Source organism: Mercenaria mercenaria, chromosome 8 (assembly GCF_021730395.1).
Source record: "Mercenaria mercenaria strain notata chromosome 8, MADL_Memer_1, whole genome shotgun sequence".
NCBI lineage: Eukaryota > Metazoa > Mollusca > Bivalvia > Venerida > Veneridae > Mercenaria > Mercenaria mercenaria.
Genome location: NC_069368.1, coordinates 32,004,343 through 32,292,700, shown reverse-complemented (window position 1 = coordinate 32,292,700; position 288,358 = coordinate 32,004,343). Strand labels below are relative to the sequence as shown.

At 34.2% G+C, this 288,358-nt stretch overlaps 6 protein-coding genes and 1 long non-coding RNA gene across 12 annotated transcripts; 3 read left to right on the top strand and 4 right to left on the bottom strand.

Moving 5' to 3' along the window:
• The first annotated feature begins 128,711 nt into the window (after positions 1-128,711).
• On the top strand, positions 128,712-199,157 carry LOC123565426 (pregnancy zone protein-like). 5 transcript variants are annotated; one of them, XM_053549686.1, is made up of 37 exons: positions 128,712-128,868; positions 132,703-132,908; positions 133,490-133,755; positions 134,394-134,466; positions 135,004-135,117; positions 137,452-137,536; positions 138,323-138,434; positions 139,244-139,361; positions 140,324-140,439; positions 141,744-141,917; positions 142,683-142,907; positions 145,632-145,758; positions 146,234-146,434; positions 148,036-148,193; positions 148,435-148,584; positions 149,742-149,838; positions 154,183-154,253; positions 155,111-155,183; positions 169,510-169,687; positions 170,127-170,355; positions 173,195-173,344; positions 174,603-174,701; positions 178,907-178,958; positions 180,881-180,967; positions 182,374-182,550; positions 182,814-183,142; positions 183,644-183,812; positions 184,045-184,256; positions 185,078-185,290; positions 187,081-187,208; positions 187,513-187,600; positions 188,025-188,093; positions 189,334-189,433; positions 189,986-190,116; positions 190,923-190,992; positions 195,355-195,501; positions 197,426-199,157. In XM_053549686.1, the coding sequence occupies exons 1-37, from the start codon at positions 128,810-128,812 to the stop codon at positions 197,656-197,658; spliced, it is 5,286 nt and encodes a 1,761-aa protein (XP_053405661.1). In that variant the 5' UTR covers positions 128,712-128,809; the 3' UTR covers positions 197,659-199,157. The 5 variants fall into 5 exon arrangements, with proteins under 5 accessions (XP_053405661.1, XP_053405658.1, XP_053405659.1 ...); XM_053549683.1 differs by lacking the exon at positions 169,510-169,687 and adding an exon at positions 167,074-167,284; XM_053549684.1 differs by lacking the exon at positions 169,510-169,687 and adding an exon at positions 164,154-164,364.
• LOC128559009 (uncharacterized) lies at positions 159,971-222,300 on the bottom strand. Its single transcript, XR_008372016.1, has 3 exons — positions 222,251-222,300; positions 219,750-219,964; positions 159,971-160,168 (listed from the first exon to the last, which is right to left on the bottom strand). It is a non-coding gene; the product is annotated as an uncharacterized LOC128559009 (long non-coding RNA).
• LOC123566637 (uncharacterized) lies at positions 202,093-225,339 on the top strand. Its single transcript, XM_045360923.2, has 4 exons — positions 202,093-202,821; positions 220,054-220,204; positions 221,033-221,426; positions 222,864-225,339. Exons 2-4 carry the CDS (start codon positions 220,060-220,062, stop codon positions 223,198-223,200), a joined length of 876 nt encoding a protein of 291 aa, XP_045216858.2. The 5' UTR covers positions 202,093-202,821; positions 220,054-220,059; the 3' UTR covers positions 223,201-225,339.
• A 2,826-nt stretch (positions 225,340-228,165) lies between these two features.
• On the bottom strand, positions 228,166-250,468 carry LOC123566638 (peptide-N(4)-(N-acetyl-beta-glucosaminyl)asparagine amidase-like). 2 transcript variants are annotated; one of them, XM_053549689.1, is made up of 7 exons: positions 250,418-250,468; positions 239,124-239,351; positions 236,759-237,653; positions 236,146-236,234; positions 233,976-234,204; positions 232,188-232,298; positions 228,166-230,574 (listed from the first exon to the last, which is right to left on the bottom strand). In XM_053549689.1, exons 2-7 carry the CDS (start codon positions 239,247-239,249, stop codon positions 230,402-230,404), a joined length of 1,623 nt encoding a protein of 540 aa, XP_053405664.1. In that variant the 5' UTR covers positions 239,250-239,351; positions 250,418-250,468; the 3' UTR covers positions 228,166-230,401. The 2 variants fall into 2 exon arrangements, with proteins under 2 accessions (XP_053405664.1, XP_045216859.2); XM_045360924.2 differs by lacking the exon at positions 250,418-250,468 and adding an exon at positions 240,643-240,940.
• Positions 250,469-252,510: 2,042 nt separating this feature from the next.
• On the bottom strand, positions 252,511-253,191 carry LOC128558869 (uncharacterized protein K02A2.6-like). Its single transcript, XM_053549100.1, has one exon. It carries the CDS (start codon positions 253,189-253,191, stop codon positions 252,511-252,513), a length of 681 nt encoding a protein of 226 aa, XP_053405075.1.
• A 756-nt stretch (positions 253,192-253,947) lies between these two features.
• LOC128558868 (uncharacterized protein K02A2.6-like) lies at positions 253,948-254,712 on the bottom strand. The gene has a single exon (XM_053549099.1). It carries the CDS (start codon positions 254,710-254,712, stop codon positions 253,948-253,950), a length of 765 nt encoding a protein of 254 aa, XP_053405074.1.
• Positions 254,713-262,566: 7,854 nt separating this feature from the next.
• On the top strand, positions 262,567-264,226 carry LOC128559008 (E3 ubiquitin-protein ligase XIAP-like). The gene is made up of 2 exons (XM_053549682.1): positions 262,567-263,406; positions 263,763-264,226. Exons 1-2 carry the CDS (start codon positions 262,779-262,781, stop codon positions 263,957-263,959), a joined length of 825 nt encoding a protein of 274 aa, XP_053405657.1. The 5' UTR covers positions 262,567-262,778; the 3' UTR covers positions 263,960-264,226.
• Positions 264,227-288,358: the final 24,132 nt, after the last annotated feature.

Below are 288,358 nucleotides of genomic sequence, written 5' to 3'. Positions count from 1 at the left end.
GATAATATAATAATAATAATAATAAGAATAATAATGATAATAATAATAATAATAATGATTATTCTATTACTTTTATTATCGTTATAATTATAACATTAAATTAATAGTTATTATCATCTACATAATATCAAAGTAATGATTATTATTATTATCATTCTACATTTACTGAAGAAAAATTAATTTCTTTCAACTCCACTGCACACATCTTCACGGTCTAGTTGGGGTCCCTGCTGTGCTAATTGCCCTCTTATCAGTTACTATTACATAATCGCTGATAAGCAGCAGATAAGATGGAAGATGTATATTGGCTTTGGGGAGGGAGGGACACTTACATAGTAGCAAATCTAGGCCTTTAAGTTCGTTCTAACCTAGCCACATCTTTTAATGTTAGGAATAAATGATACAGACACAATTGCCGACATAAATAGGCATAAAACTGAGAACTGTGTAATACATACCGCTAGTCGTATGATTATTGAAAAGGAGAAATAAATCACTGTTTGAGATACTCAGTAACATCCATTCAAAATTATGTGAATCATTCAGCGGCAGCGTACAATATTTTGTAGTACCTAGCATATTATTATCAATTTATTGAAACTTTAAAAATGCTTTTTTGATACATTCAAAAGGTATACATGTATATCAGAATTGCGTCATTTCGAATTTTCAAAACTTTGCCCTGCTGTCCTTGTTTCATTCAGAAATAAAACTAGCTGTGTCTGTTTCTCAGCGATATCGCGACCGCTTAAACATAAACCATCGTTTGCATCTTTGACCTTAGATGTTAGAGAATTTGAGATTTTCTTCTTTTTTGTTCTTTTCAATTAAAGGCTGAATGCATGTTTGTTTTCATATCAGAAATAAACATTCTCAAGAGAACACATTCGGTGAAGAGTTCAGTAGGATCTTATAAGTCCACAATGTCATCTATTATTCAAATATGACAAAATTTGTTCCTGCCCCGTCCTGTTCTACCACCACTTTTGATAATAGAAAACGCACAATATAAATAAAAAGGAAACGAAAACTGATTGGTCTCAATTCCTTTAATTGATTTTGTTATGAAAATGGATCTTTTTGGTCAATTCTTGATTTATCCAGCGTCTTTGGACTTTTTCCTGCACATAACAGACCACTCTACTCTAGCAATGCTAACATTTGTTAAAGGGATAGTTCTTAAATGTCTAAATAGCACAATAAATAAGTTGTTCCGAGCCTACGGCCGCTTAAATATGCGGAAATCCTTATACATTAAACGGGAAAATAATGGTGTCGTTAGAACAATACAAACGTAACTATAAATACTACGCTTGTGTGTGTTAATTGGGTAAACTCTACATGGCAGGAAAATATAATTTTCTCCTTTTTTTTTCTTGGCTTAGTTTACATTTAATGAAATCTTATAACGCAATTTCTTTTTGAACTCATGCAGTTAACTGACAATAGTTAACACTGTTACTAATTTTGTCATCAGTCAATTATCTGCAACAAAAGGTTATTCACCGAGGTTATTCACCGAAAGATTCACTAAACTTGTCATTTTCATAATGAAATAAATTCTCCCAACAATGACATGGCGGATAAGATGATGGCGGGTTTGTTTCTGTTTAAGATGATGTAATTAATTTCCTGCAGTCAGTTTTTTATGAATAATTTGCATATATTTCCATAAATGCATAACAGAAAGGTTTAAAACATTCAACTGTCTAAAACTGACACGCACATGTAAGCCGACATGCTGCGAGATATTTAGTAGCGTACGTTCCAATTTGGCTTTCTTAAACAGTCATGAATAATATACACCGATTAAGTACCAGAAAGAGACCAGTAACAAAGAAAAATGACCATTAGGCAGTAGTTAACTTACTTTTGTTCGCAATGTCATACTATACAGTGATTCTTGTGTACTATTTTTGTACATTAACCAAGAATAATCCGGGCTAATGTCGGGAGCTGAGCGCAGCATTCTGAATGTCAGACACAATCTAGCTATGTTCATGAGAAAATTTGATCTTTCAAAAGGTAAGACCACGCATTTTAATAAAATACATTATCATCTTTGTTTTTTTTTATTTTTGTTTTTTTTTAAATCGTAACAGCTTAGCAAATTCTGTGTTAATAATATCGCATTGTTATTTTTTATTGTTACTCATTTCTTCATATCATAGAAACCAGGATTTCACAATCACTTGAAATAAGTATAAATAAGTATTCTCTTAGAGACTACTCTCTATAAATTCTCCTTACTAGACATGACAAAGATATTGAATTGTGTTGTTCTGTGCAAGGAATACATTCTCCCTCCTTTTGTGTTCTGTGTACAGTCTTACTGACAATCACCACGAACAAGAATATATTTTGCTGTTCTTATCCTGAGATGTCTAGTATATTTGCCAGTAAATGATTTCTGAATTCTACAGAGAATAAAATAACTGAAATGATTTTTTTTCAATGCTGATGTCTATGCATATGAAGTTGTTTTACTTCTATGGCTACTTGTATTATACTTACTTTAAAGAATATACCTGTACCAGAAGTCAACTGATTATGTATGTGATATGTTAACCAGATTATGATAATAATTATCTGAAGGATGTGTAGTAAGTTAGACATACGTTAAATATTAATCTCAATGAGAGAATAACAAAATTCATATAGAATCGTCCAAAATAGTTCAATATCGATGTTACTGATTGTAAGGAAGATGTAATGAAGTGTAATACAAAAAAAAGCAAAAACGAGTCTTCCATCGGTATAATTTCAAATTTCATTGATGATATGACTTAACTAAAATAATTAACTACGTGGCCTTTCCGAGATTTTTAATATGGATATATACAAATGTAATATAAGCTTACTTTAATTGCATGTTGGACTTTCGTATTGTAACGTTGACCTTTCTTCTCATTTTAGCTAGACAAAGTCAAATCGACTAATTTAAAAGTATACTTGAATAAAGTTTAAAATGTTATTGCTCTATAGTTTAACAAAATATGACTTGGTGTTATTTTACCCGCACGATTACAAACATGTGATCAAGTGTATTTTACTTTTTTCTTTGTTATATTTAGAAAATACAAAGTTGAAACTCGATATCTCAAATTCCAAGAGATCGAGCGTTTTACTTCGAGATAACCGAAATTCGACTTAAAATGATATTTTGTGCACGTGTTTTCCGGGACGGAAAAATATTTGATAATTTTGAGATAATCTAGTCCGAGATATAATGAATATGGAGGACCCCATTGGAAATAAGTGCTCTTCAAACTACTTTCATGGGTTATCCTTGGTATAAGATCAGCGGAGAATAATTTAGGAAGCACGACTAAACTTGAAATAACTTTTTTATGACTTTTATTAGTATTTAATCAGTGTCTTTTTATAACTTTTATCAAACTATCTATTTGTATTCTTTATCTATGTTTAAGCAATATTATGGGAATGTAAGTCACATGTTAGTTTTAGAATTTGTTCGCTTAGTTTTAAATATCTTACAAAACTTGTCTTACTTAATGCGATATTTGTAATTTTAGATTGTTTATATGATCTTATACCTGAATAAATCTATCTATCTATCTATCAGTTGTATGCCTTTTGATTCACATAGCACTGACTTTAATAAATGACAGAAAGTGATACAAATATTTCATTTGCACTTACTAACACATACTATAATACACAAGTACTTGTATAATAATTACATCTTAACATTGCAGGTAACCAAACGCCTATTAAGCCAATGTACGCAAATAATCACGTGTGTTATGGCTAAATAGTACTAAATGTGTGTTCACAGCATGGTCAATCTATTTGTTTGAACATACATTATCTATCTCAATATGTTACATAATCTCAATATTGATCTGTTTCCTAATATATTTCAGATATTATCACAGCAAGGGCTTATACCTCTTGTGAATGAGAATTCAAAGGAGCTCCTTCCACTGACATATAATGTTCTAAAATATATTTGTTCAGAACACGTTAATATGATATATTTATGAAATTCGTACCACATGCATCGTTCGAAATCATCTTGTTATCTGATATTGTGCACCACAGAAACCACACAGCTCCTACGTACGATAACATTGAAGTTACAAGCCATACCTCGGCATTATCTGAATATTAGAGGTACAATTTGTAACACGCTTGCAGCATTAGTTTTGCGCATTCAATTTTAGTTCTTTTTTTATCATTGTTTTTTTTTTTTTGGGGGGGGGGGGGGGGGGGGGGCGCGAGTAATACCACTGTCTTATTAGAGACAATATATAACGTGCAACTATCAATATTCGTTTGGAATTATTCTATTGTGGATGTTATTTTTTCGCCGACCCACGAAATAAAATCCCGTAGAAAAGAAAAAAATCTATTTATATTATCTTTAAAACTTTGAATCCAGAATTAACGTGCGAATGAAATGTTCGTAATCAGGTTTTACTGTATACAAAACTCTTAATTAAGCAATGCGAACACGTAGTCAACATAATAATTTCGTGCTTGTAAATAAGACCGGGTTTACTAAAGTTACCTATATGTAGGCACTGGAACTAAAAATACAAACTTCAAATAAACACTCTCTATTTTAGATATAAATTATTATGTGCAGCTACATGTTACTGCATCAAAGTATACAGTCTGAAAAATATTTGAAATATCATTGTCTGAAAAGGAGTTATTTAAACTGAAAAAAATAATGAATCAAATATTTAGAATAAAATGGAGACAACTCCGCTATAAACTTTTTTGCGGGCTTAGGTGACTGTGTACATAGTATCGCATGCAAACCGCTTTTTACCTCTAGGCAGGAACAATCATGTATAATTACTGAAAGTGTCAGCACTTTGTTTACACAATTATGTAAATTAATGTCTTAGGGAAAGTATGACATTATTCTGTGGAGAAATTTGCAACAAGCAGACGACGTTTTAAAAGTTAAAACCAACAGAATTTCACAGGTAAAATATGTTGAAAAATTATTGCTTTAAAGAGAATGATCTCTGTTAACAATACACACTCACAGAATTTTATAATCCATCACTGTTGTAATTGCGATGAATTAGATAATATTTATATTACACGACTGAAATTATGGCTTAAATCAACCATGCGTGGTATACTTTATTGTTTTACTTTCAGAGTAGTCTTAACGAAATGTATGAAAATCATAAGTGACCGATTATAAATTTCTATGAGGGTATATGCGTCAAGGTATGGGAAAAATATCCAGAAGTAAGAGAAAATCAAAGAAAACATTTTCAGGACTGTTAGATGCATGACTGTGTTATCCTGTATATTGCAGGTAACATAGATAGCTTATTTTTCCATTGCATTGATAAAACATGGACAGGATTAAGATTGACAAACTGTGTTCACTCAACAATTTCACTTTATAAACAGATTGTTTCCCTTGTGTAAAGGGGGCTTAGAGTAAGTCTCTACTATATGGACATACTGGTATGTTTTCTGTTATACTGATCCATGTTCTTACACTATAACTATGACACTAATTTATGTCTAGTCTCCTATACATGTAATTAATACTATATACACGTGTAAAAAGATCGAACGCTTTTTGACGAATTTTATTTTCCTGATGATATATACAACATAAACTTTCATGACGCGTGTGTCACCACAACAAATGCATTTTCAGTTCTCGAAATAAACTCAAAAAAGAAGCGAAGTAAAGGTTTCTGTATCTTTGAAAGCGATCTCTCTCAAAAAGTCAAAACAGGACACATAGATCATTGTGCTACATTTTTGTATTAAAAAAAAACGACATGAAATATATTTGTCTGTTACTATTTCTTGATAAATAGATATAACTATTATATCGCACAAAATATGGATAAAATGAAATATTATTCCCATGAATAAGGTAAACTCCATATTTCCTCGTCCATTTTACCTGGGTAGTTGCAAATTAAACAAGCTTTTAAAATCAAACCATTGAGAAGGTCCCCTTGACATATTGAATACATACATGCAAAATAAAAGCATCCATAGTTTGACAAAGTTCACGAGATGTATTAAAATGTACAATACTTAATACCTAAGCAACAGCTTAAGAAGAATTGTATTATAAACTAAAATTTGAGGCAGTTCATCATATGAGCCGTGCCATGAGAAAACCAACATAGTGGGTTTGCGACCAGCATGGATCCAGACCAGCCTGCGCATCCGCGCAGTCTGGTCAAGATCCATGCTGTTCGCTAACAGTTTCTCCAATTCCAATAGGCTTTAAAAGCGAACAGCATGGATCGTGACCAGACTGCGCGGATGCGCAGGCTGGTCTGGATCCATGCTGGTCGCAAACCCACTATGTTGGTTTTCCCATGGCACGGCTCATATATTGTAGCACCAATGCATGTAAGACTGGAGCTATTTCTACGGTACAAAATGAAAGATAGCAAATACTCATTACATTCAACATTGCGTTATTGACAAGTTGACTGTTCAATTAAAACCTAAATTGAAAGGCAGATGTGACTGAATTCTGCTATTGGAACGGAGCAAGTGATCTTTTCGGAGTTTATACTTACGCTTTCTAGGACCATATTTTTCACAGATTACATATTTTTACATATCTAAAGATAAGGATCATGTTATTGTTTTACAAATATGAAGAATGGAATCTCATTTTTTACGCAACTGAGATAAATATTCTTTCACATTTTGTAAGAACTCAGAAATAGATGTAGCTTGAATTAACATTTTTTATATGCAATTTTTCTAAAAAAAAGTATATTTTTACATCTGAATAGCACTTTGCCCATTATGTCGGATTATGAATTCCGTAATGTATTTATCGTACGTCATATACTATAAGGTTCATTTTCGTAGAGGTAAATCCATCTAAAATGCTTAGCGTATGTGAACCTGAAAACAATCTTGGAAGTTGGTGTAGCGTGAACGAATTTTATTTTACAAGGACTTGTCGCCGTAGCGGTGCATGTTCTATCCCGACTAGAGCCATAATAGATTATAATTTATGTTTCAAATAACATATACAAGCCTACGTCTTTGGATTTCGGGCAAAGGCTTAAACATTGTAACGAAAAGCCTTTTATAAACTTTACATAGATATTCAGGTATGTAGGCAATGTTTAGAGTGCATGTTTCGGCCATGTCAATTTCATGGTCACGCGTGAATTTTAGAAGTTCCGTTTCCTCTCCACATCAGCAACAGTAATATAACGTACGTTATCAATAGCATAACCAAGACAATCTTCAATTCTAACAGCCATCCTATCTGTAATTCTTAAGTGCGTTTGTCTTTATTGGCTTAAACATTTCAAAGATAATCACAACAGGAAATTGTACTTCTTTTGATAGAGAATCCACAGGCAGAGTGTTTTACATGTTTGTGTTTATTTCCATTTGTTATCAAGATAGTGCGAAGGACTTCACAAATAATCTACTTAAGACACAATAAATGTTAGATCTTTTAGATCTTTATAACATATTTATAGAATTCGACCACATGCATCGTTCAAAATTGAATTGTCAGTGCCTGATATTTCTATAGTTAAGTGTCTTCTTGCAAGACATGCTGGCAGATATTGTACCTCTTCGTGTTTTAGCGATTCTAGTATAAAATACTTCTAGTGTATAAGAGACTTTTTTCAAATTCGAAAGTTGTTCTAGGGATAGGATCTTCAATACAGAAAAACAGAAATGCTTAAAATAACGAAAAATCACAAGAACCTCAATTTAAAGTCAAAATAGCGTTTAACATTTTCGTCATGAAAACTGTTTTAAAGTATTAACATATGAATTAATTGCAGAAGTAAGTCATTCGAGTTCAAAACCATTTAAATGTATTAAGATAATAGCTGATGACCAAGGGTTGGTTGGTTGGGATTTATTCTTGTGGTGATTTTTGGAAAGGTATACAACCCTAGATTTAGATAATATGTAGTGATAGCATTGTATCAGCGATAGCTTTTTGTGTGATATCATCATGTTTATATGTCTACCCTTAGTTACACTTTTTGGATATTTGCCAGTTACAAATTTGAAGTTACAAATAATATTTTTTTACTGACCCTGACAGCATTTTGGTATAAGTCACATTTTCACATTTAGATTCTAACCTATAACCATGATCATTTGCTTCTCAATAAAAAATACTTATATAACAGTACCTTTAGCCAGTGTGATAAATCATACCATTTATCAGATTTGTCCTTACAGTTTCTTAAACAAATGCAAAATTTTGGATTTAAACATTCAGTGATGCATGAATGAAGAAACCAAATATCCTTATATCTATTATTACCACGGTAATAAGATAATTAACCATGTGGGATTTTACGACTGTGTCAAAGATAAAAATTGAAAAACTATGTCCAGCTGTAGGGCAAACAGTTACAGAAAAAAAATAAACAACAAATATTGGTATTGCACAAGGATAAAAGCCATTACTTATAATAAACACAATGTATTGCTGATATACATTCATGGGCTTAAAATCGCCTTATTCAGATATGGTGATTATTTCATTATTCCAACTTGTATTCAAATATTTCGATATTCAAGAAAATAAATGCCCAAATTTACAAAAGTCATTCTCCCCACATCACCAGAGCAAATGTTTTATATAAACGGTGGCCAAAAAAAGAAAATATTTATTTAAATAAGTAATTGTCTAATTAGCAGGTCCGGTTCCGGGGCCGGTCCAAGGGGTCCTATGCCCCTCCGCCCCCTCCCTACCAAAGTTGCCAAGAAGTTACCTTTACTCATAAAAGCTGCACCTAACTAATTTGGAAACGAAATAATATTGTCTCAAAATTTAGACCCCAAAATGCACCAGGGGCCACCAATACATACCTATATTTCAAAACTTTCAAGGGGGACACCCCCTGAGGCCAACAAAATGGTTGGGATACCCCTTCTCGTACCTCAAATTTATACCAAACAAGAAATATCTTTAAAAATGATTGTCGACGAATTGTAATAGGGAAAGAAGTTTATGAATTTTTCATCTAACATTTATCTTTCATCTAACATTTTGCAAAACTAAACACCGCACTTTAACAATTTAAATGATTCTCTTTTATTTTTTTGCAAAGGTTTCGTAGGGTTGCAATTTTGTTTCGTTTATCCTTAGACGAATAACTACATCAGTAGTTTGATGAAGATTCATGAAGCGGTTCATGAGAATAGGTCATTAAACGTGTTCATATTTTAGCTAAATTGGTCCCTACCCCCATTTGTAACAAAATAGCAAGAGACCTTACGATATTGTTACACATCGAGTTTGATAAAAATCCATTATATTTTAGTGGTTAATGTGAAGAAAGGCATATCTACTTTTAGCTATAGTGGTCCCTAATAGGGCCCAAGTTCCTATATAAATTAATTTGGAAGAGGACCTTATAATGATGCTCCAGACCAAGTATGACAAAGATCCACTAAGCTGTTCATGAGACGCTGTATAAAGGCATTTCTAGTTTTAGCTCAAGCAGCCTCTAAAAGGGGTTAAATGTCCCAGCTGAACAAAGTTGGCTGCGGGCCTAATAAAGATGCTACAAATCAAGTTTGATTAGAATACATGAGAAAAAATCAATTAAAGGATTTTTTTATTTATTATTTTTATTTATTTCTAAAATAGGCCAACTGATCCCGCTTTAACAAATGCATATTCGCTATTCATGAATCTTTGGACACTGACGTCACACCTATAAAAAGTGAAGGTCAAGCAAAACATACAATTGTAATTATTTCAATATTTCTGTTTCATAAGCAAAGTTTGACCGTAGTCATATCACATGGATAAACTGTATGCAGCGTACCTTCATTTCAGTGTAATGAGATTCAGTCATTATATAGCATATATGTAATAAAACAGATTTCAACTGAGTTCAATATTTGCATACCATACTAAAGAAAGATATTCATATATAATAAATCAGTTAAATAATTTATTACAAATATTTCAAAGCAAACAAGTACTCATGTTAATATGCAAATTGAATAAGTCACAAAAGCAAGAAACTTTTTCATATACAGACGACAATTGTAACAAGGAAAATCTTTTAAAAAGCATTTCCCTACATAAAAGACTCTTATCACACCCTTATTCATGTGATACGCAGACCGTATTCAGCTCTTTCTTTAATTTGATACCTATTGGTATTTGAACAGGTTTTTATCATATTTATTAAACTTACTTATCATTTTGAGATATATCAATATTCTTGCTAAATATACTGAGCCAAAGTAAGCTTTAAAACTGTGAACAGCGTCGTTTAGGATAAACGCTTTGTCTACATTTCACTCAGCGTATCACAATCAACAGAGTGAAAGAAATTGACACTCTCGTCCAATCAGGCAGTGTTGCATAAATCTTCCATTTTGATAAATTATCTATAATGCGTTATCAAGTAGTTTGATTTGCTAACTGAAGTCACGTGGCATAGGTAGCGAAAACGAATTTAGACGGCGTCGCCGAAAAATGCACCAGAGGCCTTAGTTTCAAACTCATATTTTAAAAATTACCCCCCCCCCCCCACACACACACACACACACACACACAAACACGAGCGGAGGGGCCCCTTCCATACTTTGTCGATGACACCTTCGTTCTTAACTTGTTAGTGACACTCCCCCCCACCCCACCCCCCGCCCCACCCTCTCCCCCGCCCATTCAAATAATTCTAAATCCAAGCCTGATAAGTTAGAGAGTAAAAGAGTGTTATTAATACATACATACTTTATAAAATATGTATGCAAAGGTAACGGTTTATACACATTGCAGTTCCTTAACTGTACTTTACCATGCCGGAAAAGTTTATCTAAATTTCTTTCATAACATTCAAATAATTTACTAAATGATGACTTTTCAAAAAGTAAGGAAAGTAAATACATTTTCTTGTGCATTGCACTTCCTTCCTCTAAATGGCTAACGTTTCAGCAAGATCCATTCAATAGATTTTTAGTTATGCTCAAGACACAGTAAAGGTCCATTAAGCCTTTCCTGAGAAGAAGTTGTTTAAAGGTATTTCAACTTTAGCTCGGGTGGCACCTAAAGGGGCCAAGCGTGTCCATCTGAACGAAATTGGGGTAGGACATATATAATGCTGGTACAACGTTTGGTGAAGCTCTATCAAATAGTTCATGAGAAATTGTTATTTAAAGGTATTTCTCTTATAAGCTCTAGCTGCCCTTCTAAAGGACCAAGTACCCGCATTTGAACAAATTTGGACTTACCATGATGCTACAGACCAAACTTGATGAATATCCATCATGCAGTTCATAGGAAAAAAGTTATTTATAGGTATCCCTATTTTTAGCTCTAGTGGCTCCTAAAAGCATTTGAAAGCGAATTGGCAGAGGACCTTACAGTGATACATAAGACCAAGTTTGATAAAGTTAAATCAAGCGGTTCCTGAGAAGGAGTCGCTCCAGTGACCCTTAAAACGGGGCCAAGCGCCAATATTAGAATAGAACTATGAAAGGACCATATAACGATGATCATACCAAGTTGGATGAAGATTCATCAAGCGATTCATGAGAAGAAGTTTTTTTATTTTAAGCTCTATTGGCCCCTTACAGGGGCCAAGTCCCCGCATTTGATCAAATTACAGAGAGGTCGTTATTATGATGCTACGGATGAAGTTTGAAGAATATCAATTGAGTCTTTCCTGAGAAAATGTTGTTTAAAGGTATTTCTATTTCTACCTCTAGCAGCCCCTAAAAGGGTCAAAGTATCCGCATTTCTACAAAATTGGGGACAGATCTTACAATGATGATACAGACCAAATTTGATGAAAATCCATCGAGCAGATGATGAGAAGAAGTCATTTAAACGTTTTTTTTCCCTCTTCTATTTTTAACTCTAGTGGTCACAAAAAGGGACCAAGTGCCCCAATTATCAAATATTGGTGAGGACCTTATATTGATACTACAGACCAAGTCATGAGAAGAAGTCATTAACATGTATTTCTACTTATAACTCTAACAATCCCTTAAAGAGGCCAAACTAAAACATTTGAACAAACTTGATAGAGAACCATGCCAATTTTGGTGCAATTCTGGTCAGTAGTTTATTTTGTATCTGTATAATTAAGTGAGTTCTTATGAATTTTATTTTAGACACTTCGTGCTCAGGTGAGCTAAAAGAATAACCAAGGTAGGCATATGAATTATGGAATATATGTCATTCAGTTTGTATTATAATATGGGAGGCATGTGCGAAGGGATATATGAAGTTCCCCATTAAAAGTGTAGTTACTTAAGTACTAACTTGCAGTTTTTTGCCTATAATTGCCAACTCTAAATGCTAGACATGCAACATTTTAACAAACACTTTATTTAATAAATAAACTGAGCTATTTGTTTATGGATTGCCAACAAATATAGTCAATGATAAGAGAGAACCATTAGTTTGAAATAGTCTTCATATGGCTAACGCAAGTTTGATAAAAGTCTGTTTTTGGGTGGGGTTACTTCACGGCTAAAAACGCACAAAATGCAACCACCACTGCAATGCTATCACATAATTTCTTACTTGTCATATGTTTACCTTACCAAAAATAGCAATTTCGGATGGTACCGCTGGCCAAAATTACCGGGTCTGGCTCATCGACTATAATAAATTTCACGAATCTAAGTACAGTTTATTCCTAAATACATTTAACGAATGTCAAGACTAAATATTCACTGGAATATCACATGTCAGATTTCTTTCTCTTTTAGGATTCAATGCATTTTTCATCATTATGTCATTATGTGAAGGCGTTCAGTTAAACAGATAGTGTCTCTTCCTTCGTAAGTTCTATACAATATCGTAAGTTTACGAGACACGCATATCAGTCAAATATAAAGCACCTTTCAATAACAATAATTTCAAAGACATTTTATCCACAATGGATATCAAATTTTCTGTAGTATGAAAATTAGCATCTGTTTTTAAACATTAACTGATTTTAATTACCTCAGTATTTTCCTAATATATCGGTTTTGTTTCGGAACCTCAATTTTAGATGGCTTGCTACAATGCCTCCACAAGCACATTCTATCGAATTGTATTAAATGAAATAATCCTGCATGGAAATGCATGCAAATTATTCAAATATAAATGAAGAATTTTTCACATGACCTCATTGCGAAATAACTCACATCTTTTAATCTATCTTTTAATCTGTCACGTCAGTTTCAGATTAGTTATGTCAAACGTATGTCTAAAATGATGTGTTTTGTTGATCTCACTGTAAACAATCTCTCACTGCGGATTTATGACAATTTACGAAGACAATCCTCTCCTGAAATTGAAATTTTTATTTTTCAATCAATCATTTATAAGGACTTTTGAAGCTGATTTATTTCTTGAGCAACCAAACTTAATTTAAATCCGAGTGTGTCAGATATGCAAAATCATGTAACATTCAAGTGCCTTATAAATGATGGTCAATTTAATGGATTCATTATGGGGCTTTTTTTTACAACAATGTAGTTTTGTTCGTATCACATATTGATATTGACATTACATTTTGTCATTACTTACTACTTCAAAATAAACTAACGTTAAGGATTTTCATGCTAAAACTATCATATGTTTGATGATTTAATTATCTATAGGATCAAGAAATCGTGATTTAAGGTAGTTCTGCACGCCCATATTGAAAATGTGTGTGAGTTCATTTTTTCAAATCATGCTAGCAAAACATCAAGCACACGACACTATTTTTTATTTGTCAGATATTCTAAGCATATTCTGAAGTTTTTAAAATCAAAATTCTAGAATTGTAGAAAAAAGTTGATCCCTATGTTCAGAACTATAATCAAAATGTACTTGGTTTAACGTATTTATTTAAGAAATAATATATCTCATTTAGTGATTTGTCGCTGAATACATCATTGTTTGGAGTTAAGATGCGAAGGAATTATACTACAAGGGCGCCGCCCGAGTGATATAATAATACGCATCTGAACGACAAACAATGATTTTATTCAAGAGTAAATCACTAAATGATATATAGAGACTTACCCTAAGCCTTCTTTACACAAGGGAAGCAATCTGTTTATATAGTGAAATTGTTGAATGAACACCGTTTGTTAATCTACCTAATCCTGTACATATTATATCAGTGCAAAGGAAAAGTAACCTATTTATGTTAAATGCCATGCATGATAACACAGTTATGCATTTAACAGTCCTGAAATTGATTTCTTTGATTTTCTCATATTTCTACATATTTTTCCCATACCTTGACGCATATGTATGAGTAGTTGAGATTGTTCTCTTTCCAGCAATAGCTTTTTTCAACATATTTAACCTTGTGAAATTCTGTGGGTTTTGACGTTTTTAAAAAAGTCGTCTGTTTGGTGACAAATTTCACCACAGAAAATGTCCCACTTTCCCCAGGGCAATCAATTATTTGATCTTTACCTAAATTTCTATCAAGGTTGCTAATCCATGTGGCAATTATGCACACTTTTTTCATGCTTAGAGGTAAAAAGTGCATGGTTTGCATGAGGTTCTAGGTCAATAGCCACCTAAGCCTATCATAAAGTCATAGTAGAGTTGTCTCCATTTTTTCCAAATATTTTACCCGGGATCATTTTTTTCAGTTCAAGCAACTCTTTTACAGGAAATGATATTTTAATGATTTTTTCAGTCCTTGTATTTTGATGCAGTTAGCTACACATATATCTAATATAGATAGCTCCTACTTGAAGTTTGTATTTTCAGTTACTATGCCTATGATATATACTATTTCGATTCTAACACGTTACCAAGGATTTTAAAGTACATCCTTGACGACAATCACTAAATATATGCCCGTTTTCAATTGGTTTCTTTTCCAGCGCGCCGCTATGCCGTTTGACGCTTTAACGTTACGTAATAATTGTGACGTCAGAAAAATGAATTGTTGTATAATAATTCACTGTTTTCAGCCTTCTTTGTTTAATAGGAAAATGAAGCGGATCGTGTTAGGATCATCTATATATTATCTCATAGCAAATGATAGTTAAACAGTTTTACACATAGTATAGACAAGAGGATTGAATTGAAAGCTTAAGCTAAAATGTACTTTTGACTAAGTCTGTTGTGACAAATGCCAAAGAGTCTATTTTTACCTTTTAAAAATGTTTTAAAACATTATACACTGTAGAAAAATTTTATCCGAACGGTCAGAACTGCCAACATAATCAGTTCCTGAAAAAAAACATGAGACATGTCAAGATAAGCATGGAGACATATATTCCGTATACAATTCACCAAAACAGCAGCACGTATAATCTCTTAATGGAACAACACATTCTATAACCTGACCCAATGATATATTCTCATTTGAAAGAAAAACTATATGAAAATATTCATATACGTCTATATTAGGGCAGATCGTGACGCTAATCCAGGCTTCGAGGCAACATCCTGGTGCTCGACCGACGAAGCTACAAATGACTAAAATCAAGTTCTATACCGAGGTATATTTCTCCATCTAAATTTCACACGGTACATTATAAACCACCCAATCATATGCCTCGCAGACTTATTGGTATAATAATGTTACGGTCCCGTGTTAGCGGCGATATGTTGAAGGGGAGAAAAATGTGAAGCCACACCGTGACTTGATCCCGGAACCTAGGAATACAATTCCGTTCTCTAGCGACTGAGCCACCGAGCCTATATATATAATTCAATTGACTATTTTACCGCCAGATCATTAGTGTTGTTGTTTCAAGGATAAAAAACAAATAAACAATGGTTATACCATGAATTGTTCAATTCCACCTGTATTAATTCTGTGCAACGAGAGCAGTAGTGTGACAATTTACCCATCATATTCTGTCATCTTATCCGCCTCAGTTTTCACCTTGAAATGACGGAGTACGAAGTTTAGCGTAATTGACGTGTGATTACATATTCGTGTTAAGCAATCTGGCGTTTTTGGAAGTACCTGTCTATGGCTTCTCTTAAAAAGAGAGAATGCAGAAATCGGCTGCAGAAGATAAGTAGTTTTTCGATTGCTGGTTCACTACCTTAATAAAACCTGTAAGAAAGGTTCCTTGGAAGCATAGAATTTAGCCAGTCAAAATAATAGCACACTAACTTTGACAATTTCTTTTTATGAGACGTAATAGCAAATGCAATATCCTTCGCACCCCATACCACCGTCTTTAGTGGAATTCTATTACAGACATATTGCATGGTCTCCATCAGAAAAGAACACTCAATAAAAGTTGTCGAGACATTTTACGGCCTCCGTAGACGGCACTTACAGATTGTTGTTGTGATAATCAATAAAATCTGTAAGAGAATTTTTTGCATACATAGAATGCAAACAGGTAAAATAAAAGCAGACTCAGTTTGATTGAGTCTGCACATGAGTGATGGGTAATAGAACGTGCAACATCTTCAAGCCCCAAAGCACCAGTTAAGTAGAAGTCTGTTGCATACATATTGAATGGACCCCAAAATCCCAAATAACCAGAATATATAACAACACTGAAGGCTAAAATCAAAGTTCAAAGTTATGAAACATAAAGTAAAAGTAGAAATTTGTTACGTATCACAATTCGATGCAATCTAGTGTTCATATTGTAAACTTCATATTCACAGAAAATGAATCGGCTTATGTATTTTTCAGAAATTGTAATGCCCGCAGATTTGCAGGTTTATTTATTTTTTTATTCATTTTGATAGTAAAAAATAGAATTCCATTGCAGTTAATATTTTTTTAGCATTTTAACTAACGATTTCAGTTGTTGCACACATATTTATAATGTTCCCCAAAATATACATTTGATGAGTCTGGGAGGCCGCGTTTGTGCCAATTGAATATCATTGTTGTTTATTGCAGACATGGCTTTCAAATATGGTATATAGAGAAACTAATTAAAACTTAATACAGAACCGAACACACAGTTTCAAAACAAACTCAAGCTTATATTTTACCATAAATTTTTTATTACTAAACATTTAGCTAAACCAAATGTGCAAATGTTGTCGTGGTATTAACTGGGCTTAATATCTACATCATGATAAATATATATGTTTAAAAACATATTTTACTTAATATATACATTTTCTCAAACTTGGCAGCAATCGTTCGGAAATTACGTTGCAATTGTTTTCTCATATGTTTCAGATATCATCACAGCTGGAGCTCATACCTACTGTAATTAAAACTTCAAAGAAGCGCTTTCCTGTGTTATGGAATGAATTAAAATAATTCCATTCATAAGAAAAAAAATTATTGAATTCGGAACACATGCGTGTTTCGGAATTATCTTGTTATCGGATATTGTGCACAACAGACACCACTCAGCTCATACGATATATTTGTGGTCCTACAGCATATGTGATATTCTTTAGAAAGTAATTATACCTTTGTCTTATTACAGACATTAACAAAAAAAGATTTTATTTATATGAACGCGGGTCCATAGATTGTAACTCTTAAGTTTGTTGAGCTAAACCCAAATTTTGAAGAAAACGCGAAGAATTATATCTAATGTCATGTAATAGCACACTCAATGGTTTGCCGGTTAGTAGACAAAACTATTGATCCTTGGCTCGTCAGATTTCAGGCAATAGTTTTGGCTACCATTTGAATGTGTATGATATGACACGCTTTTTGCTTTTAGTGTCGCGACATTATAAATTTATGAATACAAAGATTTATATGCCAGTATCAGTAGTTAAGCGAAAGTGGTCAACATCAATTTTCGCGGTTTACCATAATAATATTATTTGGCAATTAAATTACGAATTAGACAGTCAGATATTTACGCATTATATGTCTGATAATCATTCGTGATTCTAGTCAGTTCCTCTGAAATCATACTGCGTTATATTAGCATTAAATAGTGATTAATATGACAGAAGTGAAGCAAATCTATCTAAGCTTTCCAATTTTGGATAATCTAATACTTTCTGTTCACCTCTTGTCCCTGATATATATTTGGCAATGCAGTAATCTGAAGATCGATTAATGCTTAATGTATTGGCGTGCATTTGTTTTCCTATGGCGCAGTAGATGCATGTTCAATTTTAATATACTTAATATTTATCAATTTGTAATATTTCTTTTATTAACTGTTAAGCCTTCTATCTAAAGCGGAATATTCGGTACGTGTGTAGACTAATTTAGAGAGAATTTGTTGAATCAAATCTTGTATAACACTTGTGAAAATCAGACTTAGCCGGAGCAGTTAATTTTATTTTTTTTATTACATAATATACAGTAATATCTTTGATTATTTATATATGGTTCATTATAACAAAACAAATTACCCTATGATTCGCAGATTTACGCTGCTACGTAAAAGTTCAATATCGAATGATATAAATTGTAAATTGCAAAACTATACAGTACCACTACCTAGAATGAAATAACCTATCTGTATGTAATCCAGGTCTTGGGGCGAGCGAATGCTATTTCCGACAATTGATTTTATAACAGTTAGAAAGCACTAAGGAGCAAAGGTGCAACTTTTACTTACATTACGAAAGATCTTTCAAATGAAAGACCATACCAAATAGAAATAACAAACCTTGTAATTTCAGTAGTTTTATGTTGTAAAAGTATTGTTGATATATCTTCGAATATTTATGTACACACATCAATGGTTTTAAGTTGATTATAAACACCACTAACAATAACAATTAACATTTTTCAGAAACCAATATTAAAATGTAAATCAAGCGTTTCATGTCGGCCTTGTAACATGTCCGAGGGTTGCCGTTTTGTTCAAAGGCATTTGGCCAATATGACTGCCAAAGGACAAATAACTTGGCTAAGATTACTCAAAGATGTTTTTCACAATTTTCTTTAGCGGACAGAATTTTCTAACTTTGCATATTTATAGATTGATGTATCACAAGTTATAATAAAAAATAAAAATGATAGGTACCTATGCTTCTTTTTTCAATATTCAAAGTTTATCAAGAACACCAAGCTGGTATTTTTATCTGAAGAAACAATACATACATGTCATAATAAAACAAGTGCAAACAGCTATTTACCTAAAATTTCACTCTGATGTTACTGTTTTCGTATCACAATTAATAAAACCACTATAACTATGCATAAAATGTCAACATATAGATATATTAACTCAGAAAAAATACTCTTGACAGATGTCGAAAGTATCTGAAACTGAGAAAAATACAAAGTATTTCCTAATGATATGAAAAATCTAGCGGATAGAATTTTACCAAATTTTACATTATCTAAGCTAAAACTAGGACAAAAAATACTAAACCAAAAAAAAAAAATAACAACCCTTGCTTGTTTTCAAGAAAAAAATAAAAAATATTCACTCCACCGACAAAAGTTTTTTTCATTACCCCACCCACCTATAAATTATGAACATCTTTTTCTTAGTAATACAAAACAAATTGCACAATGTTATAAACAGTTTCATAACTAATTTTCTTACTCACATGCTGAATAATACTCCTTTAAGGTTTCATGAATTTAGGTCAAATACTTTTTGAGATACGTGCTACACAAGCTTTCATGCCATTTATTGACTACGTCAAGGGACATAAATCTGTTTTTACTGAGTGAAACCTCAAATAAAAGCGCTTGTGCACAACTTCGCATGCTGAATTATATCTTGTATGGTTTTATGCCTCTCGGCACATATACTTTTGAACTACATGCGACACAAATGTTTAGACCCTTTATGTACATTTTGATTGTCAAGGGCCATAACTCTGGACTTACTACGTGAATCCGGGATGGGACACAAAAAGTATAACAATATTTTTAGCAAGTCTCACTTGAAATTGAAGGAGATAGATCTACGTTAAGATTATCTGGAATTTTATGTGACTTGGAGTCGGCTGAGTCATTACGAAATAGTTTAACTTGGCTGTCCACAATATATTCGATTCGAGCAGGATGATTTCTTGGACATGAACTTCCTGCGACTACTCATCCAATAAAACACCATCACTTTTAAAGGTAAAATATACACGACCTATATTGTCAGTATATACGATATTTTTGTGCTATAGTGCCCTGCATATCCGACAATTATGCACTTTCGGTGGCGAATCGTGAAATTTGCTTACAGTGGTTATCGCTTGCTGCACAAAATACTGTGATGAACTCCTTTAAATCATAGGAACTCTATGAGTTACCTTCTGCAATTATGAATGTTCAAATCAAATCATTTTAGAACTATTACATTAAACCCTATTTTCAAAAGCATCATCAATTCACCGAGACAAAGATGGTTTGTATATATAGGGACATATGTTTATTTTTTTTTTTTAGATATTGTGAGTCCACGATATAATCAGCAATAACTGGTGCATACCTTATACCGCACTTGGTTTTGAGTAGATTCATTTGGTTCTCAGCTATTACAGAGACTGGTTTAAATGTCATTTTCTGCAGGCTGCAGTTAACTAGACATGAAACAGTACACATATATGTTGATCAAGGTATTTTAGAAACGATGAAGCACATATTTTACATACTCATGCCACGTTTTAATCGTATCCAGAGCAGTGACTGCTTTCGGTTTCATTTAACGTTCGTATCCGCTATCTTTCCAATCATGCATCCTTTTCTAAACATGTTTTTGCACAAATATTTAAAACTATCAACCTTTATGTTTAAGACAAGTGTCGTCCTATTAACTTACATGAGTTTTGCATATTTTCTCCATAATATTGAAAAATAAAAACCATGTTAAATTGTTCGGACTGCTCTTCTGAAGCAATCGAAAGTCACATCCGCTCAATTATAATTCAATTATTTTCAAGATGGTATTTCTTTCTGCGATGTGAGAACTGTCGCAATATGTAAGTACTTTTACGTAAAACAGAGTGATCTCAATTAAAACTGTATCGAAAGTAATTTCTTTGTATTCACCCTCTCGTTATATCCGGTAAAATGCTTGAATCCAGCACAGGCCCTGTTTTCTCGTACTGGTCCTGATTTTCTCATACTGGCTCAGCTCAGTATGGTATCAGTTCAGGTCTGTTTCTTAAGATTTGCATGATTTGCTTAATATTGTGTCCAGTATATCATTGCATACAGCTACATTCAATTTTATAGGGATGAACAACATGTATTTTTCCGGTGCACTTGACTTATTGCAAAATTGTGTGTGTGTGCGTGTGCGTGTGCGTGTGTGTGTTCAAATACAAGTGCTACTATTATACACCAATAAAAACATTGTGGTCTGGACAAAAAATTCAAGTTGTCTCCGAATACTACGTATCTGTAGCGTTCCCACAACGGCTGAAATAGTATTCTTTATGTCCCCCATTATTTTTTTATAATTTCTGACATAAAATTAAATTCTTGGAGTGGAAGGTTACTATGTCGGATTCATAAAAGGACAGCAGCACATTTAACTGAAATGAAACTGAAATGGTTATTTAATGAGATATCACTAAATTATACAACACGATACAACTTAATACAAACTAGATATTAGGGCAACAGCAACCTAAAAAGTACCGGTATTTTGAAAAAAAAACTTTATCAATTGTGTTACCTTGATAATCTGCCCTTCCCACAACCTAAAATATACTTTAAAATAAATATTATCAATTTCATAACATCGATAATCTGCTTTTTTCAGCCTTAACATATTTTGAAACATTATCGATTGTTTAACTTCGGTAAATTGTCCTTCTTACAACAGCAGCTTACACATATTTTGAAACAAACATTATCAATCGTATAACCTCGATGATCTGCCCTTCTTACATCTATCTTACATGTAATTACAAACTACTTCTGTAATGCCTAGCTATTTAGAAAGAAACACAGCGGGAACTTGTGCTTCCTTACATAGAAAATCAGCAGGAACAATGTATTACCTTTTTGTTTCTGATTCCTTATATCATGTGTAATTAAGTGTTGATTTTAGGAATGTTTTTACGCCTGAATTCGATAGTGGCCTGGTAGGAGGGCTATGTAATTAATCCACTCCAGACCCGAAAAAAGTTGTGTCGTTATAACATATTAACAGTATCTGGACCACATGCGTCGTTCAAAATTAAGTTGTCAGTACCACAGATTTCCTTCTAAAGAGATTTGCTAAGAGATAATGGCTCTCTATGTGCCTTTGTGATCTATATTCAGTACCTGGTCATGAGATTTTCCCAGGATTTGAAAGCTGATCTAACATATGTTAGCACACAAAAAATCACCTGATTTATTGACATGCAATATAAAAACACAATGGAGAACCAACATGAAATACCAATGGCAAGTCCTAGGTGTAAAGTTTAAAGGAACCAGCACAGGAACCGTTTGTCGTGCCGCAATCTGGTAGACAGATTATGGAAAATTTTCACATTATTCCATTATTCTTTCTCTAGTTTGCTCATAAAACTCATTTAACTCCATTATTATTGCAGAAGACAAATTTTAAAATAATAATGTACTACACACTGACCCGGAAGTATTTTTAGGTATGACGGTATTAAAAACAGTTCTTCTTTGAGTCATATTAAATTGTCCAAGTCTACAGTGTTTAATATGCTTGTCTCTGTTAAAACACGCTTACGCTAGAATGACGTCAATTAACGTGTAGTGACGTCAAAGTTTTTGTTGCAACCAAGAAAGAGCGCTACTATATTTTATGTACTGATTTAAAGGCATATTAGAATTGAAATAATTCATAGCAAAACCGTGTTTTATACAAACGTCGTACAAATAATTTCACTCGGACTGCGCCCCCGTGAAATTATTACGCCCGACGTATAACCGCACATCGTGCTTAAATAATGTTAAAGCACTCTTTTCCTATAAATTATTTCTTAAATAAAAACGTTTCAGTGATGAAACGACAATTAGATTGCTTCAGTGATGACACGGCAATCAAATTGTTTCAGTTATGAAACGACAATATTTTAGCTATGAAATGACAATTAAATTGTTTCAGGGATGATGTTTTCACAGTTTCAAAGGAAACTGACATCAATGCACTGTATACAGTAGTGCCCAAAGTAAAAAAAATAGATTTATAATCTGTTTATCTATTTTTTTCATACACAAAAATATGAAAATTAACAACAATCAATTAATTTTGAAACTTTGAATAATAAAATTAAAGATATCGTTATGCATTAACTTCAAAACCAAACGTATATTTGTTAAGTTCTAAGAACTCACTCTTTGATTTGTATAAAAATATGCTTTGATCTCTTCTTAGATCGGTGTGTGTTTTGATCTCTTGTCAGGTCGATTGTAATGTTATTCATGTTCAGATGGAATCCAGCTGTTACAATAGATACATTTTGATAGATTACTGGATGTGTGATTTACAAACCAAATTTGTTTTGACATTAACCTGCAGATCAGTCGAAATATTAACTTGCAATTACGATAAAACCAAGCCAATAGTGTGTGAAGGAATTATAGTGTTTTTTTTTTTTGTTGTTGTTTGTTTGTTTGTTCTTTTTTTTTTCATATAATGTTACTTTTAGCAAGTCTTCAACGGATTTGTGATTTTGTGATTAAAGGGCAAAACAGAGGCAACGAGTTTTCAAACTAAAAATAGCTTGTTCAGATATTATACTGTTACGACTCGGGGGTGTTGCGGAGATGGGTAGGTTATGCGTACTGTAGAACTCTTGGTAAACTTTACTCAAGTAGTCGAAAGGGCAAATAGGGTATAGCTAGGTTGATTCAGTGTACCGTAAAACTAACTAAACCAGAGAGACTAATAAGTCTCAGGTTAACAGTTAATGAAATTTATTAATGTTGATATATCATACTCCAGAAAATACAGGTGAAGTCATCACATTAAACAAGCACATCTAACTGACAACAAATGTAGTCACAAATTCTTCTTGATAATAAATGTATTCATATATTGATGGTTAAATTCTGCCAGTACAAGTGCAAACTTGTCAAATAAGATTAAGACTGTTCCGGCTTTCCATAGTTTACAGGTAGCGAAGCAAGTTTCAATGAACTTTAAAAATGTTTTACAAATCAATACTGAGCACTTTTACAGGTACAAAATGCAAGATTTAATATACATCTCTTTTAGATTAATCTATTTATGACTGATCTGGCGTTCCATAACTTGTAAATATTGATGCAGATTCAAAGACCCTGTTCAGCAACAGAAATTCCTTCTATAAAAATATAGTCACTTATATTCTCAGTACTTTATATAAATCCATTAATTGCCTTTCCTTAAAAAAGGCATGAATATGTAAATACATCTGTGTAGATAAAACTTGTAGAAATGTTACTAAATGAGGTATCAAAAAGGGCTTTTATAGACCAATGGCTTTTAATTAATATAAATTCTGATTGCAGAGCAACTTTCTTACATCTATGTTCAGCATAGTGTTCATTTTAATTGAAATCTGTTTAAACAAGCCAAACGTGGTTTTAAGTCTGAAAGCTTGAGCTGAAGTGATTGCAGATGGCCAAAATCGGGCCCTTTTATAGTTTTCCAGAGAAAGTGACCCAAAAAAGGTTACCAAAACAGTAAAAATGGGTTACTTTGGGTAAATTGACCAAATGGTTAGTGACCGACGGGTCACAGTGACCAAACGGTCACAGTGACCTAAAACGTTAAATTCTATGCTGAATACTGCCGTATCATAAAAATGGCGATTTTATGAAACGTTTACATGAAAATAACATCAAAATAGGCACCACTGGGTTAACTCTAACATGTTCAAGTGATTTAAACATCTTTGTAGATGACAACGATAATTTATGTTGCTTAGTAACGGTAAATAGTCCAACAATGCAATGCGAATAAGGATGCATATCCTGTCAGGAAATGTGACAACTTCAGAGAGTTATCATGAAAATATTGTGATTTATGCAAAATTCAGACAGTACAAAAGGATGACACTTATCTTTAACAAACAATTAAGTACTGTAGATTAATTGTGCAAAGTCTATAATGATTCACATGTAGGAAAATGTTACAAAATCTGGATTAAATGTGCACCAGCCGAAACGGATGTCTCTCGGTAAATGTAAACAGAGTTCGGATAAGATTAAAACGAACATGGAGGTGTATAATATGAGTTTGGTCTGTCATATTATGTAGATCAACACATATGTGTACAATTCTGTGTTTTGTTACTGTCAGCTTGCGAGGGAATATCTCTAAAACAGTTCAGATCACAGCCAAGATCGATGACTTATTTTATAAAACATGAAAATGGTAAGTCCCCATTGTTCGAGTCGTTACAATACAATTATTGCCTTTTAGTGAGGTTGATATGAAGAGTCATCGAAATGGAAAAATGATATCTACCGAGGGCGTAGACCGACCATTATTTCTTATCAAATTCAACATATTGAAGGTTGATTGCATACTGTGAAATGCAAACATTTGCAGTTGGTTGTATTTTTTTTTAAAGTAAATTGTATACTTTGATGTAAAACTGTGATGACAACACAGCTGGAGGTAAATACGTATTTTAACTCCGCCTACGAGCTAATACAACGTATCATCATTTGTCATGTGAATGTGCTTAGACGAATGGAATGACTATAAATTTAGATCAATAATAGCACATGATATTAATATGTCACAAAATCAGTTTATAATGAAAGTACAGATTTAAGTCATATTCCCCCGCATTTCAAATTCTCAAAAAAAAAATACAAAGGATTTTCTACATTTTAAGTAAAATATCCAATAATGAAATAATTTACTAAATCATTGCCAATTCTATATTTAATAATTATATATTTAAATTCAGTTTCCGATCGTTTGCTCTTGTCCTATACGAAATATATACCTGTAGATTAGATCACACAAATAAAATTCTGTTATTGTTTTTTATTTTTCATTTACATTGTATTTATTTTTACCTTTCTTCATCAGTTACTCATTATGATAGTATTTACTTTAGTAGATTAAATACAATCATATATATTAGGAAACTGTTTTAATGAAATAATTTAATATACAACGAAGAAACAGTAGAATATATGTACAATGGTACTACACATGTAAATGTTAAAAAGTAACGTTGTTAATCATGATTTACTTGGTATTTATATTCAATCAATGATGTACATTTTTTGTAGATTTGAAATGCTTTAAATCATTTATGCCAACTTTATCAACAGTTTCTCAAAATATTAGTTTATTTTTACCAGAAAATTTACCAGATCATTAGATAACTTCAAATCAAATATGTATATATGGAAATGCATGCATCTTATGCATCAAAACTGAAAGCAAAAATATTACATCAACTCAAATAGGAACAAATTTACACTTTCCAAATATGACGTGTCATTTGTAGAGGAAAAATATGCCAAGTTAACGTCTGCAAAAGATATGCTTATTAGATTTCATGGATTCATGTCTTTCGTATACATTTTCTCGATACATAATATATAGGCTAATTGGAAATTTGCTTATGTCATTGACTTAGTAGAATATCAGACAAAACTCATAAATAAAACAGCATTTGGTATTTCCAGAACAAATAAGAAGGAAGGCGACAATAATATTGAAATGTCTTAGCAATATTTTCCCAAAAATGTATATTCACACTGCATTTACTCTAACCACACGCAGATTATCAATCAAAAGTTAATACGAGTTTTTGCGACTGAAACGCGATATAGATTTAAGAAAAATTGTGCGGGTTTTTAAATGTTGTAACATTCTCATTTAATGTAGGTTACTGTTCGAGAGATTTTCTATTCAGTTAACTTCTTTTGTAACATACACATTAATAGCAAATATATCAAGAGATTTTCATAGTTTACGGTTTCAAATTTCAGATAGTACCGTTTCCTCAACATTGTTTTGTCAATAAATGTTCATAATAATACTGAGATATAGCAACTTCTTGTATAAAGACATCTCCATTGACACATGTCGCACTTTTGAAGCTTCTTCTTTTGCTGAATCCAGAATCAGTTCTGGTGAAAATATCAAATGTAAAATGAGTTAGATTTATTGGTGGCTGTCAGTAAGGCCGTGTACAGAACACAAATAAAAATAGAGGTTGCATTCACTTAACAAAACAGTAGATTTCATAGTGCGAAGAATTTCTTTATCATTAATCATTAATTTTTATTTTTTAGTTTTATATGGTTAGAAAACATGTTTTACTATAAGCATATACATATCCTAAATGCATTGATAGAAATACATGTAAAAGTAACGAGCTTTAAGTGAGGTCAGATTTCTCTGAAGAACAGAGCTCTCCAAACACAGCCAGAGAGCCATGCATCATTCATCTATTTCAAAGCTGAATGCGATAATCATTACATCATCAAACAAAGAAATGAATTCACCAGCTTCTTATCTTCTATTTAATTTTGAGAGAAATTATTCTTTTTTTTACTCCTCGAAAATATATCTGCAGTGTGATTTGTTGTAAATGATTTATATAAGAAACTTTCTGTCATATTCCTGTTGTCGTCTCCCACACACATGTACTCTCTTCTTAAGACACTTATCGGACGTTCATATACATACAATATGTTTTTACTGAACAATTTTATGTCGTGCGTTGGTATTGCTTAACAATTTATCTGGGACGAGTGCAGCAAAGGACGCGTTGCATGACATTACGCTTAGATGTATCCTGTAAATCACTTTTCATTGTCTGTAATAAACAAATGTATAATATGCCTAAGATATTGAAACAGAATGCCGAAATAATGGTGGAAGCTGAGACGGTACTTGTCAAAGTTGAGATTGTGTAAGCTATGCTCCAGAAAACTGTTCAAATGAATATATTTAGACTGCTGTGAACGCAAGGTGCAGTTCCACAAGGTCATGTTGGAGTGTGTGCTCCACAAAGTATCTAGCGTTATGGACCAAAATCAAAGAGACAGATCGTGCAAAATCTAAGAGTACCTGTTACAGTAAATGCTATGAAAATTTTGTATAATTCTGTAATTTTTTTGAAACCTATTAAAGGCGCTGGCTACAGTTTTTCCGGTCGGGTCGATATTTACCCCAACACCGTGCCAATTTGGTTTTGTTTCTAATCGATGAAGCTCACTGCAGAGTTGGAGCGGTCTTCTGCGCATGCCCGGAAGTGATTATCTAATGTCGCATACGGCAAAAATTCGCAAATCATTGTATGTTCGCATGCATTTAATGTACAATATGTATAATATACTGACTAAAGGTTAAGGTAAGTATCACCATGGTTACAAAATATATACATTTAAAGAACTTTTAGTTCAAATTGCTTCAATCCGACATATACTGGAGTCTGTAATTTATACCGGCTCTCCAACTCTGCATTGAGTCACAGCTGTTTCTAATCCCGTACCGTACCCATACCGTACATCTGTATTCGTAAACTATAGGTTTTGTTCGGAGAAAGGCGGAAACTTTCATCGTTCTATGACATCAAAATGTTTCAGAAACACCTTGAAATCCGCTTATTAAGAAATCTGCCGTTTGATAATTTGATATATCTCTAAGTCATTTGCTCAAACACTGAACGAGTATTTCGTACCAACCTGCGTTGTATAAATGCTCGCCACACCCCACCTCGTTGTAATTTGATTTATGCGAAATCTAATATGGTGACCTATCAATTTTCTTTTTGTTTCAGATTAGGTAGACATAACCAAAGGTATGTGCAGAGTTTGATTAAATTCTATATGTGAAACTCGATAAAATAGCAGAAGTACCAACTTAAAATTGACAAAAATATGCAAAAATAGCCCTTGGGTCTGCTGAACAAGTACTCCTTTCTTTATAAAATCAGTTTCTTTTGATTTATCTGAGCATTTTTCAAATAGATATATTGTTTTCCGTTATAAAAATGCTTAGATATCAAATTTATGCTGATTATTGTATTTTACTGAATTACATTTTAGGATTATAGAAATTTTGAAAAATGTTAAAAATAGCACCATATCTAGGGGCAAATTAAATTGAAACAAAGCTGGTGACCTAGTATTTTTATTTCATTTTTCAATACATCATAACATGATCTTTTAATACAAAACATTTCATCAAAATCTATTATTGAGAAAACAAATACGAAACTGTAGCGAGCGTTTTTAAGATAATCCTGCCAAATGTGAATTATGGTACAAATAGTAACAGGAACACTTTAAGTGTAAACATTTAAGCGATTGTGGAATTGAAAATTAATAAGAACTTCATTTTTAAGCAATTTTCGTACCAAATTCTAAAGTATTGTACATGATAATATATCTACATTTATTTGATAAGCTTTAGAACATTTCAAAGGCCATGTTGTCTCTCAAGGAAGGGAATTTTCAAAACTGCAGAGCGGCCCAATTGTGGAAATAACATGTGCATTTGGGATAAGGTTTATCAATTAAAATTTTGAGTAAATAGTTTTAAAAATATACATGAAATTGTATTAGTACAACGATAACTAAAATGAGGATCTTTAGTGTATCTGTAAAAATTTCAATCTTCCTTTCTTATTTTTTTTTTCAAAATATTTTCAAATATTATAATAAAGAAGACATCATTGTCTACAATTTTTACCTCAGACTTTTAAATCATTTCTTTGAACGAAAATAATATAACGATGGCAAAACAATTATTTGTTACTGTTACGTAAGCATTTTAAAAACTTAGGATAGATTTATTCTTTTCTCATTCTTTCGACTGTTGACAGTCCGATGATACATGTAATATAAATTTACAGTTTTCTTGAAAACCATCAATTTTAGTCAGGTGTCTCTCAGTGTTCTTAAATAACGAAACGATCTAGCAATTATAAAAAAATAATGAATGAAAATTATATATTTCTATTTATTTTCTCTGCGTTAATTGGCACAATTGTAAATTTGCCTTTGGCGCTATATAAATCTGGTATAATTTAATGTACAACGCCGGTGAATATACTATGTGTAAAATTAGGCGTTTAATCAAATAAAGCAGTTTCAGTTTCAGTTTAAATTTACATCTTTCGTCACAAATAACGATGATTTAGTTCCTATTTTTGTAATCAATACGGGAATATAAAAACAACATAATTTATTGTTGTTGTAGATATGCAAATAGGCTAGAAAACAGATAAAATTGTCGCTGGAAATACTCCCCAACCATTTTGCGTCGTCAATCGACTTTCGGTGGTCTTTTTTAAAATGCAGTTCATTTATTTTGAAATATTTTAGAAAAGCAACAGAGACTTCACTTTACCAAATTGAATTTTGTAGAAAAGATAAAAGATCTTTTCGATATATTAAACTTTTAAATATCGGTAAATACTTATCACAAAGTGTACATGTTGTAAACTGTTTTTGTCTTGGAAACCAACATAAACCGGTATAAAGTATGAAAATGAGATAAACGTTGGACGGATTGGCAGATGCTTAAAGAGAAGTTTCGAGTATCAGTTCTTAATAACAGATTCTTATCTTAAATTGTAATGTTGTTTATGTAATATTTGTTTGTTCATTTTAAGTTAAATTGATGTTTAAGGTAGTTCTGCACGTTTGATAAACCGGAAGTGATGGCGTAACGTCATTTATCCGGAAAACGTAGAATAAAGCCTGGATTCGGCGTACGGAAATGAAAATAATTTTATGATTTAATCGAAACCTGTGAGTAAATTTATTACAATGGCACTGTTGCTATATTACTAAATTCAAAATATGATATTAAAATAAAAAAAAATAAAAAATGTCTTAAAATTAGCGTGAAATGTCCGGTTCACTTTAATCTTGGTCAAATATCTCAAAAATAAGCACGCGGACCTATACATTTTATTTCACCAAATTATAGGCCATATATTTATTTACAACTGTGAGAAGTTTCATCAAAATCTACATTGTAGAAAAATTTCTATTCGCGAATATGTTATGAAAGTTATGATTTTCCCATAGACACCCATTATGAAATATTGCGTGAGGTCCAAATTTTTCAAATCAGTCTAGCAAAAAATCAAGCACACAACCCTATCCTTTTTATTTGCTGAAATTTCTAGGTGTATTGACTATGAAGTTTTGTCAAATTCTACATTGTAGAAAAAATTTCGATCTAAACGTGCAGAACTACCTTAAACTAAATATTTTGTTGGGTTTTCAGGTAATATGGTGAATTGTCAATGTTTTTTATTTGTTTTGGTTTTATTATGGCGGAGGAAAGCCCCAGGTGTTACTTTTGCTATTGTTTAGGTACTTGCGGGCAAATATGTAGTACCGCTAGCCTTCCGTTAGCCGGCTGAATTCTCGCAGGAAGAAATTCTGCACCCTCAGCGAGGTTTCTAAGTGGCAAATATTTCGAAATCTGCTATTTTTACCACTTTGCAACGGAGTCGCCCGCATAAACTAAAAATACAATATTATTTCCTGTTGTGCTCTGAATCCACTCTTATTTCAGTATATAATATATAAGTCTACACGACGCCATCTACATGATTATTTTATGGATTTGTTGTTCTATTTCGAGATAGATTTCTCCCTGCTCTGTAGATGTAGCATTGTTACATGCAACTTTATGAAACAGTTTATTTCTAAGTGCTTATCTAAGCAACGCCAATATCTTCCCAAAACTTGAGTAAACAATTTTGATTTTTCTAATTCTTTCGAGAATACAAAATCAGACTGATATATTTATCTATTCTCCCACAGATGCGCATCAAACATCGACTCAAAATAATTCCCGACGTGCATTACAAAAGAATTGAACTGATAGTTTCAGAAAAAAACAAATCCCAAAATATATTGTCAATTTATCAAATACGTAATAACAAGTAAATACCAAAGCAGGTTTAAATCGTTCCTCTTTCAAATGATATTCAGGTGAAGGTTGCACAGTTAGAAACTTTCTTGAATATCAAACTCAAATGCAGTGTTACTTTCCCTCCCCTAAGCGGTAAAGCAGACATTGCAACAACGTTTAAATTAGGATAGTTGAATGTTATATATGTAATAGGAGAGAAAGCTAAAAAGTTAAAATTAAATGCAAAATATCTAAATTTGCTTTTTTTCCTAGAGTTTTGGCGCGAACCAGTCAAAATTAAATATTGAAACATTTGAAAATATTTTAAAATTAGGCCACAAATTTCACTGATCTTATGAAGGAAAATCAATGTTCTTAAAGTCCGTGGCATAAATGCCCATTTGCCTGTAGGTTATATAAAGAGTTTAACCTGCTGAGCGTTGTCAAGCATATCGTCATTTTTTAGACTACACGGCCTTGTCACTGTCACGTAATTTGCACGTCTGCACAGTCAGAGATTACATATCTGTTTGAAATTTATAAATTGATTGCGTTGATACCGGCGCCTTCTATGCACTTTACATAAATGTGAAGTGATTCATAAAAGAAGCTTTATTTTTATCAAAAACAACTGTTTCTCTTACATGATATCAATTATCTAGTTTGAAAAGTTCTTTTTCATTTAAGTATTATCCAACTTTTGAATTATTATGATGAAAAGAAGCAAAGGTACTAACATGACCTTGCCTTTATGAGCAAAAACGTTTGATGTTATAGCGCTAACACTCGGGTATGCTGCAACAAATACCGATAACTTAAATGCAGGTTCTTGAAGAGCAATTTCGCTTTCTGCTGGCATAATATATGTCAATCACATGATATTTTATTACATTTCTGTCTGTTTTATCTTGCACATTTAATCTAACAGATATATCTATAGACCATCCGATATTCTGGCATCATCTTCGAATAGTGCAGCTTTAATCTCTCTATTATTTTGACAAATCAATCACGTCATTTCTTTCACAGATAATTGCTTTCTTTTTGCCTTATTTATTAAGCAACAATTTAACTGACATAAACATATAATTTGGTGATACGATGACTATGAGCTGAAGTGTCTGATTATTTTTCTTAACAGCAAATGTCAGAGAAATCTTGCGTTGTCAGTCAAAACTTCTATTTCTTTCTAGGAATATTTATTGATTCATTTAAGTAAAATAGCTTTGACGAAAAAGACGAATGCAAGTCATGTTATGACGTAGATAAAAGTGAATGAGTGAAAGCAAGTATGTGAAGCAGGACACGATGATAGTTGTTCAATGCAATGAAGTGCTTTCTGTATTGCTGAATACTTTTATATATAATTGCGTGTTATATACGGTGACTGATAAATTAACCTTAACTTCAGAGAATTCCCGAGATTTCATATTTACATACGTTATGTTGACATATGAGATATGTCATTCCACATGAATAACGTTTGCAATTAAGCGGTGCAGGAATGTAGGACGCTGTTCCAACACCACAACAGTGATGTTTTAGATATGACAAAATTACCCATATCAGATATTGGACCACACTGCGATAATATATGGCATGCTAAATTTCACATATTATTTTTCAATTTCGCCTTAATTTATTGATGGTATTTTATTATTTATTTATCATGTCTGATGGTATAGTGCTGGTAGTGATGTAGCATTAAGATGACGCCCACCATCGGAAATTGGAAGCTTTCTCCTCTGTAAAAGTCAAAACTAATTTTTTAGAACCACATTTTATAATTATACAAAACTAATTTATAATACATTACGATGGTTAGTAATGCCACAATCCAAGCGAGTTTCTTTTTGAAAAGTATTATACATGAACAGTGTATTATGTCATCGCGAGCGGGCACCTGGATAGAACCACAGATCTTCCGTTAGCATGAAGAATTGTTTGTTTGTTTGTTTGTGGTTTTACGCCGTCAACACTATTTCAGTTATGTAACGGCGGGCAATTAACCTTTAGTAACCAGTGTTCCTAGATTCTGTACCAGTACAAACCTGTTCTTCAAGAGTAACTGCCAACTTCCCCACATGAATCAGAGGTGGAGGACGAATGATTTCGGACACAATATCTTCTATCAAATCGACACAGTGCCCGAGGCTCGAACCTACATCGCTGAGGGGCATGTGATCTGAAGTCAAAGACCTTAACCACTCAGCCGTTTAGGCCGCTACATTTAAAGCTAAAGCAAAGCATTAGGAGTATGCTAAAGCAAAGCATTAGGAGTATAGGTATAATAAAAGAAGAAAAGAAAACGGATATTTTTATATCTAAAAGAGAATATGCAAAAATTGTTTGAAAAAAAAGTTGTTACTAGTGACATTTTGTTTATACATGTATACGTATTTGTACATGTATAGATTTTTTCTAATATCAACCTAAATATTCCATTACATTGCACGTTATGGGCTCGTAAAAGCAGTCGGTAATTTCCGTGCGATTACACATTCTTGAATAAGTTTGCTCGTATGAGCACCTGGCTTTCCATTTTTACCGGAAAATGCCGAAATCCCATACGAAGAACCGAAAGAAAATTTCCACTGTTATTACGAGTCCATTTAGTTTTAAAAAAAAAACACGTCAGACAAACATTTATATATCCTGTTTGATGAGTATCGTTTCTTTTTTAACGTTTTATCCAACAGATGATATTCAGCAGCATCGGTACTTACCATTTAGGATTAAACAGTCGATAGAGCATATCTAAATAACACTAATTCATTTTAATAATGAAAAAAAAATCTTTCGGGTACTTATAGCCATGATGACGTAGACAATAATACGATTAACATTGAACAACTGGATACAAAAATTAAAATAGAAGAAGTGCAACGAACTATTTCTAAATTAAAGTGCTATAAAGGTTGTGATTTTGAAAACAATGTTGCAGATTTTTTCATTGATTCAAACACATTCATATCGCAATATCTTTGTCTAATTCTTAATCATATACTAGTATTTGATTCATTTGTGTATCCTGAAGCATGGACAAAAGGTGTTATAGTACCTATATACAAAAAGGTAGATAAAAATGTTCCTTCCAATTATCGGGGAAATACCAGGGTAAAATATTTTCATTGCTTTTGAGAGACCGTATAGATAAATCGTGTGAATCGGGGCATATTATAACAGATTCTCAATTTGGATTTCGTGATAACCGCTCTACGACCGACGCTATATTTATATTATATACAGTTATTCAAAAAGTATTAACTAATAAATCCAAACTTTTCTGCACGTTTATTGACTACCAGAGGGCTTTTGATACCGACAATCATGACGCATTGTGGAATAAGTTAATTCAGACTAGAATAAGTTGTAAAATGATCAACATGATCAAATCTATTTATAATAAAGTTCAGTCTTATGGTATGCCCCTTCCGCATGTTTTCGATGTACAATTGGATTAAAACAAGGGGAACCACCCTCACCTCGTTTATTTATTCTATTCATAAATGACATTATAGAAAACATAGACTTTAATCTTCTAACTGATAAAGATATAAACCTATCATCTAGGTATTTTACACTTTTTGCCGATGACATTGTTCTGTTCACTACTGATCCTGCAAGCCCTCAATCGCAAATTGATTGAATATATCAGAATTCCATAAAATGGGGTTTAAATATTAATAGCAACAAAACCAAAGTTTGTATTTTTGCAAAATGCGAACAGTTCTACACTGATAACATTTTTATCAACAGAGAGCAAATAGAAATTGTTGATTGTTTCACATATCTTGGAGTTAAATTTTCATATACTGGGAATTTGAATCACGCTTTAAAAGTCTTCATGTTCAAGCATTAAGAGCCTGTCATAACTTAATGATGTTATTTGATAAAGTACATCTTTTATTCTCCATAGAAAATGGATAAAAAGTCTTGACTTTTTTATCTTTACCATAAAGTAATATAGTAACTATGTTAATTGTCATACCAGACGCAATGATCCGTTTATAAATGCAAGACGTAACGCTCTACAAATATTTATGCAGATATTTGTAACTTTGACATTTATCATAATTGATCTATTCGTAACTCTGTCGGGTATTTGTATTAGTTCGTAATAACGCTTATCATTCTTGTATGATGCTTACAGATGATAACATATATTAAAAGTACTCAGCGTTAAAATAATTAATTCCATTTTTCGGACCAAAAGTCATATACTTAAACAGACATTCCTTCTCTCATGTGCAGTAATTATGACGATTGATCTAATTGCAAATAATTTTAGCAATTTTTCTTTGAATGAAATCATATTCGCACCTGAAAAAAGCTATCCCCCCTGAATCCTTAGATTTGTAATTACAAATATGGAGACGCAATTTTTAATATACTAATTCTGTACAAAAACGTATTTTCTATTGGTCTTTGAATTCTACCAAGTAACTTTATTCAAAAGAACAAATTGCTAAGTAAACTGTATGATATTTGCTCGAATATTCGGTAACTGCGTCAGAAGTAATACTTTCCTTCATTTAATGTCTACTATTGACGGCTGTTATTATTCTCTCTGGACGATATATGCAACGGTAAAGGCTGAAACTCTAGAACGAGAAATGGCTTAAAACGGCTTTACATATAGGTTAGCTTATATAACTACTAAATGTCAAAATACCAATCTTTTTACAAAATCTACACACTAACACTTGCTTTTATTTTCTCCATTTCACTTGACTGAATGTAAGGTCCTCTGCCAGGTAAAAACGAGTGAGTCTAATGCTATGCCGATAATTTCATTAAAAAATACTCAACAATGATTCTAACTCCATATCTGGCTTTTTTTTTCTTGTGATCAGACCCATATTTCGTATTCAAACATTACCTAATGCTAGGATAAGTTAAATAAAACATAGTGACAATAATTATTGCGCGTATTAATTGAGTGAAGACAGGAGCATATGGTGCCCCCACCCCCACCACACACACACACACACACACACACAATGATATTGGCAAGTAGTGACATCTGCTGGATTTGACAATTTTGAGGCCAGCATTACACTCTTCAAGGGATAAGATATGTTCTTATCTTGACCTCAATTACTATTCTGCAAGTGTACGTTAGTAGATTGTATGAAGAAATATAAACGATTTCTACCATAGAAATTTTGTGAGACATCAACGGCACAATTTGAATCCGCGAAGAAATAAGTGCATATTACTGCATGCAAAGCTTTAGAAATAATTTTACTCTTAAAATTATACACAATTGTTTGCTTTGCTCAGTAAATTTGAAAATAACCGACGTAAATGTATTTTTGACGTCACGTCAGTCATTCATGTTATGTCACACCCAGATTGATAGAATATTGACGAATATTCCGTTTTAACTAAACCGAATTCAAAATCAAACGTAAAATTTAATAATTATTAGATTTTCATCACTTCGATACGTTCAAATAAAACCGATTTTCTGTTTAAGTTCAGAATTCATTGAAATCAGTAAAATAATGGAATTAAGGAAACGTTTTGATTCTTATATTTTATCATAGATAAGACACAGGGAAAAATAACGTTAAGGTACACAGCAAGATTGACAAAGTGTTCTGTACAGAAAGTCAGTAAAATGATTAAATGTTCTTATAAGAATACTCTATATATTTGGTGTTGCTTTTTTTTTTTAAATCAAATCAGATAACAGCATAAAACATATATAGGGTAAGGTATAAAGTCGGAAAATGAATACATAACACACGTTTAGAATTAGCTATTTGATGTTTTATTCACATATCAGGATAGTTTTGGCATTATTTGCCATAAAAATCCTCATAACCTTTAGTCCAAAATATCATTGAATTATTTTGTCCTATCACTGCAATTACTGTATAGTATACTAGTAAAAAAGCAAACAGGTTTTTAAGAATAAGACAAAAATTAATATGTTTGTAGATCGCAAAGGAGTACGGTCCAAAGGCAAGGCACGGACAATTTGTCTGTTTTCTTATAATCTTGCATATAGAAATCCCAAGCGCAAATCTAAGAATTGTAAAGACAACATAGAATAAAGCTGTAATAACAGATCATATGGGCTTTGTTGGAAACAATCTGATCAGGGGAAATTACAATATATTGTAAACCTCTGGAAAAGCTTAATATTCCAAAACCATGAAAACTGTATGGAAATTTCGCTCTTTTAAAAGGGCTTAGAAATTCAAATTGGGAAATTGCCTAAAGAAATATATATAGGAAACAATTATTAAGTCTGAGTGTTAGGAACACGATACAATTGTCTTGAAAAGGTAATGTGTTTTTCAGTACAAGCGTTACAGATCCATTTAACTATTATTGGTGGTCCGCGACAAAGGATTCGTTTTTCTATTTTGATGAATTAAAATGCAAATGACATTATATTTTATCAGAATTATTTTTGTTAATATTTGAGAATACTACATTTGCTTACTTAATTGCAATTGTTTTACTCCATGTATCTACTTACCTTCTGGTCTCTACTACACCTCTCCACGTATCTCTTTATCTCCTTTCAACCGCTTACCTGTTTCCGCGGGTTAACCTTTTCTTCATTATTATGTTTACCGTTTGATATTTGCTTACCTCTCTTGAACTTTAAGGTTTACCTCAGTCTATGCATCCACATACACCAGTCAGAACAAACAAAAAGCAAAAGTACCATGAAACATTATGACAAAAGGCAATTATGCAGCGAACCATCAAGTGTTTGTAATATGTCCATTTAATTAAATGACAGCTGGCATATTCATAATCCAGACTATGCATTTAGTGATTAGCGAATGCACAAATTGGTCTGGGAGTACATCGGGGAATTCTATTTGTTGCGTTTAAGATGGCTATTTCAATATCTAGTTGCCTAGAAAAACGTATATATTGCCAGTTTGATAATTGTCTTTTACCGACTACAGTATATTAGCAGAAAAAGTGCATAACTATATAGCAAAAGCGTCTTTCCTGTGCATATTTGATTTATCACTATTTGCATTATTACTGATATTGTTTTTGTTCAACGTGCATTCATGCCGCCATCGAAATGAAATATAGAATCATTTTAAACGAATATCAAACATTAGACTGCAACCGCCTCGGTAGCCTAGTGGTAGAGCGTCCGCTTCGAGTGCGGGAGGTCGTGGGTTCGATCCCCGGCCGCGTCATACCAAAGACGTAAAACATGGTACTAGTAGCTTCCTCGCTTGGCGCTCAGCATTAAGAGGATTGTGCTAGGACTGGTCAGCCCGGTGTCAGTATAATGTGACTGGGTGGGGTATCATGCCACGTGTCTACGGCGCGATATTCTAGTGAGGCAGCACTATAAAGTTGGGCATTGTGCTCACTGCTACAAGTAGACTCCGTCGTTTATATGACAGAAAAATTGTTGTATAACGAAACACATGACACTATAGTACACATTTCACGTTTATATGGTTTTGTTCGAGGTAGAAGAGGCCTCTTACAAAGTACACTCTGAAACAGTATAAAAATATTAGTAAACATTCAGCTGTTGATATACTCACTGAAAGTATTTTCCTCATAGATAAATTTGTTTTGGCCCTGCACTTGTCAATGAGTATTTTGATACAAGAGGCAGAGTTTAAAAGATAACAACACAGACTTTGCTGTTTAGTCTCTCGCTATCTTTTAACGTTCCAAGTAGTATAAGCAGCTCTTTGGGGCCAGGTATGCGCATGCGTGAGAATGGCCATTTTGAAATCTAGTTTTAGAATGACATCACCTTTCTATTTTAAGAATGACTTTACAATGTTATAGATAGAAACGACAGTAATAAACCTATTTTTCATACCAAAAATGACTTTACGTTCTATGAATAGAAATGACTCCCTAAAGTAGATAGAGCCGACATATATACCTATCTAGGGCGTGTTCGCGCACATTAAGGGTCAGCCCTACACGGGGAGATAACACGAAAATTAAGTATTACAAGAAAATCAAATAGAATATTAATTATATTTAACCATATAAATTCATCTCAGACCTAAATGAACAAATACATTTCTTTTAAATCAAAACAGATTATATTAAAAAGTAAAGAAAGTAACTAATCTAAAACAAAATATTCATCACATTAAAACTAAACTATTAGGCATTGTTTAAGATAAATACATGTTTAAAGAAGCAAGTTTACTGAAGATTATTTTTTTGTCCATGATGTGTACCCCTCGGCGTCCACTAAGTAAATGACTATGTATTCGTTTTAACAAGAGGCCATTCAAATGAACTCATAGTCTAATTTTAGAATGACTTACGACGTCGGGCAACTATTTTTAGGTATGTATGCTCATAGCGGTGGTCATTAATCAAACGAGTCTTTGATGATCAATCAGTTAAATGCCACGCGTTCTCTTCTGCATCTTACCGTCAAATGACAACGGTAATCAAAGTCTGAATACTGATCAGAGAATAAAATATTTTTGACAGGCCTAAACCCGTACACCGCGCTATAGTGTACAAATACGATGATTTTAGCGCAGGATTCGATTATGGGCGCAATAATATAATTATAGAAATAATGACAGTTTCTTTAATAAACCCGATACGATATACAATAGAAATGATTAACTAAATTATTCATACAACTTACCAGTCCGGACCAATTCGTCTAATGAATCACACTGTAGATGGTTGAATAGAAATATCGTTTCACTACCAACAGCCAATCGGAATGCAGTATTTTGACAAGCGGTAACACTTTTCCAATAAACCTGACAGGTTAAGACCCTTATCTCTTTACTCCGCGCTACATATATATTGATTTTAAAGAGCGCCGTTAACGCTTTATGCATAAGTTTAGAAATGATTATAGCAAAATGTTATTAATTTCCTTACCTGATGCTAAAATGAAACAGAAATATTTAATTTAATCGTTCATACAGCATAAACCGTGATATACGCTCTACCAGACCCTTTAACCGAATGATATTTACCTGTAGAACTTCAGTATAGTATATAACACTTCGCTAACTACAACCAATCAGGAAGCAGAATTTTGACAAGCGATAGCACGTAGTTTAACATTTGTCCGCATTATTGAGCGCGCTTTATAATTTCAGTGTATAGCTTTTACCTCTTTCTTCTTTATAAATACTAACGGAATTAAAAAGCTTGATTATTGAGTTTATTTATTTCCTCTAACGGTTTACAATATTTTTTAATGTAATAATAGAAAGGAATGTTTACTTTTCTTTAATACATATATGAATAACATAACTATTGGCACGGCAGTCAATTAAGCACGATGGTTGTCTTACCTTACCTATCTGTTAAAAAAAGTAAAGTACAATATTTTCTCTATTATACTTGGAACGACTTTAGCAGTGTTTGGTATCAAATGAAAGGTTTTGACGAGGACTATTGCGTTGTATACAGAATTTGAATGCGTGGTCACTCCTGCGTAAAATTGTAGGCGTTATGGAAGAAGGCGTTACTGCATATACCGACACACCTCTTCTCCTCTCCTTCTCTGATAACTTAGGCATGTTGGGTACTAACCGAATGTCTCGATAAGTACATAAGGCAATAAACTTAAACCGGAAGTCAAATCACTCATGCGAGAAATACGCCAAAGTAACTTCACTTTGATATCCAAAATGGCAGTGAATGAATTTACAGGCGAAGTATAATAAATAGAGCCAAAGCAACGTTCTGATTAGTAAGTATAGCTTAGCAATGCTCTGAATGACTAGTGATACGACGCATTCTGATTGGTTTATTCCTCAAGGAAAGGCTGGCTTACATGATAAAACTTATCATTTATACGTTAGTTTGGTTCAAAGCTGTTCCAAACTGGAATTTCAATGAAATCACTCCCCTTTTTACATAAGCCTTGCTTTGAAAACTAGCCCCTTCGAAACGTGTATATTAGAGCACGCTTTTAGTCAGTCAAATCAGTCTGACTTTATACGTCAAAGCTTACAGTATGGAAAACTCTCGCCATTCAAATGTCATCATCAAACGACAAAAAGCAATCATCATAGGCCCCGTTATACTTATTGTTATATTTACCTTGCCTTTCGCTTTAGCGTTTGCGACTAGGAATTCAACTACATACGTAGATTATGATATTAAAGTGAATGAAAACAAGACTGCCTGCCACTATATAAAACAGTTCGAGATACAGCAAAACGTATATTTTACCGTCTGCAACAGAGATAGTGAAATCCTAGTGAATTTGAGACGTTTCATAAATCACACCGCAAGTATCAACAGAAATACCTAATTTAATCGTTCATACAACTTACCTGTCCGGATAAATTCGCCAATGAATCAAATCTTTAGATGTTTGAATAGAAATATCGTTTCACTACCAACAGCCAATCAGAATGCAGTATTTTGACAAGCGGTAACGTTTTTCCAATACAACCTGACAGGTTAAGACCCGTATCGTTTTGCGTCTACTCCACGCTATAGTGTACATATTTATTGATTTTAAACAGCGCGTTAACGCTCATACATAATTATAGAAATGATTAAAGCAAAATGTCTTTAATAAACCCGATACGAAAAATGAAATAGAAATACCTAATTTAATCGTTCATACAGCATAAACCGCGATGTGCGCTTTACTAAGTCCTCTAATCGAATGATATTTACCTGTAGAACTCCAGTATATAACACATCACTACCATCAGCCAATCGGAATGCAGTATTTTGACAAGCGGTAACACGTTTCCAATACACCTGGCAGGTTAAAAATACGTCTACTCCACGCTATAGTGTACATATTTATTGATTTTAAACAGCGCGTTAACGCTTTATGCATAAGTATAGAAATGATTATAGCAAAATGTCATTAATTTACCCGATACGAAAAATGAAATAGAAATACCTAATTTAATCGTTCATACAACATAAACCGCTGTGTGCATTGTACCTGAGATCCTTTAATCGAATGATATTTACTGTAGAACTCCAGTATATAACACTTCGTTAACTACAACCAATCAGGAGCAGTTTTGACAAGCGATAACACGATCGACTGTTTTCCATACTGAGATAAAACCGCAGGGAAAGTTTAATATTTCTCCTTTAAATAAGAATTATTGAAAATAAGTGCCTCTGTCTGGTTTTTACCGGTTTAATCCAGTATTACTATTTTAATTGACCAATCAGAATTGAGATAAATGTCGTTCTTACTACAAATACAAGCCTCCTTTTGAAATCGAGGCTTTGTGGCGAGTATATAATAACGCTTTCATCAGACAAAATCATTCAGAAGTCAAATCATGGAAAATAGCTCGGAAGTATTCCAGAATATGATGAATTCCTTCGCTGCTGACCTAAAGGAAGTATGTCCATACATCACAAAGTATGGCTTATACGAAGCGCATTACAGTAAAGTACATTTTGGGTTTTCGGAAGACATTTGGGTAGAATTAGTGACGAGCTATATAAGAAACAGGACGAATTTGAATGTAGACTTCTCCATCATCCACCACATGGTGATCCGTATACGGACATGGAGATTAATTTGCCTGACGGACATTATTTGGTAGACATAGAGTGTGCTTTAGGCGACTTTCTGGAAGCGAAGGGATGTCTCTATGTTCAGTACAAGGACATAACAAAAACGAGAATACAGTTCGATATGAATTACTCTACATGGGTATATATGCTCCGACAATACATGAGCAAATATCATCCGAAAATAGAACTCAAGTGGTGCGAACATAGCTTGCAACCAAATTCCTATTGCCCCTGTAACATTAGTACGGAACCCGAAGGACCCGGAAATATCTACATAGATGTACTAACTATGCTCTGTGATCATCATGCAAAACAGAAATTGGTAGAAAAGAGCATTTTAAAAGCGTTGAACTAGTTGCTGAATTGATTGATCAATTACACGAAATTTGTATGAAAGACAGGCTAAAGAGGCAGTTTTAAATAGTGTAAGTGATGGATGTGTACCATCGATCTCTGTAGAAAACTATTTTCCGGCTGTGTAGAAAGACGGTATATACCGTTATGTTACATGGCCGTATAGAATGGCTCTAAGATGAATTTCAATATTGGGTGCGATCAGTGACTGATGACTTATATTCCTGAGAACGAGGAAATAGCGCTTTATGTTAACGATGTGATACGATGGGGGGCTAAGAATTCAATACGATTGGTTTCCAGTCCGAGAAAAGAATAATAAAACATGATTTTATTTTACTGTAGATATCATTGATGCAGTTCTGTATTTAGAATTGCGAGAGGCGCTTATTAAAAGCATAATATGGATTTGTGAAACGAAATAAAATACAATAAACGAATATGTCGTTTTATTTGTGTACACCTACCGACGCTTCATCTTTTCCGTTAAATCAAATTCGAATTTATAGGTTATAAATAACAAGACATATTGTCCTTTTAATTTTTATTGCCAAAGCTTGTATTACTAAAACAGGCTACATGTATCAACTAAAATAAGAAACAATAAATTCATCATTCGACTTCTTGCGATACACATCAAACGGTTTTAAAATGTCCTTCATTTTTCGTCCGGAACATCGGTTCGTAATGTAATATACGCAATACAGTCCGCATATGTTTGAATCCGTATCCTGTATTTGACTGAAGTTCATCCAATAACGCTTCTTTAACGCTAGCTCAAAATGAACTTTGTAGTGCTCCGGTCTATTACCTAGTGAATCGAAAAATTCGTTGGGCCCTCTTTGTGGAAAATAGAAGACCACCCAATGTTTTCCTGATCCCTGGCTCGTGTCTGTATTCGAAATGACGTATTGTCCTCTACGTATTTGAAGTTGGTCCGCGGCGCAAATTGTCACAGGGTACTCTTTTAACATTTCCCCGAGTTCAGAGTTATTCATTTTAAAACGTATAGGTGTTCCAATCTATAGTATCTTGGGTCATGCTTTCGCGATATTTCTTACGTCTCGGGCTGTCTAAATCGCGACTCAAAGGTGTGTCCATTTTATCCCTATGTCGATTCAGATCACTATGCTTTCGTGACCGTCTTATTTCCGACCTAGCATATCAACCGCTTGGGCTACGGGTGTCACAAGTTTTACTACGGGGAGTACAAGTTTTACTACGGGGAGATCTTCCCCTTTTTGTTCTTGTTTCATTGCTTCCCTTTCTCGTTTCTTTTTTAATTCAGCCATTTTTTTTTTTTCGATCTGCACCGCTTCCTACAAAGTAACGGCCCCTCTCTGACGTTTTGTGTCAGAATGAGAATATAGTATATCACACTATTTTCAGAATCTCAGCTAACTCCTGATTGGTTTATAATATGCACGTGGTCACGTGTCTATTCTCTATATAATGAGTCTTCTGACAATGCTAATAAAATCTGGAAAATAGATCCCTCGGAAGCACCGAAAACAAGGCAATAAGTGAAAATTGCAGACTAGGTTTGATTGAGTCTGTTCAAGCCTTTTTATGTCTTTTCAATTAGTAGTCAAACGAATCTGATTTATAAATTGTATATGGTCACGTGTTTATTCAGTCGACGTCCAGAAACAAAGTGAAGATTTAATGTAATAGACTTGTTCTTACGCAGTTTCAATATCAATACATGTACATGCTTTCGATAGTTCAGCCTATTCAAGTCATGAAAATAAAAGTTAAATGTTTTACGCCTAACTATTCTTACGCGCTTTCAATATCAATATGAGCTTCTGAATGGTTAATATTTTCAAAATAATAGAATTGAAAGAATGTGTAGAATTGAAACAACGCATTAACTAGAGCTTCCCATGTTAGACATTGAGCCACAATCTAACCTCTCTCTCACCTAAAACACGTACATCAAGGACTCAGTACTACAGATCGAGAGATGGTATGACCCTAGTTAGCTTTGCTTCAGTTCATTTTCGTCACGGAAGAGCTTACTTTCCTAGTACAAGCTAGCCGTGACACTCAAATTCTTGTACTAAGATGATCTTAACGACATCCTAGTTTCAGCTCCAGCCACTTTGTATACTAGTTAAATATGATCATATATCAAATATGAAATGTAATAAAAGATATTAACTTGTTCTATCAGTTAAAAGCTACGTGTCCTCTTCTGCATCTTACCGTCAAATGACAGTAAGTAATCATAGTCTGAATAATTATCAGAGCGTAAAATATTTTGACCGGCTTAAACCTGTACACCATGCTATAGCGTACAAATATGATGATTTTACATAGCGCAGTATGCAATTAATTAATATAATTATAGAATTGATTACCTAAGTATTTTAACGGATTTAAAAAGCGATATCCTTTGTTTATAGAAATACTGATATTTTTAACCACATTTTTAATGTAGTGCAGATACACTGTCTCAAAAGTTCATATTTAAGTAACAACTCTACACAAATCAGTGTGATTTATTAGTTAGATATAGTGTCAATATGAAATGTAATAAAACATTAACTTATTCTATCAGTTTAACGCGATGTATTCTCTCTATAACGCACGGTCAAATGATATTATTGTTCAATTTATTTGACCTGTCGAAAAGTGGACCCGACTTTTACTATATTCTGTTTGAGCCTATATAAGATTAACATGAAAGCCGGGAACATGTTTGACAGGTCAATTAAAATAAACATTAATCAGCCAGTAAATAACTACTAGTGTGACTAATATATAGCACTTTGACAAGCCATAACACGGATCTATTTTCCAATACTAAGATAAACAACAAGCTGTAAAGCTTAATTAATATTGCAGTGATACAATCAAACGCATAGTGTTAAATCTACTGACAATTTGTTTGAAATTAATGATTTCAGACGATACAAATATTGAGATAACTTTATAATAGTAATCGGTAAATTAATTAATTGTCGTGCAAAAAACATGTCGTAATATTGGTAGATATACTCTCAACCGTTCATATAGTTTCAGTGTGACGCGTTCACCCCGCAAAAGTGCTGAAGTGTATCGAGGGCTATAATCAAGTACAATTGCTAAATTCACTCAAAAAAGACTGAACTTGTCCGCACGCTTATGAAGTAAACATCGGGTATACATATTGTCACTGAATGAGGAAATCCGATACCCGCTGTATTTTTTATAATTCAAAGCACGTACGTAATAGAACGCATGTCACGTGATTGAAATATAATGCGTTAATTTGTGTTTATTTAACTAATTAAATGAATGGTTTTAACCTAACCATTCAGACTTTATTTTTTGTCGATATCTGTCGAAGATGTATGGAAATATGCGTATTGTAAAATGTATTAGCGGTATATTGGTTATTACGGATATATTTTATGAAATTCATGCCACATTTTCTCCGTGAAATTACATTTTCGCTACAGATTTTTGATGTATGTAAAACTGAATCGCTCTTTCAATGACCGTTTAACGTAGAAGGTGTAATGTAAAATATCTTCTTTCTGAAAAGCGAATACAAAATTTATATGATTACTTTATTACAGTGTCGATGCATTTAAAATTTCAGAATTTTCCATAGTGTCCGTTTACGTTTTTGTCAATGCTGTTTATAAAAATGTTAAAGTTGTTTTAAAAAATGTTACGGGCGTTTAGATATTTGTCGAATGTGATTCGATTTTTGCACTTTAATATGTAATTTTCCATAGGGTCCGTTTACGTTTTTGTCAATGCTGTTTCAAAAAGTGTAACAGCTGTTTTAAAAAATGTTACGGGCGTTCAGATATTTGTCAAAGGTGATTCGATTTTTGCACTTTAATATGTAGTTTTCCATAGGGTCCGTTTACGTTTTTGTCAATGCTGTTTAAAAAAATGTAACAGCTGTTTTAAAAAATGTTACGGGCGTTTAGATTTTTGTCGAATGTGATTCGATTTTTGCACTTTAATATGTAATTTTCCATAGGGTCCGTTTTTTTTAAACGGACCCTATGGAAAATTACATATTAAAGTGCAAAAATCGAATCACATTCGACAAAAATCTAAACGCCCGTAACATTTTTTAAAACAGCTGTTACATTTTTTTAAACAGCATTGACAAAAACGTAAACGGATCCTATGGAAAACTACATATTAAAGTGCAAAAATCGAATCACCTTTGACAAATATCTGAACGCCCGTGACATTTTTTAAAACAGCTGTTACACTTTTTGAAACAGCATTGACAAAAACGTAAACGGACCCTATGGAAAATTACATATTAAAGTGCAAAAATCGATTCACATTCGACAAATATCTAAACGCCCGTAACATTTTTTAAAACAACTTTAACATTTTTATAAACAGCATTGACAAAAACGTAAACGGACACTATGGAAAATTCTGAAATTTTAAATGCCATCGACACTGTAATAAAGTAATCATTAAATTTTGTATTCGCTTTTCAGAAAGAAGATATTTTACATTACACCTTCTACGTTAAACGGTCATTGAAAGAGCGATTCAGTTTTTTACATACATCAAAAATCTGTAGCGAAAATGTATTTCACGGAGAAAATGTGGCATGAATTTCATAACAAATATATCCGTAATAACCAATATACCGCTAATACATTTTACAATACGCATATTTCCATACATCTTCGACAGATATCGACAAAAAATAAAGTCTGAATGGTAAGGTTAAAACCATTCATTTAATTAGTTAAATAAACACAAATTAACGCATTATATTTCAATCACGTGACATGCGTTCTATTACGTACGTGCTTTGAATTATAAAAAATACAGCGGGTATCGGATTTCCTCATTCAGTGACAATATGTATACCCGATGTTTACTTCATAAGCGTGCGGACAAGTTCAGTCTTTTTTGAGTGGATTTAGCAATTGTACTTGATTATAGCCCTCGATACACTTCAGCACTTTTGCGGGTGGAACGCGTCACACTGAAACTATATGAACGGTGAGAGTATATTTACTCAATATTACGACATGTTTTTTGCACGACAATTAATTAATTACCGATTACTATTATAAAGTTATCTCCATATTTTGTATCGTCTGAAATCATTAATTTCAAAACAAATTGTCAGTAGATTTAACACTATAGCGTTTGATTGTATCACTGCAATATTAATTAAGCTTTACAGCTTGTTGTTTATCTTAGTATTGGAAAAATAGATCCGTGTTATGGCTTGTCAAAGTGCTCTAATAATTAGTCACACTAGTAGTTATTTACTGGTGATTAATGTTTATTTTAATTGACCTGTCAAAACATGTTCCCGGCTTTCATGTTAATCTTATATAGGCTCAAACGAATATAGTAAAAGTCGGGTCCACTTTTCGACAGGTCAAATAAATTGAACAATAATATCATTTGACCGTGCGTTAAGAGAGAATACATCGCGTTAAACTGATAGAATAAGTTAATGTTTTATTACATTTCATATTGACACTATATCTAAACTAATAAATCACACTGATTTGTGTAGAGTTGTTACTTAAATATGAACTTTTGAGACAGTGTATCTGCACTACATTAAAAAATGTGGTTAAAAATATCAGTATTTCTATAAACAAAGGATATCGCCTTTTAAATCCGTTAAAATACTTAGGTAATCAATTCTATAATTATATTAATTAATCGCATACTGCGCTATGTAAAATCATCATATTTGTACGCTATAGCATGGTGTACAGGTTTTAAGCCGGTCAAAATATTTTACGCTCTGATAATTATTCAGACTATGATTACTTACTGTCATTGACGGTAAGATGCAGAAGAGGACACGTAGCTTTTAACTGATAGAACAAGTTAATATCTTTTATTACATTTCATATTTGATATATGATCATATTTAACTAGTATACAAAGTGGCTGGAGCTGAAACTAGGATGTCGTTTAAGATCATCTTAGTACAAGAAATTTGAGTGTCACGGCTAGCTGTACTAGAAGTAAGCTCTTCCGTGACGAAAATGAACTGAAGCAAAGCTAACTAGGGTCATACCATCTTCGATCTGTAGTACTGAGTCCTTGGTGTACGTGTTTTAGGTGAGAGAGAGGTTAGATTGTGGCTCAATGTCCTAACATGGAAGCTCTAGTTAATGCGTTGTTTCAATTTCTACACATTCTTTTCAATTCTATTATTTTGAAAATATTAACCATTCAGAAGCTCATATTGATATTGAAAGCGCGTAAGAATAGTTAGGCGTAAAACATTTAACTTTTATTTTCATGACTTGAATAGGCTGAACTATCGAAAGCATGACATGTATTGATATTGAAACTGCGTAAGAACAAGTCTATTACATTAAATCTTCACTTTGTTTCTGGACGTCGGACTGAATAAACACGTGACCATATACAATTATAAATCAGATTCGTTTGACTACTAATTGAAAAGACATAAAAAGGCTTGAACAGACTCAATCAAACCTAGTCTGCAATTTTCACTTATTGCCTTGTTTTCGGTGCTTCCGAGGGATCTATTTTCCAGATTTTATTAGCATTGTCAGAAGACTCATTATATAGAGAATAGACACGTGACCACGTGCATATTATAAACCAATCAGGAGTTAGCTGAGATTCTGAAAATAGTGTGATATACTATATTCTCATTCTGACACAAAACGTCAGAGAGGGGCCGTTACTTTGTAGGAAGCGGTGCAGATCGAAAAAAAAATGGCTGAATTAAAAAAGAAACGAGACAGGGAAGCAATGAAACAAGAACAAAAAGGGGAAGATCTCCCCGTAGTAAAACTTGTACTCCCCGTTATAAAACTTGTGAACCCTAGCCCAAGCGGTTGATATTGCTAGGTGGGAAATAAGACGGTCACGAAAGCATAGTGATCTGATCGACATAGGGATAAAATGGACACACCTTTGAGTCGCGATTTAGACAGCCCGAGACGTAAGAAATATCGCGAAAGCATGACCCAAGATACTATAGATTGGAACACCTATACGTTTTAAAATGAATAACTCTGAACTCGGGGAAATGTTAAAAGAGTACCCTGTGACAATTTGCGCCGCGGACCAACTTCAAATACGTAGAGGACAATACGTCATTTCGAATACAGACACGAGCCAGGGATCAGGAAAACATTGGGTGGTCTTTTATTTTCCACAAAGAGAGCCCAACGAATTTTTCGATTCACTAGGTAATAGACCGGAGCACTACAAAGTTCATTTTGAGCTAGCGTTAAAGAAGCGTTATTGGATGAACTTCAGTCAAATACAGGATACGGATTCAAACATATGCGGACTGTATTGCGTATATTACATTACGAACCGATGTTCCGGACGAAAAATGAAGGACATTTTAAAACCGTTTGATGTGTATCGCAAGAAGTCGAATGATGAATTTATTGTTTCTTATTTTAGTTGATACATGTAGCCTGTTTTAGTAATACAAGCTTTGGCAATAAAAAATTAAAAGAACAATATGTCTTTGTTATTTATAACCTATAAATTCGAATTTGATTTAACGGAAAAGATGAAGCGTCGGTAGGTGTACACAAATAAAACGACATATTCGTTAATTGTATTTTATTTCGTTTCACAAATCCATATTATGCTTTTTAATAAGCGCCTCTCGCAATTCTAAATACAGAACTGCATCAATGATATCTACAGTAAAATAAAATCATGTTTATTATTCTTTTCTCGGACTGGAAACCAATCGTATTGAAATTCTTAGCCACCCCATCGTATCACATCGTTAACATAAAGCGCTATTTCCTCGTTCTCAGGAATATAAGTCATCCAGTCACTGATCGCCCCAATATTGAAATTCATCTTAGAGCCATTCTATACGGCCCATGTAACATAACGGTATATACCGTCTTTCTACACAGCCGGAAAATAGTTTTCTACAGAGATCCGATGGTAACACATCCATCACTAACACTATTTAAAACTGCCTCTTTAGCCTGTCTTTCATACAAATTTCGTGTAATTGATCAATACAATTCAGCAACTAGTTCAACGCTTTAAAATGCTCTTTTCTACCAATTTCTGTTTGCATGATGATCACAGAGCATAGTTAGTACATCTATGTAGATATTTCCGGGTCCTTCGGGTTCCGTACTAATGTTACAGGGGCAATAGGAATTTGGTTGCAAGCTATGTTCGCACCACTTGAGTTCTATTTTCGGATGATATTTGCTCATGTATTGTCGGATCATATATACCCATGTAGAGTAATTCATATCGAACTCTATTCTCGTTTTTGTTATGTCCTTGTACTGAACATAGAGACATCCCTTCGCTTCCAGAAAGTCGCCTAAAGCACACTCTATGTCTACCAAATAATGTCCGTCAGGCAAATTAATCTCCATGTCCGTATACGGATCACCAGTGTGGATGATGGAGAAGTCTACATTCAAATTCGTCCTGTTTCTTATATAGCTCGTCAATAATTCTACCCAAATGTCTTCCGAAAACCCAAAATGTACTTTACTGTAATGCGCTTCGTAAAGCCATACTTTGTGATGTACTGGACATACTTCCTTTAGGTCAGCAGCGAAGGAATTCATCATATTCTGGAATACTTCCGAGCTATTTTCCATGATTTGACTTCTGAATGATTTTGTCTGATGAAAGCGCTATATACTCGCCACAAAGCCTAGATTTCAAAAGGAGGCTTGTATTTGTAGTAAGAACGACATTTATCTCAATTCTGATTGGTCAATTAAAATAGTAATACTGGATTAAACCGGTAAAAACCAGACAAGAGGCACTTATTTTCAATAATTCTTATTTAAAGGAGAAATATTAAACTTTCCCTGCGGTTTTATCTCAGTATTGGAAAACAAAGTCGATCCGTGTTATCGCTTGTTAAAATTCTGCTTCCTGATTGGTTGTAGTTAACGAAGTGTTATATACTGGAGTTCTACAGGTAAATATCATTCGATTAAAGGATCTCAGGTACAATGCACACAGCGGTTTATGTTGTATGAACGATTAAATTAGGTATTTCTATTTCATTTTTCGTATCGGGTAAATTATGACATTTTTGCTATAATCATTTCTATACTTATGCATAAAGCGTTAACGCGCTGTTTAAAATCAATAAATATGTACACTATAGCGTGGAGTAGACGTATTTTTTAACCTGCCAGGTGTATTGGAAACGTGTTACCGCTTGTCAAAATACTGCATTCCGATTGGCTGATGTAGTGATGTGTTATATACTGGAGTTTCTACAGGTAAATATCATTCGATTAGAGGATCTAGTAAAGCGCACATCGCGGTTTATGCTGTATGAACGATTAAATTAGGTATTTCTATTTCATTTTTCGTATCGGGTTTATTAAAGACATTTTGCTTTAATCATTTCTATAATTATGTATGAAGCGTTAACGCACTGTTTAAAATCAATAAATATGTACACTATAGCGTGGAGTAGACGCAAAACGATACGGGTCTTAACCTGTCAGGTGTATTGGAAAAACGTTACCGCTTGTCAAAATACTGCATTCTGATTGGCTGTTGGCAGTGAAACGATATTTCTATTCAACCATCTAAAGATTTGATTCATTAGGCGAATTTATCCGGACAGGTAAGTTGTATGAACGATTACATTAGGTATTTCTGTTGATACTTGCGGTGTGATTTATGAAACGTCTCAAATTCACTAGGATTTCACTATCTCTGTTGCAGACGGTAATATATACGTTTTGCTGTATCTCGAACTGTTTTATATAGTGGCAGGCAGTCTTGTTTTCATTCACTTTAATATCATAATCTACGTATGTAGTTGAATTCCTAGTCGCAAACGCTAAAGCGAAAGGCAAGGTAAATATAACAATAAGTATAACGGGGCCTATGATGATTGCTTTTTGTCGTTGATGATGACATTTGAATGGCGAGAGTTTTCCATACTGTAAGCTTTGACGTATAAAGTCAGACTGATTTGACTGACTAAAAGCGTGCTCTAATATACACGTTTCGAAGGGGCTAGTTTTCAAAGCAAGGCTTATGTAAAAAGGGGAGTGATTTCATTGAAATTCCAGTTTGGAACAGTCTTTGAACCAAACTAACGTATAATGATAAGTTTTAATCATGTAAGCCAGCCTTTCCTTGAGGAATAAACCAATCAGAATGCGTCGTATCACTAGTCAGTCAGAGCATTGCTAAGCTATACTTACTAATCAGAACGTTGCTTTGGCTCATATTTATTATACTTCGCCCTGTAAATTCATTCACTGCCATTTGGATATCAAAGTGTATGTTACTTGCGTATTTCTCGCATGAGTGATTTGACTTCCGGTTTAAGTTTATTGCCTTATAGTACTTATCGAGACATTCGGTTAGATACCCAACATGCCTAAGTTATCAGAGAAGGAGAGGAGGAAGAGTGTTGTCGGTATATGCAGTAACGCCTTCTTCCATACGCCTACAATTTTTACGCAGGAGTGACCACGCATTCAAATTCTGTATACAACGCAATAGTCCTCGTCAAAACCTTTCATTTGATACCAAACACTGCTAAAGTCGTTCCAAGTATAATAGAGAAAGATTGTACTTTACTTTTTTTAACAGATAGGTAAGGTAAGACAACCATCGTGCTTAATTGACTGCCGTGCCAATAGTTATGTTATTCATATATGTATTAAAGAAAAGTAAACATTCCTTTCTATTATTACATTAAAAAATATTGTAAACCGTTAGAGGAAATAAATAAACTCAATAATCAAGCGTTTTAATTCCGTTAGTATTTATAAAGAAGAAAGAGGTAAAAGCTATACACTGAAATTATAAAGCGCGCTCAATAATGCGGACAAATGTTAAACTACGTGCTATCGCTTGTCAAAATTCTGCTTCCTGATTGGTTGTAGTTAACGAAGTGTTATATACTAAACTGAAGTTCTACAGGTAAAAATCATTCGGTTAAAGGGTCTGGTAGAGCGTATATCACGGTTTATGCTGTATGAACGATTAAATTAAATATTTCTGTTTCATTTTAGCATCAGGTAAGGAAATTAATAACATTTTGCTATAATCATTTCTATACTTATGCATAAAGCGTTAACGGCGCTCTTTAAAATCAATATATATGTAGCGCGGAGTAAAGAGATAAGGGTCTTAACCTGTCAGGTTTATTGGAAAAGTGTTACCGCTTGTCAAAATACTGCATTCCGATTGGCTGTTGGTAGTGAAACGATATTTCTATTCAACCATCTACAGTGTGATTCATTACACGAATTGGTCCGGACTGGTAAGTTGTATGAATAATTTAGTTAATCATTTCTATTGTATATCGTATCGGGTTTATTAAAGAAACTGTAATTGTTTCTATAATTATATTATTGCGCCCATAATCGAATCCTGCGCTAAAATCATCGTATTTGTACACTATAGCGCGGTGTACGGGTTTAGGCCTGTCAAAAATATTTTATTCTCTGATCAGTATTCAGACTTTGATTACCGTTGTCATTTGACGGTAAGATGCAGAAGAGAACGCGTGGCATTTAACTGATTGATCATCAAAGACTCGTTTGATTAATGACCACCGCTATGAGCATACATACCTAAAAATAGTTGCACCGACGTCGTAAGTTCATTCTAAAATTAGACTATGAGTTCATTTGAATGGCCTCTTGTTAAAACGAATACATAGTCATTTACTTAGTGGACGCCGAGGGGTACACATCATGGACAAAAAAGTAATCTTCAGTAAACTTGCTTCTTTAAACATGTATTTATCTTAAACAATGCCTAATAGTTTAGTTTTAATGTGATGAATATTTTGTTTTAGATTAGTTACTTTCTTTACTTTTTAATATAATCTGTTTTGATTTAAAAGAAATGTATTTGTTCATTTAGGTCTGAGATGAATTTATATGGTTAAATATAATTAATATTCTATTTGATTTTCTTGTAATACTTTATTTTCGTGTTATCTCCCCGTGTAGGGCTGACCCTTAATGTGCGCGAACACGCCCTAGATAGGTATATAAGTCGGCTCTATCTACTTTAGGGAGTCATTTCTATTCATAGAACGTAAAGTCATTTTTGGTATGAAAAATAGGTTTATTACTGTCGTTTCTATCTATAACATTGTAAAGTCATTCTTAAAATAGAAAGGTGATGTCATTCTAAAACTAGATTTCAAAATGGCCATTCTCACGCATGCGCATACCTGGCCCCAAAGAGCTGCTTATACTACTGTTCCAAATGGCAATAAGCACAACAAAAATATAAATACTGGTACTGATGATAAACCCGGACAGAAAATGAGTCTTTTTTTACCTGTAACTTTTTTTATTTCTGCAAATAGTTATCAATGGTTGGTATCAAAATAATGCTTAACATTTGCTGAAAACTTTACATAATTCAAATTTATATTTAGTAAGCAAACTCTCATGAAGTGAGGCCCTGAAATATGTTAATGGAGAATGTACGAACGTTTACTGATGATAAATTCGACTACTTTGTCATTTACAAAATTTTCCTCATAGTATTATATTGAAACTTTCCCAAAAATGCTGCAACAGTCATTCTGGATCAAATAATGAAAAGTGACCCAATGTCAGGCCTTTATGTGTTGACAGGGAGCATGCGTAAAGATCACCCTCTTCCCCAGTAAGTTTGGATAAATATTTTGTTATACAGATAAATGTAAGTTATTTATTTATACAGAATATTACCAATTTTGTTTTTGTTTTCACCAATTGGTGTTGTAAGTGGTTGCTATTAGATGGTTTGTTCAATTATATAAATAACCAATCGCAATCGAATAATTCCAAGGTGGTCGACATTATCATCTGTCCGGGTTTATCATCGGTACCAGTATGTCAAACTTGTAACACAAAATTCTATTCAAATTATACATTCTAACTTCTGTTGATATTTCAGAAGTTAAAATGCCGCAATTGAATGATATAAATTAATGATATTTATATGTGATAGAATTTTTGTCTTTCTTGAAACATAACCATTTATATTTGTATACTAAACATTCTTTGCCTGATTTTTTTACGGAATGACGGAGGTGTACACATGTTGTTATTTCTTTATACTGGCTGTTGTTTTTAATTGAAATTGATTGCAATCTTTTCTTTACAATAAATATGCATATACAAAGTTCGTACGTAAACGAATTAAAAGAATATTTATTAGCAATGAGTTAAAAATATTGTAAACTAATTACAGATAGTAACGTATTTATTATACGAACACGAGCCGTTTTAGAGTCTTCAGTATGTTATTGAGTACTCCTTAATCACTAGAATCAGCAAAACCTACATACAATTGAACTTTCTTTCTAAAATAGACAACAGAGTAATTCTAGAACAATTCCGTCTTGTAAATCTAATCCTTAGGTTTTGAAAACATTTTACGGCTTAAAGGAACCGTTTCAGCTGAATTAATAGAAATTAGTACCCATCCTACACACTGTATGTAATAAAGTGTCTGTTCTCGTTTGACACTCTTTGGACAAAACGTCAGACGGAATATAGCTATAACGTAATCTTTTAAAAAAAACTGCTGACTGAGTGCTTAAAATGGGTAGTCAAAAACTTCACTTTATGTGGGTAAAACGTCCGTTGGCGTAGTTATACTGATGTTGATGTAATATTATGACCGGAATTGTTGTTCTGTTACTTGTCCTCACATACGTAAGATGTGTTTAAATTAAACATACAAACAACGCAGATTGATATTATACATTGCACTTTCGGTGCAAAAAGATTGTAGGAGAAAAACCTCCAAAATGTGTCACTCAGACTTCTTATTAGACATACAGAATTAAAAATCATGTGAAAGTCCTAAAATTTAAGAAACGCCATTTTGGGTCATATAGTTTTATTTGTAGGACTGGTCACCTCCTGAAAATGTGAAATAAAACAGGTAATACAATGATGACTGATTTTGAGACGGATAATATACATACAATATACATACAATATACATACAATATACATAAATGTTAAGCTGTAAATAGTATAAAACATTTAAGTAATCGCGACCTGTATTATTGAACAGAACTAACCATTCGATGCTTCTACCTAATTGTACTGTCAGTTGTTGTTTTTCTTGTAATTATTTTGGTATTCTATCTGTCCATACACATGAAACACCATATGCCAAATGCATCTAGAAAATGTGTTACGACGAAAATTAATACATACCAGTTATCTTGAAATGGTAAAACAATAAGCATCAAGAGCATAATTTCAATATATTATTTATTTAATTTCAACGCCCATACAGAAAACAATTTATTTGATTTTTGTGTACAAAGTGACCCCTGTTTAATTAATTTTGAGTAGGAATTTTGCAACAATAATGAATGCATAAATACATCTAGACAGACTCTTTGATGTTTAATTCATGAAACAGTATTGTTTTGCTTTGATAATACCGAATATATATGTTATGACATGATCGCGCATGTTAACTATGCGTGCGACGAATCATTATCTGCACTGTAATATACATAATCTAGTACAAATGCATGACTTTGAATATTGACATTGCGATCGGCATTCTAACAATATAACTCAAGTTAATAAATCAAGCTACAAATTCCGTATAAAAACTGTAAATGAAGAACCTTTAAAACATATATGAAATAATATAATTGAAAGACACCATCAATAATATAATTGCCTCGTAAAGTGTAAAGCACCAATTTTTGTACTCTGAAATCGTACGCGGGTCAAAATACGCTATGTTTAATATGACACTGCTTACGAGTACAAACGTGCATTTTCATGCGAAAGGTCTCGTTGGAAAGGGAAGAAGAACAGCTAGACGGAGATATCTTTGATAAGTCTCTCATATTGATAACTTTATGTAAAACAAAAAATAATAAGGCCTAAATGAAAGACAGGCCAAAAAACGGCTACATACAGGCCGGTATTATTAACACAATGATTTCTGTTTAGAGAGAGCACACACTGAATGTAATACTGACTGATTCCAAATCCAGCTTTGTGTTCCTAAATAAAGATTAGCTCTTGAAAATATAAATATGTTAAACTATTGTTTACTTTAATTTACAAGTCCTATTCAAATTAGGTAGAGTAGTATAATGTAATCTTGATTTTATAGCCTGACATAAGATGATACTGAGACAGTATCGGATTAGGCAGAGTAGTATAACGTAATCTTGGTTTTATAGTCTGACGTAATATGATACTGAAACAGTATTGGATTAAGCAGAATGGTATAACGTAGTCTGAAATAAGATGGTACTGAAACAGTATTGGATTAAGCAGAATGGTATAACGTAGTCTGAAATAAGATGGTACTGAAACAGTATTGGATTAAGCAGAATGGTATAATGTAATCTTGGTTTTACAGCTAGATTTAAGATTTTTCTGAGACATTTTCGGATTAAACAGAGTAAACTTCGTTTTATAGTTAGATTTAAGATGTTTCTGAACAGTATTAGATGAAACAAAATGGTATAATGTAGTCTTGTTTCAAAACTAGATTTATTATTCTTCTGAGACATTATGGGATTAAACAGCAAAAATGTAATTTTAATTTCACAGCTAAATTTGATATTCTATATACAGAGTGGTAAAGCTATAGCTATACTTTAATCTGAGTTGTCTAAATACCGCTTCATCTTTATAAACATCACTTTGAGTGCAGTTTTATTGGCATGGCTTTGAAATCAGAAGTTTTAGTCCTGCTTGTTTTCTAATTTAAACTAAATCGGCCTAACCTTCAGACTATATAGTATTATATATTGGATTAGTAGCTACAATGTAAATGGAATTCAATAACAAAATACAAAGTAACAGCTTAAGCTATTATATATAGTATTATGCGAATACTCATTTTATTTGAAAATTGGAGAATATATATAAGAACCAATTGTGACTTACTTTTATCAATTGCAATAATTTATTTATGATATGAGAAAGCATTCATATTAAGGTAGCATATCCTGACTCAAACGGTCTTTCCAAAAAATGATCGATAATAAAGTATGTTAGTTCTTAGTGGTTTAACGATACATAGCAGTGCACTTGCACTACCTTTCAGCTGAGCTGCATGATCTATATTGACCACACTTATGACATAAGCAGTGTTGTCAGGAAGTCTTTCAAAAGTAACATGTACGAAACTTTAATAGTATAACGGAATAGACTTCAAATTTATAATATTATGACATTTTGGTCAAGGTCACGCGTGAAGTCAAAGGCCGACATGCTTTTTTGTTCTTTCCGCTTCATATCTCAGAATTGTAATATAACTTAACACATTTTTTTCCATTACAAGTTTAACTGTTTTGCGCTATTTTAGACCTCTAGCTCTCAAAGATCAAGGTCACATTTGGCGTTCAAAAGTTAATAGTTTCCTGAGACATGCAAATATAAACCTAAACAGTTTGCATAATAACATATTGAATATATATGATTGCATGATATCGAATATTCATCATCGGCAGATATCATATCATTAGGTCATGCAACAGCTGAGATATTTTGTCCCCTTCCAAAAGGGTACTCTCCATTGTATGGCAATTCTTCATTCATCTATTACTGTTAAATCGGTTCTAGACACAAATGTCATAACAAATGAACAAGACGGGAATAAGACTGGGAACTGTTAAATACGTACCGCTAGCCTTATGATTTTTGAAAAGAAGAAATAGTTGACTGTTTGAGATACTCATATACCACGATACAAAATTATGTGAATCCCTTAGCGGCAGCGTACAATTTTTTGTAGTACCTAGCATATTATTGTCAAATTATTGAAACTTTGGAAATGAAATTGTTTTCAATACATTCACAAAATACACATTTATATCAGAATTGTGTCATCTAGAATTCTTAAAACTTTGCCCTGCTGTCCTTTTTTCATCCAGAAATAAAACTAGCTGTGTCTGATACTTGGCAATATCGCGACCGCTCTAAGATAAATCATCGTTTCAATCTTTAACCTAAAGATGTTAGAGAAATTGATATTTACTTCTTTTCTATTGGTATTAACTTGACTGAATGCGTGCTTGTTTTTCATATCAAATATAAACGATCTCAAGAGAGCATGTACAGTAAAGGGTTTAGTAGAATCTTATAAGTCCACAATGTCATCTATTATTCAAGGTTTAAGATATAGCAAAATATGTTCCTACCCCGTCCCGTTCTAACACCGCTTTTGATAATAGAAAACGCACAATATTAAAAAATGAAAAAAAAACTGATTGGTCTTAATTCCTTTAATTGATTTTGATCAGAACACCGAATGAAAATGGGTCTTTTTGGTCAAATCTTGATTCAACCAATGTCTTATGTGTTTTTGTTCCTGGTCATAACAGACCAGTCTACACCAGCAATGCGATATATTAGGAATAGGACATACTTCCAAAAGTGTCTAAATAGCACACTAAATCAGTTGTCCCGAGCCTATGGCCGCTTTAATGTGCTGAAATCCTGATTAATAAAATCGAAGAATATTGGTTTCGTTAGAACAATACAAAAACGTAATTTTAATACTACAGTTTTGTTTGTTAATGTGGTAATCTCTACATTTCAGGAAAATGTTATTTTCTTCTTCTGTTCTCTTTTCTTTGCTTAGCAATTATTTAATGAGATTTCATAAAGCAATTTCCTCTTGCACTCCTGCAGTAAATTGACAATAGTTAACACTTTTACTAATTTTATCATCAGTCATTAATTTGCAACAAAATGTTATTCACCGATTTTATTCACCGGAAGGGTCGCTAAACTTGTCATTTTCATAATGAAATAATTTCTTCCAGCAATGACATGGCGGATAAGATGATGGTAAGTTTGGATTTGCTTAAAGGCGTATGCTAGAATTCCCTGTATATGAGATGGGCGAAAATTTTCCCAATAACAGAATTTCTTTAAACTTTGGATATTGAAGGACAATCATCTAAGAAACAAAAATATGCAATAAAAATTATAGGTCACCGGTATCGAAAAAGAGTTATCTCCCCTTTAAAACGTCATTTTTGGGGGAAATGCCGTTTTCAAGGGCAGATAACTCTTTTTCGATACCGGTGACCTATAATTTATTTTGCATTTTTTTGTTTCTTAGATGATTGTCCTTCAATATCCAAAGTTAAAAGAAATTTTGTTATTGGGAAAATTATGCACCAAATTCTAGCATACGTCCTTAAAGGGAATTCCTATAGTTTTTTATGCGCATCTTTCTGCGCAGCCTACACTTTCTATGGAAAACTGAACTGAAGTCAACATTTGTTGAAACATGTTACAGACAATCTTAAATATGATGAATTTAGAATGAAATAACATTTTTGGTAAGTTATATCAGTAATCAAATGTTGATACTGGTTTATGTTGTATTGACAAGTATCATGCCTGACAGGTATCTTGCTATTTTTGTGGTTGTGTTTTCACATCGCATTTTAGTACAAAAACAGTGTTGTTCATATAATGTAAGATAATTGACTTAGTACTGATAAGACAATATCATCTTTCAGATTATTTAGTATTCAATTATAGAAAGAATTAAGAATTTTAAAAACTTTTTTTAAACTTTGAGCAGACATACATGTAATCAATTTGGCCAGGTTCGCGCCATTTCCGTCCGAACAGGTGTTGTATTCTAGCGGTCTTAACATAAAATTTAGCCTGGTGACCCATACATTTTTAGCCATTTTTATGCTCACAATACAATTATCTATACACAAGAAGAAAAAGAAAAAATTCTATGAAAGAGTTTTTTCAAAATTTAAAAAAAATATTCTTCACTATGGGTATTTTTCATTGAAAAAAGTTCACAAAAGTAAATATAAAACAATATTTTTTTCATTTTTACCCATTATTGTAAGGATAGAGTATTACAAATATGACTATGATATCAAATAAGTATATAATAAAATCTGTAAAAAGAAAAAACCGTATTGTGCTGCCTGGATGTATATTTTGGTTGGTATTTATAGAAAAGCAGAAAATTATGAAAATGTTGAAAAATCGCTGTCAGTTTCAGCAACAGTGGGTGTGTTCAAAACAATTTTTCACAAAAACAAGCCTGGTGACCTATTGTTTTTATTTGTTCATTGTTTTCAGCACAAATTTTCCTATCATATATGTGAATTTAAAAAAATTCTATGAAAGGAAACAAACTATAGGAATTCTCTTTAAGATGGTGTAATAAATTTCCTGCAGTCTGTGTTTATGAATAATTTGCATATATTTCCATAAATGCATACCAGAAAGGTTTAAAACATCCAACTGTCCAAAATTGACACGCAAATGTAAACCGACATGCTGGGAGAAATTTAGTTGCATACGTTCCAGTTTGGCTTTCTTTGACAGGCATGAATAATATATGTACGATCAAATGCAAGAAAGAAACCATTAACAAAAAAAATGACCATTGGACAGTAGTTTACATCTTTTTGCTCGCCATGTCATGCTTTACAATGTTCTTTGTGTAATACCTTTTTACAAAAACAAATATACCAGGAAAAGTCCGCGCAAACCAAGCTTTGTCCATGAGAAATTTGGATCTTACAAAAGGCCACGTTACTTTTTATTTTTTCCGTACTTTTTTTAAAAATGAATCGAGACCATGATTTCTGGATTCTACAGAGAGTAAAATAACTGAAATGAAATTTTTTTCAAAGCTAATGTCTATCCAAACGACGGTGTTTTTACTTCTATGACTCTTTGTGTTATACTTACTTTGAAGAATATACGTGTACACGAAGGCAACAATTTATGTATGTTATATGTTAACCAGATTATGATATAAAAATGTATAGTAGATTAGAACTATGAGTCTATGAGATAAATAACAAACTTCATATAGAATCGTCCAAGATGATTCAATATCAATGTCACTAATATCAGGAAGGTGTTATTAAGTGTAATATAAAAATCAACCCCAAAAACATGTTGACAATTTGAAATTGGCGTACTTAGAGGATCTTGCATCGGTATATTTTCAAATTCAATTGATTAAACGACTGAAATAAAACAAGAAATTACGTGGCCCTTCCGAGACATTTAATATGGGAATAATCAAATGTAAGATTAGATAACTTTAATGCCATGTTGGCTTTTCCTGTTGTTATGTTGACCTTTCTTCTCATTTTAGCTAGACAAATCGATTAAAGTATACGTAAAATACCTTAAAATATTATTACCCTATAGTTTAACAAAATATGACTTGGTGTTTTTTCTTATTCCTACGACAACAATTATGTGATAAAGCGGCTTATAAAATTTTGATTGCTCAAATCAAAGGTTCGTATCTGTTTGTTATATTTAGAAAATACAAGCCTAAAATTCCAAAGGGTTGAGCGTTATTCGTCGGCCTAACCGAAAATCGACTAAAATATATATTTTGTGCACATGCTTTTCAGGCCGGAACTTGAAAATGTCTTCACGATAGCCGGAATTTGAGATAATCGAGTTCGAAATATCGAGTTGCAACTGCATATAAACCTATACATCTTAGATAATACTTAATGATTTTGATTAACATACCAATGACTTTCATAAATGATAGAAAGTAATACAAACATTTCACTTGCACTTACTAAAACGTGCTATAACACAAGTACTTGTATAGTAACTATATCTAAACATTTTGGTAACCAAACGCTTGTTAAGCGAAGGTACGCAAATAATCACGTGTGTCATAGCTAAATAGTACTAAATGTGTATTCACAGCATGATCAATTTATTTGTTTGAACATACATTATCTATCGCAATACGTTACATAATCTCAATTTTGACAGTAATCTTTCCGAAAATTATGGAATTACCATGCAACCGTTTCCTAATATATTTCAGATATCATCACAGCAAGGGCGTATACCTCTTGTGATTGAGAATTCAAAGGAGCTCCTTCCACTGACATAAAATGTTCTAAAATATATTTGTTCAGAACACGTTAATATCATAGATTTATAATATTCGTACCACATGCATCGTTCGAAATTATCTTGTTATCTGATATTGTGCACCACAGAAACCATACAGCTCATACGATAACATTTGTTCCAAGCCATAACTCGGAATTATTTGAATACTGGGAGTACAATTTATAATATGATTGCAGCATTATTTTTGCGCGTTCTTTTTTCAGTTTCTTTGCAGAGTAATACCGCTGTCTTATTAGTGATAATATATACCGTGCAATTATTGATATTCGTTGGGAATTAATTTTCGTTGATATCATTTTTTCGCCAGTCCACGAAATAAAATTCCGACGAAAAGGATAATTTTCTATTTATATTATCTTTAAAATTTGAATCAAAATTCACGTCCTAATGAAATTTTCGTTTATAACAAGACAACAAAGCACTACTGTTAACTTAATTAAATGAGTTTACAGTAGTGATTTATTCTCATTGTACAACAATATTATCATTTATATCTAAGTTATACAAACTGTTTATTTAGCAATGCAAACGTCATCAGCATTGATAATTTCGTGCTTGTAAATTAGACCGTTGATTTGTACCATTGTTTGTATAGTAATATTTAAGTTATTCGCACAGGCGATCATTATGATATGTCTAATACTGCATGTCTGATATAACTTAGTTAGAGGCCATCATCTTAATTTTTTTACCGCGTTTACTAAAGTTACATATATGTAGGCACTGGAACGTAAATACAAACTTCAAGTAACTACTATCTATCCTGTATAGCAGGTAACATAGATAGCTCACCTTTCCATTGCATTGATAAAACATGGTCAGAATTAAGATTGACAAACGGTGTTCACTCAACAATTTCACTCTATAGACAGATTGTTTCCCTTGTGTAAAGGAGGCTGAGGATAAGTCTCTACTATATGGACATACTAGTATGTTTACAGTTATACTGATCTATGTCCCTACACTATAACAATGCAACTAAGTTATGTCTAGTCTCCCATACATGTAGTTTATACTATATAAACGTGTAAAAAAAGATCGAACGCTTTTTGACAAAATTTTATCTCCTCATGATATATATAACATAATAAAAGTTTAACTTTTACGAAACGTATGTCACAACAATAATTGCATTTTTCAGTTTTTTGAAATAAACTCAAAAAGAAACGAAATAAAGGTTTCAGTATCTTTGAAAGCGATCTTTCTCAAAAAGTGAAAACAAGACACATAGATCATTGTACTATTAAAAAATATTGAAATATATTTGTCTATTTGTCTGTTACCATTTCTGGATAAATAACTATTATAACACACAAAACAGGGATGAAATGAAATATTATTCCAATGAATAAAGTAAACATTATTTTTTCTCATTCAGTTTAGAGCGAAATACGTCTTCAAAAACATTAAAATGTTCTCCCAGTTTGGTATATAGCTCATTCATTTTAGCAAATAACAAACATTTCTTTGGAGATGCCTTAGTGCCAGACTGGTGATTGGGTGCTGTGTAATTATGTTTATAAAATAATTTGTTTAGAAAGACATGAAAGATGTTTTATCTAATTCTGACTTAATAACATATCACATGGTTATCATTTCTTAGACTTAGTTTTTGGCAAATTTTAGATATCTAGATAGTTGACTTTCCATAAAATATCGTGCTTCTTGATACGCCGCTGATATACCTGGGTAGTTGCAAATTAAAAAAGCTTTTAACATCAAACCATTGAGAAGATCCTCTTGACACATTGAATACAAACATGGAAAATAAAAGCATCCATAGTGTGATAATGTTCACGAGATTAATTAAAATGTACAATACTTAATACCTAAGCAAAAGCTTAAGAAGACTTTTATAATAAACTAAAAAAATTGCTGGTCATTATATATTGTAACAACGTTGCATCTAAGCATGGAGCTACTTCTATGGTACAAAATGATAGATCGCAAATACTCATAATATTCAACATTGCGTTATTGACAAGTTGACTCTTCGATTTAAAATCTAAATTGAAAAGCAGATGTGACTGAATTCTTCTACTGGAACGGAGCAAGTGATTTTTTCGGAGTTCATACTTATGCTTTCTAGGACCATATTTTTCACAAATTACATTTTTTTACATATGTAAAAATAAGGATTATGTTATTTCTTTACAAATCTGAAGAATGAATTCTCATTTTTCACGCATCTGAGATATATATTCATTTCACATTTTGTAAGAACACAGAAACAGATGTAGCTTGAATTAACATTATTTATATGCAATTTTACTAAAAAAAGGTATAGTTTTACATCTGAACATCATTTTGCCAAATATGTTGGGTTATGAATTCCGTAATGTATTTATCGTATGTCGTATGCTATTAGGTTCATTTTCGTAGAGATAAATCCATCTAAAATGCTTAGCGTATGTGAACCTGAAAACAATTCTGGAAGTTGGTGTAGCGTGAACGAATTTTTTTTACCAGGGCTTGTCGCCGTAGCGGTTCATGTTCTATCCAGACTAGAGCCATAATAAATTATAATTTATGTTTCAAATAACATATTCAAGCCTACGTGTTTGGATTTCGGGCCAAGGCTTAAACATTGTAACGAAAAGCCTTTTATAAGCTTTACATAGATATTCAGGTGTGTAGGCAATGTTTTGAGTGCATGTTTCGGCCATGTCAATTTCATGGTCACGCGTGAATCTTAAAAGAAAGTTGATTATGTTCCGTTTCCACTCCACATCAGCAACGGTAACATACTTTAAAACGTACGTTATCAGTTGCATAACCTTGATAATCTTCAATTTCAACAGCTATCTTATCTGTAATTCTTATGTGCGTCTTTATTGGCTTAAACATTTTAAAGATAATCACAAGAGGAGTTTGTGCTTCTTTTGATAGAGAATCCACAGGTAGTTTTACCTTTTGGTGTTTGATTCCATTTGTTATAAAGATAGAGCGAATAGATAGAACTTCACAAATAATCTATTTAAGACACAATAAATGTTAGATCTGTTAGATCTTTATAACATATTTTTAGAATTTCGACCACATGCATCGTTCAAAATTGAATTGTCAGAGACTAATACTTTTATAGTCAAGTGTCTTCTTATGAGATACGCTGGAAGATATTGTATCTCTTCGTGTTTTCCCGATATAAGATATTTTAGTGTATGTATATGAGACTTTGTTCAAAAACGAAAGTTGTCCTAACATTTTACCTTTCCACTTCGCTAGCTTGCGAAATATTCTATGTCTCCATGACAAAACGCTCTCATACGTTAGTAGAACGATATCCGGACACATCCTGACTGATAAAAATTGGCTCGATTAAAATGTTGAAACAATATATTTGTGACTGCGGCTTATTTTAGGAATTATAATCGCGAAAAGCTGTTTAAGGGAAAAGAATGTCATAATACATTTTATAATAACCATACATCGCATCAGTAGCTTGTAATACATCTGCCAAGAAGATGTTTAATGGAGTCTCATTATGTTCTTCCTCATTCTCACACACTCCGGTAGACGTTGTAAAAAAGAGACTATCTTACACAATAGCTTAATTCAGAGTGAGGGTGCTCTTGTTAACCGAAGGCAACTATTAAAACGTTGAGAAACTTTGAGATTTAGAATGCACCATGAATAAACGTATTCAATGACAAAGTATCAATTGCGATTCTAAAACTTAAATTTGTCCTGTTGGTAATATGCCGTCTATGTTGGTGACTAGATGCAAAAAGAACGCCAAAATATAGATAATGCAAATACTAAACTCTAATAATTGGAAGGGTGGGCTGGCTTTATAATCTATATAGTACACTAGAAATTGGAAATTAACGATCAACAATTTCTGAAAATTTTATATAGCTTTAAAGCACTACACTGTGTGCTTATCGACCAAAATTTTAAAATAAATGTAATATTTCTGATATACAAAAGCTACTTGATTATAATAATAATGTGGTTTGATCTCTCCTTAAACTAGTCTTCTCTTACATGTAACTAATTTAACGATGAAATCTTGCAGCTACAAAAGATACTTTATGGATAGGATCTTTGATGTGTGATATACAAAACAGACATGCTTAATATAACAAAAACTCATCAATTCAAACTCAAAATAGCATCTAACATTTTCATCCCGTCTGTCGGGTATGAAAGCTGTTATAAAAATTTGACATATGAATAAAATGCAGAAGTAAGTCTTTCCAGTTCAAAAGCAATTTAAATTTATCAATATAATCTAAATATACCTAAAAGCATTTAACGAATGTCAAGACTAAATATCCACCCGAAGACTATCACTTATAAGATTTCGTGTTTTTTTTAAAAAAGGATTCGATGCGTTTTCTAAAAGTATGTCATTATGTAAAGGTGTCCAGTTAAATAGAGAGTGCCCCTTCCTTAGTAAGTTGTATACAGCATCGTAAGTTTACGAGACATGCATACCAGACTAATATAAAGCACCTTTCAATAACAAAAAATATCAAAGACTTTTTATCCACAGTGGATATCAGATTTTTTGTAGGATGAAAATAACCGACTGTTGTTGACCAGTAAAAGATTTTATTTATATGAACGCGGGTCCATAGATTGTAACTCTAAGTTTGTTGGGCTAAACCCAAATTTTGAAGAAAACGCGAAGAATTATATCTAATGTCATGTAATAGCACACTCAATGGTTTACCGGTTAGTAGACAAAACTATTGATCCTTGGCTCGTCAGATTTCAGGCAATAGTTTTGGCTACCATTTGAATGTGTTTGATATGACACGCTTTTTGCTTTTAGTGTCGCGACATTATCAATTTTATGTAATACAAAGCTTTATATGCAGTAATCAGTAAGTTAAGCGAAAAGATGGTCAACATTAATTATTTCGTGGTTTACCATAATAATATTATAATATGGCAAATAAATTATGAATTAGACAGTTCAGACTTTGCTTATTTACTATTTTATGCATCATCATTCGTGCATTCTAGCTCAGTTCCTTCTGAAATTCATACTTGCGTTATATTTCAGCCAGTAAATAGTGATTAATATGACCCAAGTGAAGCAAAACTATCTAAGCTTTCCAATATTGGGTAATCTAATACTTTCTGTGGCATAGCAGTACGGATGCACTGTATCAATTTTTAATATACTTTAATTTTTATCAATTTGTAATATACTCTTTTATTAATCTGGATAAGCCTTCTATCTAAAGCGGATTATTCGGTACGTGTGTAGACTAATTTAGATAGAATTTGTTGAATCAAATCTTGTATAACACTAGTGAAAATCACACTTAGCCGGAACAGTTAATTTCATTTTTATTTATTATATAATATACAGTAATATCTTTGATTATTTATATATGGTTCATTATAACAAAACAAATTACCATATGATTCGCAGATTTACGCTGCTGCGTAAAAGTTCAATATCGAATGATATAAGTCGTAAATTGCAAAACTAATACAGTACCACCTACCTAGAATGAAATAGCCTATTTGTATGTAATCCAGGTCTTGGGGCGAGCGAATGCTATTTCCGACAATTGATTTTATAACAGTTAGAAAGCAATAAGGAGCAAAGGTGCAACTTTTACTTACATTACGAAAGATCTTTCAAATGAAAGACCATACCAAATAGAAATAACAAACCTTTTAATTTCAGTAGTTTTATGTTGTAAAAGCATTGTCGATATATTCTTCGAATATTTATGTACACACATCAACTTTTAGAGTTTATTCAATGCTTTTAAGTTGATTATAAATACCACGAATAATAACAATTAGCATTTTTCAGAAACCAATATTATAATGTTATTAATCAAGCGTTTCATATCGGCCTTGTTACATGTCCGAGGATTGCCGTTTTGTTCAAAGGCCTTAGGCCAATACGACTGCCAAAGGACAAATAACTTGGCTAAGATTACTTAAAGATGTTTTTCACGATTTTCTTTAGCGGACAGAATTCTCTATAACTTCGCATATTTATAGATTGATGTATCACAAGTTAAAATAAAACAAAAATATCATAGGTACCCGTGCCTCCTTTTTCAATATTTAAAGTTTATCAAGAACACCAGGTTGGTATTTTTGTCTGAAGAAACAATACATACATGTCATAATAAAACAAGTCATAATAAAACAAGTGCAAACAGCTATTTACCTAAAATTTCACTCTGATAGTTACTGTTTTTGTATCACAATTAATAAAACCACTATAACTATGCTAAAATGTCAACATATAGATATATTACCTCTGAAAAAATATCTTGACAGATGTCGAAAGTATCTGAAAATGAGAAAAACCCCACCTACCTATAAATTATGAACATCTTTTTCTTACATAAGAAATTGCACAATGTTATAAACAGTTTCATAACTAATTTTCTTACTCACATGCTCCTTTAAGGTTTCATGCCTTTAGGTCAAATACTTTTTGAGATACGTGCTACACAAGCTTTCATGCCATTTACGTATATATTTGACTACGTCAAGGGACACAAATCTGTTTTTACTGAGTGAAACCTCAAATAAAAGCGCTGGTGCACAATTTCGCATGCTGAATTTAATTCATGCCTCTTGGCATATATACTTTTGAAGAACATGCGACACAAATGTTAAGACCCTTTATGTACATTTTGATTGTCAAGGGCCATAAGTCTGGTTTTACTACGTGAAATCCGGGTGGGGCACAAAAAGTATAACAACATTTTTAGCAAGTCACATTTGAACTTGAAGGAGATAAATCTACGTTAAGATTTTCTGGAAATTTATATGGCTTAGAGTCGGCTGAATCATTACTGGACGAAATAGTTTAACTTGGCTGTCCACAATGTATTCGATTCGAGCAGGATGATTTCTTGGACATGAACTTCCTGCGACTACTCCTCCAATAAAACACCATCACTTTTAAAGGTAAAATATACACAACCTTTATTGTCAGTATATATGATATTTTTGCGCAATTTCGCTGCATATCCGATAATTATGCACTTTCGGCGGCGAATCGTGAAATTTGCTTACAGTGGTTATTGCTTGCTGCGCAATTGAGCTGCGCACAAAATATTGTGATGAACTCCCTTAAATCATAGGAACTCTATGAGTTACCTTCTGCAATTATGAATGTTCAAATCAAATCATTTTAGAACTATTACATTAAACCCTATTTTCAAAAACATCATCATTTCACCGAGAAAAAGATAGGTTTGTATATGGGGACATATGTTTATTTTTTTAGATATTGTGAGTCCACGATATAATCAGCAATAATTGGTGCACACCTTATACCGCACTTGGTTTTGAGTAGATTCATTTGATTCTCAGCTATTTCAGAGACTCCTTTAAATGTCATTTTCTGCAGGCTGCAGTTAACTATACATGAAACAGTACACATATATGTTGATCAAGGTATTTTAATCGTATCCAGATCAGTGACTGCTTTCGGTTTCATTTGACGTTCGTATTCGCTATCTTTCCAATTATGCATCCTTTTCTAAACATGTTATTGCACAAATATTTAAAACTTTCAAACTTCCTGTTTAAGACAAGTGTCGTATTATTAACTTACATGAGTTTTGCATATTTTCTCAATAATATTGAAAAAAAAAACATGTTAAATTGTTCGGACTGCTCTTCTGAAGCAATCGAAAGTCACATCCGCTCAACTATAATTCAATCATTTTCAAGATAGTATTTCTTTCTGCAATGTGAAAACTGTCGCAATATGTAAGTACTTTTACGTAAAACAGAGTGATCTCAATTAAAACTGTATCGAAAGTAATTTCTCTGTATTCGCCCTCTCGTTATATCCGGTAAAATGCTTGAATCCAGTACAGGCCCTGTTTTCTCGTACTGGTCCTGATTTTCTCATACTGGCTCAGCTCAGTATGGTATCAGTTCAGGTCTGTTTCTTATGATTTGCTTAATATTGTGTCCAGTATATCATTGTATACAGCTACATTCAATTTTATAGGGATAAACAACATGTATTTTTCCGGTGCACTTGACTTACTGCAAAATTGTGTGTGTGTGCGTGTGCGTGTGCGTGTGCGTGTGTGTGTGTGTGTGTGTGTGTTCAAATACAAGTGCTACTATTATACACCAATAAAAACATTGTGGTCTGGTCAAAAAATTCAAGTTGTCTCCTAATAATACGTATCTGCAGCGTTCCCACAACGGTTGAAATAGTATTCTTTATGCCTCCCATTATATTTTTATAATTTCTGACATAAAATTAAATTCTTGGAGTGAAAGGTTACTATGTCGGATTCATAAAAGGACAGCAGCACATTTAACTGAAATGAAACTGAAATGGTTATTTAATGAGATATCACTAAATTATACAACACGATACAACTTAATACAAACAAGATATTAGGGCGACAGCAACCTGAAAAGTACCGGTATTTTGAAACAAACTTTATCAATTGTGTTACCTTGATAATCTGCTCTTCCCTCAACCTAAAAACATACTTTGAAATAAATATTATCAATTTCATAACATCGATAATCTGCTTTTTTCAGCCTTAACATATTTTGAAACATTATCGATTGTTTAACTTTGGTAAATTGTCCTTCTTACAACTGCAGCTTACACATATTTTGAAACAAACATTATCAATCGTATAACCTCGATGATCTGCCCTACTTATATTTATCTTACATGTAATTACAAACTACTTCTGTCATGCCTGGCTAATACAATTTAGAGAGAAACACAGCGGGAACTTGTGCTTCCTTAGATAGAAAATCAACAGAAACAATGTATTACCTTTTTGTTTCTGATTCCTGATATCATGTGTAATTAAGTGTTGATTTTAGGAATGTTTTTACGTCTGAATTCGATAGTGGCCTGGTAGGAGGGCTTTGTAATTAATCCACTCCAGATCCGAAAAAAATATGTCGTTATAACATATTAACAGTATCTGGACCACATGCGTCGTTTAAAATTAAGTTGTCAGTACCACAGATATCCTTCTAAAGAGATTTGCTAAGAAATAATGGCTCTCTATGTGCCTTTGTGATCTATATTCAGTACCTGGTCATGACATTTTCCCTGGATTTGAAAGCTGATCTAACATATGTTAGCATACAAAAATTCATCTGATTTACTGACAAACAATATAAAAAACACAATGGAGAACCAACATGAAATACCAATGGCAAGTCCTAGGTGTAAAGTTTACAGGAACCAGCACAGGAACCGTTTGTCGTGCCGCAATCTGGTAGACAGATTATAGAATTTTCTTGTGAAGATGGGACGATTACAGATATCGACAGTGATGAAAAAGCGATAATTCAATAGTTTCGATTATGAAAAGACATTCTAATATGCTTGTCTCTGTTTAAACACGCTTACGCTAGAATGACGTCACGTTAACGTGCGGTGACGTCAAAATTTTTCTTGCGACCAAGAAAGAGCGCTACTATATTTTATCTACTGATTAAAGGCATATTAGAATTGAAATAATTGATAGCAAAACCGTGTTTTAACACTATTTATACACTCGAGCGGTAAAACGTCGTACAAATAATTTCACTCGGGCTGCGCCCCCGTGAAATTATTACGCCCGACGTATAACCGCCCATCGTGCATAAATAGCGTTACAGCACTCTTTTCCTATAAATTATTTCTTAAATAAAAACGATTCAGTGATGAAACGACAATTAGATTGCTTCAGTGATGACACGGCAATAAAATTGTTTCAGTTATGAAACGACAATATTTTAGCTATGAAATGACAATTAAATTGTTTCAGGGATGATGTTTTCACAGTTTCAAAGGAAACTGACATCAATGCACTGTATACAGTACTGCCCAATGTATAAGAAATATATTTATAATCTGTTTATCTATTTTTTTCATTCACAAGAAATTGAAAATTAACAGCAATCAATTAATTTTGAAACTTTGAATAAACAAATTAAAGATATCGTTATGCATTAACTTCAAAACCAAACATGTATTTGTTAAGTTCTAAGAACTCACTCTTTGATTTGTATAAAAATATGCTTTGGTCTCTTCTTAGATCGGTGTGTGTTTTGATCTCTTGTCAGGTCGGTTGTAATGCTATTCATGTTCATATGGAATCCTGCTGCTACAATAGATACGTTTTGATAGATTACTGGATGTGTGATTTACAAACCAAATTTGTTTTGACATTAACCTGCAGATCAGTCGAAATATTAACTTGCAATTACGATAAAAACAAGCCAATAGTGTGTGAAGGAATTATGGTGTTTTTTTGTTGTTTGTTTGTTTGTTGTTGTTTTTTCATATAATGTTACTTTTAGCAAGTCTTCAATGGCATTGTGATTTTGTGATGCAAGGGCGAAACAGAGGCAACGATTTTTCAAACTAAAAATAGCTTGTTCAGATATTATACAATTATTGCCTTTTAGCGAGGTTGATATGAGGAGTCATCGACATGGAAAAATGATATCTATCGAGGGCGTAGACCGACCATAATTTTTTATCAAATTCAACATATTGAAGGTTGATTGCATACAGTGAAATGCAAACATTTGCAGCAGTTGGTTGTTGTTGTTTTTTTTTTTTTTTTTGTTGTTGTTGTTTTTTTTATTATAATTATTATTATTATTATTATTATTATGTTCAAGTAAATTGTATACTTTGATGTAAAACTGTTATGACAACACAGCTGGAGGTAAATACGTATTTTAACTCCGCCTACGAGCTAATATAACGTATCATCATTTGTCATGTTAATGTGCTTAGACGAATGGAATGACTATAAATTTAGATCAATAATAGCACATGATATTAGTATGTCACAGAATCAGTTTATAATGAAAATACTGATTTAAGCCATATTTCCCCGCATTTCAAATTCTCAAAAAAATGCGAAGGATTTTCTACATTTTAAGTAAAATATCCAATAATAAATAATTTACTAAATCATTGCCAATTCTATATTTAATAATTATATATTTCAATTCAGTTTCCGATACGAAAGATATACATGTAGATTGGATCACACAAATAAAATTCTGTTATTGTTTTTTATTTTCATTTACTTATTTTTACCTTCCTTCATCAGTTACTCGTTATGATAGTATTTACTTTAGTAGATGAAATACAATCATATGTATTAGGAAACTGTTTTAATGAAACAATTTTATACACAACGAAGAAACAGTAGAATATATGTACAATGGTACTACGCATGCAAATGTTAAAACGTAACGTTGTTAATCATGATTTTCCTGGTATTTATATTCAATCAATGATGTAGATTTGAAATGCTTTTAATCATTTATGCCAACTTTATCAATAATTTCTCAAAATATTAGTTTATTTTTACCAGAAAATTTACCAGATCACTGGATAACTTCAAATTAAATATGTATATATGGAAATGCATGCTTCTTATGCATCAAAACTGAAGTCAAAAATATTACATCAACTCGAATAGAAACAAATTTGCACTTTCTAAATCTGGCGTGTCATTTGTGGAGGGAAAATATGCCAAGTTTACATCTGCAAAAGATATGCTTATTAGATTTCATGGATTCATGCCTTTCGTATACATTTTCTCGATGCATGGTATATAGGCTAATTGGAAATTAGCTTATGTCACTGATCCGGTAGAATACCAGACAAAACGCATAAATAAGACAGCATTTGGTATTTCCAGAACAAATAAGAAGGAAGGCGGCAATGATATTGAAAGGTCTTAGCAATATTTTCCCCAAAATGTATATCATTATGCTCTTATTCACACTCCAATCACTCTAGCCACACGCAGATTTTTAATCAAAAGTTAATACAAGTTCGATATAGGTTTAAGGAAAATTGTGTGTTTTTTTTAATGTTGTAACATTCTCATTTAATGTAGATTACTGTTCGAGAGATTTTCGTAATATGTTTACTTCTTTTGTAAAATACACATTAATAGCAGATTATATATCAAGAGATTTTCACAGTTTACGGATTCAAATTTCGAATAATACCGTTTCCTCCATATTGTTTTGTCAATAAATGTTCATAATAATACTGAGATATAGCTACTTCTTGTACAAAGACATCCCCATTGACACATGTCGAATTTTTGTAGCTTCTTCCTTTGCTGAATCCAGAATTAGTTCTGGTGAAAATATCAAATGTAAAATGAGTTAGATTTAGTGGTGGTTGTCAGTAAGGTCATGTACAGAACACATTCCCTTAACAAAACGGTAGCTTTCATAGTGCGAAGAACTTCTTTATCATTAATTTTTATTTTTAGTTAGAAAACATGTTTTACTATAAACATATTCATATCCTATATGCATTAATAGAAATACATGTAAAAGTAAAAGATGAAGTTAGATTTCTCGGAAGAACTGAGCTCTCTAAACACAGCCAGAGAGCCATGCATCATTGATCTATTTCAAAGCTGAATGCTGGATAATCATTACATCATCAAACAAAGAAATGAATTCACTAGCTTCTTATCTGCTATGTAATTTTTAGAGAATTTATCCTTTTCTCACTCCTCAAAAATATATATACAGTGTGAGTTGTTGTAAATGATTTTTATTAGAAACTTTCTGTCATACAGCAAATTGATATTATTTTGTAAACTTGTAATTGTATGAAGAAAACTAAGGTTAGTCGTATAACAGGAAAACTAAGTCAATAAATATCTAGATTCAGATATTTTATTCAATGCTGAATACAGATCCAATGATTCAGTACTTAATTATGGAGAAAATATAGCGTATATCAGGTTAGCCATAAGAGGATAAATTGCTTTGGACGATGATTGCCAATAACGCTGTATTTAACGTTAAGCAGCGCCAATGTATTCACTACTCGAACAACAAATTCTATACCGTCGGCCAGTGTTTAAAAAAAACAGATAGAATAATTGCCTCTATAAACGTGGACGTTTAATACACATCTACAGACCAAAGTTTGGTTGATTGACAATGCAATAAAGCTGGAATGTCTAAAGTTACCACTTAGCGTCGTTTATGGCCGGGGAGGAAAGACCTACACAGAATGCTAATTATACCAAGAGGTCGACTAATAAACCTCCTTATAACAACTGACGCTTCTAAGAAGACGTTTTAAAATCATATATTTCGGTCTGCTTATTTCAGCCAACATGTCGAAAGCACTTCAGTTACTTTTTGATCCCTCTAATTTAATTGTATTTCAGCTGTATGATTCATGATACATTATTTGTGATATTTCCAAGCATCTTAGACATCTGACTCATACAAGATTTTTGTCTCGTAAACCGAAAGATAAACTTGTTTTTTGAAACTGTCATATATTTTATCAAAATTAACAATACTGGATTTCAATATATACTCATTAAACAGTCGATTAATTGGAATCAATATGTTCACTTGATGGTTATAGAAATGCTATATATAAAACCTTAGATGCGGTATTTGTACGCAGTTTGTATTGATACTAAATAACGTATCAAAATGATTAAACGGAAGTGACATCGTAAAGTTATTCGGCCGGAAATGCTTAGAATAATGCCTGGTTACCATTATACGGGTGAAATAAAAGTGACAGTGAGCGTGTTATATCTTTTGTATTGAGTTTTAATAGGTGAGTGCTGCTGCCGTTCTTAAGTTTAATTTTGATGACAGATAAGGTTTGACATAAAGTACTAATGTAAGAACCCTAACTAATATTTTGCAAATCGTGAATAATTAAGCATACGGACCAAGTAAAATTTAATTGTCCATATCATTGAAAATAATAATAATTTAATGTAGGTTTTTCTGTTTCAAGTACTACTGGAAACCTTCTCAAGATCTTGTGTCAAGTTAAACATTCTCTTTTGTCCGCCTTTTCCTCTGTCCCCCAGCATGCTGACTGGTCCCTATCATTTTAGATATAACTTAATGAGTGAAAATATGTTTTTATCGCTGTAAATGGACTTCCTTGGAGGTTGTATGGCACGTTTATAAACTTCGTGGATCCATATGTCACAGACCTACACATTATCAGAATGACAAACGTAAAATGAAATAATTAATTATAGTACACTTATATGTGAGAAAACGAAAGTATACTCGTATGTAGAGAGAAACACACATGTATACTCTTCTCGAGACACTTATCTGACGTTCATGTACATACATCATATTATTTGTACTGTACAATTCAATGTCATGCTTTGGTATTGTTTTAAGAGTGCAGCAAAGTACGCGCTGCATGAAATTACGATTAAATGTACCATATAAATCACTACTTATTGCTTGTAATAAAACAAAGGTATAATATGCCTAAGAAATGGCAACAGAAAGCGCAAATAATGCTGTCGTTTGCATGACGTAATTAGTTTACAAGGTGTTCCACCAATATTTATATGAGCTGAGAAGTTTCAACGAGAAACAGTATCTGAAACTGACAAGACAATTTCGAACGATGCAGGTGGTCCGAAATCTATCAACCCATCATATGAACCTGTCTTCTACGGATATAGTTTAGACATGGCATTAGACAAGAAAGAGTTCCTTTGAGCTGTTTCCACCACAAGAGCTACAAGCTCTTGCTGTGATAATATATTAAGAAACTGTTGCAAAGTAATTCTGTAATTTCTGAGACGTTACTTGTCAAAGTTGAGATTGTGTAAGCTTTGCTACAGAAAACTGTTCAAATGAATATATTTAGACTGCTGTAAACACAAAGTACAGTTTCACAAGGTCATGTGAGACTGTATACTCCACAAAGTATCTAGAAGCTAAATGGAACAAAATCAGAGACTTATCGTGAAAAACCTAGTGTCCCTGTTACAGTAAGTGCTATAAAAATTATGTATATTTCTGTAAATGTTTTGAAACCTATTAAGATACCCCGCATATGAATATATATCATGTTCATGTAGTAACAAGAAACTTTAAAAAAGATTTTTACAGTTTAAACATTTAAGCGGTTGTGAAATCGAAAAATGTTAAGAACTTTATCATTTAAGCACTTTTCGTACTAAATTCTAAAATGTTGTACATAATTATGAATTTACATTTATTTGAAAACCTTTAGAACATTTCCGAGGCCATGTTGTCTCTATGTGTCATTAATGGAATGAAATTTTCAAAACTCCAGAGCTTCCTAATTTCGGATTAGCACGTGTATTTGGGAAGAGGTTAATCGATTTGAATTTTGAATAAAGACTTTCAAGAAAAATTACACATGAAATTGTACCAGAACAACGGTAACCAAAACGATGATCTTTAGTGATTCTGTAAAATGTTTAAGCTGTCCATCATGTTTTATTTTAAAATATTTCCAAATATCAGGTCATACAGTATTGTCTGCGGAATTAAACATGTTTACCACTGCTAATTCATTAGTTTGAACGATGATAATATATCATTGGCAAAATTAAATATTTACTACTGTTACGTAAGCATATTAAAAGCTTACGACAGATGTATATAATTCTTACTTTCCTCATTTTTATACTGTTGTTCGTCAGATGATAATATATGAGCCGTGCCATGGGAAAACCAACAAAGTGGGTATGCGACCAGCATGGATCCAGACCAGCCTGCGCATCCGCGCAGTCTGGTCAGGCTCCATGCTGTTCGCTTTTAAAGCCTATTGGAATTGGAGAAACTGTTAGCGAAGAGCATGGAGCCTGGCCAGACTGCGCGGATGCGCAGGCTGGTCTGGATCCATGCTGGTCGCATACCCACTATGTTGGTTTTCCCACGGCACGGCTCATATATTTTCTTAAAAATCATCAATACTGGACATGTATTTCAGATAACGAAATGTCCTAGCAATTACCAAACAAAAATGATTGAGAATTATATATTTCTATTCATTTTCTCTACGCTAGTTTACAGAATGGTAAATATTCATTTTTCATCACAAATAACATTATCTAAATAAATTATAGTTCATTTATTTGTAATCAATAAAGAAATAAAAAAATATCATTTATCGTTGTTGTAGATATGCAAGTAAAACATGCAAATAAGATAGGAAGCTGGCAATACTTCGCAACCATTTTGCGTATGTTTTCAAAAGGTCGGTTATCTGACGTCAACTGACTTTCGGAGATCAGTTTAATTAAAATACAGTTCATTTAAAAAATAAAGTTATAAAAGCAACAGAGATTTTTCTTCAAGAGCTAGCTATTAAAAGCGCATTTTACCAATTTTGAAGGAAAGATAAAAGATACATTTTCAATAATAATATTGGCAATGCACTTTTAAAAATCGGTAAATATTTATCATAAAGTGTAAATTGTTTTTTTCTTTCTATTGGAAACCAACATAAATTTGAATACATTATAGAAAAGAGAAAAACATTGGACGTACTGAAGGATGCTTACAAAAAAAGAAAGCTTCGAGAATCAGTTCTCCATAACAGAATGTGATACATTGTAATGTTGTTTATGTCAAATATCTAAATATTTGCTTGTGTATTTTATGTTTAAACCTATTATCTTGTTGGATTTGAAGGTCATATTGCGAATTTTCCTGTTTCTTTTTTTTCCTTTTCAAAATAAATAATTTCCAATTTGCAACGGATATCTAGCCTTGCTTCTTTTTCTACAGGTTTGGCGTGAACCAGTCAAAGTTTAAACATTGAAACAATCAAAAATATTTTGAAATTAGGCAACGGATTTGACTGATCTTATGAAGGAAAATCTAACTGTATTGAAGACTTTCAACAAGTCTTTACTAAATGGCACAAACGTCCCTTTGCGGCACAGATATAATATATCTATTTATAATCTTTTGAATTGATTGCGTTGATACCTGCACTCTCTATGCACTGTGCATACAAGTGAAGTGATTCATAAAAGAAGCTTTCTTTTTATCAAAAACAATTGTTTCTCTTACATGATATGAAAAGTTCTTTTTCATTTAAGTATTATCCACGTTTTGAATTATTATGATAAAAAGTACCAAAGGTGCTAAGATGACCTTGTCTTTATGAGCAAAAACGTTTGATGTAATAGCACAAACACTCAAGTATGATATAACAATACGCGATAACATAAATGCAGGTACTTGAAGAACAATTTCGTTTTCTACTGGCATAATATATGTCAATTACATACTATGAGATATTTAATTACATTTCTGTCTGTTTAATTTTGCACATTTATTTTCACAGATATATCTACAGACCATCCAACATTCTGGCATCATCTTCGAAGAGTGCAGCTTTAATCTCTCTATTATTGACAAATCAATCACGTCTTTTCTTTCACAGATAATTGCTTGTTTTTTGCCTTATTTATTAAGAAACAATCTAACTGACAAGAACATATAATTTGATGATATGATGACTACGAGCTGAAGTGTCTGATTTTTTTCTTAACAGCAAATGTCAGAGAAATCTTGCGTTGTCAGTCAAAACTTCTGTTTCTTTCTAGAAATATTCATTGATTCATTTAAGTAAAATAGCTTTGACGAAGACGAATGCGAGTCATGTTATGACGAAGACAAACGTGAATGAGCGAAAGCAAGTATGTAAAGCAACCGGAATCGAGGTTAAGTTCATAGTTTCGCTCATACATCTTTTGGCAGAGTACCATAAAAGATGACATCAACATTAAAGCAACAAGACATAATGATAGTTGTTCAATGTAATGAAGTGCTTTCTGTATTGCTGAATACATCTATATATACTTGCGTGTGTTATATACGGTGACTGATAAATCAACCTTAACTTAAGAACATTCCTGAGGTCTCATACTCACATACGTCACGTTGAAATATGAAATATGACATTGCGCATGCATTACGTTTGCAATTAAGTGGTGCAGAAATGTAGGACGCTGTTCCAACACCACAAATGTAATGTTTTAGATATGGTAAACACACTGCGATAATATATGGCATACTATATTTCACATAATAAATTAATAATTATTTTTCAATTTCGCCTTAATTTATAGGTGGTATTTTACTATTTATTTATCATGTCTGATGGTATAGTGCTGCTCATCAGATTCTATGGTAGTGATGTAGCGTTTGGACGACGCCCACCATTGGAAATTGGAAGCTTTCTCCTCTGTAAAAGTCAAAACTAATTGTTAAGAACCACCTTTTATAATCATACAAAACTAATTTATAATACAGTACGATGGTTAGTAATGCCACGATCCAAGCGAGTTTCTTTTTAAAAAGTATTATTATACATGAACTTCTTTCTTATCTCTCTAAACTGATACTACTTTCACCATTCTTTGACGGATAAATTTAATAATTGCATTATGTCATCGCGATCCGGCACCTGGATAGAACCACTGATCTTCCGTTAGCATGAAGAATTTAACTCACCGAGGCTCGATTTTTTGTTTGTTTGTTTGTTTAGGGTTTTACGCCGTCAACAGTATTTTAGTTATGTAATGACGGGCAATTACCCTTATCAGTGTTCCCAGATTCTGTACCAGTACAAACCTGTTCTCCGAGAGTAACTGCCAACTTCCCCTCATGAATCAGAGGTAAAGGACGAATGATTTCGGGCACGATATCTTCTATCAAATCGTCACAGGGCCCGAGGCTTGAGATAGGGCATAAAATTGGCCCAATTAGGTGACATACTTTGCATTTGTTACAAGAATAACATTAAGTAACAAGATGTAACATTAAGTAACATGTAAAGACGTTTAAATAGTGTTCAGTAGCATGCAGATAGTCGCCTACAAAAAGACGCCTCTTTTCAAACACACGTAACATAAGTAACATCCAAGTAACATTCTTGTAACTTCCTTGTTACATCTATATAACACTACTAAAGACGTATCTTGGCCAAATTTAAGAAATGAGGTGTAACATGTGTTACATTTTGACTACAAAACCACGCCACTACTTAGACACACGTAACATAAGTAACATCCATGTAACAGCCTTGTAAAATCCTTGTTACATCTATATTACACTACTAAAGACGTTTTTCGGCCAAATTTAAGAAATGAGGTGTAACATATGTAACATTTTGACTACAAAAGGCGCCTCTTCTCAGCCACACGTAACATAAGTAACATCCATGTAACAGCCTTGCAACATACTTGTTACATCTTTATAACACTACTAAAGACGTTTTTCGGTCAAATTTAAGAAATGAGGTGTAACATGTGTAACATTTTGACTACAAAACCACGCCACTACTTAGACACACGTAACATAAGTAACATGCATGTAACATCCTTGTAACATCTTTGTTACATCTATATAACACTACTAAAGACGTTTTTCGGTCAAATTTAAGAAATGAGTTGTAACATGTGTAACATTTTGACTAGAAATAGACGCCACTTCTCAGACACACGTAACATAAGTAACATCCATGTAACAGCCTTGTAACATCCTTGTAACATCCTTGTAACATCCTTGTTACATCTATATAACACTACTAAAGACATTTTTCGGCCAAATTTAAGAAATGAGGTGTAACATGTGTAACATTTTGACTACAAAAAGGCGCCTCTTCTCAGACACACGTAACATAAGTAACATCCATGTAACATCCTTGTAACATCCTTGTTACATCTATATAACACTACTAAAGACGTTTTTCTGCCGAATTTAAGAAATGAGGTGTAACATGTGTAACATTTTGACTACAAAAACACGCCACTTCTTAGACACACGTAACATAAGTAACATCCATGTAACAGCCTTGTAACATCCTTGTTACATCTATATAACACTACTAAAGACGTTTCTCGGCCAAATTTAAGAAATGAGGTGTAACATGTGTAACATTTTGACTACAAAAAGGCGCCTCTTCTCAGACACACATAACATAAGTAACATCAATGTAACATCCTTGTCACATCCTTGTTACATCTATATAACACTATTAAAGACGTTTTTCTGCCGAATTTAAGAAATGAGGTGTAACATGTGTAACATTATGACTACAAAAACACGCCACTTCTTAGACACACGTAACATAAGTAACATCCATGTAACAGCCTTGTAACATCCTTGTTACATCTGTATAACACTACTAAAGACGTTTTTCGGCCAAATTTAAGAAATGAGGTGTAACATGTGTAACATTTTGACTACAAAAAGGCGCCTCTTCTCAGACACACGTAACATAAGTAACATCCATGTAACATCCTTGTAACATCTTTGTTACATCTATATAACACTACTAAAGACGTTTTTCTGCCGAATTTAAGAAATGAGGTGTAACATGTGTAACTACAAAAACACGCCACTTCTTAGACAGGCGTAACATAAGTAACATCCATGTAACATCCATGCCTTTTTGTAGTCAAAATGTTACACATGTTACACTTCATTTCTTAAATTTGGCAGAAAAACGTCTTTAGTAGTGTTATATAAATGTAACAAGGATGTTACAAGGATGTTACATGGATGTTACTTATGTTACGTGTGTCTGAGAAGAGGCGCCTTTTTGTAGTCAAAATGTTACACATGTTACACTTCATTTCTTAAATTTGGCCGAAAAACGTCTTAAGTAGTGTTATTTAGATGTAACAAGGATGTTACAAGAATGTTACATGGATGTTACTTATGTTACGCGTGTACCAGAAGCGGCGTCATTTTGTAGTTAAAATGTTACACATGTTACACCTCATTTCTTAAATTCGGCCGAAATACGTCTTTGGTAGTGTTATATAGATGTAACAAGGATGTTACAAGGATGTTACATGGATGTTACTTATGTTACGCGTGTCCCGGAAGAGGCGTCATTTTGTAGTTAAAATGTTACACATGTTACACCTCATTTCATAAATTTGGCCAAAAAAGGCCTTTAGTAGTGTTACATAGATGTAACAAGCGTGTTGCAGGAGCGTTACATGAATGTTACTTAAGTTACGTTTGTTCGAGAATAGGTGTCTTTTTGTAGTCGATTTCTTAAATCAGTCAGAAGTGGGGCAGTAAAAGATATTACAGTCATGATCTTTATTCATGTTACTTAGTGTTACGATATGTTACTTGATGTTATTCTTGTAACAAATGCAACGTATGTCACGAAATTGCGCCAATTTTGTGCCCTAGATGGATCATTGAGACTCAAATCTAATCAGTCATATACATTTGTGATTTATATACAAAGACAAATCAACGGTTGCACCGCAATGTTAAATCACTAAATGATTAACCTGGAAGCAAAGCAATTGATCAGGGGCGAGTACTGTGTAGGAAACGTTCATCTTCTGATTTGGTAATTTCCCTTCACTACGAAAAGAAAGTTGTATCATATTAATCGCTACTTACTGTTTGTAACAGGAGGAAGCATCGCCTTACAAAGAAATTGAACAAAAATGCACAGTTGATTCTGCAATTATTTATATGACGTTATCAATTTACCAGTTTCACTACTAATATTCAGCTATGTTGAGTTATTACTAGGAACCCTGATTAAATCTTATGAACATATATATGTCTGTAGTGCACGAAACTGATACTGACAAGACAATATCTAACGATGCATGTGGTCTGAATTCTATAAATTTATCATATTGGGTTGTCGTGAATGGATATATTTTAGATCATTGCATTATAGAAGAATCAGTTTCTTTAATTTTTCAATCACAAGTGGTATAAGCTACTGCTGTGATGTTATGTAAAATAAATTTGGAAAGAGTAACTTGGTAATTGTGTAATTTCTGTGAAGAGAGCTGTCAAAATGGAGTCTATGTAGGGTGTGCAAAAGATAATTTGTGTTGATATGAATATATTTCGCATGTTGTGCACAGTACAGTTACACAAGGGCATGTAGGTAGGTATGGTACACACAGGAGATGAGACAAAAAGGTTTGTTTCCTTACAGCCAGTCAACGTGTGTCTGTGTTAAGCAGTACTATGACAAGCTTTGCGTTCTGCACTCCCAACGGATCTTTTTATAGATTTAATCTACTATTACAAAAGAGGCCTTTAATGTCATGTAGCGGCTGAAACATATTTCCCTGTGTTTTGTCTCAGTTTTGTTTTATTCTTTCTAGTCCATCACTCTAATCCGAAGGGATGTTTCGCTTGCATCTTCTGGATGTCTTTTCGATTTCTTTCTAGAATTAAAATGTTGTGCAGCACAAATCGTTCAACTTCCGATAACGGTACATTGAATGAAAATAAATGGTTTAAAGTTAATTTTATTTTGCATATATTAACTATGCCATTTATTTATATACAAACAAATTTTGCATTTTCTTTAGTTAATATGTATGAGAAAGTTCATACATTTAGCAAGAAATTTAGGAATAACATTCAATAATTCAACACAGAATGTATGTAGTATATGCGATACGGTGTTGCTTTATAATTGGGTTCTTCAGGGGCCTGGGGAGTGCTGCTGCATATTTCATAATCTTTCATGGACAGTATTAACCTACCATGAGCATGTTCTTATTACATTCTTATAACAATCTCGTTATTGTCAATGGTAGGCTAGAGCAGGGAAATTACACAAGCCACGGGATTTATAGAAATAGGCCCGTAGCAAGTACGGTGGATTATTTAATCACAGATATTAATAGCTTTAATTCAATATTGAATATGAGTGTTCTTGATTTATAAAAGTTTTCGGACCATTGTCCTGTTGCTTTTACAATGAATTGTACATTTAATCTGAATATGGATGATAACCATGATTATGATAAAATATTATGGGATACATCGGGTACTGAACATTTTTAGAGGTGTTACATTCTAAGAAAAAATTATTTGACGATATAACAAATCGCCTATCTACAGGAGAAATAGACATAAATATGTGTATCGATAATTTTTCTATGCTTGTATACGACACTTCATTTACATGTTTTGGCAAAACTTTTACAAATACACCAAAATGTAACAAGAAGAAATTATTGTTGTTCAATGATGAATGCCGTAAAGGTAAATCTATTTTGCTGGAATCAAAACGAAAATGTTTGTTTTGCAAATCTGATGAAAATAAATTAGATAATAGATTTTTTGTTGAAAAGGACAAATTATTCTAAAATTAAAAGACGTGCAAGATGGAATTTTCAATATAAAGAGAAGAGCAAGTGGTCAAAATTATGTAAATCATCCCCACATAAGGATGTATTTAAATTAATAAAAAAAGTCAAGCACTGTAAATACTGATGTGGATATTCAGAGATTTGTAAGGCATTTTCTGGTGTTTTTTAATAATGAAGAAAATCTTTCGGGTACTTATAGCCATGATGATGTAGACAATAATACGATTAACATCGAACGACTAGATACAAAAATTACAAAAAAAGAAGTGCAACGAACTATTTCTAAATTAAAGCGCTATAAAAGTTGTGATTTTGAAAACAATGTTGCAGAATTTTTTCATTGATTTAAACACATTCTTAATCATATACTAGTATTTGATTCCTTTGTGTATCCTGAAGCTTGGACAAAAGGTGTTATAGTACTTATATACAAAAAGTTAGATAAAAATGATGCTTCCAGTTATCGGGGAAATACAATGGTAAAATATTTTCATTGCTTTTGAGAAACCGTATTGATAAATTGTGTGAATCGGAGCATATTTTAACAGATTCTCAATTTGGATTTCGTGATAATCGCTCTACGACAGACGCTATATTTCTATTACATACAGCTATTCAAAAAGTATTAGCTAATAAATCCAAACTTTTCTGCACGTTTATTGACTACCAGAGGGCTTTTGATACCGACAGACATGATGCATTGTGGAATAAGTTAATTCAGACTAAAATAAGTTGTAAAATGTTCAACAGGCTCAAATCTATTCATAATAAAGTTCAGTCTTATCAAATAGTATGCCCCTTTCGGATTTGTTCGATGTAACATTTGGATTAAAACAAGGGGAACCACTCTCACCTCTTTTATTTATTCTTTTCATAAATGACATTATAGAAAACATAGACTTTAATCTTTTAACTGATAAAGATCTAAACCTATTATTTAGGTATTTAACACATTTTTGCCGATGACATTGTTCTGTTCACTACTGATCCTGCAAGCCTTCAATCGCAAATTGATTGAATATATCAGTATTCTATAAAATGGGGTTTGAATATTGATAGCAACAAAACCAAAGTTTGTATTTTTGCAAAATGCGAACAGTTCTACAATGATAACTTTTTTATCAACGGAGAACAAATAGAAATTTTTGATTGTTTCACATATCTTGTAGTTAAATTTTCATATACTGGGAATTTGAATCACGCCATAAAAGTCTTCATCTTCAAGCATTAAGATTCTATCATAACTTAATGATGTTATTTGATAAAGTACATCTAGATGTAAATATTTGATACAATGATTGTGCCCATTCTGTTATACGGTTCCAACGTTTGGGGTGTTTACAACCCAACAGATGTTGATAAATTGCATTTCCGATTTTGCAAGTATGTTTTAGGAGTTAAATCTCAAAATGTTGCTGTATTTGGAGAATTGGGAAAATTTCCTCTAGCTGTCATCTGTAAGGAACGGTCTATTAAGTTCTAGTTGAAAATAATGAAGAACGTTGATTCCCCACTCTACAATATGTATTGCGACCTTTTAAATAATGTAAAGAATTCATGCTGGTCAAGTCGTATTAATTCAATTATTGATCATTTAGGTTTTACAAATATTCGAAATAACTTCGACGAAATCTGTAAATATTTACCCATGTTTATACACAGATTACAAGATCAATTAATTCAAGACTGATCTGCCTGAATTAATACTATGCCTAAACTCGATTACTACTGCAAATATAAGAAAAACATTTTGTTTTGAAAATTATATAGAAAAGATACCAAACGATAATCTAAGAAAGTGTTTGACATCCTTAAGACTGTCTTGTCATAAATTAGAAATTGAAGTAGGAAGATATACTGGTGTAGACAGAAATGAAAGAGTATGCAAATTATGTACCCAAAATGTACCTGAATCAGAGTATCATTTTCTATTGTTTTGTGACGAATATAGAGATATAAGACGTAAATATCTGGGCAATGTTTCTTGGCCCTTTTTAAATAAATTCGTTTCTGTTATGTCAAGTATGAAAAAGAAACATCTCTTATACATTTGTAAATTTATAAAAGAAGCTATGCTTCAACGCAAAATTACCCTGTCAAATATTACTGTTTCCTAGTAAAAGTATTGTTATTTATGTGTACATGTATATATTGTTATAATTTTGTAAAATTGTGTCTTTGCCATATTTCTATTACAATGTAAAGTAATTTGCTGATTTGCCAATAAAATTTAAACTATTAAAATTATTTTTCTTAGTTGTTTTTGTCACATAATTGTTTTCTTGAGAAAATGTCTTAAATCCGTTACAAATGTTACAAGCTGTAACTGATTTAAAGACCCACCAAGACCTAGTGACCTACCTTTTTCACCTACAAAAACTTCTTGAAAATCATTCTTATAATACAGGTAATATACAGCTATACTACAAGTTTTTAGGTGGACAATTTAGGCCTTTTCTGAATAAATGTGTTTTCACAAGTTCATGTGCAAACTTTTTCAGTCAAACTCTTTTTAGCATAGTTTTAAGAATATAGATGAATAACTGTCTTACACTGTAGAAAGAAACTGTAATTGAAATTTATTTAAATACACTGATTTCTGTACATATTGCTACATTAATTAAATGAAATGTTAAGATATTAAACACATTGTCTTGGCCTAATATATATCACTGTCAATTTGTAAATAAATACTTTTTTCATTCAAATTATGTATAATTACCATCATGGAAATACAAAAGAATCGAACAGAGTTATTTTGTGGTGCCTCTTTAAATATATGTATGAAATACAAAAGTAAGATAAACTTCAGTTTGATTAACCAACGATTAATTTCAATTATGAAGCTTCGAGTATCAATTTTAAGAAATTATTAAACTTGAATGTTGCTTATTTCAAATATATATTTGTGTTTACATAAAGGCGACACTGAAAATAGAATTGCGATATATACGATAGTATTTTATATATGTAACTTAATTTCAGAAGCAATGTAACATTTATATCTATACGACGCCAAACAGTTCCTGATTTATGGCTTTGTTGAACCGATTAGAGATTGAAACTTCCCTGCCCTAAAAACGTCTTATACAAGGCTTTATTGTTGGAAACAAATATATTTCTCAATGCTTATCTCGGGAATCCAAATATATTTCCTAAAATTGAGTAATCAATTATGACTTTTCTAAATCTTACGAGAATCAAGCCGAGAGAATTGATCAACGTGAATCATTTTACCGAGACATACAAAAGGCTTCTGGTTTTACATCAATTTCTGATGGGAATTACGAACAAAACTGATTGTGTATTGAAAATATCGAATGCCAAAATATTTATACAAGTAACAATTATACAATAAATTATTTTTAAATAACGAAAATCAAATTTTTTTAAATAATGAAAGTCAAAAATTAAGGGTAGATTTCACGGAAGCACAAAGCACCCTCAAACATAGCCATAGAGTCATGCATCACAAAGGAGGCGCGAGACAAGTATTGTAGCCCTTCTGTTTTGAAATATAAAGGAAGTCAATGTCGCACTGGGATAATAAGGGTCAAATCTGCAGTATTTTTTGTCAACTACAACATCTTTTTGAATAGCCCTTGGAGGATTTTCAAATAACGTGACATAAACGTTTATCGTAATAAAACGAGACACGCCGCCTCATTCAAAGGCGAATGGTGATCTAATTTGTCAAATCAATATTTTTTAATAACTTAAATTTATTTTCAATTAATTAAGTCGTCATTTCGTCATCCTGCAATGATGTGCAGGCAGCAATTCTAGACAGACTTTATTTGAAACGAAGCTGTTTGGAAACACATTTTTTTAAAAAGCATTGGTTTCTCTCTTGAAAAAAAAAACTATACTAGAGTAACCTTCGGACAAGGGTATACCTGAAGCTATATCGTTTGTCTTAGGCGATCTAATGGAAATTTGGCACAAATCTGTTTTTATAGAAATCATTATTGCATTACTCATTGTATATATCAATTTATAAATCGCGGTCCCTAGTCTCCACTATGTAACTAGTCTATATTCAACACATTATTGATGGACTATTATAGTCGAAGTTTGGAAAACATCAGTGAATTGTTCTATGTCATGTAATTAAACACTTATTAAATGGATTGTTAGTCAATAAATGTATATTAAAGATTTACTTATCACAAACTCAGATTTTCTGGGATGTTACTTGTATGTAAGAAATGACTTTTTTTTAGTTTATGCGAAATGAACGACAGAATAGGACTGGCTATAGCGATTCTTTTTAATTTACCGATCCTATTTTGTCGCTCATTTCGCATAAACTTTATGTCTTATATTTACATTATATTTTCTTTCCAGTTGTAAACAAGGATTTGTTATGAATCGCAGATGTTTTGTTGTATTTAACATTATAATCAGATTCCTGGTCATTCTGTTCACTAGACAGAACAACTACTGCGTCTTCAAGTAATTTTGCTGGTACAGTAAATGTCATTCGCATACAATGAGATGTTTTATTACATTCTCATCTGTTTTATAATGTTTTCCGTGTGAATATTTCTATGGACTATATGACATATTGGCATCTCCCAAGGTACTGCTTTAATTAGTTACAGGTTAATGACAAGTTTTGTATTCTGCTTCCCTGTCACGTGTGGGTCTGAAATGAAATGATGCCATTTAAATCTCTCTGTTCTTTTCTGACATCACACTCACATTCTGTTCTTTGCAATGCTTTGATAGACAGAACAATATAACAACTACGAATCAAACAGTTTTAGAACTTTCTGACAGCAAATGTGACAGAAATCTTGTGTTGTCTATCGTTTGACAGTAAATCTCACAAATAGTTTGTGTTGTCTATCACATATCTATGTGTCTTTCCAGAAGTATTGATGGATTTGTTATAAACTGCAAATTTCCTTCCAAACACTTATTAATTGAACAAAGCTTTGAAGGAAACAAAAACACTAAGAACAAACAAAAGCAAAATTAGAAAAAAAACAATATTCTGGAGTTTGGTCTAAGGATTTTGATTTTGTTTAAAGGTTCTGAAAAAGAATGGAATAGTGTTACAGAAAAAAATCAAGCATTACCAGACCAATCTGTGACTAAGTAAATTAATTTGACTTAATATTTTACTCAATATGCCGGCCTGTTAAACAAGTGGTTAATATACGTCTACAATGTGCCTTCTTGCCAGAATTATGGCTTATTTAGTGTAATAATTGCTAAAGGACCATTTTGAAACTAGGTGTGTTACCATGACCAAAAGGTACACTCGGCCGCTTATTGACCTTGCTGTATGATTCTGATGCCAGAACGCATTGACGTACCGCCAGCGAACTGAATAATTAAGCCAATGGTATGACATTGATCGCTTTAACAAATCATCCCTTACCATGATGGACGTGATTGATTCTGCCTTTGCGACTAGTGCAGATCAAAATCAGCCTGCACATCCGTGCTAGAACGTACACTGTTCCAATAATCGCCGTTACCGTTCAGATTTCTATTCACTAGGGATTGAACACTTCATAAGTATGCCATACTGAGTCGAGTATACAAAAACTCGAACACGAGAAAGCAAAAAACCAGTAAATACAAGAAATTAGTCTGCTCAGCGCTAATAGGTGGCATTTGTGCGTAAAATGTTTCACCATTCTACCATTATGCTAATTTAAATTATTTTGTCAAATCGAATGGCATCGTGCTATCCAACAGAATAAAATGCAGGAAAATTACTTTGCAATGACATCCGATATCGGAAGGTGTTACTTATGTGTAAATCGCAATGGCTTGTTGTTCCGTCGCCGACTAGCAAGTATGCAAAACAAATGTTGTATGCAGTAGACAATACGCATCGCATTTGGTCATGACTGTCCTGAACTGTCATTATCTACATTATAACCTTTTGCTGTATTGCTATATTGATAAAATGGTATTTTCGAAAATAAATTCCCAGAACGGACTCGGTTTCGTTTTGGGAGGCTGCGTTTTTGGAACATGGCATTCCCTGTTTGATATTTGTCCTTGTTTTATTATTAACTCTGAATTTCACTGATGCCGCAAAATCATTTCGTTTTTGGTATGCAGTAAACATGTAACATTGATATTACAATTTACAGTTCGCACAAGTTGCTCTTCCAATGGAATTGCTCCATTCATTTAAATCTGTCCGTTCTATTTCACATACAGTTGTCACATCAATTTAATGGCGAACTGTAAGACGGTTATAAGCTGAATACAGCAATTTAAGATATTAGTTTCTCGCTTCCCTAACGTTCGCTCGAAATTAATGTTTTAAAACTGCTGTATTCAACTTATAACCTATACCAACAAATCTTCCAATTGAACACTTTTCATTTTGAAATAAGATATTTATTTACTGAATTTCAGCCATATTTGTATTTCCAATTTAACAAATAATTCAAGCAAAAAGTATAGGTCACCATGCATTGCGTAACCCTATACATGTATGGAAAACGTTTATTACGCACGATCAATACGTTAGTGTTATAATTCTGAAGTCTTTATCAGCGGTCTTATAACAAGTAAAAATTTACATAAAAAGAACAACACAAAATGGCTAGACCGTCTGTTCAAAAAGTGCTCAATTCGAGGATCTACGTCATTTTTGTATTTATTTGTTTTGTCATTAGTATTAGTTATTTATTTTATGAAAATACTAGTAACCGTTTTGACAAAATGTAGGTTAAGCATTTTATATCAAAATATTTTTCACGTCGATGACGCCGGACCTTATCGTTTATTTTAATGATAATCAGCTAAGGTAACAAATCATTATATTGTGAGTTATTTCTGAAAGTAAGCAAACAGAAGTATGTAACTGAAGCATAGTGGTATATGTACCAAAAAGGCTAAATCAGCTCGTGGTTTGTTCCCTGTACATCTAGTGAATGTTTTAGACTGATGGATCTTAATCCAGATGGAAAACCATTTGTAGGGTGTTTTATGGTAGTATCTGTAGGCTCTGGGGTCAAGAAACTGCGTACAGCATTTCTGTATGGGTCAGGCTATTGCGTGTCTCATTTGAAATTACAGTGGTCTATATACGCATTGCGTCTAGCTATTTCTCTGCGGTTAGTTGACTGCTAGTATAGCATTTCTCACAAATATGTCAAACCCGAACAATTCATATTGTTCGAATGAGAAATTTTCTGTGCGTGTGCATGCATGCATGCGTACGAGTGTGTCTATTCTGTTAAATTCACTCGTTCACTAAAAACATTTATTTTTGAATGCCTTTTTATGTATCTTTTTAGAAATGGATTGAGATTTTAAATGACTTTAAATATGTCAATCATAGTTTTGATATTTTTTTAGTTTTGACATATCATTTCTAAATATATGTGATATTTCAAAATTAGATTGACGCTCGTTGAAAGTAAATTAACAAATTGATCAAGGGTTGTTTCAAAAGATTGGTTACATAAGTATTTATTTTACAAATCATACACGTTTTTATTTTTCAAAATTTTACTCCGGTTTCTAAAATAAATTTACAGGAACTTCTAAAAAAGAACAATAAATTTTCTTTCGAAAGGTGAGAAATCTAATCCCAGGAAAACATTAAACATAATCCCGTATGATTTAAATGATCACATAATGGGAAATAGCACTGTGAATTTTAATCTTTTGTGTCGTTGTTCCGGACAAATATCTCCTGGAAATATTAATTGCTGCCATACATTTCTCTTATGATTTTTCATTTTTCTCCTGCAGTCTTGAAGGTTAGTGAAATCAATTAACCATGTAATAAATCCACAACCGTCAGATCAACTTTACAACGAAGAGATTGGCTTGATTTCTCTCAAAATGTCATAGCATATTAGAACTATTTAGACTGATTTCAGTATCGGGTGATTTAATAAATACTGACTCCAATTTAATGAATGAATTACGCGTTTTATAATAATGTACAGTGGTATGTTTAGGACATATGCCATTATTTTTTTAAGATTAAATTATCTCGTGCGCACGACATCTTATCTTGAGCGATCAACATCTTATCTCGTGCGCACGACTTCTTATCTCGAGTGATCAACATATTATCTTGAGCGATCAACATATTATCTCGAGCGATCAACATCTTATCTTAAGCGATCAACATATTATCTTGAGCGCTCAACATTTTATCTTGTGCGCACGACATCATATCTCAAGCGATCAACATATCATCTTGAGCGATCAACATATTATCTTGAGCGATCAACATCTTATCTTGAGCGATCAACATATTATCTTGAGCGATCAACATCTTATCTTTCGAGTTCCGACGATCAACATATTATCTTGAGCGACAACATTATCTTGAGCGATCAACATCTTATCTTGAGCGATCAACATCTTGTAATTTCGTAGCGCACACATTTATTTAGCGATCAACATCTTATCTTGAGCGATCAACATATTATATTAGCGATCAACATCTTATCTCGAGCGATCAACATTACTATCATTCTGAGCGATCAACATTTATCTTGAGCGATCAACATTTATATTGAGCGATCAACATATTATCTGAGCGATCAACATCTGCTATACATCTGAGCGATCAACACATTATCGTTGAGCGATCAACATCTTATCTCGAGCGATCAACATATTTTCTTCAGCGGTCAACATTCTTGTAATATCTCGAGCGATCAACATCTTATTTCGTGCGCACGACATCTTATCTTGAGCGATCAATATCTTTTCTTGAGCGATCAACATATTATATTGAGCGATCAACATATTATCTCGAGCGATCAACATCTTATCTTGAGCGATCAACATACTATCTTGAGCGATCAACATATTATCTTGAGCGATCAACATCTTATCTCGAGCGATCAACATATTATACTGAGCGATCAACATATTATCTTGAGCGATCAACATCTTATCTCGAGCGACCAACATCTTATTTCGTGCGCACGACATCTTATCTTGAACGATCAACATCTCATCTCGAGCGATCAACAAATTATCTTGAGTGATCAACATCTTATCTCGAGCGATCAACATCTTATCTCGAGCGATCAACATATTATCTTGAGCGATCAACATTTTATCTCGAGCGATCAACATTTATGTTGAGCGATCAACATCTTATCTCGAGCGATCAACATATTATCTTGAGCTATCAACATCTTATCTTGTGCGATCAACATCTTATCTCGAGTGCACGACATCTTATTTATATATATTGAGGCCCTTTGCGTGTGCATTTTGGTCATCAGTAAAACATACGGACACGTTGTTAATTAGGGTCCCGCCTATTCCGCTGTTATTTAAACTTCCACAAGTACATGTACAAGTTTATCACATCAATTGGGAAAGCAATGCACTTAATTGGACATCCTAACTTTAAAATCAAATGAACATAACCAATGATGCATACTGCATGTTAGAACAGCAACAAATTTCAGTTCGACTGATAAATTCGTGCTGAAAAGTTGCATGTATGAATTAAGGGAAAACAAGGAAAATCGTTTATATATGGGCGAAGTATGGAAGCCCTGGAGGGAAAATTGATTTCCGTTAGTCCCATTTTCTTACTTCTAACTGTTATTTGCGGACCATCGACTTCAAACTTCCAAGCTTACCTTTGATTACCAAAGTCTAATTTTAGACAAATTCTTGGGATTTACAACTTGCCAACGGAGGGGGGGACACTTCATTTGACTTTCTTAACTTCTACCTTGACTTTCGACCTCTGATTTCAAGCTTCCACACTTCTTACTTCCGACTTCTTGACTTCTTACTTCCTTCTTCTAACTTCCGCACTTTTTACTTCTAACACCCGCACTTCTAACTTCCAGACTTTCGGCTTCTGATTTCCAACTTCCACACTTCTTACTTCCGACTTTTTGAATTCTTATTTACCTCTTCTAACTTCCGCACGTCAGACTTCTAACTTCCGCACTTCTGACTTCTAACTTCTTGACTTTCGACCTCTGATTTCAAACTTCCACACTTCTTACTTCCGACTTCTTGACTTCTTACTTCCTTCTTCTAACTTCCGCACTTCCGACTTCTAAATTCCGCACTTCTAACTTCCATACTTTCGACTTCTGATTTCAACTTCCACACTTCTTACTTCCGACTTTTTGACTTCTTATTTCCCTCTTCTAACTTCCGCACGTCTGACTTCTAACTTCCGCACTTCTGACTTCTAACTTCCTGCTTTTCGACTTCTGATTTCCAACTTGCACACTTCTGACTTCCGACTGTTTGACTTCTTACTTCCCTCTTCTGACTATCGCACTTCTGACTTCTAACTTTCACAATTCTGACTTCTATCTTCCTGACTTCCGACTTCCAAGTTCCGCACTTCTGACTGCCAACTTTCCTTTTTTGGAAGTCAGAAGTAAGAAGTGTGGAAGCTGGAAGTCGGAAGTATGAAGTCAGAAAGCTGGAAGTCAGAAGTGCGGAAGTTAGAAGTCGAAAGTGCGAAAGTTAGAAAGAAATAAAAAATCAAAAGTCGGAAGTAAGAAGTGTGGAAGTTGGAAATCAGAAGTCGAATGTCAGGAAGTTGGAAGTCAGAAGTGCGGAAGTTAGAAGTCAGAAGTTGGAAGTGAGAAGTGCAAAAGTTAGAGATCAGAAGTGGGAAGTACGGAAATCAATTGTCCCTCCAGGGCTTCCATAGCGAAGCCTACATACTATTTTTTTTGTCAAGGACTTAAATTTATTTCTTTACATCATCACTGATTTTTTGCTGCCTTTATATCAGTTTCCGTATTTAATTGTCTACCCCTGCAAACGTGAAACGGTTATAAGTATAATCAAGTATAATCTAAATAAAAACAAAAACGGTGGCAGCCGTATGTTTTTACTAATGATCTGAATTCACACAAAGGTCCTTAATAGATATGGATAAGATGACAGAGAAAAGATGTTGATCACTCGAGATAATATGTTGATCGCTCAAAATAATATGTTGATCGCTCGAAATAAGATGTTGATCGCTCAAGATAATATATTGATCGCTCAAGATAAGATGTTGATCGCTCAAGTAAAGATGTTGTGCGCACGAGATAAGATGTTGATCGCTCAAGATAATATGTTGATCGCTCAAGATAATATGTTGATCGCTCGAGATAAGATGTTGATCGCTCAAGATAATATGTTGATCCCTCAAGATAAGATGTTGATCGCTCAAGATAAAATGTCGTGCGCACGAAATAAGATGTCGTGCGCGCGAGATAAGATGTTGATCGCTCAAGATAAAATGTCGTGTGCACGAGATAAGATGTTGATCGCTCAAGATAAAATGTTGATCGCTCAAGATTATATGTTGATCGCTCGAGATAAGATGTTGATCGCTCAAGATAATATGTTGATCGCTCGAGATAAAATGTTGATCGCTCAAGATAAGATGTCGTGCGCACGAAATGAGATGCTGATCGCTCAAGATAATATGTTGATCGCTCAAGATAAGATGTCGTGCGCACGAGATAAGATGTTGATCGCTCAAGATAATATGTTGATCGCTCAGTATAATATGTTGATCGCTCAAGATAAGATGTTGATCGCTCAAGATAAAATGTCGTGCGCACGAAATAAGATGTTGATCGCTCAAAATAATATGTTGATAGCTCAAGATAAGATGTCGTGCGCTCGAGATAAGATGTTGATCGCTCAAGATAAGATGTTGACCGCTCAAGATAATATGTTGATCGCTCAAGATAAGATGGGCGTGCGCACGAGATAAGATGTTGATCGCTCAAGATAATTTAATCCTAAAAAAATAATTGCATGTCCTAAACATACCACCGTAATAATGAATATTTGATATGAAAGAATGAAATAATTTAGAACAAAAAGAAAACTTGTCAGAAATAGTGACGATCGAAAGAAAGCTCGAGACATCGACCGTAGTTGGTCATCATATATCGGAATGCAACTATCGATGTCATGACGAATGAAGAAGTGACTCTTAAGATAGAATATCTACCAAAATAATGTCCTTAATCGGCGGTTTGCATCAGCAGATACATACAGGCTATGTCAGAGCCCCCTCTCTCTCCCCACCCCCACCCCTCCCATGTTTCCCTATCATCTACGTTAAAAGTAAAAGTGTAAGAGGTAGCAGGGTTATGAGGATCCTACTCGCCTGCCTGTGTACAGCATGGTTTTCTCAAGCTGAGGAACCGCGGAGAAACAGAGCGCTAGCGAGGTTTCGTAGTACTGGGAATGTACAGCAAGTGAAATTAAACTTTTTCTTACACTCCCATTTGTATCATGAAGTATTTCTGTACATTTGATTTATCAATATATCGACATCATCTGAGCAGAATTATAATTGTTTGCACAGCCCTGACAGGTTTTCTTTTTGCATGGCTTTTACATTTGCACCAAGTTCACACACATTCTTATCTGTCAGAAGTTCGTCGTAATCCAGAGACGTTCAACAAAGGAACCATAGTAGGTCGCTTGTGTGCGAGACTGGTTGAACGTCAAGGATGCCGTTATAAACATCTCTGCAGTTCATCAGGGGAACCATGGTGGGCCGCTTGTGTGCGAGACTGGTTGAACGTCAAGGATGCTGTTATAAATATCTTAGTCGTTCATCCGGGGAACCATGGTGGACCGCTGGTGTGCGAGACTGGTTGAACGTCAAGGATGCTGTTATAAATATTTTAGTCGTTCATCCGGGGAACCATGGTGGACTGCTGGTTTGCGAGACTGGTTGAAAGTCAAGGATGCTGTTATGAGTATCTTAGTCGTTCATCCGGGGAACCATGGTGGACCGCTGGTGTGTGAGACTGGTTGAACGTCAAGGATGCTGTTATAAATCTCCCAGTCGTTCATCCGGGGAACCATGGTAGGGCGCTGGTGTGCAAAACTGGTTCAACATCAAAGATACCGTTATAAATATCTCAGTCGTTCATCCGGGGAGCCATGGTAGGCCGCTGGTTTGCGAGAATGGTTCAAACGTCAACGATGCCATTTTAAATATCGCAATTATTTTCTGATGACACAATTATGCAATATTCTTTTACAGGATTTGAGTGGCAGGCAAGGAGTAGCTTGATGGTATTACGACTACAATTTAAAGTTCCTGGGTCTTTTTTGACAGAAAATGTCAGAGAAATATTTTGTTGTTAATCAAATATCTAAGAGTCTTTACAGATGCATTGATGTATAGATAGCTTTGTGAACATTTCTCAGCAGTTATTTAAGGAACACCCGCTTTGATTATTAAAGGATGGGTAGTAGCATGTTCATGAATGGATTCTTGCAAAAACAAAAACATTTTTGTATCCATTTTAAAAGCGATACATAGAAATTAAATGGACAAAAAAAGTATCTCATGTCAGAATGTAATATCAGAAATAATGGTTACCAAATGAGAGATTAAATTGATTCAAAAACAATGAAGAAGTTTTATGTTCAACGGGAGAATTCCACCAGAGCATTGCCCAAGATAATTATTCCATGTGGCGTATGTTTAAAGTAATCAAAATACACTTAGACCATGAAATATTTCGATTCTAATATTTCATTTGTAGTACGTCTTACACGTAAAATAGTAGACCAAATATGCACTATTTCCTGGTTGCTACAAGTAAACTGACTTGACATTTTTTAAACAAGAATATTGACGTGTCCTGTAAGTCTAGAGTATTTTACCAATCCGTTAAAATGGTAATTTGTGACGTGATAATGTTACCTGGAACTAAGAAGCAATATTCAATGCATTCTGGAAAATTCCCACGAAAACAAATGGCCCCAACACTCTTCACAGATGATATCAACATCCAGCCTTACTTCTTTTGTTGCCTCAATCAAACCCTTGTCAACCTTGACATGCTGAATTCTTATTTGAATACAATACATGTGTTAATCATATAAACAAATTTTCTGACGCAACACTCAGGTTATTGACACTATCTTTAACATCTGAAATTTGACATACGTTTAAACAAGTATATTGTTATTGCAATACATTTCAATGAAGTTAACTTAGAACGTAATTTTTTACTAATTTTACGACCCCATCTACATGTAATCTTTAAAAAGTTTCAAAAAGCATGTTTACGAATTCATTTTCTTTTTAACAACTTAAATTTATTTTTCAAAAAAAAATAAATTACAAAATGCGCAATAAACCACTTTTGTCAGAAGAAGAAAAATTTTGGCACCGGAAGCATAAATATGCATTTGTTTAGTTAGTAAATATTTCCGATATTTAAATATCTAATTATTGAAAATATACTGTTTTGCAAAGAGGCTTATTTCGAAAGCTTGATTTTCGAGATAAATATTTAATTCTGTTTTGATATATGTACTGAAAACATTAATAACACGGGCCACTCAAGTTTTGTTTTCTAGACTCAACTGTAAAATTCCTGGTTTGTTAAGGGAAACAATCAAGTATGAAGTAAATTATACAATATTTTTGAGTTGTTTCCATTGGAATAAAGCGCCCAACAGATATGTTCAGTTCAAAATGACATCTTATAAAACTCTGAAAGTTAGTTCACTTCATTTTCTATTAAGTATAACTTGCGGTTAAGGTAATTCTGCCGCGGCCATTTTCAAAATGATCACGCGTTGTACATAATGAGTTCTGCTAAAGGATCCTTCATATCCAGAACGCAACCAAGCAACATAGTAGACTCGGTTCATTGATGTAAAACGCATACAATAATGGTTGTGCAAGTATCTGGACAGCGACGATCTATGTTACCTATGTTCTGGATTGAAAAGAAATTGAGATTGATGAATTATCGCTCTGGTGCATTTTCGTTTAAAATTATTATTTAACTCTATTTACGGCATTATTCATTTGTTCATTTTAAATTTTATCTCGTCTCAACACTCTCCACCATCATCTCCGCGACTGTTGCATATTTGTTTTTCATTTTTTCGGGGAAAGTGCAGGCCCAAGTCTGACAGGACGCTACGCCAATTATGGTCAAAGATCTAGAGCTAGTTCTAGGATTTGTTTTAGATGTTGGGGCCGTAGACCCACCAGCACACGGTTGGTCCGTCCTTGCCTCAGCATGAGTTTTTGGAAATAATATGAAGCGTAAGAAAATCTATAAGCTACATAACTGGTATACATTTGTTACTAAAATCTAATCTACATTTTACTTAGCATAGAAAATATCAACAATTTATAAACATGTGCTAACCCACTTGCTCGCTAAAACCCTACACTGTAATAAATGTCACTCTGACACCAGAATTGGTGTCAGTAACGAAGCGACGCCAATTTCAAAGTAAATATATACTTCAGGTAAAATTTAGGTATATCAAAGGATGAAATTACACCAGCGTGGTCTTTGTTTTTTTTTTTGTTGTGTTTAATAACACTTTGAAAAATGCGTAGTGTAAGCTTTCTTATTGTTAAACAATATTTGCACTCCTGTTGGTGTAAAAATGTTCGGTAACATATTCATTGTATGTGTTAATTTTCCGCCAAACGTTGAAAGATATGCGGCGTAACTTTTACATCAGACGTGTAAATATGTGAAAATAAATTCACGTTCATATATTTTAAACAACGTTTGGCCTTGCGAGACACTCAAATTTTACACAACGTTCGGCGGTATATGCTTTCAACAAATTAATATGTTTTAAATGCAGTAATTTGTTTAAAATTTTAGATCTGTGGACTACTACATGTATCAGTAATGTTATGTAACTTTTGTGACAAATAAAACGAGCAATGTGAAGCTATATTTACATCACATTGCGATCCAGACTTGTTCATCACCTTAGGGATAGACAGCTGTCCACTTACATTTAAGGTATACTCTATAGACAACCACCAAATGTACTGAAACGCTTCTGGATCAGTCAACTGTATGTCCCAGTGCTTGAAAATGTACCTTATGTGATTTCAGATGTTGATTAATTTACTATTTTGAATGGGCATGTGAGGAGTTGATGTAAAGTATCATGCCCAGTTCAGGGCTGTTCAAAAGAGTACACGATTGTCAGTTATTTTACTTCACATACAAGTCGATGTCACAAAGATATTTCACATAGCCAGAGTATTCCAGATTATATAGATACTGTGTGTCTATATTAAGAAACCCAAGAACTGTAAAAAAAAATGACGGAGTTGGGACAGTAGAGTTGGAAGACTCAAATTTTGAGGATAGTGGGGAAGACGTTGTGAAAAGTCTTGTTTAAGTTTCCGTAAAGATGCACCACAAAATAACTGTATTCTTTTGTATTTCCATAATGGTAATTATACATGCTTTGCATGAAGAAAATGAGAAATAACAAGTATCTAGTTACAAATTGACAGTGACATACATACTACGGCCATTGTTGTTGTTGTTGTGCAGACGAAGTTGTACAGAACGCTAGATGCGGCAGTAAATATATGTATATATAAATGTTTAAAAGATTAAAAACGTATAAATGAAATCAAATAATTCATAGATCTATTATATATTCTATTTTTGTTCCATGATTTATGGTCAGAAACATCACTAGCATCGGCGAATTGAAACTGAAAGTGCGTGACCCAGAAACTAAAAAGTAGTCCGTAAAATTATGAATATTAATTAGATCTAATGAATACGTAACGGCTTCATTGAGAAATGTAAGATGGTCACGTGTGCTAAAGAAGTCAACCAGAAACGCGCCAATCTATGAACTGAGTAATAGTTGTAATTATATGCAACCTATAGTAACATTTGCTGTGTAAATACTAATTTGTTACCCCAAACTGATACCGCCATCACCCCCTAAACACTGAACCGATTCGGCAGAAAAGCTGCTCAAATGGTAGATCAATTTAGCTTAATACACACAGATATGTTTTCAATGTCAGATAAGGACAAAAACTTAGGTCATAGTAGCCTGCTTTACTAAGGCTTGTAATATCGTGCCAGGTCCTCTGTAAATATTCAATTATACTCAAAAATTGATACTGTCACCCTGCCCTAACCAATGAACCGAATCGGCAGTGAAACCGCTCAAATAATAGATCACAATCTTAATTTTAAGGATATATATTCAATGCTAGAGAGGGATTAACACATACGCCACAGCAGCCCGATATTACACAGGCTTGTAATATCGAGTGCGGTTCCTACCAGAGTTGAGTCGTATACGGTGCGTTTTGTGAAAGCTGAAAACAAGTGAAATATCTCTTTCATATCCAGCCTATAGTAACATTTGCTCTGTTTATACTAATTTGTTACCCCAAATTGATACCGTCATCATCCCCTAAACAGTGAACCGATTCGGCGTAAAGCCCTTCAAATGGCAAATCAATAGCTTAATACACACAGATATGTTTTCAATGCCAGATAAGGACAAATACTTAGGTCATAGTAGCCCGAAAAACTAAGGCTTGTAATATCGTGCCAGGTGCTCATTTGCGTTCAATCCTATACGGATGAGTTTTGTGAAAGCTGAAAGACATCACCGGGAGTAGTATAGGGGTCTCTTTAACGCCACGACTGCGCATGCGTGAGAATGACGTCATGCGCGGCGGCCATTTTGAATTTTATTTTTAGAATGACATCATCTTCCTATTTTAAGAATGACCTCACTCTGCTATTTATATCTCCCGGAAGTATATAGAGCTGACTTATATACCTATCTAGGGCGTGTTCGCGCACATTGAGGGTCAGGTGCTCAGCCCTAGACGGGGAGATAACATGAAAACAAAAAAATAACTATATATCAATTATGTTTAATTAATAATCATTTAGATTTATCTATTAGTAATATACATTGTATGTAAACAAAGAACTTTTATTGATAAGCAAAATATTTTTATTCCATTTAAACTAAAAATTTATGCTTTATTTAAGCATAGCTACGTTAGAAATAACGTATAAATGAAAATCCTAGTATTATTGCTTGCCTTACGTGTTTGCTTCCTTGGCGTCCACGGACTAAAATGACTCCAATCATAAGTGTATTATCCCCTAAATGCGCTTGCTCGGACCTATTTTTCATATTGACTTCATAAGCTAGATTTAGAGATAAGGTCATGAGTGAATCAAAACGTGATCATGGTCTGTAAATGTCCTAGAGTTGTGTTGATTTAAGGCCGGATAGACAGACAATAAAAGTTAACATGGTCAAAGTTAATCCCTTTTTATAGTCGGCCACAACATCTGGCGTGTATTTATTTAAGAGCGGGATGCGTTAACAATAAGCCTAAATCAACGAGTCAATGTTGTAAAGTCCTACATATCATCAGCACTGAACGCCACAATGTCTAGTTATGTTGATGTAAGGCCGGACGAAGTATATGGATATTGCTTTTATCAATAGAAGTATTGACATAAAGATTTAATCCTCTAACAAATGGAATTTGTGCTTTTTTCAACGTGTACATTCTTTTACGTTTCAAGTTTGGGACTAGTTTAACCAGTATTAATATTTTTTATTGACCAATCAGAATTGTGAATAAATGACGTTCTTACTAAAAATACAAGCCTCGTTTTGAAATGCTTGTGGCGAGCAATAAGAACATCGATCGAGTCAGTTTTTTTTAAATCATTCTAACTTTAGAATTATTTCCGGACAAACATGGAAAATATAGTAGAACGTTTTGAGATGGATGGTCGTATAACTTCCACCAAGCATATGAGCTGATGAATTTGCGGCCTCGTGGGGGATACAGGATTCCCAGGGGGTGCGGTTCGTTTGTTTTTCAATTGGAGGAACCCACCATTATGGTAATGTCTTTGTTCGAGGAAGAGCTGAATAACTTACTTCAACATTTTGGGAGCCAACAACTGACCAGAAAACAAACGATATGGAGTTGGGCCTGGAATACGTATGTGAGCAGGGAGATGTTGAAGAGTGTATCAAAGCGTTACTCTTTGATGACGAATGGTAAGAACGCAGATGCCTTGTATTCAAGAAGGGGGAATGGCACCATACGTCACCAGGGTTACTGATAGGTGGCGGAGAAGCGCCCAGCCGGGTCCGTAGCTAATAGACCTGTCCCTAAGGGACTTCAGTATACTATACGATAAGAAAAAGGAGGAGAGAACGTATGCGAAAAAGGCTGCAGTCGATCGTAGTATCAGTCAAATCAATGAACAGTATTAGAGGAAGCGAAAGACGAGAAGGATGTGAGGCAACAAGGTTCTCCATCAAATGTTTGACGAATGTGGTATGAGGAAGCCCGGGGCGATTCTGACGGGAAAACGGATTTTTGGGCAGTGTTGTTATACATCAAAAGGACTGCATTGACCACTTTATTGTTCCCCTCCAGCCCTGGGACGAACTGATTGCGATAAGTGTTGAGGAATATGAGGAAGTGTGAATAGCATCAATGAATTGTCCAGCGACGAATGGTTTTGACATATCCATCGGAACTATAGTTTACCTTTAGGAGGGGATTAGAGCGAAGAATCACTTAAATAAAAAAACTAAAAGGGAAAAACAACTCGTTACAGTTTAAAAAAATCTATAGTCACCATGAAAATGAAACCAAAATGTGTATGGGGCTCGAGAGCTTTTGGAGTCAGCTGGGGACAAATTTTAAAAAGAGGCACGGGAGATGTATGGAAAGAAATAAGCAAAAACAGACAAAAGAAGAGTAATATACAGCTCATACTAGATAATCAAAAAAGTACCAGAAGTTATTAATAAACATTTAATGAACAAAAGAGAGCGAACATCGACCAGTGGACGGCCGTGCATAAGTAAATTAGCTCAAATTACCATTGGATAGACCAGCGAGTTTAGAGATATCATGGCGTTTTTTGAAGATGTCTTGGGGAGTACGCTTTCATAGTAGTTGCGCATTGTTGGGTAACAAATTCATTACAAGTCCCCAGTTCGACGACGCGTCCGTGCATCTACATATACTTAGTGGACGACAATGACACTTCCATGCCATATCCAGTATTACGTAGGCTTCTTCAGCGCTATCCTATGTATTTTTGTGAAAAAAATGTCTTAAACATTACTACAACAAAGAAAGACATTCAAGTGCGAAAACACTGTATCATCTGTAAAAGAGACCAGTGCCCTTAAAACCGGAAAATGAAGTAACTTGCGTCTCGATTGTAATTGGAACTGTAGTCAGAAGGAGTGCTATCAAAAATAAACACAATTACCAGTTACCCATTAAGTAGGAAAAAATAATGGAAAAACCAGCGGAGAAAACTCTCAGTGCGACAAAATGGTGGAATGTGCCCCTTATGCTATAAAGTTTTAGATTAGATCAAGCTAGAAAGAAGAACACAGTGCGGAGAGTATTTGTGTAGTTCATGTCAATGGAATATGTATGTGGATGGGACATCTGGTGTTATTATTTAAGGGCCAACCCGGCAGAAAGAAGATCACATTCCAAAGTTTATATTTTTGATTTCGAGTTGTAGTCAGGATGAAACATCAGTGTGTGAAATATGGATATGTACCTTATAGGAGAAAAATGTTGTTTAAAGACTGGCCAATGCAACAGGTATGTAAATCTTGCTCCAAATGTCAAATTGTAAACGTCTGGGGCCGGTTTAAAACCACGCTTCGTCCCAATTTTGTAGTGGCCCCATACTCGTGTGTCTGAATGCATTAATAATGAAGTAACGACGAGTCTATTTGTAAAAAATACGGTACCCGTTGCGCGAAATGTGACAACTCTAGTTTGCATGCTAAACGTAGGATGAAGGGCCATGCCCCGGAATTGTGGGTTTTATTTTTTAGAGAAGTCATGTTTGTAGGAATGGATACAGCGGAAATTGGAGAATGGTTGTTTTCTGACCAAATAAATTACTTTATAGTTGTTGCCCACAATATGAAAGGGCTAAGACGGTTATTTCTTTGAGTATTCCTTATAGACCAATCCTTAGACCAGACAAAATTCATTTATAGGGATCAAAAATTTATGTATATGGACGTGGAGCAGATTTGCATATTAAAGTGATTGGACAGTCTCAATTTTTTACCCTTGATAATTTTCTGCGTTACCGAAAGCCTTTGGAAATTAGTTGACTTTCGAAAAAGGGTGGTTCCCTCATTTTTTTTATACAAATGAAAACCAAAAAATTAGATAGGACCTACCCTGAGGCTAAACTTTTCGGACATGATTTTATGTGTGAGAAAGAGAGATTCTGACTTTGTGGTAGCATGGTTGAGTGAGAAAGAATGATGTGTTTGTTTTAGAAAAGCAAATCGTTAGAATATTGTAGAAGGATGTTGATATTTTGAGACAAAGCGTGTTTAAAAATTTAGAGAATTATTGATGAATTGCTACGAGGTGAAAGAGAGTTTGAAATAAATGAGGAATGGCAGGAAGATGAAATGTTAGTACGGTACGTGATCCATTCGATTCCGTGGGACTATTGCTTCCGTCTGCATGAACGTATTTTAGACACAAATTTTAGAAGAAAGATTGGAAAGTAAAAGTAGACGGATGAAACTGTTTGGGTACCAGCAAAATTAGATAGATGGAAGCTGTACGTAGTACACGAAAATGAATGGATACAGAAACCGAATGACCGCGGTAAGGGAAGTGAGAGAGCTAAAAAAAATTTGTACGTAACAATGATAGCATAAGTTCCTCATGGTGGTTACAATGATCAAATAGTAAGGTCTTATAGAATGGTTTGAATGGTTGGGCCTACTAAACATATTCAAAATTCTAAATGCATTTAAATATTGGCGAAAATCTTTACCAGGTACACGATATACATATTAGATGGGTATTGTGAGAAACAAACCACAGACGTATGAGTTCACAACGGGTTGCAATCTTCATGGTTGCCGAGATTGGTTTCACTGTAAATCGCGAAAATACGTGTCATCCACCTCACTAATCATTCTTTTGACGAACATTAGCATTGGACATTTAAAAAAAGAAAGCTTATCATGAACTCTTAGGAATGAATATGTTTGTATTGGGGACCACGTTTTTCAGAAAACAAAAGAATCAAAATTCTGAGATGAAGCAGTTTCATGATAATTTAGATTTAACAGACTGATTAGTCCTAGGAGGAAAGTTTTCTTCGGGGGGACGCACCAAGGCCAGTATACTCTAACTACTAGTTGATGAATGCGAGCAAGTCAAATATGTGGATTTCACTAGTGTGTAGCCTTGGAGGTAACAAAGTATTGCCAGTATCCTGTAGGTCACCCCGTCTTAATAAACGAAAGATTTTTTTAAATGGGGGGGGGGGGTGGGGGGACTTTAAAGGATTGTACTTTGGTATTGCCAAAGTTAAAAAAAGTGCCACAAGAGGTCTATACCATCCCGTCACTTCCTTATAGGTCAAATGGAAAACTGAAGTCCCTGTATGTAGGACCGGTGCAGATAATGAAACCAAAAAAACACGTGATTGCCCGGATGATGATAGAGCGTACTGGGCACGTGGTGTACTCCAGAGATCCAGACCGTCTTTAAGATTTGGTTATACCATTATGAATAATATTATGAAGTATACCAAGGGAGGAATACAACTCAATATGACACTAAAACCAGTGAAGGGGGGATGTTTGCCAATTACCATAAAAACATTTTAAGTTTAGCAGGTGAGGCAAGCGGTTCATGACAGGATACTAAAATGAACAAGACATGAAGAATTACATAACTTCACATATATGGAGAAAGAGTGTGTTCCATTGGATCGGTCAAACTTAGGAAGAATCCGGGTTTTGTGGCGCTGGCTAATTATTGTCTCATATAGCTTTTGGGCGTAAGTTTGGTTCAAACGTTTAATATGCGTCAGACAGGAGTTCGTTCACGAAACGCAGGCAAACCTTTTTCTTCCATTACTGTTTTCTGATCCTACGATACAAACACTCAATTTTCATATCCTTTACCCACAATGACATGTTACAAGTAGTTTGGCAATTTCAAAACAAGGATTGTCAACCACGGAAAGATAATAAAACAAAACATCTTTTTAGCTACTTTTACTAATTGTTGGGCCAGACTTAAACTTTACAGTTGTAATGGATAAGCTCAATTGGAGGGTTTTCTGTTATTATGATTTCAAGACAAGGCGTGATATATGTAAGTCGCCCAGGGAACAGTATGATCCTCCATTAGTGATTCACTTGGGGAGCTGACGGATGAGACTTGACGGTGGGGCGTACATTGTAGAGTTTGTGTATGCTTGGGCCCCAAAAATTACGCTTACAAAAACAGTAAAAAATAAAGAGAGACGTGTAAGGTTAGGGTTTTACTTTGAATTTTAGAATAGTCAGTTGATCAATTGGAATGTGTTGTTAAAACACAATTGTTACCACAGATCCGAAGAAAGGTTGTCCGAACATTACATTGACTAAATCCGCATAAAATTTGTAGAGATAGAGAAAAGAAAAATAGGCATCGAGAAGAAAACAAAAAATATCAAAGAGGTGTACACAATACGTAGAAAAAATAGCAGATTTTGACACTGAACCATAGTGGATATTAAGTTAGATACAATGTTATTGATGTTAATATGTGTTAAAATTTAATTTTTGTACATCTGCTTTACACGTTTTTGTCATTGCGTTACAAGTATTTGTAATCCGCGGTTACAGTTTTTGTCATCTGTGTTATTGTTTTTGATCATCTACATTTCAGTTTCTGTTACATACGTTTCAATCTAGTTTTCGCCTTCTTAGTCCCCAGTCCCCATGTAATCTTTCCATAAGAGGATCCTCATTATTTCAGTTTTTTTCATCTGTGTTACCGTTCTGTCATCTTCGTTTACAGTTTTTTGTCTTCTGGGTTATTGTTTTTGTCTTCTTTGTTACAGTTTTTTGTCTTCTTTGTTTTAATGATTTCTTGTCTTCTAAATTATCCACTAGTTTTGTCTACACTGTTTCATTTTTGTCGATGGATGATGATGAAAGAATTGTATAACTTTGTATTGTCTTATTTCTTGAATAAAAATTTGTAAGTTCTACCTTTCTTCTCGATTTTATTTATTCATTTTGTACGTAAGAATATGATGCTCCCGGAGTCTCTCGAGCTGAAAGGGGGATAACCTTTATTCGTTTCCCTGATTCTAATGGAATGACGATAACACAATCCGATGGTGATCGTTTGGCTTTTATTAGGACTCGTGTTCACAAGCAGAAATCGTTTACTTTGCCAAATGATGCATTGTGTATGTAATAATCCATACCTCAATTGTCAACCTATCCCTCCAAATCGGGCACTAGCGAATTGTGGATAAGTTTTACTAAGCAGTTGTATCGGGGTACGCTTTGCCAAGTTCCTAAACTGAAGAAATAATGATATCGCTCTACCTTTCGAACCTTGTTCCAGTATATGGAATTAGTGGTTCAAACTGGAAGCGGTTAAAAACGCTTGGGTGTATAATTTTGAAAACATTTAAATGACATGTATTCAAGAGTTACACCTTCGCACGTATTATACGCGTTTACTAGTATACATCAAGACTTGTTTGACGACATGGAAAGGTCTATTACCAAACTTTTATAGTAAACAAGGGCTGCCAACAGGTGAAGAAGTGATGACTTTTCCCGTGACAAAAGGCACAGTTGATTATTATTGATGATCTCATGCACGAAGTAATGGCTAAACAAAAGACACGAATGGAGGTGCTTTTCAAAAATGGTTGTCACCATAGGAGGAGTTTCTGTCATACTGATTAACCCTGAACATATTACCCAGGAGGTATGAACGCCGAACGATTGCTTTGTATACATGGTATATGAATGCTTATGAAAAATTTGAGAGACATATCACAGGTGGGCATTCTTGGGTCGTCCAACTCTTACCTGGTTTTTAAATCAAAGGATTCATGAAAGCTATCAAGATGCGTTTAACACAAAAACACGGTTAATTTTTGGTGGATATGAGCCCTCACGCCGAGGATAAAATATCGTCTAAGATCCCATATTTTTCCGGGAGAAGACCTATCGTTTATAATTACGTAAGAAGGATAGACGAAATCAGCGTAAGAGTAACCATGAGTTGAACTAATCAAACAGCAACGTCATCTCTTAAATTACTTGTGTACACTACATGCGTCGCAATGGAGCATTGTTGAGTACAGTTACTAGAGTAATCAACTGAAAGCTCTCATCAGATTGACTACAATATTCTCAGGTTTAAAATTACGTCTGACACCTTCTGAAAAAGCTCGTCTTAAAACGTCAAAGTCGGTTCATTCATCTGTTGGGAAACAGAAAAGTTGGATTTTATAACAAAAGAAAGAATATGCATTAAACATAAGGTACGAACGTAATATTTTGGTGAAATTGCTTTGGTCTCATTGGGAACCTGTGCTACAATTATGGAGAAGTTTATTTTGGTTCCCTATGTTCAAAAATATCAGCGCTATGCAGCAGTTCAAAAGTATACAGGGATCTGGAGAAGATACCTAAGGTTGATGAGACCATATCTCCTAAAGTGAGCAGAAAACTCATTAAATCCACCGGGGCGAGAACGCGCGATCAAGAAAGGAGATAAAAAAACTAAAAAGACTCATTAAACAAATATTTACTGGATCTCGTTTTTAAAACAAAAGACAATATTTTGTTTTTGATTTCTATTTTTTTTTGTTATATACATACAAAATAAACGTAATAAAATAGATTATTATGTTTGTTTATGTTTACAATTCTGTCAAATGTAGATATCATCCCATTTTCTATCATACACATTAAAAGGTTTTGACAAATGTCTTTTAAAGTCATTCCTGTACATATAGTCATGACGTATACACGCAATAAAGTCCACAGGTGTCCGATTTAGAGTCTTGTATAGGATCACTATCATCCAGTACTCGTTGTTAATATGGTTTCAAAGCCAACATCGTAGTTCGTTTGCCAATTTTTCCTTCCCCCCTTTTTTTTCCCCTCAGAGAATCAAAGAATTCATAACGGTCCTTGTATCGGAAAATAAAAAGTGGTCCCTGGGTCTTTCGCAGGTCCATCACTAGGATCCGTTGTTAGAAATATTATACTGTCCTTTTTTGACCTTTAATTTGGGGGGAATTTTTCTTCAGAGGTGCATACAGGTTACATGGATTTCTATGAGGTAAATACGTTCTAGTTCATATTATTATTCATTTGAAATAGACTCCCTGGCTCTCGTTGATATGGAGATTATGGGACGTGGCGTACATAATCACGTGTCACACTATCTGGTAATGCATCAGCAAATTGATTCTAGGTCGACAATGTCCACTTCTTTTAGTGCTAAATGAGTAGGTAAGGAATCTACATCAATAGCGTACAGACAATTTCCCTGCTTATATCTTGGTCTGAAATGTTAAATGTCGTTCCTAGAGTCACTGTTCTGTAACACTCAAGGTATTGATCCGACGAATAATTTGGTTGCATCGGTTGTGAAGGCTCGGATTGTCCATCGACGTATAGGCCGATGGAACTACAGTTATTAATGATTAGGAGCTGAATGGGTTGGTTGTGTGCTTATCGCCATTAAATGCCACACTAGGTACGAGGCTACTATCAATTAATGGTACAAGTCCTGATATATATGTCTGCGCTGTGTAACTAAATTGAACCCGAAGCAATGGACGGCGTCTTGATCTCTGTTACGTAAGTAAGGTGTAATGGCTGAAATCTGTCTTGAATGTGCATTGTCGTGCGCTACTAATACGTCACTTTTCATCCGATGAATAAAGAGTTTTGAAATAAGCGTCGCTATTTTCACGCGATAGTCAGGGAAGGGCGTCAGTCGATTAATGTGAAGGCGTCACGGTTAAGATGTAGTTTCATTCCTACAGCGACCTCCATTGATGAGTAATAGGAGTTGTTTGAAACAAATCTATATGTAATGGTCCTACCATTTCCACATTTTAATACCTTTATATAAGCGCAATTTGTGAAACAACCCGTTTTTTTATTTCCTGTTTTACCGTCAGTGGTGCCAACGTTTCCGGTATCTTATATATACGGTGTTTGTGACAGATTTTCCTGTATGTTTCGGTTTGACTTTAAAATCGTGTTTGTAGGCTTTGTAGGGGTAATTGATTCCTGTATGTGACAAAGGGGGTATGCTGTAAAGTTACATCAACCTGACTGAAAACGGTGTGAAATGGTTAGATTGATTGGACCTACTATTTCGTCACGGCGCTAAAAGGGACGCCATCGCCTTTAACAATTTGCAGTTTAAGGTTCATCACGCTTCTTTTCAGATCCAAATACGCCGAAGACTGGACCGGGTATGTTAAATTCAAGTGCCGATAAGGTGGTGACTTGATTTACTGGACGTTAAGTGATCCACTCCTCTATTGTATGTCGGGCTGCTGGGGGTGAAGTAGAACAAAGATAACTCTTCTTTATGATATAAATCTTCCATGTTGTTTTAGAGCTGAAAGTAAGGATTTGCAAAGTTTGATCTCTTTGGGTTAGTATACGTTATTGGTGCGTATTCTTACGTTTTTTCGTGTTTCCACTTGCCCTTCTTACGAAGTTTCAACCTCTTCTTCCTTCTTTAGTTTTTCTTCTGCACCTTGGCGATTTCGGTCGCTCGGTGCTACTGGGGTTACAGTTGTTTTATGATGGATGCTGTTCATTCGGCATTTTTCCTTAGATGAAGCACCGCTACCCACAATGTAACGACCCATATGATCAGGCCGTACGTATCCGTCCCTGAGGTCTTTGAAGATGTTTGTATCCATTTTTCGGGGTTCAGGACTATATCTGGGGTACCATTTTTCTTGTTTATGTATCGTATACACATTATTATGGAGACCATACCTTCTTGAAATGTATTACGCAGTGAAGATCGTTTGCTTTAAATTCCACAGGTTGTAAACTTCGTCTGTCAAATAGAGTCTCAACGAGTTATAAAGTAATTCACAGTCACAGGCTAGGTACACAGCGACGAATATAGTCTATCTTTTTTAAGCTTCATGTATCTGGTTTATATCTCTTTGTTTCGTAGTACGGGTAATATTTGTCTCTAACGTAAGATTCTCGTTCCAAATCGCAGCACAAATACAGTTCTAGTTTACTTCTGGGTGTAATATAGCATGGTAAGTGAAATTTCTGTCACAGCGCATGTACAGCGATCCTCTTTAAAGTGTATGACTTGGGAAACTGAATGTAAAATATTGAGGTTGGTGTTTCTTACGAATGTTTGAGAGTCCCTCCTGCTAAGATAAAGGTAAAAGTTGGTCATGTTTTCAATATTGTAATCGTTTGATATTTGGCTTCTTACGCTTCCTGTTCGTCCTGACTTCGTCCGAATAGTGTCAAAAGATGGGGAGCTCTCAACAATACGGGTTTAAGTGAGTGAGGACGTTCTTAACCAATGTTTTATTTTCTAGTTAATGATAGTTTCCAGAAGCAGGGACCGTAGCAAAAAGACTTTTCCTTTCACAGTACTGTACATATCTTCTTGCTGGATTTAATCGTTCATTAATCACTCTCCTGGCCACTTGAGCTATTGCTGCATTTGACTGTCGTAATATGGGATGATCATGGTTTTTTCTAACTGCTACTGTAGCATCTTTCAGTTGGAGAAGATAGTTGAGTTTAAGGTACACTTGAGGACTGATTCATGTGTGTTTAGTGGTTTCGTTACTCTCACCTCATTCTTACGCGTTGTAGAGGTTCCAGTTCAATCCTAATACGGGGAGGACCAACATCATCTAGTTGTGTGTGATCTTTGATTCTGGAATGACACGTTACCACTGTGAAACAACAAAAATTGACTCAATAATTTTTAAATTCACCAGCTGAAAATAGTTCGGGTTCATATCCGGTCTGTCTTTCTTTTACCAACTGATGTTATAGTTAGAGTGGTACTTAACTTTATGTGTGACTGCTGACACGGTTATGCAGGTGATCTCTTTCAGACACACTGTGTACCCTAATAATCGCCTTGTATACGTATGGCATAACGTCTTAGTCTTTCGACGTCCCTGTTGAATACTGTCGGCTTTCCATTACTGTTTGATAACGCCGTTGGAGAAGACTAAGCAATTTCCTCCTTTTGTCTTGTGTTGAAGATCAGTCCAGGGAATGTTCTATGGATCCGTAACGAGCGTTTGAGATCGATTACACAAGGCCTCAAGTCATAGCACAGTCCAAAATGGGCATGTACCACAACGTTGGTGATATTCATGGTGTTGACTCTCCAATAAGCTCGGCGATAATGAAGATAAATAGAATACTTATATGTCATATAAAATACAAGTCAGATTCACGTGGTCTAGGGAGTACTGAGTCACGTCTTTTTCGGGAATCCAACTATCGTATTTTCGTTGGCCAGTGTAACCCCTTACAAGGACTTGTACTTTGTTTGGTTCGAATATCTTTTCATTTGTTTTTTTTTTCAAACATGGTTTACTCTGTGGTTTCGTCAAGTTGTCCGCTTGTATTTCATGTTCATAAAATGGCCCCCCCGGGGTCTACATGATCGTCATTATCCATTCAGCCAGAGTTTAAACAGGATTCCTTTCTTTTGAAACGTTGTTTTAATCTTAAATTATTTCAACGTCCACTTTTGTGAGTCTTTCCCTATCGAACACACTTTTCTCGCTGAGATACACGTACCGTTTGACCTATTTTGTACTTGTACTATTTCTGGATTCGTTTTGTTTTACCCCCTTTGGTGTTCTAATTAAATATTGATGAAGGGCCTACTTTCTCCTTCATTCTTTTAGTTATTGTCTACGGGTCTCTTTCCGAGGCTCCTGTGATATGGTGCGGTTATATCCTTTTATTGTTGTTTGGAGGACACTTAATATAGGCATGTGTTTGTTATGTAACATGTATACCTGAATAGCCTGTGTTTAGATTTTTTGCATTTGTATTCCGCGGTAGTTTAGCATTCTGTCGCAGTGTTTTGGGCGTAAAAATGATGAAAATTCCTTCATGTTGATTATACTTATTGACCTCCTTGCTTCTAATATTCCATACCCCTGTCGGTTCTAACCGTTTAAGGTTTTATTGGGCATAGATAGTATTCGCTCTAGCGCGTTTCACTATTTCCGTACCTTTTGTACTTTTTATGGGATGACTATATGCAAATCGGGAGAAATGTTATGGACCACCAACAGTTTTTGTTGCCTTTCATTTTGTTTGGCTAAGTCAAACCATTGTCCATTAGATCCATATCCCATTGGCTGTTCATTTCCATTGGACAATTACACGTGATCGAGGGAAATGGCGTCTGGCCCTCTAGTCAGGGAGTAAGTACTGTTGACTTTGAAGCATTTCCTTATTCTATTGTCTTCCGATTTTATATTTTCCTTCGGACTTGGGGGGTATTTTTTTATTGGTACACTTTTTTCAACACCCGAAAAACTAGCGGCGGTGTTTGGGGTCAAAATACCGAGAAAGGATAGGTACTCATTCCAGTGGAGACATCTTATTTTATTGATAACCATATAACAAGTTTATTCATACAAAGTTACACAAATGTAGTGCCTTATTCTTACCAAAGTTTGTGATTAATATATTATAATTCAGTAGGAATACAGTGAGGTGTTGTTCTTAGTGCTTTCTATTTACTGTTCACAAAATATCGAGTAAATGTTCAGCAAGCTCGCAATAATTATTGTCTAAACTGATACATGTCTAATCCGCCATTTATCAATTGTCACAGTAATACAATACCAAATGCAAACATATCTTGTTTTTTATTAGTTTGGTGCTTATTTGTACTGCACTATTTTTGACAAATAAATTGCCCCTGTAGTTAGTTGCATACTGACTGCTCCAAACCCACCTGATGGTCTCGTTGCTGTTATTGTTCCAAAGCCACTATACATGTATGTGTTGAGGGGCTCCCAATATTCTTATATATTCGCTGTTTGGAGACATTTTGAAAGTGTTCCCTCAATGAACATTCCGCCCTTTCTCAAGCGCCTCACTTCAGTGAAATCGAAAACATTCTCACATGTACGATTTTACCGACTGTAAAACAGTCCGGCACTTGCCAGAATATACAAGTACTGTTTGGAAGCAATTTGTTTCGGTAAGTTTCGAACGTCTTCAGCCCTTTTTTCAAAATATTCCATATTTTTGTTTAGGGCGTGCCCCGTGCAGCTCGATTAACGTTCATTTTGTCAATGATACAGCCTATGTAGAAATACATTCGTTTATTAACTTCAAACCGATTTCTGATGAGTGTCTATTTTTAGAACTTCTGTCTCACTGCGTTGCTATTTTAGAAATTTGGTACTTGTCATTGTTATTTTTGATTATGACTCAGTCAGTTCCCTTATCTTTTGGATTACATTCTGTACATTGAAGAGCCCCTAACTGATTACATATGATCGCTTGTTGATAACAGGGTACCATGCGGTCTAATTCAGGGAGCGTCCTTCCTATCTGTGACAAACTTCTTATCAAACAGACTTCCTCTTTTGGTCGCCAAACAATACCTTTCTTTGTTCGGTTCCACTCATTTTCGGCTTCTCACAGAACTGTCTTATGTCCACGCATACGCTGTTTTCTGTAATGTTACAATATACATTTCCTCCAGGTGACTCCAATAGGACTGCTTATCTTTGTAACGCCTTATCGCATAGGTTAGTTGGTCTACAAAATTCCTCCATCGCATTATGTTAAACTGTACCTTTCTTCGTTGGTTTGTTTGCTTGCCACTCCCTTAATGTCAACTCTCTTTTCCCACTTTTCACTCGTTCACCTGCCACATAACGATTCATTTCCCACAAAGCGGAAAAATAACATCTGGAAGTTTGCCATCTTGGTTCTTGGTGGAGTATCAAAACTATAATGACGTGAAGAAATAGTACAGCGTATTATTATACAATGAGACCCGCAATTTGATTGGTCATTATAACGAGTATTTGATTGGTTGTCTATTTATAGTATTCCGTTCTTTCATTGGTGGATTATTCTTTAGAAACGTTGTCTTATCTATTTATTAAAAATGACAAGTTCAAACATGTGCTGGCAATGAATAGGCAATGGGTTAGGCCGCGTAAGTCGCCGTAATGACACAAAAGTACCTTCTTTGTTTTGGGTGTACACAACTTTTTTATTGTGGGTTGGCTGATCGTGGAGTCCCTGAATTCCATATCAGAATTAACCGTTTTGTAAGTTCGAAAAGTTTTCCCTCGTTTTATCACAACACAAGGTTCTTTCAATCAGCTCTCAATTGCGGTATACATAAACGCTCCGATTAAAAAAGACAGAAGCTTTATGTTTTTTACATCCAAATCTTTTTCTACGCATGAGTAGATAAGTTTAAACGTAGTCATGTGAAGCGTAAACAAACACAAGTAATGTGTACAGGGTCTTAATTGAAGGATTAAATACATTAAATATCAATCAAAATGACCAATTTTATGCCAGTTACAACCTAAGGTAGTTTAAGAAGTTCTCAAGCGTTAACATTTTTGACGTCTCAAATGAGAGATTAGGTCAGGTTGTCTTTGATTAGCTGAACAATTACTCCATTGGGTCATCCAGAAGAAGGATTAAATTGTCATGTTTTGTGCATGAATGCAATAATACATTTAGTTCTCGCTGAGTCCTTCATTTTAACACCAAAAACCAAAGAGAATCGGTTCATAAATATGCAAGATATAAACCTTTTTAAAGATTGAACCATAATTTGAATTTGCAGCAAAGGTGACGTCACTTCAATCTTTAAACGCCAATATTTGAGAACGGATCTAGGTTAGAGGGTAAATTATGTATACATTTTCTGTACTATGCGCGAGATCTTTCTAAATGCTTTCGGTTCAAGTGTAATATTGCAATGTAAATTTAAGAATGTTTAAATCGCTGTTCGTCATAAACGCGTTAACGCGGTGAAAACGAATCGTGATTGGGGGGATGTAAATGAAGATTTTTATTGAATTCTATCACTGAATATTAACATCCTCAGATTTGATGAATAGAATAGTGTTGTCACCACGAAATGGGGAAAAAAAAATGAATTGCTTATTGTTAACTGTATTTCTGTTCACTTGTAATCTTGGGACGATTTACTAGAATGGTCGGCGGAAATAGGCTTTCTAGAAACCTATCTGTACTTAAGACAGTATCCTAAAGGACTATAATAGTTTTATAACCAAAATACTCTTTTCTATTAGTTTCTCCTAAAAGTCATAAAATTGACCGAAATTTATTCCGCTTTTACAGTGTTCAAAGTATTTGTGTCAAACATTGGCCCAGTTCTCTTTCATACATTATCTTAAGACGTTCTCAAGGTCAAAAAATATTAATACTTATTATCCGCCTGAAGGTTGATTTTCTGGCATTTGACTTGTACCGTTTATTATTGAAGTGTATACTCTGATTAATTCATAATTCTGGAATGTTCTAAATTATCTATATGATATATTGTTTGTTGTTGGAGTATCTTACACAGTAGTGGAACTGGCCTGTTCAATTTATTCGGGATGAATTTGATGGTTGTTGTAATAACTAAAAGATGACAAATGTATTAAAACTACAAAGGAATATTTTATCTGTAATTACCTGTTAATGATGTTGCAGACCACAATCTGTTGTTCTAGTGAAATGGCACGAAAGATTTTGGATAATTTGAATATTTTGATGATGTTACATATTTTTGTTTGCATGCATGTATGCTCGTGTGGTGTGTTGCTTGTGTGTGTGTGATTGTGCGTGTGCGTGTGTGATGTGTGCGTGTGAGTGTGTGTGTGTGGTGTGGGCGTGTGTGTGTGTGTGTGTGTGGCGTGTGTGTGTGTCTGTGTGTGTATGTGCGTGTGCGTTCTGTGTGTACGCGAGTGCGTGTGCTTGTGCTTGTGTAGGTTCGTCGAGTCTAGGGACGTGCAGAAAATGTGAATTTTACGCGTGATTGATGTCAAATTTCGGATATTGAGTGTACCAACCTTAAAGTTCTAGTCGAGACCTTCGGTTTAGATACCCAACCATGCCTAGGGTATCTTTAATATTAAAGGCCCATGAAGCCGGGTTGTTTCCGGATGAATGTGATTCTCTTTTAAAAACCTCAATATCTGGAATAACGGAATAGAGATAGACACGTAATTGTTCATAGTTTCTGAACCTAATCGAAAAGATCTTTTAAACGGTAACAGGTTCCAGAGTCTTTTGTTCGATGGACTTTGAAATTTTTAATGACTTTCATTTCGGTTGGCACCTAGTTAATGGTAAAGTGCACTTTTGGGCTTTTCAAAAATGTCAGATACCCATAATGTAAAAAAATGGACCCTAAAACGTCTTATTGATGGATTTTAGCAACTTTCTTTAAAAAGTCCTTTTACTGGTTCTGAATGGTCATAAAAAAGCGTTGGCAATTGTTTAAGATAAATTTTCTTTAAACATCATATCATTTGATGGTATGAAAGAGGCACTTCGTCCATATGTGACCCAGGCATGATGTAGCCTCCCTTCCCGTAATCAAAACCACGGATTAAACTTTGCAGATCAATAGGCTATTGTTAATGCATCCCGTCATAAGTCAACAGACGTCTAGACATTATGACGACTTTAAAAGGGATTAAAATTTGACAGTTGAATCGAGTTTGTTAATGAATCCGCTCTTAAATAAATTACAGCCAGACATTGTGGGCGACCTTTAAAGGGATTAACTTTGACATGTTTTCTTTTTATTGTCAGCTCTATCCGGCTTAAATCAACCACACGCTTGGACATTCCCTTGAACATGTTCTCGTTTGATGCACTCACGACCTTATCTAAACTATAGCTGATGATAGTCATTAGGAAAAATAGGTCCTGAGCATGCGCATTTAGGGATAATACACTTATGATTGGAGTCATTTTGTCAGTGGACGCCAAAGGAGCAAACATCGTAAGCAAGGAAAGTGAAAGTATACTTTATTTTCAGTTTACGTTATTTCTAACGTAGCTCTATCGTAAAATAAAGCTTAATGTTTAGATTATTAATTGGAATAAAATTATTTTGCTTATCTTTAATATGTTCTTTTGTTTACCATAAAATGTATCTTACGTTATAGATAAATCTATTGGATATTAATTAACTTTATTGATATATGTTTTTTTTTTGTTTTCATGTGATCCTCCAGTCTTGTAAAGGCTTGAGCACTGACCCTCAATGTGCGCCGAACACGCCACTGATAGGTATATAAGTCAGCTCTATATACTTCACGGGAGATTATAATTAGCAGAGTGAGGTCATTCTTAATATAGGAGATGATGTCATTCTAAAAATAAAATTCAAAAATGCCGCCGCGCTTGACGTCATTTCTCACGCTTGCGAAGTGTGGCTGTTTTAAAGAGAACCCTATATACTACGGGTACCATATATTTTTCATATGCAACTAATAGTTAAAATTGCTCTGTACATATTAAATTTTATTCAAAATTGATACCGTCACCCTGCACTAACCAATGAACCGAATCGGCAGTGAAAGTTCCTTCAAGTTGTAGATCACAATCTTAATTTTAGGGACATATATTCAATGATTCGGAGAGACAAACACATAAGTCACAGTAGCCCGATATTACAAATGTTTGTAATATCTTGTGCGATTCCTACCTCCGTTGAGTGATATACAATTGCGTTTTGTGAAAAAGCTGAAAAAAAATAACTAGCGAAATATATATTTCATGTGCAGCCTATAGTATTATTTGCTCTGTAAATACTAATTTACATATAAGGACATTTGCTCTGTAAGTATTAAAATTTACTCCAAACTGATTCCGACACCCTTCCCTAACCAATGAACCAAACCGTCAGTGAACCCCCTCAAATTGTAGATCACAAATTCAATTTTAAAGATATATCTCCATTGCTGAGTAGGACAAATACACGTCACATGTCGATGCTAAGGCCTGTAATGTCGTGTGCGGTTCCTATCTGCGTTGAGTCGTATGCGGATGTGTTTTGTGAAAGCTGAAAAACATTAACTAGTGAAATATATCTTTCATATGCAATATTTAGTAACATTTGCTCTGTAAAATTAATTTGTTACTCTAAATTGATACCGCCATCATCCACTAAACACTGAACCGATTTGGCAGTAAAGCTACTCAAATGGTAAATCAAGAGCTTAATACAAACAGATATATTTTCAATGCAAGATAAGGACAAAAGCTTAGGTCGTAGTAGTCCGAATTCATAAGGCTTCTTATATCATGTGAGGTCCTCATTTGCGTTGAGTCCTATACGGAAGAATTTTCTGAAAGCTAAAAGATGTCACCTAATACCATGTATTTTTCATATGCAACGTAAATAATAAATTTTACTCCAAATTAACGCCGTCACCTTGCTCTAACAATGAACCCAATCGACAGTGAAACCCCTCAACTTGTTGATCACGATCTGAATTTCAAAGTTCTATCTTCAATGATAGAGGAAGAAAAGCACATAATTGAGTCTTAAACGAATGCGTTTTGTGAAAGCTGAAAATAATTTTTTAGTGAAATATGTCTTTCATATGCAACAAATAGTAACATTTGCTCTGTAAATATTAATTTGTTACTCCAAATTGATACTGTCATTCTCCCCTAAATACTTATTCGATTCGGAAGTAAACCCCTCGAATGGAAAATGAAAATCTTAATACAGATTTATACGGTTTCAATGCCAGATAAGGACAAAAACTTCTGTCATAGTAGCCCGAATTACTATGACTTGTAATATCGTGTGAGGTCCTCATTTGCGTTGGGTCCTATACGGATGAGTTTTGTCAAAGCTGAAAGAAATCACTTAGTACCATGTATTTTTTTATATGCAAAGTATAGTAACATTTGCTTAGTAAATATTTATTTTTACTCCAAATTGATACCGTCATCCTGCCCTAACCAGTGAACCGAATTGGCAGTGAAACCACTCAAATTGTAGATCATAATCTGGATTTCAAAGTTCTATCTTCGATGATAGAGGGGGACAAGCACATAATAAAATCTCTAAAAAGATCCTTTGAAAGCAAATAATGCAACCAAGAAGAATAATAGCAGATTCGGTTTTATTGATTTTGTTCATGAGAGGTAATGAAATGTGCAATATCTCTCACGCCCTTAGCACCGGCTTAAGTGGAGCTCTATTACACATATGTTGAATGGACTCAAGGAGTCACAGTAACCCGATATTGCAAAGGCTTGTGCGGCTCCTACCTATGTTGAGTCGTATACAGATGCGTTTTTGGAAGCCGAAAAATATTAACTATTGAAATATATCTTTCATATGCAACCTATAGTAATATTTGCTCTGTAAATATTAATTTGTTACTCCAAACTGATACCGTCATCCTCCTCTTAACACTGAAGCGATTCGGCAGTGACATTTGCTCTGTAAATATTAAATTTTACTCCAAATTGATACCGCCACCCTGTTCTAACAAATGAACCAAATCGGAGGGAAAACACTTCAAATTGTAGATCACAATATTAATTTCAATGATAGAGAAGGACAAACACTTTAGTCACAGTAGCCCGGCATAACAAGCTTTTTTCATTATCAGTAGAGTCACAAACACTAAGGTGATAGTGGCCCGATATTATTTTAACGTGTAATATCGTGTGTGGTTCTTACATGCTTTAAGCCATATCTGCATGAGTTCTTGAAACAATTTAGCAATGGCGAAATATATTTGATAGGCTATGTAAATTAACATTTTTGCTATGCAAAACTTCTATTTTTCTTCAAATTCAGACCGCCGACCTGTCCTAGCCATTGGACTGATTCATAAGTGAAACACCTCAAATTGTAGTTCACATGATTACACACAGATACAGTTTCATTAAAATTGAGCCACAAACACTAAACTGATAGTGACCCGATATTACTAAGGCTTATAATATCGTGTGCGGTTCTTACATGCGTTATGCCGTATCTACATGAATTCTGTTACAACCTGAAACAATTCAGCCAGCTCAAAATATATTTGATAGGCTGTGTAAATTAACACTTTTGCTAAGAAAAATTTCTATTTTTCTCCAAATTCAGACTTTCGTCCTGTCCTTACAATTGGACTGATTCAGTAGGGAAACACCTCATATTGTAGTTCACAGGACTAATACACAGATATATTTTCAATACAGTAGAGTCACAAACATTCAGGTGATGGTGGCCCGATATTACTGAGAGTTGTAATATCCTTTGCGTTCTTGCATGCAATGGCGAAATATATTTCATAGGCTATGTAAATTAACTCTTTTGCTAGGCAAATTGTAGATCACAGGACTAATACACAGATATAATTTCATTATAGTAAAGTCACAAACACTGATAATGGCCCGATATTACAAAAGCTTAGAAAATATATTTCATAAGCTATGTAAATTAACAGGTTTGCTATGCAAAATTTCAATTTTGTCCAAATGCAGACCGTCGTCCTGTCCTAGCCGTTGGACTGATTCACAAGTTCCGTATCTGCACGAGTTCTGTGACAGCCTGAAACAATTCAGGCAGTGCAAAATATATATTCATAGGCTGTGTAAGTTGATACTTTTTCTATGTCCTTTACTGATCATTTGACTGATTCAGAAGTGAAACACGTTAAATTGTACATCACACAATTAATACACAGTATATTTTCATTACAGTAGAGTCACAAACATAAGATGATAGTGGCCCGATATTACTAAGGCTAATAATATTGTTCGCGGTTCTTACATGCGTTAAGCCGTATCTGCACGAGTTCTGTATCAATGTATCAACCTAAAACAATTCAGCCAGCGCAAAATAAATTTCATAGGCTGCGTAAGTTAACACTTTAGCTATGCAAAATTTCTATTTTTGTCCAAATTCAGACCTGTCCTTACCATTTGACTGATTCTGGGGAGAAACACCTCAAATTGTAGTTCACGCGACTATTACACAGATATTTTTTTTCATTACTGTAGAGTCACAAAAACTTCGGTGTTGTGATCCGATCTTACTAAGTCTTTTAATATGTGCGGTTCTTACATGCGTTAAGGTAGAACGCGACAATTTGCGAACTTTCGAGTAGCGTCTTGAATTTTTGCATGTGTAAAGTTGACCATATTTCAAACAAGATGCAGTTTATTTTATACCATTAGAGCCAACCAGTTTTTGTACACGAGACGTCAAAGTTGACCACCAAAGCCCGTTTTTGAAACTAACGTTGACGCGTATCCTTGGCAACTGTTACGGGTACTGCAACGGCACCAGCCAACAAATTTTCTTAAGTTAAACATTATTCGACGAGACAGCCTATGATTTCTTATTATAACTGTTGTCAAATCGCCGTAAATTTTCTATTTTACAGCATCATTTTGTAATTTATTAACAATTGCTACACTATGTCATACAAAGTACATAATTATATAGCCGTATGTATGGGAGACATTCGGCGGGGCGACGCGGGCGACATCCGACGGGGAAAAATTTGGGCGGGCGGCATTCGGCGGGGCGACGTTTTTCTGGGTGACTTTCGGCGATGAGGCGTTTGTCGGGGCGCCATAACGACGTTCGGTGGGGCAACGTTTGGTGGGGTGACAATCGGCGTTTGTCGTAGTGTTGCTGCAACAGAACGAAATGGCACAAATCAGCCACTATATTCATTTGCAGACGACTTGCTACATTTGAAGTCAAAATGAAAATTAACTTGAAAAATAGCATATTTTGCACATAGATTGTACAATGAAAAAAAAAAACTACGGATGTCTGTAAAAATCTCCTCTTTCGGCAACCCTGGATAGTTTTAGAACTTCTTATTCTCGGAAGGTAAAATGACTACGTCTAAAATGATATTATAAAAACGTCCTAACTTATTTAATAAAAAAATATGACATGACAGAAATACGAAACTAATATCAAAAACACAAACAAGTGTTTCCTTGACCACATGTATAACAGAATTTTGAATCCATCAATCCGCTGAATAAAAGTGTAAAACGGTATATACACGGAATTTACACATTCAAGGAAACTTTCCCGCTTGATTATGGCAGCATTTGTTTCTGATCCATTTTAGTAGATTTGTTTTTCTATGCAGGGATATTGTCAAGCAATCCACTAAACCGATAAGGGGAAGTAACACTGTGTTGGAGTTTTCTTTGTAGTAGCAAAATTGTCGATCTAACACAAAGAATCTACACGTTCGTTACAACTGCAAACATCTGAAACAAAATACAACAATGATATCATATGATACTATAGGGTTATTATAACAGTAGCTCATCTGGGATGTTGGATTCGGCTCGAGTGGGTTTTTGCCAGATCGGATCTCACGAGGTGCGCAAACGCCGAGTGTGATCCGACCATGTAAAATCGACGAAAGCCGATTACAAAATCCCAATTCTTGCAAAATTCACCAAAGCCGAATACGAAATCCCAATTCTAGCTACAGTTATAAGGACCCTTTTATTATACACCTCTACCTTTTTGTTTGTTTATTTGTAATCGAACGAAATCTTAAATGTTTGTAGATGTTAAAATAAAATGAGGGTTGTTTTGTGTGCGTTAATTATATAACTGTGTCAGCTCATGCATATTCAATGAAAGTTGTTAGCCAATATACAATACAAAATGTACAATACGGATATTTTTCTGGCTGATCATATTTACTTGTGAAATACAAGCCGAATTTTGACAGAATTTATTTAGATATATAATAAAAGTAAATATCACGATATTGGAGAAAGTATAATTGTTATGTCTACGTGTCTTTACGTATTAGATTAAAAATAAACCGCAAAAATATTTGGATCTCTTTAGAGCGTTCAGCACGACATTTATGTTGTGTTAGTGTACAGTTTAATGTTTCAGCTTGAACATTTCGGCTTTGGTGGTTCCAGTACCTCCGCTTTAATAATCAAGCTTTGGGTATTATCTAATCATTCCTTGGATATGTTGTATGCTTTTAATTTGTCTTTTGGCGGTGTCTGTGATATGCAGGCTCCATAACATCAGCTACTCTCTCTAAATTCCAGTTTGTTTAGTTCTGCTTATTGTTTAAACCATCGCCGTATGAACACATCTGCTGTTGTCTCTAAATTATTTTCTGGTACTTATAACATGTGTAAATGTCGAGTTCTGCTCAACCCGGGGCTAGAGAGCGTGGACGGTAGCTTACATTTCCACTACCGTCCATGAACCGCGCTTGCAGTATTTCCGTTTATTTCCGTTATTTTCCACTTTTTCTATATGAATAACGCTCAAGAACAATCATCGATAGAACCGCACTTATTTTGTCGTTTTATGTCGAGCAGTAAGCAGACAGGATTTTAGTTTTTAAAGATACCAATTAAAAGTGGTTTCTAATAGAAATTGATAATTTACATCTGGTTACCAGGACGCAATATAGTGAAGATATCAGTTTACCCCAGTCTGTAATTTCTTCTTACATGTAAACGTCCGATCTCCTGTTAGCTTTTTATGGTTTCGTAAATAGTCTATCGTCTTGGAAAAAAAAACGTTTTTGTCATGGTGTTTCGCAAATATACCCTTTCCACACAAATTGTCAAGCAGTTTTAATTAAGAGTTGTTTTTCTTTAAATTTTAATGATTGAAACAAAACAAACTCGTTATCTTTCCTATACGATATTAGCGGATCTAGCGAAGAAATCCTTGCATGTACAACCATTTGTAACTGCGTGATAACTAATCTTATTCTCAAACAGATTATGTTCTTTGAAACAGACTGTAGATGTGTTGTTCACACGTCCCTATCGAAGTTGTTGTTTGAACTGGAATGTTCTTACGTTTTATATAAATAATCCGTGCTGGTTGTTTAAACCGGCCAGTCAGTATTAAAAATGGAAGGTCAACTGAAGATGTTGGCCCTTTACCTTTTCCTGATTTCAGCTGTATCAGGGTAAGTGACTTTTTCTTGCTTACATTTTTGTATTAACTTAATGTTCTAAAACGAGAAGGTTTTTTTACATTATTTTATATTATTTTAATTTGTCTATGACAGCTCTCATTTTAGTTCTTCGTCCGTTTTAAGGCGCGTAGAGGCCATTAAAGAATTAAGTTTAGTGTAGAAATAGTTAATAACAACATCATTGTTAAAGCAGTTTAAAGTAACTTTTCTCTTGTCAGTTTAAAAAGCAATTGGTACACGTTTATTTTTCTTAAAAAAAGAAGAAATATTAAATTTTACCATTTTATTTTGAATCTACAAAATGTATAAGAAATAAACATCCAACCTGATCGGGATATTTAAACGTTGACGTTTTAGTTCATACTTGATATCAATATTAGTTAATCATTTGAAAGCCATTGCATATAGGTATCAGAAATGAAAGATGAAATATGTGTATATAAAGAAAACGGAGGTGCCAAAAACAAATTGTTGATGTCTTTTCATATCTGAAAAAAAAGATTTAAGACGGCTTTATGGTTTAGAAGTTAATTCTTTGTGTACATATTATACAACCAGATAATTTTCGAGATAATCTCTTCATGTATACAAACACGCTGCATTCGATTAAGAAAAGGGATGCCTTGGAGTACGGAACTCCTTTGTCCATATATTGTGGTTGATTTTGTTGCGAATGAAAGATTGATTAAAATTTAATCAATATTCCCGTAACGCCCTTGAATACATCAAGCGACTTACCTAATCGTTTGTTTTTTTCCTGCCTGTTTTATCGCAGATCGCAGAGAAAACTGAAAAAAAAATACCACACTTATCAATCAATAAGTACTGTTAAATTAAAGACACCAGTTAATTTCTCGTTAATTTTCTTCCCCACCTTTTCGTCAAAGAGAAATTTCGCGAAGTAACCCAATTTTCGTCGTATAGAATGCATGTAGTATCAAACTTCAGGACAAAACAATTTCTACTTTATACGTGTACACGTCCACAAAACTTTCTGAGAATTTAAATTCCTGTTCAAACCTACTGTTAGCCACAAAGTTAATTTTACGAGAAATTATTTCGCTATATTTGTCTGTGACAGACCAGAACGTTCAAAATTCATGGTGTTAAACTAAATTATATGTTGTAAATCTTTTCTAAACATTTGTGTTGTCAGATAATACATATATGGTGCTTTTCATGATTTTTTTATTCGTTTTGCATCCTTATTACTTAAGATAAGGGCATAAACAGGAGCTGTCCAATGACAGCGCACTCGACTGTTTGAAACCTTTTAATTTTGCCAAAATTAAGCCAGTGTTATGAAACTTAATTCGTTAGGTCATCCCATAATAACAAGGACATAAGGAGAATCTGAAGTCATTTGGTAGAGTAATTTCTGAGAAAAACTGCTTACATGCGTAACTGTCATCAGTTAATTCAAATATTCAAATAAAAGTATAAAAACAGAACGATTCGGCGATTTCAACAAGGTACGGTGTGTGTATAAAATGTTTGTTTACCGCGTTAGCAACGTTTTGAAATGTTGGTGTAACATGGAAGGAATTTAAAAGGTATTTCATGTTATGTTAAATGTCCTTAAACATGGACTCTTTTTTTCTTCTTCCTTTTCATTTTTATTTTTGTTTTTTCTTCCTACTTTTATACATGATGATACAGATTATGATACAGATGATGGTGGTGATTATTATTATTATTACGATTATTAACAATATTTCTTTCATTATCTATTTATTATTATTATTATTATTATTATTATTATTATTATTATTATTACTGTTGTTACTATTATTATTTTTATTATCATCACTATTATTACCGGTATACTAGTTTGTGATCATAATGGTGTCTATATTAAACTGTTGTATAGTGATTAACATTGGCAAATCCCTTTAATAAATGTTAACGTAACAAATTAACATAATTAGAAAAAAAAAATAATAAATAATACCACTTAAGGTATAGATATCAAGATATAGGACTGGTTAATACTTGTGTTCACAAATCGTTTTCTCACATTGTAGGTCACGATAACACTTAATTCATTAACATGCCATTAGTATTTGAACAGAAGTTCATTGTTTTCTCTGGAGTATGGTATCATACAGTATTGAAGTGCGGGCACTTAATAAGTAATGGTAGTGTAATACGCGACACTCATAATATTTCTGCTTATCACTGAACCGCAGTTAATTTGTACGAAAACAAAACAATTAGACTTTTTACCACAGTATCACTTGAATTATGGAGTAGAGTTTCCGACCTAGCAGTACCAACATGAATATAGGTTATTTTGTTGACCTTTTTTGTACATGTCGTCAGAAAAAAAACAATGTGAGATTATTCTTAAATATCAAGTAAGCATCCTAGTGCAAAACTCCCATAGGTCGTTTACGTGTTGGCATAAATGCCGCCCACATGTAAGATTTTAATTCATCCTCGTACTGAGACACTTTCTGATAAGTGTTGACATTTGGATATCTTATATACATAAAATGTGGGAAAACATATTATTTTTGGTCTGGTCGCCTAATGTATGTGTGTCTGTCTGTCTGTTCATCCATCCATCCGTCCAACAAAAAGAAATAGACATTCCTATATAAACTAGAATGAGGATTCAGACAACTGCTATTAATATTTACCATAATGAGATGATCTGAAGAACATAACTTTTTGTCTTAGTAGATTCAATGTCAAGGTCGCGTGGTAACGTCATAGGTCAAATACTTTGTTTTCTTTACGTTTCTCTACCTGGAAATACTTTCAAATTACTTTTCGTAGTGAGAAATAGACGTTGACGTGCAGAACGCAGCTTTTATGTCATGTCAAGGTCACCCTGAAAACAAGTAATTTTATGGCGTGCAGACGCGTCATGTTAGTCAAGGATGCTCATTGAGCTCAAAGGTCAAAATATGGGATATTTTGGGCCCATTTTGTACATTTTCTTATTTCGGTGGATTTTCAAACAAATTGTCCAGTATTACGTAAAATGCGGCCATTCCATTTGCGATAAATTCGCACTGTGAGATCAAATCCTAAAACCTTAACCTGCTGAATTTTTGATGAACCCGTCCATCATTCTATTTGGGCAATACCATTTATTATTGGAAGGGATGTTCACTAAAAATTTACCGACTGAATAGCGAACAGTGCTGACCATGAACATGATCATGTGCAGGCTAATCTTGGTCTGCATTAGACGCAAAGGCAGAATAACTTGCCGCCAGCAGGCTAAATATTTTAAAAACAGTTTCCAACAACTGTATCCATAATGTAATGAGACGACCTGCAGGTCCTATCTTTCGGTCACGTCAGTTTTACGTCAAGCTAGTACAGTGGGATCAAAGATCAAATTTACAGAGATTAGTTTGTTTTCGCTTTGTATTTCCTGTATCTTTTTACCCACGGAAATTTTAATTAGGAATGTAAATGAAGTAAATTAGGCTAGACACGTTTTTGCATTTACTCCATTCGTGACGCCCACCATGTATCTATTTGAAATCCACCAAGTCGCATTTTCCGGTGACGAAAGTGTCCGTTGACTAAATCCTGACCACCTGATTGGTGCACCAAAATGCGACGTAATGTTTTGATTTGGCTGTTCGGCATGTCCCAAAGATGTTCCAGATTAATGCGCGCGCAACCGGCCGAGTGTAAATTGGTCAAATAAGTGCATCGTGAGAAATCGAGCCCAACTTCTGTGTTTTCATTAACGGTTTTCATAAATCTAAAATACAGCATACGTTTTGGCACCAGAAGCAAAAACTGGGGCACAGTGAAAGTGGTTATGAAAGACAAAAGTATATCTTGATTCAATATTTACAGGGAGTATGTGTTCACACTTCCCCGGGTAATGGAAGCCGGAGCTACAACCAGTTTCTGTCTTCTCCTCAATGATATGAAACTTGATGGATTCAAGCCAGAAAAAGGGTTTACAGTAACTGTCAGATTGAAATACATGCTTGATGACAATACTAGGTCCTTGACTGAAGCACAAAAGTTTGATTTTGGAGTAGTTAACATAGACGGAGGTACAGTAGTGTTTTATCATATATAGTAGTTTTTGATGTTTCTGCTTGCTGTAGCTTCTGTTATTGTTAATGTCATTGTTGTTGTTGTTGATTTTGTTGTTGTTTCTGCTGCTGCTGCTGCTGCTGCTGCTGCTGTTGCTGCTGCCGCCGCCGCCGCCTCCGCCGATTTTGTTGTAGCAGGTTTATGATATTGTTAATGTTATTGTTGTTATTGTTGTTATTGCTGCTGCTGCTGCTGCTGCTGCTGCTGCTGCTGCTGCTGCTGCTTATTAGTATTATATTTTTCAAATGATAATTAAATCACAGTTAAATTTTACTTAAATTTAATTTTACCTTTCACCGAACTAGCATATTCGTGTCGTTAATTTAGAACGACATTTTCATGTACGATTTGAATGTATGTTCTAATTCTCTTTTTGTTTCAAATAATTAGTCCAAAAAGTAGTTTTTTTCTGAAGTCCATGATATTACGCATGACTTTGATTTGCATTTTACACTGATTTTACACTACATGACGTGATATGCATGCTTATTTGCTGACATTGTATATCATTAAAGATACTTTACGAACTATCTTGCAGAATTTCAACAGTGTCATGAAGTGTATACACCTTCAGTTGACGGGCGATTTTCCGCAGTAGTTAATGCAAGCATGACCTACTACTCAGAGGAAGATTTATCAACGCCAAGTTTTGTAGAAATATTTGGTGCCGAGAAGTTCATTGATGTTCGTCCAACCGACCTGATTACTTTAGTACAGACAGACAAACCGATCTATAAGCCAGGACAGACGGTGAAATTCCGGGTTATGACAATGGACTATAACCTATTGTCAAAGACAGACGGCGTACGTATCTAAAGAAGAAATTCATTAATATCCTTTAAGTTCTTACCGAAAAAAAAAGTCGACATAAAATAGTTCGTTTTACTAAACACTTATACAACTGCCAGTTGCCTGCAAGTCAAACATTTTATAGGCTCATAATGCCTTTGTTTAACATGTCGCTACCACACTTTCCTGTATGAACATGAAATACAATAATTTGTTGTTAAATCCTTATTCTGATAGTTACCTTTGTTAACAATTGTCAAACGTTTGAATATTGCTAAATAACTAGAATGTTTAATGGAATCAAATATTTCTATTACCTTCCTTTGTGGCTCTAACTATAACAGGTTATATAACAGGTTATATGTAATATTAATAGTAGTGCTTTTCTAACCATGTAAGCGCTCATAATATCTATTAGAAAAGCTGTTTCATCTGCTTTTAAGATAAGAATTTAAAGCATTATGGACCTTTAAGTGATTTGTTTTATTTCAGTTTCGCATATAACACTGACCGACCATATAGAGATATGTGTCTTTAATTGTTTACTTTAATATTTAATTCAGTACATGAATATGTGTCTTTAATTGTTTATTTAATATATGTGTCGCTGTTTTATTTAATATATGTGTTGTTTTGTTTTTGTTTTTTTTCAGTACCAACAAATAACGATCGAGACGCCAAACGGATTGAGAGTCATGCAGTGGGACAATGTACCATCGCCAAATGGTAACTCAGTTGCCTAATTTGAGTATTTTATCTATCAAACTGTGTCTGTTTTTTTCAAGCAAGTTGAAACATTTAATGATAACGTAGAAATATATCTAGTTATAATGAACTATAATTAAAACTAATTACATATTTTTCAGTCACGTTTTCCACAGGCACTTATGGCTCTGATAGTCTGAGTTACTTCCCTTCGTTTTAAGAATGCTGGTATTCCAAGTTAATAAATACACAAGTAAAATTTTAATTCAGATAAATTTAAATATGATTAAACAATACTTAAGAGGTATATATTTAGTCCGTATATGCCCTGTATTATTGAGAGAAAAAACAGCTTTGATGGTACATTTTGACCATTGACTGACTAACCTCGCTAAACGTTGAAAGTTGTACCAATATACTGTTTTGTTCGTTTTTATTTTAAGTTGAACAAGACCTTTCGCTGGGTCCATAGCCGTTCATCTGAGCTGTCCGAACCTATGGCGACTGTTTAAGTTTTGTAATTAAAAGGGTAATACCAATACTTTGTTTTATAAACAGGTCTTGTCAGTCTTGAGATGCCACTAAGCTCCGATCCTCTGCTTGGATCATGGCTTATCAAAGTTGTTTATGGATCGAAAGAAACAACACAGTCTTTTACTGTGGATGAGTACGGTAAGGACATTAAGAGATTTTTGTTTTTATTGTGAGGACATTGAGATAGCTCAAGGTAATACGGTAAGTACATTGAAAGAATGAAAGAATTTATGGATGTACGCTTAGGACATTAAGAGATTTTTCGTTTGTATTGTAAGGACATTCAGATAGATCATGGTAGTACGGTAAGAACATTAAAAGAATGAGAGAATTTATGGATGTACGGTTAGGACACTGTGCTATTTTATTTGTACGGTTAGGAGCTATTACGGTAAGGATATCAGGATATTTTATGTTTGCACTGTTATTGTTACGCAAAGTATTTTATACGTAATAAAGTAAACTTCTAAACTGAAATTTCTTTTAAATATATATCTTCCTAGTTGTTTATGAAAACATTTTATACACATACTTTAACTATCCTTAGAGATATTGTGATAGATGCTTAAACATTTGTATACGAATTCGGTGTACGAACACCTATACGTTTGAAATTTTGGACATTTCAAACGTAATTTTGACAATGATCAAACTTTGACAAAAAGTGTGTTCATGCCCAATACTCCCGCAGTAGCGTACTATGACGTCTATATCTGCATGTAGTTCTCGTGTGGCTATCAGTGTGTAACATTATCGTATTCGCATTAACCGTTAATAAATAGGCTATAGTATTATCGGTATTAAAGAAACTAGAAGTGTTAAAGACCAACCACGACCTAGTGTATAATGTATGGATTCCTTAGCTTTTGACGAGGCTGGTATAATAAGTAAAAGCCAATGGGTTCTATTTGTCCTAGCAGGAAGCAGCTCTGAAAAAGGATGATACAGTTTTAGGTCATTCTATAGTTTCTATTTTAACATCATTCTATAGTTTGTGTTTTAACCTCGTCCTTCAGTTGCGTTTGACGTGATTCTACATGTACTGTTTGTTGTCATTCTGGGTTTTTTTTATTATTCTTCTTCTACAGTTTTTAGCTCACCTGTCACAAAGTGACAAGGTGAGCTTTTGTGATCGCGCAGCGTCCGTCGTCAGTGCGTCCGTGCGTGCGTAAACTTTTGCTTTTGACCACTCTAGAGGTCACATTTTTCATGAGATCTTTATGAAAGTTGGTCAAAATGTTCATCTTGATGATATCTAGGTCAGCGTCGAAACTGGGTTACGTCCGGTCCAAAACTAGGTCAATAGATCTAAAAATAGAAAATCATTGTGACCTCCCTGGAGGCCATATTTTTCAATGATCTTCATGAAAATTGATCAGAATGTTCATCTTGATGATATCTAAGTCAAGTTCGAAACTTTGTCACGTGCGGTTAAAAACTAGGTCAGTAGATCTAAAAATAGAAAAACCTTGTGACCTCTCTAGAGGCCATACTTTTCAATGGCTCTTCATGGAAATTGGTCAGAATGTTTACCTTGATGATATCTAGTTCAAATTTGACACTGGGTTACGTGCCATTAAAAACTAGGTCATTAGGTCAAATAATAGAAAAACTTTGTGACCTTTCTAGAGGCGATATTTACCATGGAATCTGTATGAAAGTTGGTCTGAGTATTTTTCTTGATGATATCTAGACTAAGTTTGAAACTGGGTCAACTGCGGTTAAAAACTAGGTCAGTAGGTCTAAAAATAGAAAAACCTTGTGACCTCCCTAGAGGCCATATTTTTCAATGGATCTTCATGAAAATTGGTCAGAATGTTCAACTTGATTATTTCTAGGTTGAGTTTGAATCTGGATCATGTGCGGTCAAAAACCAGGCCAGTAGGTCTAAAAATAGAAAAACAATGTGACCTCTCTAGAGTCCGTACTTTTCAATGGATCTTCATGAAAATTGGTTAGAACGTTCAATCTGATGATATCTAGGTAAAGTTCGAAAATGGGTCACATGAGCTCAAAAACTAGGTCACTATGTCAAATAATAGAAAAAACGACGTCATACTCAGTTCAAAACTGGGTCATGTGGGGACAGGTTAGCGATCCTGGACCATCATGGTCCTCTTGTTGTTTTGACGTAATTCTATAGATACTGCTTAGCGAGATTATATTGATTCCGTTAGACGCTATTCTATAATATATAATAAATTATAGTTTTCGAGTGGACGTCATTCTATAGTTTGAGTCTGACGTGATTCTACAAAAAGTGTTGTCATTCTATGGTTTCTGTTTTGACGTCATTATATAGTTACTGCGTAGCAACATTTCGTTGTAACCGTTTTACGTTACTCTATAATATCTCTTGTTAACGTTTTATTGTCATGCTATAGGTTGTGTTTGACGTAATTGTATAATTATTGCTTGTTGTCATTCTATAATTTCTGTTTTGACTTCATTTTGATAGCTTTTGTTTTGTAGTTTTGCCGAAGTTTGAGGTTACAGTAACGCCACCTAAGTACCTTCTACCTACGACAGAAGATATCCACGTAAAAGTATGTGCAAAGTAAGTTTTACATTTTTATTATACTAAGATTATTTGCAGTGGCCATATTGTGCGATTGTTTTTCAAAGGACATAAAATTCCGTTGAACTTTTGCATGCATCTGAACTATCAAGTTGTTTTTCAGCAACTTTATGTATTAGACGGAAGCTTCTAAAAATGTTTCCCAGACATCAAATTTACTTAAATAACCGAGAATGTATCTCATGGTTGAATTATGGCCCTTTTTCGACTGATTTGACTGAAAAAAAATTGGTTGAAATTTTGCTTGCAACCAGCTACCAAGATGTTTCAGTTACAACTATATAATTGAGCCGCACCATGAGAAAACCAACATAGTGCATTTGCGATCAGCATGGATCCAGACCAGCCTGCGCATCCGTGCAGCTTGGTCAGGATCCATGTTGTTCGCTAACAGTTTCTCTAATTGCACTAGGCTTTGAAAGCGAACAGCATGGATCCGGATAAGACTGATCCGCAGGCTGGTCTTGATACATGCTGGTAGCAAATACACTATGTTGGGTTTCTCATGGTTCGGCTCATATACTGGAATGGAACTTTGCATCAGAAGTTCTCATCCTACGTATTGCAAAACTAGAGAACTCTCGGATAAACTAAATCACCTTATGGCTCTTATTTGACTTAGAAAAAATTGTTGAAAATTTCAATGTAAGTTGTTTTCATTGCCATCATAAAATTTTAATTTGCAATAAATTGTGTTTGGATAATTGCTACACATACGAAAGGTTTTATAGTCCGTTTTACATCTAGTTTTTTTTTTTTTTTTAGATACACGTACGGAAAGCCTGTGAAGGGTCAGTTGAAGATGAAGGTCTGTTATAAGTATCCATATTCCTATTACAATCGGGAAGAAAGGGAGTGTGCGAACATTATAAAGACGGTAATCATTAACTGATTTTTGTTAAGTCATGTTGTGATTGTTAAGTTTAAATGAAAGGCCTTGTGTTTATTTCAAACTCTGGCGGGGATATGGGTACATCCTTCAGATAGACCATCGGCAAAAACGCTAGTGATTCGGAGGTAAGTGACCTTAATAACCCGACCACAGAAGGTAAAGTTCTTAAAAAAAGAAAACTAACGTCAGACAGCCTGAATTGCAAAGCCATTTTTATAGTAAAACACTGCGTCTAAAGGGGAGTGGTCTAGTGGTTAAGGTGTCGGACGTTCAACACGGGGTTCTTGGATTTGAGCATCACCTTGATTACGAACACGCCTTCTCGTATAACACCAGTACTGGGATTTCCAGGTAGCGAACTCGAGAGTGGTTAAATTTAGTTTGAAGATGTCATCACAGTAAATTAATATAAAATAAGCCACGTTTAAACTTACTTAATGTCACATCTGACAGTTTCCTTCTAATGCATTGTTTCTCACTTTTTAACATGACGAATAAATTATAAATAGAATAGAATTAAAAATAGCCAACAGAAACTATAGGTCTCTGCGCCCGCTTGCCTCAATTTCAAGCTTGATAATAGACGACAAAAATACTGCTCAAGGAGGATAATTTTATATAAAAAAAAAAGGGTAGACTGAGTTGTTTTTTCCTTATAGCATTTATAGAATGACTTGTCGGTCTATAGTTAAAACGTTTGACCAAAAAGTCATTCAATTACTGTATACTATGTGATTATGCGCATTAAGACTCCCTATCATATATAATATCATAATATATTTATTCATTTACAGATTGATGGTTGCGACGAATTCTTCATAGATGCTGATGATTCTATTAAGCTCGGTCACAGAAAATACGGGTCATGGGGAACGTTAAAGATTGAAGCAAACGTTACAGAAGACGCAACAAGTAAACTATAATAACTTCTGTTTTGGTCCCCTACCGGTTGAACATCGGAGGGGACTGTAGGACAGACGTTCGTCCGTCCGTCCGTCTGTCCGTTCACAAATCTGGATCCTTCAGTTGCTCAAAATGTATTCAAGCTAGCTTCATAAAACTTGGTATGTGAATAGAAGGCAGTATGTTTAGTATGCACGTGCATGACTTATGATCATAGGTCAAAGGTCAAGGTCACTACTGATAAAAAATGTTTCTGCTCCAGAACTTTTATGTGCATTGATGGATTATCAAAGTGCTACATACAAACGTTCCCTATGGTGTGACAATGTGTCAACACATGATCTATGCTTGCCGGTTAAAGGTGGAGGCCATCAATAGGGGCCTTCTGTATTGCAACTGCAATACACGGTCATTTGTTGATATTAAGCTTCATAATAGACATGAGGAGTGTTAAAGATTGCTGCCAACTTCACAGAAACCTAATAGGTATAAGTTAATAACTTCTGTTTTTGAAATTAAACTTCGTTTTTATTCACCAGCACTTAAAAACGTCATAATTGTTACAGTTCGTAATTTGTACAGAAACGGCACAAATGAATCATTCTTGCATACCTCTAGCTAAAATAAAATCTGTGAAAAGATTCGTTTGAAGCATAGAACGTAACCAAGCTACATATAAAATTTAAGCAGACTCGGTTGATCATGTCTGTTAATTGGAAGCAATAAAATGTGCAACACCCCTCACACCTCCCTAGCACCGGCTTAAGAGGAACTCTATTATCCATGAACATTGTATGGACTCCGTAATCACAAAGGACCAGAAAATATAACAGCACTGAATCCAGGCAATGGCAAGTATTTGTACTTCTGCCACACGACTACTTAAACGTGCCCAAGTAAGACAAAAATCAAAAGCAGGAATTTTTTGTGCGACAACAATCTCCTAAAACTGGTTTCTTATAATGTTTCAGATATTGAGCTATCCGGTTCATCGGATGGGCCTCACCTGTCGTTTTACCCTCTCAATCTAAGAATGGAAGATGATTCAAATAATTATTTCAAACCAGGATTTCCTTACCATGGTAGGGTAAGTATGAACCATTTTTATTCCTGTGTGAGACTTGATCGTGACGTCATTTCCGGCTACAATGTAACTCCAAAGACCAATTGACAACCAGTTTACATTACTATATCCAATCGATAGGGATATAGAGATTTTTCTAAGATTATACCTCAAGTCTCTAAGACTCTATGGAAGTTGAAGCTTTACACCCACGCATACAGACAAACACTGTCAGTTACAAATGAATATAAAATCGTTAGAAAGTTGTAAGCAGGTAAGCGCTATGTTTAAGAAATTGGCGGCTGTAGCATTTTACTGGTATCCAAAGATATGTTTTGCCTCTTAATATGGCCTTGAAATTATGAAGCTATTACGGGTGTGGGAATTTAGCAAGAGCAACCAGAACAGCCAGAGTAGTCAGAAACCAACCCTAACACTAACTCTAACCTAACCCTAACCCTTACCCTGGCTACTCTGGCTAAGTTCATGCATATAGCTATTACTTGGTATCTTATAGATATAAAATATACTTGTTTATGTATATAAAAACAAGATAGGCATTTTATGTATATAAAAACAAGATAGGCATTTTCATTTGAATTCATCAAATGGTCGATATGATACCCGAGACGAACCAGGGAATCATGGTAAACATCTGGTGTGCGAGAATAAGTACTTTATACTACACATTCATACATTTTTAGGTAAACACAGTATGAATATGTAATTCTGCTAAAAATAGAAGTTTTCTTAAGAAATTGCAGCAAACTATATATGAAATTTATTTTTCCTCACAGCTTTACAGACACAATTAGTTAAAGTTAAATATACATGTGGTTTTTGTAGATTTAAATCAGTTTCTAAATGATGAACTGTTAAAGTAAAAGAAGAGCAAAATATATCTTTAATAAAAGTGTGGACCTATTTACCATTTGATATATATATTTACCTTAAGTAGTGACAAATTTGTGCATGAGTTTTCGACTGTGTGTTTCCTTTAAATGTCTCAAGGAAGCAAGTAAGTTTTCTAATTTTTTTTCTTGGACAGTTAATGTAGCAGACGACATACATCTGATTATTAAAAGTCACAAGTCTTGTTTATTTTATAGTTAAAAATGAAAATATCCCGAGTTACATTCATTCTTTGCACAAGAAATAAAACTCATTGTTAAAAGTTATGTTTGATATTGTCTCCAAAACTGTTTTAGATTGTAGTAAGTTTAAAGAATTTCCTGTCTAGAGTAGCAGACGATCTTCGCCAGTGCATCGGTTTATGCTTACCACAATGAGCTATTATTTGGAAATTCAAGCTTTATGTTTTACATCAGGTTATAGTTACGAACCCCGACGGGAGTCCAGCCATTGGTGAGCCTATTCGGGTAGAAGGAAGCACGTATGACTCCAAGTTTAACTGGGTACAGAACTTTACCACGGACGATAACGGAATTGTACATTTTGTCATCACTGAATTTGAAAGTGGTATAGGAACATTAAATTTGCGCGTAAGTAACAGAAATCTGCTTATTCAAAAAATTAAATTACCCCGAAGACAAAAAAAAACCTATAATATATATACAGTAAGTGTGGGCGGCATCAAAGAGTCCCTACTTACCTGAAAACTCTTGACTGACCGTTGGGTATTGCTGCAATGTATATACTCTTCCAAAAAACAAAGCTGATTAATTTGTATGTATAGATCCCGCCCGATCACACAAACGATAACATGTTTGATAATTATGGTTTTCCTTCATTAAAGCGTTTCAATACAAAAAAATATTGTGTAACATTACAGTATGCACTTAACTTCTATCATTGACAAACTTTTTGAGTTCAACCATGCATGACAAGCATAACAATCTAACAACAATATAAACATGTTGTCGTTTAAATTATCGTGCGGGAGTAATATTAAGATTGGCTTGTTCAAATAACAAAAGAATACTTTACAAGTAAGTACTTAAAAGTACTTAATTTATTTGTACAAAAAGTCTTAACCTTTTGCCTGCTGGCGGCAAGAGATTCTGCTTTGCGGCCAGTGCAGACCAAGATCAGCCTGCACATCCGTCCAGTCTGATCATGACCTGCACTGTTCGCCATTCAGTCGGTATCTTTTTGGTAAACACCTCTTTTAACAGTTAATGGTACTGTCCAAATCGAAAGATGGACAATTCCATTATAGAAAAGCAGGGTATGGGTTACAGGAACACAGTAGTATATTCGTTGACTTTTTTAGAATAGTTAAGTCAGGTAAATCGGTTTTTCTCCAGGCGGACGCGATTGTTTATGATGATGACAAGCGGTACACATCAGATGAATTGTATTTCCGCACATATACTCCTCAAGCCTATCTCCGACTTACCAAATGGTTCTCGCCGTCCGACAGTTATTTATATATTCCCGATGTTGACCAGGCTGTCGAATGCAACTCCATGCTACCCCTTGATGTTTTCTATACAGCGGAAGTTGGAGCGGACTATAAATTTATGGCAATTGTAAGTAGAATAGATTCTTGCTTATAAATGGGACGCTTAAATCTACATTTATCAGTAACCATACATAATTTAACTTGGCAATCGGAAAATTACGTATTTTCCAACAGTTTCCGGTTTTTATGGATACCCAAATCCGACTAATGCCGAATTGCCGCAAGAGAATATATAATCATGTGAAAAAATACCGAGAGTTATCTCGGGTCTGTTACCTTAAATTTGCTGCCATAACTTCAAAAGGTAGAATTTATCTTCATACGGCAGTTCATAATGATCAGATTATAATTTATGACAATTGTTGATAATTAAAAAGACGAAAGAAAAAAATCTGGAATAACACATGGCCGATTGAACATTATTGCTGATTAACTTCTATTTATGTTTCTTAAATTCTATGATCGTACTGATCATAGCTTTATAACACCAGATGGTTCACAAGTTGTCTAAGCGTTGAATTTTACGCAGAAACAATGGACGAATGACACATTTTCGGTCTTCTAAGCCTTTAATGAATTTCTACTAAATATAGACCGAATCTAGGGAAATCGGAAGGTGCACTAAGAGCGTAAAAGAGTCTGTTTCTTAGAACAAAGGTTCATTTAGCTGATTTTTTTTTCCTTTTATTCAAACGTTTATGTACAGTGCAATAGGAAAGAAGACTTTTGTCAGTTTTTAGCTCACCTGAGCCAAAGGCTCAGAGTGAGCTATTGTGATCACTCACCGTCATTCGTCCGTCCGTAAACTTTTATTTTAAACGACATCTCCTCATAAACCGTTAGGCCAATTTCATCCAAACTTCACAGTATTGTTCCTTGGGTGAAGCTCTACAAAAATTGTTCAAAAAATTGAATTCCATGCAGAACTCTTGTTGCCATGGCAACCGAAAGGGAAAACTTTAAAAATATTCTTCTCAAAAACCAGAGGCCCTAGAGCTTCGATATTTGGTGTGAAGCATTCTCTAGTGGACCTCTATCAAATTTGTTCAAATCATGACCCCGGGGTCAAAATTGACCCCGCCCGAGGGGTCATATGATTTTACATAGGAAAATCTTAAAAAATCTTCTACTCAAAAACCAGAAGCCCTAGAGCTTAGATATTTCATATGTAGCATTGTCTAGTAGACCTCTACTAAAGTTTTTCAAATCATGATCCCGGGGTCAAAAGTGACCCCGCCCAGGGGTCACTTGGTTTTACATAGATTTCTACAGAAAAATCTTCAAAATTTTCTAAAAATAAACCAGAAGGCCTAGAGCTTAGATATTTAACATGTAGCATTGCCTAGTGGAACTCTACAAAATTTGTTCAAATTATGACCCCCGGGTCAAAATTGACCCCGCGCCAGGGGTCAATTGATTTTACATAGAAAATCTTCAAAAATTTTCTAAAAATAAACCAGAAGGCCTAGATCTTAGATATTTGACATGTAGCATTGCCTAGTAGACTTCTATAAAATTTATTCAAATCATGACCCCCGGGGTCAAAATTGACCCCGCCCCATGGGGTTACTTGATTGTACATAGAAAAATCTTCAGAATTTTCTAAAAAATAAACAAGAAGGCATAGAGCTTAGATATTTGACATGTAGCATTGCCTAGTAAACCTCTACAAAATTTATTCAAATCTTGATCCCCAGGGTCAAACTGACCCAGCCCCAGGGGTTACTTGATTGTTCAGAGGGAAATCTTCATAAATTTGCTAAAAATAAACCAGAAGGCTTAGATCTTAGATATTTGATATGTAACATTGCCAAGTAGACTTCTACAAACTTTGTTCAAATCATGACCCCCGGGATAACACTGACCCCGCCCCATCGGTAACTTAATTGTACATAGGAAAATCTTCAAAAAATTCTAAAAATAAACCAGAAGGCCTAGAGCTTAGATATTTGACATGTAGCATTGCCTAGAGGACCTCTACAAACTTTGTTCAAATCATGATCCCCGGCTTTAAATTGGCCCTGCCCCAGGGGTTACTGGATTATAGGCCTACATAGGAAAATCTTCCAAAAAATGTCTAGAAATAAACTAGAAGGATTAGAGCTTAGATATTTGGTGTGTAGCATTGCCTAGTGGATCTCTACCAAGTTTGTTCAAATCATGACCCCGGGGTCAAGCTTAAATACAAATCTTCATAGCAACCATTTAACCAGGTGAGCGATATAGGGCCATCATGGCCCTCTTGTTGAGAATATCGCATCATAAACATAGCTTATCGGTATTAAATAATTCAAGAAAAACTGCATATTCAGAAAGTTACTTCTTAAGAAAAAACATGCTTATTTTCATGAAATTATACGGGTCAGTTTTTGAAAAATCGGCCTAGGTCCTTACGCAACGCAGTTCCGAGTGAGTCGCTATGCAACGTATTCAAGTGGTTACCATTCTGTTACTTACATTCCGAGCTTTATTCCTCATAAAAAGTCGTTCTGTCCTCACATAAAATATCCTTTAAACTTTCTATACCGCCATTCTAATATGTATTTACTTTTTTAAAAACTCTACACATATTTCAAATATTCGCCACTCAAACAACGTTGGAACCTCCTGATCTTATAAAGTTTTGACCACTGTTTGATTATAACTTGTGTTGTGAAACAATTTTAAACTTGATAAACACTTGTTCATAAAGACGAAAACAAGTTGTAAGTAACCGCGCCTGGTAATACTGTGTTGCAAATAAGTTATTTCAAATGGATTCCAGACTTAACTTTTGATGCTGCTTATCTAGGTGAAGGCAGGCAACAAGATAACATACACAAAGGAGACAAAAATCAAAGCAGAAGACAGTATTTATAACATAGAAATCCTCAGTGTCGACGATAGCATGATTCTTCAAAAGGAGTTGAAGCCAACTCGTAAGTCTAAGCCACTAGTGAAAAATTTAAACATTTGTCAGAATATTTAAGAAAATGCTACAATCTTAAAATTTCTACTAATTTGTAGAGACGGTGTCTTAATTCTTAAAAACAACTCTTTACTGCAGTAGTCTTGTTATTTTCAAAAGTAAGTATACTGGCGTCACAAGCAGCGGAAGTGGAAAGCAGCGGCGGGTCGGGTTTCAAACCTACTTGAAGCTGGGACTTTCAGTTCAAACGCCCGAGCTGTGTGCATAACATCGTGCACGAGTAAAGCTCAGTGAATTCAAACATCTGTATCTTGTACTAGTCTCAAGAAACTAAAAGACTAAATTTAAGGAGACGTCCATATCGGCAATAAACTTTAACATGCAAACACACACTTCCATGCACTTTCTCTACTGATCGTAGCACATTTTACAATCAGTGAAACATTTTCATTACAGGATTATCGTCTGCTTCAATGTTATTTCAGCTCCTCCAACCTTGCCGCCGCCACCACCACCTGGCTCTTCGGAGCTACCGCCACTGCCAGAACTTCCGCCACTGCCAGAACTTCCGCCAGAGCCAGTGCCTTTTGATGGAGAAGAATTGGAACCCGTATTTGAAGAAGTTATTGTTCCAGAAACTGCCCAGATCCTTGGGGATACCGGAGAAAATCCTAGAAAGAAGAGAGGTTAGATTACATAATAATTGATTATCAATGAAAAGGAACAGCTTCTGACTTAACCCGTCGGCGTCGGCGTCCCGATTTGGTTAAGTTTTTGAATGTAGGATGGTGTCTCATAAACCTTTTTTGGGGAATAAATTAGAACTTCACGGTTATTCACTGTGATAATGTCTTCCATACGTGTCTTCCGTCCGTTCGTCCGTTAGTCTGTCCTTCGTCCGTTCGTTAAATTTTATGATAGTTTGGCCACTTCTAATAGAGCAGATTTCCACCAAACCTTACAGGTGTGATCAGTGTCAGTTTTGTTATCAAAGCGTATTTTGTTGGCACGTTCCACTTCAGTAATTTGCAATGGTGTTATGACCCTTGATAACTAAACTTTTATGATATTTCGGCCACTTCTGTTATATGATAGGGAGGAATCCAACAAACCTACAGAAGTTGTCAGTGTTTAGTGTTTTTGTGCAAATAAAAAACGTGACCTGGCTCTTCGAACTCCACCGCAGAAAGAACGATACCACGAGGTTATTCTGATGACTCTGCTATGACGTATACAAAAGTAGAATGGTACACCAAACCAACATGCCCAGATGAGTTATCTCCCATCTAAAGTCTCCCGATAAAAACATCTATTTGAAGACAAGCTTAAAACAACTGGACTTATTTTGATTATTTTGAATAATATAGGCATTTTCCGGTTCAGTGATTTTCAAGGTAGTTAATGCCCTTTATTTTCTAATTTTATGATATTTTGACATCTTTACTTTCACCGTTGGACATATTTCCACCAAACCTGAAAGGAGTTTTCAGCGTAAAGCTGTCTTTCATGCCATCCGTATGTTCCGTTTCTTTGATTTTCAGCAGAGTTGTGTCCCTTGATTTGCCAAAAATGTTTAGACTACTTGCTGTGTGTGTGTGTGTGTATATATATATATATATAATTTCATCAAACCTCACAAATGCTTAGTGTGAAGCTTGATTGTGCATATCATCGTGCAAAATAATGCCCCTTATTCAAACTCGGCATATTTTTAAAGTTTTTCAACGTAAGCTTGTATCTGAATTGAAACTTCATACGCTTGTCCACTACGACGATCTTACTAGCATTGTTCATGTTCTATAACTAAAGTTTGGTTAAAAAGACTTAATTGTACACGTTTACACATATTATTTTATTTTCATCTTGCATGAAGAAAGAATTAAAAGCGGTGTTAAATTATGTATTCAGATAAAAAATATATAATATTATAAAATTTACTAATTTAGTATTAGGAACCGACGTCGATGAGGGACAGGTGTTTTAAAGTGAAAATCAAGCACTCAACCACGAAAGCCACGTATCCCCCAAAGAGTTTGATATCATGTCGTTTTAGAAAACACACTCGTACAAAGTTTGAATAACAGAAAAAAATTCATTTGTCAAAGTTTAACAACTCGCATCGTCTATGAATACTTGCTCAAGAGGGAATAGAGATTATAAAACCTGTTTTAACCGGAAACATCCCTAAACCGGACCAGTTGTCTGCCAAAAAAGAATGTTGTTGGATTAGAGAGGTTTCGATTAGTGCATACTAAAGCTGTACTGAATTTATTTTTTATTGTTGCAGAGGCAATGCCAAACTTAGTTGGATATTTCAAGCTTGAAGTTCCTGTAACCCAGGACATGAGTCCAAGTGCGAAGGTTTTAGTGTTTTATATGAGGACCGACAAAGAAGTCGTTGCATCATCGTTGGAATTTAAGATAAAGAGCTGTTTCAGAAACAAGGTGTCTACATTTTATGTTTAGTTTAAGTAAGGTTAGACATATATCCAATATTTATATCCGCCTAAAGTAAAACCTTGTCCTTATTTACAGGAAACATTTCATTAGCAAATAAAGTTTTATACACAAACATTGCTGGATCTTTTTTGTGAAAGAACTTCTTTGTATTGATTACAAGACTATCAACTGTGATATTTAGAATGGTAGTGTTAGTCTTATTATCATTGATATCATATATAATCAGGTTACGATGTCATTCGATAAAACAACGATGAGACCAGGCGCTGATGTGAACTTGAACCTAAGTGCGAGTGCAAGTTCCACCTGTTTTGTAGGCATGATGGACAAGAGTGTGAGTCTCCTCGCTGGCAACAATCAGCTAACACCGAGTCAGGTAAGACCTGCTGCCGTCAAGCAAAAATCTATGTCAGTTGTGACATCATCCGTAATTTATGTTGGTGACGTCTTTCAAATATGTTTGTCTCTCTGTCACTTTTTAACATAGGACTTTTGTGAAAGCTTTGCATGTAAGCAAATTTCTCATTACCAACCCTATTGAATGCTTTCAAATTCACCAAAGGTCTGTGACAATTTGAGGTGGTCTAACAGAGAAAGCTTATATTTTGTCAATGTAATAAGGTAATAATCTAACATCATAGATAGCATAGAATATCCGACTTATCTGTAATAAGTTACTATTGTACAGGACCAATATAGTGTATCAGATTTACCTGTAATAAGTTACTATTGTACAGGACCAATATAGTGTATCAGATTTACCTGTAATAATTTAACATTGTATAAGATCACTGTAATATATCGGACTTACCTGTAGTAATTTGTTATTACGTTAGACCACTATATTTTAATAACCTAATATTATATTTGCCACTGCCCTGTAATAAGTTACTATTGTACAGGACCAATATAGTGTATCAGATTTACCTGTAATAATCTAACATTGTATAAGATCACTGTAATATATCGGACTTACCTGTAGTAATTTGTTATTACGTTAGACCACTATATTTTATCGGACTTACTTGTAATAACCTAATATTATATTTGCCACTGCCCTGTAATAAGTTACTATTGTACAGGATCAATATAGTGTATTGGATTTACCTGTAATAATTTAACATTGTATAAGATCACTGTAATATATCGGACTTACCTGTAGTAATTTGTTATTACGTTAGACCACTATATTTTATCGGACTTACTTGTAATAGCCTAATATTATATTTGCCACTGCCCTGTAATAAGTTACTATTGTACAGAATCAATATAGTGTATTGGATTTACCTGTAATAATTTAACATTGAATAGGATCATTGTAATATATCGGACTCATCTGTCACATTTTTAATATTTTACAGCATTGTAATGTGTCAGACTTCCCTCTTGTATTTGGTTTACCTATCCTAACTTAACATTTATGGACTCCGAAATATGCCAGATTTACCTATCATTATCAGTTTTAAAGTACTTGACCTTCCTTTCAAGAATAAAGCCATACGTTACGACATTTTTATTGTTTCTGCAATACAGGTTTTTGAAAAGGTCAAACAAGTTTCACGTCCGTATAACTATATCAGTTACTGGCAAGAAGACAATGCATATTGTGAAAAAAATGCTCCGCCAAAAGGTAAGTAGTTCATTTTCGGTCAAGGGGTGATGTATTCCAAAACCAATAACTATATATGTAGGTTGATTGACCATTTATTTTGTATCTTAAACTTTCCATTGTAAAGTTATTTTAAAACGTGTTAAAAGTAACCCTCATTTTCACGATTTCATGTATAAATCTCGAACCAAAAATTCGAAATGATGATATCTATTCTCTACAGATTGAAATAAATGTTTAGAAAGTACAAATCAGCGGTTATGTTATCAAATCTATTGTCCGAAAACGAAGACATTTGCATTTAATCATTCAGACATTTCATTCCTCATTTAATAATTGAGAGACCAAAGGAAATATTCCAGACTAATATGCATAAAAAATTGTTTACAAGCGTTTTAGGATGCCTAGGGTACCTAATATGTAATTACCATAAGGCCTTGTAATTTTATCTGAACATGAATGCATACATAAGATCAGTGTACGAGACTGATTTTAGTGTTAGTGTGAGGTTTGCTCCTCATAAACCCGTATATATCATGTGTGAGAGTGATGTCATAAACCGTATATACTGTTTGTGAGGTTTACTTGCTATAAAACGTATACCGGGTATAGTGGTTATGAGGCTGACTTTCCATAAACCGTATTTACTGTTAGTGAAATTAGCTTTCCTTTATCCGTATTAACGGTTTGTGAGGTTTGCTTTCCATAAACCATATTTAATGTTTGTGAGGTTGACTTGCTATAAATCGTATTTACTGTTTGCGAGGCTGGTTTGCCATAGACCGTTTTCAAAATGTGTAAAGTCTGGTTTCAATGAACTTTGTTAACTTTGTGAAATATTGTCATTCCGTTAAACGTATTCATTGTGCGTGGGTTGGCTTTCCTTAAATCGCATTTACTGTTTGTGAGGTATGCTTTCCATCAACCGTATTCACTGTGTGTGGGTTGGTTTCCTTAAAACACATTTACTGTCTGTGAGGTTGGCTTTCCATAAACCGAATTTAGTGTTTGTGAGGGATGCTTTTTATAAACCGTATTCTGTATGTGGGTTGGCTTTCCTTGAAACACATTTACAGTTTGTGAGGTTAGTGTTTGTGAGGTTGGCTTTAAATAAATTGTATTTACTGTTTGCGAGATTGGCTTTCCATAAACCGTATTTACTGTTTGTGAGGTTGGCTTTCCATAATCCGCATATACTGTTTGTGAGTTAGGCTTTCCATCAACCGCCTTTACTCTTTGTGAGGTTAGCTTTCCATAAACCGTATTTACTGTTGTGAGGTTGGCTTTCCATAATCCGCATATACTGTTTGTGAAGTAGGCTTTCCATCAACCGCCTTTACTCTTTGTGAGGTTAGCTTTCAATAAACCGTATTTACTGTTTGTAAGTTGGCTTTCCTTTAACCGCATTTACTGTTTGTAAGTTAGCTTTCCACAAACCACATTTACTATTGGTGAGGTTGGCTTTCCATGAACCGTATTAACTGTGTGTGGGTTGGTTTTCCTTAAACCACATTTACTTATAATAAACCATATTGACTGTTTGAGATTTTCTTTCCATCATCTGCATTTACTATTGTGAGGTTGGCTTTCCATTAGCCGCATTTACTGTTTGTAAGTTGGCTTTCCATAAACCGCATTTACTGTTTGTGAGGTTGGCTTTCCATCAACCGCATTTACTGTTTGTAAGTTGGCTTTCCATAAACCGCATTTACTGTTTGTAAGTTGGCTTTCCATTAACCGCATTTACTGTTTGAGCTGTTGGCTTTCCATAAACCACATTAACTGTTTGTAAGTTGGCTTTCCATAAACCGCATTTACTGTTTGTAAGTTGACTTTCCATAAACCGCATTTACTGTTTGTTAGGTTGGCTTTCCATCAACCGCATTTACTGTTTGTAAGTTGGCTTTCAATCAACCGCATTTACTGTTTGTGAGTCTGGCTTTCCATAAACTGCATTTATTGTTTGTAAGGTTGTCTTTCCATAAACCGCATTTACTGTTTGTAAGTTGGCTTTCCATAAACATCATTTACTGTTTGTGCGGCTGGCTTTCCATAAACTGTATTTTCTGTTTTTGAGGTTGGCTTTCCACAAACCGTATTTAATGTTTGTGAGGTTGGCTTTCCAGAAACCGTTTTAACTGTTTGTGAGGTTGGCTTTCCATAAACCGCATTTGCTGTTTGTGAGGTTGTCTTTCCATAAACCCATTTACTGTTTTGAGGTGGCTTTTCATAAACGTATTTACTGTTTGTGGCTTGGCTTTCCATAAACTGTATTTACTGCTTGGAGGTTGACTTTCCTTAAACCGTATTTACATGTCTGTGAAGTTGGCTTCCAAAACCGCATTTACTGTTTGTGAGGTTGGCTTTTTATAATCCGCATATACTGATTGTGAGGTTAGCTTTCAATAAACCGCATTTACTGTTTGTAAGTAGGCTTTCCATTAACCGCATTTACTGTTTGTGAGTTGGCTTTCCATCAACTGCCTTTACTCTTTATGAGGTTAGCTTTCCATAAACCGTATTTACTGTTTATAAGTTGGCTTTCCATAAACCGCATTTACTGTTTGTAAGTTGGCTTTCCATTAACCGCATTTACCGTTTGTGAGGTTGGCTTTCCATAAACCGCATTTGCTGTTTGTGAGGTTGGCTTTCCATAAACCTCATTTACTGTTTTTGAGGCTGGCTTTTCATAAACCGTATTTACTGTTTGTGAGATTGGCTTTCCATAAACCGTATTTACTGCTTGTGAGGTTGACTTTCCTTAAACCGTATTTACAGTCTGTGAGGTTGGCTTCCAATAAACCGCATTTACTGTTTGTGAGGTTGGCTTTCTATAATCCGCATATACTGATTGTGAGGTTAGCTTTCAATAAACCGCATTTACTGTTTGTAAGTAGGCTTTCCATTAACCGCATTTACTGTTTGTGAGTTGGCTTTCCATCAACCGCCTTTACTCTTTATGAGGTTAGCTTTCCATAAACCGTATTTACTGTTTATAAGTTGGCTTTCCATTAACCGCATTTACTGTTTGTAAGTTGGCTTTCCATTAACCGCATTTACCGTTTGTGAGGTTGGCTTTCCATAAACCGCATTTTCTGTTTGTGAGGTTGGCTTTCCATAAACCTCATTTACTGTTTGTGAGGTTGGCTTTCATAAACCATTTACTGTTTGTGAATTGGCTTTCCATAAACCGATTTACTGCTTGTGAGGTTGGACTTTCCTTAAACCAATTTACAGTCTGTGAGGTTGGCTTCCATATAACCGCATTTACTCTTTGTGAGGTTGGCTTTCTATAATCCGCATATACTGATTGTGAGGTTAGCTTTCAATAAACCGCATTTACTGTTTGTAAGTTGGCTTTCCATTAACCGCATTTACTGTTTGTGAGTTAGCTTTCCATCAACCGCCTTTACTCTTTATGAGGTTAGCTTTCCATAAACCGCATTTACTGTCTATAAGTTGGCTTTCCATTAACCGTATTTACTGTTTGTAAGTTGGCTTTCCATAAACCGCATTTACTGTTTGTAAGTTGGCTTTCATTAACCCATTTACTTTGTGAGGCTGCTTTCCATAAACCGTATTACTGTTGGGGTTGTTTTCCTAAACCGATTTACTGTTTGTAAGGTTTGCTTCCTTAAATCACGTTTACTGTTTGTGAAGTTGGCTTTTCATAAACCGCATTTACTGGTTGTGAGGTTCGCTTTTCATAAATTGCATTTACTGTTTGTAAGGTTGGCTTTCGAATAACTATGTGGGTTGGCTTTCCTTAAACCACATTTACTTTTTGTAAGGTTGGCTTTCCATATACCGCATTTACTGTTTGTGAGGTTGGCTTTTCATAGACCGCATTTACTGTTTGTGAGGTTGGCTTTTCATAGACCGCATTTACTGTTTCTGAGGTTTGCTTCCTTAAATCACATTTACCGTTTGTGAGGTTGGCTTTTCATAGACCGCATTTACTGTTTCTGAGGTTTACTTTCCATAAACCGCATTTACTATTGCGAGGTTGGCTTTCCATAAACCGCATTTACTGTTTGTGAGGTTTGCTTTCCTTAAATCACATTTACTGTTTGTGAAGTTGGCTTTTCATAAACCGCCTTTACTGTTGGTGTGGTTGGCTTTCCTTAAACCACATTTACTGTTTGTGAGGTTGGCTTTCCATAAACTGCATTTACTTTTTGTGAGGTTGGCTTTTCATAAACCGCATTTACTGTTTGTGAGGTTGGCTTTCCATAAACCGTATTTAAACTGTTTGTAAGGTTTGCTTTCAATAAACCGTATTTACTATTTTGAAAAGCATCATTCGATTTGAACGGGGCCTTCAAAATATTTTTCTCAAGCATGGATATGTTTTTATATCCACAGGACCTGAAGACTACTATTCGTATTACACTCATTATTCATCAGAGGGCGTTGATGCAATACAAGCATTTAGGGTAAGATATTGCGTTGATAGTTTGTCTTGGGTATCATATGACCGGTTGGGAACGTGCATGATACCTTATCTCTATTGATATATTGATGACGTTTGTGATGAAATTTCAACACAGTAAACTAGACATTCGTTTAAAAAACCGTGTCAGCATCGGAACAGATTCATACTCCACTTTATTTCACTAGAAGGTTGCTAGTCTAAGAGCAAAAACTCATACTTAATAAAAGAGTATCGATCTGTGTCGGTGTCAGTCAATGTAGTGGATACGATATGACAATCGGCAACTTTCCTATTCTCCGTATGTGACTTCGGCATTCTCTGTGTTTTACGGAAGCTCGTGTGTACGTCATCTTCGAGTCCGAAAAAATGCCGAATTGTCTGACGAGAATATGTACTCGCAGGGACATTTTGGGTGCTTATGTGGGTCCACTACCTTAAAAAAAACAGACACATTTCAAGCACTATATTTCGCCTCATCAGAGAGCAAGATGTCCTGAACATTATTGTCAACGTGTGACTTTAGTCATGCCTTGGCAACAATATCTCTCTCTAAGTCACCGCTCTAACCCAGTATTTATGAAACTTGGTCAGAATGTTTTTCTAATTCGTATCTCAGGTAAACTGTATGCTAGGTAACATGGTGTCAATAAAACAATGTGACATGGAAAAAAATTGTTAACACTCAGGCTAAATGTCTCATTTCTCCCTAAACTGAAAAATGCTATTATCCTACGCATAACTTGGTAACAGAAAGTGCATGAAAAACATATACTTTTGCATGTTTTCGTGAAGGATATAAGTCATGTTGTTGTCTCTACTTTCCTTGCTATTTAAACGTTTAATCTTGCTTTTTAACAGAATGTTGAAATGTGGGTGGAGACTGATGCTGTTTTAGAGACAAGACCATGCACAGAGCAAAGACAAATGTATTGTGAGTAGATATATTTAAAGTTGTTTAACAAATTCATTCTCATACCTGATACAGTTAAATTTAACTTTAACTAAAAATGATCTTTCTTTAAAATCAAAGTTTGGTCATATTATGAACATCAGAACAGAGGTTTTGTTTCTAAACTGTCTTAAAAATACCAGATCAAGAAATAAAGACATGCCCATGTCGGGATTCGAACCTGGGCCGCCGCAGCTATGAAAATTATCCTGCGTTCTTGACCAATACTCCAAGGAGGAAAACGTTCCTTAACGGTCATTGAGTATTTATAAAGCTGTATAATTAAGACAGTTTACCTTTAGTGCCCCGTTACAAACCCTTTTTAATTTTGAATGGAAAAAATTGTAAAGACAACTAATTCTTATGTGTTTCCATAACATATAATATGTGAGTAACTATGTTTTAAAGCCTTCTTAAGAAATATAGCAATAATTCTCTGATATCTAAAAGTTTTCTGTCTCTTTTAGCCGGCACACGATCTAGAGGTCAGTGCCTTTAACATCTGACCGTTTCTACTTACTCGTGTTCACTTCAAGCATGTAACTACATAACTGGAGATATTTTTGACACTTTGGTTTTCCAATCCTGGAATCTTAACCAAAATAGAGTTATTGTAAAAATTAATTTAAAGGGCGGTAGTTGCAAATTTTCATTTAAATGTCCAGTGAAACATATATTTGTAACCGGATTATTAGATTATGTAATGGTCATTTTTTCCATTATTAAATGTATCGCTAACAAATATATGAAAAGTAAAAAAATGTTAGTTTAATATGATGGACCACCTTTAACTTTCAAAAACATGTTGGTTAGTTTTGAATGTGTGAATATGTCGTCAAAAAAAACTGTAGTCTATATTTCATTCAATTTCTGCTATTTAGCATAAAAAAACTGAATTTTCAATTTTGGTTTTACTTTTCAATAGATTGTTTTGAAACTTTCGCCATCTCTAATTAAGTTTAAAAAATAGCAGTTCACTGTAAGATTTTACGGTAAAATTACGAAACAAAACTTAACCAGAATAACATGCAAGAAAATTGGCATTATTAAATACTAGTATATCTATAAAAAAAATAAAAGGGCCCATGAAGAATCCTTTGAGATCTTGAGAATCGTGTTTTAATTATACCTATTTAAAGGGAGCGGGTGTCTAGTGGATATTGTGTCGGCCGCTCGATCCAGCTGTCGTAGGTTCGAGCCTCACTGGGGTCACGACCACGCCTTCTCATATGACACCAGTACTGTTTTTTCCAGGAAATGGACTGGAGAGTGGTTCAAATAAGCTTTAAGCTTTCATCATATAAACTAAACTAATTATACCTGAAGCTCCGGGGTAATATGTAAGCATCAGTGCAGAATCGTCGGCGGGAAATAATAAACTGGTGGAATCAAGCTGTTATTTGATTTTAGTATAAAGTCAAGCGTAGATCATGAGAGATATGAAAGAAACAAACCTTATAGAATCCCGCCTTTTTGCAAGAATTACACTTGTCGCTATATGTTGGTCTTTAAGCTGTAATGGTACAAAGAAAGAGTCGTCATTTAATATATTGCTTTAAGAGTATGCTTAATTTCAATAATGTTCTTTTTTGTCGTTTTTAACATACCGACAAAATACCAAGATGATCAATATTATATATTTAGAAGGTTACAAAAATACTAACACAGCATTTTTCTTGCTTAGCAACTCTTCACATAAAACAATATAAACGTTTGAAATATCAATTTGCATGCATGTTAAATTAAGATTTTTGATTTAACTAATATTTCATCAAATCTTATTCAATGATGACATATTTGAAATAAATATAAGATCTTGTAGAGTTTGCATGATTTTCTATATTTAGGGCAATGGAAATTGTTTTAAATTAGTAAGAAAAAAAAAAATTTAAAACAAATCTTTGGAAAATATGCTCTATTGGAATTTTAAAAGGGCAATTTAATTTTCAATATCAAAAACGTCTTTGGTTGTTAGAATTGCGATACACACATACCAACTAAAACAGTAATTTTATGGAATTGTCTTGGTAACAATGTGTTATAATAATAATGGTTTTTGAAATAACACTAGGTATTTGCGGCTTGTTATGCATAATTATATATATTAAATCTCGTGGATAAGCCGGATTCGTGAATAAGCCGGACTCAAAAATATTTTTTTTTGCAGTAAAAGAGACCATAAAATATGGCTTAGCTCGTTCAGTCAAGTCCTGTATTATTAAAAAATAAAATAAAAAATGTGAAAAAAGGTTGGTGGATAAATCTAAATAATTCGCAGTAATGTTCTGTTTTCTGTTTCCTGCTTGTCAAGTCAGTTGTATCAACAAAGAAGTAAAATGATGAAGTATGCGCATTTGATAGATATAAACATTAATAAAATACTGAATATCATATCTGTCTCTAATCAGAATGAGTTTCCTTTGTTCATTATTTGACATGTATCTAAATTTACAATAAAATTAAGATCGAGGCGGAGTGGACGAACCGATCGCTCTAGCTTCTGTGGCAGAGGATGTCAACGAAGCGCCAACTAAAGATAAAACTGAACAAGCGGAAGTAGGAAGACTGCGTACATTTTTTCCGGAGACATGGCTGTGGGATATTGTTAGCCTTGGGTTTGTTTTCGTTCAATGAACTTGAAATTTTTATTCTTACCATCATATGCGAAATATTGTAATTGTAAAGAATTTCAGTTTTAATGAAAAGTAACTGAGAGAAAGCAGGCAACAAGAATTTTACACTGAGAAGGAAAACAACCCCCCCCCCCCCACCCCACCCAAATCTGCATATTAATCATGATAATATGTTCCTATGTTTATGTATAGGGCGGCTTGACACATAAAGTATGTGCTCTTCACCACTGTACCTATGAGTCGTGCAACATCAAGTTGTAATAATGAAATAATTGAACTAGCACGCAGAAAAGTGCCATTCAAATATTCCACATGAAAATGCAAACACAGCCGTGTCCAACTGTATAAGAACATTTTGGTTAATTCCGACTAGATACTGAAATAGTTAAATACAATAATTTAGCACAACCATTCTAAAGCATCAAATACCACCACAATCCGATTATGTTACAATATGTAATTAATTCAGAATTAACAGTTCTATCAATTCAGTATTCAATATAATATTCAAAATTTATAAAATTATAAACGCGATCTGCATATATTTAAAGTATTGAAATTAATATTTAAAGTAGCAGTCCTAAGGCAGTGAGTTTCATATATTTTTAAAGTATTAATTGAAAAGGAAACAAAAATAAAGCAAAATAAGGTGCCATGCATCCTTAGCCAGCACTACAGACACTATCTTTCGGTTCAGCCTGTGCTGGAAAAAAGACCCAAGAATATATGACGTTATACATTCCTTGTGAAAATGTAGTGGTGCCTTAAACATGTTTTACTCAGCTGAAACACTCGGCACTCTAATGTCACACATTCAAAATGCAATCAGCACAACAGACATTACTGACTAAGGAGAAGACACAAACAAAGGATCATGGAATATTTAATAAAGTAAAGATTCCATTTATATTGTTTAGTTTTTTAGTGAAGAATGTGCTCATCTTTAATTTAAATTCCCAGTTGTATGGGCAATAAAAGTTGAAATTATCATCTATATTTTTTAGTTTCTCTTAACAATAAGACAGAGAGGGGGGGGGGGGGGGGGGGGGGGGGGGGGGGGGGGGGGGTTGGTCTATAAAATTTTGTTTCATTTAAGTGCAAGCTGTGCAGTTTTTAAAATTTAGTTCCCAGTTGTATGTGCAATAAAGTTGAGAAGGAAAACAAAACTTTCCCCCATCTGCATATTAATCATGATAATATGTTCCTGATGATTTTCAAAATTATTATATAACATTGCATATAACTTCCGTATTTGTAAATGTGGAACCATTTTTGAAGTCGTGGTATTCTTTTACGGATGATCTGTTTAAGCAAAGTACCCGCCCTTGTCTAAAATAATATTAGGCCTTTCTCTGCCATTAAAAGCTGTTGCCTAAAAATTATCAGTGTGACTCCAACCCTACCAGAACAAACACATCTTTGATACATGTAATTTATTACTTGGAAATTGGCCGAGCTCATTATTCATCCGTTTCACATACAGTGTTTGAACTTATCTTTTCGTCTGCAACCTTCCAAACAGCAAGGGGATGCGCTCACTTTCTCTACATATGTGTATAAGGACTAAAAAACCTTGTCAGAGAGTATTTTTCTACTTTCAAAATATTGTCACTCGAATGTTCCTTATATAGCCGTTTTTTAAGATTGTTCAAACAACAAGTATTCTGTTCGTCGAACAAAACTTGGCCGGCAGAGTTCGTTTTTCACTGTTCTCTATGTGTATGTAGTGGGTATAACTGCCTGACCGATTTTAAAGTAATATGAGACTAAATTGCTTAGATGATTCGTATTAAGATTGTCAGAAAAAGACACTAAGAATTAAGAACAGAACATTCTTCTTGTAACTAATAATTGAATTACTCCAGTTCTTAAAACAGCCTGACCGGTAGAGATGTGATTTTAAAGTGTTTTTCTAGAAATTTTCATGTCAGAAACTGCATGAATGATGTCAAAAGTATTTTAATCAAATATTCCTTAGGTAGACTACAATTTATTCTTCAAATTGTCCCTTTGTCAAAAATGGTCACCAAATCAAAATGTAGACATTACTGCAAACGCCATGGTTTTGTTAACCATTGACGTTCAAGACGTCCTAATTTGTCAAAACTATAGAATACTGTCTCCGTACAGTTTAACTTTTTGCTGTACGAGTTGTGTACAACTGACTCCCAATTCCCGATAATTTCTATATATAGATGCTGGTCTCCCAAGTAGTGTGCCCGTAAGAAAATTAAATACCGTGTACTTTAATATTGCCAAAGTATTTGGGAACCCGTCGTCATTTTTCAGCGTTTCCAAAGCCATGTTTCTGGAGTTCTCTCTTTGATATATGTACTGAAAATACAAATAAAACGCCAAATCAACATTATACTAATTGCCATTTTTAGCCTGAAAATGTCAGTGACCTTTTCCATACGATATCATCCGGTCAAAAGATGCCTTACAATGTTATTCTCCCAGTGTTGAAATAACTTTTCATTCAAACAATTTTTTTATTGGCTGTCCAGAGCTTGTCGACTTCTGGTAAAAAGCGTGCTTAATACGGCTGCGTTGAAAATATGTCTCAAGGCACGGCATTTCTTCTAATTTCAAATATGATTATTTTTACGCCATAGCCGGGGCCTTAAATATTATTAAAATATCTTAAATACTTTTTATTCGTTACAATATCATTTTAAGTCGAACCGGAGTTTGAAATAATCTTCAAATACCTTAAATACAAAAATGTACATGAAAAACTGACAAAAAAGTTTCAAAGTGCATAGCTAGATAAACAATGTTACAAAGTCCTATCACTAAAACATGTGCGATAATTTAATTTTCGCTACTTTTCCCAAACAAATCAATATATGCAAATTCAAAACTTTTGTGAATATTTCACGATAATTTAATTTTCGCAACTTTTCGCGAACAAAGTGATTTACGCAAATTCGAAACTGTTTTAAATATGTTTTAATGAAAGTCCTTTTATCTCCAACGATGTTAGCAATAACGAAACGCGAGTTCTTAAAGCGCGAATGTGAATGTTTTCCGCCATATCGCGAAAATAAAATCGCCTGGAAATTACTCATTTTTAGTAAGGATTAATACGATGATGTATTACAAACTAAATTACTTTTAACAAGAAAATACCGAGGACTTCATTGTTACCTAAGGATAGCCAATTTATAACATTACATCATAGCCATTGATTTCATGTAAACAAAATCGTACATAGTTCATATATTGAAATTGCATTCGTATTTTATAATGTCACGACTTGAACTGCATGGAGTTTTCGAGCTGAATTATTAGTTTAAAAGATACATTGTAGTGTACATGAAGGTGCTTGCCCATTTAAGCTCTTAGATGTGAAAAAAACTGTATTCTATCGTTCATTTTTATATATTTCTGTCAACACTAAATACGGCTTGAGCCTCTGACGTCGATTTTGTTATTGTCATATTGTTTTCCAAGCGCTTAATATATCATTTTTATTATACACTTATTGAAAGGTTTATGTATTATATCTGTCGGCCTTATAGAACAAACAATGGACTATACGAACTATTATTTATTTGAATGATATATTATGGAATATTGGTTTAAAGATTTAGTGCGGACGGGTGGCAGAAGACCTGCCCATTTTTCTGCCTTTCCTCACCATAAACACTTTCGGCGGGGGATATCAATTAATCGAATTTGCTTGTAAAATATAGGCCGGTCATATAGCACAACCTATGGACCGGCGAGTGGTCATGTAATAATACATTTATTGAATGGCATGCCAGTCAATAGACAAAATAGTTTGTCCGAGGTTCAAAGCACATACATGTCATTTCATATTTTATTGAATAAAATAGAATCTAGTCCAGGAAACATGTATTGAATATATTGTCTCTATCGGCCTTATAGAACAAACACTGTACTGTGCGAACTATGATTTATTTGAGTGATATATTATGGAATATTGGTTTAAAGATTTTATGCGGACGGGTGACGGAAGACCAGCCCCATCAGGTAGGGGAAACGTGCCAATAGCACTCTCCGCAAACGTAAAGCAGACTGCTACGCCCGTGGACAATGAACAAACTAGTGAACCGGAAGCAGTAGAAACATTACGAACTTATTTTCCTGAGACATGGTTGTGGGATATAGTTAATCTGCGGTTTGTTTACGTTTATTCTAGATTGATAATCACATACAAAGCCATAATGAGACAGGACGTACACCAAATAATTAGCCTTGGTTATCATTGCCAAACCCAAAAAATGCTGAGCCCACATTCACTTAAATAATATTCCAAAGCCATGTTTTTGGGAGTTGTTTCTTAGCTCGATACTGCCCTGACTTCTTTGTATTGGAAATTACATTTAACATACGCCACATCAAAGTTATTCTGAATACCATTTTGAGTGTTTGGACGACATTATTGTGCATAGTTTTCGGAATGGTATTGAATCGGATGACGGGAATTCCAACGTGAAGCATTCTAAGAATTGGAGACAAAACGCAGATAAAAAGTTCGCCGATCGATGATTTTGACACGCTTTCCAATTAATTGACGATGTTAGGTTCGAAATGTGACTTTGAATATAGAATTGATTCATGGTGATGCTATCTTACTTACGAAGCCAATGGTTCCGTTTAGGTGATCCCTGTGCCTGAAGTAATGTTAGAAGAATACGTTTGGTCTTTTTTCGACATTATAGCTGTAATATCTCGTTATGACGTTTATTAAAATTCCATTAACGAAACAAATGAAGAAAATTTCATAGTTTGTTAACCAACAACGTTGGGCTGGGCGTAATAAAGTTTTTGTAAAAAGTGGATTTCATCGCTGTACGGTACAATATTTCTGAGTCCCCGATATATAGAGTGAGTGAGTTAGATTTTACGGCGGATCGACACAAAAAGGTCATATATCGCCGGAAACAAGCGGTTTGAGAACGTAACCCCGATATATAGAAGAGCTCTTTTCTTCGTAGATATATTTTGTAGTAAAACTATTCTCATAACAGGCTTAAAATGTTCAGACTTCGCCATTTATGTTTGAGAATTTTGTTCAAGGCATATTTCTATGCATAGTATTTCTCCTGATACTTTTTTCTATGACTTTGGCCTGGATAATATTTCTTTGATATAGATTAGGTTTACAAGTAATCTTAGTGTATATGAAACCCGAAGTATCTTTTTTGCAAACCAAACATGACTCGATAAATGTCTAAAACATAGTTACAAGAGAAAAGATTATATTGATGTAAAGGTACATGTAAGACTACTTTTTAAGAAATAAGACAAAGAAAAAAACACATATATCATGGTCAGCTGATTTCTTATGTCATGCTTTTTTCCTCGCACAAATATGTTGTATAAAGAATCATAAATATTAGCAAGTAAATTCTAAAACAAAGTTCACAGTTGTCATTTAGAAAAAAAAATACTTTTGTGCTTAATTAATTAAAGCAATTTTATGATGTAAAGTTGAAGGCAGCAAAACAGATATTTTAATCTTGCATGGTAGACTCGGAAATAAGCCTATAACCAAAACTATAAGATTAACTGCGATCTACATGAAGTTAAATGAATCTTATAGAGCTAGTGGTTCCAGAAAGAGATGGTATAATTCTAAAGGGCTTAATGCTTAAAAAAGTCGAATAAAATAATGGACAGTAATTCTGTGTAAATAAGAAATAGTTGATATTTTATTGAAATTACCATAAACATTAAAAGAAAAAATGAGTTACGCGAGAACGCAGCGAAAAAAGTTCACAATGTTAACAAAACCGGAAACTTCCGTTCCCTTTTAAGATTAGTAAAAATATAAATAGTTATAGCGTTTGGTTGGGGAATGAGTAAATTAAATCCTAAAATTATGAATAATAGTAGAATGAGGAAGTCGTTTTATATTTGATTTGGCATCAAATTCATCAATATGATTTTTTTCTCAAGTTTGAAATAAAGATTTAGACTTTTTGAAAATTGCTAAAGTTTCTATTTCTTTCTATCGCTGTTTTATAAACACAGGTTGTAATATAACCTTCGTGCACGTATGCCCTTCTCTGCTTTTAGACTTCAGTAGAAGTAATTTATTATAAGCTTGACAATTTCAGTCCAACATTGATAAATTAAGGTCCTTTTTCACCAGATAATTAGACAATCTATGCGGACAAACTCTTACTAGTAAACCCCTGGTAAAATTCTAAGAAACACTCAAAGCTGTCAAACCTGCGTTCGATTACACATGTCCATATTTTCCATGTTTGACTGCGGAAGATTATTGTGACATTTCTAAGATAAAAAAGTTTTCTCGCATATTCATTTTGAAATACTTTTTAAGACTACCCGGCAAGAAGTGGAATGGTCGATGACACAGGAGGTCCGGGAGAGCCCGGATTAAGCGGCCCTGTTCCTATGGCTCTTGATTATCAAACAAATATTGAAGTTAGTGCTAGAAAACAGCCTGATACTAGTGAAGGGGAGCCGGAATCGGAAGTGAAAATACGCACTCTCTTTCCGGAGACTTGGTTATGGGATATTGTCAGTCTTGGGTTTGTTTAAAAGACTTGTTTTTCATTAGACACAAACACGCTTTTTTGTAACTTTCAGTTCATAAAAAAGATGTTCATGGTGCCGCTGGACCTTAGGCAAAAACATGGTGATACATTTACGTAATGACATTTAATAATGAAAATTTGGTCTAAATGTAGACTGGAGACTAAAGTTTTCGAAAATGTACATGTAAAAGTTTAGTCTTAAAATATATGTTCAGTTCATTTTCTTGGAATATGTTCCGCATTGTTTGCCTAAGATCCGCCAATACCTTAAATGAAATCAGTTTATCTCTTTGTAATATATGACGCACACGCAAGCATGGAAACAAGAATTTTATATTACTAGAAATATAATTTGAATGCGAGTTTGATCATGATAATCACTAGTTGCCAATTGTAGTTTCTTAAATGCCAAACTGGCAATTGTAGTTTATTAAATACCAAGTTGGTAATTGCAATTAAGTTAGTTTAATACATATTTTGTTCCTGCAAATCATATTGCATTTACATAATCTTACTTCAGCAATTTTACAGAAACCTTTCAGCAATAAATAATGAGACAGGACGTACACCAAATAATTAGCATTGGTTATCATTGCCAAACCCAAAAAATGCTGAGCCCACATTCACTTAAATAATATTCCAAAGCCATGTTTTTGGGAGTTGTTTCTTAGCTCGATACTGCCCTGACTTCTTTGTATTGGAAATTACATTTAACATACGCCACATCAAAGTTATTCTGAATACCATTTTGTATGTTTGGACGACATAATTATGCATAGTTTTCGGAATGGTATTGAATCGGATGACGGGAATTCCGACGTGAAGCATTCTAAGAATTGGAGAAAAAACGCAGATAAAAAGTTCGCCGATCGATGATTTTGACACGCTTTCCAATTAATTGACGATGTTAGGTTCGAAATGTGACTTTGAATATAGAATTGATTCATGGTGATGCTGTCTTACTTACGAAGCCAATGGTTCTGTTTAGGTGATCCCTGTGCCTGAAGTAATGTTAGAAGAATACGTTTGGTCTTTTTTCGACATTATAGCTGTAATATCTCGTTATGACGTTTATTAAAATTCCATTAACGAAACAAATGAAGAAAAGTTCATAGTTTGTTAATCAACAACGTTGGGCTGGACGTAATAAAAGTTTTTGTAAAAAGTGGATTTCATCGCTGTACGGTACAATATCTCTGAGTCCCCGATATATAGAGTGAGTGAGTTAGATTTTACGGCGGATCGGCACAAAAAGGTCATATATTGCCGAAAACAAGCGGTTTGAAAACGTAACCCCGATATATAGAAGAGCTCTTTTCTTCGTAGAAATATTTTGTAGTAAAACTATTCTCATAACAGGCTTAAAATGTTCAGACTTCGCCATTTATGTTGGAGAATTTTGTTCAAGGCATATTTCTATGCATAGTATTTCTCCTGTTACTTTTTTCTATGACTTTGGCCTGGATAATATTTCTTTGATATAGATTAGGTTTACAAGTAATCTTAGTGTATATGAAACCCGAAGTATCTTTTTTGCAAACCAAACATGACTCGATAAATGTCTAAAACATAGTTACAAGAGAAAAGATTATATTGATGTAAAGGTACATGTAAGACTACTTTTTAAGAAATAAGACAAAGAAAAAAACACATATATCATGGTCAGCTGATTTCTAACGTCATGCTTTTTTCCTCGCACAAATATGTTGTATAAAATATAATAAATATTAGCAAGTAAATTCTAAAACAAAGTTCACAGTTGTCATTTAGAAAAAAAAATACTTTTGTGCTTAATTAATTAAAGCAATTTTATGATGTAAAGTTGAAAGTAGCAAAACAGATATTTTAATCCTGCATAATAGACTCGGAAATAAGCCTATAACCAAATCTATAAGATTAACTGCGATCTACATGAAGTTAAATAAATCTTATGGAGCTAGTGGTTCCAGAAAGAGATGGTATAATTTTAAAGGGCTTAATGCTTAAAAAAGTCGAATAAAATAATGGACAGTAATTCTGTGTAAATAAGAAATAGTTGATATTTAATTGAAATTACCATAAACATTAAAAGAAAAAATGAGTTACGCGAGAACGCAGCGAAAAAAGTTCACAATATTAACAAAACCGGAAACTTCCACCTTTTAAGATTAGTAAAAATATAAATAATTATGGCGTTTGGTCGGGGAATGAGTAAATTAAATCCTAAAATTATGAATAATATTAGAATGAGGAAGTCGTTTTATATTTGATTTGGCATCAAATTCATCAATATGATTTTTTTTCCACAAGTCTGAAATAAAGATTTAGACTTTTTGAAAATTGCTAAATTTTCTTTTTTTTTTTCTATCGCTGTTTTATAAACACAGGTTGTAATATAACCTTCGTGCACGTGTGCCCTTCTCTGCTTTTAGACTTCAGTAGAAGTAATTTGTTATAAGCTTGACAATTTCAGTTCTACATAGATAAATTAAGGTCCTTTTTCTTCAACGTAGCTGCTAAAAATTCACCTGATAATTAGACAATCTATGTCGACAAACTCTTACTAGTAAAGCCCTGGTAAAATTCTGGGAAACACTCAAAGCTGTCAAACATGCGTTCGATTACACATGTCCATATTTTCCATGTTTGACTGCAGAAGATTATTGTGATATTTCTAAGATAAAAAAAGTTTCCTCGCATATTCATTTTGGAATACTTTTTAAGACTACATGGCAAGAAGTGGAATGGTCGATGACACAGGAGGTCCAGGAGAGCCCGGATTAGGCGGCCCTGTTCCTATGGCTCTTGATTCTGAAACAAATATTGAAGTTAGTGCTAGAAAACAGCCCGATACTAGTGAAGGGGAGCCGGAATCGGAAGTGAAAATACGCACACTCTTTCCGGAGACTTGGTTATGGGATATTGTCAGTCTTGGGTTTGTTTTAAAGACTTGTTTTCATTAGACACAAACACGCTTTTTGTAACTTTCAGTTCATAAAAAAGATGTTCATGGTGCCGCTGGACCTTAGGCAAAAACATGGTGATATATTTACGTTATGACATTTAATAATGAAAATTTGGTCTAAATGTAGATTGGAGACTGAAGTTTTCGAAAACGTACATGTAAAAGTTTAGTCTTCAAATATATGTTCAGTTCATTTTCTTGGAATATGTTCCGCATTGTTTGCCTAAGATCCGCCAATACCTTAAATGAAATCAGTTTATCCCTTTGTAATATATGACGTACACGCAAGCATGGAAACAAGAATTTTATATTACTAGAAATATAATTTGAATGATAGTTTGACCATGATAATTAATACATATTTTGTTCCTGCAAATCATATTGCATTTACATAATCTTACTTCAGCAATTTTACAGAAACCTTTCAGCTTACGGTAGTCCTCTCTTTCACGGTTATTTAGCATTGAGCACTTGACACCCAATCATAGAAATTGATTTATAAGATTTATTTATGCTAAGCTGGCAGTAAATCCAAGTAACACGCTTTGTGCATGTGTATTAATGAAAGTGTACAAAATAAATAATATAAGTTTATACGAAGTTGCATGAGGAAGAATTGACCTCATGACCGATATTGCAGAAAATCAATATCAGGGGAGACAACAGCTATATGGTATTGGTAACAGGTGACCGGTATTGCGATGTCGATATCTATTGCCTCCGAGTATTGTCATCTGGATATTTATTTCAATATCAACTGTTATAAAAGAAAAGGTTTTCCATAAGATAATTAAACAAGCTTAATTGAAATGTCAATGTCACTTGAGTTACAAACTTAGAAGAAGGGATTTTTCATTATAAATAAAACAAGTCATTTTTACCAAAAGAACATTTAATATGTAATTTTCTGAATCATAGCATTATAAACATGCTATTTTATAATAATTTAATTAAATTTTTATACTCAATATAACATATCTATAAGTAATAAAAACCATATTTTCTAATTAAAAAGTCATATTTTCATACATATTTTTATATAAGAAGAATGTATATATTCAACACTTAAATTGTATGAAATCTAAAATAGGGCTTTGCTCTATTGCTCATTTTAACATAAAAAGCTGCATACTTAGTAATAAAGTTACTGAAAGTCTGCAACTGTTCATATATCTAACATATTAACATTGTGTAAACTTTGACAAATATCATTGTTTAAAATTGACATTTTCTACTTATGAAATCTCATTGCAATATCAGTGCATACACATCTTGTGTATGTGCATACACATTCTTGTCTATTTCTTGACTATTACTGTTTCGTTATTACTGTTATAGACTGTTTCAGTAATTCATACAGTTTTTCCTTTTTTCTAAGTTTTGTTTTATTACCTAATTTATCAAATTTCTGTTTGATATCATTTACTGACATATATCATCGTATACGATTGGTTCAACATTCAGAATGTCATAGATTTTCTCGAATGAAATTTTATATCGCTTTCGAACTGACTTGAATCGATTAACAATGAACATTCAACCACAGGCACTTGAAGCTCTATCAATAGATATATGCATTACCATACCCCACCCACCTAATATACTATGAAATAGTACAGAGATCTACGATCTTTTCAATATATATTTTATTGATTGAGCTTCAGACACCTGTGATTCAACTGTCTTACTTGAAGTGCCTATGTAGCGTTGTGGTAGAGCACTTGCTTCGAGTACGGGAGGCCGTAGGTTGAGAATTGATACCAGAAGCTCCCATACCTTAAGACGGAAATCCGGCTTGTCTTCTCTCATACTTTTGTGGTGATATATACTAACAGGAATAGGTGTCGAGAATTATTAACAGACGTTGTAGAACTTGTTTCGCAATTGACGTGACATAAATACGCAATATTTCGGACAACGAATGTGAAGCGACATAGCCATCAGTTTCCGAAATTGTTGCACATGGCGATAAAGATTAGTCTACCAGCTGTGGGAGATAAATAACTAAACAAACCAAAATAAAAGCTGTCTCGGTTTTATTTACTTTGTGCACAATGGTAATGGAAAAAGCAACACCTCTCTCACGCCCCATCTCACCAACACTTCTTCCCCACCAGCACTGGCTTATATGCACGGAATGCACGGGATTCTAAGATGTAATCATTGAATTAAATATGGTCATATTATATCTTCAGATGATTATGCATATGACTACGCAGACGAGGCAGTTGTCATTAGTGAACGTAGGAAAACTATGGTAGCATACGCACCAGATTTTTCTGGCCCACCAGTTCAAGTAAAAAGAACTGAAGAACCCGAAACTATTCGAAGTTTCTTTCCAGAAACATGGCTTTGGGACATTATAAAATTGGGGTGGGTACTGGTCCTGAAAACTGTTTGTTCATAGATGCAGATTTGTCAAAATTCTTGTTTCCAAGCTTGTAAACTGTATGAATAACAGATATATGTACTTCAAACTATTGTAAAATATTGTATATTTTAACTTTTTGCGTTTGCTGCAAAGTTTTCTTTTTTTCATAGTGGTTGGATGGTCTGCCGAAAATCTTACATTGATATGATAGCAGAACTCTACAAATTGTGCAACTCGTTTTGCACTTCTTGATTCATTTAATAACGGCAGAACTGGAATCGAATTATTTTAAAAGATGGATCAAGACGAATCTTTTTACTATATTTCAAAAACATAATCTATAAATCTAAATTTCGTTACCGCATAAACTTAGTATGCATTTATTCATACATATCTGTACAGACAAAATGTAAACTGATTAATATTATTATTGTTTAACAGAGAAGATGGAATGTTTACGTATAAAACACAGATTCCCGATACGATTACTGAATGGGTTGGTAACACAGTATGTACACACGAAAGTGACGGTGTGGGCGTTACGGAGATGACAGGCGTAACCGCCTTCAAACCCTTCTTTGTGTCGCTTACTCTACCATATTCAGCAATACGAGGGGAAGTGATACCAGTTCTAGTTACTGTTTTCAACTACCTGTCGGACTGTATAACTGTAAGTGTAATATCCTCGTGTAAGGTAATTTAAAATATGCTAAATTCTAACGCAGTCTTCGTTATTTTGGTAATATATTCTTTAATTGTGGCGTTTCCTTACTCACTGAGAAAAATATGTTTTAATGAAATATTAACTAATGTATTAACAGTTCAACAGGTCTTACTCACTTGTGATCTTGCAATGCTATGATAATATTTCAATTACTTTTTGATTTCTACCCAATTTTAGAAAGTAACAAATTTATATTATTATTATATTTAAAATGTGTAGAATTTACAAACCAGGGAATTTTGTAATAAGGCAAGAGAACTATCTTGCCTGTTTAAATTGTGCTTGACCATAAATCTACACCCCTATAGATGATATCTGCACGTTAACAAAAACAAAGCATCTAAGTTTATTTTTATGACTTTTTTTACTGGTTTCAGGTTGTCTGTCCGTCTGTCTGTTCGTCTGTCCGTAGACATAATCTTGTGCGCACCATCTCTCCTCATCCCCTTGACTCAGTTTAATGAAACTTCACACAAGTGATCAGTAACAACAGTAGTTGTGCATGGGGCATGTAAGGTTCTTTCAGAAAAAAAATTTACAGTATTACGGGACTTTGTTTTTTGTTGCTATACTATATACATAGACACAATCTTGTGTGCACCATCTCTCCTCATCCCCTTGACACAATTTAATGAAACTTCACACAAGTGATAAGTAACAACAGTAGTTGTGCATGGGGCATGTTAGGTTCTTTCAAGAACAAAAATGGCAGAGTTATGGGACTTTGTTTCTTGTTAACATACTATGTACATACAGTCTGCATATGCAATCTTGTGAGCGCCTAATCTTCCGAACCCTTGCACACAGTTTAATGAAACTTCACACAAGTGATCAGTACCAACCCTAGTTGTGCATAGTGCATGCTACGTTCTTTTAGATAAATATTCTGCATAGTTATGGGACTTTGTTTTTTGTTACTATACTGTATACATACATACAGTCCACATAATTATGCAATCTTGTGAGCGTCAAATTGCAATGTACTGTGTCAGTGCATGCGGGGGGGGGGGGGGGGGGTGTACATTCATCACCTTTAGTGATAGCTCAAGTTTTTTAATGGGAAGATGTCGTAAAATGATGTCATCGCACAATTCGATTTTGACACCTTCTATACATATTTTTCTGAAAGAGAAAATCATAAATGCACTGATAGTTATAAGACAAATATTGTCGAAATAGAAGATTTGTCAAATGTTAATTAATTTGTTAATGTACATACCTGGTTTTCTTTTTATTACTCAATCTGATATCCTTTGCTTATTAGACACGAGTTTACTTATAACTGAATGTCGGTCTTTATTACAGTGAATACAGCTGATGACAGGTCGTTCGAACTGTTATAAAAATACAATACTAACCTAAAAACACTTTTAAAACTTGAACTTACACACCCGGAATACTATGGAGATGTAGTTTATAAAATTCGGAAAATTAAACATAGTCCTTATTTTAATCAGCTATTTGTAAAATGTGTTAAAAAGTTTATCAAAAGAGGATACTATGCGAAAATCGTGAAGCACAGTGCATGTTTAATGATTGACCCCTCTACAATTAATCGCTACGCTTTCCTATTTGATAGTGCTATGACTAATAAAGGGTAAGACTCCATGATGCTTTTCTCCTAAATCCTACATACAACGGACCGAGAGAGTTGAATTTTGTCTTGCAGCTTTCTTAGTTGTGGCCTTAAAAGTTAGGCTCTTGGTGCTCTGACTTCAGACAAGTTGTTGAGTACATTGGAGTAATTATACCTTAGATTACCTTAATTCTATGTTTTACTTAATTAATCTAGTATTTTTTCGCTAATGTTAGATCTTTTCTCAGCGGAGACTTTATTTACATTGTGTTGTCTAACTTGTTGAGGTTTGCAAGCCCTAAACGCGTTTAAACCCCGAATCTCCTTTATATAGGTTACTGACCGTTCCAAGGCGGCGTCCCTATTTTCAAATGAGTTTCTGTCCGTCTTGTATTTTCTGTTGCGTATGTTGTCTTGATTGTTGTAAGCATTTTTCCTCCTCCTCCTTGGTCCCCCTGTCGCCCACTCCTTTCCCCTTGCATTTGTGCTCCCCCGTGTTTGGCGTCCCCTCCCCCTTTACTGAGTTGGTGTCCCTCCCCCCCCCCCCCCACCCCCTCTTTATTTTGGCTGCCGGAGTCCTTGCGCGGTGCACGATTGTTCTGTTGTTTTTTTTCCTGCTTGTAGGTGTGCGTTTGTGTGCTTGTGTGTCTAAAGCGGTGCCCTACGGTGTTCTTGTATCTGACTTGTCTGTTTTTCTATGTTAGTTGGGTGTGGTTATGTGTTTATCTTTGGTACATGAATGTCTGCGCTATTGTGGTTTACGCTGTAGTGTAACTGTGCTTAAGGAACGTGGCATTCCCTTTGTATATTCATCCTTCTACTTATTTACGTCCGCTTGTTATTACCATGTTTTATCAAAATGTAATAATCGTTTAACAGTGTCTCCAATGTTCATAAAAATTGTCAGAACTTGGCAGAGGTAACAATAAAGTAGATTCTAAGCGTGGACTTAGAACTTTCATTGTAAAGTAATTGAGAGCGTTAAGGAGATTACGGTAACGTAACTGCTTTCAAACCTTCCGGTACGTACCCTGTGTATTCAGCAATCAGGGGCGATTTATCTGCATATCAAACAAATCATTGGTCAGCAAGTGTGCCAATTTGTTATCATTTGTTTGAGTTTTTATCACAAAAACTAATGTTACTATCACTGTCCTATAACATTGTTTTATTTGTTGTCATTTTAAATAAATTTCTGACTTTTTCAAGCTCAAGTTACAATTCAGAGAGACAGAAGGTTTCGAGTTTTCAGGGAAGAGCGCTACTTCAAGGAAATTTTGTTTATGTGGCGGAGTCAGTGAATCAACAAAATTCCACATTATACCAACAGTCATTGGGGAAATAGATCTAGAAGTTACTGTAAGTTTGATCTCTTTAATTCTGTTTTATTTTGTGTTTAAGCACCTCCTTGAACGCAACAACAGTATTTCAGGTAAGGAACGGCGGTCAGTTAACTTTCCCACATAAATCAAAGGTGAAGGACGAATGATTTTAGAAACAATATCTTTAAATAAGCGAACTTGATAATAAATTTAAGGCAACATCAAATTTACCGTAGTTAAAATGTTTACTAGTGAAAATGAGCTATTGGTCTTACTCTGGCGTCCTTATACTATATAGCACACGTATTCGAATGCATAGACCAGCGTAGAATTTCTGCACGTTGTTTCTGAGTTGCATTTTCTATTTTATCAATGAATACAGTGTTGTCATATTTTCTGGTCCTTTGGGATCATCGAGTCCATTCAATACATACATACATGTGTAATAGTGTTGCGCTTTGGGCTGGTGCTAGGGGACGTGAGAGGTGTTCCGCTTTGGGCTGGTGCTAGGGGACGTGAGAGGTGTTCCGCTTTGGGCCGGTGCTAGGGGACGTGAGAGGTGTTCCGCTTTGGGCCGGTGCTAGGGGACGTGAGAGGTGTTCCGCTTTGGGCCGGTGCTAGGGGACGTGAAAGGTGTTCCGCTTTGGGCCGGTGCTAGGGGACGTGAGAGGTGTTGCGCTTTGGGCCGGTGCTAGGGGACGTGAGAGGTGTTGCGCGTTTCGTTGCCTCTCATGAACACACTCAACCAAACCGAGTCTGCTTTTATTCTTTTTTTTGGTTGCATTCTGTGCTTCCAGTGGGTCTTTTTACAGATTTTTTATTTACGCGACTGTTTATCTTTAGTATGCTATTTTAGCTCAGGAAAGAGGAAGTTTTGATTTAAAATACTGTAAAAATACTGGTAAATCTTGTTTCCGTCCGTCTATTCATAAAGAAAGATTTTATTTGGCTTTTCGATAACCCGCCCGCCCAGATAAGGGGTAAAATACATACGAGATCATAATGACAGAACCGTATATCTTTAAACTTTTCTAAAATGGACTGGACAATCATTTAATTTAGGTAAGGCTAAGGTTAGAACTGTCATTTATATCTTTCCGGCTCTTAGGAACGTAGTGTCAAATTTGTTGTTAGAATTTTGTTTGTACCTTAACGAACGGCCTTTCATTTAATCTCATTGCATTTATCATTTCTAAGTTTAGTTTGTGTCCTGGAATGGAGATTTTTGACCTTTGAACCTATTCATATGTAATATTTCGATTAGCTTGTTCAAACTCGATTCATTTTGTTACTAGGCTGTGTCGATAGATGATAGTGACCTATGTGAGAATGTTGTACTTGCTGACCTTGCTGCAGATGTGTCGGATGGCGTTCAGAGACAGTTACTTATAGAAGTATTTATTTATTTATTTATTTATTTATTTGGGTTTTACGGCGCACCAACACAGTATAGCTTATATGGCGCCAAACAGGAATACAAATTTTGTTTTCACATCTCATTTACATCGAAATAAAAACATGAGGTATGGAAGCTTATAGAAGCAAGCTAAATGAAAATAGAAAACTAAATGGTAATAGAAACTTTGAGGCAAGTGTTAATATCCACCAAGTGATGGCAGATTATTGCAAGAATTAACACTTACAGGAAACTTAAGGTCACAAACACAAGAGAGTAGAAAAAAAAATGTCCACACCCCTACGGGCTACCCAAGAGTCAGGCAAAGGAAAGTATACCGGAATGCTACTAGTATAAATGGGTACCAGTATTAGCTATGTATGTATGATTTATTCCTAGCTCACTATTCAAAAACAAAGGAAGCTCCAGGAAATAAAGCACCTTCACGGTGCATATCCATATCGGCGGACTCTGCGAAATCTGCTATATCGGCGGTTTCTTTGCGTCGATACCGGCTATTCTTTGCTATAAAAATGTCCAGGTTGGTAGGGGAGGCGAAAAATCGAGCTGCCATCCATGATCATAAGGTATGCTGCTCCAAAATAAGTAGAGCACGGAACATTAGAATGTCTTTACTTTGTATTGTAGTGTTTACTTTTTAATTATCAGCTGTTTTGCTCGCAAACTCGGTGAAATTAGTTGATGATGTACTGACATGGAACACTAGCCCGACTTTTCCCACAGTCTTTAACGACTTTTTGCTTTGATATCATACATATCAAGCGCACTATTTGTATTCATTTTTCAATATTCTTCCAGAAATACTGACAAATAGGCCGAAATGTAAATGGAATTATTCAAAAGCCCTTACTTTCGGTTTTGTCGGGGCACCGGCGGTCTCTCTGCGCACCAGTTTTTGATGCACAGGCAGGCTCTCTGCATTACGCATAAACAGGCTCTATGCTAATGACTATCTGGACACAATATAGCTTAATTAATTTGGTGCGTAGATCTGACTTTTAACAATTGTCAACCTTCACGCCTTATTTCAGAACGTCGAAAACCAAGGTGAAAATGAGTTTATTATCGACCCATAATATTACTATATTAAAATACTTAAAAGATTTGCGTTGAAGTGACATTTTCTCTATTCAGATGTATGATTTTTATCCCCCGCCGTGCGTGCGTGCGTGCGTCCTTCCGTCCGCAGCCGTATCTCAGTAACTAGCTGGTAGAATTTCATGAAACTCGAAATAAACATGAACCAACATACTGTGATGATGCCCGTCAAGTTTGTTTTTTCATTTTGATTGGTCAATTTTCCTTAGAGTTATTGCCCTTGATTTAATGAAAAATGCCCAAAAATGTCCGTCTGCAGCCATTTCTCAGTAACTATCAGATAGAATTTCATAAAACTTGAAATAAACACGCACCAACATACTGCGATGATGCCCGTCAATTTTTTTTATTGGTCAATTTCCCTTAGAGTTATTGCCCTTGAGTTAATGAAAAGTCCACGTCTGCAGCAATTTCTCAGTAACAAGTTGTTACAATTTCATGAAACTTGAAATAAATATGAACCAACATACTTCGATGATGCCTGTCATTTTTTTAATTGGTCAATTTTCCTTAGAGTTATTGCCCTTTAATTGTTTAAAAATCTACAGATTTGTACATAACAAACCAACCAATTGGTAGAATTTCATTAAACGTATTTCATTCTTTTCCATGAACATTTATTATAAACATGTGAAGTTGTGTACCCACACCTGGTCACCACCTTGCCTTGGTCACACCCCCCCCCCCCCCCCCCCCCCCCCCCCCCCCCCCCCCGAATATTTATCAACATGCAAAGTTGTACCATTCCCCCACCTCACTCCTTCACCCAGTCATGCCCACCACCCCAAGCATGCATCATCCCCCCCCCCCCCCACTCCCCCACCCCCAAATTTTTTTTAATTTTTAATTTTCCATCAATATTTATAATCAACTTGTAAATTTTGTACCCTCACCTGGTCACCCCCGCTGCAAGAGGACCATGATGGTCCTGAATCGCTCACCTGTCCCCACATGACCCAGTTTTGAGTATGACGTCGTTTTTTTCTATTATTTGACATAGTGACCTAGTTTTTGAGCTCATGTGATCCAGTTTTGAACTTGACCTAGATATCATCAAGATAAAAATTCTGACCAATTTTCATGAAGATCCATTGAAAAATATGGCCTCTAGAGAGGTCACAATGTTTTTCAATTATTTGACCTTATGACCTAGTTTTAAAGGCACGTGACCCAGTTTTGAACCTGACCTAGATATCATCAAGGTGAACATTCTCACCAATTTTCATGAAGATCTCATGAAAAATATGGCCTCTAGAGAGGTCACAATATTTTTCTATTTTTAGACCTACTGACATAGTTTTTGACTGCACCTGACCCAGTTTCAAACTTGACCTAGATATCATCAAGATTAATATTCAGACCAACATTCATACAGATCCCATGAAAAATATGGCCTCTAGAGAGGTCACAAGGTTTTTCTATTATTTGACCTACTGACCTAGTTTTTGACCGCACGTGACCCAGTTTCGAACTTGACCTAGATATCATCAAGTTGAACATTCTGATCAATTTTCATGAAGATCCTTGAAAAATATGGCCTCTAGGGAGGTCACAAGGTTTTTCTATTTTTAGACCTACTGACCTAGTTTTTGACCGCATGTGACCCAGTTTCGAACTTGACCTAGATATCATCAAGATAAACATTCTGACCAACTTTCATAAAGATCCCATGAAAAATGTGACCTCTAGAGTGGTCACAAGCAAAAGTTTACGCACGCACGCACGGACGGACGGACGACGGACGCCGCGCGATCACAAAAGCTCACCTTGTCACTTTGTGACTGGTGAGCTAAAAATGTCACTTCAACGCAAATATCTTAAGTCTTCTAATATAGTAACATTATGGGTCGATAATAAACTCATTTTCACCTTGGTTTTTTGACGTTTTGATATAAGGCTTGAAGGTTGACAGTTATAAAAAGTCAGATCTACACATAAAAAATAAATTAAGCTATAATTTTTCAAATAATCATTAGCATAGAGCCTGCCTCAATGCCTGTGTATCAAAAACTGGTGTGCAGAGAGACTCCCGGTGCCCCGACAAAACCGAAAGTAAAGGGTTTGAATAATTCCATTGACATTTCGGCCCATTTGTCAGTATTTTTGGAAGAATATTGAAAAATGAATACAAATAGTACGCTTGATATATGATATCAAAGCAAAACGTCGTTAAAGACTGTGGAAAAGGTTGAGCTAGTGTTCCACGTTAGTACACCATCAACTAATTTCATCGAGTTTGCGAGCAAAATAGCTGAAATTTAAAAAGTAAGCACTACAATACATAGTAAAGACATTCTAATGTTCCGTGCTCTGCTTATTTTTGAGCAGCATACTTATGATCATGGAAGGCAGCTCGATTTTTCGTATCCTCTACCGACCTGGACTTTGTTTTTCGCAAATAATCGCAAGAAACCGCCGATATAGCAGATTTCGCAGAGTCCGCCAATATGGATATGCACCGTGACCTTTTCCCAGAAATTTATTAGATGATAGATAATCATCTACATGTCACCCATATATGTAACATGTGACGGCAATAAGGTAAGATATAGATATACATCTGACAGTTAAAGGTATGTAATGTAAGCACCATATAACTTTAAAGGTAAATGACCTAGCCTTCACATAGTGTAATTGAAAGCTTATATTGGCAGTGAATGTATAGATATGTGCGTGCGTGCGTGCGTGCGTGTATTACTAATTGTTGGTTAGTTCTGAATCAGGCTGATAAACATTCGTGTATAGACATATAGACACTAAATAGGAAAATGACGCGAAAAAAATGGTATAAAAACGCATAATGGCGGATTCTAATAGTCCTCAATGTTTTTTTTTTGTTTTCGTTTTTTGTTGTTTTTTTTTTTTTTTTGCTCTGTAGTTTGCTGAAATCACATGTTCTATGCTTGACATGTACGTAGCATTTTCTAAATGGAATAATAACATTACAAACCTTGTCAAGGATATTTTGATCATACACCACCACTGCAATTTGGGGTCTACTTTTTCAGCTAATTTTGCAGTTTGTTTGTTTGACTAAAACTATTTTTCTTGCATCAGACATGACCCCACTTTATTGCTTTTTAGGCAGAGGGCGTAACACGTGACCAGACAAAGAGTTCATACATCTGTGTTAAAGGTGGGTACTATTGAACTAAACAGCTGACGTAAATCAAACCAGTATCGGCCCGACATCGGTTTTGCAAATATGACGTAATGTTGGTCCGATATTGCTTCCGGCGTCTGATATGTCGGCTGAATGCCGGACCAATAGCATAAACCGGTCCGATATATATAAACGCTTCCTGAAAGACGATGCTTTCTTACTTTCATTTCCGTTAACTTTCAGTCAATTAAGTCAGTTTTTATAACTATTTCAAATTACATCACGTAATGAGATAATAACGTTTTTGAAGATCTTCACAGTTATAATTAATGATAAGCAAGAAGTCTTGATTGTTTTCTGTTATTTTTTTCAAAGTTATTTTATACACATCTTGATTATGTGACTTTTTTGTTTATCATTTATACTTGCAAAAGTAGATAGTATGCAACCTACTTTATTACCAATCAGAGCGAGTTATTAGCTCACTTGAGCACGAAGTGCTCAAAGGTGAGCTTTTGTGATCGCCCTGTGTCCGTCGTTGTCCGTCGTCAGTCGTCCGTCGTCTGTCGTCATCGTCGTCGTCGTCAACAATTTGACTGTAAACAATCTAGAGGTCACGATTTTGAGCCAATCTTAATGAAACTTGGTCAGAATGTTACACTCGAAAAAATCTTGGACGAGTTTGATATTGAGTCATCTGGAGTCAAAAACTAGGTCACCAGGTCATATCAAAGAAAAAGCTTGTTAACATTCTAGAGGTCATATTTTGGCCCAATCGTAATGAAACTTGGTCAGAATGTTACCCTCAATAAAAGCTTGGACGAGTTTGATATTGGGTTATCTGGGATCAAACACTAGGTCACCAGGTCAAATCAGAGGAAAAGCATGTTAACACTCTAGAGGTCACAATTTTTGCTCAATCTAAATGAAACTTAGTCAGAATGTTACCCTTAATAAAATATTAGAAGAGTTTGATATTGGGTCATCTGGGGTCAAAAACTAGGTTGCCAGGTTAAATCAAAGGAAAAGTTTGTTAACACTCTAGAGGTCACAATTTTGGCCCAATCTTAATGAAACTTTGTCAGAATGTTACTCTCAATAAAGTCTTGGATGAGTTTGATATTGAATTATCTGAGGTCAAAAACTAGTAACCAGGTCAAATCAAAAGAAAAGATTGTTAACACTGTAGAGGCAACTTTTTATGACTGTATCTTCATGGAACTTGGTCGGAATGTTAATCATGATGATCTCAAGGTCTAATATGAATCTGGGTCATGTATAGCCAAAAACTAGGTTACCAGGTCAAATCAAAGGAAAAGCTAGTTAACACTCTAGAAGCCAAATTTATGACCATATCTTAATGAAACTTGGTCAGAATGTTAAAGTTGATGATCTATAGGCCAAGTTTAAATCTGGGTCCGGTGGGGTAAAAAATTAGGTCACTAGGTCAATTCGAAGGAAAAGCTTGTTAACATTCTAGAGGCCACATTTATGACTGTATCTTCATGAAACTTACTCAGAATGTCAATCTTAAGGATCTTTAGGTCAAGTTCAGATCTGCGTCATGTGGGGTCAAAAACTAGGTCACCGTGTCAATTGAAAGGAAAAGCTAGGGTTAACACTTTAGAGGCCACATTTATGACCTTGGTCAGAAGTTAATCTTGATGATCTTTTGGTTAATAGGTCAGGTGAGCGATACAGGGCCTTCATGGCCCTCTTGTTTTTCAAAAAATGTGGCTTCTTATTCCTAAAGATCAATGTGACTGTAGCAATAACTTTCGAAGAACAGCTCTACACGCTGAAGAGCGTCGACATGACTGACTCTGCAATTCTGATTGGTCAAACGTAGGTTTCACACTATGTCGGATAGAGTCCATGAAGGGAGTTCTTCGAGAAAAAGAATTCACTTCATAAACTCTATCTATAACATAATATTCGTTGTTTTACTTTTTCAGAATCTGAAATATTGACCGAGGTTATAAACATGAATCTTCCGCCAGCTATGGTGCCGGACTCGGAACGTGCTACCGTCTCCGTTGTTGGTACGTCATGCATGATATTAAAACAAATAGCACACGCATATTTATTAAAGAAAGCGAACGAACTTGTTTAGAAGCAAAATTGTCTTACTACTAAACCAGAGGTCTTGAGTTCAAGCCCCCGTCCCTCCAACTTAACTAACTAAAATTGGGATAACAGCCACGTTTATGGTTGCTTCGCACCTGTCACGCTGAAGAACCCGGGGCGCTTCTGGCATTGGAGCGTCGTCAGTGTATCTTCCACTACCCTCCTATTAGAAATTTAAAGATAACAGTCTTCTAGAGGAATCGTCACTATGAGCTTCTAGTGACGACTTTAAATAAGCTTAAAGACACACAATATTCATTGAAGCTCATTTTATTCCACGAATGGATAAACCGGAAGCACCCGTAATTGCAATGATGTAAATGGCGGAAATAATGATAAGATATGATGTAAAAATGATGCAGACACAGAATAACCTCAGTATTTACAAACTCTTAAATTTTGTCAATGTTATCAAAATTAAACGAGGTAGCAGCCTTTGTCCGGGATCAAAGAAATAATAAACACCAGAAATGTACATATTCGAGTCCCCTCGTGAAATCAAGCGTCCTGGTGCCAGTAGAGAGATTTAAATTTGTCTTACTTACGACTTACTATCTCCTACATAGGACTTAGTATCTCCTACGTAGGACATAGTATCTCCTACGCAGGACTAGTATCTCCTACGTAGGACATATTAAGTAAGTAAGGAGTTAGTATCTCCAACGTAGGACATAGTATCTCCTACGTAGGACATATTAAGTACTACGTAGGACATAGTATCTATTACGTAGTACTTAATATGTTCTACGTAGGAGATACTAACTCCTACGTAGGAGATACTAATTCTACGTAGATATATATCTACGAGGATTAGTCTACGTAGGAGATATTACTCTACGTAACTAACATTCCTACGTAGAATTGTATGTCCTACGTAGAGATATGGCAAATTGTGTCCGTGTGAATAAAGAACACTTGCTGCAGTTTTTTTTTTTTTGTAGGAAAGACTGGGCAAAATTTTCCCAATTATAGAACTTGTTCAAACTTTGTATATGAACACAGTTCCATGTTAGAAAAGAAAAATGCAAAAACAGTCATAGGTCACCGTGCTTGTTTAGGAGTTACCTGCCCTTAAAACTGGGTTTTTCTTCAAATTTACATATTCAAAAGCAGATAACTCATGAACAAGCATGGTGACGTTCGATATTTTTCATAATTCTGTTTCTAACATGACTCACACTGTGTTCATATACAAACTTTGAACCAATTATATTATTGGGAAAATTTTTACCCAAAACTGCAGCATACGCCTTTAAATGAAACATGATTAAATATGAACAACACTTAAATAATTAATAAAAATGTTCTGTTATAACTGCAGGTGATATCATGGGTCCCACACTGTCAAATTTGAAAAACTTACTGCGCATGCCTTACGGGTGCGGCGAGCAGAATATGGCTTCATGGATACCTAACTTATCTGTTCTTCAATACTTGGAAAGTACTGACCAACTTACAGAGAAACTTGAGGAAGAGGCTGAGGGATATATGAGAGTTGGTATGAATGCTATATTTATTCACTAAAATCTTCAGGTCTGGGATTTTTCAGGGCTTCAAGAATTTAATAAAAGATAAAAAAAAAAATATGTTTTCTGGCTTGTCACCTGAAACAGAATCCCGGGCCCAGATACGAATTTTAGTAAATTTCCCTTCGGCTTCTGTACAATAAACACATTTTAATGTTCCTAGTAGTGTTCGTTGTAGAGAACTTGCATTACATGTATGCCATTTGTCAGTATAAGAGTTATTTTTCATCATCAGGGTACCAGCGACAATTGAACTACCGCCATAATGATAATTCTTACAGCGCGTGGGGTGAAAATAGCTACGGTAACGCAACCGGAAGTTCCTGGCTGACGGCATTTGTCGTAAAGGCCATGGCTCAGTCGTCTGCTTATATTTCTATCGATAAAGAAGACGTTGTCCGAAGTGCACGTTGGCTTGTGAATAACCAGCAAGATAATGGCTGCTTTCCTCGAATTGGAAGGACATTTAGTTCATATCTAAAAGGAGGACTTGATGGCGACAACATTGCTGGTCTTACGGCATTCACCCTTACAGCTCTCTTTCAAGCCGATCTTGGTGAAGCGGTAAGAGTTACTTTTCACTTCCTTTGTGTCTCTATTCCTCTGTTAACATCAGTTCACTATTGTAAATGTCGTTTCGGACTCAATTTTGGGAGAAAATATGTAAGCTCAGTAGGTGGAGCGTTGGAATGGTATAGCAATCTTGATAATGCATTTATAATGAGCTGGTATGCTGCCATTTTGAGTCAAAAGCTTCGCCGTGCACTGTGGGATTTTGAAATAACTTGGCACAAGTGACCATCATAACAAACAAGTTTGTCACGTGCAAGAGTTTGAACCGTAGCTTTAATGTTGAAGATAAACGGAAATCATTAGATTTTGTATGCACGGGCATCACGTACATGACTTTAAAGATAAATGTCGCTCAGAAAGGTAAAATATGCGCCATTTTTTCATCTTCTGTTCTTCTGTAGGCATGCATGCATGGATGTTCAAACAACTTGGTACAAACGTCCACCGTCTAATCAAGTTTTATTTTTAGCCGTCTTACTTTTATATTTTCAGTTTATGACAAATATTTCTAATGGATTTTCATGTTTGGACGAAATCGACTTGGCAACCACAGACACGTACACTCTAACATTAATGTTATATGCTTACACTTTGTACGACAATGAAGGGACCCGGCGCGCTGATGTGATGAAACAATTACTCCTGAGACGTGTAGAAAAAGGTTTTTATTCACTTTGAGCCATCGGTCATGGTCGGGTCAATAAAAACTATCCTGCTATTCTAAGTTGTTGAGAGAGAAAAAAAGAAATTAAAAATAAATTCGATTCGCACTAATGATTAAGTAATACGCGGTTGGGCTGGGTTTTTTTAGATACATGTAAATGCATATCGATAGTTTATAGAATAAAACAAAAATACAAGTACACATTTATGCTCTTTATTATTATTTTCAGATGGCCTTGAGTTCTGGCGAAGAGATGACGAAGATAGCGCAACGGAAGATGACTACTGGTGGTACAGAGCGCCCTCTGCCGAGGTAGAAATGACGTCATACGTGTTACTGTCTATGTTAGAGCAGGGACAGGAAGTCATTGGCGATGCACAGCCGATTGTACAATGGCTTACAAAACAGAGGAATCCGTACGGTGGATTTTCTTCCACACAGGTAAAAGTGGTGTCAATATCTACATGAAACTCCTCAAATGTCTTTGTTATATGTCGTTAATACAACGTAAAGCCAATATATGCGATCCATATTGTAATAATATTTATAGTTATATCACAAATTTAGATTTCAACGTGTTCCCCAAAACACAACGAATTTTGCTTATATAAATTTATTTTTATGAAAATGGGCATGATCCAGTGTGTTACCTCAACTTAGATAAGTTTTAAGATCTTCCGGTTGCCTGACTTTTATACTTAACGCTAATCTTCCATGAACTTTCTGTTATGTGGTACATTGCCATTAAGGAATAAGGTCAGCAATTGCTTACGTGATGTAGTCTCAAGAAGTCCATAGTAAATAGATCCTATTTCCCCCCATTTTTGGGCAGTTTTGTGTAGAATGGGTGCTTAAATGATATTTTTTCACTGCAAGAATGCATTCAGCATATAATAAGACGATAGTCACGTTTATACTTAAACGATGGCAAGGTTTTGCAGATCGAAATAGCAAGATCCACACCACAGATTTTTTTCCACTATTTTGTATCCCGTAACCGCCACACAGACCCCGACCTCCACATCAAACCCTCTTACCCCGCCGTCCCCCGCCCCCCCCCTCCCCCGCCCCCGCCCCCTCAACACCATCCACGCAAAATGTTCGGGCTTTTATTATTTTTCAAACCGCTTATTTGATCTAAACCTTCAGGCATGTATTGCCCTGCTTTTAAGGCTCTTGCTTACCTAATCGTGTCTTCATTCGATACGCTTACGTTTATACCGTTGTATTGTAAATGTGTAATATTACGTCTTCTATTTTAGGATACTGTTGTAGCGTTACAAGCTCTTTCTGAATTTGGAAAACTAACTTATTCTGGAGATACGGCAGTTACAATTGAGGTCAAGAATCGGGCAATTGGTCACGTGTTTTCCGTAACGCCAAGTAACAGTCTAGTATACCAGTCTATTGATGTAAATCCATCTCAAGGAGCAGTTGAAATTGCGACGAGTGGAGCTGGTTGTGCTTTGGTTCAGGTACATCGGAGAAGTACTAAGTCTAAAAGTAGTTCGAACAGTATCCGTTTTTGTTGGGGTTTTTTAAGAAAAGTAAAACTGTTCCATGTCCAGAAATGAGACCGTGTTTTGAAGAGTATTGTCCCTTGATTATTAAGCCAGATTGGTTAAATTTGATTGTTTCTCTTTATACCACTTAACGCGAGTATCGATTTTTGTTAATTTCTCTTATCTTGACTTTACACTGGTTTTGTTAATTAGGGGTATAGTAAGGACATGAAATGAAAGTTTTTACACAAGCAGAGTTTATACATTGCCTGAGGCTATTTGCAGTATAATAATCATTCTTTAAATTGGTGATTTTGACTGATAATCGGGTTTTTGTTTCAAAATTGATAGCCGGGAAGGTTCTTCCCATTACTCAGCGTAACTTTTAGATATGTATTTAATCATTTTTAAGAAAAGTAAACTGTTCCGTGACTGCTTGAAATTTGTTTAGTTCCAATAGGAAGATTGTCTCGATGCATTCTCAGCTACAGATATATAAATTTTGCAAAAGTCCTTGGTATCGGTTAGAAAAAGAACCTTTTTTTTCCAAAAATAGAATCAAACTTTTGTATGAAAATTATAAAATTAGTTTTTATTGACGCAGATCGCAAAATTGTAGCTACTAATCTTTTGACAAGAGTTGCAAGTATTTGATATGAATCTTATATACTTTATTAAATTATCTTCTTCCACATCCTAACAGAGGAATCTCTTGACAAATGCCTTATTCGAAGCAAACCTACTAACTCATACAAGATTTAGCTGACCAAAAGGTTCCTTCTAGCGCATATGCAATGATTTGTGTTTTAAGACAATCTAATTTTAGCATCATAATACAGATGTTTAATAAGACAGTGATGAAAGTTTGTTAGTTTACTTTGTGTTCAATATTAAAGTCTTCGAAATTCTGTGCAAAAGTTACTAAGCACTCCCACCTTATGTTTCGTCATGGGATTAAAACAAGCGAGCACCTGCATATTATATTTACAAACTATTTCACATATTTATTTACAAAACGCGAGAAAGGGATCTAGACAGGTTTAAAGAATGAAAAGAAGTACATTTGTATTTGCATTGCAAACTGCAGCTATAAAATATCACGTAACCAGCGACTATTTCATAACATGATTATTTGGCAGGAGTCTATTTTAAGATCAATTGCATATTTTTTGTATTAATCTCTATTCTACAGTATAAAATATTCAATGCACGGGTCAGTACTCTATACGAATTATTGTTCCTTGTCAGCCTGCTGTTAATAACATGCATTTCACAATAGATTTACGTAAAGACGTACGAACACACATTGGCATAGATGTTGAAAATTATTTGTAATAAATGTGCATTAAAATGATGAGTCCAAGATGGCGGCGCCCTACTGGTATTCGGATGTCTTTGACTGTACCCTTGTATCTATTACCTGCTCAGTCAATGTGAAATGTTGACCATAAGTGTTCCCTCTCAAGAGAAGGAACAATGACAAGAAATATAGCAAACATATATATACACATTTCAGCAAGTTATATATGTACCTTTCACTATTGCATTTATTAAACTCTTTGAAAAAACAATCTCGATAGTGCCTCGCATTTTATTATCATATTCAACTTATACAACGCCCCCTTAATGCTAAAAGGTGCCTTAACCTCTTCTTTAATGATCAGCATGTGGTACCTTTTTACTTTAAGGGGGTGATTATTTTTTTTAATTAATTCAATATGAAAAGACACTCATGTTATATCCTCTATATATTTCTCATTCAGATGAATATGAAATACAACGTTTATGAGGAAGAAGATAGTGGTCCAGCCTTTGATGTTAAGGTCAATGTTTTTAGGTCAAGGGCACGTGGGAGAAACTGTGCTGTGAGAACGCTTCAAGTGTGTGCAAGGTAACAGAAGAAGCATTTATTTTGTGGTTAATTTTTGGAACAGCGGTTAAAGAAAACTAGGCATGAATTTCCTTGAGGAAGAACCCCACTAACCGTTCTTATTGACATTGTCATAATAACAGGGTAATCATATTGCCGGATATTCTTTTTCAACATATACGGACAATTTCAAAAATGACATAAAATTATGTATTACATTGTTAAGTTATATTATTTTCGTTAAATATTGATAAATAATTAACTAAATCATGGTTAATCAATACGATAATTATATTCAATATGAACAAATACGATTGCATTTTAGTTATCTAAAAGGAGGTGTATCAAATATGGCCATTGCAGAAATAAAAATGCCAACAGGGTGGACTCCTGTCTCCTCTACACTTGATGAGGTAAAACTGGAAACATAGCTAATATTTACGCATGCTTCAAACCTTTGAATCAGAAATGAAATTATGACGTCATTGGACGTCTTTTACGATATTTACTTCGATCTTAGGCATTTAGATAGATAGTGATATATTTTACTTTTTAACATACTGTTATTGGTCATGACTGACGCTACACCTTCATATAGAAGCACTGTTTAATCTTATCCCATGGGACTGGAGTTGTTTAAAATTATAAAAAAAAAATAAAAAGATATAATGGCATAATAGATAAAACTGGACACGAGTGGTCTTGTGTGTTAATCTTAGTGGCCCTATGATACGGTACAATTCACGATAAATAAAAATATTTAGTATTCATAACTTTATAATAATTGGTCAAGTAGTTTCCTTTTTTCTATCATTTCATTGTATATTCTTTCTATAGCTTCTTCGGTCTGACAAGATACAGAAGTATGAAGTGGACAAGAATTACGTACAGCTTTACTTTGATGAGGTCAGTGTTGACGCAAGCTTTATTGTTATATAATTAACTACACGAAATATTCACGAAGCCTACTGAAGACAAATCAAGAACTTATGAGTAAGGTGTTTCCCGAACATCATTTTAAACAGATTTATCTTAACTATTTGGCAATCAAGGCTTACCATCTGAGACAAACAAAACCCAGATAGATATGACCTAATTTGAATTATCGGCACCTTTTTGAAAGGCTACACGTAATATCCTTTGAAATAAATTTGTTTTAAAGGGTCATACTTAGAAGAGAACTTGGGATGAAACTGGTGAACTTCTACAGGGCTTTTCATCAGGAAATTGGGAAGAGGCCTTAGCCTTTCAAATTGGGAAATTTCTTCACGATAATGTTCCGTTTTGGGAAAATAATCAACAGGAAGTAAACACCGAAAGATTAATAAAATTTATCTCCCTTGAAACACAGACTAAAATCAAGGCCATGTAACATAGCGGATTAGACTGGTAATGCATCACACAGTGCGCTGTTAGGCTATAGTGTGACAAAAAATTGATGCCAGACAAACGCTTTCTCTGGAAGTACTAAAATATAAGCAAAATCTTAACCATCTATTGCATGATTTTGGGAAATCTTACTTGCATTTTGGGAAATATCTCTGCCACAGTTGGGAAAAAATAGTATATTTTTGGATTGGGAAGAGGCCTTTTATAGGCCTCTGTTATATTAGGATGAAAAGTCCTGTTTTATGAAACGGACCTCAGTTTATTTTAAACAGGTTACATTATTCATTTTAGCCCCGAAATAACATTAATGGTAAAGATCAGTATTGTGGGTGTTTTGTTTTACTAAAGTCGGCATAAGAAAAGGTTGCACCCTGCATAACTTTTGTAAACCAGAAGTCTACCATGGCTCGCTTTAAGACGAACCACTGTTTGGTGAGAATGTCCTGCTTGAATGAAATCAAAACATTTGGTGGTTTTTACCCAGGTGCACACACGTGACTGAAACTGTAATGTCCCTAGATTCACGTGCGGTCTGCTTCCACTATTTCATGCTGATAAATCGGCAGATGACTCGAACATTGTCTATATAACTAAAAACACTGTAAACTTAACCACAAGTGTAATGTATTCTGATTCTAATCGGTTGATAAAAACACAGATAACTGGTTTGCAAAGTCTTTATCTAGATGTAGAGCAACAAACCAGCCCGAGCGATGAATTGATTGCATCAATGTAAGTCCCACATGTATATTTACAGTTTTCCAGCAACAGAGTATGTGTTGACTTCGACGTGGAACAAGAATTAGAAATGAACCCTAAGGCCGCCTTGGTCAAAGTTTATGATTATTATGAAACAAGCAAGTAGCCATTTACTTACCAGGCTGTTTAAATTTTTAAATTATTGAACATTTCCATGAACTGAGTATCTAATAATGCAATGATATTTAAGGTTTTACAATGTTAACTTTGATGTAGATATGAAATGGTTTCACGGCATATTGGCACTGTGATGTCTAAATATAAAAATAGACTGTAACTAAAAGTGTTCATAGAACCAGGCTCTGAGGTCATAAAATAGAGTTTGGACACCAGTCTCAGAACGCAACCTTGTCATTCATTGGTTAATTTCAAGACTGAGCACAGTATCAACCAATCAGATTTTAGACTTCTAAAAATGGTCTCAAAACTTATAAATGTAAAAAGCATCGGACGCTGTTATGTAGTAACCTAGCTCTTTTATTTTAAGACATTGTCAGTGTGATTTCTTTGAATAAATTCAATGAAAAAGGTTTTATTTCATCGCTGAAGATGTTTTTAAACTACATATACATTATTTTATACATAACATTTTCAATAAACTAAATCATTTTTCATAAACCGTTTCAATACATTGTATCATGTTTCCTTAGGATACAGTGTATCTACAAATTACACGATAAAAACAACATGCGGAACGAAAGAGGAAATACCTTACGATAACGCAGGGTTAGACTGTACTATAATGCAGTGCAGAGTTGACTATTCAAAAGAATCAGAAGTTGTAAGTATTTTTTTTATTTTTTGGAAAAAAAAGTTAATGTGCCATCAGACTATGTCATTATTGTTTTCTTCATGATGAAATGAAATTTTGGAAGACCTCTGCACCTTGCTAATTGCCGAATGCTAAATAACAAATGCTAACTACTAAATGCGGAACTGTAAAATGGTAATGTCAGTTGGCATGTGAAATAAAACATGAATGTCCAGCTGCTGAATAATGAATAAAATAAACCGTGAAATTACTGCTGATATCGGTTGATTTTTTGGTTTCAAACAGTGTATGACTTATGTTTATTGCTAAATACTTACTGAAATAAATCATTAAATATATCAGCATACTTTGAATACAATATATCTTTCAGATCGTTACTTTTTCCCTTAAAAAATTTTAGTATATGCCCTTCGTATCATTATTTTCCCCTTTAAAAACTTTTTAGTATATGTCTTTCCTGCCTTTACTTTCCCCTTAAAAAACTTTTAAAAGGTTTTATTTTGTGAAATAAAACTCAATTAAGTACGAGTGGTAATTCCAGGTCACTGTTTGATTACGATATGATTTTGCAGTAAGCAAGTATGACAAGAACAAATCTCTTTTAGATGATAGTGACCCCCTACTTTTTTCTTCATATTTGGAATAATTCTTCAAAACGAGATATGGCATTTTACTCTGAAATGGGTAGAGCTATATGTGGCAGCTCTGTGAAAAGTGTCCAGATAGTATACATAGGGAGTGATATTTATGTCTGTTTAACTATCATGCCATACGACAAGACAAGACAATGCTGTTATCTTTTTTAATGTTTCCAGACATGCCCTTCCTGTCTTGATACAATAGAAAGCGAAGATATTGAACAACTCTTCTGCGACGCAAATAAAGGTATGGTTTTACCAATTTAATTTACTAGAATCACTAATGTTATTTCAGCAAATGAAACTCAAGTTTTAGTATGCTGCAGTTTTAGTAATACCAATTCCAACATGCTTGATAACCGGATTTATTCTATACCTAATTTATCTATCCAATCGCGAACGTTCATTTGCAACACGTGACCGTACAATATATTACGGTATTTGGATGCCCGTGCGTAAAAAAAATCCTGTATTTTCTGTATTTGGACGCACGCGCGTACAAAAAATCCTGTATTTTCTGTATTTGGACGGTTCAACAGTCCCATGTTAAACATACGATAAAGCCCGAAACGCGTGAAAATGTTCCGAATGTAAATCGGATGAAGTAGGCACTCTATGTTCAGAGTTTGATTATGCATCTTGAAATCTGGATTTAATTTGAGTTTTTTTTGTTTACAACACACAAAAACGATTCAAGGGATAACAAAGCTATCTGATTTAGATATTAAAACGTTCGTTAATAATAAAAAAAACACTTAAAAATACAGAAAATACAGAGATGTTGGAATATTTGAAAAGTCGCTAAAAGAAGCCGTTCCGGACGAAACCTAGAAATTGGTATCAGCCCTGACTGCCTGAATAGCTACCTCAGCAGTTTTTATTTAACGGTTAAGAAACAAAATGGAGAAGATTATGAATGGCAACGGACGGGCGGTCAGCATCCAAAACATGTCTGCTCTATAATTCAGTTTTCGTCGGATCTTCACCAAACTTGCTGACAATGTTTGTGGGCATTATATCTCGGCCAATTTCGATAACCAGCCAAATTGTACCAGGCACTCTTTGATTATAGTCCTTGAATTACTCGAAAAACCGGGAATTTAGCCTTGTCCGCTTTTTTAAGTCGAACAGTTTTCATCCGATCTTCACCAAACTTGCTGACAATGTTTGTAGGCATATATCTTAGCCAAGTATTATTACCACCCAAATCGCCAAATGGCTGTTGTAGGGAGGTTGCACCATATACTTTTTTATGCCCCCGGCATCTACTGATGCGGGAGGCATATAGTGATTGTCCTGTCCGTCCGTCCGTCCGTTTGTTCGTCCGTCCGTACGAGGTTAACCAAGTGGGACCGTTTCGTCTAGCATCAATACCCCTTACTAGAATGACTTGATACTAATGCAGATGTAACCTGTGGCTATTCCTCATCTTCAGACATCACCTGACCTCACTTTGACCTTGACCTCATTTTGGACTTAGGTTGCTTTATATGGGCCATCTCTTGGTTAACCAAATGGGACCGTTTCGTCTAGCATCAATACCGCTTACAAGAATGAATTGATACTAATACAGATGTAACCTGTGACCATTCCTCATCTTCAGACATCACCTGACCTCAGTTTGACCTTGACCTTGACCTCATTTTGGACTTGGGTTGTTTTATATGGGCCATCTCTTGGTTAACCAAATGGGACCGTTTCGTCTAGCATCAATACTGCTTACAAGAATGAACTGATACTAATACAGATGTAACCTGTGACCATTCCTCATCTTCAAACATCACCTGACCTCAGTTTGACCTTGACCTCGTTTTGGACTTTGATTGATTTGTATCGACAAGGATGCCACCGGGGGCATCAAACGTTTATTGAACGCAGCTCCTTGTTTTAATGATGATACGCAGAAAAAACAACATTCAGTGAATTACGTATATTACGTATGAAGTGAAATGAATATAGAATAAAAAGGTTATTTATTAAGGTCTAACATTGTTCTGTATAATATATATTTGCACTCATACCAAGCTGGGAAAAACTAGAAAAGGCAGGAATACAATATTCAGTGAAACATTTTTAATTTAAACCATTATTATAGTAAGATAAAATAGATATAGAATAAAAAGGTTATTTAACATTGTACGGTACAATACGGAGATATATTTGGATTCGTACCCAGCTGAGAAAACCATATTGAACTCGCCTAGCGGCTCGTACAGTATGGTTTTTCTCAGCTGGGTACTCGTCAAAATATATCTCCGTATTGTATAGAACAATGTTAAATAACCTAATAGTAATGGTGCAACGTCATTTATCCGATTAGATATGGTAACGTCTGGACTCGCGGAAATGAATAAAAAAACATTTCTGAACTTATGGCAACGCCTGAGTAGATTTACTAAACTGTGTCTTTTCTATCTTTCTAAAGATAGAATATGATGTTAAAAACGTCTGACACCAAAATAACTGCAAATAAAGTCAACAGTAATATATGGATCATTTTGATAATGGGCAATTGTTTCTAGAACAAGCACACGGACCATATGTTTATTTACGATTAGGAAAATTTCATTAAAATCTACATAGTAGAAAAAATATATTCGCGTAAATGTTATCAAAATTGTGGTTTTCCAACAAAAGCTCTTTATGAATTTTGTGTAAAGTCGAAATTTTTCAAATCAGTTTAGCAGAAAATCAGGCTCATGACTGAGGTTTTGACAAATCAGGGGTTAAACTTAAAGGTCCATTACTAAGGGAAAGTGAGTTGGCAATTTTTTTCATAGCCAGTGCATAGACTTCTGCAAGACACTAAATAATGAAGATTGGCAGGTCAAAATTTACAGAAGGTCTTTGGAACTCAAAGAAATGTATGTGTATTATGTTGAAATTTCAATGAATCGACAGAATGACCCCCCAGGTCTTTTTAACTTTCTTCATACTTCATAGAAAAATAATTGTACATATACTGCGATTTATTTCGAATTTCTACATACCAACTTTCATTTTCCAATAAAATGAAATAGTTTCTGTGCTTTTTAAAAGAAATTAAAATGTTCACTTTCCTTAGTATTGGACCTTTAACAAATTTAAATAAATTCTACGTTGTAGAAAATAAATTGATCCGAACTTGCGGAAATACCTTAAAACCAATAACGGGTCTGATTACAACAAGAGTTTTTTTTTATATTAAACGCCCGTTTGAAAAACGGGACGTATTATGTGAACGCTTCTTGCGGGTGGGTGGGCTGCCTCCACAGACTGTGTCCAGAGCGTATCTTCTTCATGCTTTGAGAGATTTTGATGTAACTTGGCACAATTGTTAACCATCATGAGACGGAGTGTCAAGAGCAAGAACCAGGTCCCTAGGTCTAATTTCAAGGTCACACTTAGAAGTCAAAGTTCAAATTCAAGAATGACTTTTTCCGGAGCTTCTTCACGCATGGAGGGATTGTGATGTTAATTGGCACAATTGTTCACCATCATGAGACGGAATGTCAGGTCCCTAGGTCTAAGGTCAAGGTCACACTTAGAGGTCAAAATATGCAAGAATTTTCTTCTTCATGCATGGAAGGATTTTGATGTCACTTGGCACAAATGTTAACCACCACGAGACGGAGTGTCATGCGCAAGAACCAGGTCCCTAGGTCTAAGGTCAAGGTCACACTTAGAGGCCAAAGGTCAGATACAAGAATGACTTTGTCCGAAGCATTTCTTCTTCATGCATGGAGGGATTTTGATGTAACTTGGCACAATTATACACCATCATGAGACGAAGTGTCATGCGCAGTTCCCTTCTTTAGAATTACTTCCCTTTGTTGTTACTATAAATAGCTTATATTGTAACTTTTTCATTACTAGTCGTAGGGAAATCGAGACCACTTTTCTGTAGTACAACATGCATGCTACATCCAATTTTGAGGTGTATTTTGACCAATCTCTACCTGGTAAAGATTTTAGTGGGTTTTTTTAAGATTAACTTCCCTTAGTTTTTACTATAAATAACTTACATTGTATTATATAGGGAAAAACCAAGATCACTTTTCTGTGGTACAACATAGATCTTACTTTCCAATTTTAGGTGTATTTTAAGGTATCTCTACCTGGTAAGGAGTTTTTTTGTGGATTAGAAAAATAAAAGACTTACAATGATTACTAAACAACCACAAAATTAAAATTCCATTTGCAAATACAGGAGCTAGAGTAAAGAAATTTGCTGTGACGGGCGTATATTGTGACATTCTGGCACTCTTGTTTTTAGATTAACTTCCCTCAGTAGTTACTATAATAACTTATATAACTTTATAATTGACCGTAGGGAAAAACCAAGAGCACTTTTCTGTGGTACAAGATAGATGTTACTTTCAATTTTAGGTGTATTTTAAGGTATCTCTACATGGTAAGGAGTTTGTTTTTGTTGTTTTTGTGGACTTAGAAAAACAAAAGAATTACAATAACTACTACACAACTACAGAATTAAAATTCCATTTGCAAATACGGGTGGTAGTGTATGGATGGCGTATATTGTAACATTCCGGCACTCTTGTTTATTTATGTACATGTAATATATTATATACAGAATTTACAAAACGAACAAATTTGTTTATTCTAACAGTATATAAAGCAGTGGTCCGCAGACATGGAGAGTACTCGATAAAGCTGAAGGCAGACTTACGAATTAAAGGGAAGTTAGTTTTGGACAAGTTTGTGAACTATGAGATGGGTGAACGATGCACATGTCAAAATGTACAGTACGGTCCGGGTAAGACTTTTCTCAAACTTTTTTTTTGAGGGGGAAGGAGTGTGGGGTGGGGGGCGTAAAAATGACTATTTTTCGTAACGAGACTAGAGAAATTAATTAACTTTATATTCATCTGTGGTATGTAGCATTGCCCTGTCGTCCTGTACCAGGATTGTTCAAATTGTGCCCCTGGGTGAAAAGAGGCCCCCGGGGTCCAAAGTTTTACATAGACATAAACAGGAAAAATCTTTAAAAATCTTCTTGTCTGAAACCACAAGACCTAGGCCTTTGATATTTGGTATGTAACATTTCCAAGCGGTTCTCTACCAAAATTATTCAAATTATTATGTCCCAGAGTTGAAAGGAGGACACACCCAGCGGATCCCAAGTTTTACATAGACCTGTATAGGAAAATATCTTTAAAAATCTTCTTGCCTGAAACTGCAAGGCCTAGACTTTTGATATTTGGCATGTTGCATTGCCTTGTGCTTTTCTACGAAAATTTTAAAAAATTATGTCCCTTGGGTGAAAAGAGGCCCTGCCCTGGGGATCCAAAGTTTTACATAGACTTACATAGGGAAAAAAATAATAAATAAAAATCTTCTTGTCTGGAAGTTCAATGCCTAGGTCTTTAATATTTGGTATGTAGCATTGCCTTATGGTTCTCTAACAAGATTGTTCAAATTATGTCCTTGGGGTGAAAAGAGGCTCCACCCTGGGGGTCACTTGTTATATAAGTTATACAGGAAAAATACTTAAAAAAATATCATCATATTTCTTAGACAATTTGATTATAATTACCTGATGAGGGGTCACCTTACTGTGACCTTGATCTACTTTCTTGTTTTTTAAGATTCAGCCTTGAAATTTGGATGAGATGTACAGTTTTGCACTCCGATCTTAAAACTGACATTCAGTGACCATGAATATGACCTACTGACATACTTTCTTAATCAGTTTGACATTGAAACATGTAGCTCATATTACTCAGGTGAGCGATCCAGGGTCATCATGTCCCTCATGTCTTGATTTTAGACTTGTTGTCGCAATTTCAATTTATAAATAATAGTTTAAGTTAAAGCATAGCAAAAGTTCCTTCTAGGGTATATCTATATAAATATAAAATGATCATCTTGTAAAATTTTGGTTTCAATGTCTGTTTTATACTGTCATAAAATTTCAAGTAAGTATTTATGCTAGTTATTTAACATAAATTGTTAAATCCAACAACAAATTAAATCTGTTACCACTTTCAGTAGAGTAAATACGGCAATAAGACATTGACCCGGTTAATCATTTACGATTCGATGCGTGAATTTGTTGCGCATAATTAGAGGGTCGCAGTGGGGTTTGTTTTCATATATTAACTATGCATTTCAAGGTAACGATAATATTTAGTTGTTTACATTTAAATTTGCTGATATATGTCTATCTGGTCGACTGAATGTATGTTATCTTCCTCAAGAATGGAGGAAATAACATCCTCAGGTTTAGTAATATGTAATCCACGGAACGCGTTCAGTCAGACAGTCGCCTCAATTAGGAAAGAATAGTCTAACGTCAGAGGTTATTTCTAAGGTCACGGAGTTTTATTGGCCAGCTTGTAATGACAACAGCTTTCGGTATCAGTAGCTCAGTCAAGTGTGACTTATTGAACTATAATATTCCTCCTCAAGAGAAGGAATAATAAACTTAATATAATCTTGTTAACTGTCGTCAAAGTCCCTTCTGTAAGTTTCGTCCGTTTCGTCTTTACTTGAGTCATTTGGCGCTCTCGAATACATTTACATTTAATTCCAAACGAAGTGTTCGTCTCCTAAAATGTGGTTTGGCTTGAAGTTTAGAAATAATTCAAAAATCTCTGAAGTGGAACTAAAGTGTACTGTTAGAAATTTTGAAAATAACTTCAGAAATGTACATGTTCTTTTTCTTTCTATTTCTTTAGAGTCTAAAGCATTTATTTTTGCAAGATCTGAAGCTTTGGATTCCTATGCTGCTGTGCTTACACTGGAAGACGGAGAAACTCTTATCCCGTATGAAAAGTCGTACGAAAGACTTATAAACCAGCTTTCTTCGAAAAAGCGTCTTTGTGAAAAATTAAAGCGCTTAAGGCGTTCCAGTTCTTCAGAAAGCGCTGCCAGACTGTTGAGGCTTAGGAGAAAGCTTGGCCTAATGTAAAATAATTGTTTTAAAGCTTTCACTGCACATATAAGTACATTACATAAATACATTAAAACAAAAAATAAATAACACGGTAATCGCCCGTACTTGCGCATTTTAAACAAATGGTAAATCTAAAATTGATGGCCCAAGATTTACTTTTATTTACAGTTTTACATGTTTACATCGAGGATGAAGGCCCGGAAAATTACGTAAAAAATATTACTGATGATCTAAATGATGACTGGACAAGATGATACAAATCCAAAATTCTTACACTAGAACGTTTTGACTTGGATAGTTTTGGATTTGGGTCATCCTAAAGAAACGTTTTAATGGCAAAGAATATCTTTTGTTGAAAATACTGGTTAAAATTAGAATGAAAAAGCTGGTATCTTTTTTTTTAACAAAATAACCGTGTCCACGACTCGGTAAACTTGTTTTGTTTTGGTTTTTCTTTCTTTTTATATTACGCTTTGCGTTTTTGTAATAAGCTTTTTTATACATTACCGGAAGTGAGTGATTTTTAAAGCGGTATGATTTACGGCTGGAAGACAGGTTAAGTGGTGAAGCTGTCTTTTCTAGTTTTGTTTATAAAGGTCTGAACCAACTAAATTCAAAGATGGCTGATAAAACTCAATGTCTGAAGCTTCAAACGTATCGTTTTTATCAAAAACTTTCTGGTAAAAACACGCTTAGGGAATATATTTACACATTCGACCATAGTTTCTGGTAAAAATAACGATGTTGATAATCGAATATCACACTTTATGTCAGGCAAATGACCAATATCTGCAAGATGAAATTTACTGGACAGCCGATGTTTCTCTTGTCCGTAGTGCATTTCTAATAACAACTGCGACTCGTTTCGTCGCGCCATCTGGTGGCAGATGTTAAAACGATTCAAGTTATCTCAAAGAAATGATGTCGTCGATATAGGGGGCTGTGACGCTGTCTGAGTAAACTTCTAGAGAGTAATTATTTCTACAAAAAGAATGACATTTAATGAACACGAGTTAATATGTTTTTTATAACGACGCTCATACTGAAATTCTGTCCCAAACATGTTTCGTGTTTCAGAGTGATTTTTATATTGCGAAATGAAAAGGCAGGTCGCTTTTGAAAATCTGAGACATGAAAAATGGTTGAGGAGATGGCAAATAAGCAAGGTCGTTATCTATTTTCAAGGATATGCTGTTCAGGACAAACAAAAATCAACGCAGGAAAAAAATATGCATTAAGCGTATCACCTTTATTGAATTTTTAATCATTTTGGGTTAAAATTTGCATTTAGATTTAAAAGAAAAAAAACTTAGGGATGATATGTTTTTGTCCGGTTTGTTTGATATTTGTTTTCGTCAGTATGCAATATGTGTAGATATGTCCCTTTTATATCATATGTTGTAACTTACTCATTGCTTGTTGATGCAATAGCTTCCCGTAATATTGCAGGAACTTAAAATGCTTTCTTGTTTTTATTTTTATAAAACATGCATAATAAATAATGAAAATAATGAGTTGAGTGTTTTTGTAAATTTTGTGCAATGTTTGCCGCCGCTATACAGGTTGCGATTCCATTACCTGTGCAAGCACGAATAGTTGTGATAGTGATTTAAAATAAATAAATATGCACGTTTAAAACGTTTCATAGGTAGATTTTTAAAATGCACAAAAATTGTAAATGTTGAGAGGCTTATGAAAAACTGCACGTGCGTGCACAATCCAGACATCTCAACTTACTTATACATTTCAATGTTCTGATAATAATAAATAAAATCGTTTAACTGCTATTACAGATTAAGTGCTATATTAGAAGTGGTCTATTTTTTGTTCACTTTTCATTTAAACACACTTAAATTTTGCACATGTAAAGTAAACGATCTCGTATCAAAATGTAAAAAAAAAAAACGCACACACGGTGTGAAATGATAATTCGTCATCTGACACATTGACAAAGACTTTCAAGTTATTCTCAATGCGTGGTAACAAACGTTAGGTTTTATCGCAGGGTTATCTGTTTTTATGAAAGAAGTACAAACACAGAATGTTTCATGCTTAACAAATTACGTTAGGGGAAACTTTTCGCGATAACCTTTTCTCTTTAAACAAATAGTCAAGGTTCGCTTAAAACTGGCGCAGGTATCGAGAAAGTATAAAATAATGAGCGAAAAACAATGCATTTGTTATATCTGTATTTTTCACCGATTATAAAGTTCTTCAAAGTGTTTTCATCAATATCCAATAAATGAATTTAGTGTTCCCGCCAAACGGTTTATTTGTACCCGTTTTTGTCTTTACGACTGCAATCTTATGTTTTTGTACATAAAACTTATGAGTTATTTTCGAAAATTGTCTATTTCGAAATATTGTATCTTGTTCCTTATTTATATACAGTTGCAATGGTTTCGCCATCAGTCCACGATTTTCATAAATGCTCGAAAATATAGATAAATAAAACTATTTGTTTAGTAATGCCAACAATTTCCACAATTGTAAGTTTATTTATAGACACACCCGGAACCGATATTGGCGAATTAGTAATGCTTGTAGAGCTTGTAGAGGGATAAAGCAATATACAGAAGACGCTCCGATATATATATATATATATATATATATTACAGCAAGTCCAGGACGCAAAAATAAATCCAGCACCCTTTTAGTATATATAGATCCTTGGACTGTCTATTAGTGTGTTTTTGTGCATCCCCCCCACCCCCATGAGTGGTGGGGGCATATAAATTTGCTCTTGTCCGTCCATCCGTCCGTGCGTCCTTCCGTCCGAAGTTCATGACACGCCTAGCTCAAAAAGTATTTGATATAAATTCATGGAACCTTGCATGAGTCTTTATCGTGATATGAACTTGCGCACCTTCTATTTTTCGTCTGGCTCCGCCCCCTAATTTTAGAGTTATGGCCCCTGAAATAGTCAAAAATGCACATTTTCACCTTGTGACATGCCTAGCTCAAAAAGTATTTGATATAGATTCATGAAACCTTGCATGAGTCTTTATCATGGTATGAACTTGCGCACCTCCTATTTTTCGTCTGGCTCCGCCTCCTATTTTTAGAGTTATGGCCCCTGAAATAGTCAAAAATGCAAATTTTCACCTTGTGACACGCCTAGCTCAAAAAGTATTTGATATAGATTCATGAAACCTTGCATGAGTCTTAATCATGATAGGAACTTGTGCACCTCCTATTTTTCGTCTGGCTCCGCCCCCTATTTCTAGAGTTATGGCCCCTGAAATAGTCAAAAATGCACATTTTCACCTTGTGACACGCCTAGCTCAAAAAAGTATTTGATATAAATTGATGAAACCTTGCATGAGTCTTTATCATGGTATGAACTTGTGCACTTCCTATTTTTTGTCTGGCTCCGCCCCTATATTTAGAGTTATGGCCCCTGAAATAGTCAAAAATGCACATTTTCACCTTGTGACACGTCTAGCTCAAAAAGTATTTGATATAGATTCATGAAACCTTGCATGAGTCTTAATCATGATATGAACTTGCGCACCTCCTATTTTTCATCTGGGTCCGCCCCCTAGTTCTAGAGTTATGGCCCCTGAAATAGTCAAAAGATGCACATTTTCACCTAATTATGTGCCTCACTCAAAAAGTATTTAATGTAAATTGATAAAACCTTGCTTGAGTCTTTATCATAATGTGACCTTGCACAATTGGCGTTCTTCTTGAGAATTTTAGCGTTTATTACAGCGTTATGGTCCTTGAAATAGTCAAAATAGTGGATTTTTTGTTTGTGATGCTCATAGCTCAAAAAGTATATGGTATAGAATAATGAATCCATTTCATAAATTTATTTTGAGGCTATACCCCATTAAGACTGCAAACATTTGAATGATTTCCCCTTATTTGTGGCAAATGTACCAGTGAGGGTGGGGGGGGGGGGCACACCCTGTGTCCTACAGACACATTCTAGTTTTATAATATATAGCATCATTATTGATCAGACAAATGCGCCGAATGCCTTAAATTAAATGGATCGCCTATAATTTTCACCATGACAAACAAAAGCACTTAACTCTTAAAACATCAAGTAAATGCAGTCGGATAGATACAAAACTAGTTTAGAAACTTGTACCACAATCCTTATTGTAACATATACGGTAAGTATTTCTTTTCCGATAGAGCCACTGTACTGTCGAACCATGCAGTGGAAAGGCGACTCTACGATAGCACGACGCGACAACACGACAACACGATGCAACAGCACAACAATACGATGCGATGATGTGATATCAATGTCGTGCTGTCCCATCGTCGAGACCTCGTTATCACCTAAATAAAGTTTAATATTCCCAACTACTACTTCAACCAGTGGAAGGAAATTCATCCCTATGAATTTAAATATTAGCGCAAATGATTTCACACATTCACGACATTGCCGCCAAATAACAAAAGTTGTAGTAAAAAAGAATATGACAATTGATCTTAAAACTAAATGCATAAAGTATATAACATAAAAATAGCATACGATATTATTATCTCTAGATTGAATTACATTCTGATACCACTTTAAGCTTTCAATGATTTTCTACTGCGAGCGGCAAAGTATTTATATTTGTATAAACTCTTCCATAGTCAATGCCTTAAATACATTTAGATTAATGTGTGACAGGGAATTTTAAGTACTAATTTTACAGTTTTTCAAGATCGGAGGATTTGTGCCTTAATTCCAACTTTCAATATTTCCATTTATTTAAACCTAATTTCTGATCAATTATTGATTTCCCTTATCTGTGAAATTAAAAGTGATCTTTAAAAGAAAAAACACCGCCGCTGTGAGATATAGGTATTACAATGCGGATTTTATTGTGTGCATTGACTATTCTTTATAGGAATGGAAATTCTGTTTAATTGTAAGAATAATTTAAAGGTAATTCTATAGATGCATTTAATTGGCAAAGGAGAAATTATTTCACGTAAATTATGTTTAACAAAAGGATAGCCATTAAAACTTTATATGGATAGTTAAACAAACAGAACGGGCTTTCACAAAGTTGAACAATAACTCTAATGACCGCCATTCACTGCCGACATTTAAAAAACTTTGCCATTTTTTATAAAATATATGGATCTATGGTTTATGTTATCTGTGCTTAAAGTCGGATGAAGTGCCACTCATCTTTTTTAAAGTGGAATTTTGAACACATTTACAAGGTAAGTAAATTGTCAAATACACGTTAGGTCATCAAATATCGTCAGAAATATGAAAATATATTTTATACATGAATGAATTACATGTACTTTTTAAATACTACCACATTCCAAGAGTTATAAAATGGTACTTGTATTTGGATTTCGCAAAATCAAGCCCCAATTCATGAAAAACCCTGTTACTGACTATAGGTGGATCGAACAGTTCTGACAATAATAATAATAACAAATTTATAATTTTAAAGATTTAAAATGCTCCTACTTCCGCCCCAGGTACCTTCAAAACTATAGTGTTTTGGGTTGTTGTTTTTTTGGATCATGCAAGAACAAAACCACAATTCACGAGAAGTCCCGTTGCTGATGATGATAACGACGATGGCGACGGCGACGACGATAATGTTGATGACGATGATCACACATGTAATAATAATAATAATGAAGAAATAGTTATAAATGTAATAAAAATAATGATAAATAATAACGGAACTCTTACAGGAAAGATTGTAAATTTAGTTGGAAAAGCGTTGGATCGGGCCGACAGACTCTACTTTCGTAGTCTAGCGTTTATTGAGTGTAATAAAACATTTCCAATAGGCCACCATAACAAAACTTCATTTTTCAAATCATATATTTTAAGAGGCCTTCTGTTTTACTATCCCGGGACCGCCTTCCTCTGCAGAAAAAAAAAACGCCAAAATCTGAAGGAATCGTGAAAAAATGTTATAAGTGAAAAGGTCTGCATCCCAGGTGAACTATAATGAATGAAATAAAATAAAATATCGTTGGTGCTATTTTTTTTCACGAAACGTTACACATTTTTATTTATTAGCCTATTGAATTATTGTTCAGCTGATAATATGCGATTAAGGGTTGGTTCTAAACAAGTAACTTACAGTTTGGTTGGACCATTCCGTATCAAGATTTAAATGATATTATTTTCTTTGCTTGCAAAAATACATTTAACAGAAGACCAAGGATGAAAGTAGAATGAAAGTAGGACCGTTTGTGATTTCAATTCCTTATCTTATGGAATTTTTACAGTAATATCTTCAAAAGATTATACATATCAATGTTTGTTTGTTTGTTTGTTTTGGGTTTAACGCCATTTTTCAACAGTATTTCAGTCATGTAACGGCGGGCAGTTAACCTAACCAGTGTTCCTGGATTCTGTACCAGTACAAACCTGTTCTCCGCAAGTAACTGCCAACTTCCCCACATGAATAAGAGGTGGAGGACTAATGATTTCAGACACAATGTCGTTTATCAGACAGTCACGGAGAACATACGCCCCGCCCGAGGATCGAACTCGCGACCTCTCGATCCGTAGACCAACAATGTATTCTGACAATTTTATATGCACATGGTAGCAAAGAGGGCATTGATATACACTCTTCGGCCCAAATATGACTAAAATTTACAGTATGACTTTATGATGATTTTAAAACTATTAAGATTATTCTAAAGACTTAATGTTGTCCAAGATCATACCCCTTCAAGTGCAATATAAATGATAACCAAAGTAAAAATCCCTTGTTACGGATTACGTGAACGTAACAGTAATTTCATTGGCATAAACTTCTTGTTAAATGTAAATTATTAATTCAATTAAGCAATCGATACACGTTTTAAGAATCAATACACAGGATAGTTTATGGAAGTGTGCTTTTCATTATTTTACTTTTATCCTATAGATAAAAAGAAGACAGTGTGTATTTTATATCTTTTAAATGGCCCAACATAGTAGACGTTCGATTTTATATCAAACTGCACGCGATAACAAGAACACAGTTATGGTGCTCTTTATCTCTAAAAACAATTACTGTAAAATCATCAAATTTCACGCGTCAGAATTTCGTGGGGTTTGGCCAAAACAGCAATTTCGTGGGCATGTAAATTCGCAGAGTTCGACCTTGAATTAATGGGATTTTTACGGCTTCGATGAGGTATAGTTTCGTCGATTGACTACACAATGAAATCGACGAAACTTAGTCCCCCACGAAAGATTACGACTTAACCATATACAGTGGACATGTACAAGGCTTCAACAGCGATTACAATTCAGTTAAGGACTATGCTATTTCGACAATGCAAACTTCCTACGTAAAACTGAGATTGTTGTAACAACGCGAGAAATGCACGGGGATCGAAAAGAAACTAATATTTATAAGAAAATGTATCTCCGAATAAATTATAAAGTATCAATGACACTCAAAACCATGTCCCAACAGTACACTAGAAGAAAATGCATAGAAATTTTCGGGGTAATTATTTGGTACCGTAAGTCTCTCATATATATACAATATATATATTCTTCAATCAAGGATATGTCAGTGTAAATGAGCTGAGCGTTAGTTTTCTAAGAAAACGCCGTTAAACTATGTTACACGAATCACACGTGCACCGCTCTTTTACAAAACTATGTCCGCCATGTTTTCTTCAGTGAACGAAATAAAAGGAGTATTTTACCTTAGAGTTCCTTATTGTAGAGTACGATTGACTTTCTAATCTAAATAAAACATCACTTTTTTATAACATCCCACTGTCCGATCTTTCTGATCACTTAACGATCACTCACAATTACAAAATAAAACCAACGTGTCATCAAAATTATCACTTTACACGGCTTCATGGACATCACGGCCTACTAACATTAAATTTGTAATCATGCGCCAACCAAACAAATGATGAAAGATCGGTACTTTTTCAAAGACATGTTTTATTTCCTGTAATTTTCTGATATTCTAACCTTCAAACAACCGAATTGTATGCACAGAAATAACGAAAAATTTATGCAATATAGCTTTTAGTTTAAATTTTGGATCTATCTTTTTCCAGCCCAACAACAGACATGTATATGTCACAAACCCGGTCTGTCCTCGAAATCAGTGTCAAAGGTTACTAGAACATAAATACAATAAATAAACAACCGCTTACTATGTTCTTGTATGTCCTGTAAATTGAAACGGCTCGTGTTTATACATTCATATATATTCCGTATCGGGAACATTGACAATCACAAGTCGATCCTTACCACGAACATGAAAACAGTTACTTTTATGCCTTTGTTTACATTTCAAAGGTAACTATTCACATATACGTTCAAGAACGTAAATTTCGTGCTTTCCGACCCACATTGTGTGTAAACTTTTGTATTTAAAAGTATGGTGTATTCGGCAAACCATTTGTAACTTCCGACGTGGTAAATGTCATTGAGAGTATCAGTTATGTTTACGAAATTTAATTGAATATTTATGTTTTATACTTGCAAAAGAAAAACTTGATGGTCATGGTCGCTGACTTCGAATTCCTCGCCCATCACCGACGTGGGAACAAAAACCCACTTGAGGTGTGAAACTTTTCACGTAAGGAAGCCATCCAACTGAAGTTAGTGTCTCGATCTAGGTACTAGTCTGAGCCTCAAAAATGTCTGGAGGGACCCCTGTAGCCTTTCCCCACCAACAAAACCTGGGGAAAGTTCATTGTGTCGTTTCGGTGTTACTCTCAATCAAACAAAATAAACATTGTTCCCGTTTTTGTTTGTTTGTTTTATATAAATGAATATGCAAAAAGGGTTTGTTTGTTTCAGTGTAACGTCAAAATATAATATTACAATTATAAATCAACAGTGAACGCCACATGCATTATTTTTTCACGAGGGGTTAATGCTTTAATCTTACAGGTAAAACAAACATATTCCTATTGTATAAAGGGTAAAGATAAATATATATGTATATGTGTGTGTACTCGTGGAATTGAATGTTAAGTGTAAAAAGTATAATTATATTCACAGTTCAAATCATCCATGCTAAATAATACGTCGAAAGATACCTTAACAAATTTATATTTTCACGTATCTGGGCGAAACATACCGTCCTTAACAAATAGATATGTTCTCATATCTGAATGGAATTACAGTCCAATACCATAACAAATATATATATTCACATATTAGGGCGGATATAACCACCGAAAGCATATCAAGAAATGTAGATGAATTTGCCTATTAAGAGAAATCTATCAAAATCAGAAAATTGTCACTTGAAAGAGGAGGCGGATTGAGATGTGGTGGTAAGATAAAACAAGAAATTAGCCAAAATAAAATTAAAGAAAGAAGCGTGCTATTCACTCTTGAATGCTGACGAAGAAGGAAGATGCCGTTTCACGATTGGTTCAACAGTATAAAAGGAATTCATTGATTGGCTTTTACCGTAGTATATAAATTAACATATTTCAGAATAGGACCGATTTGCTCCAAATGTACAACAATGACATAAATAATTTTATCTACCTATAAAATTCATATATATGTGAGCAGTACAATTCCTGTAAATGAGCACTACGTAAGCGCCCAGGCCCCTCTCGCACACCATACCTATAGTTCGGACTTCTTTCATGTGTAAAGGCATGTGCACAAAAATGACAAATTTTGCCAACACCTGGTAAATTGTAATGTGTTTTTTAGGAAAGTAATAAACGGAAATAGAAAAATAGCTCTCAGCTCATTTACACGGATAGTTTAGCTTTATTATGCATGTTATAGTTTTTCGCAGTTATGCACGATGACATAGAATATTTACCCCGAAAATTGTAACACGAACATACTGATAACTTTTCCCACTTTACTTTTTAAATTAAAGTAAGAGTTCAGCACTTCATGGTTTTGATGTATTGTCACATTGGATTAACGTTTGTTTTACAGTAACTTCGAAATTCATCAGAAATAATATCATGTACCCCACCCACCTAATTCATAATTTCAAAATAGCATAGGCCTTAAAAGTAAATGTATAATCTGTGGAAACAATGAGCACACATAACGTAACTAGAGACAAACACCGTCAAACCGACTCACCCTGGTTATAGACAGACGGAGAGTTAAAGTTTTACATGAAACAATGAAAAAAGGACTTCCGTGCCTGCAGACCTACATGTTTTAAGTCTACAAAATATCAACATTAATTTTCTAAAACTACTCTTCTAAGTCTGGTTATAAAGAACACACTAAATTTAAAACGAAACTACTTCGTTTGGCCATCTAAGAACATCCTAAAGTTAAAACGAACAAACTTAGTTTGGTTGACAAAATTAAAAAAGACTACTTAGTTAATTTGGTCGTCAGAGAACATCTTGAACATAAAACGAACAAACTTGGTTTGGTTGACAAAGTTAAAACGAGACTACTTAGTTAAGATTGGTCGCCAAATAATATCTTAAGTTAAAACGAGCAAACTTAGTTTGGTTTACAAAGTTAAAAAACTACTTGGTTTAGTTTGGTTATCAAAGTATATCTTGAAGTTAAAACGAACAAATTTAGTTTGGTTTACAAAGTTAAAACGAGACTACTTAGTTTAGTTTGGTCGCCAAATAATATCTTAAAGTAAAAAACGAAGAATCTTAGTTAGGTTTACAAGGTTAAATAACAACTTGGTTTAGCTGGGTTGTCAAAGTACATTTTGAAGTAAAAACGAACAAACTTAGTTTGGTTCACAAAGATAAAACGAGACTATATCTAATTTAGTTTGGTCGTCAAAGAACAAAGAAGTAAAAAAAAACGTACAAACTCAGTTAGAGACTACTTAAGCTGGTTGTCAGGTAACAAATTGATTATCACCTAACACCGTAAAATTTAAATGAACTTCTCTAGACCGGAAATCACGGAACACTTTGAAATTACAACGATCAAGTTTAGAATCATTTTGAAATGAAAACCAATTATCACGGACACCTTAGGAATGAAACAAACTTCTCAAACCCGGTTGAGCACATTGAAACTGAAACAAACTTCTCAAAACCGGTTACCACGGAGCACTTTGAAACTGAGACAAACTTCTCAAAACCGGTCCGCCTTGAAACTGAAACGAACGCCTCTACACTGGTTATCACGGAGCGCCTTGAGCATGAAACAAACCTCTACACTGGTTATCACGGAGCGCCTTGAGCAGGAAACAAACTCCTCTACACTGGTTATCACGGAGCGCTCTGAGCATAAAACAAACTCCTCTACACTGGTTATCACGGAGCGCCTTGAGCATGAAACAAACTCCTTTTTTTTTGGATGATAGGTCATATGGCGACTTTCCAGCTTTAATGGTGGAGGAAGACCCCAGGTGCCCCTCCGTGCATTATTTCATCACGAGCGGGCACCTGGGTAGAACCACCGATCTTCCGTAAGCCGTAAGAAACAAACTTCTCTACACTGGTTATCATAGAGCGCCTTGAGTCTTAACAAATTTCTTTAGACCGGTTATCACGGAACACCTAGAAATTAGAACGAACTTCTTTCCACCGGTTATCACGGAGCGCCTCGAGACTGAAACAAACTTCTCTACACCGGTTATCACGGAGCGCCTCGAGACTGAAACAAACTGAATATCACACGCGTGGTAATATTATCACGGAGTGCTCTGAAGCTGAAACAAACTTCTCAGACAGATTTTCACGTGCACCTTTAAATCAAGACTGGTTGTCACGAAACACGAACCTGTTTAGTTAAAACGGGTTATCATGGAGAACACATTGCTTTATTTTGTACAGAACAAAACACTTGGAATATTGATAAAAAACTGTGCGATAACAATATGGGATAATGGCAATATTGAAATAGTTCGAATTTCCTTTAATAATTGAAGTTCTGTCAGGCTTAATGCTAACTATATAATAGTCTGTTTTCCTTTCTAAAGGTTATTTTACTTAGCTGTTGGCAATGTATTTAATCTATATATTTAAGCTTTAATAACATAAATGACAAAGGACGAAAATTCCATAACCATTATCAGTTTCAAAATCATTAAAAGTCCGGTCAAATTATTCAGTTTCTATCAAAGAAGTGGTTTTAAAATTGCGTATAAGTCAAGGACTTAAAAACAAATTTTAATGAAAGACTTTTTACATATTCAGATATTTTAAACAGTAAAAGTCGTGTTTAAAATTTTAAATGAGATAAAGATTTCTTTCATTATAATTTTGACAAAAGAGCTAGTTATAATCGGCGTTGTCACAATAATTAGCATATACACGGATCATATATCAGGTGCAGGTATTTAATTTCACTGAAAGGGTCATTCATTGTATGAGCATAATTATTAAACTGTAATTCAGTTTTGTTTCATCCAGTTAAATAAACCTACGGAGACCCGAGTGCGACTAAGCCTGTCCCCCGCTCACAACATATTGGGTGTGCTCGATTAGCGTGTTTCAATGGAATTAGATTCTAGATATTCCAGATTGACAGATTATAAGAATTTTTCTCTGGTTGAAGGAAAGGATGGAAAAATCTGTCTTGAGGCTAACTGTTACGATGATACCGAGGCTCTGTGGAGTTACCGCAAAACGGAGCCAGATATTTCCATCCACCCCTTCAACTAGTGAAAAATTCTTTTTCTTGCGTACTGCATTCTTTAATAAATAGAAGAAATAAAATAAAACAAATACTTTTCTCTTTAGCACAGTCTTATTATAGTCTTATTATAGACTATTATGAATATGTATTCATTCATAAATTACAGCAACTCCTACATCAGTAAGCACTGGCAAAAACACGGGAAATTCCTGTTCGGCATGCAAGAAAGATATGTACATGTATTTCTTCGAGGGTAAGAATCAATCACAACCATCTTAATATACACAATGTAACTACATGAACAAAAATGTAAATAGTACATTAATCAAATAGTCATACTAGTACTTAATTTTTGCTTCTGTGAACAAGTTACCCAATATTTATTTATTTATTTGGGTTTTACGGCGCACCAACACAGTATAGGTTATATAGCGCCAAACAGGACTACAAATATTGGTTCCATATCTCATTTACATCAAAATGAAAACATGAGGTATGGAATCAAAATCTGCATACCTGCTGGAATCACAGAGTTACTGCAAATCCAAGTGTTAAGACCCTATTAGTCGCCTCTTACCATGCCATGAATATCCTACCACTTTAGATTTCATACAGTTTGCCGGGTTTTAGTGATGAATATAGCCAGTCTATCCCTCTGATCCATGACATTCCGTGCAAAGCATGGTTGCAAATTCATTCCGTGCAAAGCATGGTTGTAAATTATCTAAATACATGTACACTGCTGACTAGCGTACAAATTAAACCAACTATAAGTCAAATCGGGTCTGCAATATTTACTACTTGTTTTGTCCTCGTTGCTTCTGAGGGATTTTTCAGATTTTGTTAGGGCCTAATATATTATGTTGTTATCAAGTGATTAAGTATATATCAATATCTATTTCAGGAAAAAAAATAATTTTAGGATTTTATTTAATGATAACATCCTTACATCATTTAAATATGTTTCAGCAAATAACTTTTTATTTGTAAACACTACAGTATGTTCTTTGATTTTAATGCCGACCGTAACTTTGTAAATTCTTGTCCGGGCTGTAATTCTGTCATCCATGAAGGAAATTTTGAAATAGTTTGGCATAAATATATTAACCTTAATGAGACGACGTTTAATGTGTAACACTCAGACCCCTTTCTACAAGGTCAAGGTCACACTTAGAAGTCAAACGGTCTGTTTTGTGTCCGGATCGTAACCTTGCCATTCATCAAGAGGTTTTAAAAGTACTTAGCATAAATGTTTATCACTTGAAAATGAGAACCCTAGCTCCAAGGTCAAGGTGTTAACAGGGTTATTTTTGTGTCCGATCCAAATTTCTGCTATCCATGGAGGGATTTTGAAATATCTTGGCGTAAATGGTAACTATAATCAAACAATGTGTCACGCGCAAGACCCAGATCCCTTGCTCCAAGGTCAGTGTCATATTTAGAAGTCATATCATAATAGATCTTTACGTGTCCGATATATAACTCTGTTATCCATGAGGGGGTTTTGAAACAACTTGGCATAAGTGTTTACCATAAGGAGACAATGTGTTACGCGCAAGACCCAGACCCCTAGTTACACTTAGAAATCAAGTGAAAGGTTAAAAGGGTCTGTTTCATATCCGATTCGTAACTCTGTCATTAATCATGTTACAATCTAAATATTCTAAGATTTTGTACCAATTGCAATTAGCTCAGTGGTAAAGCATACAGTCCATGTTAAACAGATCTTTTACCGTGTTGGTTCGAAACTCACCATCGACATTATTTTTTTTCTCGTATTACTAAACATTTAGATTCCTTCCTGAACTATGTGACAACACAACAGAGAAGTATCATAAGCCGACATGGCAGATCAGAAAAGTTTACCATTATATCAAAATGATATTGACTAAATGCATGCATTTAAGCCATGCAAATAATAAACATACTGTTGTTTTATATAAAGGCAACCATACAAATACAAACCATCAACGAAAGAAACAAAAATATGGGAATGAAAATGAAAACGAAAAGAAGAAAAAAAAAACACACACACACAAACACACACAAAGAATAAACATGAAAAAAAACTCACGTAGATTCGACCCCACAAAATGACTACACGCAAGACCCAGACCCCTAGCTCCAAAATCAAGTTTACACTTAGAGGTCAAGTGAAAGGTTAAAAGGGTCTGTCTCATACCCGGTTCGTAACTCTGCCATTAATCAAGAAATTTCGAAATTAATTAGCAGAAATATTCCCCGAAAACGAGAAAACGTGTCGTGCATAACAACCAGACCACTAGCTCCACGATCGATGTCACATTTAGAGGTTATCGGTTTGCATGAAGTGTTTCTTGTCAGTTCCATACCTATTCCGTCGATGAAGACATTTTAAAATTACATGGTATAAACGTTCCCTATATTAAAATGACGTGTCAGACGCAAGTCCAAAATCTCTAGTTTCAAAGTCAAAGTCAAACTTTGATTAAAAAGCTAAAATTTATGTTTCTTGTCCAGTCAATAACTCTGTCATCATCAAACATTATTTGTCACAATTTTCCCTATGATGAGTTAGTGTGTCATGTTCAAGACCCAGACCCTAGCTCTAAGGTCAAGGTTACCTTCGGAGAAATTTTTTCTCTTGTCGGAAAATTAGTCATACCTTAACTATTCTGGCATATTTTGCGCATCGAACTGTAGCATTCTTGGACAAACCTCTGGAGGCGTTTGTCACTAATAGTGCCATCTCTTGTTTGAGCTTCAACTCTAACTTTGAGAGTTATATATATATATATTTGTACTTATCCCTTTAAAATGTCAAGGTCAGTAGTGGCTATTGTCAAGTTACCTTAAAGACACACCACTAACTGTAACCTTTTGTATTTCCATAATGCTGTCTGACTAAAGTACATCTCCTGTTACGCTATACTTAGGATCTGAAGACGTGCTATTGATAGCCTCGTTCTGACGACAATTCCGTTAGCCAGGCAGAAGGCTTACTTACAACATTTTGCAAGAATAAAAAATTTGTAAGCGACTGGTCCCGGATTCGAGTCCCTGACAGCCTACACATTTTTACTTACTTACAACATTTTGTGAGAATAAAAAATCTATATTTTGACTGGGTTTTTGATAGTATATTTTTTATTACGTAAAGTGTCAGCCGGTTAGCTCTGTCGGTAAAGCGTTAGCTCTGTCGGTAGAGCACTTGCTCTGTAAGAGACTGGTCCCGGATTCGAGTCCCTGACAGCCTACACATTTTTCTTAATCTTTGACATTCAAACAAGTCGGCTGATTGGTTAAAATAAAAAAATAGAATTGCGAAAATAAAAATAGCAATTCTGGAAATCAAAAATATACAGAAGACGATTAAGAATGGGTCATTCTCGGATCTTCGTTTAGAAGATCAAGTACTTCAGTCAGATTGTTCCATAATTGTAATTATACATTTTTGTATGGAGAAATGAGAAATGACAAGTGTCTAATTACAGTTTGACAGTAACAGATATAAGGCTAAGACAATGTATTACTAAATATATTATTCAATTAATGTAGTAGTATACACGGCACTTCATGTATTAAGGTGAGTTTAGATCACACTTTGTTTCTATATACAGTGTAAGATAGTTATTATTCTATTTTTTTATAAAACTATACTGAGAAGAGAATGACTGAGTAAGTTTGCAGATGAAGTTATGAAAACCGGACTGAGCTTGTCCACCTGTCATCTTGTAGAATAGTTGACTGTATGATACCAGTATTACCAGAATTATTTGCACAAAGTTCATGTGGGAGGAAATAGTAGACCACTAGGTATTGGTGGGTCTTTAACTCTTCTAACTTGTTAAATACCGATGAATAAAAATAAATGCTATAGTCTATAATTAACGGTCAATGCGAATACGTTAATGTTACACACCGATAGCCACACGAAAACTACATGCAGATATAGACTTGCCACAGTTCACTACTGCGAAAATCTAAAGTGGTAATTTTGACTGGGAATTCACGGCATGGATCATGCAAGGGTAGGGCAGTGGTTCCAATTCTTTCCATACACAGATCGTCCCAGAACCACATAGGGCACAAGTTACTCAAACCTCAATGTTAAGAGTGTCCAAAAAGAAAAGACACATTCAGTAGACGCAGCAACACGTACATCACTACAAACATGATTGACCTTCGTTTATTGCGTGCTAGACACGATTTTCCCGTGTTTTGTCTGCGGTGAAAGATGACTCATGTGCTGTAATTTTTGAATGAATGCATAAATTCATATGCTAGTATAAATACTGCTTAAAAGAAGAGCATTCATTTTATTTCATTTCTACTAATATGAAATAAGGCAAAGCCTCAAAGCGAGCTCAAAGAAATCGGATTAAGCTAAAAAAATATATGCATCACTGTCACAAAGAAACTATTCACTACTCACAAGAATTCAGGAGAACCTATTCACTTGAAAAAGTCTACATTTAGTGTCACCGTACCTATAACAGTGAATGTCATACGTTGCAAAATTAATGGGAAGCCGGTGTCACGGTGACGTCATTATCGCGTTCCCTTTTCTTTCTGCTTATTAATGATATTTTTTCCATTTTCTGGCCGATGCTTGATCTTTTAAATGAAAATAATATTTTTTTCAAACAACTTGAAATCATTCTTTCATTATTGTTGAGTGATGAATATTTTTTAGCAATTGAATGAAGTTCTGTATTCACTCCGGAAAGAAGTACTTCCTATGAGCACTTATCCGCTAGGGTGCGCTTTTTAAAAACTTCCGACGAAACTTTTCAAATCCATCACCAAGTGTGCAAGTATACTTGCGTTACCGTAAAGCTCGATTCTTTGGGCCTGCTCTTCGAGCTCGCTATTACTTGCAAGAAAAATAATCTGTCAGTAGTAGAACGTGCTGATGGAAATATCTCGCTTGATGGTAAATGTTGTTGTTGTTCTTGTTGTTGTTGTTGTTGTTTATTTTTTTTTTTTGGGGGGGGGGGGGGTTGTTGTTTTTCTTTTTGTTCTTTTTTTGCAGTAACTAGACAGAGCCTCGTTACTGCCTAAACAATTACCTCAAGCCAGATATTTCAATTCACATCTTCAACCAATGTTTACAGTTATCATTGTAACACTTGAATACAGCGTGTGTAAACATATATAAATAAAGAATAAATGGAACAGTAAAAATCAGTGATGATGACATTTCTTTTTTCACATAGCAAAATCGCTCACTATTACGACCAATTCCGTAGGCTACGTAATCTGATGGAACGGTCTGGAATTGTTACAGACAAGGAATTCTTAAGAAATTCGAAACGAACGCACCTACTGAGTATTTCGCGGTAAGTCAGCAGCTTAAAGTCAACATAATTTTATATTAAGGGATGGACAGTAATATATTCTAATCTGAATGCACTTGTATTTTGTTATAGGGAAGATAGAAAAGAAAATAGAATCACCTCACGACACTTGTATTCAACCCAGAAATTTAACTTTAGTGCACTAAAAATACTTAAGGTAGCTATTCATGTTCCTTCTCTAGTTTGCTCAGTTGGAGGTTCGCTTTTTTTTTCAAATCTGTCAATCTGAAAATCAAACACAATCTTCGAACTCCAACATCTCGGGACACAATGAAAATTTGAAGAAAAATAACCAGAGGTTTTATAACAAAATTCTACATTGTAGAAATATTTTTATTCTTAGATTCTAACATGTTGAAATACCTTAATACTAAAATTCAGGCGCCATGTTATGCTTGGACCGTAGGCTTAGTTTTTAATCTCATTATTGCGGAATGACTGTTAAAGCTAAATACGGATCACAAATCCTTTCGCTTCAAATGAAAGTTAAACAAACAAGCCCTATTAATAATTCGAAACATTCTAATTTTATAGTCTAATTTTATATATATAAATACGATATATTCCTGCTTGATTTTTTATGAGAAAATATAATTTATATATATATATATAAGCAGACATTTTTAAAAGGGAACATTTTAAAAGGAATTAGTGATTGCTCAACGGCAGGTTGGTTACATTTTGTTGTTGTTTTGTTTTTAAGATTAAAATTAACGTCATGAAAAGTGGATCACAACGAAGATTAAACATAAACACAATAAAACAGTTATTGTTATCTGATAAAATTGATTCTGCCTTTGCGACCAGTGTAGATCATGATCAGCCTGCAGTCTGATCAAGATCTGCACTGTTCGCCGTTCAATCAGCATCTTTTTGGTAAGCATCCCTTTTAACAGTTATAATGGCACTGTCCGAATTAAAAAATGGACAACTTCATTATAGAAATTTATCAGGGTAAGGGTAAAGCCAATAACGAGCATTATAGCTAACTTCCTAGTTTTACTGTTAAAATTACTACTATTTCACTATTAAACTAATTTACTGACAATATCCAAGCGACATCGGTTGCTATAGAAGAGGCTACCAGAATGTAAAGGTTAGTCATTTTAAGTATTTTTTATAGTGCAAGGTACAGAAGAAGCTTACTTCGTGTTCTTTAACATGCACTGGGTCAGCACCCTACCCATGACAGCGATTTATAGCCAGTCCGATAATGTTACTAATTTTAGCCGAAGGAGCAGAGGATCGAACTTGTACTCCTGATTTCTATGTCAAGTCATACATATACCACTTGGTCACTACGCTCGACTCTTTGGAAATTTACTCATTTCATAGCTTTTTATTGTAACCAGTCGATTATCAATTTATCAAAAGTTATTTGTCACAAGGTCTATGCAGATAATGCGTTTCCTAGCTTGTTCTATAATCAGATTGAATTTTGAAATTATATATAGATTAATGCAAGTTATGACGGTATTGGAACACCACGTATAGACGTGCCGGAAGTAAAGAAAGAAATATTTAAAATCTTGAGTTTAGACGGTAACAAAATGTCAACATAAGTCCATTAGCGCCATGATGTTTAATTCATAAAAAAATAAACGATATACTTTATTTTCGTGTCTTTCTTCACATTTTCTTTCTAACATTAATGATTTTATTGTATTTTTTGTTAATAACCGGAAAAACCAATTTTTAAACAGACATCCTTTGTAACAAGTTCTTTGTCTACCAGACTTCAGACCTTGCAGAACAGATAATCATAATTTCTAGAAAAAAAATACATCGACTAAATATGGAAGTTTTGCAATCAATCCTTTCCCCAAATCTACTTTGGAAACAATACACATTTCCGCTGCCGGTGTTAACATCAGCGCCTATGCATCAATTTTGCCAGGATAAATACATCACAAGGTTTGTTTTTTTGTAAAAGCTAGCCCTTGGCCCATTTGTTGTGCTAATGTTCAATAAAACTAAGTCTGAAAGATCTCTGAAGTAAACATACTGGTATACAATCGACCGGTTACCAGTACTAGAAAAAAAGAAAACTTTCGCTTTGTTTTTTGTTGTTTTTTTACAATTTGCAATAGCTGGCTCTCAGCTTGCCAATTCATTTCCAGTTGCTCACATAGAAAGCAAGGTTAAAAACCCAGGTGGTATTCGAAAGCTTCGGTCTTTTTCGTTGTTTTAAACAGAAATTCTATCGTAATACCGGTCTGTCGAGACATGCTTGATTTTTGTTTATCATTCTAACTTTGATCAATTTATCAAGTCGCAATTTTGGATGTCAAAAGCTCTCACGGTGTTACTACATTTGTACAAAACGCCAGACAGACCAAAACTTAGATTACCGTACTAAATAGGTAACGAAGCAGCACTTCCGGGCTATCAGATAATGGCGGAAAGAAAAAAAATCCTCATTTTCCCCATTTAAACAGTGGCATTCTCAATGAAGTTCATAGTTTATGTAAGCCAGTTCCTGTTGTTTTGTTTTTTTCATTGTGAACCTATACTTAACATTTTGATAGAAATGTAAACAAACCTTAATACTCATGTGTTCATACCCACATTGGAATATATTCCATAGTGTTGACCTGTCAGAGAAAAAATCTCTTTTAGAATTAATGATCCCTACTTTTCTTGGTGATTTTAGTTTAGTTTATACTAATTAGTTTTAGCTCGATTGTGATAAGCTTCAAGCTTTTTTGAACCACCACGAATCCGCACCCTGGAAAAACCATTACTGGTGTCATATGAGAAAGCGCAGTGGTGACCCCAGTGGGGCTCGAACCCACGACCTTTGGGATGAGCTGAGGCACCTTATCCACTAGACCATCGCTCCCCGCAATAATTATACTTCTTTTTTAAATGGTCCTGGCTATGTGTTACAGTTCTCAGATATTGTTAATTTTATACAGAATATATAGCAAATTAATATACTACTGTACAGCCTTTTTCAAGTATATTATATTTTCATTGTTACAACGTAATGTACATTTTTATCCTGCTTTTGAATATTTATCTTAATTTCCAAAAAGTGGCAAGAATTCTCCCATGATTCACGAAAAAAGATACGTCGTGTTTCTCAACAAAACTTTCGTTGCCCTGCAAGATGGATTCTTTGAACGCGGCGAGTTACATATCGAACGGACGTGGTGACAACAATAATCTTAAGTTTAGTTATAACAAACATTATTATCAATTAAGCAACTGTTTAAACATTGGAAATAGGAAATGTTTGCGTAACCTGCTCTGCTAATAACGTCTCAAAAGTTTTTGTAAAAACAAATATTTGCTGTGCTTTCTAATGTATGTAGGTTTACCATTGTGGATAATGCGGATTAGATTTGTACGGATAAAGCTAATGAAGTTTGTAAAACAGTTGGTGAAAAAAAAACACAGTTGCACTACTTGAACTAAATCTTATGTCTTACGGTTTTGTAATAATGTTCTAAAATAGATTATACTTTAAAGGTACCGTCACCCACAGTTTGGGTGAAATTTTTTAGCATGTCCATTTCCAAAAGTTTGCCATAGAATGTGTATATAATATTCAATAATTATGATATAATCAAACAATGGTAAAATGAATGTAAGCAAGTGTTAGCCCTTATCATGCTGGGCACGGTTGATTCTGCCTTTGCGACCAGTGTAGATCAAGATCAGCCTGCATATCTGTGCAGTCTGATCATGATCTGCACTGTTCGCCATTCAGTCAGTATCTTTTTGGTATGTACCCCATTTAACAGTTAATGGTACTGTCCAATTTGCAAGATGGACAAGTCCATTACAGAAATTAAGCAGAGTAAGCTTTAGATATTGGTAAAAAAGCAGGGAGAATGTTGATCTTCGCCATTATTCATAAAGGTTGCAATGGTTTACTACTTTTTGCACAATATTTTTGGATTATTTATTAAGATATCTTACAAATCAAAAGCCAGTAACACTGTACCACTGGTCATTTTCGCAGTACCTACATTTAATGGATTTGAGCCTTAACTGCTTTTATATCACAGCTACTATGCGAAGACACATTACGTAGTGATATAAATGTTTAAAATGTATGATAATAAATGTAAAGCCAACCGGTGTCTTTATAGGTACAATCGTGTTCTTTTGCGTTTTAACTTGTTGACAAAGCGACATCAAGATAACCTCAGTCCTAACGGAAACACTGTGAAGTTAGACGTGTTCAAGACAGCAGTTTCGTTAGCACAGATTAGTTATAAAGGTTTAACGAATAGACTGCTTACCTCTTCAAAGGTCACTTCCTTTATTCGGCCGCTGTGGCATTCTTTTGTAGATGAAGATTTTTCATGGCTACCCCTAATAGTTTTTGAAAATGGAAGTACCTTTCAAACATATTTTTTGGATACTTCTTCAAATTCTATGACCGTTTCGGACGTGGATCTATTCCGACATGTAGGTGGTCGCAGGCTAAACTCTATCTGTGTGGCTTCTGCAATCCCTACAAATGGAAAGCAGAACTATTAAGAAGTTCTTCTAATCTGGTGAACAATGAATACATGTAAACCTTACTTATACAATATTTTTCAGATTTAAATGCATGTAGAAAGTGCTAGGGACCACTGGGTAGGTTCGCCAAGGACACTTACACCAGGTCGACCTAGGTCTGTGCGGGAGTTGTACCACCCAGCCGTGCAGGACCTCAGTGAGCAGGCAACACGAAATGGAACAAATAACCAAGGTTATATTCTTATAAACTTAAACAAACGTCCGAAGGTTCGTTGGAAGGTCATATTCCTGGAACATTTATCTTTTAACATTCATCAACTGTGGCAGTAGCTAGTAATACGGTCTCATTCGATTACCTTAAAACTCTAGTTGTACGTGACTAGACGTGTACAGGACATGGCGAGCTTCAAAAGAGATAAAAATTGAAATGCATAATCAAGTACAACCAGAATTGAATATTTGTTAAACGGAACTTTATTGGTACCTATCGTCGTGAGTTTCGAAATGGCTGCCTTACATTCCGCCATATACTCAAACTGTCAACCTTTGAAATATTGAAACAATCCCATTTTAATTTAAAATGATTGAAAGAATGACTTCAGACGAACTGTATTGTTATTAAAAGAAGCTAGTCAATCTCTGACTGAGAATCGAATTGAGATATTCATTACGGCCCATCCGCTTAGCTCAATAGGGAGAGCGTAGATCTACGGATCGCGGGGTCTTAAGTTCGATCCCTAGGCGGGGCGTTTTTTCCTTGTGACGCTTTGATAAAAGACATTGTGTCTGAAATCATTTGTACTCCACCTCTGATTCATGTGGAAAAGTTGGTTATTACTTGCGGAGAACAGGTTTGTACTGATAAGAATCAAGGAACATTGGTTAGGTTAACTGTCAGCCATCACATATCTGAAATATGTACTAATAAAAACGGCGTTAAACTCAAAACAAACAAAAAATGACATTTGTTCACGAGAAGATGCAACTATTTATAAGCAGGTACTGAATTTTAGCTTTGATTCAGAAGTTGTTTGATTTATTTATTTTCGTTTTTCTTCAGAGGAAGCTATACTGAGTGTAGTTAGCACGTGCACTCCACGTGGTTCCAGATCAAGTGTAGATTATTATAGCGACAAATTTCACACCCCAACTCCGCTGATCAGTCAGTTCAATCCGGAGGAAGCGATAAAGTTGTCACCTACTGCCCAGTTATGTTTCAACAGACATAACAATGACTACCACGAGGATCTGCATCGACAGCGCGTGCTCGTTTCTGCGCACCAACGCAGGAAATTGCAATCGCGCATGCGTCGTGTAAAATCGACGCCGCCTGGGGCCAGATATGCTGGCAGCTCTGCAGATTACAGAGACTCTTGGCAAGATGATTTCAAAGACAAACTCGAGTTGGTTGTAACAAATAGAACAAATGTAGAAGAAAAAGATTTAAAAGAAAGGTAAATTCTACGTAACTATCAACACATTAATATCGAATTTGCTCCAAAACTTGTCCGGATTTTTTTCTCATTTACTGTATTTAAAGATATTTTTGCACAATTCTTTAGGCATTCTTTAAACTTGCAAGTGTCTTTATTTCATAAAAGAAAAAAAAAACGAAACTGAAAATATTTCATTCGCTGCCTTGAGCTAAATTTTTCATTAATAACATCGGAATGTGGACGGGGTAGGCCCCTCAAATTTTATTCTGTTACATTGGTCGTCTAATTAACGTGTGTGTGTGTGTGTTCGGGTTTAACGTCTTTTTCAACATTTTTCCAGTCATATAAACGACGGGATACCCGTACCTAATACACTCGGTAAAGCATGTATGGTCCAAATTACTGTCTACATCTATAATTATGTCTTTTACTATTGTCATATAGTAGCATATGCATAGGAGCGAGTTTAACTTTGGGAGGCCAAACCTTTTCGACAGGGGGTCCGGTGGCTGGCAAGGAATTCCCGGTGCATTCATGACAAAGCCTTGTCCAGGGGCCAAATGGGCCGTAGGCCACCTTTATACGTGTACGACTTACGACTACGCGCTGAAAGGTCTGCAGTGTAACTTAATCGGTCAAAATATGTATTGTTCTAATCAAGCGTGCCATTTGTTTTCTTTCTTTTTTTACAGTCTCCGGCTGAAGCCCTGAAAATACAATCAAATAGCGCTGCAGTTGTCTAATTGTGATAAAATGTTGTGGAAATATTATTCCTATTGAACAGTCAATGAAAAATGTAAATACATAACGTTTACGCATTCGTAAACAGGCTAAATACTTACATCGTTTTTGCAGACGCTCGAACCGGAACTGTAGTGATGCGCTCGTTTTATATTATTTTTATAAAATATAATCGAACAATCCTTGACGCGTACATGGTTTCAATATTCGCCTTACGGAAAGAGACAAGTCAGAATGCAAGGAAATGTCAAATGCAAATCAGAAATCGGGTTGAAAAGAATTATATGAAACTAAGTAAATGTTATATTAGACTGCAAGTTAAATCTTTTTTTCAAAATAATGGGGGGGAGGGGGCAAACTATAGTTCGGCCCACTTGTTCTAGCTTTGGGGGAGGAGGGGGAAGGCTGTCCCCTCGGCTCCTACGCCTATGAGTATATATAAAGTCTTTGGTTGACATAGTGTTTATAAAGTCTTTGGTTGCATACGGTTATGTACAGTTTAACTGTATTCATATAAATATCGCAGGTTGTGTATCTTAAATTTCTTTTTCTTGAAAACCCTATTCCGAAAATTTCCAGGGGAAAAGTATCATACATATTCTTATTGCTTTTAATGATAATATCAACAACCAACCAAGCTCTATATTCGTGGTAATGGCAGTTTTATATGAAACGCCATATAGCTGTTTTTAGCTGTTTTTATTTCATTTTCAGAATCAACTATCGGCTGACAAATCGGACGAAACCGAAAACCACACTGCAAGGAAATCTCATGTCAAACGGTCCGCCGTTATCAATGGTTAACGGATACACACAAACGTTGATTCAACACTATCCAAAATACTCGCAAAAATATAGCAGTTGGCTTACAAATGGATTTAAAGTCCAAAGTTTTAGGACGCACCCCCTGTCTCAAGAATACAGTCACTCCCGTCCACCTCCGCCCTTGCTGCAGTATATAAATAGACCAAAAACTGTAAGTGGTAGACTGGGTACCAGAAAGACTCTTGGAGCCTTTAATTTCAACATAGTTGGCACGCAAAAGAAATGAGATAAACAATGCTGTGGACTTACATAAAAGATAATAGTTTTACGCAACCACGGACTATGTAAAAAGAAAATGAATTTAATTTCCAAATACAGTTGGCTAAATTCAGGATTTTTTTTCATGCAGCCGTGGAAAAAGGAAATTTGCATTATGATGCCATTTATATTATTGACGACAAAAATCGTTATATGCAGCCATTGACGTTCTGTTAAAAACTTGGCTATTTTTCAACTTTATAGAAACAGTATTACATGTATAGCATAATGTCAGACATAGTGTCCAGTTATGTTTGTTTTAACACTTATATTGTGATTTTTTAAAATGCTTGCATTGTCAGTGTGTACATTTGAGATACACATACGCAAAAAACTTGTCTGTGATAGCAACAAAAAAAACTTCCATGAGATATGACAAAATAAATGGCCAAGGCACAGAGTTGTAAATGAACGAACTTATTTTCATTAAACAAAAGTGACACTAAAATTATCGGAATATAGCTCATTTATTTATTTTGATAATGTAGACAGATACAGATGCACGTTATTTAAACTTCTGTAATAGTATAACACCAAAAATAGTAAAGAATTTATTTTAAAGGGTAAATATAATGTGTGTGGAAGCTGACAGGTTCCAGAAACATTTCAGTTAAAAAAACAACCAATGTTTTTCACATCAAAACGAGAGAATTCTTAAATCTTGTTTTTGATTTTGCAGTTGTGTTCTGCCTATTTAAAAAATACAAAGTCAATTTATTCGAGAAGTGATAAATCTCTACAAATACAACATTAAGACAGTTCTGAACATTTGATAAACGTGAGGTAATGGCTTAAATATGGAAATGAAAATACTTTTATGAATTAACGGCAACCTGTGAGTAAATTTATTAAAACGACAATGTTACTATCTATATGATATGAAAACGTTGGACATGTTAAATTATTCCAAATAATGTCATAAAATCAGCTCGAAATGTGTAAATCTCTTTAGTAAAGGGAAAATATCTCAAAAACAGGTGCACAGAAATACATTTTATTTCACCATATTAGACAATATGTTTCTTTACGACTGTGAGAAGTTTCAGTAAAATCTACGTATTGTAGAAAAAAAATCTATCTGCGAAAATGACATTAAAATTTGTGACTTTCCCATAGACTCCCATTACAAAAATTTGTTGGAGGACCAAATCAGTCTAGGAAAAAACATCTAGCACCATGTTCTTGTTTGCACAAACTTTTAAGTATTTTGAGTATATTCATATGAAGTTCTGAAAACCCGAGTTTAATCAATTTCTCAATTGTAGTAAAAAAACCCAGATCCAAACGTACATGTCTATCTTAAGCTGGGTACATTCAGTAGCATTTAGAGTGCTAAATTTTCATTTTTGCTCGATCATTAAAAAAAAAACAACGGAGTATTATGAATTTTTGCACCAGCTATATGCATGTGAGCAAAGTTTCGGTATTCCGCATTTAATATAAACACAGCTATGATAAACTGAATATTTGGCAGTCTTTTTCATAAAACAAACAGATTTTCATGAAACTTTGTCAGATGATAATACCTGTACTAACAAAAAGGCCAGCATATTTTCAGCGGTAAAACTGCATTATTTTTACAGGAATTTGAACTTTAGGCTATTTGAAATCGTAGACTAAATTTCAGACTTGGAAAACTGATTATTCTGGGCCTACATTTTATATAATATACATTTTGCCCACTTTTGTACGAGTTCTCATGCAACTTGTACCATTTTCAAGAGACATGTATAAGCATGAAAAATGGCAAATTTTAGAGAAAGTAAATTAAGCATTAGTTTTAATTTAAATTTAACCAGTAAATAGCACAACTTTGCAGCTGTAAATAATATGAATTACATTAAAATTACCTACATAATCATCACTACCATCATCTAAATGGACATGGTTTGTTTGTCTTCAACATCACTGTTATCATCATCATTGTCATCATATTAGATAAGATTTTAATCATCTGAGACATCATCATCATTATTATCATCATCATCAAGAACAACAATTTTAATTTTGAAGCTTGTGATCAAAAGATTGTTGTATCTTTACTCCGGAAACATTGTCATGTATGTAAATAATACATATATTTATAAATAAAATCAAGGATACAATTTATATCTTATATCTTGTGACTTTCGATGTATGTATCTTAACATTTTAAAATGGTGTTTAAGGTAGCATTTCTGTTTATTACAGTTTCAAAATGTATAAATGTTTAAGGAATTTTTAGTGCTTTCTGATGGGCTGGGGAGGGGAGTGAGGGGTTAAACTCACACTGACACCAATTTTCCAGCTTTTGATGGCACAGAAAGACTCTAGGTGTCTGTGCATTATTTCATCAACCCAGGATTGGGAGGGGCACTGAGATAGAACCATCAACATTCTGTTAGCCAGCTAGATGGAAGAATTCAACTCATTGAGTGAGGCTCAAACCCACATCAGAGAGGGGTACAAGTGATTTTAAGTTGACCACCTTAACCACTCATCCACAGAGGCCCCTCTTTTGAGGAATAAGTTATGGCAGTTGAAAATTCCGTAACAGATAAAAAACAAAACCCCATAAGCACCCCCTTCCTTTTTAATAAAAAAAGAAAGATCAAATGTATTTATTAATGGTTCCCCAAACTGTTTTGATTATAAATAATAAACTATGGCACAAGTGTATGCATGTAAACAAGCAATATTCCTGATCTATGCAATCAGTTGCACAACCAATGTTTAACTGGCCTATTCCATATCAAAGATTTTCTACTGATTTCTTTTGGAAATAACAAATGATAAGTACATATCCTTCTAAACAGGTCAAAGCATGGTAGGGGGCCTCCATGGCAGAGTAGTTAAGGTCAATCTCTTCAAAGCTTTCCAACTTCACAGCTATTGTTATGAAACCTTGCTTGAAGTGTACAAGATTTTCATGATAGAAAGCCATCATGCTGGCTTATGGAAGGTCTGTAGTTCTCCCATGTGCCTGCCTACACCTGAAATAATGTTCAAGAGGGGCACCGGGAGTCTTCCTTCAACATGAAACGTTTGGAAGTTGCAATATGATCTACTGTGTTGATGTGACATTAATTCGGTTAAACCCAACAACAAGAGGGCCAAGATGGCCCTAGGTCGCTCACCTGAGAAACACACCATAACACACCATAACAGTGTAAACATGTTTGACCTAATGATTTCATGGAAAAAAATATTCTGACCAATTATCATTAAAATTGGAGCAAAAAATCTTGAGTATAAATAAGTATTTTCTTTGATTTGACCTAGTGACCTAGTTTTTGACCCCAGACTACCCATATTCGAATTTGACCTAGATTTCATCAAGCCAACCATTCTGACCAAATTTTATGAAATCCAGTGTAAAATGCAGTCCCTATTGCATACACAAGGTTTTTCCTTGATTTGACTTAGTGACCTAGTTTTTAAACCCAGATGACCCATATTCGAACTTGACCTAGATTTCATCAAGGCTACCATTCTGACAAAATTTCATGAAGATCAGTTGAAAAATACAGCCTCTATCGCATACACAAGGTTTTTCTTTGATTTAACCTAGTGACCTACTTTTTGACCCAGATGACCCATAATTGAACTAGACCTAGATTACATCAAGGCAATCATTCTGACCAAATTTCATGAAGATTAATTGAAAAATAAAGCCTCTATCGCATACAGAAGGGTTTTCTTTGATTTGACCTAGTGACCTACTTTTTGAGTCCAATGACCCATAATCAAACTCAACGTAGATTTTATCAAGGCAATCATTCTGAGGAAATTTCATGAATATCAATTGAAAAATACAGCCTCTATCGCATACATAAGGTTTTTCTTTAATTTGACCTAGTGACCTAGTTTTTGATCTCAGATGACCCATATTCAAACTCGACCTAGATTTTATCAAGGCAATCATTCTGACTTAATTTCAGAAAGATCAATTGAAAAATATAGCCTCTATCGCATACACAAAGTTTTCCTTAGATTTGACCTAGTGACCTACTTTTTGACCCCAGATGACCCATATTCAAACTTGACCTATACTTCATCAATGCAATCATTCTGACCAAATGTCATGAAGACCAATTGAAAAATACAGCCTCTATCGCATACACAAGGTTTTTCTTTGATTTGACCTAGTGACCTAGTTTTTGACCCGAGATGACCCATTTTCAAACTCGGCCTAGATTTTATCAAGGTTATCATTCTGACCAATATTCATGAAGATTAATTGAAAAATACAGCCTCTATCGCATACACAAGGTTTTTCTTTGATTTGACCTAGTGACCTAGTTTTTGACTCGAGATGATCCATTTTCAAACTCGGCCTAGATTTCATCAAGGTTATCATTCTGACCAATATCCATAAAGATTAATTGAAAAATACAGCCTCTATCGCATACACAAGGTTTTTCTTTGATTTGACCTAGTGACCTAGTTTTTGACCCCAGTTGACCCATTTTCGAACTCGGCCTAGATTTCATCAAGGTAATCATTCTGACCAAATTTCATGAAGATCAGTTGAAAAATACAGCCTCTATCGCATACACAAGCTAAATGTTGACAGACAGACAGACGGCAGACGACAGACGCCGGACATCGAGCGATCAGAAAAACTCACCTGAGCATTGCTCAGGTGAGCTAAAAACAAACAACAAAGAATGGTAATAGAAAATTTATAGATCAAAGTTAAGAAATATTCTAATTCTTACTTCATTTGAAGTCATATATATCATAGCACTTAATCATGTTAATATATCTGAGCAAATTGCATGAAACTCAATATAGCAATGTAGGCCTACATATAACTTTCTTTACACAACTGCTTTCTTGTAACATACACACCTTTTCGCCATTTAATGAAAAAGACTATAAAATAGTCAAAATTATTTAGAAAAAAACTATTTCTATTTCTACCCCTTTGGGAAAACTTTAAACAAATATGCAAATTTTACAATATATAATTGGCAAAGAATAAAAAAAAATCAGCAAAAATTACAAGTTTTGGAAAGAACGGAAAAAACTGTCAACGCAAAACTGTTGTAACTGCTTATAATAGACACAAAACACATGTAGTACAATTGCACTGAGGCAACAGATTAAAGACAGTGCAACAGTCATATATTTTTTTTAATAAATAGCAGATCCGATATAAGGCAGGTTGAGATTTAGACGCAAAATACTGTAAAAGCATGTATTTTCGCTGAATCAAATTTGGCACATTTGAAATTTTGAGTATGTTCGTTAGGTTTAAAATTTGCGAAATTGTAAAACTGGTATCATACTTAATTTAAATAATATTAATGGTAAATAATTATGTGAGGATTAATTTTCACGATATGTAGGGCCTTGCGAATATAGCGAAATTTAAACCCTTGCGAAAATTTCTGCTTGTACAGTATATGCTCAGTACAAGTGTTACAGGTAAATTCCTATAAAACAGAATAAACTTCTGCCATGAACTGTCCTAGTTGCTTGTGTAAATTCATATTGTTTTGATTGGCAAAATTCGGTTTAACAATTGTTTTATAATGTGTACATCTAAATACTCTGATTACATAACTCCTTATACATATCACTCGTCAATACTTTGTGCTTTTTACTGGAATGTGCACAAATTCAACAAAAAATTTAGCTAGACTTGTGTCAAAACTTGAAGTTAAAATTACATAAACTTCCCTCCTGTTCTTTTACTTGATCTATGGCAAATAGAAAGTTCTCCTGTCACTACGCCACTGTCAATCTTTCTGTTTTTCGTAGTACTGTTTGGATGACCAAAAATACATGTATGTACATGTAAATCTTGTAACTTAACCTTCATCATGCAGGACACGATTGATTCTGCCTTTGCAGGCTGATCATGATCTGCACTGTTTGCCATTCAGTCAGTATCTATTTGGTAAGCACCCCTGTTAACAGCTAATGGTACTGTCCAAATTGAAAGATGGACAAGTTCATTAAGGAAATCCAGCATGGTAAGGGTTAATCAATATGCAGTGTATTTTATGAATATTTGCTGAAGGAACAGAAAATCAAGTACCATATTTGTATCAAAACAAAAATGACATCATCACAACATAGTTGAATTAAGTCTACAATAGTCATGTACATGAAATATAACATAATACAATATAGAACAATAAAACAATTTCTTTGTGTTATAGGCTGACCAGAAATTACTGAAAACTGAAAAAAAAAATCCCTACCCACAATAAATATGCGATTAACCAGTACAGAGTTTCTGACTCTTGAGAAATTGGATATGATGTGATATTTAAGCAACAGTCAATAATGCTTTCTTCCTGTGGATATCACATGATATCAAATGGCTCAAAAGTCGACAATTGTTGTACTATATCAAACTTACTTTTTTCACTAAATGGTAGGAACCAAAGAACAGTAAATATGACATTAACCTTTTGTTTAAGGTCATAGTTTTGACAAACGGGGGAAAAAACTTTATTTACAGAAAATATAATAAATATCAATATTTTTACAAGACTGTATGATCCAAGCTCAATCCTGTGGTGTAACTGTGGTCCATATTTATTTTTACCAAATTCAGTACATTTTTTCTGGTGAGGTTTTTGGTCCATATTTAATCATAGACAACAGTATTGATGTGTACAATACAATGCATAACACAGAAAATGTTGTTGCATACTTATTATCTGTTAAGAAGGTCCCATAAACGATCTATAACATACACTTATCAGTCAATGCTTTACTCACAAAGCCTATTACCACGCCAATGCATCTGACTATATATGCTGTAATACCTTAAAGAATTTGAAAGCAAACCCAAATTTGATGATTTTATCCAAACCAGTGTTTTGCATAGAGTTGTAAGAGTTAAAGATACTTTGTAATTTTTCGCCGAGGCCCAAGGTTGTGTCTTTTACTTCAAGACTTTATAATCCTTTTGGTTCTGATAAAAACAAAATATAAGCAAATGGATATAATGAAAAGTTAATAATAGCTTAGATGTGTTTGGCTCTGTGGATTTAACAAGGCAGGATCATACTCAGTTGTTGCCTGCTTCATATGATCCCAACCTGGCAAAATTCACTAAAGACCCAGCTCACTATTATAATAATCCTATCCTTCTGACAACTTAAAAATTATCAAAAAATATACATAACAGTGTCTATAATGCTTGGTTGTTAATTTATCAGCAGTGTCTATTTGAACTTGATTAGGATTTCAAATGGACACATAACGGTATCCTCACTTGATTGTCTGAATAGCTGTGTATGTTGCCAGGCAACATTGCCCTGCCCACCAGAAAGTGAAGCAGTAAGTGTAAAACCAGTCTGGCCATTGAGTTCATTCACAGTCTGCAATGCTGGGCCACCTGAAAGTAAAAAGTTCAAGCTATTACTTCAAATAACTGCATTTAGGGTCATTAGATGAAATATTTTCATGAATGGCATAGCCACATTTTTTATTTATTTATTTATTTATTTATTTTTTTTTTTAGAAAATGTAAAATCTTACAAAATGTAAATTCTGGCATTGATAGGCAAAATGCAGTAAGACCTGAAAAGTATAATAAATTTTCTTTTCATCAAAGTTTTTAAAAAAAATTCATCCATTTTACAGGCATATAGTTGATGTATAAGATGAAAAAGAAGTTAAAAAGTGCTATGTCTTTGAATCTTTCAAATCGTTCCTTATACCTTCTGATCAAAACGAGCATATATTGTATGCTCTTTTAAGAAATAATGTAAGTCATTTATAAAAGCTATTTTTAAACCAAGACAGAACAAGGGTGATCTCAACATTGTATGACTAATGCCCCTAGTGTAAGTATTACAAATAAGTCTATAGAAGAGGCAAAACTAAAACTAGAATGTGTCTGTAGGACACAGGGTGTGCCTCCACTGGTACATTTGTCACAAATAATGGGTAATAATTTAAAGTTTTGTAGTTTTAAGGGGGTATAGCCTCAAAAAATGTTTTATAAGAGAGATTCATTATTCTAGGCCATATACTTTTTGAGCTATGTGCAGCACAAACAAAAAATCCACTATTACTGCTATTTCAAGGGCAGTAACTCTGTAATTAGAATTAATTAAAATCTCAAGAAGAATGCAAAGTTTGCAATGTCACATCATAATAAAGACTCATGCAAGGTTTCAACAATCTGTATCAAATACTTTTTGAGCTAGGCGCCGCACAAGGTAAAACTGTATTTTAGAAGGTGCGCACATTCATATCATGATAAAGACTCATGCAAGGTTTCATCGATCAATACATGTCAAACACTTTTTGAGATAGGCACATCACTAACTTTTTCGTACTGACATGAACAAATTTATATGCCCACTCCACTGAGTGGTAGGAGCACAAAAATGTGCATTTTTGACTATTTCAGGGGCCATAATTCTGAAAATAGGAGGTGGAAACAGACGAAAAATAGGAGGTGCACAAGTTTATGTCATGATTAAGACTCATGCAAGGTTTCATCAATTTATATCAAATGCTTTTTGAACTAGGTGCGTAACAATTTTTTTTCGGACATACAAACAGACAGGAACAAAGCTACATGTCCCATCCACTGAGTGGTGGGGGCACAAAAAATTAATTGGACAATAATTATTATATATATAATTACAATTCATGCATAATTCTGCTTCATCTTGAAGAGGTATACCAAAGATGACATAAATATGGAAGGCTGGTGTGCAATGCCAACTTCCAAATGCTTAATGCCAAACATGTAATGTTAAATGACAATTGCTTAATGCTACATGCAAAACACTTAATGATTAAAGGCACTTACAAAATGTTGTATACCATACACCTAAGTGCACTCTGCATAAACTATTTGTCACTCAACATTTGGCAATTAGCATGGTACATAAGCCTCCCACACATAAAACTCCTAACAAACAAATTGCTGTCCCTATTGAGTCAAGTTGGTATGACTCTGATAAAGGACAATATGTTCAAAACACGAATTACCTTTCAGCATAGCACATGTCTCATCGGAACAGATGATCCAGTTGATTTTACCGTTCTCATAAGTGGCACAGTCAATCTTCACTTCCAAACTGTCTACCTTCAGACTACTCTCTAAAACAACAACAACAACATTTGCTAATCATTAGACACCTATAATACAATGTATATACAATATATGTAAAATCACATTTTATATATATTAAAACTGTAAACATAAAACTATCAAAGTGTTAATGTAATTAAAAAGAAGGTTTGTTTTCTTTAAATTTTTTTGGTTAAACTTTAACCCATAATGACAACTGATTGTGTTTCTGCCATATGTTATTTCGGCATCCTCCAGTTTTTAGGGAAACTACTGTCCCTTTGACCTTTATTTATTCGGCAGAAGAATGCCAAAATAACGGATCATGGGATGAGAATACAAAATTGCACAACAATAATCGATTGTCATTACAAGTCTACTACCTTAAGTAACACCGACAGAAATATGATTATAAAATCACATAAATTTTCATTTTGCTTTCTTACTGGGTCAAAGGTGTAAGCCAATTTTGTTGAACAAATTTAGTGTTTTTAAAGTGAAATGTAAATGCCTGCTCTTAAGTCAATGATACATGTATGTTTTCAGCAAGAAAACTACCCATTTATGCAACACAATTTCTGTTCTTAAACAAGATAATGCAAGGTCGAACATAGCTAACCACACAACCAACTTTCTGCAAGTCAACAATATTCATTATTCACACAGAAATTTCACTGAACTTGTGTTGGGGAAAGAGCAATAATTTGTATTAAATTCAAAGACTTATCTTACTTGGTAATGACAGAAGGTATGAAAACTAGGAAGCCTTCTGTGGAGTTTCAATCCAATACATGCAATGCTTACTCAGATAAGACATTTGAACGCAAAACTTTAACCAAGGTGCGATGCTAAGTCTATAACCAAGTGCGATGCTAAGTCTATATCCAAGGTGCGATGCTAAGTCTAACCAAGGCATGATGCAAACATCGAGTGAGTAGAATATCTCTCAAAATTCTTTAAATAAGTCAGCTAAAAAACAAAAACAACAAATTTTCCTTCAAATTTTAAGCATATGACCATGTCTCTGAGACACTGAAAGAGTGCATTTAAGGATAAATGAAAGATACTGCCAACCAAGGCAAAAGCTCATTCCAGTCTTTCAGATCAAGGTCAATCATATTCATCAAATAATTGCACATTAAAAGTATTACTGCAGCTGAACCCGAACCTCCTTTACCCTTAGCCTGCTGCAGGCGAATTAAACAGCCTTTGCAAACAGCTTGGAACCAGATCAGACGCCGATTAAATCGGCGTCTGATCAGGTTCCAAGCTGTTTGCTACTCTGACAATATTTCTTCCAATTTTGGAGCAAACTGAATGAACTTTACAATTTTAGCAGACGAAATTTCCAGCAGACGACAATTTATCTAGCATGCTAAAGGTTAAACAAAGAAATTCCATTTACAGACCTGTGTAAGCTATTTCCAGATACCACAAAACCACTTTTAGCAAGCTGGCCAGATTGCTTGCACACATGAAAAAATTCTACATCTCAAATAGCTTTAACTACCCAGTAGTCAGAAGTCTGCCACCTAAATTACTCAACCAGAAAGGCATTATCACCTAACACAGAAACTGACATGTAAAAACTTTAAAATGCTAAGTATATATTATTTAAGATAGCAATAGTCTCCACATTTCCAACAAAAAATACACTGCCACTGCAGGGGCAACTAAGATATTTCACTTCTTCAGATAAGTCATACCAGTAAAGTCAAATTTCCAGACAATTTCGGCCTTGTCTGTGCCCTCATTACGTGCAAGGTATGCCATTTTCCAGTCTGCTTCCACCTTCCGGAATATATTTTCTGACTTGTTTACCATGGACTGGTAGCCCGAAGATTTTTCACCATCATTTGACAACCTGACATACTCATCTTTGGCAGAGGAATAGGTCAGATGAAACTTTCTACTTGATTTTTCTTTTTCAGTCAGCTGTAAAACAAATAATATTTGTTTGTTCAAGAATAAAAGAAGTTCTATTTAAGTACACTTTTACAAGGTATTTATGGTCCTGTATACTGAGGTCGGCATTAATTCTACTGCATTGAGTGTACGCACGCATTGAATGTACACTATTAAAACTATGTTAAACCTAACTCTAACCTTTAGTCAGTATATTGTATACTCAATATGTGCGTACATCCAATAGGGGCGATTTGATATTGGTGGTCTACTGATCAGCATCTGTATACCTCAACATTTAAAATCTGAGATTTGTTAAAATGCTAAATAGAGATATATATATACCGGTATCCAGCCTTTAAACAATTCTATAACAGACTGTATATCTGCCATTTTAAATCTAAATTTCAAACTTTTACATGTTGATGAATATGAGCCTAAGGTTATAAAATTAAATTTGGGAACCAGTCTCTAGACTTCAAAATCTGATTGGTTGTTTCTGAACTCTATTTTGAAACAGAACAATGACAAGGTTGCAATCCGAGTCTGGTCTCCAAGCTTAGTACTTTCAGTTGGTAGTCCACTGCTACATCATATATACATAAACTGTAGAGAAACTTCTCCAAAAAATGTAATCATATAAGTCATCATTTTGTGACATGAACATGCCTGTGATTTTACTGATTGGCAGAAGTCAATTAACTATTGAGTAAAAACTTAATATATATGCTTTTTAGGGAGTTAAGTCAACATCATATATGCAATCACCTGTGTAAGCAAATTTTCTACTGAACAACTGCTTAAAATTTCGTACAAGTGTTTTTACTATATAAATACATCCAATTCAATGACTTCTTCTTTACACAACCAGTGACCGCATGAAACTGCCCCTAGCAAGTGAATAGCTCTGCAAATTTTCTATTAAACAACAACTTTATCAAAATGTGGACTGGCACGAAAAACTTAACCAAGGTTCTAAGTCAAAAGGGGCCATAATTTAGCCAAAATCCTTGGGAACATTTTCACACCCATCTAATAAGGGGAAAGGTATATATTATAAACCATTCTAATAGTTGAGCAAACAAACAACTTTCTTGGTCAGTGAACCGAGAGAAGTATTCACCATAAATTGTAAATTGTTAAACAAATTTTTAACAATGTGGTTTTGAGCACATGGTATAATGGCAGTTCAGCAAATTACTTGCCATTCTGAATTCATCAGAATCTATGATCACTCCATTAAGATGAAATAAATCTATAAAACAGACCCCCAAGGCATTTTCACATCGTGAACAAATCATTCCTAAAAAATTACATGAGATATAAGTGAAACTGTAATTCATAAGCACATTATGCATTTTTTGTGACTATGTCAAGGGCCATAACTCTGATCTGGTAGAGTGAAATCCTAAACAAATTCCAAGGTGCACATGATGAATATCATTCCTGTTTCATGGCTCGAGATCAAACACTTACTGAGAAACATGTGACACAATTTTAGGCCCTTTATACATATTTCTGACTATGTCAAAAGGGCCATAACTCAGTCAGGCTATCTGAAATCCTAAACAGAATACAATGTGCATAACTACACTATGTAACAATCCTCTAATGATTCATGATGCTGGGTCAAATACTTTTTGAGATATTTGCGACACTTGCGTCCATTTATGTATATTTGACTATGTCAAGGAAAATTAACTCTGGTCTGTCTGAGTGAACTCCCAAACTAAACCCAAGGTGCACAACTTCACTTGCTGTATAGCAATACTTTAACGTTTAATGACTCTATGTTAAATATTTTTTGACATATGTACAATAAAAATCGTAAGGACTAGCATGCAGGCAGATGGACAGGGGTAAATCTAAGTGCCCCCTACCAAAAATTTGGAAAAACTCAAAAATGTTGTAAAGGAATATGAAAATCCAACATTAGATCATTTTTAATGAGTACTTAATCTTAATGCAAACCTTGAATACATATGGTTCTGCTGTTTGAGCTGGCTGAGTGCCAAGTTCTCCTCTAGCCAACCTCCAAGCTAACGATCCTGTTGTGCGACCTACAAAATTTATAAAATAACTACACTAATATATTAAGAAATTAACTCAGTTGTAAACAATTAATCTTTTGCAAACTTTCTGACAACTAATGAACAAAGCAAATTGAAGCAGTTAATTACAAAGCAGTTAATTACAAAGTGCTTAAACTTGCAAACATTTGGTCAGAAATTGGTATGTGACAATACACAAGCCTTAAAAAGACTGTTTCACTTTCTGACAGTAAGAATATTTTAAGTGTTCTAGGAAATTTCTGAGGATTTTTTTCTGTTTCATATAATCTGACCAGTGTCCAGTGTCAAAGGTTTCTGACAGTTTCCAAGAAAGAAAAAGCTTGAATGGTCGGGCATTTTTCATTAATTTCTACTGGCATGTCTATGAAATTTTACAGTGGGGGTTGTACAGTTTTTAAAGACTGTTTATTTAGCTGCTATAACTGATTTTTAAATTAAATGTTAAAGAATTGTTTATCTCTTTCTAATGAATGAGTTAAAATACTGTCAGTTTGCCACCTACAGCTATTTACCTGACAAATTCTGTCCATCAGCAGCCTTTGGTGTCATAAACTCAACAAGTTCCACAATCTTCCTTTTCAGTCTAATATTACGCTTTGCCTCCGGCATTGAACTCCATTTCTTTTTATCAAGATTGTACAAAGTTTTCACCAACCAGTTTTCCCTGCATTCATTCCTTCTCTTTAGGATTTCATCAAAATTTGAGGTATACCTCCATGTTACATCCTCAACATCATCAACGGAAAATGCAATAATGTAAGTTAACTTTTTACCCCACCCTACCTCATACAGCAACGGCTTATCACATGTATTTTCACACGGATCACAGTGCACCCAACGCTGCTGAGAATTCGAATACACCTCCGTCCACACGTGATCCGTCCAATCCAAGACGTAACGAGCTTCAAAATTCATCGCCCTACAACAAAGGGTGAAACAGTTTGCCCACTCGCCACATCGTCCCTCTCTTGTTTCCAAAAGCTTCCCTGGGTCATTGTAGCGTACAAATTTTGTAAAGGTCTGACAAGATGGACATTTATAATTTTCCACCCGGTTCCCTCCAAATCTTAATTCTTCTGGTGTCGGCGCTATATTCCCTTGTAATACAGGTTTTCCTCCACACCCTCGACAAGCTGGTGCATCAACCCATTTAAAGAAAGAGTTCTTGAACCAATTAAGTAAAGCTAGCACCAAACAGTCCTGCATATCTAACTTTGGACTAGAATTTGTTTGATCGTCTCCAGAGTTCTCACACTGACTCAGCTGTTCAAGCTTAGTTTTTGCTTCTTTCTCAAGTTGAGCAATTGGAATTACCTCCCTTGCTTTTTGCTGCTGTCTTCGGTCTTCATACACAAGTACATGCTGAAGCTGAGCTTCCAGCTTCCTGTAAAAGTCCTGTTCTTTTCCCTGAAAAAATGAAAATAACGATAATGCATGAAGTCAACCAAACATCAAATGTTTTACCTTTATCTAATGAATTTAGTTTTAAGCCACATAAAAGAAAAAAATTTCAATTATATTTTAAGGCAACAAAGTCGACAAAAAGCTTCAGCAAAAACTAGAGCTATCACTAAAGGTGATGAATGTAAGATTGCATAATTATGTGGACTGTATGTATACATACTGTGTGTATACAGTATAGTAACAAAAACAAAGTCCCATAACTATGCAGAATATTTATCTAAAAGAATGTAACATGCAGCATGCACAACTAGGGTTGGTACTGATCACTTGTGTGAAGTTTCATTAAATTGTGTGTAAGGGTTTGGTAGATTAGGCACGCACAAGATTGCATATGCAGACTGTATGTACATAGTATGTTAACAAGAAACAAAGTCCCATAACTCTGCAATTTTTGTCGCTGAAAGAACCTAACATGCCCCATGCACAACTACTGTTGTTACTGATCACTTGTGTGAACTTTCATTAAATTGTGTCAAGGGGATGAGAAGAGATGGTGCGCACAAGATTGTGTCTATGTATATAGTATAGTAACAAAAAAACAAAGTCCCATAACTCTGAAAATTTTTTTTCTGAAAGAACCTAACATGCCCCATGCACAACTACTGTTGTTACTGATCACTTGTGTGAAGTTTCATTAAACTGTGTCAAGGGGACAAGGAGAGATGATGTGCACAAGATTGTGTCTATATATATATAGTGTAGTAACAAAAAAACAAAGTCCCATAACTCTGCAAATTTTTTTTCTAAAAGAACCTAACATGCCTATGCACAACTACTGTTGGTACTGATCACTTGTGTGAAGTTTCATTAAATTCTGTCAAGGGGATAAGGAGAGATGGTGCGCACAAGATTGCGTCTACGGACAGACAGACAGACAGACAACCTGAAACCAGTACACCCCCCCTTACAACTTTGTTGTCGGGGGGTACAATAATTGATCCAGCCGATATTTCATGATTTCATGATATGATAATGGATGACATTTTACAAGAGCTGATCCAGAAGAAATATCACTGTAACCATAAGATATAAATTTTAGCCATCATTATATTATTATAAAATTTACATCATGTTGTAGACTAATTCAATTATTTATAACTTCAAAGCTCATCACTGATGACATTTTGCTGCATGCAAAAGTAGCATTAATTTTCTTCTATAAACAAATGAGAAAACAACAACAAAGACAATCATCAACTGACAACAAAACAACACTGAGACCTAAAGGGTCAACCATTTGATATTCTTGAGGATGTCGTTGGGGAGGCTTAGATTTTTATGAAAAAAAAATGACATATCCTTTGGATCAAACCTTAAACATTGTCAATATTCATTACTTTAGGTGAAGACATAAACATTTTGAAGTAAAAAAAAAAGCAAGAAAATTTGTGATAATAATTATCTAAAACTTACTACAAGTTCAGACAAATTTGTAAGACTGCTTGCAAGGGTAGCTGTTGATGGGACTTGTCCGCCAGATGCTTGAGCTCCGGTGGAAGCACCAGCTTGAGGTCCAGAGGTACTTGGTGTAGTGGGCATGGAAGACTTCTGCACGATCCCTCGTTCATTCTCTAGTTGTGTTTTGATTTGTGATAAAGTACTCAGCGAGGCTGATTTAGGCAAGCTTAAATACTCCCCATCCTGTCAAATGAATGAAAGTTTGTTACAAGTTTGTATGGCAAGAAACTACAACTTACAAATCACATTGATGACTAACTGCAACTATTAAAGTCATTTAAAACAAGAACAATGTCAGTGGGGTTTTTTCCACTGATTTTGGAATGGGGACATGGTCTAACAATTGGGAAAAATGCATTGTAAAACATCCAAACTGAGAACTGTCGAAAAAGTGGAATTTTTTATTATATATTTCATTTAGGAAGAATCTGGATGAGTTGCAACTTACAGTAAAACAAATGTTTAGTTTCAAAGGCACAGTCTTGGCTGCAATATTTAAAAACATAAAATATAATTATTTTTTTCTAAATCTTTTACACTGTAAAAAAACATGTACACTTTTTGTCAGTACAATTGGGGTCTAACCTCAGCCCAAAATTAGTCGTAACAAGAGGCCTAAATGGGCCTAAGTTGCTTACCTGATTCCTGAAGAGGACTATAACCATCTGGCCCTAAAAGGGGTCAAACACCCTAAACTGAACAAATTTATGAGAGGACCTTATATTGATGCCACAGACCAGGTTTTATGAAGATCCATCGAGTGGTTCAGGACAAGTACCGGTAGTCATTAAAATGTATGTTTACATTTAGCTTTATAGCAACCCCTAAAAGGGGCCAACTGCCCCCATTTGAACAAATTTGAGAGAGGACCTTTAATGATCCTACAAACCCAGTTTGATGAAAATCCATCTAGCCATACCTTAGAAGAAGTTGTTTAAAAGTATTTCTAATTTTAGCTCTAGCCCCTAAAAGGCTAACTGAAACATTGCCTTATAATAATGCTACAAATCAAGTAAGCAGTCCATGAGGACATTTACATTTTTGTTCTAGTGGCCCCTAAAAGGGGGACTGACTGCCCCCATTTGTATAAATTTGGGAGAGGACCTTATAATGATGCTTATACAGAGAAACAGACTAACTTTGACGAAGTTCTGTGAAGCAGTTCATAAGTAGAAGTATATTTTAAAGTCATTTCCTTTTTTAGTTCTAGGTATGAAATGGTGACCTCTGGTTTGTTTTGCGTCTAAATTTTGAGAAAATATTATTTCTTAGCCAAAACAATTTCGTGCAAATTTCAATATATAGTTCACTAAATTCTTAGTCGGGTGGGGGTGGGGGGCGACTCCCCCCCCCCCCCCCGTCCCCTTTCGAACTGGTCCTGGATCCAGGCCTGACTGCTATTTTTTACATAGAAACAAAGGCATTTGATACCTTCAAACAGTTCAACCATATACGTCTGACACCCTATACTAACCTCGGAAAATCCCATTTCAAACAGACATTCCATGGCTCCACTTACTGGAAGAAGCTTGTTTTCAACAGTGGGGTTACCTAACCTGATACGACGATACTTCTGCTCTGACGGGTGTTGTAATACATTGTTTGCAAACTTAAGCAATATTTCTGATGCTGTCATAAAGTCCTTAGCAGTGTTTTCATTCACTAATTGCTTCACCGATGACAAGACAGGTGCCATTGTTTACCAGGAAGTGACGTTAAAGTTGTAGAGAGTATTTTGGATTCACTTCGTCCTCAAGCATACTCGTTAACCAGTCAACTCGTCCCCCATTTGGTCATTTTGTACCCATTAATGGTTTCGATTTCGTACCTCTTTTTCGGCACATCATTTATAAACCTATTTTTGTCATGTTTGCGAGAAAATTATCGACATAACTATATCTAGAATTGTGTAAAATATCTGTATCTTATGCTTTGCTTAAAAAAACTACATTTTTTTTGTATTTTGCGTACAAAATGCTTAGCGCGTTCGCGTTTTTTATTATTTAAAACCTGCAAGAACTGATAATTCTAAATACAAATAATAATTTTTCATCAAATATGTATTCAGATGCTTAATTTTTTTTAATTATGTTTATATATGAATATTGGTATATGGCATTATGTATTATGCAGTTATTTTTTATTTTTTCAGCTCTGGCTACCACAACTTCAGCTGTTTATATGCTGTTACGGATAATGGACGCGACCATCAGAAAAAAAGAACAGCGTCAGTTAAGTAATGTTAGCCAGAACTACCATAACTTAAGTTTTCTGACGGTCGCGTCTATTAACAGTATATCTCTGAAGCTGATTTTTTTTATCAAGCTTTTATGAGAAATTACATAATTTGTACCCGTTTTTGTCTTTACGACTGCAATCTCATGTTTTTGTACATAATACTTATGAGTTATTTTCGAAAATTGTCTATTTCGAACTATTGTACCTTGTTCCTTATTTATAAACAGTTGCAATGGTTTCGCCATCAGCCCACGATTTTCATAAATGCTCGAAATTATAGATAAATAAAACTATTTGTTTAGTAATGCCAACAATTTCCTCAATTGTAAGTTTATTTATAGACACACCCTGAACCCATATTGGCGAATTAGTAATGCTTGTAAAGGGATAAATCAAGACACAGAAGACGCTCCAGGAGTTTCCCTACTTCTTTATCGTGCCGGGTGTAATGCATCCAGATACGGCACTTTTATCCCAATGTTAGTAATTTTAGCTGGAGAACTTAGGCTTGAACTCACGACCAACAGTGCCGTAGTCAGACTTTTAACACGATAAATCACCTAAACACCTTTAAATCAGTCCCATTATTGACCGTATACCGTATTTTGCTTGCAATTCATGCTAGGATGGTCCTAAACGACGAAGGCAAGCACCAGTTGGCCTTTTTTCAAAAACAACTACCGAAACACGTTTTAACCTTTATCCTTCTAAATTTCTAAAACGAACTGGAAACCATTAACTTCTAAAAGGGGTGCTTACCAAAAAGATACTGACTCATGGGCGTAGGAGCGAGTTTAACTTTGGGTGGGGGGGGGGGGGGGGGCAAACCTTTTCGACCGGCGGTTTGTGAGGGGGGGGGGGTAGCGGCAAGGTATCCTCAGTGCATTATTCGTGACAAAGCCTCAAAACCTTGTACAGGGATTAATTGGGCCATAGGCCCCTCAAACCTTTATGTTTTAGGAATCATTGAGTTATTCTGATGATACACATACGACTAGGCACTGAACTGTCATAATCAGTCATATTATGTATTGTTCTAATTAAGTGTGCCATTTTTTTACGTTCTTCTGTTGAAGCCCTGGACATACAATCAATTAGCACTGCATTTGTCTAATTGTGGTATAAAGTTGTGGAAATATCATTTCCCTTGAATGGACAATGAAAAACAAAAAAATACATAACGTTTACATGCGTAAACAGGCTTAATAGTTAGGCCTACATTGATTTTGCAGACGCTCAAACCGGAACTGTAGTGATTGCGCTCAATGATATATTATTTTTATAAAATGTAAACGATTCTTGGCGTGGCGCGTACAGATTTCAGTACTCACACTACGGAAAGAGACATTTTTAGTCAGAATACAAGGGAAGGCCAAATGCAAATCAGAAATCAGGTTGAAAAGAATTATATGATGCTAAGTAAACGTTATATTAGACAGCAATTTATATCTCTTTTCCAAAATATTTGGGGGGCCAAACTATACTTTGGCCCCACCTCTCCTAGCTTTGGGGGGGGGGGGGGTCTGGCCCCCGCTGCCCCCCCCCCACCCCCCTGCTCCTACGCCTATGTGACTGAATGGCGAACAGTGCAGATCTTGATTAGACTGCACATCTGACGATGATCTACACTCAGCATGATAATGGATACAAACCGTGGTTTCTCTCCAGAAGGGGACCTCCGAAAAAAATTCGAGGTTTGGGGTGATTTTTAGGAGACGCATATTTTGCTTGCAATTCATACAAGGACGGGCCTAGATGACCAAGACCTTGTGCAGGTCTTTATTTCAAGACGAACATTTTAATGTAGGTTAAGCGGTTAGCAGTTAGCTTAGTTTTTAATTTAAGATTTTCTGTTCCATTCTTTGTAGAGTGGCATGCATGTTGCAATATCATGAATGAAACTGACGTAACATTGTTGTGATTGTTACAAACACAATAAATAACGTAATAAGGTATTAATTAAATAAAGTACCTCGTACAGGCGCGTATCGTGACAAACTCAATGAGTAACATTTGGAATTTAAGTCTGGTAATGAAAAGGGTAAGCAATTGAAAGAAGCAATAAAAACTGCTAAGAAGTGACAAGGACAATGTCAAAGCAAATGAACAAGCTGGTTTATTGGCTTAGGAGACAAAACATGGCCGTAGTTTGACTGATGACACCTGCGTTGAAGGTACGGTCGGGAATGAAAAATACCTGAAAATACCGTCGTGCCAAAATAATTATATTTTGATGGTTGACCAAATGTATGGCATGGAACTACTTGTTTTTATATACGACACTACTTTTGTCCGCCGTAAGGAATTTCTACACTGTTAATATTGGATCGATTGTTCCAAAAATCGATATCACACCGTTCAATTGAGTCTAATGAATGGGTCATTTGATCAATCGGCCGCAAATATTCTTTTTTTTTCTTCGTAAACCTGAAATATTTGAAATATTCCATGATAAAGTTCAATTATTTCTCTATAATTATTCGAAACCACAGCTTCCGATTCGCTTTATCTGCAAAGATATTTACTTTTGAATTTGGTACGCCTTTATGATTTAGGTAATGACAACCGCTGCTAATATTGAAATATTGGTACAGATGAATGCAGTTAGATCAGTGGATTGGATAATGTGAACGGCAGTCAAGTGAAAAACAACGATTACTGCCGGTCTTGAAAACATAATTTAATGTTTGTTTTTATTGCAGCCTGATTTGGCAGAGTTTGTAATGTGCACATTGCACATTTTGTTGTATATTTAGTATAATATAAAAAGGCAAGCCTAAAACTATTATTGACATTCAGTGGCATTGAAAATGCAACGCCAACGGAAGATCTTTACTTTGTTTCAAAATCAAGTAGCTAGGTCAATATGTTTAGTAAAGGCTAGAGCTCCAAACCCATATTCTAGAGATACGACTCTGACGACTCACGTATATATTTGTATTCAAACTACATTTCCATAGACACATTTTATGAACATTATCAAGCATGCAAATGGTCTAAATATGTATGAGGCTTACAAAGGCAAACATTAGAGTTATTTAACCCTCCCTTAATTAAAAGAAATATGCCAGTATTTTCTAATATTGGCGGAGCTTATCGCATTAGTGATGGCGCTATACAGTAGTGGTGGCGCTGCGGAGCATGGTTTGTGTTTTCTGTTTTAGTACAGCTACAAATTAACACTTTCATATTACTATAGATCTGAACAAAAAGGAACATATTTTCTTTCTCTTATAACGTATAAATTTCATATGAAAGAAAGTAAAAAGATTTAACAGTACATATCAAATCATCTCCAAAAGCTATTATTTAGTCCACCAAATTACCTTATCCACAGACATTTGAGCCGCGCCATGAGAAAACCAACATAGTGGCTTTGAGACCAGCATGGATCCAGACCAGCCTGCGCATCCGCGCAGTCTGGTCAGGATCCATGCTGTTCGCTAACAGTTTCTCTGATTGCAATAGGCTTTGAAAGCGAACAGCATGGATCCTGACCAGACTGCGCGGATGCGCAGGCTAGTCTGGATCCATGCTGGTCTCAAAGCCACTATGCTGGTTTTCTCATGGCACGGCACATTTATTTCTTCAAGAATTATGTCATTTTATGTAACCTGCCGAATATCAGAATATCATTTGCATTGCATCATTTTATTACATCGAGAAACAGCAAACAGGATGATGTTCACGACCGCGACTTAGAAATGACAAAAATTCTTTTTTTTTTTTTTTTTACATTTTCTTTTTCAAATATTTCTTTGTATTTGTGTGTACGGGTTTAGCATCTTTTTCAACATCAAATATTTCTAGAATATTTTCTTATACTTTTGAAAAACTTTCCTCCATACATTTCACATTTTTTAAAACAAAAAATAAAGGAATCGGCCGGCTTATCTGCCTAATTTATGACAGTCTTCATGTGCATCAAATGAATGCAATAAGGTGTCACATTCCTCCATTTTGATTATATTTTCAAGCATTTCTTCATATTCATTGTCAACATTTACAATCGTCTCATATTCTTTAAAGTGTTTCTTCATTTCATAGTGAATGATTTGTCTGGAAGGTGATTTCACTTTTCATGATATTTTTGTACAACTTGCATTCCTTGTGTTTATTGAAACCACTCCTTTTGGAGAAAAAAACTTAGCAAGATACAGTTCTTCTTTTAATTGTTAAAAGATCAATTTTCGTTTTCCGCTTGAATATCCCCATCTGCTATGCATAAAAAGCGTATATGCAGAACATTTTGTGTGATTCGAAAATTAATAATTCACTAATTGTTTGCACACATGTTTCTCTTACTTCTAAAATAACTTTTAAGACATGAGACAATCCCTGGAAACGAACCATATTCCTCATGAATACAACTACTTATTTCCAACATTAACTACGCGTTTATACTACGTATTAACTTGCCTGAGGTCCTATTTTTATTTAAATCAGTCTAGCAAAAAATCAAGCACATGACCCTATCTTTTTTATTTGTTGAATTTTCTAAGTATATTCTGAGGTTTTGAAAAATCAGTGTTTAATCAAGTTCTACATTGTAGAAAATATTTTGATCCGAACGTGCAGAACTATACCTTAATGAAGATTTCATTAATTCTAATGTTTGCCTTTGTAAGTATAACATGTCACTTGCACACGCGATAATGTTCTTATACTTATAGTGTATGCATGCATCGAACTGTAGTTGGAATTTAAACATATATCAAAATTCACTAAATTCTCCGATTTTCGAAACAAGCTCTATCAATTAAAATACGAAACAAAATTTTAATTACCTGTTTACAATTTGAAACTGGTCCTTTCCTTATAACTACTTTTTAGTGGTGGAGCTAGGATTTAGTAGCCGTGATAGCTCTGACTTTCGGCAATGTCAGAGTCGCTATGATTCTAAACATTGCAGTAAAACAATTTGATAAGATAGTTGTTACTTACGGTGTTCCGTTTGGACAATCGTGACATTTTATTGAACGTAAACCGCGATGCACGATAATACGATGGCACGATGATGAAATCGCGATGGTACGTTGGTGAAATGTCGATGTAATTCGTCATCGCATTGTTCACCATCGTACCATCTTGCCATCGCATTTTCATCATCGTACATCGTCCAATCGCATTTCACCATCGTACCAACGCGTTATCACCATCGTACCATCGCATTATCACCATTGTGCCATCGTGTTTTCACCATCGTGCCATCTCGTTATCTCCATCGTACCATCGTGGTTATACAATCGTACCTCTCATTATCACCATCGTACCATTGCGTTTTCACCATCATACCATCGCGTTATCACCATCGTACCATCGCATTCCAGTTCCGTACAGATTATTTGAAATACCTTCCGTATCCAAATCAGACACCATCCTCCTGTTAGAAATACTGTACCACTGCGCATGACTACCGGAAGGCGATGGTACGATGGTGAAAACGTGATGGTAAGATGGTGATACTGCAATGGCACGATGGTGATACCGGGATGGTGAAAACGTGATTACACCTTGGTGAAAACTAGATGGCACGATGGTGAAAACGCGATGGCACAATGGTGAAAATGCAATGGTTAGATGGTGAAAACGCGATGGCACGATGGTTAAAACGCGAATGTACGATGGTGAAAACGCGATGGCGCAATGGTGAAAATGCAATGGTATGATGGTGAAAACGCGATGGCACGATGGTTAAAACGCGGATGTATGACGGTGAAAACCCGATGGAACAATGGTACGATGGTGAAAACGCGATGGTACGATGATGAAAACGCGATGGTACGATGATGAAAACGCGATATTACATCGATATTTAACCATCGTACCATCACACCATCGCGTTTTCACCATCGTACCATTGTTGTTTCATCATTGTGCTAACGCGTTTTAGTCATCGTACCATCGTGCATATATATAATAAGGGAATTTTTGATGCGGCGTTGTTCAAGGGCATGATTGCCAGTTGAGATCTTTAAGCATTTGGGTGACACTCCTTGTTTGCCAGTAGTTGTTACCAGATGGCTGCAGATCGTTCTACTCGTTCAATTTTGTATGTGAGGGATTCTTGCCAAGGGCGCCATGTAGAAGACAAGTATTCAGGCTGTGGGCGGACTTAGGTGTTGTAAGCTGTTTCCTTTACTTTTCTGTTGTTTGTTTCGACATGTCTTTTGATAAATCTTAGTGAATTATTTGTTTTTGATGTGATATATATCAATATGTTTTGACCAACTGATATCTTTACTTAGTGTGACGCCCAGGTATTTAGCAGCTTCTGTGTTTTAGTCCTATATTATAGAGTGCATAGTTGTAGATGATAGGTTGTTTTCTTTCCCCTAATACGTAATACCTCACACTTATCCGGATTGAACTCCATTGACCAGTCCGTTTGCCAGGCTTCTAGGGAATGGAGATCATTTTGTAGGGAATGGGAATCAATGGGGGATTTAATCGTCAGATAGGCAATAGTGTCATCTGCAAATAGTCGTTACTTACTTTTGATGGACTCTGGTAGGTCATTTAAGTAGGCTAGGAAAAGACCGTGGCCAATGACTGATCCTTGTGGAACCCCAGAAAGAGAAGGAAGTTCATCTGGGGTGAAGCCATCCACAAAGCCTACGCTTTGGGATCGGTCCTTGAGAAATGACCTGATCCACTGAGATGCTAATGGGTGGACTCCCAGGGTATCAAGCTTATGAATCAATTTATGGTCAAAGGCTTTACTGAAGTATATTACAATGATTCTCAAGATTGTCAAATACCTCTTGTGTGAAACTTATAAGTTGTGTTTCACAGCTATACTTTGACCTGAATCCATGTTGATACAAGCTAAGGAAATCGTTTCTGTCAAAGTGAGACATGATATTTGAGACAAGAATATGTTCCATTAATTAAGAGACAATAACTCTTTGAGATATGAGCCTATAGTTACTAACCCTGGATTTTGGACCTTTCTTGTAAATTGGTGCAACGATTGCTCTCTTCCAGTTTTTTGGGGGGACTTGGCCTGTTTCAAGAGATAGTTTTAATATCTTTGTAATGATAATTGGCTATCTCTTGGTGTAGCTCATTTAGTAATCTTGGAGAAATTTCACCAGGACAGAGGCTTTATTTGGATTAAACCTCATTAGTAGCTTGTACACGCTCAAACAGTCATGCTGATCGTTGGCATCTCTGGTGTTGATTTGGGAGTTGTTGCTTTTTTTGCCAAGTTATTTCAGGCTTAGGGGTTGGGGCTTTGAAAAGACGCCACAATTAACTCTTTGTTTTGTTATGTTTAACAAACTAGTAAAACCTTCTGTTCCTACCCGGTTGGGAGTCGCCAGTAAAGATGCCTGATTCCAATAGGAGGTTCTTATTTCCTTCTGGATCCTACATTTCCTTAATGCTTGGGTAATGGTTGAGTGTTTACTTTTCTTTTTTCATGTTTGAATACAATTTGTCCCGTTTGCGTATAAGTCTGGGGATTTTTGGGATAACCAGGGGAGGTCCGCACGTAGTGCGACTGTTTTTAAAGAACATGACATTCCCTTGTATATTCGTCCTTGTTCAACTTTCCCCTTCGGGTTCCTTCCCCCACCCCTCTCCCCCCGACCCCATTTCGCCCCTTACCATTTCCTTCCCCTCCATTAATATTTAGCATAAATTAATATGTACTTGTTGGATGTTTGAAGCAACCCGTCTGAAATATTTTTCCATTACAGCTTCTTTTTGTTGTGTGTAAATGCGTGACTCTGGGGCTGTGTTTTTGGCGCTCTGTGCTTCCGAGAAATCTACCCTTACCTATTATCTTTTGCACAGTTTTGTTGGGATGTGTTTATCACGGCTTACTTATTTCATCTTTAAATTCATTCCATGCTGAGTTGGGATCTGTATGGTTTCAGTTGGAAATTGAACTCCAATCTCCAAACTCAAGTAGGTCTGATTTGAATTTTGGCCAGTTAGTTTTCTTATAATATTTAATTGATCTTTTGGGTTGAACTGGTCTTCCTATGTTAATATTTAGTTCATGAAAAACCATGTAATGGTCTGAGGTACCGATGCGTGTGAGGGTTTTAGTGGCGTTGACCTGCGCAGGATAATAGTAAGAAAACGAGCTAGGATATTTTCTTTCCTAATGAGCATTGTAACCATTTGTTGAAGGTCGTATAGGTTTCTGTATTTGCAGTTGGCCTTTGGGGATTCAGATGATCAGTCTATATCAGGTAGGTTAAAGTCACCTATAGTCTCCAGACAATACTGTTTTCGGGGAATTCTGGTGACGGATGACCATAACTCTGCAAGGGCTTCTTAGTCATTTTCATGCAGATATATATATTTCGTACTCCTTTTATACTGATATTGATCCAGCGTTGGTTACAATTTGATTTAAAGTTGGGTTGTTCTCGACTGATCAGGTTTTTGGATATGGCAGTCAGAACACCCCACCCTGACCTGAGACTCTGTCGTCTCTGACGACCTGTAGTTTAGGTTATCGGGGAAACTTTCTGCTGTACGGATCTCTGGTTTTAATCAGGTTTCATTGCAGCAGATAATGTTTGGCTTCACCTGTTGGATGACCTGGTGTAGGCCTTGGATTATTTTTATTGACCTGCAAGTCACTACTATTGAGTTTCGGCATTTTCTTGTTAGTGGTTTTGACCTTTGTATTTGGGGTCACGAAAAGCTTCATTTTGAAGATAAAAGTCACAAAACATGAGTATGTGTGAAGAAAGAGGATAATATTATTGGACTATCAATAGGTTCTCATCTACAGACAAGTGCAGAGTGTTTTGATTGCTACTATATTACAATAACAGACACGTTATGAAGCGAGTTCCTCACGCTGACGCACAAAATTGTTCAAAATGTAAACAAACTCAAACCGGAAGTAGCCGGAAGTAGGAGTAAAAATAGTGGTACTACGTACTGAAAGAAAAGGGTGCGACTCTTTTCCATACGCTACCGAGTCACTGCGGCCATAGGTTAGGTAAAACGCAATTGTTTGAAGCTAGATTAAACCTAATCCAAACCTTTAGTCTGTTTAAGGACGGATTACACCAAACCGGAAGTGACTACTCAGTCTTACATGTGAAGTAGTCCAAAATGTAGTTCCATGCTATGGATGAAATCTGGTATAATGAGTGACTTGAGGAGGTGACAGTTAAATTTTTGGCTTATGTTTATTGCTTATTGTATTGAGAACAGATCTAGACCATTTTCATTGTAAATTTCCTGGAATAAGTTTTATTCTTTGCGAAAAATGTCTACCTACGCGTAATTGCTAAACGGCTGTTTTCATGGGGGCATTTTTAGAGGGTGATGTTTCTCAGAACAGATTATTTTTCTTATATACAACATAACATGTCAATATTTTTCTATTTTTGATAAGAAGACATGTTATATTAAATGACCATATATGGTTTTCATATCATTGAAATGCTCTCAAGTGTGGAAGTAAGTCCTCTATCCAATGTGTACAGCTCCCAGCCGAACTCTGAAGGTAACTAGAATGAGTTATGAAACGCTGCACTGTATCTAGGACGTGTCACATAGTGCAGGTAGGTAGATGAGTACGCGTCACGTGTCGTAGGGCGGCACGGCGCACTACCTATGTCAGAGGGCTAGAAGACCACGGCAACGCCACTGGCAAGTGAGCAGAACAGCTACTTCCTCTCCAAGCGTGGCCATCGTGTAATTATTATCATAAATACTATTATTGTTATCATTTTGTTACTACATCATCGTGTAATTATTATCATGAAAACTATTATTGTTATCATTTTGTTACTACATCCTCGTATAATTTTTATCATAACCACTATTATTGTTATCATTTTGTTACTGCATTGATATCATCATCATAATATTTCCCTTCTTCTTCTTCTTCTTTTTCTTCACCTTCATCCTTTGATCTTTGTTGTTATTATCACTATCAAATATCTTTGTATAAGGAATGCTTAATTACACTAATACAATCGTTCATTTTTCATTTGCTATCAAAGTGTTTAAAGAGTTAATCTCTGCATTATATGATTAACAACAAATATCGTATATATGAAAATAGATTTACTCAAGCCGCTCGCATACACTAAACTGACTCAACATCGCATGCGCAATATCGATGTATTACGTACGACATACAAAGCATCATGGGAAGGTTATCAAATACTGTTACATCTTTTCTCTTTTACGGAAAAGAAGATAATACTGAACTGAATAGCTTAATTAAATAAGTATTTATGATTAAAGTTAAAGTCATTACTTGTTTCTTTGCTAAACGATTTCTAAATTAATATTTACAGAGTCAGTAACAATCACACTTGCATACGTGTTAATATTAAGAATTCATCGTTTATCAGTTAAATGATAGTCCTTATACTTCAATGGCATTCGTACAATACGACCAGATCTTGTCTGCGTTACGGTGTTGCAGGTGTTTCTGAATTCACTGACTGACCGATTGTTTGCGGTTTCAATTCCGTTTCAGTTCGAGAATCTGTCTGGGGCAACAACTCTTGGTCGTTTATTTTCGGATCTATCTCTACAGTCTCCTCCCTTTGTTCATTGAAAAGTTCACTCGTCCGTCGGAGATGTTTTCTATTTCGGTTCACTACCGTGCCATTTTCTCTCAGAACGTTGTAAGACCGCGTTTGTGGTTTTTCGACAACAGTTCCCTTTTCCCAAGTTTTATTTCTTTCATTCGGCTGTATTCTCACCGTATCACCAGCTCGCAAACAGTCTAATGGCTTCGCAGTCCTGTTATAATAGTAGGCTTGTCTGTCTTTGCTTTTCTGAAGTTTAGCCTTAACATTTGACGGTATGCTAGGCTGAAACTGATTTGATCTCTCCGGTAGTAATGTTCGTGTTTTTCTGTTCATCAGCTGCTGAGCTGGACTATAACTTGTAGCCTGTTGAGGTGTATTCCTAAAATTTAAAAGTGCTAGCATCGGGTCTGTGTGCGAATGTTTTGCTTTTTTCATAATACGTTTCGCAGTCTTAACTGCATTTTCAGCTTTTCCGTTTGATTGTGGATACCTTGCAGATGAAGTCACATGCGTAAAATCCCATTTCCTTGAAAATGATTTAAACTTTTCTGATTTGTAAACACTTGCGTTATCTGAGATCACACGTTCTGCCTTGCAAAATGCTGTTTCAGCTTGGCGACTATTTCCTTCGACGTTGTTTCATACAGTCGATCTATTTCAAAGAAATTACTGAAATAATCTACAGTTACCAAATAGTCATTGCCATCAAACGTAAACACGTCAGTTCCGACTTTTGCCCAAGGTCTGTCAGGAATACTGTGACTGATTAACGGTTCTTTACTCTGTTTTCTTTCTAATGATTGACACGTGTCACATTTGCTTATGAAGTCTTTAATTTGAGATGTTATATTTGGCCAATACACACAGCTACGAGCGCGTTTTAAACAACCTTCAATTCCAATATGCGAATGAAGTTGATCTAGAATTTCTCTACGCATACTTTTTGGTATGATGCATCTATCACCGCGAAATATAATACCGTTATCTACCGATAGTTCATCCCGGACAGAATAATACGGCTTTACTTCTCTCGGCGCTTTATTCCATCCATTCTTAATACACTCAATCAGCTTTACCAATGTCTGGTCTTCGAGCATAGCTTGCTTGATTCTAGTTTGTCTTTCAGACGAAACTGCCAAATAATCTGACAAACATGTAGCTTCTATCTCTTTCTCATAGTCTGTTAACAGTACGTCTTCCAGGTGCGTAGCACATCCATTAGCTATGTAGGCTCTTGAAAGCGTATCAGAAATATACATGTGTTTGCCCTTTTTATAGCAAATTTCATAGTCATAAGTCTGCAATTTCAGTAGCATCCGTTGGAGGCGCTTTGGTGCCCGAAAAAAGCGGTTTCTTACTTATAATTTCAAGTGGTTTGTGGTCACTTTCTACAAAAACTCTCCGACCATATGTGAAATGGTGAAATTTCTCAAATGCAAACACCACCGCTAGCAGTTCTTTTTCGATCTGCGCATAGTTTTGCTCTGTTTGTGTGAGTGCACGACTTGCATATGCAACTGGTTGTCCCTCCTGCAGTAATGTTGCACCGAGTCCACTTTCAGAAGAGTCGCACTGTATTACTGTTTCAAGTTTAGAATCATAGTAGCGTAATACTGGCGCGTTGCACACTGACTGCTTGATTGTGTCAAACGCTTCGTCATGTTCGTGTGTCCAATTGAACACAACATCTTTACGCGTAAGTTGTCTTAACGGTTTGCACATCTCGCTAAGCTTATCGAGAAATTTTGCTAGGTAGTTGACAAGACCTAATAACCGTTGGACAGCTTTTTTGTCGGTTGGCTTTGGCATTTTCGTAATAGCTTCAATTTTCGACGGATCTGCTTGTACTCCTTTGTCCGTGAGTAAATGTCCTACAAATTGCATTTCAGTTTTATGAAGCTGAAATTTGTCCCTGTTTAGCTTAATGCCTCGTTCTTGACACCTTTCAAGTAGTTTCTGCATGTTGTTGTCATGATCGCGCAAAGCCTCTTCGTAGGTTTCACCTTTGCCATAAATTATAATGTCATCAGCGATCGCCTTAATACCCGAAAGACTGTTAAGTTTTGTTCAAGAAATTGCTGAAAGTATTCTGGCGCTGGAGATATTCCAAATGGCATTTGCAACCAACGATATCGCGCAAATGGCGTTTCAAATGTTGTGAGATAACTAGATTTCTCATCGAGCACCACGTGCCAAAATGCATTTTTGACATCACACTTGCTGAAAACTTTTGCGTTACTTAGCTCTGGTAGCAGATCTTCCACCACAGGTAACAAATAGTGACTTCTCTTTAAGGCTTTATTCAATGGTTTAGGATCTATGCAGATGCGAAGTTTTCCATTGGCTTTCTTGACAACTACTAAACTCGAAACCCAGTCTGTTGGTGTATCGACTTTCGCAATTATTCCCCTTTTTTCAAGTTGATTTAGCTCTCGTTTCAATTTTTCTTTCATAGCTACCGGTACTCTGCGTACAGGCATTTTCACAGGTTTGACTGTATCATCTATTTCCAAATGTAAGTGGTTTTCAAACTGACCTTCACCTTCAAATACTGACGCAAATTTTGTTTCAATTTCATCCATGGTTAATTGAGGTGACGTTTTCTCCAAGTCTACGGGACAAATGTTGTGATATTGTATCTTAATTAAATTCATTTTCTGAATTGCTTGTGAACCTAACAACGGTGTGCTGTCATTCTCAATTACGACAAACTTCACCTTGTAGCGTTTCCTAGTTTTTGGATTTTTCAGCAGTAATACGCACGTTCCGCAGGATTTCATTTTTGATTTATTGTACATAGATAAAGTTGTCTGCGTGTGTTCTAATAGTTCATCCGGTACATACGATCTAGAAATAATATTTGCTGTTGCGCCACTCCTAATTGAAACTTGACAGTTTTCTGTTGATTAACGAGCAGCATGTTTGCAAATATTTTAGCTTGAACTTTTCCGCTGGAATTGACTGTCAAAACTTCATCATCACTTTCAGACTCCGACTGTATGTCAAACTGTTTCACATGCGACCTTTGAAATTTTGTTATTGAACGACACTCCGAAGCGTAGTGATTAAATTTTCCACATTTTTGACATCTGATCCCATAAGCGGGACAATTTCCTGCAGCACAAAATTTCCCACAATATTTACACTTCGATTTCCTCGCTGAAGATTTCTTACGATCTGCTGTAGGTTTCCGTTTAGGTTTTACGACCTGAATATCTTCCTGAAAAGATGCACCTTTGTTCAATGACTGTATTTTCGTAGACGACGCTTCCGAAGCTCGGCACATGTCTATACATTTTTCCAAAGTTAATTTATCTTCTTGTAAGAGGCGTTTACGCAATCCATTGTCTCGTATACCCAATACTAATCTGTCCTTGATCAACTCATTTTCTAACGCTCCGTAATTACATGTTTTAGACAACTTCCTCACTTTCGTCAAATAGCTGTCAAAAGTTTCTGACTCACTTTGAGAAGATGTGTGAAAAACATATCGCTCATATGTCACATTTGTTTTTCCGACACAGAAGGTTTCAAACTTATTCAAAACAATATCGATATCATCCTTTTGTGAGTCGTCTGCAAAATCAAACCCATCAAAGACATCCATCGCGTCTGGTCCTATGCACGTAAGAAATGTAGCTGTTCTTAAGTCCTTTGATTTATGTATAAGTCCGGCTGCTTTCTCATAGTTAGTCCAAGAGCGTTTGAACTTTTTCCAATTAGTAGCTACATTACCGTCCATATCCAGTTTCTGTGGAAAGGGTATCAGCGAAGGCACAGCCGTAGAGCTATGAGACGGTGCGTCTGCAGCCGCCGGTGCTTCCTCATTAGCGCTCATGGTTAATTACTTAAGGGGACGCATACTTTGAAATTAGAAAAAAGTGGGTGGGGTATGATAAAATTTACCTGCAAAAAAGTACAAGGTTTTGGTACATGAAATGGATACTGTTTCAACTATTATAAGTACACAAATGATTGCTCACTAAAATAAAAATGAGAAAACTGAAAGAAGAAAGTTATTGTTGAATTACATAAGACTTATTGTGTACATTCAAAGTCAACAATTAAGACTTTTTGGTGCGAAAATAATAGTGCTTCACCTTGTCCAAACATTTATCAATGTCCTACAGATTCTAATTTAGAGAAAGAATGTGAAATATGGTCACTGTCTTGCTTTTCATTTCGCATATGTAAGCTAAAACACATTATTTAGTTTGTTTACAAAGTAGTGCATAAGAAAAGATACGGTGGTCAAGGAATGCCACATTCCAAAACTAAAAGAGTATATTCCCCTTAATACATTAAACATTTATCGTTACAGAAGTCTAGTGGCTTACAATAAGGGCCTAGAAATGTTGCCATTATTAATTTTTAACTTGGTATTCATGAACTACAATGCACTTAAATATCAAAACACATTGAACAAACTTTTGAAAATGTATTGTCTTAAAAATCCCTAAAATAAGGTATGAAATTTGGTTGAGAGGTCGAATCAATGTGTATATGTGGAAAAGTAACATATTCTAATCTTGTTCACAAAAGTTACTAATACACAGCAGGCATGTCAATGATCAAAACTGGACGAATATACAGTTATCCTCACTTTAATGTCATTTATAATTTGTCCTTGAATTCTCCACCATACTTTTCATAACTCTGTTTGCACGAGTTGCACGAAAATGCTGTCATTCACGTAAAAAAATGGGGTCAAATAAGTTGTAAATGCAATATCATCTAAACGTAATTAATGGATTATGCTGTTCAAGATAAACTTTATCTCATAACGTAACGAACATGTATAATGTTGTAACAACAACTTTACTTACACTGATTTAAGTAGCAGTCGGTTTATAAGTGACTTTATTGATTCATTTTGTGTTTTGTTATTGTTGTCAAAAAGTATAACGGAAGTGCCTCACAACTGAAGCGGAAACCAGTTTGATGCGCAAAGTAGTCCAATGTTAGTAATATTTTTTGAAAAATGTCCACAGAAATTAATAATTTTCTAATATTAAAGACGAATATCTGAATAGGATTCATTATTTGATAAGAAATTATAATCGTCGACATGTTTTTTTTAAAAATCGTACACGTGCTGACACCTAAGTTGTCTCCCGTTGTTTATTAGAGTTACCTTTCGTCCGGCGCAGTAATACATTTGCAGTGAATCGCCGAGAAGTCGTGGGAAAATTAAAAACCATGTAAATAAACTAAAATTAACCACCTTTTCAAGATGAATTCGCCATTATGCATGTAACCCGCCTGACCTGTGTAGCATCTTAGATATCTGTTCTAAGGTATTCATTGTGTAGAATGTCATGTTATGCCCTTGCAATGCTAATCCCACTCTGATTTTTTTTGTTTACATTTTTATCAATGAGAAATATGGCGTCCATCCCGAGCTGAAATGACGTGGCGTTAAATTTTTACATGTTTAAGCAAACCTGGTGTGTTAGAAAGAAAATCTCATCCCTTCAACATTATTTGGAACACTGTTATCGTAAAAAACCTGTTTTTTCCTTATACAAAAGCATAATATTTTGTGTTGAATGTACTTTCACAAAGACCTCTGTTTTCCTGTTACATTCATAGTACCACATCCTTATCCACAAAATACTGAATATTACAGGTGTCCATCAGTATTATATCAGTTTAGGAATATGTTTTTTATTTTCCCACCATCGATTTCTTGAATATGCACCCCTTCCGCATTTCTGTATGAACTGTGAATGTAGCAATATGCGTCCCCTTAATTCACTGCTGAGATAAGTAATAGTAGTCCTCTGAATCGGATGATTAACTTAGCATTGTCTCATAAGCATGTATTTAGTCCATTTACATCTGACACCATGTTTAAAGAGTTAATCTCTGCATTATATGATTAACAACAAATATCGTATATATGAAAATAGATTTACTCAAGCCGCTCGCATACACTAAACTGACTCAACATCGCATGCGCAATATCGATGTATTACGTACGACATACAAAGCATCATGGGAAGGTTATCAAATACTGTTACACAAAGTTACGTACTTGGGAAGGGCTGACTTCTAATGTTGCAATAACTTGTAGCCCAACCCATTTGCTTTTGTTACTTATTATGTATATGTGCTATGTATTATGTATTCAGAAGCAATAAAATATGATTAAATCAAACTGAGAGCAAAAGGAAACAGCGAAAATTGCAAACTCAGTTGAATTCTGTTCATGGGCAGTAATAGAAAAAGCAACACTGTCCACGCCCCTTAGCACCGGCTTAAGAGGTATTCAGTTTCAAATCTAAATGTCATGAAATCAGTGATCCTGGTGAGGGATGAGGAAGTATAACAACACTGAAATAAACTACGAGGCAACGTTTTACGACCGCCAAAAGCACTTAACATCTGCTGTTGTGAAGTAATAAATTCTGAAATGAAATAAGGGAATCTTTCGAGAGCACTAAAAACAAAAGCAAACAGCGAACATTTCAACCTCGGTTTAATTGAGCCTGTAAAGGCCATATACACAATGTATTCAATCGGAGTCTTGAAGAAAACAATGACTGTGATTATGAAATGAAAAGGTGTTAAAAGACATATACTGCGTACCGTGCACTCCAGGCATCTGAAGATGCGTGAGACGCTCTTACCTGCCTGAAGTACATGGTATGCAATATGTCTTTGGCCTATGGTGTAAAGTCGGCGGTTGCATGACGGCAACATGAACCCTATTCTCGACTGTGTTATTCTTCCAACTGGCTTCTTAAACTTGATGAACTTAAAACATATGTCCGTATGTGTGTTTGACATGTCGCATATTGAATGTAAGTCTGCGCGGTCGTGTCACGCATATAATGATGGTGTATCAAAATAATGATTTAGAAGCATGGGAAGGTAAGTTTAACACAGTTCCTGGTGTGTTTCTTGAAGTGAATTTCAAAGCATATTACAGAAGGATACACCATGTATTTTAAGTCCGTGTCACATCTACAACACATTCAGACCAGTGTAAACTAAATGTATGTTAAGTGGGTGAAAAAAAACTTCAGATATTATTAAACAAGAATATCGACTTTAACATGTTTATTTATTTGTAAAAAAATAAGTCACACACTGCTTCAACATATTATTCTGTATAAGTATTTATATTATGGAAGTTTTGAAATTCCAAATTAATGTTCTGGTCTGAGATGTTCGTTAAAGGATTTGTTTAAGAAATAATTTATAGCAAAAAGGTCATAACACTGTTTATGCACGATGGGCGGTTATACGTCGGACGTAATAATTTCACGGGGACACAGTCCTCACTGAAAACAAACAAATCTTCTTATGCTAGTTGGTGAAGATAAACGAATTTTGTTTATTACATGCTTACATGTTCAAATAAGACCAATACTTCATAATGATATTCGGATTTATTTAGGCTGCCGTATTACATATATGATGCGTCCGTTAAATTACTATGAACACTCAGGCACATTGATTAGGTCTGTGAAATCAAAAGTACGCTGCATTTAAAATATTTTGTTTAAAAAAAGTGCACAATCCGCGGCCAAGACAGTAATTAAGTAATCATATTTATAACTTTTCGGGTCAATGCTGTCAGTTCGTTGAAAAACCGGAAGCTTGCTTTGTTCGCACTCAGGTAGCAGATGGCGGTTTTTTCTAGTACTTCAGACTTCCGAGCGATGTGGCCAAGTCAGACGGCTTCCGATATCTTACGAGATGCAGACATGAAAATAAAAAGAGACCGGTTTACATCTTACTTGAAGAAGAAATAAAATACATAGTAAACTTCATACAAAGCATAGATTTTTAAATCCACAAGCCACCTGAAAGATCATTTCAGCCCGCGAAAATACATGACATTTCAGCCCAAATTAGCCATATCTCCAACTGGCCTTAAAATGTTAGGGGAATGGATAGAGACAAATGGCCACTTGCATTCTGTACTCAGTTTCAAGTATTACTTGCAGAGCTGGACAAAAATACCTGTCAACCGGTTACTTTTTTCACTATTTTCAACTGTGTGAGGCCTATATGACATTTGACAGTTCACGAGACGCTCAATGCTGATAGACACAAATATTGTTTATCAAATAGTCGCAAAGAACATTAGCCCCGCCCAAGGATCGAACTCTCGATCTGTAGATCTACGCGCTACCTACTGAGCTGTACATGTACATCATTTCATTAAACGAATGTACAAAATATTGAACGCACCATTTTCAAATTCAGCGTAAATATAAATTGAAATAATGTCAGTCATACATTTTTTTTTATTTTTTGCAGGACTAATTTCCAAAGTATCAGTTTGATGTAGTCCAGTAAAGCTAAATGTACAGTCTGGTCAGAAATGGTCCAGACCTAAAAGGCTAAATACCAGACCTAAAAGGCTAAATACCAGATGCACACTTTGTATTGTATTCTTTTTTTGTTAATTGATATTTTTTCTTGAATAAACAGTTGATAATTAGTACGAGTTTATCGGAATAGTAAAAATCATATTCAATAAAGATTTCTCAGCTTGCTTCAAAATTGTAAAAAATCTCAGAATTTATTTCTCGGTGAGGACAGTCGGTGACAGGTAGCTCAGTTGGTTAGAGCACCCCAGACATAGAAGTTTATATGTCATGGGGAGGTCTCAGGTTCGAATCCTGACCTGGAACTTGTCCACCTTATTACCTCCAATTTGTCGATTTACACTTCCAAATATTAACACATATTCTTCATGTATGTACATTTGATCTTATAATATTTTTCATAACACAGCACATTTAGAAAGTGTTTCAAGCATTTTGCCATAGAAAACTTAAGAGATTGATGCTTTAATTTATTGTTATAAATTTTGTTGTTGAGCACAATATCCTATTAAAGGTCCATTACTAAGGCATAAAAAAAAAATATGTTTGTTTCCTGTAACATGCTGAAAAAAATGGGGGTCGGTAGGTAGGGAATTTTTTTTTTTTTTTAATTTTTTTTTAGTAGGTGTCAGAACATTTCAGTGTTTAGTAACCTTATTATCGCCAATTAACTGCCTAATCAGGCCTGAACCTTAACTTTTTTCAGCAGTTGCCAGCAGGTTCACCAACTGCTAAAATCTAGTAGACCTGCTCAGACTTTAGTGGACCTCCAATTCTATCTCATAAATTGTGATGCTGTAGACGTCATAACTTCATATGACTCAAAGAAACAGGACTTATTTCTAAATAATTAAAAATGGAAGACTGTAGCAATCTGTTATCCCGAAAAATAATTATTTTGAAAAGTGTCCCAAAATATGGACACAATCAGCACCAGTGTTGAAAGTGAAAAAAAAAAAACATCAACAATTATCGGTAATCATTCTGATGATAAACTAAGTAATTGGCCTCGTTTTCATCATCAATTAACACCCCCTCAAATGACATGTCTAATATTTGAGAATAATAGTTAATATTAATGTCTAAAGTCATGTTATATACCACTTATTGAATGGCTTGCCAGTCAGTATTCATGACTTAGCCTTTTTTTTACTATTGACCAGCAAATACTTCCATTAATAATTATATTGTATTGAAGTTGTCCGTGCTTAGGATTTTATATGTATCCTGAAGTGTATTTGTTTGATATGTTCCCCATGTTTAGTAGGCCTATTAATTGATAAAAAATAGACTGCAAAATAGTGTGTATGAACTTTAATATATGTACAAATAAAACTGGAATTTACAAAGGTGGTTGTTTTTCACTCATGATAGTGGTGTTGAAAACTGAAATTCTGTCAGTATTACACCATGATTCATACAAACAACAAGTACTTTTTAGCATTTCCAGTTAGCAATAGCAGAGAAATTATTCTCTCTTTGGTCTAACTGTCAGTGGTGCACCAAGGGAAGGACTAGACTACCAGAACTGCAATATCGAGGGTTCAACGCAAAAAGGGCGTATCTACATATAATAATTATATGTAGATACGCCCTTGTTGCGTTGAACCCTTGATATGTAAACTTAGAGTAAGTGTTTGGTTATTAATACTTTGAACAGAATATGATATACATGTACATTGGCATGGGGTGCCAGCTGGTATATCAGGCCACACAGTATTCCTTCTTGATGACATGACTTAAGCACTCTATTTGTGCATCATTTAAACGTTTAGGACATTGATCTTATGATATCTAAGTCTCCCGATCCATATTTAATATACCATAATTGCGCTGCAATTCTACAGTATAGGAAAGTGAAAGTAGATTTTCCTTTTTGTCAAAAAATAATTCTATGACAAGAATCAGAGAACGATAACGGTTTAAAAAGTTTAAGTAATCACAATTACGCACATTTCTTGTAACAACATGCAAAAAATAAGTAGATTCTGAAAATTTACCGTCCTCCGCGGGACTATGTTTTAGTGTATGTACAATTATCCAAAATCGGCTAGTTATCAGTTCCTAGTATAGAGGTTAGACGGAATGTGTGACGTCACGCTCTATGTCGTCAGCTCAACGCAACAAAGTCATATCTTATTATAAATTTATATAGAGATACGACTTTGTTGCGTTGAGGTGACGATGTATAGAATGACTCATTGGTTTAATGGGCGTTCCCTGGCACCTGTAGGCGGAGCTCTGGAAACCTACAGCAGATACGTGACACGACATGAAATGCGTGAGATTTGATGCTATCCCTATATATAAGGCATATAGCTGGTTTACTTACGTTAATCATACATGCAGTATCGAATATGACTATAGGTAGTACACTGAGCGTACAATACACTGACTAGAGGTTAGGGTTAGGTTTAACATAGGTATATGATACTGTACTACCACCAATAACATCAGTACTGTATCTAGAGCAAACCGTTTACTTAACGAAATCTTTTAAAATGGAATGTTTGCCGACGGAAGATATACATTGTACAGCTATGATAAATGAGTGGACGAGGTTATATTCGTTTATGACGTTTCCTCCAGACTCGGCTGTGAGGCCGATACTCCTACGATTCCCTAAGGCAGGATTCTATTACACCGGCTCAGGAGAAGAAGTTGCTTGCTTTTGTTGTGGACTGAAAATTGAATTCTGGCCTGCGGACGAGACCGCATTTGAAGTTCACCGACGGCTTTCCCCGCATTGCAGATATATATGTGGTGGGGATACTACTAACATTACAATTCATGGAGATAACAGATTGAAAACTGTACCAAATTATTCGAAAGGCTCGTATTTTACATCAGAGTGTGGGAAAACATTGAGTGAAACACAATCTGTACATTTTAATTTTAAAAACTCTGATTCTGAAAGTGATAAAGGTAGCTATACCAAATCCTCGCATACTGCTGGACAGTCAAATGACACTGGACTAAAGGTAGAACTTTATCCAAGAATTAGTGGTTCCAGACCTAAATATTCAGACTACGCTCTGTTAAGTGAACGGCTAGCATCATCTTCCCAATGGCCAGAGCGGCATGGGTTGGAGCCGCAAGTTTTAGCTAAAGCAGGATTTTACTCTGCAGGTTTGTAACCATATTCGCAATGTGTCTAAGGCATACTAAAATATCAAATTATCTCTAGATTACAGGTATTTTTATTATGTCGGTCAAAAGCTATAGCCTCCTTGTACCAAATATCGAACGCTGCCATCTCTCGATTGATTTCAATATATCCTTGCAAGATAATCTTTGCAAACTTTGCATTGCACTGGTTGTGTGAATCAGATACAGATAATGGAATATTTCTTAAATATGGTAAATTGACTTCTCTTTCTCACATGATTTTTGTTGATTTCTATTTATAATTATAGCCAACATATCTCGTTCCATTGACATTAATTAAGCAAAAATGTAATAGATCTTTTTTATTTTTTTTCCAGAAAAACAAAGATTACTGGAAGAAAACCGTAGACTAAAGGATCTTATAACATGCAAGATTTGCTTGGACAATGACGCCTGTGTTGTATTTCTTCCATGCGGACATTTGATGTCTTGTATAGAATGTTCAAAATCTTTGAGAAAATGTGCAATTTGTAGAACAGTATTGCAAAGGACAGTGAGGGTGAACCAATCTTGAGTCACTGTAGTCCTGCATGAGGACAAAGAAACTGGGAGTGTTCAGCAATCTGACTGATCATTATTTTGTTTAAAGAGGATTTTTTTTACAACTTTTAAAAGACAGCTAATATGTAACAGTTCGGATGACTTTCAGTATTATCATTTTATTTGTTTATTTTTTTTTACTTTATTGATTTTTATTGAATAAGCATGTAATATGATATTTTAGTTCTGTGATATACATATTTATTGTCGCTAGAAATAAAGGATCTGGTTTAAAGAAGAATGCAGACTTGTTTTATTTAAAAAATAGTCAAGAGGTTATGACTATTTAACAGTATGATTTTCAGAAATTGAAAATAATGTTTTATGTCCCCTGAAACATATAGCGGTAATTTTTCCATCTCTCAGGAGGGAAAACTATATAGAACCGAACAGGCCCACTTTACTGAAGACCAAATTGTCAAGATAATACCCGATAATGCAGTATTTCCATATCAAACAATACTGAAATGAGTGTTTTGTTAGGAAAGTATATGACAAAACCCCTTGAGGTTTTGGTTTTCCACTATTTAGTGCACATTGTGTACACTACGTGTACGGTAGCACTTTCATACTGTCCGCTTGACGGAATGAGTAACGTCTAGCGACCTCTGTCCCATCAAAAAAAGGATAAGACTGACAACTATTAATTGAATACGGCATTTTGTCGTCTAATCAATTAGATTTCTAGATTCTATGGACGTAAGATGTAGAAAATTAAATTATTATGCTTCATAGGAGGGACAAAAGCGCGCTTACTTTCAACGTTCTCAAAAGTGTAATTCTGTCATCTAGTTCGTAACAAGAGGGTCACTGACCCTAAAGCGCTCACCTGTGTGAAAAGCTTCAAGAGTGTTTTCATAGCGTAATGGTACAACTACAACTACAGAGTTAGGTTTATATAAATATCAAGGCTCTGACTATCATGGATTCAGAGAAGAAGACATTCAAAGTGTCTTAAATATTAGCCTATTATATATTATGTCACACACATGGGCATGGGCATCTTTTTAAACCTGATATAACACGCCAAATATCCAAGAAACACTTGTGTAAAATTGTTTTACAATTGGACCTGCTGTTTTTTGACAAGAACATTAAAAACATTTAAGTTTCCAACAAAATACATATATAGAAATAGTGACAAGTCCCCCTGGTTGCAATGTTTTATGACAAATCAAAATAATTTGAACAATCTTCGTTGAATGTCATACAAAGACCATTTGTGTGACATTATTTGAAAATCGGCCGAGCAGTTTCTAACAAGAATTGTTTTATATAGATACAATTTCCTGTTTGAAACTACCCTATATAGGACGGATTACACCAAACCGGAAGTGACTACTCAGTGTTACATGTGAAGTAGTCCAAAATGTAGTACAATGCTATGGATGAAATCTGGTATAATGAGTGACATGAGGAGGTGACAGTTAAATTTTTGGCTTATGTTTATTGCTTATAGTATTGAGAATAGATCTAGACCATTTTCATTGTAAATTTCTTGGAATAAGTTTTATTCTTTGCGAAAAATGTCTACCTACGCGTAACTGCTGAACGGCTGTTTTCATGGGGGCATTTTTAGAGGGTGATGTTTCTCAGAACAGATTATTTTTCTTGTATTCAACATAACATGTCAATATTTTTCTATTTTTGATAAGAAGACATGTTATACTAAATGACCATATATGGTTTTCATATCATTGAAATGCTCTCAAGTGCTGAAAATGAGGTCTGAATGTTTTGTTATTAATATGAAATAAATAAGGAATTGAATTGGTAGAATGTAACCTATATCTCCGGTCCATTGGTGGTGTGTAACCTACTCTATGGAATGTTTCGTGTGGAGGCCGTATACTAGCAAATAAATTTGCTATATGTTCTACTATAAAACTAACAATCTTCTGAGAGCTGTAACACATAGCCATGACCATTTTAAAAAAGAATTACTAGCCTTATGTTCTTAAATGACCTATAAATCACAAAAAAAAACACCAAGAAAAGTAGTGGTCATGTATCTTCTAAGAGAAAGTTTCAAGTTGTCTGACAAATCAACACTATGTAATATCTTCCAAACTGACAGCTAAAATGTGGGTATGAACACATGTGTAATAAGGTTTGTTTACATTCTTTAAATGCAAAAAGAAAATCTCTTTGAAAATGCTACCAAAAACAAGAAAAGGCTTACATAAAGCATGAAAATGCCAAATTAACTGGGGAAAAATTGTAGATTTTTTTCTTTTCTTGATTACCTATTTAATATTATTTGACCTGGAAAAGAGTTTCCCTGGTCCCTGGCCTACATACGTGTATATAGATAATTAATGTTCTAGACTTTATAAAGGCCATAGGATTTTTTCAGTTGTTCACACGTGAGATAGAAATCAATTAAATTATTTTCATTATCTCACTTTTTCTTTTTAATAAACTATAAATTCTTGATTACAGTTTTGACAACAGCTTTATATATCTTCTTCGATCGGTGCAGGCTGATCATGGTCTGCACCGTTCGCTATTCATCTGTAAACTGTTTTCAGTGAACACCCCATTGAATAGTAAGTACTAGTAATTCTGCCCAAATTGAATGATGGAGCAGTCCATTTTAGAGATTTATTACCCTATACTTGCCTTGGTTTCAGACGTTGTCGCCAGCTTCTGTACTTTAGTAGTATAAGAAATGGCGCTTCTGGGACACTTTTTTCAATTTTAATTAACCACCCTCTTCTAAAAAATCCAAAGTCGACCAATTAAAAAACAAAAGATTTTAATAAATAATTTATTAAAATCTATTGTTTAACCAAATGAAGAAAACATATATTTAAAAATAAAATCCAGAAGGAAAATTTAAGAGATTCTATATTTAAACTCCACATTTAAAATAGTTTAAAATAATTTATAATTGTTTTTTCATTTACTCTTTGATTTTTAAAATTTTTAGTATTTATAAAATAAATCAAAAAACGGGGTACTTTATCTTGAAAACTTTTTTTTATGAAAAATAAAAAATGTAACCACAGAGTGTATTGTTTTATCTTGTTATTGAACTTTGTTGTATTTTTACTTTGGTATATATTTTTTCCTCTTCGGTGGGGGGAAGTCCAAAGGATCAAAATAATATTTTTTAAAGAACAAACCAAGGTTCCGGGTCCAACAGAGTCGCCCCCAAATTTAAAATTTCCCAATTCATTATTAATTTTGATTTTGGAAAATTATTTTAAAAAATCACCCCAAAAATTTTTTAAAATTTTTAATTTTTTAACCCCATTTTTAATTTCAAATTAGAAATTTGGTTTGTTTATAAATTTTATTTTTTTTTACTATGGGAAATTTGCTGTACGCCTCCGTTGGGAATAATCGTATCCTTTTCCCATTAACAAAGATGTAAAAAAAGGTATTCTAGATAGCAGCCAGCATCCCCAAAAACCCGCCATTTTGCTCTTTTTTTGTTTTAAATTTTTTAATCACCCCGGATCTATGTTGCTTTCTTTGATTGGGTGAAAGTATGGTGATATTATTTTTTATTTTTTAGCTACCAAATAACCATTCCCAAGTAAACTTATTTAACCCCGGTACTAGCCAGCCAGAGGGGGGCCCCGTGCAGAGGGGCTAATATTTTTGGGTATATTTGCTGCCTTTGAAAAAATTTTTTTTCCTAAAAAACAGCTAAAGTCCTAAAAATCCACCTTTTTGGCCCTTGATGGAATTTTTTTTTTTTTTTTTTGAATTTTGTAATTTTTAACCCCTTTTTTTGCACGTTTTTTTAATTTTTTGTTTTTTGTTAAAAAAAAAAGGGAGTTTCCAGTAATTGTTCATTTTTTAATCAAAAATTATATGGAGTTTTATTTTTAAAGCTTTTGTAAGTTTTTCTTTTGCCCCGTTGTTAAATTTACTTTTTTTCAATATAATTTGATGACATTATATCTTTTATTTTTTTTAAATTTTATTTAATTTTAATTTTATTTTATTTAAACAATAACAAGTTCTTTTCCCCAATAGTTTTTTTCAACTGTTTCTCTACAATACAATTGCGTAAACCGAATATTAGTGTGGTGCAACTTTTAAATTTAGCTGTTAATGTAATATGTTAAAATCTTCTGTTATTACTTCCTTTTTTTATTCCAAATTAAAATGAAAAATCCAAATAAATATAAAAGTTTGATCTATTTAACAGATTCCATAGTTTATTATTTTGTTTATAAAATAATTAATTCTCTCATATTTTTGATATATTTGTGTATTTTGTTTCTGGAAAAACCCCATTCCCAATTTAAGACGACAGGAGTTAAAGTGAATCATTATTATTGATTTCCCTTTAAAATGTTCTAATAAATGCGGGTTTTGTTGTTGTAAATTTACTTTGTTAGGTCGTTGTAAAAAAAACAATACATGCTGTGGTTTTGTTTTTCAGCTGTTATTCTAAAGGTTTATTTTTTGTCTTTGTATCGTTTGATTGTTCCCCTTTTTCCCCGAAGTTATGACCATCTTGCTTTTGTAATTTTCAAACAATAGATTAAACCCAAAGTCTTTAAAAAATTAAACGTGGAACCCATGAATTAATTTTGTTACAATTTTACTCTTTATTTTAAACACAGCAGTTTAAAAATTAATTTCCCCCCCCCCCCCCCCCCCCTTGGTTTTAAACTTTAAAAAATATTAGTTTTAAACTGAAAAAATAAATAATTTTTTAACGGAATCTTTTATCTTTTTTTAACGGAAGCTTTTATCTCTTTCCCATCTTGATTAATTTTTTTTTAAATAGGCCCCCAGATTTTAATCGGCATTATTGCTCTCTTTCAGCTTTTTTAGTAGTATCTAAAAAAAAAAAAATTTCATTTTTTCCCAGTTGTTTTAAAAATCTTTAGTTTTTCAAAAAATTTCTTTACATTTACTCCCTTTGTAAAATTTTTACAATCATTCAATTTTTCCATTTTTTTACCATAACTGATCAATTTTTGAATAATTTTTAAATTAAGCAAAATGGTCTCTTCGCATAATTAGCACCCATCAGCAGTTTATTAACTTTAAAACTTACTTAAAAATAACCTTTAAAAACCAAACCCAAAATATGAGCTTCTATCATTAATTGAAAAGTGATACCCTTTTTTTTTTGTTGCTTAACATTATTTCCAAGACTGATATTAAAGCTGTTCAAATTTGAATGGAGTTAGTTCGTTCTTTCACAATATTTTTTTTTTTAAAAATGTATTATTATATATTATTTTATTTTTTAAAAATTTAAATCTTTTTTAATACGTTTACGCGCCCCCCGACAATATTCTATTTTATTTCATATTAATTCCCCCTTATTTTTTTTATGTTATTCTTTTTTTGTAATTCCTTAACAAAAAAATCCCCAAAACGCGGAGCGGGTTTTTTTTTTAAAATTTTTTTAAACAATTTTATTAGCGCAAAATTTTCCCAACTTCCTTCCCAATTTTTTTTGTTCCCTTTTAGCGGGGCCCTTTTCCTGCTTTTTCCCAGAGCTTTTTTTCCAGCTGTGCTATTAAAGATGCAACCCCATTAAAAAAATTTTTTGTTAAAGTGTCAAAGTCCCCGAACCATGTATTTTTCTTTCTCGTGTGAAAATCAACTAAAAAAATATTCCTTTTTTTTGTCATAAACTTTCTTGTAATATAAAAAATTATTTTTTTTTAATTTTTTTAATATTAATGAAAAACTTGTTTCAACCTCAAAAAAATTAATTTTTACCAAACACATCTGTAATATATATTTTTTTAAATTTAAAATTTATTTATTAATTTCAAAATTCCCAACTATTTGTGGTTTTTTGTAAATGGTAAGCTCTTTTTAAAATTGCAGTCTTAAAGCTAGTTAAAATCCAAAATTACCACCAAAAAGTGAATTTCAATAAGATACAATGAATATAAATTGTATCCACAGAGTTAGTTAATTTGGGTTGTAGTTCATTCGATTTCTCAATGTTTTTTTTTATCAAACCCAAAGCAATATATAAAAAATTTGACATTTTAAACCCAACAAAAAAATTATCTTTTTGAAATCAAAACTTAAAAACTATTTAAAATAAAATTCCCAAACTTATTGGAGCAAGTCTGTTTAAAAATTCATATCATCATTACTTAAAAATGTTTCCCTTATGAAAATTATTATTTCATGTAACTTTAAGAACCCATTTGTAAATTAATATTTTCAATCCTTACCATTTATTATAACGAATTCTTTTTTATATATTCTCTTAAATATTATCCCAAGAATAAGTCATAGGTTAATACTACCCAAAACCCAACGATAAGTTTTATTTTTTCAAAAATTAAAGAACGCCAAATCTTTTGTAAAATCACTGGAGTTTTTTATTATATCTTTAACTGTTTCAGACTTAATTATTTTTTTTTCCCATTTATATATCAAGAAAAAATATTTTTTAGAGTGATTCATTTTTAATAATTGTCTACTCCCCAAATCCCCTCTTTTTTTAGTTTTCATTATTATTTCCAGATAAATGAACCAAAATTTAAACCCCAAAGTCTTAAAACCAATTTTCTAGTTAAGGGGGGAAAAGTAAAACCCCTGCCCCCTAATTACTTTTTTAAATTTTCATAGATCTTTTATTGACGGGTAATCCTGTTTTTTTGGTTAATTCTTTAAATTTTTTCTAGAAGGAAAATGAATGTTTTTTTATTTTGTTATATCTTTATTATCAATAAATTTAAAATCATTATCTACTTAGTGTTAATTATTTTTTTCCCAGTTATTTTACCCTTGAAATTTAAATTTTGTTTTGCCATAAGTTTATTTAAAGGTCCAATACTAAGGAAAAGGAACTTTTTTAATTTTTTTTAAAAAGCACAGAAACTTTTCATTTTTTTGGGGAAAATGAAAGTTGGTATGTGGGAATTCGAAATAAATCGCAGTATTGTACAATTTTTTTTTATGAAGTATGAAGAAAGTTAAAAGACCGGGGGGGGTTCTTTCGTCGATTCTTGAAATTTAACTAATAACTACTTTTCTTTGATTCCCAAAAGACTTCTGAAAATTTGCCCTGCCAATCTTCATTATTTAGTGTCTTGCAGAAGTCTATGCACTGGCTATGAAAAAAATTCCCAAACTCACTTTCCCTTAGAAAGGGACTTTAAGTTAAAAATTAAATTTTCCATATTGTCCATTTGGTGAAACTTTATTGATATTTTATTCCCTTTCCAAATACCTTTGGGTTTTTAAATCATTTTTGTAAGCGTTCCTGTATCTTTTTAAAGTTTTCCTATAAAATTCTAATTAAACTACTCCCCGCACCCCATGGGTTCTGCTTTTAAAAAATTAATTATTTATTGGTTTTGTTTATTATTTATTTTATCATGAGTAAAGGCCTTTTTTTTTCCGGTGACCCCCTTTCTTATTTGCCTCAATCATCTTTATCTTTGTTTATTTTAACTTGTTAATTTGAGGCAATCCATATTCGAAATCATCTTATCGATATTTATATCTAAATTTGCCGAAAAATTTTCAGGAAATTCTTCAGGTCTTCAAGCATCCCCATCACCCCTATCCATACCCAAACCCATATGTTTTTGGATACTCGAAATTGGTAGTGGCTCTTGGAATAGCTGTGGTAAACCTATTTTTTGTATGTCTTTCTTTTCGTCACCTCGAAAAAGCAATTGCTCCTTAACCGGGTAATGCTTTTAAAACTGTTTAAAAATTGTTCTTTTTGACTTTTCTTTTCCTTCAGTAATTGGCTTTAAATTTCAGTGTAGAATCCAATTTTTGTGCTTTTTAATTTTTTTTCTCTTTTTTTTTTTCTAAGAGCCCTCATCTTTGCCCGACAAAGTTTTTTCTTTTTCCATTTCATAAGTTTTGATTGCTTTTAATAAAATAATGTAAGATAATGTAAAATTGTAAGATAAGTAATTATTTATAAGGGAATTCCAAATTTGATACAAAAAGAAATAAATCCAATAACTTTAAACAACTTACCTTTTATGCCGGTTTTCATGTTTTAGAATGTTAATATGTGGATCTTCTGGTCGGAAAAAAAAATACATTAATGCATATGTGAGAACCTTTATATTTATGTATTTTCCTATTACTAAAAATTTTAGAAAAATCTAAATATCAAGTTTTAAAAAACCACTTAACCCAAATTGCAAAAAAATTAAGTGTCAAAATGAAATGAAATCTTGAATATTCAGCTGTACAACCAAATTTGGCCCTGTGAGAATTTTGAATCAAAAAAACAAAAAGTAGTAATATTGATGATTTTTTTTGTGAAGTAAAAAGTTCAGAAGAAATAAAAAAATATTTCATTAGGACGCCACAAAAACTGTTGTGTTATTTTTTTAACCCCAGCTTACTAAAAAACCCCAAAAAGATTTTCGGTTAAACTGTTCTTTTATATTTTTTGAAAGTCCAAGTAATGAGAAAATGATATGATTTGTAATGAAAAAAATTTTAAAACCCTAACTTTTTGTAATGCAACCAAACAAAAAAATGTTTTCTTATATTTGAAAAACCAAGGAAGTTTTTAAGAAAAAACTTAACTGGAATAATTGTGGGAATTTTTAAGATGTAAAACAAATTTAAATCACCCTGCATATAAGTAAAGTTAATTTGTTTTGATTTAAAGTGATTATGCTACTAAAAAACAATTAAAAAAACTTAAAAAAAAATCGGAATATATTTCACAGAAATAAGGAATTGTAACCAATAAACGAGCATTGATAAGAGGGAATAACCTTATAAAAAGGAAATCCAGATAAACCCAAACGATGCGTTCGAGACGTTTTATGTTTAAAAAAAGTTCAGGTGTAATAGAGCTATAACCTTGAAGTTCAAAATTTATAAACAGAATTAGAAACAGAAGAAAGAATACTAAAGAATTAAAAAAAAGGTTTTAAAAATAATTCATTTTTTAATAGTTAAATTACAAGTTTAATAAAAAAGAAAATGAAAGTATGGTTGATTTTTTAAAAAATTTGAAGGAAATCTGAATTTGCAGACGAAAACATAAAAAAGTTTTTAAAACAAATTTGAAAAGTTATACATCAAGTTCAAGATTAAAAGATGTATGTTAACATGAAGAACTAAAAGACAAGATTATTGAAGCCGAAAAAAAAGTTACAAAATATGTATCAGTTAGAATCGAAAAGAAATGAATAAACTAAATACTGAAAATGAAAAAAAAAAACCAAGATTTACTCGAACATTTTCAAATTTAAAAAGAGAATTAAATTGAACTGGGGAAAAAGGGGCTTCACAAAGAGGGATGCCTGACACAAATTAGCAACCTTAAAAAAGGCTTTTTAATTTTTAAAATAATGAGTTTTAAAAAAAAAATTGAATTTGGATTAGTCGTTGAAACCCTCATAATTTAAATTGCAGATTAAGTAAACTTACAAAAAAAATTACAAGAAGATATAACCAGCTTGTGCAAAGTTTAAGAACACAAAAATGAACTGGACCCTTTTGTTGAAAAATCAGTTTTAACAAGGAGAAGCAGTTAACACAATTAAAAGATCAGCTAGAAAAATTTAAGAAAAAACCGATTTGATTAGTATGTTGACACACGTATAATTTTAAAATAGCGGAAAAAAAAAAAAAAAAAAAAAAAAAAAAAAAAAAATTTAAATACATTACAGGTTTATTCAAGAAGATATCAATGAATTTAATGAAAATTAAAAAAAAAAAATAAAGATCTGGACTCTGAGTTGATATATTTGTAACAAGGGAGTTTAATTTCTACTAATACTAAAAACAATAACCACTAATATCAAACAATTTCTATAATTTGGGGAAAAAATTACAGAAGTTAAAATGTTTTCTTAAAACAAGAAAAAACAAATTAGCTAGAACAAAAGGGTGTTGTTGAAATTTGTCTCTTCTGAAGTTGCTACAACAAAACGGTTGATGATTTAGCTGAAGTATTTTCGAACATGAAAATAAATTTGCAGAATATAAATCTGAATGGAAAAAGTAAGACGTGAAGTGTTTCTTTTTGAAAACAAAAGTGGTGTTATAAAATATTGACACCCGGGTTTTAAAAGATATACTTAATAACAATAACAAGAAAAAGTATTTTGTTTCCCCGGTGTCTGGTATTATCTTAATACTTTGGCGGGGGCGGGGGTCTGGGGTGTCGATGAAAATTTGGTTAGTTGGGTTATTTTGATTTATTTAATTTGGAGTTGGGGAAAATGTAGATTTTAAAGAGTTTATAAACTTTAAACAAGAATATAACTAGTATACCCGGGTGTCCTTTTAAAAAAAGTGTTTTCAGTAAAAAAAAGCTGGAATTTTATAATAGTAAGGTTTTTTTTAAAGTCAAGGAAAAAGGGGGGAGGGTTTGTTCCCAATTCACATTTGGGTTTTTTGGTGGTGGCAAGGGGGTTTTATTTGTGAAATTTTCCCCCTGGGATGTGATATAACATCCGTTTGGGGGATTTGACATCAATAACCCCAGTGACTTCATTAACCTTGATAAAATAATTTTTTTGGTAACAATTCGTCAGTTCTGTGTATGAGAAAAAAATCAAATTTATTTAACAGAAAATACAAAGTTTGACTTAATCCTTATGTTTATTTTGAAACCCTCACTGAAGGGTGGATTTTTTTTTTACCGGTAGTTATGTAAATTTAATATGGGGGGAATATATAAATTATAAAAAAAGAAACTTTTGAATTTAAAAAAAATTTAATTTAAATTTCTGTATTTTTTTTTTAACTGGAATAATTAATATAAAAGGGAATATTCAATATATAAACGAAAAAAAAAAAAGTAAAATAGAAAGAGAATAATAAGAAAACCTCCATTTTTCTAAAAATGTTATACTGAAGATACTGATAGCGGTTTTTTAAAAGGAAAACTGTTTTAAAGCTAGTCCTGGTTTAGTTCAAAAAGGTAATAATGTAAGAAAATTTTAAATTTTATTTTTTTTTCTGTTGTGAATTAAATTGATAAAGGAGAAACTAAATTACAACTAAAAAATAAAGAAAATAATTCTTTCAAAGTTATGGTGTAAAAAAAAACGAAAAAAAATGATTCTATTTCTATTAATTATGCTAAAAAATTTAACATGAATGATCTTATTTTATTAAAATTTTTTTAACGTTAAAAATATTCCAATTAACTTTTTTGGTTCTATTTTTAAGTAGAAAATTATGTTTCCCTAAAAAATCATTTTAAAAAAGAAATTATGTTTCTTAAACCCGGGGCTAAAAATTGGGGAAGTATGTCCAAAATAAAATACATGTAAAAAATGTCTAAAAATAAGAAACTATGTTCTTTCTAAAGTGTGAAAAATTACATGTAAAAGATGTCCCAAAAATAAGAAAACATGTTCTTTCTAAGGGGTGAAAAAATTTCATCGTTAAAATGTCCTAAAAAAAAAGAAACTATGTTCTTTTTTAAAGTGTGAAAAATTAATATAAAAGATATCCTAAAAATAAGAAACTATGTTCTTTCTAAAGTGTGAAAGATGTTAAATCTTTATTTTTTTATGTAAAGCCTGGGGAGTAACCCCCTCTCGAGGATATTCTTTTTTTCATCATAAATGATAATGTATTTTTTTTTTAAATAACTAGAAAAAAATTTTGTTTTTTTTATCTTTTAACTTTAAATTTTTTGCAAACTTTTTGTTGAGTTAAAAAGGTATCTTTTTAACTTTTTGAGTATTGTCCTTTTTCAAAACCTTTTTTTAATTCCTTTACATTTTTGATATTAATCTGAGCTTTATGTACTTAAAATTTTTAATAATATGAAAACATTTTTCTCCCTAATCCCAAAAAACTAATATTGGAAAAGCGGAAGCTTATCTTTTAAATTTTTTCCCATTCTTTTTTTTTTTCCGAAGTAAAATTTTGAATTTCTTTCGTAATCACTATTTCAAATAAATTTTTTATCTTTATAAAAAATTTCTACGATCTTTAGTTTTAATTTCATAACACAATGGCTGTGTCAGTAAATATAACTTTGCTGAATCTCCCTCTTTCTTTTAAAGTAATTATAATGGGGAATCTACATTAAATATTTTGATAAGTCCCAGATGAATTTCGAGAAAAAAGGGCTATTTAAAAATAAACTTTCTTTTATTCTATGAAATCCCAAAGATTCTCGTTAATTTTGTTGCACTAATAAAAAGTGGTTTGGCAACAGTTTTAATAAAATATTTTTTGTATGGTTTGTTTTTATTACCCCTTGCGTAAATTCTCCATCGTCTTACCGAATACAGAGTTGTTCATCAATTAAAAAAGTCCTTTTCAAAGATTTTTTTCTTCAAATTTTTCTGTGTATTAAAAATCAATATATTTTTTTAACAGGGGGCTTTCATCAAAAATTTAAAACTTAGATTTTGGTTACTTTTTTAAACCGAGTTGTGTATAATTCAAATTTTTTAAAATGAAAAACTATTTTTCCTTTTTTAATAAGGGTTTGGAAAACCCAAATTCTTTACATTGCTTTTTCCTTTTCAATTTTTTTTTTAAAATTTTTTTCTGTGATTGATAACCATTCATTGGGATTTTATTTTTTTGGAGCTAAAGGGTAATCGCTGTGAACAGAAGTAATTCTTTGGATAGTCAAGATTTCCCCTCAACTTAAAGTTGTTTTACCTTTTTCAATTTTTTTTTATATTGTTTTTCGGTGACCCCTTTAAAATTCCCAGAGGGTAAAGGTCGCGAATGGCCCACCGTGAAAGGTTTTTGGCATCGAAGTATAATGTATTTACTTTTTTTTTTGGATTGTAATTTTCATATTTTTTTTTGCTTTGCTATTCTATTTGAAATAAGCTAATTCCCCTCTAAGACCTTTTTCAATAAATAAATACATATTTTATCATTATTAAATCTAACGAAATTCGGTCATTTTAAGCTTGCATCCCCGGCTTCCAGGACTACTAAAATAATGGCCGGTTAAATTTTATTTGATAAACACAACCTTTAAAATTTTCAAATACGTCGCTAGAAACGACGTCAATTTTTAGGTAGAGATCATGGTAAACTCCCCTTTTTTTTATTTTAAAAATTTTCCCCCGTATTTTTGCATGTCTGCATCATTATCAGAAAAAATTTGTTTCTTTTACACTGATAAAAATTTTTCTTTGGTGGTAATTTGTTTCTTTTTAATTTTTTTATAAATCCTGTATTTTATGGATAAACACCCTTTTTTTTTTTTAATAAAAAAAATTTATTTTTTAGGAAATTCTTGGGGTAAAAAATTTAAAATTGGGAGTTTTTTACTAAGTTACCAATGACTGCGCATAATTGGAAACTGTCAATAAAAATTAAATCGAAATGTAAATGCCTGTTTTTTCCTATTGTTTGGAATGACGTTAAATTTTTTTTTTGAATTTTTTTTATTTGCTGATAATAAAATGGCTGTCACAACCTCTTAAAATTTTGAAAAACAACAGGAATTTTATCGTTTGTTTAAAATTAAATTTTTCATTTGAGTGGGCGTTTTTCTAAATTTTCCAGTTATATGACAATGGTTCTTACTGGTGTTTCATTTTTCTTATATTCTTTTCCCCAGTATGCAAAATTTTGTTTTTTAAATAAACTTTATCTTTTTTAGACATTTTTAAATCTTTTTAAAGTTTTCTTAAATATTTCTTACGTGCTCTTCTTCTCGGCATTTTTTCTTTTACTTATAAAATTTGGGTTTGGGGCCCCGTAAAACCCCCGTTGGTTTAGTATATTTGTCGTCGTAACAACAAACAAAATTTGTAACCTAACCAAAATCTATATGTTTTTGTCGGGTCGGTAAATGAAAATTCGGGGGTGATGGTAAAAAAGTTGAAATTTTTTTGTTACTGTTCAAAATCAGCATAGATAACAAAGGGTTCTTTAATTTTTTGTGTAGTTTTTAAATTCTACTTTACACCTTCTGGGGGCATTTTAACACCCTGAACACCTTGTAGCTAAAAATTTTCAACATGTTCTTTTAATATTTTTTTTTGAAAAATTTTGCAAACATGATTTACAAAAATTTTTTTTTTTGTTGATGTTTTGTTTTTTTTTAAAAATTAATCTATTAAAGTCTTTTATCCAAACTAATGATGGACCCGGGGTTCCTGGGGAGTGCTTTTATCTTATCTTTTTGATATAACATATACAGTGTTCTTCGTTTGATATTTTGAAATGTCAATGGATAAATTCCCTAGGTTTTTCATAACCCAAAATTTTAAAAGAAAAATTTATTTAAAACTTTTTTTTTGGTATTTTATTTAATGTTTAGGAAATTTTTTTCCAGTATAAACAAGGTCGTTTTATGTTTTTTTTTTAATTTTTAAATCTTTCAGAATGTTTGTTGTAGGAAAATTTGTAAGTAAAGACACCATTCCTTTTTTGGATTTTGTAATAATTTTGGTTTTCTAAAAAAATGAAGCGCCCGTGGGGTTTTTGTATCTTTTATTAATGGATCAAAAGACTTAAATTTTCCAACCGCTTCCTTTGAAAATCCAATTACCAATTCTATTTATTATTTCATCAAAAGCTTGACGTAAGTTTTTTTTATTTCGTTTGTGTTAATAAATTCTAAAAGCCTTTGATTGAAAATAAGCTGATTTATATATTGTATGTTTTATCCATTTTTACAAAAGTTTTTTTAAAAAACGTTTATTTTTTTTCCTTTTAAGTTTTAATTCGGATTTAAGAATATCAAATGAGTGTTTTTTAAAATAATTGATTTTTTTGGCTTGTTTATTCAATCTTAATTTTTAAAATTTTTTTAAATTGTTTTGTTGATCTCTGATTTCCCTTATTAACATTTAGAAAAAAAATCTTCAAACAAAAAAAGGTTAAAAAATTTAAAAATGATAAAGTTTAAGAAAAAAATAAATTTTTAAAAATTTTTATCTTTTTCCTTAACTTTTTTATTCCACTTTTACTCGGTTTGTCCCTTCACAACACATTTTTTTTTAACCCGCTTAATACCAAATTCTTTTGGGTGCTTTGTAAGTGCTTTTTATGTTTTTTTTTATTAGTATAAAAATCGGTTAAAAACTTTTTTGGATTGTTTCGATAAATTTTTTGGGTTTGGGGCAATAAAATTTCCTTTCGTTTTTCTTCTTCAGTTAATAGACAACCCCTTCCCCTTCAAAAATTTCTTTTTAAAAGAAGGATCTATAAAATTTTGTCTTTATCAATACATGATTTTTATATTATCGCTAACATTTTATTAAATTTTGATTTAATAAATTTTTTTTTTAGAATTTTTTATATGAATTTTTTTTGGATTTAGTTTTTCCCAAAATGCTAGTAATTTTGACATAATCTTCTATCTACTTTTCTATTTTCCATCTTTATAATATACTTATAGAAAAAAATTTTAAAAAAAATCTAAAGAACTTTAAAAATAGGTAAAATTATCTATATCTTTGGATAAGATTTTAAAATTTTTTTTCTAAAATTTTTATCAATGTTTAAATTTTAAACCTTCTTGAGACATTTGTTTAAACCCTTTTCGTGTAATTTGTGTGTTTTTCTAAATAATCTAAACGAACTCTGTTTTCTTCAGTTCTGTTTCTTTTTTGAAGTCTTTGAAAACATATTTTAGGATCGGTTTTAACATAAATAAAAGCATCAATTGGTTTTTTTTCCATGTATTTTAATAACATGATCAATTAAGAAAAGATTGTATACTGCCCACTCGGGGTCATTTATAACACCGTTGTCATGATATTGTTTTGTAAAAACGTTGTTCTTAGTTAAATAACATCGTTCAAGAAAAGAAACACCATCAAATTTTTTAGCAGAATTTAACATTTTTATGTGACTGTTTAAAGTTGCTAATTGAAAAGGAAATGAATATTTTAGAGGTTCTTGAGCAGCAAGTTCAAAAAGGTTATATGAATTTCCGCTTGGGTTCATAACATTTTGCCATTCATGAATTGGTTCTGGAATTATATTAAAATTAGGATTATATTCTTTAATAATACCTAAAAACGTACTTTTTCCTGATGCAATATTAACTTCGACTGATATAATTTTTCTCATTTATATAAAATATTTATAGAAAAAATCTTTAATTAAAGTTAAAGTTAATATAACTCTTCTTCTTTTTTACTTTCATATCCGTTAAGTTTAAATTCCTTCATATATGTTTCAAAGGGCATTTTATAGTTTTTGAGTCGGCTAAACGATGAAATCGTTTTGACGAGTCCTTGCTATCCAGCGATTCTCTAAGTCTAAATGGACCAAATAACACAGTGAAGGGATGTAGTTCCTTAGATTTCTCAAACCTCAAACAGTCCACTGCATGAATGAAGTTAAGTTGTGTGAATTCCCTTTGCTATGACCAATATACGATGTAATCTGTCATATTTATGACTTGTAATTGTGCAATACTCGAATGTAGCTCATTAAGCATAAATGTGCATTTTATGAATTGCGCAGGCTTACAAAGCTTGCGTAACATCCAGCGAAAGACAAAAAATAGTTCCACAGGGCTCCAGGTAAGATGCGTATTAGCGTAAATTACGTATAGAAATAATGCAAATACGCATGTCTAATAATTTCTAAGCGTATAAAAACGTATATAAAATTACAGAAATGCACACAATGCTTTTTTAAAAAACAAAATCTGAATCATCTGGATGCGTTAGGTAACATAGCCGACCCCGATCAGCCTTAATTCTCCCACATTGAACGTATACACGCATCGTATGATTTCTATAAACTTTGCGTGGGTTTCACACACACACATAAATTTTTTGCAGTCAGTAAACGGATAAATTGTCGGAAGAAGAAGCTCTTACTGGTTTGTTTAGTTACTACAGATATTAAAAATGATTTTAATTCTTATTTTCCGAGAAATAAACAAATCGGCGAAACATTAAATTGTATTTTCTTGTAGTTTTTGAAATCGAAAGTAGATCGTCTATGTTTTGCTGCTTTCACGAAACGAAACAACTTTTTTTATGAAAAGATTTAAATAAGAGGCAATTTAACCGTAAATTTCAATGTCAGATACTGCCAATTGCTGCTAAATGTCTTCGTATCATCACAATTTGTAAAATATATTGTTGAAATGAGGAAAAGTGTAATCGTATCCGGATATAATATTTTGGGTAAATATCGAGCTGTGTTGTGAAATTTTAACATTCATGTAACATACATGATAGATATTATTGTAACAGAAATGATTCTAGAATTTATTTTTATTACACCTACATATAATCTATGTCAGACTGGTATTCTAGTCCTGAGGCATGATCTGAAAGTAAAAAGATGAAGTGACAGTCATACTTTGGATATTGTAATACTAGAAAGAATCTAGATCGTAACCTTTCTGGAATTTTGACTGGTTTGGATAATTTGCTTACGATTCAGGTTCGCAAAAAAATGAAACCGTCACCCATTCTGCTTTTCATGATGACACATGGCTTGTTTTTTGCAGTCAGTAAGCGGATAATTATTTCCGAGAAAGACCTCTTACTGATTTGTTTTTAAATTACTACTGATTTTAAAGATGATTTTTTCTTATTTTTTGAGAAAAAAACAAATCGGCGAAACATTAAATTGTATTTTCTTGTAGTTTTGACATCGAAAGTAGATCGTCTATGTTAGAGTGCTTTGAGGAAACGAAACAATTTTTTTTATGAAATGATTTAAATGATTTCACCGTAAAACTTCAATGTCAGATACTGCCAATTGCTACTAAACTTTCTTCATATCATCACAATTTGTAAAAAAATATTGTTGAAACTGGAGATTTTGGCGGTATAAAAGAAAGTGTAATCATATCCGGATATAATATTTGGGTAAATATCGAGCTGTGTTATGAAATTTAAACATTCATGTAACATACATGATAGATATTATTGTAACAGAAATGATTCTAGAATTTATTTTTATAATACATACATAGAATCAATATCAGACTTATATTCTAGTGCTGAGGCATGACCTGAAAGTAAAAATATGAAGTGACAGTCATTCATACTTTGAATATTGTAATACTAAAAAGAATCTAGAGGTAATATTTAGAAACTGAAACATAAAATTTTCAGTTAGAAATCGCACCAAAGGCTGTATCAAGGGTCTACATTTTCAAAATTTCCTTGTGGTGATACCCCAAACCCTAATTGCAGGAGGGGGTATCCTCCCGCACCCTCCCCCCATATTGCCACTTTACAGTTTGATACATTTGCCCTTTTACCACCTGCCACAATGCCCATTTCAAAATCTGACTGCAGTTCAAAGCGGGAAGGAACATCCCTCCCCAAACCCACCTTGCTACCGACCACGTAAAAATGGCTCAAACATTTTTTCAGCCCAGTCTGGGCCTGTCTGTCTACATGAATCAAAACGGATAATTGAAAGTACATAGACTTGGGGACTACTGACATGGTTTTGAAGGGGTTAACAGGTCTGAAATAAAATAAATGATGGTTTTAACTAAAAAAAGAACTGCATTTATTAATATTGGTTATCTTTTCCGAAACTGGTAGCTAGTCCGAGTAACTTCTCTTAGTTTCGAATGCGCAATTTTCCTGTCAGTGTAAACATTCATGACACTATATATTGACACTCAGCAACATTTATATATCTTTAAACGCAAAAGTAAGTATACTTTAAATTCACATCCCTTATAATATGATTGAACAATACCTAGCGTGTGACACGGTTATTGCCAGGCCCCTTATCTGTAAAATATCTGAACAGTTCTTTCGTCCATCCGTTACAAATTGTATGTGGCAATCCGCGCTATAAAATTTCAATAAATAAATTTTCATATTCAAATTTTATCATGTGCGAATATATACCAGCCGATAATTGCCTGTTTTGGTAGTGCCGGCGGCAAATGTTTACTGGAAAAATATTTATAGTCATGGGCAGTATCTTAGTGTCACCTGTCAAATTGTAGTTTGTACTTTCAACATTTTTATTTTTGCTAACCACTCTTCAATTTTAGAGAAATATATTGGGTTTAAATACTTGTATAATGTCAATCAAAGTTTTACTAGGCATCGATTGAATGTCCATTTCATCTATTGTAACAAAATCTCTGTTCAGTTGGGGGAAAAAACTAAAACCAAACTGAAACTGGTAGACTATACTACCAGTACATCAATCATTAGCCGACTCTCAGGCCCTTCAGGTCTTTGATTTTCTTTCTGCATTTCGAACAGTATTGTAAAAATATCTTTAATAACTTTTTTCTCTTCTTCTTTTCCAGGATCATTGGGGTTACGGACAGCTAAAGCTCCAATCCGTGCTTTTGTTATTAGTTGTTTTATTTTGTGATGATGTGCTTTTAAAATAAATTTCTTGTCGCCAACTTTTAGTCTATTAATAAATATAGTAATTATTGATGGAACAGCACCAGCAACTGCTACAAATATAGGAATAGCTGGAACAAGTGCTAATGCAGCTGAACAACCAAAGATACCTGCTGTAATCTGTAATCCTGTATTTACTCTTCCACAAAATTTATAACTTTTTCTGTAAGCAGCAGCTAGTTTAGTTAAGTGGATAATTAATTGATCTATTGTTTCTATTCCATTATTAGATATTAGATTTTTATCACTCATTTATATAATATATTTTCAATTTAAATTTCTTCCAATTCACTAAACGGAACCCAACTATTAAATTTTTCATTGTAACCTTTCCATTTTACTAAAGCTTGTTTTTTTCTTATAGTCCCGTCTGATAACTTTTTCTGTTCTAAAAACTTCTTGTGTAGTAGGTAAAAGTTCTTGTTCGTAAAATGAACCCTGAATTATTTCATCATTCAAATCTTTTATAGTGTATGTTCTGGGATTTGTATTATTAATTCCATAAATTATAAATATCTCCTCTGTCCAGTTTGGTGTATATCCTTTTTCAAAATGTCTTTTCAGTTTGCTTAAGCGAACACGATCACCAATTTTAAATTTTGCTTTACTCTTTGGTATCTTTAAATTACCATATAAGTTAAAGTAAACAGTACCTTTATTTAAGTTTTTACTGGCTTTGGTTGGTGTCATTTTTATACTAGAGTGTTTTGTTTTGTTATATTTATCAACCATATCCTGCAAATTATCTAAATAAGTATAAGTATTATTTGCTGTAAAATATGTCCACATTATTCTTTTTAAACTTCTATCAAATCTTTCGATTACTACGGCCTTTCCTTCATTAAATGTATGATACATGTTAATTTTATTTTTATTCAAAAATGATTCAAACTTTTTATTATAAAATTCTTTTCCTTCATCTACCCATAAATTTTGTGGAATCCTTGCAGTCTTCGGGGACTTTCGTCCCTGAATTCTATCTTTTAAAATTATTTTTTCAAATGCTTCAATAACAGATTCTCCGGTTTTATTCTTTAATGGAATAACCCAAGCATATTTACTGAATATATCAATAACGGTTAACAAAGAGCTATAAAAATAAATAGATTGGCAACTTGAAAGGCATATAGAGCAAATCTCGCCAACCTCCCGTGACAAAAAAACGAGATCTCGTTTACCGGAAGTGGCGCTTTCTCCACGCGCCATTTTGTATGCGAAAGCAATTATTCATCGGTAAAATAATTATCACCGTATGACCACGCTTCTTTCGATGGCAAAAAGAAAACGTGAACTTCGTGTCTTAAGACCATTTCAAATTAATGTATTTTAAATGTAGTTTTAAAGGTACAAATTGTAACGCCATGCTCGCCGATGTTTGTTTTTAGTAAGATAACGCCGAATCACGCTCTGACACGAGCTCACGCGAGATTACAGCCAGTTGCCATTCTGTGTATTTTATACTTCTTTGCGGTTAACAAGTACTTTACTCCTTTATTATATTTTGAAAAGGCTTGCATATCAACTAAATCAGCAGACCAAGTATCATCAATATCATTGACAATCACTCGTCGTTTTGTAAATTTTCTTTTAAATTGGCTTATGTAATTTTCTGCTAATTCATCACTCCAGTGGTAGCTTGGTACAGTTATTTCGGGGGTGTACTTTACCCCCTTTTCCCGTTTTTTGACTTTCGTTTTTGTCCAAAACCAAGTTTATATTTCGTTTTAATTATAGGTTTTACAACTAAATGTTTTGCAATCTTTTCTCCAAATGTTTTTGATATAGTGTTATTTAAGTTGGAAAGCATTTGTTTGTCACATATACCCCTTTTTACACCGCTGTCATAGCAAAAGTCGTGGGTCTTACATACTGCGTCCAGTTCGTTGACAGGAGGTCCATTATCTAAAGGATTTCCTGGTCCACAATAGTTATATCCTGGAAGTGTTAATGTTTGTGCGCATGCGTAAGAAAGGCGGTTGATTTTTTTGAAAACAGGAAAAGTTACGTTATAAATATGGGATTTAAGCATCTTTCAGTGGACATTTTATGCTAAGGGAATTGTGAATCACTAACTTTATGGGTAAAAAGCGGAATAGGGAAAATGTTTCACCAGGAGATGTTGTTTCGTCGGTTGAGAAACCTCTGACACAGGCAAAGCCAAAACGAACAAAGAAAAACAAAATGGCGGCAAACGCGTCTCCTGAGAATATTAGCGCTACACCTATACCTACAGGTAACATACAGCCTAGTCAGCCAAGCCACACGCCTTATGTTCTGCAGTCAGTTTTGCCGCAGATGTATCAGTTTTCACCTTTTACGAACACTGTAACTGCCCAGGCTAATTCTGGGTCCCCGGTACTCTCTCAACAATTACCCCAGAGTGTCACAAATACTGACCCGTTGAATATGATCATACAAAAACTGGAGCATATTGACATTAAATTAAATCAGCTAGACAAAATACAGTTAGATATAAAGGACATAACGGTACGTTTAGATTGTATGGACAAGAAAATATGCGACATTGAAAAAAGCCAGACATTCCTTTGTGATCAATATGAAACGCTTTCCTCGTGCACCAGTGCTAACAAAGAAAATGTTGATCATATACAGGGTGTGCTCAAACGTCTCACTGATGAAAACACGAAGTTAAACAAAGCAAACGAATCATTTTCTGAAGCAATCATTGACTTAAAATGTCGCTCCATGAGAGATAACTTGATGTTTTTTGGTCTTTCTGAACAGCCACTTTTATCCACGATGGAGACAAAAAGCGTTCATGCAAATCATTTGTTTTCTTCTGCTGTCAAATCTGGTGATGTTGTACAGTCACAGTCCGAGCATCCGTCCCAGTCCGTCGAGTCCGATGTTAACCCAGCATCTCAGCATCATACAGAAATGGGAATTTCATCCGAGACACTGTCTGAAAACCAAATACCGCTTCCACCCTTTAAAACGGAGAGCAGTGTTGACTGTGTAAATAAAGTGCACAAATTCTGTGAGACTGTCTTAAACATAAAAATGCCAAAGATAAAATCAAAATAACTAGAGCTCATCGTGTGGGTCGTTTTGACCCAAATAAACCTCGTCCAATGGTAGCAAAGTTAGACGAGGAATCAAAGCAGCTGATCAAATCAGCACTGAAAAGCGTAAATCTTAAAGGAACACCTTTTCACGTCTCAGACCAATTCCCGCCGGAAGTTCAGGAACGTCGACGTGCCTTAATACCAGAAATGATTAAGGCCCGCAAGGAAGGCAAACGAGCTACACTTGTGAGAGACAAGCTCTACATTAACAATAAAATATATAATCCTGAATAACCCACGCCCCCAACTGTATAGGATCAGCCAGAAAAGTATGAACTGAAAATCGTTTCCTGGAATATTGAAGGTCTTAATAAATGTTTTAGTGATGAAGATTTTTTGAACTTTGTATATGCGTATGATATTGTTTTTATTAGTGAATCGTGGCAACGCAAAAATGATGACTTTAAACTTGATGGGTATGAGACTGTTACTATACCGCGGCCAGAATCGATGATGGGTAGATGTAAAAGGGGGCATGGAGGAGTTTGTTTATTTTACAAGGAAACAATTAAATCCGGTGTTACCATTGTTGAAACTGACAAAAATGGATTTATATGAATAAAATTATGTAAAACATTTTTCAATACTGAACATGACATTTTCATATGTTTTGTATATATTCCTCCTCAAAATTCTGTGTACTTTAATATGCATGATACTGGATTCTTTGAAACACTAGAGTTTGATATAAGAAACTATTCACAATATGGTAAAGTTTCAGTAATTGGTGATTTGAATGCAAGGTGTGGCAATAAATCTGATATTATTGAATCTGTTAATCATTTTGATAAGTATATTTCTGTAATAGAAAAAGATGAAATGAATATTAAAACGTCTGATTTACCAGTGAGGAATAGTATGGACACTGTCGTAAACTCATCTGGCATTAAATTGCTTGACATTTGTATAAGCACTGATCTCAAAATTGTAAATGGTAGAATGGGACAGGATGCCGGTATTGGGCAATACACTTTTATGTCTGGTAACGGTAACAGTGTAATCGATTATGTATTGTTATCATATGGCCTATTTCCCATTGTTAGTAATTTTGTTATTCACGATATGCATTCGTTCTCACCTCACGCACCTATAAGTATTGGATTATTTTTAAAATGTGATCAGAATAAAGAAAACGGTGGTTTTGTTCCTACAAAGACATTGTTATGGAATAATGATACTTCCCATTTGTATACTGATGCATTGAATTGTGAATTACTCAATATCGAGTCAGTTGTTGATGATATAATTACAGAAGGCACTAGTTTAGATCAGGGTATTGAAAATATATCGAATATTTTATATAGCAAAGCTTTCGAAATTTTTGGTAGGTCAAATAATAAAAGAAATGTATCCAATAATAAAAGTAGGAAGTTTAAAAGTCCTTGGTATGATAGTAACTGTGAGACTGCTCGCCGTGAATTGAAGCGTGCAAACAAATTGTATAGGAAAGACCAATCGGCCAATAACGGTGAATTGTTGATTACTAAACGAAGGTTGTTTAGAATAGCGAAACGGAGATCACGGGCTAAATTTAATCTTGAGCAGAGGAAAAAATTACATAGTTTTGCTACAGACCAGCCTCAAAAGTTTTGGTCAGAAATCAAAAAAATTAGGAAAAAACATAAAACTAATTCTATCTCGCCTGAAGAATTTTACGATTATTTTAAATCATTATATGCAAATCACAATGTTTATACGATGTGATTATGTAGAAGAAAAATTATCACGTAATGATTTTAATGTTAACAATGTTGAACAGTTAGACGTTGATTTTACTGTTGATGAAGTTGTTAAGGCAATATCATCATTAAAAAGAAGTAAAAGTGGGGGAGAAGATAATTTGATCCCTGAAATGTTTATTGAATGTAAGCATGCTTTTTCACCTATATTGTGTAAACTTTTTAATTTCATTTTCTCATCTGGAGTATATCCTCAGACATGGTCTAGAGGTATTATTGTACCTATTCCGAAAAAGGGAAGCTTGAACGATGTAAATAACTATAGAGGGATAACTCTTACTAGCATCTTTTCTAAGAAATTTTC

What these genes read in the sequence shown, in the direction of transcription:
- LOC123565426 (XM_053549683.1), top strand. Translation starts at nt 128,810, where the DNA reads ATGGAAGGTCAACTGAAGATGTTGGCCCTTTACCTTTTCCTGATTTCA. An exon ending in GTGCGAACATTATAAAGACG is followed by an intron (nt 138,435 to 139,243) that starts GTAATCATTAAC and finishes ATTCATTTACAG; the next exon opens with ATTGATGGTTGCGACGAATT. An exon ending in AGAGCTGTTTCAGAAACAAG is followed by an intron (nt 148,194 to 148,434) that starts GTGTCTACATTT and finishes ATATATAATCAG; the next exon opens with GTTACGATGTCATTCGATAA.
- LOC123566637 (XM_045360923.2), top strand. Translation starts at nt 220,060, where the DNA reads ATGCATGTAGAAAGTGCTAGGGACCACTGGGTAGGTTCGCCAAGGACA. An exon ending in AAATGGAACAAATAACCAAG is followed by an intron (nt 220,205 to 221,032) that starts GTTATATTCTTA and finishes GTTTTTCTTCAG; the next exon opens with AGGAAGCTATACTGAGTGTA. An exon ending in GAAAAAGATTTAAAAGAAAG is followed by an intron (nt 221,427 to 222,863) that starts GTAAATTCTACG and finishes TTTCATTTTCAG; the next exon opens with AATCAACTATCGGCTGACAA.
- LOC123566638 (XM_045360924.2), bottom strand. Translation starts at nt 240,864, where the DNA reads ATGGCACCTGTCTTGTCATCGGTGAAGCAATTAGTGAATGAAAACACT. An exon ending in TGATGGACAGAATTTGTCAG is followed by an intron (nt 236,235 to 236,758) that starts GTAAATAGCTGT and finishes TAAATTTTGTAG; the next exon opens with GTCGCACAACAGGATCGTTA. An exon ending in CTGGAAATTTGACTTTACTG is followed by an intron (nt 232,299 to 233,975) that starts GTATGACTTATC and finishes TTGTTGTTTTAG; the next exon opens with AGAGTAGTCTGAAGGTAGAC.
- LOC128558869 (XM_053549100.1), bottom strand. Translation starts at nt 253,191, where the DNA reads ATGTATATTTCTGATACGCTTTCAAGAGCCTACATAGCTAATGGATGT.
- LOC128558868 (XM_053549099.1), bottom strand. Translation starts at nt 254,712, where the DNA reads ATGAAATCCTGCGGAACGTGCGTATTACTGCTGAAAAATCCAAAAACT.
- LOC128559008 (XM_053549682.1), top strand. Translation starts at nt 262,779, where the DNA reads ATGGAATGTTTGCCGACGGAAGATATACATTGTACAGCTATGATAAAT. An exon ending in AGCAGGATTTTACTCTGCAG is followed by an intron (nt 263,407 to 263,762) that starts GTTTGTAACCAT and finishes TTTTTTTTCCAG; the next exon opens with AAAAACAAAGATTACTGGAA.